Source organism: Cydia fagiglandana, chromosome 19 (genome assembly GCF_963556715.1).
Source record: "Cydia fagiglandana chromosome 19, ilCydFagi1.1, whole genome shotgun sequence".
Classification (NCBI taxonomy): domain Eukaryota; kingdom Metazoa; phylum Arthropoda; class Insecta; order Lepidoptera; family Tortricidae; genus Cydia; species Cydia fagiglandana.
Window position 1 is genome coordinate 3,978,161 of NC_085950.1, and position 250,713 is coordinate 4,228,873.

A 250,713-nucleotide genomic window follows, 5' to 3' on the forward strand; every position below is an offset into this window, starting at 1 on the left:
GTATATCCATCCATATGCTACTATTAAAGTTTATTTGTACATAAGGCATTGTCATTTTAGTTTAATTATAATTAATAAAGTTTTATTTTAATATTTCTTTCTAAGCTCTATCTATATTAATGTCTACACTTGACATAAGTGACTTCAAAATGGCTCACCCCTGCCGAGCTCTGTTCATTAATTGTTACTTACTTGCCGTGAAATATTTTTCAACAAAAAGACACGTCAAGATTGTTTACCTTATTTCTAATGCTAAATAAATGAAGTATAGCAATTTAGTAACCTTTAAAACCATCATAAAATTGACGCAAACTCTATTTTACTTTCTGTCAAAGTGCTAAATACTTAAGCATAGAGAAAGGAATACAGAGTGCTCACTCCAGTGGCGTAGCTAGCATGGGTGGCACCCGGTGCGGAAATTGTGGGTGTCACCCCAAAATTCAATCAAAATTGTAAAATATATTTAAAAAGAGTAATTGTAATTTTTGTTAAATAGCTCAGGATTTACTCCATCGCTTTCATTTTACGAATTTTTATTGGTGGATGTGATGTTCACGGTCGGGTGTCACCCCTAAATGGGTGACACCCGGGACGGGCCGCCCCCGCCGCCCCCTAGCTACGCCACTGGCTCACTCCCTACGTCAGTTTAGTTCCAAAACGACTATTATTTTCGCAGTCGACATCTAGCGTCGAGTAGCAGAATTACGACAATAACAAGCGGTTTGGTAAGAAACCTGATGTATGGAGTGTGCACTCTATGGTCACTTATTTCCCTAGGACTTAGGCAAATTGTTAAACTAAGTTTTCGTTAGTACTAACTTCTAAAACCTAATACTAATATATTCTATATTTATTACATTTATACATCTTATAAAATAATTACAAATACTATTCGGCACTTTTTTTTAAGTATCTAGTATCGGCATTGACATGTCAATTATAATTGAAATATGTATGAAATGTTCTGACATGTCAGTTCTGATTGACATATCCTGTCAAATGTCAGTCATGGGTGACATAATCTTAAAAAACCTTGACATTTTGCCAGGATTTGACATGACAGTCATGACTGACATATTCTGTCAAATATCTTGACATGTTGCCAGTAAGGCAGTATAAAGACACATATTATTACACTTATCCTAAGTTAGAGAGATCAAAAGAATTGGTCAAAAATATAAAATATAAAGAAATAAAACTAAGATCCGTAATATAGTGCAAAATATTTTAGTCGCATATTTTAAAGCCATACAACGCCATCTTTTTTAGTTGTCAAAATTGCCTCTACGATATTAATATAGTTAAACTTTTGATGAATTTTACATTCATGTTTAGTTAACGTTCGATTTTAAATTTACGTATATGTATTGCGAGTATTACGTTTATTTATTTACGTTTTTGACCAATTCTATTGACAACTTTATTATTTTTATATTCTGTACTTAATTAATATGTTTTGTGAAACATACTGAATTACCATAATATATATTATTCACTTCAGCTAATTTTCAGCTTTTAGTTTTCCCGGTATGAAGCAAAAATGCTTAGTTGAGCCGTATTCATAATATGTCGTGATACTCGTTAAACAAAGATGTTGGCGTGTGATACACAGTTCTTATATCATGTATTTTAATATAATTCCTGTCACCGGTCAAACTGAATGAACAATTAAGATAATGTTAATAAAGTACAGTAACTAAAACATATAAAACAAAACTTATTATATGATTAGATATATGGCGTAGAAAGCAGCTAAAAGTACATTTTACTGTCAGATATATTTGTGCGCCCAAGATAGTCAATAATATATGAAAATATCTCTATTATCTAGGTCTTCGAGTGTATGTTTAGATATACATATTTGAGTATCTTGGCCGCTCATATATCAAATAGCAAATGATATTAAAAACTTAAATTAGAGTAAATTGTATATGCCATAAATAGGAAGCATTTTTAGTAAATAACAATTATTAAGTAAAGCTTTTTTCATACAAAAAAATACATTGTACTCATAGCAAACCAAATTATAACATTTTCAAGTTTCAATTTTGCTATCAGGCATGTATAGGCACTTATTTAAAATCTGTAATGTGCTAAATTTTAACAGGTTTACGTATAATTTGACGTACTTTTAACGTACAGAAGTAGCGCATAATTGTATTCCATCGTATTTTCTCGGAAACGTTCGTATTTGTCATGCTGTTTCAGTCAACCTCAGTACTTTTTGTATCGAGACTGACTGAAATAGCAAGACACGTTTGTACTGTTTCCGTGGAAAAACGATTGAAAATAATTATGAACTATGTACATCTGTACTTACGAATTTATAAAACTAATAAGTAATATAGCTTATGTCGTAGTTAAAGCGCGAAAATATTAGTGTAAAAAAACAGCTGTCATTAATATTTTTCATAAATTACATTCCTTTGAAAAACACTCGAATAAACCGAGTCTTGATGTCGATCATAACTAATATAAGGCTTCAGACAGCGATACTCAACGTTTTTATTAGGGTCACAAAGACGGTTTTGCCTTGTAGACCTGGGCCGCAAGATAAATTTGCTTAACGGACATCTTTGTTCGAAACGCAGCCTAAAGGTGACATTTGGATAGCATGATTATGCACCTTATACCAGGATAATCTGGCGGGCAACCTAAAAAACACCCAGCGGATCGCAGGTATTTTAGGAATCTTCTAAACTGCAAAACGTAATTCAAGACCAAAAAAAAGTAAGAAATGTTGCCACTTTTTACCAGCGCGTCTCGTATTTATGTAAAAATAAGTAAATAAAAGTACTTTTTTAAATAGTACGAGTAAAATTACAAATGAATAAATTATCTTAGCGTGATTATTTCATCATCATTTTCATAATTTCAGCCTACATACGTCCCACTGCTGAGCACAGGCCTCCTCTCATGCGCGAGAGGGCTTGGGCTATAGTCCCCACGCTAGCCCAATGCGGATTGGGGACTTCACATACACCTTTGAATTTCTTCGCAGATGTATGCAGGTTTCCTCACGATGTTTTCCTTCACCGAAAAGCAAGTGGTAAATATCAAATGATATTTCGTACATAAATTCCGAAAAACTCTTTGTTACGAGCCGGGATTTGAACCCGCGACCTCCGGATTGAAAGTCGGGCGTCATATCCACTCGGCCCGGCCACCACTGCTGATGCATGATTATTTATCAAAAGCTATTTGCTATTTTACAAACAAATTATTGCAGTGGCAACATTGTTTTACTTTTTTTGGCCTTGAATTACGTTTTGCAGTATATCTTCTTATAAATGTAGTACTTATGTACATACATATTTTTATTTGTCGCCGATTCAAATATGTAGTCTGCGTTGCTTATAAAAGTAACTTTACTATTATTATCATAAGGACTACCTGCCTCGCTTCACACGAACACCTCGCTGTCCTCGTCCAGGTGCATCGAGTTGTCGTTGGCGGCCAGCTTGAGAAGAGTTTTCTTGATGCGCAGCGCCGGTAGACGCACGGAGGCGTTGGCGTGCCAACATTCGCGCATGAGGCGTGCCATGCCCGCCATCGTCTGTGGACAACATTACTTAAATTTGGCGCTACAGCTTTCAAGCCTCGAACGAGTGTGAATTGAAGACCGAAGCCGAAGGCGAGGACTTAATTAACACGAGTTCATAATTCCCGTACCGCGCTGTACTCAATGTTTTTCATCGCACTTGTAAGGTGTGAAAATGTGGGATAGACTACTCCTACTGACTTATACACTCCTGGTACTTTAGAAGTTTAGACTTTAGTTACTAGTTTTATATTAGTGATAAACAAGCACAAAAACAAGTTTTGGCAAGAGGACAAAGTCTAAAGCCTATAGATGTTTACTGGTCCAATGGTGTCACAAGCGCGTGGCCGCCTCTTTGAAAGCTTTTCAAGTACATTTATTGGACTTACCGGGTGTGTAAAGGTGTCAGAGAGCTCCGGCCTTGCCCTGACTACACAGACGATTTTCCTCATGAGTTACACCGATGGATCGCTCGGAGCATGCTCATAGAATGGTACACTGGCCTCCGGTTCTGGACTTACTTAGCTTCCTTAGGGACTACTCCTACTGACTTATACACTCCTGGTACTTAGAATCGGACCGAGCTAGCTTTGTACAGATTTTACAATGACAAATTATGATAGTGTCATTATGATCGTCAATTTATTATGAAAAGTCGTTTATTATGACACTTCCACACTTGGTAAAAAAGCGTAATAAAGAAACATAGCCTATGAAAGCTTGCAATATAGTGTCCAGTGTCACTTACCGGGTGTGTAAACGTGTCAGGGAGCTCCGGCCTTGCCCCGTCCACACAGACGATCTTCCTCATGAGTTCCACCGATGGATCGCTCGGAGCATGCTCATAGAACGGTACCCTGGCCTCTCGCGCCGGGCTGACTCGGCGACATACTTCCCACAGAACCAGGGCGAGCGCGTATATGTCGCATTTGCGGTACGACTCGAAGCATTGGAGGTTCATGCTGGAATAAGAGATATGGTTACAGAGAAAATAAAGTTTTTTGCAATTATCAATTAAAAGATTTATACAGGATGGCTAAGGGTTTTGGAATTATATTGAGCAACTTTTACTATGGGACCTTTTGTCAGGAAATTCGAAATTTGTATCTAACCCTAACCCTACTTTCACCAGGATGTTCTTGTATTCTCACCTCTGGTCCAGGGCCTCGGGGGTCATGTACCGCACGGTGCCCTGCCTCGCGCTGGGCTCCTGCCTGGCCACGTGCGCGGCGGTGACGATGAGGCCGAAGTCCGCGATGCAACACTCGCCGTTCACTTTCACCAGGATGTTCTTGTATTCTCACCTCTAGGCCAGGGCCTCGGGGGTCATGTACCGCACGGTGCCCTGCCTCGCGCTGTGCTCCTGCCGGGCCACGTGCGCGGCGGTGACGGCGAGGCCGAAGTCCGCGATGCAACACTCGCCGTTCACTTTCACGAGGGTGTTCTTGGATTCTCACCTCTGGTCTAGGGCCTCGGGGGTCATGTACCGCACGGTGCCCTGCCTCGCGCTGGGCTCCTGCCTGGCCACGTGCGCGGCGGTGACGGCGAGGCCGAAGTCCGCGATGCAACACTCGCCGTTCACTTTCACGAGGGTGTTCTTGGATTCTCACCTCTGGTCTAGGGCCTCGGGGGTCATGTACCGCACGGTGCCCTGCCTCGCGCTGGGCTCCTGCCTGGCCACGTGCGCGGCGGTGACGGCGAGGCCGAAGTCCGCGATGCAACACTCGCCGTTCACTTTCACGAGGGTGTTCTTGGATTCTCACCTCTGGTCTAGGGCCTCGGGGGTCATGTACCGCACGGTGCCCTGCCTCGCGCTGGGCTCCTGCCTGGCCACGTGCGCGGCGGTGACGGCGAGGCCGAAGTCCGCGATGCAACACTCGCCGTTCACTTTCACGAGGATGTTCTTGGATTTGATGTCCCGGTGAGCAATGGCCGGTTTGCCCTGAGGAATAGAAAGTTGAATTGATTTACACCAATATCAAATTATCACTGAAAGAAACATGTTTTCAAAATATGGAGATTTCATGAGTTCGAATGCCATATTTCGAATTAAAAAGAGACTAATTTTTTATTCAATTTAACTAACTTATTCGACATGACTATAATAATTCTCATCAAGAAAAAGCTATGAAAAACTTTATGCCCGTACAATTTTTTTTTTCAAAACTAGTTGAAAATGTCCACATATAAACATAGACTGCTCAAATCATAGCTCTTTCTTTAAATGGACCAAAATCACTTATATTTTGATATAAAGTCTGTTCAAGTCGTGGAATATATTGTTTCCCATACATTCCACGACTCTTCTCTTCCCGCACAGACTCTATCTGCTTTATTATATTATTAGAGATTGTCATACCTATTAGGGTTCATGGCAAGTGTGACAGTACGTATTAAAGAACTATCTTTTTTCTATCAAAAAAGTGTGACAAGGGAAGGTCTAAAAAATCTAAATTTTGTGTGATGTAATTAATGGACGACCCCTTATTACTTACATACTTATATTAACATTTAGATTGAAAGTTGTAACACATTGCCGCACTACACCAAGGTCACGGTGCGGTGCGGTAGTGTGATACAGCTTTTAAACTAAAACTACACAACTACTACAGCGAGCCCAGAGGGCGCTAGTGTGTTATCACCATAACTATATATATACACAACTAACCTGTGTCCCGTGTATGTCTGTGTGTAGGTGCAACAGTCCGTTGACAGTGGACAGACATATCAGCATCATCTGGTGCCTCGTCAACGTGGACCTCTGTAGATGCTCGTATAGCGAGCCCAGAGGGCGCTAGTGTGTTATCACCATAACTATATATATACACAACTAACCTGTGTGCCATGTATGTCTGTGTGTAGGTGCAGCAGTCCGTTGACAGTGGACAGACATATCAGCATCATCTGGTGCCTCGTCAACGTGGACCTCTGTAGATGCTCGTACAGCGAGCCCAGAGGGTGGTAGTGTGTTATCACCATAACTATATATATACACAACTAACCTGTGTGCCATGTATGTCTGTGTGTAGGTGCAGCAGTCCGTTGACAGTGGACAGACATATCAGCATCATCTGGTGCCTCGTCAACGTGGACCTCTGTAGATGCTCGTACAGCGAGCCCAGAGGGTGGTAGTGTGTTATCACCATAACTATATATATACACAACACACAACTAACCTGTGTGCCATGTATGTCTGTGTGTAGGTGCAGCAGTCCGTTGACAGTGGACAGACATATCAGCATCATCTGGTGCCTCGTCAACGTGGACCTCTGTAGATGCTCGTACAGCGAGCCCAGAGGGCGCTAGTGTGTTATCACCATAACTATATATATACACAACTAACCTGTGTGCCATGTATGTCTGTGTGTAGGTGCAGCAGTCCGTTGACAGTGGACAGACATATCAGCATCATCTGGTGCCTCGTCAACGTGGACCTCTGTAGATGCTCGTACAGCGAGCCCAGAGGGTGGTAGTGGGTTATCAGCCATAACTGAAAAAAAAAAACATTAGTCTGGCCTAGTGAATAGTGACCCTGCTTGCTGCTGAAGCCGATGGTCCTGGGTTCGAATCGGGATTGTGGTCATCACACAAATAAAAGCCCTTACCGGGGTAAGGGCACAGAAGAAATAATAGTACTACCGTACAGAAAGGACACTTCCTACAAACCCGAAGTTTGACAACGGTTCAGGGTCGAATCATGCTATCCCTTTCTAATATATGGCACTATCCCTTTCGGCAATTTAGGGTTGTCAAAAATCAAGTGATTATCTTATCTGTGGTCGTGCAAGCAAAAGGAAGTCAAGTGGTGCCAACCCTAATAATTGCTCGGAGCAATGCTGAGCCGAACGGAGCCGAGTTCGACCGAAGTCAGGTGTGTCTCCCCACTGGTAAGGGCATTTATTTGTGTGATGACCACAAACATTTGTTCTTGAGTTATGGGTGTATTCTGTGTATATAAGCATAATATGCTAACATGGAGCTGTTCTGGTGATGCAGTCGGAAGGTAGCCAAAGGAACTCTTCGTTGGAAAAACATAAACATATTGTTTAGGCTCATTTGAATGGTATCGGGAAGTACTTGATAGACATGCAAAGGAGAAAAAGTACAGTCGGCAATAAAAGTGTATATCGAAAAATACTTTTGAATGTTGGTATAGTCGCACCAATAAAAGTCTGCAGCGGATTTGATAGCCCACGCAATGTAAGTGTTATGTATACGTCATAATTTCGTAGAAATTTGACTTTTAAAATGACACTTGCACTGCGTGGGCTACCAAAATCACTGCAGACTTTTTACGGTCTAACTCTAAGGGGTTTAGATACTATTTCGTTACCTGTGTACAACTATTTCTGCTGGTCATATCGCTCCCTATATACGCCAGTATATTCGTGTGTCTGAGCAGGACGGTGCTGTATATCTCCGTCTCCCTCTGCCAGGAGGCCTCGTCCCTCGAGAAGAATATCTTGACGGCCACGCTGTCGGCATACCACAGGCCTCGCCACACTTTACCGTAGCGGCCCTGGAAAAAAAAAACAAATAATTCCATATCAGACTTTATTCTGTATCTTTAGGACCTTTCGGTCATTAAATAAAAGTAAACAAACAATTTGTACATTTTCGGGTAGTCATAACATTTATTGGTTAACCAACCAAATACAAAACCGCCTGGATCTGTCACTGAACGACCTCACTTTAACCTACATTATTTGATCGTGTAATGTTTTCATCTACCCTCAACTGGCTTAAGGAGCCATTTGAGGGTAGATTTTGTTTACTTTTATTTAAATACCTCAAGATACAGAGTATAAATACAGTAATTCAAAGTTATACGTTTTAGGGTTCCGTACCAAAATGGTTAAAACGGGACCCTATTACCACACCCCGGACACTGGCGATAAAATGTATGAAACAAACGCGTTTCTACGCACAGATTGTGTGCGTAGGTAAGCTCGTGTAGGTAAACGCGTACCATGCTTGTGTGAGTGAGATAAGACGTGTGAGGGTTCTCGCCAGTTTGTTGTCAAGTTCGATGACCTCAATTACTCAAAACTCATTGCGCGAATTAGGAAGAAATAAGAATCTTATTATGTTGTAAGGTGGGTATCTAAGCTCAATTTATACAATAAGGGTGGGTTGCACCAAACCACCTGCTAACGTAAGCACGCTTCGCTAAATTTTAACGCTGACGTGGGGGTCTTAACGATTGCTAAATAAAATGCGTTGCACCAACCATAAAATAACTGAGCGCTAAAATAACTCTTCGATAATCGTGTTGCCGTATTATGAACGCAATCCTACCAATTTTTTTTTGGGGGAATTATTTTTTAATATAGCAACCCAGTCATACTTGCCAAAGTTGTCAAAATTCTCAACAACGAGAAAACTTTCCTTTCAGCTTTTAAATCTAAATATTCAACAATCTCTGCAATTCCTGAATATATTTATGGTTATATATTAAAAAGAATGTATCTTCATGGCACTCTAAAGTGAAATGTCTGACTACGATTGTTGAATGGCCTAGCTAAAGTCGGAATCAAACAAGGAGCGACATTGCCCGGTAAGTTATCTAAATCTTATTAGTTTAATACTTATAGCTTCCTACTTTCAGTCCTTTCAGAGCCCTAAGCACAAGCGTGCACAAGTGATTACTTGCGCTAACTACGCTATCTACAACTATGAAGCAAAGACGATAGTTAGGGAAAAAATTCCAATTATAATGTTGACAAAATAATGCATAACTGTTAGTAGCAGGCATTCGAGTTACTTTTGTACTTTAATTTAAAACTGCTTGGTCTAAGCATTAGTTGCCAAGCGGCACTCAGGCTCCCATGAGCCGTGGCAAAATGCCGGGACAGACGCGAGGAATAAGTCATCAGACTTATTATAATAATATCATATTGCTTTCTTTTCAGGTTAGATTGATACCATATGATATGGTATACATGATAAAAGTTACACACAAGTGAATGAATTCAAGAAATCAACAAATTATACAATTAAATTAACTGGAAAAAACTTGTGACAAAAAATAAAGTATTAGAAATATTATCTGAATTTCAATTTTGACAAGAAAATATATTGCTAGTTACCTTATCTACTTTATTTTCCATTTCCCACTAATATCCTTTTTAGGTAAGCAGTTTAGTGACTAATGAAGGTAAAAGGTTATCCGGAGAGTAGATAAACAACTTATTGACATAATATATTATTTCACAAATATATTTAAGTACCTACCTATCATAGTTATTATATTTTCAGTCATACAGGTAACTTGGTTATTAATTTTTTTTTATATTTTCTTTCTTCGGGTGTAGATAAATAATTTAAAAGCTGGTATGGAGAAAACATATAAAATAAAATTATTCAGACCGAAAGCCTTTTCTTGTGACAAATTCAGGGCTATTTAGGTACCTATGTTAGGTTTCAATGTTATGTATATAGGGACTTGAGGTAGGTTAAAGCAGTAGGTACTGTACTGGAACATTATTTCCAATACATGGCTATGGTTAAATATATTATATTTCAATGTAGACTGGTTGAACACAAATAAAATTCAGGTGACAGAAGACAAGCCATATTATATTTTATTTGACCCAGGTATTGGCAGTTAGTTGTATGAAAATTTTATAAATGTTGCTTTGTATTTTTAAAGTCACTGCAAATGTTGTATTGACTATAGTGGAAGAGCCCTACTTACAGAATACCTACATATTTGAATTTTGTCAATAGATATACTTGTCAGATGCAGATAGGGGTATTGTTCCTTTCTGCATCTGACAAGCATATACAAGTTCCTTTAAAACAACTCAGTGGTTTTCATGTATGTTCCATATTTCCAGAATAATTACTTTAATAAGCTTGGCGGCCAGTATCACCTTGGCACGGTAATATATATTTTGGCTTTTTTTATTACCAAGGAAAGCAATAAATGCCTCCATGGCTATTTTGTATTGTATGTAATATTGACAAACGTCAATGTCTGATAAAGTCATAAATATTAACAAAGTGCGGCCCGCGACTACTTTAAGTTAACTACTATGTGGCCCTTGGCTGCTAAAAGGTTGCCGACCGCTGTGCTAAAGGATGCTTTGCCATGCTATGTTGATAATGGCTGTGGGATCCTATTAGAAGCAACACAAATTGCACTTGTAGTTGTAATTGCAATTCAAATATAGATAGCTCCAAAAATAAACATTATTTTAGTTTAATGCCTACTTGGAAAGTTGTTGTTTCTTAGGGTTATGAATAAGATTATGTTGTAAAAGCAAATAAAATCCAAGTAAGTAGGAGTTGAAGTATTATAATCACTTTTGCATTAAGTACACATTTTTGTCACTTTATTATAACCTATTAGTTATGCCAACTAGTCTGGAATTGTCCCAATACATTTGCTTCACACTTGCCATACTTCACAAAATACTTGATTTTATATTCCCATCTTGTTTTATGTACGTTTATAGTTCTAAACATAGTTCACTTCTGTAGCGGGTTACAATTTTCAGAGGCAGACTTGTAGATGGTTATAGGTGTCATCTCGCTGTTTTCGAATATCATAGTTCGTCCGTGGTGGATTTGTCCAAAGGATTTATCATTTTTATCTTGATTCCAATAATCAGAAGCCTTTAATTGGTTTTAATGACCATCCTGGCGGGCTGGCGACAAGTAGTAGTGCTGACATTATATACCGTCGAGTTTCATCTGATGGGACGTATTTGTTAACCTGTGATAACGTCAATCTGGTCTTAACTCCAACTTTGAGTCATTTTGCACGCAATTTAAACTTAAAACACGCACATTTCTTTTAAACTATAAATAAATTAATGTATTTATGAAAGACGGATCGGCTCCCAATTATAATGACTTTTAGAGCTAGTCATGTCAACTGTCACACGTTTTGCGTTTAGAAACTCCACATTTTATTGTTATTAACATTTTTTAATAATTTAAATAACATATTTCCTAAAAGTATTGAAAAATCAAATATAAATTCATGAAATACGGACAAATTCAATAAAGTGCCGCCATTTTTATCAAGCGGTAAAATCGTTAACCAGTGGTCTACGACCGGTTAAGGGCAGCGTAACTTTTTAACAGACGTTAGGCGTGGTGCAACCCAAATATGCAGTTAGCGTTCGTTAGCGCCATCTTTAGCCATGATCAGCACATCAAATGGGCATGGTGCAACCCGCCCTAAGTAGTTTCCTATTTTGAATCAGTATAAACAAAGTAACGAAAATTTTGTAAGGAAATTCAGGCCACCAACATATTACGTAAGTTGTAAACATGATTTTTCAGTTCATATAGGTATTGTACTGGTTTCAGTGTGATCTGATAGGTTTTGTAAATATTTGTTTAATATTTGAATATTTTACGTGGCCTCCGCTCTGCGCACCGCGTCGTCGCGTCCTTGCCAGCCGGTAACTGTGAGGTAACCGAGAGCGGGTGGGCGGCACTTTCAACGGGAGGCAGGGAGTGTCCATACTGTACGTTAGTACTCTTTATTATACTGTGCTATTACTAAGACTCCACTGTCCGTCTACCACCAGGCTGTATCTCATGAACCGTGATGCATTTCTGTTGTCGCAGTAACAAATACTAAAATGTACGGAACCTTCAGTGGGGGAGTCAGACTTGCACTTCTCAGGTTTTATACAAAAAAAAGTTTCGAGGTTATTTTAATTTTCATTTGAGAATTTCATAACAACAAAATGAAGTAAATGGTCCCCTTACCATCCCAACACACTCCAGCAGAGACACCTGCTTGCTGAGGGTCCGTTGGACCATCAGCGGCAGGCCGGAGCCGGAGCCCGAGCTCATGGAGCCCTGCAGGTACTCCCGCAGTGTGGAGTCGCCCGCCAGCGTCGCTCGGACCCCATTCTGAGACCCGTCTACACCTGAAAAAAGAATTTAGAATTTTGACAGAATACATACAACTTAGCTTGTAAATATAGCTTCTTTTTGCGAACTGTCGAATTAGCTCTATGGAGTTTATATAAAACACAGACATGTCACTTCACTTTTTAGTTTTTTCTGAAACCTCTTTCTTATTAAATCGAAATTGAGTAAAAAAATAACTACGGTGTACGTTTTTCCAATAGTGCTTTGTTCGCACGTGTATACGAATACACGTGCCAATAGGTTTAACGGTGCAACGTTTTACAGTACATATGGCCTTTTAAACTTTTGACATATACACGAAAAGTGCTGTTTCTCGCACTGGTGCGGAAAAGTGGGACCATATGGACCGTAAAAGATAATTTTTAATACAGTTGCTCAAAAAGTGCTACTTTACGTAGCTGTTTAGCGTGCGGAAAGTTGGTTATCTCGAACTAGTGCTTTTTACTTTTCCAATTTTTTTAAATTTATACTTGTTCCAATTCACGACTACTTATTGATGAGTGTTAATATTAGTTTCCTTTAAACGTCGTAATCAGCATAAAAACCTACCGTTAATGTAAGAATACGAAAAATATTACATATTTCATATTTAATTACTTACCTCTTCATCATTATAACACGTTTATTTTTTAATATTCAATATTGAAAATTCCGTTCTTAATAAGTTGACTGAATGGAACGGAATAGCTGCCAAACGCCCATAGATATAATATACTTAAAGACGACGTCTAACCGAGCTGTCACTGTTACCACTTTTGTTTAGTGTACGATTAACAATGTTTTTCTTATTTTTTCGCAACTGTATTAAAAAACGTCGTTCGATACACGTGCGGAAATGTCATTCTTCACTCGTCCCGAGTCTTGCCACTCGCCTGCGGCTCGTGGCAAGATATCTCGGTACTCGTGAAGTAATGACATACCTTCCGCACTAGCATCGAAATGTACTATTAACGAATGCACATATAAACATTTCAACGCAATGTATGTCTTATAATGGTTGAAAAATAAATTATAAATAATATATGATTAGACAAAAAGAAACACCACTGCGTTCCAAAATCGGCATGTGGGCAGGAAAGCCGCGGAGCTAAAGTGGGACTGGGCAGGGCACGTCTGCTGAATGCACCCGGAGAGCTGGACCAAACTAGCTACAGACTGGGTCCCACAGGATGGACCTTGGGGCAGAGGAAGACCAAAACGGAGATGGCGGGAAAACCTTGACATATTTTGTAAAGAGTGGCGGGAGTGTGCATCGGATAGGACCAAATGGCGGGAAAGAGCTGGCCTTTGCCCAGCAGTGGGACACTCCTATAGGCTAATAAAAAAAATGATTAGACATTTACCTTCATAATAAGCGCTGGTGACTTGCGGGCTGTACACATTGCTGGAGAAGTAGTTGGAATCCGGACCGAGTTTGTGCAGCGCCGCGCGGGACACGCGCAGTCTGGAACAATACACTCACTATTAAACATACTACCAAATAAGACTGTGGTCGTGCACGCAAAGAGACGTCAAGTTTTGTCAACCCTAATAATTGCTCGGAGCAATACTGAGCCGAACGGAACGGTGTTTGCCCGAAGGTGCTCCCGACTTTGGTAACAAATAAGCATATGACGCGGACATATGCTACTCTGCTGCGTATGAAGTCCACACGCGTTACTGACGTTTTAAAAACTGTTAGTACACTTTTGAAGAACTCCATATATTGGTCTGGCCAGTTAGACCTCTAAAAAAACCGGCCAAGTGCGAGTCGGACTCGCGTTCCAAGGGTTCGCGTACATTACTAAATTTTTAACAATATATTTTTTTATATATGTGAAACGCGAGTGAATTGCCTTTAAAAACCCGTAGGGGTCGGAACAAAAACTTAGTAATTGGTCCGCTTGACTACATACTTCTAATAGGTTTTCCTGTCATCTATAGGTAAAGACCTATTTTATTATGTATTTTTTTCAAAATTTTAGACCCAGTAGTTTCGGAGATAAAGGGGGGTAATGGTCATTTTTTGCCTATTTTCTTGAATTACTTCTAAACTGTTTATTCTACAATTATAAAAAAAAATATGTTTGAGATACTCACATTCAGCTCTTTCTTTCATATGTAACACGATATAGTTTGAAAAACTTTATTTTTTGATTTTCTCATTTACCCCCCAAAAGTGGCCCCCATGTTTAAAATTCATTTGTTTACGTTACATGTCCGACTTTGGGTCACAAACTTACATATGTGTACCAAATTCAACTTAATTGGTCCAGTAGTTTCGGAGAAAATAGGCTGTGACAGACAGACGGACGGACAGACAGACAGACAGACCCACGAGTGATCCTATAAGGGTTCCGTTTTTTTCCTTTTGAGGTACGGAACCCTAAAAAGAACACTAAAGGAAAGTAGTAAAGGTACTGATCAACCAGATTATTTTCTTAACAAGTATAAGGAATTCAACTTGCCTATGACATCTTCTCAATAAGACTACAGCGACAATGGCTGCTGTAACCGTCAAAACAGCTGCCAGTACCCCGGCCCAGAGCTTCCATGAATGATCAGGCAGAGGTTCCACCGCTGTATCCTGAGGAGCCAGGGGTGGGAAGTCTCCAGTGTTCCAGAGGTGTACTATACACTAGACTGACCTGTGACTCCTTCTCAATAAAACTACAGCGATAATGGCTGCTGTAACCGTCAAAACAGCAGCCAGCACCCCGGCCCAGAGCTTCCATGAATGATCTGGTAAGGGCTCCACAGCGGTGTCCTGAGGAGCGAGGAGTGGGAAGTCTCCGGTGTTGCAGAGGTGTACTATACACTAGACTGACCTGTGACTCCTTCTCAATAAAACTACAGCGATAATGGCTGCTGTAACCGTCAAAACAGCAGCCAGCACCCCGGCCCAGAGCTTCCATGAATGATCTGGTAAGGGCTCCACAGCGGTGTCCTGAGGAGCGAGGAGTGGGAAGTCTCCGGTGTTGCAGAGGTGTACTATACTGATACACTAGACTTACCTATGACTCCTTCTCAATAACACTACAGAGACAATGGCTGCTGAAACCGTCAAAACAGCAGCCAGCACCCCGGCCCAGAGCTTCCATGAATGATCTGGTAATGGCTCCACAGCGGTGTCCTGAGGAGCGAGGAGTGGGAAGTCTCCGGTGTTGCAGAGGTGTACTATACTGATACACTAGACTTACCTATGACTCCTTCTCAATAACACTACAGCGACAATGGCTGCTGTAACCGTCAAAACAGCTGCCAGCACCCCGGCCCAGAGCTTCCATGAATGATCAGGCAGAGGTTCCACAGCGGTGTCCTGAGGAGCGAGGGGTGGGAAGTCTCCGGTGTTGCAGAGGTCGCCCTTGCAGCACGTCACGTTGAGTTGGCCCGCGTGGCGTTTGCGTACGCTGGAAATAAAGTTATGAAAAGGTACCTTTAGATGGCAAATTAGTGAGTCTATAGCTAAAATTTTTAGATAGCAGTTTTTCAGTCTGACTAGAAGGTTTGCTTTCATTTTACTAGGCTGTACCGGGAAGTCATGGACCGTGATAGCAAGCCAGTTGATGTATTTTTTTTTCACAGATGATGTATTTTTGTTTTCACAGATGACGTAATTTTGTTGCCGGTGTAACAACAAATACTAAAAACAGTTTATAATAAATATTTAAGTGGGGCGTGAAACGTGATTTTTTTGCCGTTTTTTAGCGTAATTGACATGGCATGCTCTGCTGTCGCCATCTGCATACTTCGACCGACCCATTTGAAGTGAAAGGACCATGGGCAACTTTGTATGGAGCCTTGCCCCAAAACCAACTGAGTTGAGAGTTAGGTCATTAGATAGGTATTTCTCTGTACTTCATTTTGGTCTATGGGCACCAAGCGGAATTCCATTGCAGAACTGAGATATTGGTATTTTAGCCAAAATGTCGTCACCCTTATTACCTAGGCAATAGGGTTGGTAAGTAAATTAATTGCTGCAGGGTAGATGTTCGCGCACCGCCGGGCGAGCACACTGAATGATTTGCCGCGCTCGCCCGGTGGTGGACTCTATTGCCTAGGTAATAAGGGTGACGACATTTTGACTAAAATACCAGTATCTCAGTTCTGCAATGGAATTCCGCTTGGTGCCCATAGAACGAAATTAATTACAGAGAAATAGCTATCTAGTGACCTAACTCCCATCTCTGTTGGTTTTGGGGCAATTTTGACGCATAGTCCTTTATTCACAACTGGCCCCGCTCAGTGACCAGGATTACCTCTGATCAGGCCTGTGATGGCAGGTGAACTGCGCGTGGTCGTGGCCCGCGCTGCAGCCCCGCGAGTGCCGCAGGGACCCGTCGGAGTCCCGCACCGACGACTTGAAGCAGAACAGCGCCTCGGAGCATTCTTGGGGTGTGTCGCAGTATGGCGACTCGCATTGATGGCATTTATATCTGAAATTTAAAGTTGATCAATATCTTGTCTTGCTGATATTGGAAACCAGTTTGAATGTAGAATTTGTCGTACAAGATAAATAACTATTAGGGGGACACACAGAACATATTGGGAAACAGCTTCCACAGGGGCCCGATTTTTTAATTCGTGTGTCTCTCCAGTACCCGGCATTTAAATTCTATTAATAGAATTGAAAACGAGTGGTCAATACCACTAGATACCCAATTTCTATCGCTCGTATTTCAAAAATTAGCAATTCGGTGTTTTCCACTGATTTTCGAGTGACGAAATCGAACGCTCAAAATTCAAAAATCGGCCCCCTGATCAACCTAGCCCCAAACTAAGCATAGCTTGTACTAAGGGTGCTAGGCTACAATATACATATACTTATATATGTCGGCGGCCGATCGTAAGATCAGGCAGATCGTAATGTTTTGACGATATTCACATTAAACCAATATATAGCTAGGATAGGTTCGAAGGCCAAACTACCCAGAAATAGGAGCCCCGTCGACTCAGGGAACGAGTCAAAGATTTTTACGTGTCATGATATGCCTAGGAATTTCACGATATGCCTGATCTTGCGATCGGCCGCCGACATATAGATAAATATATACTTATATACATAAAAAACAACCATAGCTCAGAGACAAATATTTGTGTTCATCACACAAATAAATGCCCTAACTGGGATTCGAACCCAATACAATCAGCTTCGCAGGCAGGGTCACTACCTCACTACCCACTAGGCCAGACCGGTCGTCATTATGATTGTGATAAACAATTGTAGTAACTTACTGGTTTAAATCCACAACCTCCAATTGAATATTTAGAGACAAACTTAGATATTATGTGTATTGTGTTAAGGTCTTGTCTGCTCCAGCGTAGAACAGCTAAATATTTCTATCTCACCTTTTATGATTCCTTCTCCTTCACGCAGCATAGTGACAGTAAAAAGTATATTTTTTATAATAAGCCCAAAGCCAGTATGAGTGGCAAAATGGCAGTATGAGAAATAAATTTCATCTTGACTAGATTTTGAAATAGTAATTATTTTAATGTATAATCTACTAGAATACACATTACAGTAGACTACATAGTAGTAGGCCCAGAGATTTTATGAAGTATAAAAAAAAATTGGTCCTAAATTTCCAGAAAAAAAAAGAGTCTAAATATATCTTTACAGTATGATCATCTTACATACCTGAAAATGTGAACAGACTTCGGGTCCTCAAGGAGCTGCATGGATCCGAAGCTCCTTGTGGAGTCGTCATCCGGGTCCACCAGACCTGGGAGTCCGTCATCATCAAAACTTATAGTTTCACTACAGGACACTTTAAGGCCGAGCCAGACCGGCTTGCGTGTGCGTGACGTGCGCGTGTGCGTGCGCTAAAATGTTGGAGCCGCACACGCACATGTCACGCAAGCGGTATGCCGTCTCTCATAAGGATCTGTATACTACAACGCCGCACGCGCACGTGCACGTCACGCACACGCAGCCGGTGTGCACAGGCCTTTAAAGGCAGTATTTGAAGACTAACAAAAGTAAGTCATGACTTTATTTAGCATATTAATTATAGTATAATATTAGAAGATATGACTTCATAGGGAAGTTCGTAAGATGAATAACAATATTTTTTTGAAGTTGTTTGTCTATATTACTACGTTAGTCCAGAAGAGTAGTAAAATTGAATCCAAACACATAATCACTACCATGAATTAACATTTAGTAGTACAAGTGCACGCATCATTTATATAAGCATATTTTTTTACAAAATCGTCAAAGGTAAACTGAAAATGCAGTTAGGAGCAATTACAATAGTAAAAAACACACTGAAATATAAAAACACAAAGCTGGCTACAAGAGTAGAAAAAAACAATCATCTCGTACGCGGTCTGTGAGTAATATATATTCATGAACTTTTGAAGTGTTGTGTAATATGAATTCTAGATGAAGTCCAAGTAATTAAACTTAGTATTACTTACCATGGCAAGTATTTATCAATAAAAATGTGAACAACCATCCCACAATGACAACGTCCGCCATTCTACGTTCATCATAACAATGCACTGCGGTACTCAAAATTAAACTCATTATGAGAGATATTTGCTAAGAGTCAAAAAAACTGCAAAACTATACATTTTAATAAATATTTATATTATTTATTTGACATAGTGAGTTTTCGCTAACATCGGATATAATATTTGTATGATAATATTTTGAAAAGTGGTGTATTTACTGTAAAGTATACTTCCGGTCACTCTTTGCGTTTTGTTTTTCCAAAAAAATATATCAGCACACTGCACACTGTGACACTGTCATACAGTACTGATGGATAACAAAACGCATCTACTTTCAAGCTTTAAGTAGCTAACACACTATCGCACCGCACCAAGGTCATTGTGGGACGCACCCATAAGTAAGAGGGAGAAAGGGATATCGCTTTCTCCCTTTTACTTATGGGTGCGTCCCACAATGACCTTGGTGCGGTGCGGTAGTGTGTTAGCTACTTTATAGTGGTAACACACTATCGCACCGCACCAAGGTCATTGTGGGACGCACCCATAAGTAAGAGGGAGAAAGCGATAACACTTTCTCCCTCTTACTTATGGGTGCGTCGCACAATGACCTCGGTGCGGTGCGATAGTGTGTTACCACTATTATAAAAACCAAGGCCCCTACCCTTCGAGCAACGCCGGCTTCCGACACGTCAGAAGGGAGGGGCCCAAGCGATATCTCACCGTACAAATCATTCTGCCATTTTTCGCGGGGGGAAGGTGCACACAGTCGCACTTCTCACACACTTACATACAAAATCCAATCAAAGGCCCTACCGCGAACCACGTTCGACGTGTTGCCTCTCTATGGCACTTGTAAATTCATACGTAAGTGTGACAGGGAGGCAACACGTCGAACGTGGTTCGCGGTAGGCCCTCTGTAATGACGACACAAATACATAGAAAATGACACACGTCAAAGACAAATCTTGCAAACCTCGATCTCTTTTTGTGTACGGACGAGTGACTAGTGTCACAACACGCACACTAACACATTTTCGTTGAAGTATGTCATTGTATTCTGAGAGATGAGAAGTCGGATTTGTCGGTCGACCGATCCGCAATTTGTACTGAGCGAGCAAAATCGATAAATCCAACAATTACTTGAGACTAAAATATAATAATTGTATTTAAATGTAATTAAACGTATGATATGTAAAAAAAATATTACATGTGAAATGTAACACTTTCATTTTGTAAATTTGATGTCCCCGACCTCTTTTTATAACAAAAAACCGAGCAAACAGGCATTTTTGTGCAGCAGTGTTCACGCGCGCGTCTGGACTCGATCTAGTGAAAAATCCAAGTGCAACTAGTTTTATTACCCGCGCTAGATTAGATTGACGTGCTAATCTTGTACCTCGGCAGAGGGGAAATAGTGGGAATGCCGCCTCCCTTCCGTGTTGCTCGAAGCCCCTACCTTTATTGTTCTATTTGACGGCGCAGCAACTAGTATCATTTCTCTCTCCTCGCTCTTTTAAAATGCCATTTGTCAAAAAAGGACAACTATACTGTTGACAAGATGGACTTCAAATCCAAGTGGCCCCTTTTTAGGCGACCCGGGTTGTGCATGTGTGCGTAAAAACGTATATGTGTGCTCTTTTAGGCATGTGAAAAGTCGATTTTAATCATGTTATATATCGATAAACGCTACACAGCGGAACCAAATAGCGATTAATTGAAGCTTCAATATCTTCGTTAAACATAAACATAATTGAAATGCTAATGGATAATGAATATATTATAATGTAATAAAATAATTCAATTATTGCGGACCACCTATTTTAATAGGTATTTATGTATTTTAATTAAATATCTGAACTTTCCCTTGGTTCTCTCCTGGGGCGTGACTACAAAATTGTGATCTGATAACCACAATAAAGAAAAAAAGCGTTTTTGTTCATTTTAGGTATAGTTAAACCTTTGAAGTAAAATTAAAATTGCAAGAAATGTCGGTAGTTTATCGATATGACTTTATCGACATGGCTACAGCAAAGTGGGTCGCTTTGTTAATCGTACACTAAACAAAAAGTGGTCCCACTGACAGCTCGCTTGGAAGGCATCTGTATATATTCTTATTATGGAGTGTAGAAGTAAAGGAGAGCTATCTTTTATGATAAGACGGTTGTAAAAGTGTCCAGCTGTCAGTATAAAGAATAGTTCGAAATCTCTCCGGTGGCGCTAGTAGGTAGCACCGGGAACTAACATGAATTTAGACCTTATTGACTGAGTGAAGTGCGCTGTCAGTTTTTTGAAATTTTATTAAAAATTTTCATAAAGTGATTTATTTAATTTAGGATTTCCTTGTGCAGTAAAACTAGCCGCCCCTGTCTCAGTACGCATCATATAGACTGCCACCTCTGTTATCTAGCCACCTCGGGCCTGGGCTTACCAGGCCTTAAGCCCCACATTCACACTCCTACCTTGTAGGCCGCCTCGTAGTCCGCCTCGTTGGGTAGGATTGTGTATGGGGGTTGCGGACTACGAGCCGTCCTACAAACGGCTAAACGGTAGGACGACTCGTAGTCCGCAACCCCCATACACAATCCTACCCAACGACGTGGACTACGAGGCGGCCTACAAGGTAGGAGTGTGAATGTGGGGCTTTAGGGCAAATCCACCGCTATAGGATATATTTTCTATAGTAAAAATGGGAAAAGTTTGCATCGTAAACAGTTGCCAAAGTGGGCGTAAGAGGAAAAAACAGAAAAATGTTACGAAATCCGTATCTTTTTTCCAACCAACGGTAAGTATGTAATTTTCACTACACCTTATAAAACAAAGTCCCCCGCCGCGACTGTCTGTTCGTGGGTTTGAATGTATCTTTGCGATAAACAAACTACTGGACGGTTTCAGTTCGATTTTCATGTATCAATAGAGTGATTCTTGAGGAAGGTTTACGTATATAATTTGTTGACTATAGTTCGTTTTTTTTTAGCATTAGAAAGAACTTGCAAGAAGGTAAGCGATTTTGACATGTCTTTTAATTGAAAAACGCTTTTTAAAATTCAAAAACTATTACTGATGAAAGCAGAAGAATATAAATGATCGTATTAGATTCATAATTGTTACATATTTGCCGTAACTTATTTTTAAAATGTGTTTTTCAATTAAAAGACACATCAAGATTGTTTACCTAATTTCTAATGCTAAAAAAAACGAACTATAGTGCGAAGCCGGTCGCTAGTTATTTAATAAAATATTATATTGTGATTTTTATATTTTTCTTATAAAATTCACAATTTCACTTCAACAATTCTTCATTTTTCTATTAATTCTCAGACTCCGGCACGGTTAGAAAGTTGGAAAAAGTCGTTAGGAATTGCATTAAAAGCAAATGATTATATTTGCCATCTTCATTTTAAAGAAGAAAATATAAATATGTACGAAAAGTTAACTATTAAAGGAGAGCTCAAATATATTCCTACACAAAGAAAAACGCTTAAGGAAGAAGCTGTGCCCACGATTGAGCATCAGTTTATTCCCATTCCCGAACATGAACTCCAAGCCAATACTATTCACATAGAGGAATCTTTCGAACCATACCCCAATCAACCTAAGGACGAGCAGCAACAACAAATCAATGCCGAGCAACAGGAATTATCAGAAGATCAAAATGATTCTAATAATTTAATGGATTATGAAATGATACAACAGGACTTTGCGGAACCATTGTTTAGTCAATATCAGGATACTAATGTAACAATTAATCCAATAGAGAATTTTAAAAGTAAGTTTCGGGCATTTTCGTTGTTGCCGCCTTTTTGGCTACATGCAGAAAATCCTAATGGGCTGGAATTTATGCGAATGGATCCAAAAACTCAGAAGATTAAACATCATATACGTTTAAACGATGATCTAACTGTCACTGTAAGTGTTTATTAATGTAACAATAAAATTCGGTTGGCATGATTTGAATTTGTAACGAAACATAATTGCTATTTAATTGCAGGTAATTTTTCCCAATAATGAACAATTGCCACTAAAGGAGAAAATTAATTCATATGACAACACCTACGATTACTTAAAATCGGTTGAAAGATGGCCTTTGTGCGTTGGTACTCAGATTGACGACAATAAGTAAGTTTTGGTAGATTGTTAACCAAGGGATGAACGCAGTGAGAGTATAGTCCGAGGCTAAAATGATGCCATTCACCCGAGTTAAACACTCTACTTTTCATTTCGAATACGAGGAACCTAGCCCCAAAGCTTGTACTATGGGTGTAGGCGATAATACAACTGTTTGCAGTCGTCTTATGAATATATATACCATAATGTAACAGTTGTATTTAAAATAAAAGGATAACTCGTAAGCCTAATAACTTTGATTTTATTTAACATTTTTGTCATTAAAAATATTGTATGTAACGGTACATTAAATAGGTCTTAATTCTTGAACCTATCCTATTAAAACTCGACTTTTATGTGTATTTTAAGAACCCTTATTATGTAGGTACCTGTAGATTAAAGCACTATTTATACATAAACAATGGTACAGGAGAATAATAAAAGATAAAAACGAATTTATCTAATATATAATTACATCAATTTTCAGATTTTGTAAAGGTGTGATTATTGGTGATGATACTTACGAAAGAAATCAACAGTACCCAAGATGTAAATCTTGTCGAATATTACGAAATCGTTTGCAGAACCGTAATTCCACTTCAACTCTATTACAAAAAATGGCAGAAGCTAAACGGCGCGCTTCAAATCTTGTACATAAATGCAAGCGTCTGAAGAGGACGGTAAGTCTTATGCCGGCTACATACGTAACGATAAATCGTTGCGATAAAACTACTTTGGATGATAAGCTACAAGAGTTCAAGGTTAATTAAGAGTAATGCATGAGTAATGATAATTTTAAAAATATACAAGGTGTAATTATTATATCTGACCAAACTCTGAGGGGTGAATATGTAGGTCATACTGAACAACTTTTACTATAGCCAACCCTGAAATCACGAAAAAGAAATCGCCTGTTTAATAGAAAACATTGACTGTACTGATTCACCGCAATATGTATGAGACAGCAGATTTTTTTTCACGATTTCGGGGCTGGTCCCATAGTATAAGTTGTTAAGTATGACCTATATTCACCCCTCAGAGTTTGGTCAGAGATAACAATTTCGCCTTGTATAAAATGATAATACGAAGTCAAACTAATGTAATATTCTTTTTTCAGACCCCTTACGGAACTGTGAAAAAAAGACATTGGGAAGCGGTATTAGAGGAAGAGAATTATCGTCAGCCTAACTTAAAAATCGCTTACAAGTTAACACCAGCGCATTTGAAACCGAAGGGTTTTCAAGTAATGAATGTTCCTCTTGCAACTGAAGTATGTACCTATAAATATAATCAATAATTTTCATTGATTGTCCGGATTTATTTCGTAGGACTTTCGGCTCATCAAAACTAATATTATTAATCTTATAAAAACAGGTGTTTGGTCACGAAATTTCGGTCGCCATGGCTCACTATCAACCCTATTGCGAGGAATTGAAGGATTCAACTGCAACACAAAAATTTATTGATCTTGTATTCAATTTGATACAAGCTATGTCTTCGCGTATACCAAGAGATGCTCTGTACGTGAATGAAAATTGCAGACGAAGAAAGGTAAGAAATAGTTGGCGATTAAAATTAAGGTCAATGCGGAGAAGACCGTCTATCAGCTAAGTCCGTCTACTCACTATAACATTTAAGGGAAGACCGTCATAAAGAAAGACCGGCCGGACGGTGCCTTAAACCAGAAGTAGCCAACCTTTTAATGTATTTTTGTTAGTAGATACCTCTTATAGTGAAGAATAATTTATGCCGATTATAATTAGAATTAATATAATTATGCGTTGCTGGTAGTGAATATTATGTGTTAATGTTAATATGCCGGAACCGCCGCCGCCTCGCAACCTGAATATATCCCTTGGCACCTATACAGCCTATACTGTAATTTTTAGTTTAATATAAAAATTAGGAACATTTAAAAATTTGTATGGAATATATTTTTTGCTCCTTACTAATATCTGTAAATGTCTACTACTGACTATACTTTTGTGTAGAGAAGCGGCCGTCCCCTTTCCTCTTAATATTTCATTGTATAGCTTTGAAGCTTGTTTACTTAATGAAGAAATACTTTTTTCAGGCAATCCAGGAATTTTTAGAATTCCTTGCAGACTGGGAAAAGCTCGAAAAAAAAAATACCTGTGTCAAGGAGCACGTTAACTGGATTAAAAGTAACTTTACGGGCAACACTTGAAATTTTGGATATGCTGAATGTTGCATGTGATTACAAGTATTTGATGACAGCAACCCTATCTCAAGATCCGTTGGAGGTAATTAATAATTACTAATTATGTAATCCAATGAATATGAATCTGCTTGTATGGAATCTGCATCATGTATGCTGCCTTACTTTTGGAGAAAGTCCAGAAAGCCTTTTTAAAAATAAAAAATAAATTATAATTCATTAATTCAAGCTAATTATACTCATATTTTTACATTATTTACACTTTGATTACACAACATTAATAACATTACATTTTTAAATATAATCTACTAAAATTAACAATAAAATTTAAAAATTTACAAATCACATTAAAGAATAATGATATACAATATATACACAAAAACACAACAATACATACAAAACTAACCTACACCTGTCCTTACATGCCTGTTGCAACAGTGCACAATATAAGGACAGTCAAGCCGATCTGCGATCATCGCCAGGACAGTGTTGGCGCTGGCCCGCACGCGCCGCACCAGCGCAGCTGCGCGCACGCGCATGATGGCGTGGAAACAGGCCGTGTGGGCCCCGCGAACATGCCCGAAGCGCTACAGTAGCGGGGCAGCCCCAACACTGCCCTGAATGCGTTATTGTACTGGACGCGGAGCGCGTTGTACGCTCTTTGCGTGTAGTCCGCCCACAGGCCACACGTGTACAGCGACGTGCAGTACGCTTTGAAAAGCGTTATCTTTACGTCACTACTACAACGAGCAAACCTGCGAGCCAACATGTTCGCCCTTACGCACAACGCCCTCCGCTCCCGCTCCATATCCACATCATCCTTGAGGTCCGCAGTAACAATATGCCCTAGGTACTTGAAACTCTGTACTCTGTCTAAGAGAGCTCCGTTAAGCATGACAGGTGGCACATATTTTTTTAGGATACAGTTCCTACCTAGTCCATATACTTAATGTACCCATCAATATATTTCTGCCTGGTGTTTTTGGGTTTAATTCTTTTGAAATGAGGCGTAACTTTGGGCTGTGGACGTTTTTTATCGCTTACCTTCTTTCTAATGCTAAAAAAACGAACATAGCCATATAAATATTAGTACTATTATAAATGCAAAAGTGTGTCTGTTACCTCTTCACGCTTAAACCGCTGAACCAATTTAGATAAAATTATGGAGATAGTTTGAGACCCGAGGTCCTATATTTTTTATTGAATAATAATTTTGACTTGTTTTCAGAGATTTTTCTCCGTCATGAGATATTCGTGTGGAGGAAACGATCACCCTGATCCCAAAATGTTTGCACAAGTTTACCGATTGGCGTCTTGTTTTTCCCTAATACGCCCTCCGAAAGGTTGTAACGTTTCCGGCAAAGATTTGCTGAAGAACTTACTAGGAGCAAAGGATATGGTAACTGGTTCAAACGAGGCTAAGCAAGCATGGCTGGAAAGCCTCGACCATATACTAGATAATGGTGAACCATTGATTGATGGTTATGAAGACCATGACTACAACGAGGCTGTCACCAGTGACGCGGTGCAGTCTTACATTGCTGGGTACATCGTCCGCAAATTGCGAAAAATCGTAAAATGCAATAATTGTTTGAAACCCATACAAATGAGTCCCAATGAGGGAAAAATGTTAATGAGAAACGACGTAATCGATAAAATGGATTTATACGGCGGGTTAATTTATGCTAGTGACGATCTATTCAATCTGACCAAAATGATAGAGAAATGTGTGTTAAGAGCAATAAGCAAAGCTTTAACCAATATGGAGACGATCAGTGAAATTACGCAAGAATTACAAAAAGAAACATTGATAAAAGTTGGATGTGCCGACCATTCCAAACAAGTATCAAAAAAAATTATCGATATGTACGTAGTTATGCGAGCCCACTTTCTGGCAAAATATGAAAATAAACGTTACGACGCAGCCAAAACCAAAACTAAAATGAACAGGAAAAATGCCAAGTTATTGTCTTAATTACTAGTAGTTCGCCCCGAACTAAGAACTCGTATTCGCTGAAAACTACCGCGCAGCGCGCACACGCAGGTTTTGATTTCCAACTCAATCTCACTAGTGATACCTACTAATACTTTATATACGAGATTACCGCCACGTGGGATGTTGACTCGACGATCATTGTTGCGATAGTCGTCTCGGTTTTTTTTCCGTCATGAGATATTCGTGTGGAGGAAACGATCACCCTGATCCCAAAATGTTTGCACAAGTTTACCGATTGGCGTCTCGTTTTTCCCTAATACGCCCGGTTGTAATGTTTCCGGCAAGGATTTGCTGAAGAACTTACTAGGAGCGAAGGATCTGGTAACCATTGATTCATGGTTATGAAGACCATGATTACAACGAGGCTGTAAACCAGTGACGCGGTTCAGTCTTACATTGCTGGGTACATCGTCCGCAAATTGCGAAAAATCGTAAAATGCAATAATTGTTTAAAACTCATACAAATGAGTCCTAATGAGGGAAAACTGTTAGTGAGAAACGACGTAATCGATAAAATGGATTTATACGGCGGGTTAATTTATGCTAGTGACGATCTATTCAATCTGACCAAAATGATAGAGAAATGTATGTTAAGAGTAATAAGCAAAGCTTTAACCAATATGGAGACGATCAGTGAAATTACGCAAGAATGACTAAACGGAGCATTGATAAAAGTTGGATGTGTCGACCATTTCAAACATATATTAAAAAATGTTATCGATATGTACGTAGTTATGCGAGCCCACTTTCTGGCAAAATATAAAAATAAACGTTACGCCGCAGCCAAAACCAAAACTAAAATGAATAGGATAAATGCCAAGTTATTGTCTTAATTACTAATAGTTCGCCCCGAACTAAGAACTCGCATTCGCTGAAAACTACCGCGCAGCGCGCACACTCAGGTTTTGATTTCCAACTCAATCTCACTAGTGATACTTAGGTAAGTAATACTTTATATACGAGATTACCGTCATGTGGGATGTTGACTCGACGATCATTGTTGCGATAGTCGTCTCAGCGGACGGTCTCATAGCGAAGAGTCTCAACCAACACCTAGAGACTGGATCAAGGGTCAGATGCAGGCAAATTGTGACAAAACATTCGCTGATGTTAACAAGAAATAACTCAAAATGTAGTCAATATGATGGGTGCTGAGAAAGGGGCGGCTACAGGGCCTGGGGCCTAGGGCGGCAAAGACTGCAAATCCGCCACTACATTATACATATATAAAAATGTGTTCGGGTGTTTTTTTTTGTTTTGTGTTTTTATATTTTACTTTTATATTAATATTAAAAACGAAAAACAAAAAAGAGCCTTTTATTTCTCGCCGGTAAAACAAACACAATATTATAAACTTAAATTTACATTAGGTTTAGTATTACAATAATATTTAATATTCCTCAAATCAATGTTCTATTATGCTTGGTTATGTAATAAGTAGTAAGTAATTATATTTTTTTCTTGTAATTTATTCTGCAACAACCCCTCCTGTGAGGGTGAAGGCCTCCTCCAGTGATGCTGGTCATCACAATTTCTGTTCTCTATCTTTTTCAACTTACATATGTATATCAATATTAATTTATATATTGGTATTAAATACCTACAAATACAAATAATAAAAAGCTAATAAATACTCTTATCGGGATTCGAACCCGCGACCTCCTGCTTCATAAGCGGGGTCACTACCGACAAGGCTAAAAGACCGTCAAAAATTGGTTCGCGATGCACAGTGGCGCCGCGGCGCGGCCTATTTAATGTTTTTGAGGGACACTTTTTAATACATGAAGATTGTTTTCCTCATCTCTACCTTCCATAATTCTTATATCTATGATAAAAACTAATGCCTGATAGTGAATAGGTTGCCTTTATGTGTGTTTATAAAGATACCTATAATATTAAAGCAGGAAAAAATTACAAAAAATTTACGCAAATATATTTTGATGAGTATTTTATTTTATTACAATTTACTGGTTTTAATTGACTGATAAGTTACAAAAACTCAAATTTACATTTTTATAATTATGAAATCCAAACAAGTCCAAAGCGATTACGAAGTAACAAGCTTCAAAAACGCCATCCGGCATTTTGTCGGTTACGTTTTTTCATTCGAAATTTGGGAATTTTGTCATTTGTGTAATTTACAAAAAATACTTTTTATCTTACTGTATTTACTAGCTTTCGTGAATAACTGATATATTTCAACAAATTAGTGTAATAAGATAGTGATAAGTTCATAAAGTATTCAAAATGCCGAGAACAAAGCGACCTGCTCGCGTACAAGAGAAAACTGGAGTTAAAGACGATGTGTTGAAAAAACTTGACAAAATCGGTAAATAAATAGCAAATTAACTGAGTTTTCTCTATTATAACATCGTTTCTTGCAAAATAAGCGTAGAAAATGTATTTTTACTATGGAACCTTAGCAATACAATGTAAATAAACAAACATGGTGTCCTCCGACATTTTTATATCATTTCTGTCGTTTGATTATTTCAGTGGCTGAACAGAAAGCGAATATAGACTCACGAGTACACATGGAGTGCAGAAATGTGGATCTCGCATTCAAAATGCTGCTTGGAACCATTAGTAACACTGTTTTGAACAAAACCATAGGACAACTAGTAAGCTTTCATCTTGTTTTTTAAGACATAAGCACAGATGTAGTGCGTAATTGTTTTCCATCGTATTCTCTCGGAAACATTCGTATTTGTCATGCTAGTTTAGTCATTGTCCGTACTTTTTGTACCAGGACTGACTGATATAGCATGACAGGTTCGGAAGTTTCCGTGAAAATACGATGGAAAATAATTATTCACTACATCTGTAACTCTTTGTAACCGTAATTCCCCAAATGCTGAACATTATAGATAAAATTAACACACACTGTATAAATATGACTATAAATATTTACGTAGATAAGCTTTTCAGACATCTTTCATATGCAAGCAAGACAGAAACTTAGTGAGACGAATTAGCAGCTCTACTGCTGAGCCCCCCTCTAACCTATGTGTTATACCAGGGATCGGCAGACCAAGAAGGAAAAACCAACCTCGGTAGAAATCACTAGTTTTAGGATTCTCTAAAGGACAAATATTGTTGTCATTGCACCTCCAAAGAGCCATAATTTCCTAATCTCTGTGTTATGTGGCCTGTATATTGTGTTATGGTGTCTCGGCATGCTGATCCAATCGAAGAGGCGCGAGACGAGGCAAGGAAGATCGAGACGAGAAGGGAGCACCATGTACAGTGTACACACTCATTCTCTGCCTGTCTCGGAGTCTCTCGGCGAGTGTGTACAGCCTGCATTAGGCTGTTAGATGGGGTCTCTATTGTTTCCCAAATAGTTTTAAGTCATAATGTATTGTTTGTAGGAATTTTCGTTAGTCATAATTGGTTTTTCTCAGAAACGCGTAACTTTTCAGGATTGCCATAAAACAAACCTAACCTAACCTAACCTATCTATAGAATAACCTTAGGAAAATCCTGAAAAGTTAACGGTTTCAGTTTTATGACTAACAATAATATGACAAAGAATACATTATGACTTAAAACTTTATGGGAAACAAAGGGACCCCTGTTAGATGCTTTGTCTTATAAAGTAAATACTGACAAATGTTTATGGTTACAGAAAAATGAACTGCACATGAAAGAAGTGGCCAACACCGCCAGGAAAACTAGAAACTCGAGCAGAGCAACCTCCCATGATGATGGTATGAATTATAACATACTTAACATTCTTGGGAAAGTTGAGAAATATCACTTCAATTGCAGTTTGATCATGCTATCTGTTCAATTATGTCATTCGTATTTTTAGAGTAGTTAGTACTATAAATTTATTGTTTTAACCCTTTTCTTGGCAACACATCTTACGACATAATGTCTCTCTTTATGTATTTTTTTTGTAGATACCTATTTTTTTCTGACCAACTGTGAACTTTTTCCTTTAATATAAAAAATCTTTTTGCCTGATTTTATATGCCATGAAAAAGGTTATGTAATGGTTTGATCAAGGCTCAAGCTGTTAAGGCTTTGAAGCTTTTCCGGCTTGAGCCTTTAAGGAATCTAAAACTTGGCCAAGTCTTTAACTCATGTACTATCTCCATTCTCTATTCCTCTTTCATTTTCATTCAATCTGACTCCACAAGACAGGTGTAGCCTAGTGTGGCAGCCATAGGTTAAGAAGAACATGTAAACTTTTTGGCAAATAAAACTATTTTTTTTTAAATGTAATCCCAGATTAATGGGATTTTAAAATTGGAAGAAACAAAGTTTCCACCAACCCTATTGTTTTACTTTACAAGTGGTACTGTCACTTTCTCTTTTTAACAATTCCTCACCAGCTTTGGTGAATGTATGTACAGAAGTCCGAGCAATCGTAGGCTTGTTCAACGTATTCCTCTGACGTCGTGCGCGAACTATATCTGTCAATCTGTTCACAACTAACCCAACCATGCCATGTCGTTTCCACTAACCGGGTGCTTTTGGGGCAGGCTACCTCACCGAGACCTCGCAGGGCTCCGCGGAGCGCGGCAAGAAGATGGGTACGTATGGCCTTTGTCTTCGCATTTATATGTGACGTGCCACAGGAAAAGGTGCCTTATAGCGGTTGGCGCTTACGTCGCATAGCACCGCAATAGTATTGGAGCGGCGTTAATAATAGCGTAAGCGCCATAAGGCATCTTTATCCACGGAACGTCACAAATACTTCTTAATACGATTTCTTGCGTAATTCGCCATTTTACAATTATTAGTCTCTGCAACTTGTTTTCATTATAGCTTCTTAAAAGCGGGTTTTACAGTATTTACGACTTAAACAATTTACGCGCAATGAAAATGTGTCAACTAGTATGGTTTTTTTTATACAAGATGACCCATTTATGTTGCTTGCGAGTGTGGACTGGGAAGTTAGTAGACCTCACGTAGTAAGAAATGTGTATGCTTGTATTAATTATTATTTATTGTATTTATATATTTTAGTAGTTATGATAAAATTATCGTTCTTTTAAATATTACATTTCCGTTTCATTCATAATAACTTTAAATCGTATTTTTTTCTAATAATATGTACTTACGGCCCGATTCTAACTTTAAGATACGTCAATTAATAGATCTTAAATTGTTCTCAGCAACTTTAGAACAGGTATTTAGAAACCTGAACTGGAAAGAATATGGTTTAAAAATAGATGAAAGGTTGCTGAGCCACTTGCGATTCGCTGATGATCTCATACTTCTCTCGGAAAACACAGATGACTTGCAGGAAATGCTTCACCAACTTTCTTATGAAAGCAGGAAAGTGGGACTGGAAATCAACACCGAAAAAACTAAACTTATGACAAATGGACAAAAAATTGAAATGTCAATAAACAACAACATAATAGAATATGTAAATGAATACACATATTTAGGACAAATAATTTCTCCAGAACACCAGAATGACAAGGAAACAGAAAACAGAGTGTGTATTGCATGGAAAAAATACTGGTCATGGAAAGAGGTTATGAAGAACCCGGAAATCCCACTAAAATACAAAAGTAAACTGTTCAACTCTTGCATCCTCCCTAGCATGACATATGGTTGCCAAACGTAGGCCTTAACACAAAAAAATAGGAAATCCCTAGAAGTATGTCAACACAACATAGAGAGAAGTATTCTCAACATCAAAAAGAAAGACAAAATAAGACTAAGCACCATAAGAAAAAACACAAAATTAAGGGATGTATCCTATGTAACAGATAGCCTAAAATGGAAATGGACCGGACACATGCTCAGGGAGCCAGGACAAAAATGGTCAAAAATTGTTACAACCTGGTACCCCAAAGACGGGAAAAGGAAAAGAGGCAGACCTTACCGCAGATGGGAAGACGACATTAGAGCTATCGCTGGACCAACATGGACATGGACAAGAAGAGCAACGAACAGAGAGGAATGGAAGGTCTTAGGGGAGGCCTATGCCGGGAGGCAAGTCGACCGATGTCAACTCTAACAAAAATGACAACCAACCTTATTCTAAATATTTAAAAATTATAATAATTAGTAATAATAAATGTAGATACAAATAATAATAATAATAGTGTAATATGTTTGACTAATATGAATAATTTGACAAATATCCAATAACATGACAAAATGTACCATTTAAAAATTTAAGGTCGAAATAAAAGGCTATTTTATTTTATTTTATTTATTTTATTAATTAATAGATCTAGAAACGATATGGATTGGATATGAGTGTCAAATGTGACGTTTTTTCAAACAAATACGTCACTTGACATTGACACTGACACATCTAATCCATATCGTTTCTAGATCTTATTAATTGACGTGTCCTAAAGTTCGAATCCGGCAGATAGTTTGAAAATGTATTTTATTCCGTAAGAACAAGTTATACAATTGAATGAGTTTTTTCTTTTAATACCTATACGCATTTAGGCAACATAGGCACAGTGGGTATGCTCTTTTCTGGAGCTAACATCCTTTTTTGATTACTGACCGTCAATAGTTAGTGACATAAAAATGAGCTGCAAACAAAAATAACATCCACAGGGCCTCCAACAACCAACCGTGCCTCCCGTTCCCGCTCCGCCGACGCCTCCGCGCGCAAGATGGCAGCGCCCAGGACCGAGGTCAAACCCAGGCGACGATCCCGCTCCGTGCTGTACAAAACCCCCGCCTACAACAAGACTGCTACCAAACACTACCCGGACATCACTCCCAAGGTAACCTGACATACAAGATGGCGCCCAGGACCGAGGTCAGACCCAGGCGACGATCCCGCTCCGTGCTGTACATAGGGTTGCCAGATTGGAAGGCGCGATTATCGGGAAACAATATCAATTTTTCGGGATTTTGGGACTTAAGTCGGGAAAAAAATACATTCAAATTTTAATACTAATTGTATTAAAAACAACGATATTTTACATTATTGGCACTATGTCAGCTCGCTCGCTCGACGACAGTTCGGAACTTGAAATTGTTTATTGTCTATTGTTTTATAACCTGAAGCCGTTTTTCGGGACAGTTTACACTTTGTCGGGAATCGGGAACACATGCTAAAAATCGGGAGAATCCCGCCAAATCCCGACCATCTGGCAACCCTAGCTGTACAAGACCCCCGCCTACAACAAGACTGCTACCAAACACTACCCGGACATCACTCCCAAGGTAACCCGACATACAAGATGGCGCCCAGGACCGAGGTCAGACCCAGGCGACGATCCCGCTCCGTGCTGTACAAGACCCCCGCCTACAACAAGACTGCCACCAAACACTACCCGGACATCACTCCCAAGGTAACCTGACATACAAGATGGCGGCCAGGACCGAGGTCAGACCCAGGCGACGATCCCGCTCCGTGCTGTACAATACAAGACCCCCGCCTACAACAATACTGCCACCAGACACTACCCGGACATCACTCCCAAGGTAACCTGACATACAAGATGGCGGCCAGGACCAAGGTCAGACCCAGGCGACGATCCCGTTCCGTGCTGTACAAGACCCCTGCCTACAACAAGACTGCCACCAAACACTACCCGGACATCACTCCCAAGGTAACCTGACATACAAGATGGCGCCCAGGACCGAGGTCAGACCCAGGCGACGATCCCGCTCCGTGCTGTACAAGACCCCCGCCTACAACAAGACTGCCACCAAACACTACCCGGACATCACTCCCAAGGTAACCTGACATACAAGATGGCGCCCAGGACCGAGGTCAGACCCAGGCGACGATCCCGCTCCGTGCTGTACAAGACCCCCGCCTACAACAAGACTGCCACCAAACACTACACGGACATCACTCCCAAGGTAACCTGACATACAAGATGGCGCCCAGGACCGAGGTCAGACCCAGGCGACGATCCCGCTCCGTGCTGTACAAGACCCCCGCCTACAACAAGACTGCCACCAAACACTACCCGGACATCACTCCCAAGGTAACCTGACATACAAGATGGCGCCCAGGACCGAGGTCAGACCCAGGCGACGATCCCGCTCCGTGCTGTACAAGACCCCCGCCTACAACAAGACTGCCACCAAACACTACCCGGACATCACTCCCAAGGTAACCTGACATACAAGATGGCGGCCAGGACCGAGGTCAGACCCAGGCGACGATCCCGCTCCGTGCTGTACAATACAAGACCCCCGCCTACAACAATACTGCCACCAGACACTACCCGGACATCACTCCCAAGGTAACCTGACATACAAGATGGCGGCCAGGACCAAGGTCAGACCCAGGCGACGATCCCGTTCCGTGCTGTACAAGACCCCTGCCTACAACAAGACTGCCACCAAACACTACCCGGACATCACTCCCAAGGTAACCTGACATACAAGATGGCGCCCAGGACCGAGGTCAAACCCAGGTGACAATCCCGCTCCGTGCTGTACAAGACCCCTGCCTACAACAAGACTGCCACCAAACACTACCCGGACATCACTCCCAAGGTAACCTGACATACAAGATGGCGCCCAGGACCGAGGTCAAACCCAGGCGACGATCCCGCTCCGTGCTGTACAAGACCCCTGCCTACAACAAGACTGCCACCAAACACTACCCGGACATCACTCCCAAGGTAACCTGACATACAAGATGGCGGCCAGGCCGAGGTCAGACCCAGGCGACGATCCCGCTCCGTGCTGTACAAGACCCCCGCCTACAACAAGACTGCCACCAAACACTACCCGGACATCACTCCCAAGGTAACCTGACATACAAGATGGCGGCACCCAGGACCGAGGTCAGACCCAGGCGACGACGGTTGGTGCGCTACTACCACAATCTGGGGGTCTACCGCGAAACGAGAAAATCGAAATTTCGCTATACATATAACCTCGCATTACTCTTGCATATTCGAGCTATAAAGAGGCAGATAGCTGAATTTCGATTTTCGCGTTTCCCGGTCATCATCATAGGCCTTTCAGTCTATTGCAGACTATACAAAGTGTCAGGCAGGGCGACAACGTTTTTCATGGCTGTAATGGCTGTATAAGCCAATACGGGAGCGGCAACCACGACCGCAAAACAAGCAGGCCCCAATTTCACATCGGTGACAGGTGCGACGAATTGTAAAATCACTGTTGCTGACGTCACAGGCATCCATGGGCTACGATTACCACTTACCATCGGGCGGGCCGTATTCCTGTTTGCCACCATCATTGTATTATTTAAAAAAACTTTATTATATCGGAATAAAACAGATATTTCTCCTGCGAAGTTTCTGACAATTGTCAAAGATTTAGAAGAATTGTAGGTAATTATTGACAGGTAATGACTGTAATGAGTTATATGTCGGAAATTCGTGACAATTGTAGTGTTTCGTGTGACAATTGTCATAAACTTAGCAAGAGAAATATCTGTTTTTTTCCGATATCATAAAGTTTTTTTTAATAATACAATGATGGTGGCAAACAGGAATACGGCCCGCCCGATGGTAAGCGGTAACCGTAGCCCATGGATGCCTGTGACGTCAGCAAGTGATTTTACAATTCGTCGCACCTGTCACGTTGGTGAAAGAGGGGCCAGGTGTACTCGTAGTGTGCCCGTGGCGAACAGATGTCGGGCTGATGACGCTTGGCTCGCTTACTTGCGAGTGTCTTAAACTAAGCGTCATCGACGTCTTTACTGTATGGTTTACTAGGTAGCTTAGTGCTGCACTCTGGCGGCAGAACATTGCATTAAAACCCCCTGTAGATGTATGAGCCGTAACCTCTCGTTGTGTACGCAGGTGGCGCCGCAGACGCCGCTGACGCTGCTGCGGCACGCGCGGCAGGGCGAGATGCTGGTGTCCATGTCCGGCTCGCCCGTCATGCCCTCCGTGGGAGCGTGAGTACAATCATAGTTAGCTGCAAGAAATCCCTTAACGGGATAAGTTCGCCAATGTACACATTTACTGTATTATCTCTGTGTTATGTACTTGTTTTGTGCAATGAAGTGTTTACTACTACTACTAAATCAAACAAACACCAAATGGGGTTGGCAAAAGTTTTGCATAGATGCCGCCATCATAGGCTGCCCTTTTTTCGAAAACACCTCTTGTGATTTGTGCACATCATCATCATCATCACTGGCTCAGTGACCCAAAGAGGATCTTGGCCTCTGACACAAGAGAGCGCCATTCTGCCCTATTCTGCGCCATTTCACGCCAGTTGGGTATTCCAACACAATTGTTGTGGATTTGTGCACAACGCCTTATATTTTAAACTAATAAGTATATATAATTGCAGCATAGCGACGGACAGCAAGGCGCACTGCAACTTCATGCTCAAGGACGGCACCATGCTGTCCCTGCAGCCCAACCAGCTGCGCCAGTCGCAGGTAACACTCTTCACTGGTTTTACAAGCTTTTACTTAGTTTCACCTGACCGTTGTCTGTAATCAAATCTTGCAAGTTAAATTTGATACTTTTCCCGGTTTCCGATTGAGCTGAAAATTTGCATACATACGTAAGTCGGGTGACAATGCAGTATTATGGTGTCATCGAGCTGATCTGATGATGGAGACCGCGCGGAGGTGGCCATAGGAACGTGATAAAACAACGAAGCCTAATTGTGTTTGGGGTTTTTAGAATTGTCTCGATATTTTTGCCAAAAACTTATTACGTAAAAGCTAGTTTTCATGTGCTTATGGACAATAACCGGCCTAGCACCCGTACACAAGGAGATCCAAACGCGGAAAAGGCATTGGGTTGGGCCACAGACAAAACATCCTTCAGACTGAGCATAGTCGCGCTATCCCCTCTGCCAAGCATACGGTAAATTTACTCCTTGTTCGATTCGAAAGTGTCTTTGTGTGACGTCCGTGTCTTTGAACGGACCAATCACGGCACGGGACTTCGCTCACCTCGTCCCGCGCGCCCCCGCATTTTTGGCATCATCGGTTGCATGAAATAATTGCTCTAAACTCGGTCTAGAGGATTCCTAGTCTATTGGGCATATCCTCAGGAAACCTGATACCCACCTATCCGAAGTGGCCCTGGACTTGGAAGATGCCCGGCAAACCGAAACATGGTCGCCCTAAAATCTACTTCGCGCTGGTCTGCGGAGTAAGAGCTGGGCGTATTGGGGGTGGGGTGGGAGGAGGCTACCCAAGCTGCCTAGCACCGGAGCACAAAACAGATAGGTACAGAAATCAAACTACATACAAAGTGCGCTCGATCAACGCACACATACACACTGCTCACGGACACAATATCTCGGACCGGTTGGGACCAGTGCGAGCGCGAGTGCCATCCGCTTGAGACACCAGGGCTGCCAGATCGTATAATAGGCTACGAAATTCGTATAATGAAATTATTTTCGTATACATGTCGTATAATTGGTCAATCGGTATAATTGGATACGAAAAAAACACCGATGTTAAACTACTGCAGTCAATGCTTCAAAAAACAGTTTGCCAATACTGTTATACGATTTAATGGAACGGCAACTACTTAAATACACGTCAACGCGGGCTATAACCGCGAAAATCCAAGTGCGCAAATTGCGGGCATCTTTCGCTGTCACTCTTAGTACGCTGCCGCTGTCATTGGAGTAAAAGAGAAAGATCCCCGCAATTTGGGGGCTTACCGCAAAAACCGAAATTCACCAGTTATTAAAAAATCGATTTAAAATAATAGTGTATTTTTGTCCTCGTATAATGCAATCGAATTTCGTATAATTGCGGGCACAGGATCGCATAATCAAGATTTATGAACTGGCAGCCCTGAGACACGCCTCTGTGAACTTTTTTGTGCAATAACGGAGAAACAAAAATAGTTATTAAAACTGTTCAGTAGATTGTTGTTTAAATTCAACATTAAACGGTGAATTATCGTTTTTTAAACTACCAGTTTAACAATGTTATTAAAATTAAAATATTTTAGTTATTATTAATTTATATTTCCATTCTTCCCGTTCCGTCCTCAACAATAAATCAAACAACTAGATACGAGCTGATACGAGTGCCACTACCACGATAGTTTTTTGTGCATAAGCTATAGTTAACAACCCTAGAGCGACCGCCGAGCGTAGGTATGAAAAGTGAAGTACATACATGTGATTGACTTCTGTACCTATCTGTTTTGTGACCGGAGTCAGTGGAACAAGATTCGAGCCCTACACTCCAGGGACCCATTTCTCAAAAGCTCGTAACTTGTCATACAAGTGGAAGTCCCTTTCTAACAAAAGCTGTCAAAAAGTGACATCCGCTTGTATTACAGGTTACAAGCTTTTAGGAAACGGGCCCAGCAGGGGGCAACAGGATGGACAGAAGAAGGTTCTTAGCAATGTTAGAAATCGATCCAGTAGTTTGAAGAGTATCAGCACTTTTCTAAAATGATGCGAGGCATTTTTGGGCATAAAATGTTAATTTTTTGACATACAAGACAGGCTTATAAATTTTTAATTTAATATTTATTGTGATTGGTATGTGGCAAAACCGCTGATATTTCACTTAATTTTCAGGCCTTCATCCCGTTCTCTCTGATGGACGCCAACGTGCTGAACCAGCTGAAAACTCTTCAGGACAACCTCGCCAAGGTCGTCAAGATGGGTGAAAACGTCGTCAAGACGTGACTTCACACACACAATAACAAAATGTGACGTTCCACGGCAAAAGGTATTGATGGCACGTGGGCGTAAGTCGGAGACAAACCAGCGTGTGCTTCTTATGGTGTATATTCGAAAAGTGGCATGAGTACATCACAAATTAACTAGCCTAAAATAATTAAAACTAATTACAGCGCCACCTATGCACTTTGTAGGGAACTAAGTAGGTACGTTATATAGATCATTAAGCCATCTAGTGTTTCTAGACTTCGATAAAGTACGTAAGAGGTGAGATAGATGGCGCTGTTAAATATACTATTTAACAGGTATATATTGGACGGTATATAGCGCCGCAATAATATTGGAGCGGCGTTAATAATAGCGCCAACCGCCATAACGTACCTTTACCCGTGGGACGTGACAAATATTAGTTACAACATAGAGAAACACTAGTAAGGAAAGAATGGTAACTCCATACATCAGTTTTCTTACCAAACGCGAGTTATTTCGTAGTTGACATCTAGCGTCAGTAGAAGATTAATACAGAAACGTAGACAGCAGTTATTTTTAGACACAATTTCTATTTTAAAACCCGTATAAAACTAAAGAGTATGTAATTTGATCGTGGAGTCACATGCTAGTGTTTCATATAAAATATATAAATAAATAAATAAAATATATAAATTAAAAGAGATAACCAAAAGTGAATTAATAGGGTATTTGACTACTAGTCAAATCAGTTTCTTTTTTCTAACTGAAAAAACGATTTTTCTACTATGGAATTTATGTGAAAAACTAGCATGTGACGTCACAATCAAATTACCTACTCTATAGTTTTATACTGGTTTTAAAATTGAAATTGCGTTAATAAATAATACAACTGCTGTCTACGTTTCTGTATTAATCTTCCGGTGCTTAATTTCATGCATGGTGTAAAATAATTTATTTTAAACACAGTCACACTATTATGTCACCTTTTGGACGTGAGCGCTTAAAATCACGTTTAAAAAGGGTTAATAGTGCCTATGATTTAATTATAGTTAATAAATAATGTAACTTTTTTTATGCTCACATATTGAGTTAAATAGGAATTGTTATGAATGCTGAATACTGTGTGTTTGTATTGTATTATTAATTTTTATTGTTATGGCTGACAATGCTGCGTGCGTTTAATGTAATTATTGATATTATAGTTTTAATCTTATATGCTGTTTTTTTTTTTCAACTTACTAAAAGAAAACCACAGGAAGAATGATTTGGTCAAGTTGTGTTTTAATGTATGGGGAAGACAAACAAATTATTGCCATTACATATAGCCAGCATTCAATGAAGGTAGTATGATACCTTTGGGTATGGTGCTTTACACGATATAATTTGTATGGCGTACCGAACTATTTGAATACTGTATGACGCTGACTGTACATTTACATGTTATTAAACTAATGGAAGGGGACTGTAACATGAACATAAAATAATATGACTAATGAGACAATATGTTATTTTTATAATAATATAAAAAAAAACAATAATAATTTAATTATTTCTTGAACTGGATCTAGTGGCGCCGCCGACTGAGCCTCTTCTGAATCTGTGATGAATAATAAAAGACACATTTATTAGACACAATCTGCACATTTTGAAACTATTCAAAGGCACATCAGTACAGATGTGCATAATTAAGTTCCATCGTATTTTCACGGACCGTACGAACGCGTCTTGCTATTTCAATCAGTTTCGGTACAAAAAGTACTGAGGTTGACTGAAGTAGCATGATAAATACGAACGTTTCCGAGAAAATACGATGGTTAACAATATGCACTACATCTGTAATTATGAAAGGAAGACGAATGAAGACGTCCTGAGAATGACAGGAGAAAAGCGATGCTAGGAGAGGCATTATAGTAGGACAACTTTTTCTTAAACATCCTGGAAGGCAAGATTGAAAAGACAAGAGAAGAAGGGAGACCTAGAATTAATTATCTCAGCCAAATAAAAAATAACGCATCATATGAGGAAATGTATAGTTGTTTTGTTACCTTCCTGTCTTTCATGGTCTCGTCTCCGAGACATGCTTGTTAAGCTTCTCATCATGTCTTGTATGTGTGTGTCCTTTCATGGTTTTTAAATTGATACTCTTGATTACAACCAAAACTACATTTTTCACATTTGAAACGTTTGGCAGCATGTCTCGCTTCATGTTGCATTAGGTTATTTCTCCTTAAAGTAGTATAATTGCATGTGCTACATTTGTAAGTCTCCGCACCAGTGTGCGTCGCTACATGCAATTGCAAAGTCTTATTACTCTCCGCAGCAAAACTACATATCTCACACTTAAAAGGTGGCTCATAGGTATGTATTATTACTTTATGATTTATTAGCTCATCTTTTTTGGCACAAGCAAAGTCACATTGGCTACATTTATAAGGCCTTACCCCCACCCCCCTTATATGTGAAGCTTTGTGGCTTAGTAAATAGTGTTCACGTGTAGTGGTATAGCCGCATTGATCGCACTTGAAGGACTTTTCATCATTGTGTTTCCATTTGTGTGCGTGCAAACTAACTTCTTCTGAGAACGCCTCACTGCAATAGCTGCATTTGTACGCCTTTTTTTTAGTATTTGTCCTTTTAAGCACTCCTTTCTTTTGAATGGTATGTTTTCTTTTACGTTTGACATCATGTAGTGCACTTGATTTCTTTTTTGGAGATTGCCCTGCAACAGATAAACTAGTGATTACTAAAAGATTACAAAGAGTTACAAAGAGTTACAAATTACAGTTACATAAGGAATAGGTGAAAGCCTTTGACGTATGTCTCAGGACTCAATGGGGCCAGTACAGCGGTGTGGCACCGCTACAATGCGATTGGTTGATGAGTTCACATCACACTGCATGTTTGGCTTGAATTCTTGAGTGAAACTGCTGAACTCATGAATCTAGTATATAACTGGATCAGGCATAAGGGCTAGGGGGAAATGACCGAACGGGATAGCCTTGTGTATCTTTCAGTAGGAGTAGCAGCTAGCATTGCTATTGTGCACAAGCGCTATTATTGTTTGTCCTTATTACAGTCTAAACATTTCTATTTAACAAACTGCAAGAACTGACTGACCTTGGGTAGCAACGCGCCGCTTCACCTCTGGCTCGGGACCGCGCACAGGCTCAAGTACCAGCTCATTATTCTCGAGTTGACCGGCGTACGGTCCCGCCGCCGCGCCATCCGTCTCTGAAGGCTCCTGTTTCACACACACATCTGCCAACTCCATTTCAAAAGACACTCTCTCGCACAAAGGCTCTTCCTTTACACACGGTTCGATTTTTATAAACACATGGCATGAGGGCTCGTCTTCACACTCAGGGGGTTCACTCTTCACGAAGACTTTCTCCGTGTCTTGCAATGTTGACTCCATAGTCAAATATCAACCTTCCTAAATATCGTAAGTAGAAGCAAATAGAAGTTAACACTTTTAGAAGAGTAAATTAAGGGAGAGCTATTTAAGATTAGTATGTGCTGTTTATAGCATCAAATTGTAATTATTATTTCGATTTCTTGTAAAACTCAGCTCACGTCGATTCTCTCTTGATGCATACTTGACGCCATCATGAATGACATTGACATTAATGACATTATGACCCGCGCATATAGATGGCAGGATCCTATAAACGTACTATACGCGTGCGTCCGTGAGGGACAAAACAAACGCAATACGACACTATAATTTTGGTCGAATTTATTTGTTGGCCCACCCATCCATACCGCTATATTGTTTGTCCTTGTATTTTTTTATTCCTCTTGTTTTATTTTATTTGTTGCAAGGTCTGTAGAGGCCTTAACAGATACATGTCGTGATTGTCACTGTCAGTGTTACTCAATAATTTGCAAAGAGCATATATAATCACTACATAATTTGGATCGACCCGACGCATAATGTTGATAATGTATAAACCAAACCCTAATTTAAAACTGTTAAAAGTCTTATAACATATTATATTAATGATAAAAATATCTCCCTTAACACATAATGTTCTAAAAGTGTCACTCTTTGCGTGACGATATTTAAAACGATGGAATCAGCGTTGCAAGCCACATACGCCGTTCTTGTGAAGACCGAGCCGCCTGACGATGTGTGTGCACAAAACGAGCCCTCATGCGAGGTCGTGGCTATAAAAATCGAGCCGTCTTGTGTAAAAGACGAGCCTATGCGTGAGAGAGTGTCTTTTGAAATGAAGTTGGAAGACGTGTGTGTGAAACAGGAGCCGTCCAAGACAGACGGGGCGGCGGCGGCGGGAGTGTACGCCGGTCGGCTCGAGAATAAAGAGCTGGTACTTGAGCCTGTGCGCGGTCCCGAGCCAGCGGTGGAGCGGCGCATCGCTGCTGCCCTAGGTCAGTTCTTGCATTAAGGAGGATCACTGCAATGTTCTGCCGCCAGAGTGCAGCACTAAGCTAGCTGGTAAACCGTAGAGTAACTTATAATGAACTTATATATACATTGCCTTAAACTGTTTTTTGTGAAGACATTAAAATATGATATTGATGCATCAAAGCGGTTTGTTTACAAAAAGGCCTACCGGGAAACGCGAAAATCTAAACTCTGCTCTCTGCCTCTAATACATTCCCAATGTAACTCATTGACATATAATATCTAAGGACTGGGTTATGGGCAATAACAATGGGGCATGTTTGGGGTCAGTATAGCAGTGACATCGCTACAACGCGATTGGTTGTTGAGTTCGCATCACACATGCATTTGGTGGCAACTAGTCACATTAGACTGCACAATTGGTTCAAATTCGTGAGTGACACTGCTGATCTAGTACCAATTTTAGTTTATTATATGTCAATCATGTAACTGTACTATGTAACTATCTTTTCTATATCTATCTATAAAGCTATTCATTTCCGATCCTTGAGTACAGCAGTTATAACTTTTAATTCCCATATAAAAATATGAAAAGCTTCCAAAATTAAACATGTGGAAAATTCGTAATTTTGGAAAGTTATAGACGGCACCTCAGTACACTTACCTACCACAGAAGGTGACTTAGAGTGCCTCTTAGCATCTGTGGTCACTTGCATGAATCTATATCAACAAATACACTCATCCATTGTCTATTTGTAACTATCTTTAAGTAAACATAATTTTTTCTGTTGCAGGGCAAACCCCAAAGGACAAATCAAGTGCAAATACGAAAATTTTCAAATGTGCTTACTGTACATACGAAACTGTCAATCTACTCTGGTTAATAAGACATACGAAGACACATTCCGACAAGAAATCTAGCAACAAAAGTCGTTTAGGATGCAATAAGAAATCTAGCAAAAAAAGTCGTTCAGGAGTTCAGAAAAAGCATCAAACCGTTGAGACATTCAAATGCGGACGAATTTATGCTGGTACAAGCAAAATTAGTTTACAACATGATGTTAAACTTTACAAATGTAACCAGTGTAGTTTTGCCTGTACCCAAAAAGATGATTTACTTTTACATAAAATAGTACATACTGTCAAACCAGGCAACACTCAAAGGAACTTGCAAGAGCTTGAAAGAAAAGATACTAACGAAAACACATACAAATGCAGCTATTGTAGTGCTTCTTTTTTACAAGAAGTTACTTGGCAAGTACATGAACGGAGACACACTGGTGAAAAACCCTTCAAGTGCGATCAATGCAGCTATGCCGGTACACAAATAAACCATTTACTAAGCCACAAAGCTATGCATACCAATGTAATTTCTTACAAATGTAGCCAATGTGACTTTGCTTGTGGAAAAAAAGATGATCTAATAAATCATAAAGTGATACATATGAATGACCAACCTTTTAAGTGTAGAGATTGTAGTTTTTCTACTGACAGAAAATGTCATTTGCGAGTCCATCGAGCGACCCACACTGGTGCGGCGATTTACAAGTGTAGCACATGCGATTATGTTACTATAAGGCAAAAGGATCTAGCGAACCATGAAGCGAGGCATGCTGTCAAACGTTACAAATGTGAAATATGTAGTTTCGCTTGTAATCGTCAGTTTCAATTGAAACATCATGAAAGGATACATGATGAGGAGCTTAAGAAGCGTATCCAGGAGACTCAGGCTCACAACTTAAGAAACTATCTATCAATACAGAAAGGTAAGAAAGTAAACTGTATATACAGATGTAGTGCAACATAAAATAGTTTTAAGTTTACAAGCGCTGGTGGCCTAGCGGTAAGAGCGTGCGACTTTCAATCTGGAGGTCGCGGGTTCAAACCCCGGCTCGTACCAATGAGTTTTTCGGAACTTATGTACGAAATATCATTTGATATTTGCCAATCGCTTTTCGGTGAAGGAAAACATCGTGAGGAAACCGACTAATCCCAATAAAACCTAGTTTCCCCTCTGGGTTGGAAGGTCAGATGGCAGTCGCTTTCGTAAAAACTAGTGCCTACGTCAAATCATGGGATTAGTTGTCAAGCGGACCCCAGGATCCCATGAGCTGTGGCAAAAATGCCGGGATAACGCCAGGAAGAAGAAGATATACAGATGTAGTGCATAATTATTTTCCATCGTATTTTCACGGAAACGCAAGAACGTGTCTTGCTATTTCAGTCAGTCTCTACAAAAAGTACTGACGTTGACAAATACGAACGTTTCCGAGAAAATACGATGGGAAAAAAGGCTACTTTCCTACTAGTCAAATCAGCTTCTTTTTTAGAGCTGTCAAAACGATTTGCCAATATATAATTTATATGAAAACGAGTATAGTGACGATGACGTCACGGTCAACTCACCTACTTTATTATGTATATTTCTATACGATTTATGAAATAGAAATTGTGTTTAAAAATAACTGTCGTCTATGTACTTCTCATAATTATCTGGTGCTTTATTTCATGCACGGTGTGAAATAAATATCAAATATGAAATAAAATAAATTATTTTAAGTAGAGGGAAGAACCCAATTCAATGATTTATTTTTAATCCTTTATTACAGATTCGGCAGAGGATCAGCCGCCGCCACCATCAGTACCAGTTCAAGACGAAATAATAATTGACTAATACCAATTTAATTAATGACGTTAAAGATTGAGATTTTTGATTTCTACTCCCATTTTAAAGATAAAAATGATAAGACAAAAACAAAAAATATTTATTTGTTTTACAAGGGGACAAAGTTGTTAAAACTCCTCGTATTAATATTGATCGTAACTAATACTGATACTCGAGCAAGCGAAAGATTCCAAAATTTTACTGCGAGCGTAAGCGTGGAACCTTAAGCGTTGCGATGGTTTTCAGGCACAATCAGTACGAAATGTTTAGTGTATAAGATATTCATTCTTTAAAAAAACTTCTATAGTGCTGTATGTATACATGGTTTTGGCAATAAAAGTTTTTCTATTCTAAAGCAAGACATGTTGGGTGCCAGGTGGAGTAAATAAACACAAGACGATTGGTTAAGAACTGAGGATGTAATAACTGATTGTTGAAAAGATACAATGCTTTATATTATTATATACTAAGATACAATATATGTATGTATGTATATACTTACAAAGTTGTCTACAGTTTGTATCTTTAGGTATTTAAATAAAAGTAAACAGAATCTACCCTCACATGGCTCCTTAAAACAGTGGAGGGGAGGGGGTCGTTCAGTGACTAACCACAGTGGTCACCAATAAATGCTATCATCATCTCAGCCATAAGACGTCCACTGCTAAACATAGGCCTCCCCCTTTTTTGGGGGTGAATGCCATAATCGCCACGCTTGGCAGGCGGGTTGGCGATCGCAGTCGAGTACACCGAATTTGAGGGACGCTGCTGCCCGTCCACCGGTGGTCTTGGACGTGGTTTAAGGACATACCGGGTCCTAAAAATAAATGCTATAACTACTCGAAAATGTACAAATTATTTGTTTACTTTTATTTAAATACCTAAATATACAGGGTATAAGTTAACTATGAATCCCGCTCGGGGCATGAGAAGACTTTGTTGCAGCCCCATTTGTAGACGTGAGAGGGATGGCTACAGCTTGTTGTCCCTCTCATGGAAGCTGTAATCGGCGTCGATGTCGTGCGTGCGCGCAACTTGCGCGTAGTAGTGCGCGGAGCGGCGCGGCGTGCGCGTGCGCGCGGGGGATGAGAAGTCGACGTGGTGGAGCCCCATGCTCGCCCTGCGGTGGAGACAGGCCCAAATGTAGTTCGTTTTAGGGTTCCGTACCCAAAGGGTGAAAACGGGACCACATTAGGTACTAAGACTCCGCTGTCTGTCTGTCATCATGCAGGCTGTATCTCATGAACCGTGATAGCTAGACGGTTGAAATTTCCTGTTGTGTATAAAATACGGAACCCTCGGTGGGCGAGTCCGACACGCACTTGTCCGGTTTTTTAGTATTTGTTGATATAGCGGCAACGGAAATACATCATCTGTGAAAATTCCAACCGTCTAGCTATGACGATTCATGAAATACAGCCTGGTGACAGACAGACAGAGGCACAGCGGAGTTTTAGTACTTAATAGGGTCCCGGCAGTTTTTACTCGTTAGGCACGGAACACTAAAAAGGTAGTCGGGTACGCGCCAGGGACTTGAAACGCTATAAGTACCAGGCGTGGCTCACTCCGCGATTTCGTCGCTTTGCAACAGGTAGTTACAAGTACATCCGTCCTACACCAATTTTGGCGGCTAGTCATAAGCCGCGCGTGGCGCAGTCGTCGGTAGGATACTACACAAAAGCACAGAATGAATAATAGTACTAGGTTCAGAAGACTCACTCTCTTATAAAACGCGTCTGTCACGATCAGCACAGATATGGCTGCTAGGTGGCGACAGCGCCACGCGCGGCTTATGGCAAACCCGGACGGTATGAAACGAACGGATGTACTTTTAGCTACCTGTAGCAAAGCGACGAAATCGCGGAGTGAGCCACGCCTGACAAAAGGTAGTCGGCCGGAGGGGAGGTCCTTGAAACGCTATACTTACTGGTAGCCGCTCATCCACTCGTAGCTGTCCATGAGCGACCAGGCGCTGTAGCCCGCCACGCGAACTCCGTCCTCCTCCATCGCGAGGAGTACCATTCTCAGGTACACGCCGGGTGGGGGGAGGGCGGGTGGCCTTGAAACCCTACGCTTTACTTACTGGTAGCCGCTCATCCATTCGTAGCTGTCCATGAGCGACCAGGCGCTGTAGCCCGCCACGCGGACTCCGTCCTCCTCCATCGCGAGGAGTACCATTCTCAGGTACACGCCGGGTGGGGGGAGGGCGGGTGGCCTTGAAACCCTACGCTTTACTTACTGGTAGCCGCTCATCCATTCGTAGCTGTCCATGAGCGACCAGGCGCTGTAGCCCGCCACGCGGACTCCGTCCTCCTCCATCGCGAGGAGTACCATTCTCAGGTACACGCCGGGTGGGGGGAGGGCGGGTGGCCTTGAAACCCTACGCTTTACTTACTGGTAGCCGCTCATCCATTCGTAGCTGTCCATGAGCGACCAGGCACTGTAGCCCGCCACGCGGACTCCGTCCTCCTCCATCGCGAGGAGTACCTGCCAATGCAAATAAAATTACACTCTATTAATAACTCTCCTAGGCCCATTTGCACCATTCCATTAATCCGGGCCAATCTGAGGTTAACCGGTTAAACATGGTGTTACCATGGTTACCAGTACAATTTGACACTGGGTTAACGGTTTAACCGCGTAACCCCGGGTTAGTGGGATGGTGCAAGTGGGCCCTAGAGGGCTAAATATGACAATTGGATCGAGACATTCGAGGCATTATCTTTTGCGTAAAGTTGAATTGTCACAAGAGACACGACAATTGTCACGAAATTCCGACACAGAACTCATTTCCTGTCAAGAGTTACCGAAAGTTCTTTTAAATCTTGTGACAAGAAAATTGTCATCATCATCATCATAAACTTCGCAAGAGAAATACCTCTTTTTGCCGATATAATAAAGTTTTTTTAAATAATACAATGCTGGTGGCTAATAAAGAAGAAGAAGAAGGTGAAATAGGGGCCAGGCATTACCGACCTGTGCCAGGTAGTCCCGATGGTACCGGACCCTGGCCTCGTCGTCCAGGGGGTCCTCGGAGCCCGCATACCCGTTCTCCGTGACGAGGAACTCCACGTCTCCGTACTGCTGTCTCAAGTATAGCAGGGCCTCACGGAAACCCTCGGGATACAACTAGTAAAAGAATACAACTGTTAGTAGATAAGTAGTAGTAGTAAACTATTTATTGTACAAAAAGACATTAAAAATAACATAAAATTAGTAAGATAAGATAAAAATTGTTTTTTATTCAATTAGGCATATTACAATGCGCTTATGAACGTCAAATAAAGCTACACCGGCTCCAACCCTACACTTCTGCCTCGAGAAGATTTTAGTTCCCCCCTCAATTGGAGGAGGGTAGTCCAATATAGGACCGGCAACAAACTCGGCGGGACACATCTTTTCAAAATTACATCGTAAGAAGTACACACACAAGAAGTACAAAGGCGAACTTATCCCTTTGAGGGATCTCTTCCATTACACCGTATCATATACCACGACCGGACTGTGAACGTATCAACGTACGCACAGAATGAAATGAGCACGGTTGATGTAGATATCCACAGGGCCGCATCGCACGCAGCGAGTCAGGGGACGCACTTGTGTGACTTTCTATTTATACAAAGAATACTAAAGACTAAAGAATACAAAGGTCTACTTTTAAAGTGAGTTACCGTGAACCAATCGGAGGCGGTGGGCGGCCATTCCGGGCGCGGCGCGACGGCGGCGCCCAGCTCGGCGACGCCTTCGATGGCGAACACGCCGTACGTGGCGTCCGGCGCCGCCGCGCTCACCGCCGCCGTCGCGTAGTGGTTTATCGCGAACAAGTCGGACGAGCCTGCACAAGGCATCATATCAGACTTAGATTTATTTAGATTGGGTATTAAGGTGCAGGGAGGCAAAATAATTTAGACTGCGGGATAATTTTAAACTAATCGAAATATCTGCCGTGTTTTACATTATTAAGTAGAGCCCTCTCGCGCATGAGAGGAGGTCTGTGCCCAGCAGTGGGACGTATATAGGCTGACATTATAAGTAGAGTCACACAACACATCTTTTTCGCTACCTGGACATATATGGCATTATAGTTAATAATGTAAAACATGCAGTAAGATATTTCGATTAGTTTAAATTACCCCGCAGTCTAAATTGCCCCCCTGCACCTTAATGCACCTGCATGTATTTTCACATTAGCGATTTCAAAATTATCCCTCTTTCGGAGTTATCCCAAAATTCCCAAACCCAACTCACGTTATTGCACTCACCCCTAATCAGCTCGATATCTTCCTGAGTGAAGGCCGGCAGCCTGGAGCGGGGCTCGCCTTCCTCCGCGCTCTTCTGTGCTATGTAGCGCTCCAGCGCCGGTCAGCCGACCTCCGAGAACACGAAGCGTAGCGACCGATCTGAGGGAACAGAACATCAGTACTCACCCCTAATCAGCTCGATCTCCTCCTGAGTGAAGGCCGGTAGCCTGGAGCGGGGCTCGCCTTCCTCCGCGCTCTTCTGTGCTATGTTAGCGCTCCAGCGCCGGTCAGCCGACCTCCGAGAACACGAGGCGTAGCGACCGATCTGAGGGAACAGAACACCAGTACTCACCCCTAATCAGCTCGATCTCCTCCTGAGTGAAGGCCGGTAGCCTGGAGCGGGGCTCGCCTTCCTCCGCGCTCTTCTGTGCTATGTTAGCGCTCCAGCGCCGGTCAGCCGACCTCCGAAAACACGAGGCGTAGCGACCGATCTGAGGGAACAGAACACCAGTACTCACCCCTAATCAGCTCGATCTCCTCCTGAGTGAAGGCCGGTAGCCTGGAGCGGGGCTCGCCTTCCTCCGCGCTCTTCTGTGCTATGTAGCGCTCCAGCGCCGGCGGCCAGCCGCCCTCCGCCGAGAATACGGCGTGCGCGTAGCGACCGATCTAAGGAAATCAACACAACCCTGATATATAATTAATATTCATATTTTTAATTTTCCGTACGTTGTTTTCACTGAAATATTTAAAATTAACATATATTTTGACTAATTGATATAAATCAAAGATTTACCTACATAGGGACCGTGCGCGTTAGAGGGTCTGCCTCTGCCATCTTGTGGCCTCAATCGGAAACATAAAAAATATGAACATTGCCAAAGCAAGTTCTACCATCTACCGTACCGTTCTCGTACGTTTTCTGGTGCATAGTAGGTTCTGCCATCTTGTGGGCTACATCGAAAGCATAAACTTCACATTTACGCCTCGCGCCAAAAATTTGACGGCTCCTATGCTGCCCCCTATAGTTCATGCACATAGTTGGACTTTTTAAGGTTGTCAAAATGTTGCATCTTAGATCTTCACTACACCTTGTAAAACAAAGTCCCCCGCCGCGTCTGTCTGTTTGTGTGTTCGCGATAAACTGAAAAACGACTGGACGGATTTTCATGCGGTTTTCACCTATGATATGATCCTATGAATAGAGTGATTCTTGAGGAAGGTTTAGGTGTATAATTTGTGAAGGTTTTGTGTAACCCGTACGAAGCCGGGGCGGGTCGGGGTTTCCTAAAATTAGGACATCTTAAAAAATCAGACTTTACCGAGATGTCCCTGACAAGCTCCGTCAACTCGGCGTCCTGCTCCGTCTGGGGCTGCACCCAGTACACCTGGTTGACGAGAGACACCTGCCCTGCAATTTACAATAGGGTTCATCCACATATTACGTCACACCAACACAGGCTGAGGGAGGTCATGGCGAGTGTGACAGTACGTACCTACCTATAGTTTTCTTTAGTTTGTAAACAACTAAACACCTACGTATAGTAGCGTATGCGACAAGCAGCAAAGTATTTAAACACGGTGGCCAAAATATAAGTGCATTCCCGTTACCTTACCAGGGAGGTTTTGGGATTATACTGAGCAACTTTTAGGTACTATTGGACAAACCCCGAAATCGCGAATCCCATATTAAAAGTTGCTCAGCATAATAAAAAACAAAAAAAAAATATAATTTATTATTAATCCCAAAACCTCCCTGGCAACGGGAATGCTCTTATTTTTTGGCCACCTTGAGAAAATGTTATGAATAGATCCGGCAGAATGTCATAACTGCCGTTAAGAATGTCACAATGATATCTTAGTTATATGCTCTCTTATGATGATGGCAAGTCACCTGCTAAATACCGCTATACTTTACATAAGTAAATAATGTAAATATACCTAGCTTTTGATCTTGAATGCATTTTCCACTTGAGATAATGAGATAACAGAATGTCACAATATCAATGTTTGCTTACCTATGATTACCTATATACGGCAAGTCAGCTGCTTCATACCGCTATACCTCCTTATATCAGTTTATCTACGCACATATCATTAACGCTCTAAAATGCATTCAGAAACCATAGGAAATGACCAGCATTATTACTAAATAGTAGTTTATGTGACTGCTACATAATGAAAGGCATTAAAACACTCGTGTGATCCTTTTAAGAAACTCACTTCGTTCGTTTCTTAAACCCACACTCGTGTTTTAATGCCTTTCATTATGTAGCAGTCACATAAACTACTATTTAGTACCGAAACGACTATTATTTTCGTAGTAGACATCTAGTATCGCATAGCGGAATTATCAGTAGGTACCTACTGCTACTTGACAATATGACAATAGATGTTCCGACGACCGAAAAGTCTAATGCTCACCAATTTTCAGCTAATTATAACCGGACTAACCGGAACTCTATTTTCAACTCCTTATGCTTTTAATATTTCGTTTTATAAGTTCGCTGCAATTTTAGTGAGTCGCGACACTAGAGAATTCTAGTATCAAGTAGCGGTACTTTACTGATAATTCCGCTACTCGATGCTAGATGTCGACTGCGAAAATAATAGTCGTTTCGGTATCAAAACTGAGGTCTGGAGTGAGCACTCTATTCTTAATATATTTTTCTATGACATAAAATAAGTGAATATACCTATCTTTTGATCTTGACTGCATTTCCACTTGAGATATAATGAGATAACAGAATGTCACTATGATATCTCATAAGATCAATGCTTGACTATGGCAAGTCAGCTGCATGCTTCATATCGCTATATTTTACAATCTTTACATAAGTAAATCTTTACATAAGTAAATAGGTATATATATCTTTTGATCTCGACTGCATTTCTACTTGAGATAATAAGATAACAGGACTCTTGCTTTAGGTGCGGTATCGTCAAGGGCCTAAGCACATGTTTTTAGGGTTCCGTACCCAAAGGGTAAAACGGGACCCTATTACTAAGACTTCGCTGTTAGGGTTCCGTACCCAAAGGGTAAAACGGGACCCTATTACTAAGACTTCGCTGTCCGTCCGTCCGTCCGTCTGTCCGTCTGTCTGTCACCAGGCTGTATCTCACGAACCGTGATAGCTAGACAGTTGAAATTTTCACAGATGATGTATTTCTGTTGCCGCTATAACAACAAATACTAAAAACAGAATAAAATAAAGATTTAAGTGGGGCTCCCAATCCCATACAGCAAACGTGATTTTTGACCAAAGTTAAGCAACGTCGGGCGTGGTCAGTACTTGGATGGGTGACCGTTTTCTTTTTGCATTTTTTTCCGTTTTTTTTTGCTTTATGGTACGGAACCCTTCGGTTTTTTTCATAGTTCCTTATGCTCACACGGGATCACGCGTATGGTAATACAATACATCAAGCGCGACTTTAAGTATGGACTCGCGCGCGAGAATGCAACTTATGCTAAACCGCCTGGTCTATAACAGGTTTGAATTCCTAAGGCCCTACCGCGAAAAACGAAATTTCTTTATGTTCAAATTTGTATTTTTGTAACGGCAACTCTCAGCTACCTGTAAAGACAGTTAAGACACCTCGACTCGACTCGGTCACGCTTGGCTCTGACGCTGACCATCATACTAGGACTACTTGACAGACAAACATGCATGGTCCAAACCAGAAACTGTAATAACGACAAGTAGCAATTAAAAATATTGTATTATGTGTAGAGTTAAAGGTGACTCAGCTCAGGTAAGAAAGCACATCAAATTGTATGAAAGCATCTCATAACAATCAGTCAGATTCATATAATATGTATTCTCATTTCTTTTATTGATTTTAATTTCTTTTCCTTTTGTAAGATTTGATATGTTTTCTGAAAGAGCTACGTATTTGTGATTTCATGTACATATATGTTTATTTTTTATATCAAATTCTATAAAGTTATGTACTCACTGAGTATAATTGCATGAATTCTATAGTAATTTAAATTGTATTTTTCTTAATTACTCGTAATGCATGTTAATTATAAGATGTAATAATGTTTTGAAAAGATGTGTCCCGCCGAGTTTGTTGCCGGTCCCATATTGGGATACCCTCCTCCAATTGAGGGGGGATTTAAATCTTCTCGGGGCAGAGGTGTACGGTTGGAGCCGGTAAAGGTTTATTTGACGTTCATAAGCGCATTGTAATATGCCTACTTGAATAAACTATTTTTTTATCTTATCTTATCTTTTTATACCTATATATATTTGTACTTTTGTTAGAGTTGGATTTCATGGTGAGGCTAAGTGGCTCAAGCCCTTCATGAAAGATTTTAGGGTCCCTACTAAAGCTTTTGCGTTTAAGACCCTCCCAAATTTAAGTTCCCCTCAAATCAAAATACTGGATCCGGCACATCAGTGTTCCGTGTATCTTAGGTAAAGTGTCATTCTATGGAACTTGCTAACTATGTAAACAAAAGTCACTAGTAACTTCATCAATTTCATCCAGTGGCGTAACTAGGGAGGGGTTGGAGGGGGCACGTGCCCCGGGCGCCGTCCAAGGGGGGGCGCCAAAATGGGCAAAAGACTACCTCTCCGCCTTGCCAAAGGCACAGCAGGGATACTTTCGTCAGTCGTATTTACCACCACTGTGAAGTGTGAAATGCGGATGGTAATCTGGCCCTCCGGCAAATTTGGTGCCTGCCCCGGGCACCATATCCTCTAGCTACGCCACTGATTTCATCATCCAGAGACATTTACAATATGGCGGTTTGTTTACATAGTCCAAGTTCCATAGAATGACACTTTACGGACTGACCTCCGTATTTATGCTTGTATTCCTTCTCATACAGCCTGTACGCCCTCGCATGCGCCAGCAACATATGCTTGGAGCACAAATATGAGCCGCGTCCCGCAGACCGCAGCCCCGGCGCAAAGATCCCGTCGTAGCCGAAGTCACATATCAGTGGCTCGTTGATGGTCAACCACGTTCGCACGCGGTCCCCGTACAGGTCGAAGAGGACCCGCGCGTAGTCCGCGAACCAGTCGGCGATCAGCGGGTTAGCCCAGCCTCCTAAAGTAAACAAACAATATTATTAGCCCTTAACGTTGTCGGAAAGTGAAGCGCTGGTGGCCTAGCGGTGAGAGCGTGCGACTTGCAATCTGGAGGTCGCGGGTTCAAACCCCGGCTCGTACCAATGAGTTTTTCGGAACTTATGTACGAAATATCATTTGATATTTACCAGTCGGTGAAGGAAAACATCGTGAGGAAACCGGACTAGTCCCAATAAGGCCTAGTTTACCCTCTGGGTTGGAAGGTCAGATGGCAGTCGCTTTCGTAAAAACTAGTTGCCTACATCAAATCATGGGATTAGTTGACAAGCGGACCCCAGGCTCCCACGAGCCGCGGCGAAATGCCGGGACAACGCGAGGAAGAAGAAGAACGTTGTCGGAAAGTACTTACGAAGGTTGATAATTGATATTGGGCTGAGGCCGCGCGCGTTAGTTGACGTTTTTGTGTGTAAAAAAAACAGCTGCCAATAAAAATGTGAAATATTTTCTGGTGAAACCATCGTTTTTTAAGTATATCTTGTCAATATTATTACAAAAATTGTGGAAGGTAATGTTAATGCACCTTGATTTAAATCTAAAACGTTATTATCAATGCATCGAGCACCTTATGATTACTGTGGGGGACATATCAATGCCAAATTCAACGTTTCTTATCTTTATCACGATTTTACTATCAATGAGAGTGTTAAATATATAGAATCGAATTTTTGAAAGACGTACCTATTATGCATACTTTCACCTAAGATTATCATTGAGAAAATTTTCTAGTAAAACTGTTGAAGGGAAATAATGTAAATGGTACATGGTAACCACAGGCTGTATGCCTCCAGCAGTATCTAGTACCGGCGCGCCTCCATGATACATAACACTTTGCCGAAGGAGTTTTCACCTGTCCTGTAGAGCCTGCGGCAGGTCCCAGTGGTACATGGTGACCACAGGTTCTATGCCGCGCTCCAGTAGCGTCTATCAGGTCCCTAGTACCGGCGCGCCGTCCTCGCTCACGCGGTTCGGTAGCCCGGTCGGCAGCACCCATGATTTCGAAAACGTTGCCGAAGGAGTTCTTACCTAAGTCCTGCAGAGCCTGTGGCAGTTCCCAATGGTACATGGTGACCACAGGTTCTATGCCGCGCTCCAGCAGAGCGTTTATCAGGTCCCCGTAGTACCGCGCGCCGTCCTCGCTCACGCGGTTCGGTAGCCCGGTCGGCAGCACCCATGATTTCGAAAACGTTGCCGAAGGAGTTTTTACCTAAGTCCTGCAGAGCCTGTGGCAGTTCCCAATGGTACATGGTGACCACAGGTTCTATGCCGCGCTCTAGAAGGGCGTCTACCAGGTCCCCGTAGTACCGCGCGCCGTCCTCGCTCACGCGGTTCGGGAACCCGGTCGGCAGCACCCGAGGCCACGATATTGAGAATCTGAAGAGTTTTTGATAATAAGAACATTTCCTGGTCGCCGTAGGCTTTCCTTCCAGAAATATCTCATTTTAATTTTTAACGTCGCTATGGCGAAGACCGGCATATAAAATGTATTGCAGCGAAGCGCTGGTGGCCTAGCGGTAAGAGCGTACGACTTCAAACCCCGGCTCGTACCAATGAGTTTTTCGGAACTTAGGTACGTAATGTCTTTTGATATTTTACCATCAGTTGCTTTTCGGTGAAGGAAAACTCAAAACATCGTGAGGAAACCGGGCTAATCCCAATAAGGCCTAGTTCCCCCTCTGGGTGGGAGGGTCAGATGGCAGTCGCTTTTGAAAAAACTAGTGCCTGCGTCAGTTCTTGGGATTAGTTGTCAAGTGGACCCCAGGCTCCCATGAGCCGTGGCAAAATGCCGGGATAACACGCGCGAGGAAGAAGAAGAGACAGGGAGGCAGACAATCTTTGATATTTCGAACGTTGGCGTTAGGCCCCCCAGTGGCGGATTTGCAGTCTTTGTCGCCTAGGCCCCAGGCCCTGTTGCCGCCCCTTTCTCAGCACACATAATATTGACTACATTGTGAGTTATTTGATAAATATTGTTGGTAATATTGTTATCATCAGCGATTTATTTTTGTCACAATTTGCCGTTCCTAATATCTTGCCGCCCTAGGCCCGCTACTTGGCCTTAGGGCAAATTCGCCACTGGGCCCCCCGGTTCATGAACCTGTAGAAGTCCACATTGAGGGTCTCCAGCAGCCGCACGTCGTCCCTCCAGCGGTGGTATGAGTCGCAGGCCACGTCGCCATTGCTGCCGTCGACGATGGCTTCCGGTGAGGTGTGCACGAACCGGTCCCAGATGCTCTCGCCCTTATCTATATGACAACAAACCTTATAGAGTCAGACCAAGAATAGTCTGCAGCGGATTTGGTAGCCCCGCAGTGAAAGTGTTATTTTAAACTTCAAACTTCTATGAAATTATGACGTATAAATGACACTTGCACTGCGTGGGCTATCAAATCCGCTACAGACTTTTTTTGGTCCGACTCTAAGTACCTAATAGACCCGCCAGACCCGGCCTTATCGATGCTAGCTTACCTACAATTCCTTTTCTTTGTTACTGACAATTTGGGTTCTTAGCTGGTCAAAGAATGCTGGCCATTTGGCAGAAAGTATCGGTCCCAGATGCTCTCGCCTTTTTCTATTGAAAGTGTTTCATTGTAGCAGTGGCAGGCGGCAGCTCGGTAGTACCGTCTTTACCATAAGGGCACACGGGGCCCGTGCCCAGGGCCCCCATCCTCAGGGGGCCCCGAGGGACAGACAGTAACATATTTGATTAGGTACCTACTCATAATAGTCATAATAAATAGAAGATCATACTTAAGTAATAGAAAAATGTTACTTTAATTCGCTTTCTTCACTTTCCAAAAGGGCGCCAAATTCTTATGTGCCCACAAGGGCCCCAGCATAGTTTAAGATGGCCATGCATATATAGATTTTACTCTATGAACTAGACCTAGATCCTGCTGTAGACCGAGGTGAGTAGTGACAGAGGAGAGTTGTGTTGTGACATTGTCGATTTTTTTGGAATCTAATAACTGTTAGTGAGCTCGCAACTTGAACTAACAAACGCGCGCTATTGCGACCAAGTTTTTAGTTAATAGATTCCAAAATATCGACAATGTCACAACTCTCCTCTGTCACAACTCACCTCGGTCCCTCCATGCTAGCGGGGCCGCTAAACTCGGTAAATAATCTTTAAATAGGAAACTTTAGAAGTGGAAAATTACCGCTGGCGTTCCATCCCCCCTCAATCTGGTAGGAGGAGGAGGCGACGCCGAACTTGAAGCCGTCAGGGAAGCGCCGCTCCGCCGCCGCTGTTGCCACCACCGCACTAAATAAATATTCTTTATTCAGACACAGTGGCGTAGTGTGAACCAAATAAACCGTAATTAGACTAAGTAGTACTAATCAAGCGAAAACCTGGGAGCACAGAATAAATAATAGTACTAGGTACAGAAGACTCACTCTCTATCAAGACGCGTCTGTTACGATCAGGACAGATATGGCCGCTAGGTGGCGACAGCGCCACGCGCGGCTTATGGCAAACCCCAAAATTGGGGTCGAACGGATGTACAGCACAAGACACAAGTTAAGCCCGCTCCACACTCGTGCGCGAATCGCGGCGCGAAGCCGCGAACGCGAGTCTGGAGTCGATTTCGCATATCAGCGAACTAGACTCCACACTCGCGTTCGCGGCTTCGCCCGCGATTCACGCGCATAGTCTGGAGGCTTCTACAAGATGCAAAGCGACGAAATCGCGGAGGGAGACACGCCTGCTAGGAGTCGTACATATCATAATAAAACAGCTGAAAGAAACAAAGATCCTGATGATGAATATAAGAATAAGAACCTCGTTTTTGAAGTCAGTTAAAAATGGTACTTACCAGATAACGACCGCAGTGATGCGACCCATCGCGAGGACTGAAGATCTTGTAGAACAATAAAAGTTCCGATTTTAATAATCATACAATCGATGGGTTCTGATTAGAGATGCACCGGATATCCGGTTACTATCCGTTATCCGGCCTATCCGGCCATTATTTTACTATCGGGCCGGATACCGGATAGTGACTTACTATCCGGCTGGATACCGAATAGTGACTTACTATCCGGCCGGATGTACCGGATAGTAACATTGCTTGATTTCGGAGTAAACAAATTGGATTTAAGAAACCGATACGGTCATAATCGTACCTACTTGTTTATTATTTTAAAACAATTTAATAATTCCACTGACTTGCACGCGCACTCATTTCTCTCATTTCGAACCTAGAAATGAGTACGCGCGAACGTTCACTAGGAAACATGTCAAACCTGCAGAATGCGCACCTGAAAAACCGAAATGTAGGTATAGTTCCGCTGGCCGAATATCCGGCGGCCGGATATCGGATAACCGGCTGATGGTCAGGCCGAATATCCGGTATCCGGTTTACGGCCAAACAACTATCCGTTGCATCTCTAGTTCTGATACTTCAGATAAAGATTAAAAAGATATATACTAGATATAGATAGTGGAAGCAAGTGCAATGTAATATGTATGGAGCAGTATGCACTTTTGTCTCAGGCGATGCCGCTTGATGCGATTGTTATTTGGATTCGTTTTGGAATGGACATTCCATTTTTAGGGTTCCGTACCCAAATGACCTGTGGTAGACCATGTCGATCTCGCATCGGTCTATTTAGCCACCAAAAACGGTGTTACACCATAAATCGTCTGATATAGACGAAAAGGCCTATGATGATGATGATGATGATGTACCCAAATGGTAAAAAGCGTCCGTCTATCTGTCACCAAAGAGTAAAGTACTTAATTATAATCATCTCTCCACGACAGTTGAAATTTTCATGCTAAAAAGTATGGAACCCTCGGTGGGCAAGTCCGATTCGCAACTTTTCCGGTATTTTTTATAAGGTAACGGCGGCTATTAACGCGGGTATCAAAATCGACGTCTAACACCGCGGTGTTTACAAATACGCATTTTGCAAGCAAACAGATTTATTCCCTAAGAAATAAAGCATACACAAAACAAGCTCATTCATTGGTCTATCGTGCCCATTAGTGAGCATTTGTGTGAGGGTAACAAAAAACTCGCGATTCGTCAGTTTGTGCGACGGCGGCGCAAGAGCCGGTTATTCCATACAGACGTGTGACGCCACAGTTAAGTGCACTCTAATCTTACTTAGTGTTTTACGTAATAGTTATGGCAAATAAACTAGTGCAATGCCTTTTAAGAGGTTGTGTATTGTTTTCTACACGATTTTGAATTACTTTTAACTTAGTTTTTGACCGGGAAATACGTTTAAAATGGAAAATTTAAATACAGCGGTGATAGGCGCCAATTACTTCTGTGGTAAGTAATTCCGTGGTATGCCACGGTAATAGAAAAAGTGGTAGTTTTGTTATTTACTCTTTAGTTTTGGTACAAATTATCAGTTTTATAATGTCTTTTATTTATTCCAATCTTGATCTATTCACGCTATTAAAGAGCTATTTCCGTGGTATGGAAAGTATTCAACTAACCCTTAATTTTTAACAAAAACTTCAGCACCGATTTCCTTGTTTCTATGGGAACCCTTAATCTGCCAACTTTTTCTTATTATGAGATAAAACCTAAAATTTACTTGCCGGTTATGTGATTTTCTCTTTACAAGAAGCTTGTAATATACGTGTTTGATTTTATTTGAAGAACCATCTGTATTTAATTCTTTTTATGGGTCGCAATTAGGTTTAATCAAACTCCAAATTAAGCCTATTACCGATGGTATGATCAGATTACCCTCGGTGATAAAATGTATAGAAATCTATTACCGACCCAGACAAATATCGAAATAGGCTCTTAAAGAGTTATCTATTACCGAGTGACTATTTGGTATTGTATTTTTGGTATTTTTAAACATACTCCTATAGTTTTATTTTTTATTTTGTGTCATTGTTAAACTTAATGGCACAAACATAATATACAGAACCCACATCATTATTATTATTATTTTTTTTTTTTTTTTTTTAATTTATTTAACAGAACACAAAGTACAGTGTTACCTATAATTAAAGTTTCGCCAAACTGTAAAACAGTTTGTTGGCGATGCGCTCAACTAAACTAAAAACAACAATAGTACTTAGGTAGGTAATAGATATCAACAACACACAACTGCCTGCCAGCCTGTAATAAACCCTATTTCGACGCAATACGTACCTACTATCGTTCGGTAAGTACTTGCGCCGCACGGCTCGCGCTAAACGTATTGTCACCATTTGTTATAACGATTACGGTCTCTTTCAGGTCAAAATAGGGTTCATTATTGGATGCAGTTCATTAATTAGTGCACGCAGGTGCGTGAGTAGTCCTTATTTACATAAATTTTAGAAGTTACTATATTATTAAAATTATATTATAATTATGTTATGTATGTTAGTTTATATGTAGTTTTAAATGCATTCGTTTGTTTTAGGACTAAGTTTTATGTATTTGAGATCTTATACTTATCTAGTAACAGTTTTTTGAGTTGTAATTTCAAACTGCCTATTCTTAACTTATTTTCATCTAGCAATAGTGGGTATTCATTATAAATCTTTGGAATAATATATTCTCTTGTTCTTTTTCCGTAGTAATTTTTAACTGAAGGTTGCAATAGCTTAATTATTTTAGTTGATCTAGTAGTACGTTTACTTATTCTTTTTACCTTACATTCTTCACTATAATAGCTACACAAAATATTCAAATATACGACCTTACATTGCACGGGAAGAATACCACATGTTGAAAAAAGTAGATCGTAATTATACCTATGCCTTTGTTTAGTGTTTTTATCAACCAAATATTTAATTAATCTTAACTGCAGTTGCTTTATTGTATCCAGATACGATTTAAAGGTAAGCCCATAGCAACTGAGACCATAGCTTATCAATGCGTCAGCGAGTGCATGGTAGACAATGTGCAGTGTGCGTCTATTAACTATTCGATTTAAATGGTAGAACTGACCCAGTATAGAAGTTAGTTTGTTGCATACTTGATTAATGTGTAATTTCCAGTTAAAGTGTTTGTCAATGAAAAGTCCTAAATATCTAAATTCGTTAACTAATTCTATTTTATTACACGTGCAATTACATTTATTTAAATATAAACATTGATATGAATGTCCTATGACGTTAATATCGCTAGGCAATATAGTTTTCGCTACTTTATTATATGGGGAGTGTAGAATCATACATTTCGTTTTACTGATGTTTAAAATTATTCCATTGTCATGCGCCCACCTGGTTATATTCTCAAAGTCCTCCTGCACTTTGTCCACCATGTCTGTGACACATCTGCCGGCGAACAACAGGCACATGTCATCCGCGTACATAACGACTTTACAGTTTTTGATGACATTCGACACGCTGTTCACATGCATGATATAGCCGACGGGCCCGTAAACCGAGCCGGTCGGCACCCCGAGGCTGACGCGGGCTTCGTCTCCGGCCGTCCCATTGATGATAGTGCGCAGGGTCCTGTTCTTTAGGTATTCACGGAACCACTGGTTTGTGGGGCCCCTGATACCACATTCGTCCATGGCCTGCAGCAGCTGTTCATGGTCCAGCGTGTCGAATGCTTTTTTGAAATCAATAAATACGACCATGACCTGTTGTCCGTCGCCGAGATAGCTATTTACATAATTTGAAAACTCATTCAACGCAGTGTTGGTGCTCCGACCTCTCCTGAAACCATGCTGTGCCCTTGAAAGTACACTGTGATGCTCTAAAAAATTGTTTACCTGTTCTGTTACAACTTTTTCTACTATTTTGTTAATTACCGGTAATATAGCAATTGGCCTGTAATTAGTGTAATTCATATGGCATCCTTGTTTAAATATCGGTCGAATTAGTGACTTTTTTAGCTGATCGGGGTATATACCTCTTGACACACATAAATTTACAAATTTTACCAAAATTACACTTAACTCTTTTTTAACAAATTTTATATCTCGGACTCTAATTTTATCAATTCCTGGCGCTTTGCTTACACTTAGATTGTCAATAATTTTTTCAACATCGCTACAATTGACCTTCTTAAACCTAAAGGACACATTACTCACATTGACATAGGATTCTCTGTTTAAAAATTTGTGATTACAATTATGCTTAATATTTAAAATTTCTTGGGTAAATGTATAAGAAAATTGATTACTAATGTTTAGATCACTATCCGATTTCCCCAAATATTTCGCAATCGTACTGTCAACATTACCCTTGTTTCGACCTAACCACCTATTTATATTACCCCATATCTTTCTAGAATCCCCCTCGCATTTTTTTATTTCATTTTGCCTAAAGTTATTTTTAGCAACGTCTATAATTTTATTAACTCTATTTCGGTACCGCGTGTATTCTAACCTTAAGGTCATACTTTTAGGATTACGCTTCCAAGTTCGGAATAATTCGTCTCTGTGCTCAATCATGCCTTCAAGCTTTTTATTAATCCATGGTTGCGATTCTCTTTTACATTTTTGATTTTTAACTTCAATTAAAGCATCATTATAGACGTTGCTAAAGATAGTACATATGTTTTCATAGAGGATCAATGGGCAATCGATTGTTAAAAGATCGTTCCAGTTAATTAATTTTAAATTTTCCTCGACTCGTCGGTTATTCAGTACATACACTATATTGTTTTAACCCTCGGTATTAGGTTTCGAATTTTGAGTTTGGTTTCTATTAACGAGTGCAGAAAAATCATGCCAATTGTACCCTCGGTAATGAAAGCTCAATTCGCGATAATAGAATCACAGCCTGTCCCTTGCCACGGTAATAGAAGATTGGGTCATTTTGGCTTCAAAAAATATTTTAATACATATAATAAGCCAAAATGAATCCAAAAACGTGTGAAACGGAAAGTTCATTAAATGCTCTGATGTAAAAAAAATATTCCTGGCTGTTAGACAGCATTGATACCCTTAACTTTTAGATCTCTTTTGAAAAGTTCCTTAACTACCACGGTAATAGGTGCCTTTACCTTATTTATAATATCAAATGTGCCTGTCCCGGGCCGGTCGTATTTCCAAGATTAAAAGTTTTAGAACGCCATTTGATTTTCATCCTTGTTCTTTCACTGATATGTGTTAAATTCGTTAAATATCAAAAAGTGTCGCCATCTACACGAGTATAGACCAAAGGTTATGGCGCCATCATTTCTAGCGAGCGACGTCAACAACGCTTTAAAATTTAAATCAAACTTAAAGATGTCGCTAGTGAAACGATCGCAAGGACGAATGGCGGCGAGTGTAATTTGGACCGGTAGGCGGTAACCCAGGGTTCTGGCTTCAAATCCCAAGTAAGCACACTTCATTTTATACCCAGATATATTTATTTATTTTATTTATTTAAACTTTATTGCGCAAACACAGGAAAACGTACAGATGGCGGACTTAATGCCTAAAGGCATTCTCTACCAGTCACCCATTGGGTAAAACTGAGACAAACGTTGGTTCAGGAGATTCGTAACTTATAAAGAGAAACCAAGTGTTAAAGAGTGAGAGAAAGTCAAATATTATATATAAACATAAATCATTTTATTTATTTATTTATTATTTATTATTAGCCTATATTGTCCCACTGTTGGGCAAAGGCCTCCCTCTCAAACATAAATCATAATATGATAAACCTACAAAATTATGATTAATACATGATATTAATAACGATGATTAATACAATTAAAAAAAAAGAGTAGGCGAATTTGAAAGTATGTCTTGTATTGAAACTGAAATTGTCGTAATATCGGTGGTGTTTTAGCTGAGTTCCTTGTATCCGTAGTGGCCGAGGGTCTGTTCGACCTCCTTGACGTATTTCTCTGCGACCTTCTGCTGCCTCATGGCGGCCACCTGCAAACGGGGTTTCATAATAGGTTTAAATTGAAAACATATGACTGTTTGTTGCCTGTTAAAAAAGTAAAAAAGTTGAAGTTGAAGGGTCCGTGCGCGTTGGAGGGTCTGCCATCTTGTGGCCTGATAGGAAACATAAACAGGTACATAGCCAAAGCAAGTGCTGCCATCTACCGTTCTCGTTCGTTTCTTGTTCTGCCATCTTGTGGGCTAGATCGGAAGCACACACACATCACACACACAATTACGTCTCGCACCAAAAATCTGTCGGCTCCTGTGCTGCTCCCTATAGACCCGATTGTAAATGTGATTTTAATATTGTAAATGTACCGCCATAATTCATGCACTCTCCCTAGAGTTAGACGTGGTTAGACCAAGAAAAGTCTGCAGTGATTTTGATAGCCCCCGCAGTGCAAGTGTTATTGTTACGTCATAATGTCATAGCTGGATGCGGGTGGCGCAAGGCCGGTCGTTGGCACTCTTTGGGGGAGGCCTATGTCCAGCAGTGGACTTCCTCTGGCTGATATGATGATGATGAATGTCATAGAAGTTTGACGTTTAAAATAACACTTGCACTGCGTGGGCTATCAAAATCGCTGCAGACTTCTTGGTCTAACTATATAAAGAAAAGTTCCAATAACTTGTGCCACTTGATATTGATATCAACTTTAGCCAGAGTCCTCGGGATCACGATTAACCTTTTCGACGCCGTGTCAAATACAAAAACTGTCACTCGGACGCCACGTCACCGAAGTATCAAAACTGAAATTGAACTTAATGCATATGCATGTAGGTCTATGTTGATCTGTGGTCTGTGACCGGTTAATCAGTTGGCGTTGAACCTGCGGTGCGGATAATATATATCGGTCATTGGCGTCCAAAAGGTTAAACTAACTCCGTTCAGCGCTGTAAGCGTGAAGAAGTAAGGAAGTAACACACAGACAGCCACTTTCGCATGGATATACCAACGGAGCGGCAGCTGACGTCGACACCGATTGGTCATGGATCCTGTTCCTAGCTCGCGGTCCAATAGTTCAAAGGTCTCACCTTCTCCTTCATGACCCTGCGCTCGTACTTGTCCTGCTGCTCCTGCTCCAGCCTTAGGGCTACGCCCTCGTTGTGGATCTTCTCACGCAGCTCAGCCCTGGATATATACATAACATAACTTTACCAAAGACAATTTGAAATGGAGAGTCACTGTCATGGTAAATTGAATGGATGTTCACATAACAACATAACTGACTACACTGGTTGACACCTCAAACGATTAAGACGAAACAGGAGTTTTAAATATTTTAGGTAAATATACCCGTCTCGCTAACGGAAGCGGCTCCTAAAACTAGTGCGATAAGGACAAGGCGAAAAATCCTGCGTAAAACTGTCAAAAGTCGATGGTTCGTACTCGACTGTTTCCTCCTCCAAAACTTAACCAATCGTAACCAAATTTGGAAATCTAAATGATTATGAATTTATCTGTGTCGGACCTTTTTGTTTTTTTGGCTAATTGATATCAGTTTTGAAAACTACGCCTCTCATTGCGGCATAGTCAATTAGGTCATTTTGGCCATTTTTGAAGGGCTCTAGCGCCTTGAAAAACAAAAATACCAAAAAAAGCAAAACGGTCCGACACAGATATTGACAATATTAATCTGTGTTGAAAAAGTCATTGCTCTAACATCAAAACCCACGGAGGAAACAGTCGAGTACGTTTGTATGGAGAAATTACCACCCCCGTTGGCTCTTAACAATGTTCTTAAAAAAAGTGTCGACCGCTCTAAGCAGTTATGTTGTTTTTGTAAACCTCCCTTCAATTATGTAGCTACAGTACATTTTACTGCCATCTTTCGACTTTCGGCAGAACATTAAAACTGTTAGAACGCCACGCCATTTGAATTCGATCATTATTATTTCACTGATATGTGTTAACTTGTTCAAATAAATACTAATATAAATATCAAACAAAATCAAATCCAAATGAATGTCATTAAATAGTTATCATCCAAAATCATCATTTAAAAGTCAATTCTACCAGCAAACATAAGAAAACAACTCAAAATTTGCATTTGATTACTTTGCCTCACATGTGAATTACACTTTGCCGAGTTGCACTTTGCTATCAGTTTTTGAAGTGGAAAGTAAGCCTTTCCGAGCTGGTGTGGTGAAAAGAGTGTTTGTATTGTATTAAGCCTCCTCCACACTCGTGCGCGAATCGCGGCTCGAAGCCGCGAACGCGAGTGTGGCGTCGATTTTCGCGGATAGCGAAATCAACTCCACACTCGCGTTCGCGGCTTCGCCCGCGATTCACGCGCATAGTCTGGAGGGGGCTTTATATTGTTACCTGGCGCGCTCTTTGTCGTTGATTTGCTTCATAATCGCTTGGCGATGATTCTCGATACGCGCCTTGCGTTTGTTATCGAGCTGTAACAAGTTTTTATATCGGTATTAAATTATCTTCCTTTTAATTATACCCTAGGCTATAGTCTGTATTTTTAGCTGTTTAAATAAAAGTAAACAAATAATTTGTACATTTTCGGGTAGTTATAACCAGAGCTCGGATAGGGTGAGCTATTTGCCTTATATATGACATAAGACATGTCAAATTATAAGGCAAATAGCTCACCCTATCCGAGCTCTGGTTATAACATTTATTGGTTAACCAAACAAATACAAAACCGCCTGGATCAGTCACCGAACGACCTGACTTTAACCTACATTATTTGATCGTGTAATGTTTTCATCTACCCTCAACTGGGTTAAGGAGCCATTTGAGGGTAGACTTTGTTTATTTTATTTAAATACCTAAAGCGGTATCCAGACGGGACGATCAAATCGACCGATTTGATCAGAAATGAAAATGGCTCCAATCTCCAATTTAAAGATTTTAGACCGGAAGACAGTGACACATTTTACTGGGTCATTTGTACAGTATGGCGGTTCGTCAGGGGTCTAAGTACGTAATGAAGAAAGGAAAAATGATGGTCATAGTACCGGCGGCCCAATCGCGTGGGCGTTAGTCGAACGTGTCGGATAAAATACGAGTGTCGAACGATTTGTTCCACAAAAATCCTCGTATTTTCCGATAGTCCATAAAAAAGAAGTAGGCGGTAGCGTAATGCCATACTTCTCCGGTGTGACTTACAGCCCGCCATACTGAGGCGAACACATTAATTAAAAAAAAAACAATTCAATCATTTGTGCCAAGCTAATTTTTGCACAGGTGATCATCGTCGAGCAGCCATTCATGGACATCACCATGCCATACTCTTCGGACGGTTCCAAATGGCCGCCATCAAAGAATATAATACTCACTAGGAGAAGAACGATAACTCCATACAAAAAAATGTCCCCTTCAAAAGTTCGTTTATACTACTAGCGCTCGGTAGGATACCATTGTAATTAGAATTGACAACCCGTTTAGCCTAGCGCCCCTAGCGGGTATTGGCAGTAATCCAGTTCAGGAAGCTAATGGTCCTGGGTTATTTATTTTATTTATTTTAATCTTTATTGCACAATATAACAAATAAAGTACAAATGGCGGACTTAATGCCTAAAGGCATTCTCTACCAGTCAACCACCAGGCTAAACAGAAACAGTAGTAGGTGCAGGCATTAAACAAAAAAAAACGCAGAATAGGTAACTTAAGACATAAAAAAATAGCGATATATAATACATACTAACGAAAATAAACTTACATATACATACTATAATTAAATAAACTTACATATATATTACTTTATGTACCCAGTGCAAAGAATACTATGCCTACGATGGACAATTAACCAGTGAGTTTGTCGAAGAAATGCTTACGTAACATGCGCTTAAACGAAAGCTTGGTTTGAGCCTGTCTGATATTGAGTGGGAGATCATTCCAAAGCCGGATCGCCTGAACGGTGAAGGAGTTAGAGATAAAACCGGTACGATGAGAAGGAAAAGAAAGCTTGAGACTGCGGGACTCACGAAGGGTGCAACCTGCTCGGGCGGTAATAAAATGAAATTTGGATCTAAGATAGTCTGGCGCATTTGGTCCTGGTCCTGGGTTCGAATCCCGGAGAGGGAATTTCTTTTTGTATTATTTTATTTTTTGTTGGGGTCAGGTATTTAAGAGCCCATCAACATGCACACTAGCGCCACTGCTGAATACATTAAACTAATTTTTATGTTACTGGATTCGTCAACCTACCCGTTCAAAACTAAAGCGGCCATTTTTGTTATGAGCTCATAGATTGACGAATCCAGCAACATAAAAACTAGTTTGATGTATTCAAAAGGTACTTAAATACACAATACAGTCAGTAGCGGCCACTTTTTTAAATACCTGTAAAATTTAAATTTAACTTAAATAATCACGATTATTTATTTTAGCAGTGGTGCTAGTGTGCACGTTGTTGGGCTCTTAAATTAGCATATCACAACTAAATAAAGAAATACGTTATAAGATAATGATTAGGTACTATATTTAAAAATTCGTCAAATATAAAAGGTTACAAAAAGTTACGTATTATTAAGATATAAATATTTTCATTCCTATTAGGATTAGTGTATATATGTTAGGAGCAATACATATGAATACATACATTGATATGGCAAATGGTTACAAGTTGTTATTACATCTATCCGGTTATCGGACATTTCTGCTCCACAGCTCCACGCAGCGTTCTTGGTCACCGGAAAACTAGTCTGTATATGCAGCAGATACGTGCCCTTTGAGCTTTTTCCAAGAAATCATATTATGACGGGCCAGGATTATATTATTATCTCACGCTCAAGCCATGATTCACTTTCTAAAACAAAATAGTCACAAATTAAACAATATAATCTAACTTCCTAATTACTAACGTCGCTAATTCCAAAGGTCTAAATTTACCAGCTTACTCGTAACCAATGAGAGGTTTTACATCTATGATGAATTTAGATTATAATTTCGGACGCGATATAGTGTCCGCGGGACTTACGGGGATAGTAAGATTAAATTATTATATTTGAATTTGGTAATTAGTACGCTCATTTTTATTTAAAGATTGATATATTTCTTACCTTGAAATTATCGCTGTTTCTGGTTTACTACAACGGTTTCCACACACACATTAGGGCTTTTCATAATCCGGATAAGAATTGTTGATGAAGTCGCCATTGCCGGATACATAATACAGCAAGGAAGGAAGAGCGACAACGGTTTAAATTTAACTAAGTCTGTGCGAAGACGCATTTAGATATGTTGCTCGTACATATGAATAGTTTTTATTTTTAAATTAATAGGTAAATAAATATATTTCAAGTGAATAAATCGTTTTATATGAAAATTTATATTTTTGGCGTTAAATGACTTAAATGACAGCATTGACATTACAGACTTTTGTCTTGTCTATGTTGTTACCGGCCAGACTCAAATCAAGGCCTATCAAAGAGGCCTATTGACAAAGATTTTTTTTTTAATTTTATCAAGGAGGGTAGAGGCACGTCTACCCTTCATAGATTTTATGAACATAGACAAAGACAAACTGAAATAGATAATAATTTACATATTTCAAAAAATAAATAATAATTTACATATGACTTTGACTACTTCATAAAATATATTTGATAAAATAATTGGATTTGTTCCTAGAAATCGTATAGACAAAGCCAGTTCTACCAATGTTGCTGTAGTAAAATATTTTTATGGTAATTACTGGCAATACAGCTCTAGAAACGGAGCACACATGTACAATTTATGAAGGGTCACGTCATTCCAAGGAAGTCAATAGGCCTTGGCCGCCATACCGCCGAAAGGGTAAAAAATAAATGTTATTGAATTGATTTTTTCATTTTTTTTTGTACAATCTTTTTGCAAAGTGTTACTTGTCACTTTTTGACATCTATCAATGAGGATATTTAGACTACGTCGCATAGCAGCAACATCACCGTCTAAAAGGCCTTTTACACTATGTAACAATAAAAAAATGTTTTTTTTTAATTAATATTATCTCTGAAACTAGGCGACTTTCAAAAAAGTTTATAGGACATTTTTGTCTCTAAATATGATCAGTAGGGCTACCGCCAATACCGAAACTCGTCATTTGCGGGGATTTTTCTCTGTCACTCTAATTACGCCATCATTGGAGTAAAAGAGAAAGATCCCCGCAATTTGCGAATTTCGGTTTTCGCAGTAGCCGCTCAGGAATACGCTGTTAAGGTGGCCACTGACGAGCCTTCCAACAGTCCAAATAGCGTGGCTGCAATCCAAAATCGGTCCGTGAATGTCAAAAACGTACAATGTTTAATATTAGGATGCCGTCCATTTGGATGAATCCATTGTAACGGCATCCATTTGGAAGGCTCGTCAGTGGCCTGCTTTAAAATTATTCGTTTTCCTCATGTTACACCGTGTATAGTAGGAGAATATTACCAGGACGATGGGTATAGTAGGAGAATATTGCCAGGACGATGGGTATAGTAGGAGAATATTGGCAGGAGGATGGTACCTCCTTCTCCTTCTGCAGGAACTCCTCGTTCTGGCGCGCCGCGTTGTTGAAGCTCTGCTCGTCCTTGGCGATCTCGCGCGCGATCATGCGGTGGATGTCCTGGATCTGGAAACATTACACCACGGATTTAGCACCCATTCGCACGAGAGCTTTTTCAACGCGCGTTAAAAAAGCGCTTGAACCATCAACTTCACAGGCAGGGTCACTAGGCTAGGCACCCACTAGGCCAGACCGGTTGTCAAATATAACCAAGATATTCTTTTGAACAAACTGCCATGTCACTGCTGTCCGCACCACAGAATAAATAATAGTACTAGGTACAGAAGACTCACTCTCTAACAAAACGCGTCTGTTACGATCAGCACAGATATGGCCGCTAGGTGGCGACAGCGCCACGCGCGGCTTATGGCTAGCCACCAAAATTGGTGTGGAACGGATGTACTTTTAGCTACCTGTAGCAAAGCGACGAAATCGCGGAGTAAGCCGCGCCTGACCACGGATTTATTGACACCGGGGCCGATTTTACGGGTTCCGTACATAAAGGGTAAAAACGGGACCCTATTATAGTCGTACGGTTTTTTAAAATGCCCTAATCCACTTGAGACCTGCCGACGAATGGCATTGTTACCTTTTGTTAAGCCCCCTCCAGACTATGCGATACTGTCTGCGAAAATCGACGCCACACTCGCGTTCGCGGCTTCGCGCCGCGATTCGCGCACGAGTGTGGAGGAGGCTTTAAACCAAACCGCTAATTACGTGTGCAGAATAATGTCTCCTCTACACGATGGGCCACCGCCGACCACTCCAAGGGACGCATTTATGCGTTAGAGGGAGCAAGTGATATTGCTATCTCATTCTACCGCATGGCTGCGTCCCTTGGAGTGGCCGGCGCTGGCCCATCGTGTAGAGGAGCCATAAAGCAATAACAACAAAATACGTAATTACGTGTGCAGAATAATGGCTCCTCTACACGATGGGCCAACGCCGGCCACTCCAAGGGACGCATTTATGCGTTAGAGGGAGCAAGTGATATTGCTATCTCATTCTACCGCATGGCTGCGTCCCTTATAGTGGCCGGCGCTGGCCCATCGTGTAGAGGAGCCATAAAGCAATAACAACAAAAGATTCCATACAGATAACAAATTTACCGCTTAAATAATAGAGTTTAGAATCACAATAGCAGGTACTCGATACTGCCGTATAGCGTTGTCTCTCTCCCTCCGTTCGTCTGTCCCGCTCTAACTTCTGCATCTCACCTGTTGCTCGCGCACCTCGTGCAGATTCTTCATCTCTCTGTTCCGCCGTATAGCGTTGTCTCTATCTCTCATCTCACCTGTTGCTCGCGCGCCTCGTGCAGATTCTTCATCTCTCTGTTCCGCCGTATAGCGTTGTCCCTCTCTTTCCGTCGGTACTCTCTCTCTACGTCCTCCTGTATCTTCAGGTTGCGGATGCTCTCCAACTCTTCCTTCATCTCTGTTCCGCCTTATAGCGTTGTCTCTATCTCTTATCTCACCTGTTGCTCGCGCGCCTCGTGCAGATTCTTCATCTCTCTGTTCCGCCGTATAGCGTTGTCCCTCTCTTTCCGTCGGTACTCTCTCTCTACGTCCTCCTGTATCTTCAGGTTGCGGATGCTCTCCAACTCTTCCTTCATCTCTGTTCCGCCTTATAGCGTTGTCTCTATCTCTTATCTCACCTGTTGCTCGCGCGCCTCGTGCAGATTCTTCATCTCTCTGTTCCGCCGTATAGCGTTGTCCCTCTCTTTCCGTCGGTACTCTCTCTCTACGTCCTCCTGTATCTTCAGGTTGCGGATGCTCTCCAACTCTTCCTTCATCTCTGTTCCGCCTTATAGCGTTGTCTCTATCTCTTATCTCACCTGTTGCTCGCGCGCCTCGTGCAGATTCTTCATCTCTCTGTTCCGCCGTATAGCGTTGTCCCTCTCTTTCCGTCGGTACTCTCTCTCTACGTCCTCCTGTATCTTCAGGTTGCGGATGCTCTCCAACTCTTCCTTCATCTCTGTTCCGCCTTATAGCGTTGTCTCTATCTCTTATCTCACCTGTTGCTCGCGCGCCTCGTGCAGATTCTTCATCTCTCTGTTCCGCCGTATAGCGTTGTCCCTCTCTTTCCGTCGGTACTCTCTCTCTACGTCCTCCTGTATCTTCAGGTTGCGGATGCTCTCCAACTCTTCCTTCATCTCTGTTCCGCCGTATCGCGTTGTCTCTCTCTTATCTTACATCTCACCTGTTGCTCGCGCGCCTCGTGCAGATTCTTCATCTCTCTGTTCCGCCGTATAGCGTTGTCCCTCTCTTTCCGTCGGTACTCTCTCTCTACGTCCTCCTGTATCTTCAGGTTGCGGATGCTCTCCAACTCTTCCTTCATCTCTGTTCCGCCTTATAGCGTTGTCTCTATCTCTTATCTCACCTGTTGCTCGCGCGCCTCGTGCAGATTCTTCATCTCTCTGTTCCGCCGTATAGCGTTGTCCCTCTCTTTCCGTCGGTACTCTCTCTCTACGTCCTCCTGTATCTTCAGGTTGCGGATGCTCTCCAACTCTTCCTTCATCTCTGTTCCGCCTTATAGCGTTGTCTCTATCTCTTATCTCACCTGTTGCTCGCGCGCCTCGTGCAGATTCTTCATCTCTCTGTTCCGCCGTATAGCGTTGTCCCTCTCTTTCCGTCGGTACTCTCTCTCTACGTCCTCCTGTATCTTCAGGTTGCGGATGCTCTCCAACTCTTCCTTCATCTCTGTTCCGCCTTATAGCGTTGTCTCTATCTCTTATCTCACCTGTTGCTCGCGCGCCTCGTGCAGATTCTTCATCTCTCTGTTCCGCCGTATGGCGTTGTCCCTCTCTTTCCGTCGGTACTCTCTCTCTACGTCCTCCTGTATCTTCAGGTTGCGGATGCGCTCCAGTTCCTCTTTCAGCTCTTGTTCGGCCTAGGAACAAAATACAGATAAGTAATAGTTATTGATTTTTTAATAGTTATTTGTACAACAAGAGATCAAAGTTTGATATTTCTTCGAGTGCTTATTTTGAGTCCCGTGCAAGCGAAAGATTCTATAATATATAGAATCTTGAGCGTAGTAAGGGATTCAAAAGCGCACGAGATGTAAATGACTTTGATCTCGTGTAGTACACAAAATTTTTCACCCTAAGCAGTGAGAACATGACAGAGATAATAGAACCCAAGTATATCGAACTTGTATTAGACCCTGCATGTTGAAATGACATTTGACTATAAAGGTCACTTGAATGACATTTTGTCTCACTCAGTGAGAAAAATGCGATTTTGCTCACTCATTTTGTCTCACTCAGTCAGCAAAATGCGATTTTGCTCACTGAGTGAGACAAAATGACTCAGTGAGCAAAATCGCATTTTGCTCACTATTTTTAAGAAGCTAAGTACCCTTGTTCGAACTGCTGAGGTGAAAAAGCGTTTTTCAATTAAAAGACGTGTCAAGATCGCTTACCTTCTTTGAAGTTCCTAAAAAAAACGAACTTTAAGATAACCTTACTTTCTGGGCTTTAGAGATGTGGTCGATGCCCTTCTGCTTGGCGGCCTTGATGGCCTCGGCCTCCGCGCGGTTCCTGGACTCGCGCTCCTGCTTCTGCTTCAGGAAGTTGGCCACGCGGAGGTCGTTTATTCGTTCCTCTTCCATCTGCAGCTGCTTGAAGTAGAGCAGCTCGGCGTTGCCTGCGACACAAGAAATAACTGTTTTTAGAAAGAACCGACTTGACAAAACAGATCTGCGATCAGGGCCGTCCAAGGATGCCAACTTAGTGGTTTTACCACTAAATTTAGGGGGAAATAAACCAGCTAGGGGTTTTTTTAGGGGCTAAATATTTTTAGTGGTTTTTATAGGGTTTTTTTTTAGAGTAGGAAAGTGCGGCAAATTTGAAAAAATTTAGGCGCGAAGGGATATCGTCTCATATAAAATTTGATTTTTTTCTTTTTCTACTGACGAGATTTTCTTGACCATCTATGTATAACGTTCATATGTATGATCATTAAAATGTCGAACCGGTTGAAAATCATAATAATGTTCTAAATTTGGAAAATCTATAATAATTTCTTTTATATTTTATTTAGTGGGTTTTCCAAAAAAATAGTACAACCTAAAGGGGTTTTTATGTTGAGCTCAGAGGTAAAAAAAATTGGAGTTGGCAACCCTGGGGCCGTCTTAAACTATGCTGGGGCCCCTGGGCATATAAGAATTTGGGCACAGAATAAATAATAGTACTACCGTACAGAAAGGAAGCTTCCTACAAAACCGAAGTTTGACAGCGGTTCAGGGTCGAATCATGCTATCCCTTTCTAATACATGGCACTATCCCTTTCGGCCAATTAGGGTTGTCAAAATTCAAGTGATTATCTTATCTGTGGTCGTGCACGCAAAAGGAAGTCAAGTGGTGCCAACCCTAATAATTGCTCGGAGCAATGCTGAGCCGAGTTAGGCCGAAGTCAGGAGCTTCGCACCCCTGATTTGGGGCCCTTTTGGAAAGTAAAGTCCGCCGATGTAGGTACAGAGTTAACAGTGTGGACAACGGTAGCCACTAGCCCTACCTTGGTCGAGCATTTCCTTGAGCATCCGCTGCCGGGTCTGTTTCTCCTTCAGCTTCTGTGCCTCATCGATCTGCATCGCGATGTTGGACTGGTTCACGCGGATGCTCTCCTCTTCTATGCGCTCCGCTTCCATCACCTGTCAATGTTGAGGTTTTAAGGCCGAGCCACACCGGCTTGCGTGTGCGTGACGTGCGCGTGTGCGTGCGCTAAAATGTTGGAGCCGCACACGCACACGTCACGCAAGCGGTGTGCCATCTCTCATAAGGATCTGTATACTACAACGCCGCACGCGCACGTGCACGTCACGCACACGCAGCCGGTGTGGCTCGGCCTTTATACGGTGACAGAGAGTAAAGAGGTATCCAGACGGGACTGATAAAATCGGTCGATTTGATCAGAAATAAAATTGGCGTCAATCTCCAATTTTAGATTCATGGTGATATTAGAGCCCTCTAAATTGAAAAATGCCCCAGAACGAAAATACTGGCCTCACAAATTGGTATTCTTGCGTCCGCACATCCTGATTAGATCGGGCAATTGAATCAGATTGGCGAAAAATTGACTAATCGGGATCAAAGAATATAATACTCACTAGGAGAAGAACGGTAACTCCATACAAAAAAATGTCCCCAACCGTTTATACGTTTATACTACTGGCGCCCTCGATGTGTACCAATGGAACTAAAGTTGACAACCGGTTTAGCCTGGCGGGTATTGGTATTATAGGTATATAGTAATTATGTTGATAAACATATTTGTTATCTTCATATCACGAAATATATGAAAGATGCAAATATTACCCCTTGTTTGTGGTATTATCTATTGATTTAAATAAAAGGCATATTTATGTTTATAACATTGTATTATGTTTTACATATAGAAATATACACTGAAAATTAAACCCTGACAACTTAACAAACACATAGACATTAATAAGTTTCTCTGCTACAATAAGAAAGCGTGCCGCCGCGACGCGTCGCAGAGTGCTTGACAGTAGCAACAGTATCCTGAGTGTGATAGCGGGTAGGCCCGATAGTCGCTATATGCAGCACTGGTCGAACTTGCACCGTTCCTTAGCTCCTTATGAAATGTAGTAGTTAGATACCTAATAAGTTTGAGTAAGTACTAACATAGTCTTAAACAAGTTCCTGCATGTACACGTTCGACTAACCTTTTTGTTATGGATTTTTGTGGTCCGAAATAAATGATTTTTATTTTATTTTATTTATAATAAAGCGCATTCACAAAGTTTTCAGTATTATACAAATAACATTAGGCATTCCTACCTATTACACTTTACACACAGATAAACTACACTTTACACACGGCATTTTACACAGATTTCTAACTTGTATTCATTCATACATTTCTTCACGGTTAATTAATATGCTTTCCAGATGCGTTATGACTCGGTTCCTTCTGAACCCACTAAAGCTGTATAAATTTCACTCTGGCTGCTTCAACAGCCGTTGCTCCGCATTTAGCACATTTTCTATGTGCATTGCTGTAATCTATGTAGGTACAGACTTACAGTCTTAAGTGGTTGTACCGCTACGTTGTATTTATTATTTAAAGATTTAATAAATAAAATTTTCGTTATGAACTTTCACCACAGCAGTTGGACAGTCATTGACAAATATAGTTTTTTATTATGGTGGGTAGACGTACCTACCCTCCATATATTTTATGAATATTGATAAAGACAGTTGGAAGCAAATATTCATTATAAAACTTAATCGCGTGTAATTAAGTTTTAAGCGTTTTAAGTCCCGTTTTATGATTAATTGTGTATAAAATTCGTGATAATTTAAATCAGAGTTGGGAGCAATGTTGCTGTAGAAAAATGTTTTTATTTTTATTACTCGCAACTTTTTCTCGGAGGCCAACGCACACATAGAAGCTACAGGCGCACACATGCGCAATTATTTGGGGACATAACTTTCTTAAGAAGTGAACAGGCCTTGATCGGGATACGCCTTAATGCCGGAATTTTCCGTACGGAATGATGTGTGCAAGGGAGACAGTGCTGTGCATTTGTAAAGCGACGTCTCGTTCACACCTGTCATTCCGTATGGAAACCGAACGGTGAGAGAGAAGAGAGAGTAAAGACCCCCCCCACCTAAAATCATCTAAAAATTAAATTTGAAATGACGTAATTTATGAATAGCCTCTAAGAGCGTGCCACTTTCAATCCGGAGGTCGCGGGCTCAAACCCCGGCTCGTACCAATGAGTTTTTGCGATGTACGAAATATCATTTTGATATTCATAGGCCCCCTCCAGACTATGCGCGTGAATCGCGGGCGAAGCCGCGAACGCGAAGTGTGGAGTCGATTTCGCTGTCTGCGAAAATCGACTCCACACTCGCGTTCGCGGCTTCGCCCGCGATTCACGCGCATAGTCTGGAGGGGGCTATATGTTACTAGCAATGCTGGGCGAAACTTATTTCAATCAATAAAAACTTCTGTTTAGCCCACAGTGCGACCCCAAGTGAATGGGACATTGGGTCTCCTATCGCACGTGAGCTTTTTCAACGCGCGTTAAAAATAGCGCTTGAATCTGTCCGCACTCTAAATTCGATTTAACGACCAAGGCTTAAAGTCGAAAATCCAACAACGCTTGATAAAAAGCGTCACCGCTGTCGTGTAAAAACATACATGGTTATCCATTTGTGTCATTCAAACGCTTTTTTAACGCGCGTTGATAAAGCTCCCGTGCGAATGTGGGCTAATAATTGCTCGGAGCAATGCTGAGCCGAGCGGAGCAGAGTTTGGCCGAAGTCAGGAGTTTCGCACTACCTTAGCAAACTCGTGTGAGAAGATCTGTTCCTTGAGCGCCGTGAGGTTCTGCAGGCGGAGCCCGAGGCGGCGCTCCTCCTCCGCCTCGGCGCGCGCCACGGCCGCCTGTCGGTTCTCCTCCATTATGGCGTCTAGCCTGACAGAACAATTTCAGCTTTAGGGTCTAGTGCTCTCAGCCTATTTATAGTATGATGAAGTGCACTGGTACTTGTGACATGATCAGTGCCGCCTAGTTTGCTTAGAGCGTCATGGAAAGTCCATGACAAGCCATCGCCATTGTGTACAGAAGGCAATGTCAGAGGACTGGCGCCATCAGTTGTCTATCGTGGTTGGTATGGTTTTTTTTTGATACCCAAAGGAATCTTGGCGTAGCACGCTACGCACAGGCCACGGCCTATGGTGTTCACACAGTCGTCCATGGCAGTGGCTTGGCATGGCCCATCGTAACCCACTGTGTACTGGGGCCTTAGGAGTCTAGGGTGAGTATCCGGCTAGTAGAACCAGACAGTAAACTTCATATGCTACCAGGACGGTTAGTTCCCTCTTTCCCACCTACCGTCTCTCTTCCTCCATGAGCTCCTTCTTAATGAGCTCCTTCTCAACAATCTGCGCGTCGCGTATGGCGTGGCATTTGGACGCCAAGATGACGCGGTTGCACAGACGCGGGCCCTGCATGTTGTCCGCTCTTAGGACTGTAACGGATAAAGAAAATTATGGTAGAAGTGAAGGCCAAGGACTTATGGTAGGTCTTATTATACTCTGTATCTTTAAGCTGTATCCAGACGAGGCAATTTTTCGCCAATCTGATGAAATTCTCCGATCGAACAGGGCCGTGTGGACGCAAATACCAATTTGATTCCCCGATCACATCAGCAGGTGCGGACACAAAAATGCCAATTTTCATAGTAGAATGCAAATTGGTGATTTAATTTGTGTACATGTGGACGCTAGATGAGATTGACCAATTATTTTCCTGAACAAATCGATTAATTTCATCAGTGCCGTCTGGATACCCCTTTAGGTACTTAAATAAAAGTAAACAAAATCTACCCTCAAGCGATGGGCGAGTCGAGTTATCTGATTCGAATAATCCGAATCAACCTACAGATGAGTTGATTCGAATCAAGACTATTGGCAATCCGAATCAACTCGGCCATTAAACTGACTGGTAACTTGGTATCCGATCCGCTGACTCGGCGAATGAATCGCCAATTCACCAACTCTCCGAGCCGAGTCAACGCTACGCTAAGGCCATTCAAAAATAAACCTTAAGTCGATAGCCCGAAGGTTCTTTTTACAACAACTGCCGCTTGATTCGCCGTTTCAATCCGAGTTGACTGGTACTATGACCATTCAAAAATAAACCTTAATTCTGTAGCCCGAAGGTTCTTTTTACAACAACTGCCGCTTGATTCGCCATCCCGAGTCGAGTTCACTGGTAGTATGGCCATTGAAAAATAAACCTTAATCCGGTGTCCTGAAGGTTCTGTTTACAACAACTGCCGCTTGACTCGTTTGCGGCTCCGCGGCCCGTGACCTTGTCGCGAACCACGCAAACCGTCGAGTCGAGTCAGTTCGAATTTCATCTCGGATCAGTGGCCGAATCGATTCGAATGATTCGAATCGAAAAAAAGTGGACTCGTCACATCGCTACCTCAGATGGCTCTTTGAGCCAGTTGAGGGTAGATGAAAAATGAAAACATTACATGATCAAATAATGTAGGTTAAAGTCAGGTCGTTCAGTGACTGATTAAGGCGGTTTTGTATTTGGTTGGTGTAATGTTATAACTACCCGAAAATGTACAAATTGTTTATGTTATACCTAAAGATACAGATTATAGGATTTATCTTGTTTCTTCGCGGTGTTTTCCTACACCAAAGACTCCAAGGAGTAACTGGTAAATATCAAATATCTCGTACATTGGAGCTGAAAGAGTTGGTGGACTCGCTGTAAAGCTGCCTTTCAAAGCGAAAACCGTGAGTTCGAACCCCGACTCATACCAATGAGTATCTTTATGAACAATAGATTACGAGTTAAATAGAGGATCTATATCTGAATCCCTAAAGTCTTTTCTCCTATCTTTGCATTCCCTAATATTGTTTGTCATAAATGTCATAATGATCTGCAGTTGTCCTAACACTAAAATCCCTAATTTTGGTGTCCCTAATTATTGATTATTTATCCTAATGTTATTAAGCATATTTCCTTTTTTTCTAGGGTCCGAGGGTCGCAGTTCTAACCCTAACCTAAGCTACTTTTGTGGCAGCAAGTTCTAAAATCTAACCATTTTTCAGAACCTTACATAATGGAAAATAATCGTTATGACAATTTATTGTTAGGGCATGTGCCCATTAGGACAAACCAGTTAGGGCAAGTGGCTTTAGGACAAACGTTGTTAGGGATTCAGAATGACACCCTTAAATAGATAGGTAAGGAACTTACTCTCGTTCCTAGTGAGGGTGTGAGCCGCCTGGTCCGGTCCCTCCAACTCTGGATCCGCCTGCCCAGACGCTGCCTCCGCCCCGGGCTGAGGCTTCAGGTTCTCCTGTGAACCAGAACATCAGTCAGACTTGGTCTCCGATTAAACGATCTCATTCAATTTTCATCCCTATTCACCCCAGTTGACGGTATCTCTTTTTAGGGTTCCGTACCCAAAGGGTAAAACGGGACCCTATTACTAAGACTTCGCTGTCCGTCCGTCCGTCCGTCCGTCCGTCTGTCACCAGGCTGTATCTCACGAACCGTGATAGCTAGACAGTTGAAATTTTCACAGATGATGTATTTCTGTTGCCGCTATAACAACAAATACTAAAAACAGAATAAAATAAAGATTTAAATGGGGCTCCCATACAACAAACGTGATTTTTGACCAAAGTTAAGCAACGTCGGGAGTGGTCAGTACTTGGATGGGTGACCGATTTTTTTTCCTTTTTTTTTTACATTATGGTACGGAACCCTTCGTGCGCGAGTCCGACTCGCACTTGCCCGGTTTTTTTAAAGGAACATTGACATAGATATCTAGGGATTATCGCGAATAGCGCGCGTGATGCGAACTCATCAACTAATCGCGCGCGTGATGCGAATGCGAAATCATCAACCAATCGCGGTGTCGCTACACTCAACTCAACTCAGCTTCTCTAACAACTGTCCCATTATATCTATCAACTGTTGCCTCTGTTCCATATTCTCAAGATGTCGCCGATACCGCTGTGTCACACCGCTGTACTGGCCCCTGTCATGCCTCATTATTATTGCCCATAAAGTCAGTCCCTAGATATCTATGTCAATGGAGTTCATAGCGACCGAAAACCGACTGGCGTTCCTCAGTCTGCTACTTGTGGTTGGTGCAACTGGCAATACCTTTAACATCCGTTTCCGCATCTCGGACTCCTTTGCCGCCTTCTGGGTGGCGGCTTCCTGGGCGTGCATGGCCGCGATCTGCTCCTCTTGCGTCAGCACCTGAGGAAAAAAATCTTATTCAGGTTTTATTTTTATATTTTATTTATTTACGAAGCGCTGGTCAGTGGCGGATTTGCAGTCTTTGCCACCCTAGGCCCAAGGCCCTGCAGCCGCCCCTTTCTCAGCACAGCACCCATCATATTGACTAAGTACATTTTGATTCTTGTTATCATCAGCGAATTTTTGTCACAATTTGCCGCCCCTAATATCTTGCCGCCCTAGGCCCGGGCCTACTTGGCCTTAGGGCAAAACCGCCACTGGCACTGGTGGCCTCGCGGTATGAGCATGGGTCTGTGGCGTCGCACCGCCTCACTAGCCCTTAATTAGAATGTTAATATTGGCTGCATTGACCCGGCCTTCACTCGAAGACCGGGTCGCTGATTGGTCAGGCGAGGGCGAATGACATATCCCGTTCACTCAGCGATTACCATATATAAACTCAGACACCATTCGCTCTGCCCCTCTTTCTGCTCTGCCACCGGATAGTAACCATATAGAACCTAGACTCGCTGTAACTGTACCTGTACCTACGTTAAGATGTAAGTCATATGTACATGTAATCCGCCCACATCATGCAATACACGATAATCTTCAAGGCTTGTCTTATTATCATCGAAACCACCTGCTAGGATCCTCTCAAGCCAAACGTCTTTCAATCCGGAGGTCGCTGAGTCAAACCCCGGCTCGTACTAATGAGTTTTTCGGAACTTATGTACGAAATATCATTTGATATTTACCAGTCGCTTTTCGGTGAAGGAAAATATTGTGAGGAAACCGGACTAATCCTATGCCTAGCCTAATATCCAAGGCCTAACCTCTGGGTTGGAAGGTCAGATGGCAGTCGCTTTCGTAAAAACATTAGTGCCTACGCCAATTTCTCGGGATTAGTTTTCAAGCGGACCCCAGGCTCCCGAGCAGTGGCAAAATGCCGGGACAGCGCGAGGAAGAAGATTTGGGTTTTATTCAGTTTTATTTAGGTTTTGTTTTGTTATGTTGTTGGATCAGCGCGTTAAGAACGCTGGGGTTGAAATTAACGTCCATTCGCCGAACTTCTGATAAGAGTCTTCTAATTTCCTTGCCTCTCACCGCCGGTAAGTACATAATGTGTAGAAGAGATATAGCAATACCTTAACCTGCTCTTTAAGTCGCTCTAACTCGCTCATAGGCCTAACAGCAGGATAATAGTTCTTCTCTCCCCTTGGTACTTCTAACTTCGTCAAACTCCGGATAGAAGAGAGATAGCAATTAGCAATACATACCCTAGCCTGCTCTTTTAGCCGCTCAAACTCGCTCTTAGGCATAACAGAAGGATTGTTCAAGCTCCGGTTAGAAGAGAGAAAGCAATACATACCCTAGCCTGCTCTTTCAGCCTCTCAAACTCGCTCTTAGGCATAACAGCAGGATAGTAGTTCTTCTCTCCCCTTGGTACTTCTAACTTCGTCAAGATTCGGATAGAAGAGAGATAGCAATTAGCAATACATACCCTAGCCTGCTCTTTCAGCCGCTCAAACTCGCTCTTAGACATAACAGCAGGATAGTAGTTCTTCTCTCCCCTTGGTACTTCTAACTTCGTCAAGATCCGGATAGAAGAGAGATAGCAATTAGCAATACATACCCTAGCCTGCTCTTTCAGCCGCTCAAACTCGCTCTTAGGCATAACAGCAGGATAGTAGTTCTTCTCTCCCCTTGGTACTTCTAACTTCGTCAAGATCCGGATAGAAGAGAGATAGCAATTAGCAATACATACCCTAGCCTGCTCTTTCAGCCGCTCAAACTCGCTCTTAGGCATAACAGCAGGATAGTAGTTCTTCTCTCCCCTTGGCACTTCTAGCTTCCTATGGGTCTCGCCCAACTGCGGGGCCATAACGACCTCGCGGCGGGGTAACTCGCATTTGTGGATGGGGCGCTTGGTTATTGGAAACTTGAGACGGCATTGGGAGGGTCTGAAAGATTTCGCAAGGAAAAAAACTTTCTGAGAAGGATTGTGATTCACAGATTAAGGGGGGGACTGACGAAATCAGTCGATTTGTTCAGCAAAATAATTGGTCAATCTCATCTAGCGTCCACACGTACACAAATTAAATCACCAATTTGCATTCTACTATGAAAATTTGCATTTTTGTGTCCGAACCTGCTAATGTGATCGGGGAATCAAATTGGGATTTGCGTCCGCACGGCCCTGTTCGATCGGTGAATTTCATCAGATTGGCGAAAAATTGTCTCGTCTGGATACAACTTAATAATTGGACATTCGAACTGCGGGCGTACTAACCGCGAAAGGCCAATATCGAAATTTCTTTTAAAATAAATAGTTCGTCATCGCTCGCATGTGCATAAATTATTGAATTGCACAACGGGACTTAATCGCGTATTTAAGTTCGCATGTTTGTCCAAGACCACGGGGACAACGCCTTCCTCGAAACGTTGGAGGTAAATCTTAAAATCGTTGTGCAATTTAATTACGTTTAACAATCGTAAAAGTTTAAATCAGTGTTACCGCGAAAACCGAAATTCGCAAATTGAATAAGAATAAGAATAAGAATTATTTATTGCCACACACATACAAGAAAACTAAGACGATAAAAACAAAACAAACAAAAAAATTCACATGTTGAACAATAAGTACGTGTTGAACCAGCAACAATGAAATTAACATAGATTGACATTAATCGTTCTTATGTTATAAAACTTACACATAACAACCAATAGTGTGACAATAGGGATGGACTCAGCATTTGTTGTTACAGACTAGCTGTCACAGCGCTGGTTTTCAGTTCACCCCTAATTATACATATAAGACATTAAAATATAATAAAAAATAAAACAAGTGTTTTATTAAATCTGAGTACTAATAACAACTAAATCTAAGTTAATTGGCAAATGACGATGGCATGAGAAAAAAAAAAGGCGGGGGAAAAAATAATAATAAAACTATTAGCTAGGCAGGGCAAGACATGAAAATTTACTAGGTACTGTTCAATAGGTGTTTCAAGGGTGCTTAAGTATTCTTCTGTTTATAGAGTAATATAGATTTCAGTTTAGTTTTAAAAGTATTTTGGGACACATTATTTCTTAGAGGTGGAGGCAGATCATTCCAAATTTTGGCTGCTGAGAATTTAAAGCTCCCTCTATACCCAACAGTTTTGTGGTGCGGTAAAGATAATTTATTTTGTATTTTACTGCGGGTGTTCAAATGGTGCTCATCCTTTAACCAGTTAATTTTTTCATAAAGGTAATCTGGTTTCTTGGTTGTTACAGTTTTTTTTATAAGACAGGCTAAGTGCAATACTCTTCTGTCCGCCATTTTAAGTATACAGTTCTCATTAAGATACGGTGAGATGTGGGCTCTCTTCGGCACCGAGTAGCAGAATCGTGTGCACGCATTCTGTACTCTTTGTATAGCTTGGGCAGTTTTGGCAAATATTCTTGGTCCATACACTGCATCACAGTAATTGAACTGTGACAGGACAAGTGATTCCACCAACATTAACCTGACTGGCTCAGTTAAATGATTTCTTATGCCATATAGAATTTTCAGTCTATAGAACGCATTTCTAATTTTAGCATTGATGTGCTCGATGTAACGCAATTCCTCGTCAACTAACAGGCCCAAATTTTTCGCGGAGTGTACTTTATCGACCGCCTGTCCGTTAATGATTATATTAGGGTTATGGCTTGCGACACGATCACACTGATGCTTGGTTCCTATGACTAAAAATTTGGATTTCGTAGGGTTAAGAACTAAGTTGTTATTAACTGCCCACCGATATATAATATCTAAGTCCTCGTTAATTTGTTCTACTGCCTGTGCTGTCTCTTGTGGATCAAACGATAAGTAAACTTGCGTATCATCTGCATATAAATGAATAGAACAGTGCTTTAGTCTATTACTGAGATCAGCTGTAAAAAGAGTAAAAAGAATTGGACTTAGAATGGACCCTTGTGGCGTTCCTCTATTTACAGGTTTTACTGAGGATCGTACTTCTTGGCCCTCTTCATTTTCGGTTAGGACAAACTGTTCTCTATTTGAGAGGTATGAGTAAAACCATTTTCGTGCCGAAAACGAAATGCCATAATAAGACATTTTAGCCAACAAAAGATCTTTATTGATGCAATCAAAAGCTCTTGAGAAATCTAACAATACTAAAATACTACTTTTTCCATCATCTGATGCTAATAATATATCATCTGTGACTTTCGCGAGAGCCGTTGTTGTACTATGTCCGTTTCGAAACCCAGATTGTATATTAGGTAAAATGTTGTTATGTTCTAAGTATTTTGTTATTTGCGCACAAACTGCTCTTTCCACTATTTTAGAGAGAACTGATAAGATACTTATAGGTCGGAGGTCTTTATACGACTCTACATTTGATCCTTTAGGCAGAGGTTTTACTTTCGCTAATTTCCACTTTGTAGGGAAACATTTCGACGAAATGGAATTATTAATGATGGCCGTTATTATAGGTAGTGTTATAGGTAGGGTCATTCGTAACATTTTAATTGAAACTGAATCATCTCCACAAGCATTTGTTTGTATAGATCCAATTATTTTCAAAATTTCATTTTCCGAACATTCAGTTAAGTTAAATTCGTTACTTCCATATTTATTATTAATAAAGTAGTTATACGTATCTAGATCAGTATGGCCATTACCTGGTATATCAAGAAAAGAATCATTAATGGTGTCTGGATTGTTTAAGTGATGTGGTATACCGACATCGTTGGTGCCAAGTACCGCAGAACGTTTTAGGTAGCTCCACATTTTATTTGGGGTCTTTATATTATTATTAACATAGTGTGCGAAAAATGCTTTTTTTTCGCTGTCAATTGCCGAGTTAGTAAGATTACGCAAAGCTCTATAGTAATTACGATGCGTTTCCTCGCCGGTAGAGTTAGCTCTCATCAATGCTTTGTTCCGAAGGGACATCATAAGCTTAACGTTATCTGTGAGCCATGGTCGCGGTTTTTCTCTCACACGGACTCTTTTAATCGGCGCATGTTTATCAAATAATTTATGCAGCAAGTCATAAAAACAATTAACCATAGCATTAACGTCAACACATTTCAATACATCAGTCCAAGGCAAAATCTTAAGATCAGAATTAAACTCTAAATCATTAATCTTATTTAAAGGTCTATAATCGATAAAACGCTTAGTCTCTTTCGGTTTTTTAATGGTAAATTCAGAAATAATCAGAGCATGATCGCTCAAACAAGGATTATGGTAGACATTGACCCTTTGGCACAAGTTAGCGGAGTCCGTAATAATTAGGTCCAGAAGTGTAGCAGAGTGGTCAGTTATACGAGTGGGCTCCTGCACTATCTGTTGTAAGTTTAGCTGGGAAAGAAAAGTCAACAGTTCAGAAACGGATTTTTTCTCTGGATGTAGTAAATCTACATTAAAATCGGTTAGAATAAAAACATGGTTACAATGAGCAAAGGCACTTGCAGATTCGTTTAGTGATTCAATAGCATTTGCCACAGATAGCGCTTCAGGCCTGTAGGCTGAGCAAACGGCTATACGTACGCCACCTAGCTGGGGTTCTAAGGTCCACCACCTTGCATTTTGGAGACAAAGCAAACCGCTTGGAACAGGTGTTCCTGGGGATGATCTGAGCCGATTAAGCCCGGTTGCCAAGAGGTTCCACCCAGCAGGTGGGCAGGGGAGGGGGGGCAAAAGTGGCTCCGGCGCGCCTCACTCTAAGCTATATATCTGTATACATCTAGCAAGTATATCAAGTTTGGTGTCTTTTTCGTGTAATTCGAGGATGAAGAATTCATTTCTGTGACTAAATTTTCACTCTTCCATACAAAAAAATCGAGAAATTAAAAATTCCAAAAAAATCTTTTCACTTTTTTTTTCGAAAATCCTCTACAAAATTAAAACTATGAGGATTTGCTCTAGAAAAAAAATACCTGTGAATAGCCCAGTTATCCTACTATATAGAATAGTAAACTTGTTAAACATTTTTTTTTCATAACTCTGATAAAAAAAATGTTTTGTGTCGCGCGGCGTACCTGCATTGTAAGAGCGGTATGCAGCGTTTAGGATTTTTAAGTATGTTTCGATGGTTTCTGATAAGTTGTTATTCTTCTGGTTGTAGAAAATTACTTCTGGACGTGATATATATACAAATATAAATTAAATGTATAAATATAGATGTTGGGAAAACTTTCGCCAATAGAGTTATTATAAATGTGATAAAATTAACAAAGCAGATGTTTGATTAAAATGCGGGTTAAAATACGAGTAAGATATATATTGTTCGCAATTGCCACTACATGCCCATGGGTCCGTGCATTTTAGTTTTTTCTTAACGCAGTTGCACCTCCCTGCGCATTTTGTTTTGCAGCGGCAACGAATAAGCTCTAAACAAGCAGCAGCCGCCGCAGGTAGGCTTGTACATATGGGCTCCCAATAACCATTTTGTTTGGACCAGCTCCAGTCAGCAGGACATGGAAGCTGTTGCTGAGGGGCTATAATCTGTCCCCAAACATAGCCTCCTTGGTAAACTGCACGGAGAATATGTTTACGTAGGTAGCGCATCTTCCATTGGAGGCAGATTCTCTAACTGAAGATTATTTTTTGTAAAAAGTACTTTTCGGCACTCTTTTACACTTGTACTTGTACCTGATCCGAACACTGTAACACAATGCATAGTATCAAAATAATGTCTAAGGACCAATTCACATCTCGTAATTCAAATCTGTTCAGATTTAATATTGTAAGACTCTTACTTGTCATTTGTCATACAAGACAATAACATTTTTTTCCAAAATTGGCTGCTCAATGTTGTTTTGTTTACCGTATTTAAATCCCTCCGGAACATTACAAGGACCACTAAAACCAGGATTGTCAGATCCCTCATATTTCCCACTTTTCTGTATGCTGTATGTCTCACATGGACACTAAGGGCATCCGAAAAACAGAAAGTGAATGCACTAGAGATGTGGTGCTGGAGACGAATGCTGGGCATATCATGGACTGAGCATCAATTATTGAGGAGCTTGGCATTAAAGAGCGGTTGCTTTCTACGGGCAAAACTCGGTACTCAACTTCTTTCGACACGTGTCTCGTCGAGACGGAACCTCTACAGAACGTCTAGTTGTGCAAGAAAGAGTAGGAGGTGACAGGGCTAGGGGAAGATCTCTAATAAGATGTACTGACCAAACCAAATCAGTGTGTCGGTCACAGTAAGCGAATGCTTACGGAAAGCAGCTCTACGGGAGGAATGGCGACGTGTCGTTAAATGAGTCGCTCAAAAGTTTTCATAATGGCCACGACCACTCTATCAAGAGTGTAACGAAGAAGAAGGCCCTCCGTTACAGCAGGATATGCGCTTTAAGCTTGAAATACGCTTTTTTTCCCTTTCCACACACAAAAGAAACTGTGTTGTAGCCTGAAAAGGTGTGGAAGAATGGCAAGACTACTATCCTTTCTAGTCCTGTAAAATAAATCATATATCTATGAGTTACAAATAAAATCATATATTTAAAGAAAGTTTGCAGCACGTGACCATTAGCCCAGTTGACCTGTCTCTTATTGCGGTGACATATTTATTTATTTTATTTACAATTAATGGAAGAACTACAAACGTTAGCTTAAGGAAATGCAATAGCATGGCACGAGAGGAACAGGTGATTCTTTCCTGTGCCAATCCTCCATTAATTGTAAATAAAATAAATATGTCACCGCAGTATACGAGACAGCTCACCAGGGCAATTGGTCAAGTGCTGCAAACTTTCTTTAAATATATGATTTTATTTGTAACGCATAGATATATAATTTATTTTACCGGACCAGAAAGGTCAGAAGTCTTGTCATTCTTCCACACCTTTTCAGGTTGCGACACTGTTTCTTTTTTGTATGGACAGGGAAAAAAGCGTATTTCAAGCTTGGAGCGCATATCCTGCCGTAACGGAGGGGTTTAAATACGGCAAACAAGGCAATATTGAGCAGGCATTGCCAATATTGATAAAAATTGTTATTGTCTTGTATGGCAAGTAAGAGTCTTACAATAGTAAGTATGGACAGATTTGAATTACGAGGTGTGAATTGGCCCCTAGACGTTATTTTAACAAAATGCATAGTATTTTGTTACTGATTTTACGAGTACATCGGGTACAAGTACGAGTGCAAAAGAGTGCCGAAAAGTACTTTTTACAAAAAAAAATCTTCAGTTAGAGAATCTGCATCCAATGGAAGATGCCCTACCCACGTAAACATATTTCTCCGTGCAGTTTACCAAGGAGGCTATGTTTGGGGACAGATTATAGCCCCTCAGCAACAGCTTCCATGTCCTGCTGACTGGAGCTGGTCCAAACAAAATGGTTACTGGGAGCCCATATGTACAAGCCTACCTGCGGCGGCTGCTGCTTGTTTAGAGCTTATTCGTTGCCGCTGCAAAACAAAATGGGCAGGGAGGTGCAACTGCGTTAAGAAAAAACTAAAATGCACGGACCCATGGGCATGTAGTGGCAATTGCGAACAATATATATCTTACTCGTATTTTAACCCGCATTTTAATCAAACATCTGCTTTGTTAATTTTATCACATTTATAATAACTCTATTGGCGAAAGTTTTCCCAACATCTATATTTATACGTTTAATTTATATTTGTATATATATCACGTCCAGAAGTAATTTTCTACAACCAGAAGAATAACAACTTATCAGAAACCATCGAAACATACTTAAAAATCCTAAACGCTGCATACCGCTCTTACAATGCAGGTACGCCGCGCGACACAAAACATTTTTTTTATCAGAGTTATGAAAAAAAAATGTTTAACAAGTTTACTATTCTATATAGTAGGATAACTGGGCTATTCACAGATATTTTTTTTCTAGAGCAAATCCTCATAGTTTTAATTTTGTAGAAGATTTTCGAAAAAAGAAGTGAAAAGATTTTTTTGGAATTTTTGATTTTTTTGATTTTTTTGTATGGAAGAGTGAAAATTTAGTCACAGAAATGAATTCTTCATCCTCGAATTACACGAAAAAGACACCAAACTTGATATAGTTGCTAGATGTATGCAGATATATAGCTTAGAGTGAGGCGCGCCGGAGCCACATTTGCCCCCCCTCCCCTGCCAACCTGCTGGGTGGAACCTCTTGGCAACCGGGCTTAATCGGCTCAGATCACCCCCAGAAACACCTGTTCCAAGCGGTTTGCTTTGTCTCCAAAATGCAAGGTCCCCTTAGAAAACAGGACCTTAGAACTTCTGCTAACCCGGGAGCGACACCTCTAGCCATAGTTGCTCGAGCGCTGAGCACGGATGCGGGCGCACTCGCACGCGCACTCCGCGCCTCACGTAGAATCCCACACCATTGCGGGGATCTTTCTCTTTTACTCCAATGAAGGCGTAATTAGAGTGACAGAGAAAAATCCCCGCAATTTGCGAACTTCGATTTTCGCGGTTATAGCCCAGAGGGGCTACCGCCAAAACCGAAATTCGCAAATTTCGGAGATCTTTCTCTTTTACTCCAATGAAGGCGTAATTAGAGTGACAGAGAAAAATGCCCACAGTTTGCGAACTTCGATTTTCGCGGTTATAGCCCAGATCCTACTATTTCGACTTTTGTTTATCCCAAAGCTCCTAAAAGGAGATTCCCTGTAGGATGTGAATCAACCTTCAACTTGGTAATGTGACAGGGTAAGTACTAATCAAACGTAGAATTAGAAATACCTATGTAATTGGTAGCAGCCTGGTTCACTTCTCTTCGTTGCTCTTCTTATTACATGGTAAGGAATACTGTCGTGCGGATTTGGCGTAGGAGGCGCCATTGTATATTTATTAGAAAATATAAATAAGTAATAGATGTGCGTAGTTCGCCTTCCGAGTAGTAAATTCTAGTAAATAAATCGAAACCAGTTGCCTAGCAATAAACATAGTTTGATAGATCACTTTGACGACCTTAAAATAAGACGGCGCATTCAAATATACCTCCACCCCCTCCACCTCAAAAGTCTAATCGTTAAGCCTCCTCCACACTCGTGCGCGAATCGCGGCGCGAAGCCGCGAACGCGAGTGTAGCGTCGATTTTCGCGGACAGCGAAATCGACTCCACACTCGCGTTCGCGGCTTCGCCCGCGATTCACGCGCATAGTCTGGAGAGGGCTTTATAAAAAAAAATATGATTGTCTTTGCGTGAAGTCTACCTTAGTGTTGCCTAGAAAAAAAATGGTAGATAAATTTAATTAAAAACAGAACAATGTGTCTCTAAAGTATTCAAAAAGTCTGCGAAATATACGTTTTTGTGAATTTTATATTTAAATTTTTTCTATCACTTATAATCTTTTTATTTTATCTAGTTTTATTCAAAGTTATAGCTGGTCAAGCAGATCTTGTCAGTAGAAAAAGGCGGCAAATTTGAAAAATGTAGGTGCGAAGGGATATCGTCTCATAGAAAATTTGAATTTCGCGCCTTTTTTTACTGACAATATTTGCTTGACCAGCTATATCTTCAATATTTCTGGCAACATCATAAGTGTCAGAGACAACAGAGTTACATCCGTTAATATTTTTATATTTCACTTTCTTTTAAAAGTTTCAAACTCTTCAAAGTATACATCTCAAATTTCATAATATTGAAGAAAGATTGTGAAATATTTACGTTGATAAAACATCATAAAGATAGCCGAATCTTATTGAACTACATAAATATTTTTTACTTTTTTCTTTCAATTCAATTCTTTCAAACGTCAAAACTTCAAAAGAGATAAGTAGTGAGGTTAGGATTTCGGTCGTATTTACTTCAGTGGCGTCAAACAAAATCTTTATAAATGGAATCCTTGGAGAAACCTGAATTTGTGGAATCTACATATTTAGCGCCATTAATTGTGAGTATTTATATAAACTTTCCTTTTACTTCAAACATAAACGTCTGCAACTACAATCTACATTCTAGCAAAGAGCATATAATCACTGCATTCTAGTTTCATCAATTCTGTTTCTTGACTTCTTAAAAGATTTATTTGTTTTAAATTATACATTTATGGTATTAAAAATACTGAGAAACTATGAAATGTAAATAAGTAAAAATCCCTGTATTTTTTAAAAGATTACTTTTAAAATGTACCAAAACGAAGGTGATGAAATTGTACTGAAAAGTTTTCAATATTTTATGTAGGCGGGCGCGTTAGCGGGGATCTCGGTAGACGTGGCCCTGTATCCCCTGGACACGCTAAAAACACGGCTGCAGAGTGAACAGGGCTTTCACAAGGCTGGGGGATTCAGAGGGGTGTACAAAGGTATTAATTTTAGCTGTTTTATTTTGTTATGAAAAAACAAAATACCTACGCGCGTAAAATGGACTGCATAGTTTGTCTATTTAAAACAGCAGTTTTGTCATGATATTTTGTGTTTATCATATTCACTATAGCACTTCTTGTTTTTAGTTTGTTTAAAAAAATAACCTTATACCTAGTTTTTCATTAATCTATTGTTCTTACTATTTATATGCAAATATATTGGCAGTTCTCAAGCATAATCTCAAACCTCCGCCGTGGGCTAAAACTGAAAAAAAAAACCTCTATTTCAGGGCTTCTAACAGTGGCAACAACTTCAATGCCAACAACAGCGCTTTTCTTCATGTCATATGAGGCTACGAAGAAGCTTGGCGAGCCCCTGGTGGCCGCAAAGTATGCTCCGCTGGTCCACAGCGCTGCGGCTTGTGTTGCCGAAGTGGTATGTTTTAGTTATTATAATCTTGCCTTGTTTTATGTACCTGATAGTAAAGTTACAGTTTGAATGCCCTACTTTGCCAGTTATCACATTCACGGGGATCCGCACACTGCTGCAGATTGTGAGCAAGACCCTGCCATACACATAGATGTGCCATTTGCACACAGGACTGGTGTATGGATTTGCATCCAATGTGAAGACGGCTGTGCTAGGCAACCTAATCCTAAGAATTTATATAGGCACAAATTTGTATAAAAGTTGACTGTTTTCTGCTGTTTATCAGAATATTCGGAATCATATGGAAAATGGAATAAATATGGCTAAACCTATAAAACTTGCCTAGGATTGGTATTTATTTATTTAATCTTTGTACAAGTCAATAATTTTTTTATTGATAATAATGGTACAGTTATCATAACAGTTATCCAATGCGATAGTGTAGCAAAAAGTAATCTAGAGGTATTTACAAAACTATTTATTTATGGGCATTTTCACTTAAAAGTGTACCATTTACATTTTTCGAAAATCCATCAACTTTTGGGTTATTTCTACTCAGAATCATAATAAAGGTTTTCAGAATATTTCTTCTGAAAACCCCCTTAGGGGTCATCCATTAATTACATCACACGTTTAGGGGGAGGGAGGGGGTCAAGAAAATGTGACATATTGTGACATGGGGGAGGGGGGAGACACAAACTTTGTGACGTCACTTTAACTTCATCAGTAACCGAAAATTTATTTAAATTATTGTATTCGCTGTACATTTAAATAACAAGTTTTTAAAACGATAATCGCTTTTATTCGTTTAATTTTCTTTCCTAAGCAGTTTTGGGTTATAAAATTACTAATATATATATCGTCAAAAATATTTTGATAAAATATTAATAATACTTAGGTACTTACTTAATTCGATTTGGCGATTTCGTAGAAAAAATGTGACGTCACACTAGGGGGGAGGGGTTTGCCAAATGTGACCAAGTGTAACAAGGAGGGGGGAGGGGTAAAAAAACCTAGAAATTCGTGTGACGTAATTAATGGATGACCCCTTAGTAATAATGTTATCTACAAATGATGACTTATAAATTAGCCCATATCTAGCAGATTAAAGAGTAAGACACAAAAAAAACTAACATTTTGGGTTTTCTCGGTTAGAAGTAAATAAAAACATCAGCATATTTCAACATTTTATTTTCACAGTTTCATCCCACACGCCATTCCCAGTAAAATAGTGTTTTTTCTCTAACAAATATACAACTAAACTCAGTAATTGCGATTTACTTATTCTTGTTATATCTATTAACTCCTTATTGTACAATGATTCTCTAGAATTCTGCTCTTCAAAATTATTAAGCATATTTTCAATTTTACTCCAAGGATATAATAATATTGGACAGTTCTCATATATATCTTGAGCGTCAAATGTCCTTGATAACTCTTGACATACAAATTTTACTTGTATGAGGGGCACATTAAACCGAAACGGATGTTTCTTGACCATTTTCCATATTTGATTTGGACTGTAAACATTCCCGAGGGACTCAGTTATACAGAATACCAAATCTTTGCCTTTACCGAGTCTGTCTCCCGGAGAATTTTGGAATGATTCATAATGTGCGGAGCTCCCAGATAGCACATTCAGACTTAGGCATTGTTTTCTATTGTCATACAAGTTTTTAAGTCTGTTCATTGCTGTGTTTTTGTAATGTATCATTTTGAGGAATCTAGGATGGTTCAAAAAGGCTTTAAATTCAGGTATAGATTTAGCCTCTTCTAGTCTTTCTCTTATCGTAGCGGGACTTAGCGTGTATATATCAAAACATCTTCTCTGAGCCTCATCGCTTATTCCATATGCCTGTAAAATGTTCCTTATTTCTACCATAACATCATATTTCTTGGTAGCTAGCTTCGGATGTAGTCTTAAAACTTCTTTAATATCGATTCCGCCAATAAACCGGAACTTGTAAATAATTCGCTTCAAGTTCTCCGGATCAACGTGAACAAGATATAGATTTGCTTTAATTTTCTTGACCGGTATCATAACAACTGATTGTAGTAAATTGAGTGTTTCATTTATAGTTTGTAGCGGTCTATGTTTAATTGTAGGATACGTCTTTATACCACGCTGGAATTCATCTTCTGACAAATCTAGTACCAATTCTAAATACCGTTGAAGAATTTTGAGTCTTAAGTTATATAGTGTTGTCTCATGGTTGTCCCCGAATGTTAAATTATTTAAAGATGTTGGCCATTGTGTCATAAAACTTGCCAGACGTTTCTCTACATCTATATTTGGTAGTTCACCGGAACATTTTAAATATCCAATCGTTTTCTGCTTTATTATCGTTAAATATGTTAATAAATGCTTTGGTGTTATATTTTGAAACCCGCATTCTTCTAAAACTTTGTACCGAAATCGCAAAGTAATTGGCATTATACTGAACATAGTAGGATCATTTATTATGACGTCTTTAGTAAATCCTAAATCGTTCACTGTTTCAATAAGACCTTTCAACGTAGATTCGTCTAATTTATTGACGTAGGGTTGCTTTAAACTTATAAATTCTGCTTTGCTTTGACTGATATCAAAGTATTTACATAGTTTGTGCGAACTCTCGCTATTTAAAAGAGAAATACAACGGCAAAAAGCCCTCCAACGGGGAGGCCGCAGTCTGTACATTTTTTGGATCAGCATTTAATTCAAATAATCTCATAATATCAACATTACTTATTCTAGTAAATACAACAAAACAGTAGTTTTTAGGTTATACTGGGTTAAATACCTGTTAAGTGTCAATGTCAGTGAGATAGTTCGGAGGACGTAAGATTATTCTAGGTACTTTTTTTAACGCTGAAGAGAGCATCAACAGCAGTTAAGCTAGGTCTATACGTTCCAGCATGTTTGTCCTGCAAGTAATGTTTTTTGTTTTTTTTTTAACATTGATAATTTTTTTTCTAGTTAGCGTGTGTAATCCGAGTGCCGACCGAGGTTGCCAAACAGCGCAAGCAGACATACGTCGGTATAGAGAAAAAGAGCAGCATTCGAATATTAGTCAAGGTATCTATTTTTTTTATAACAAATCGTATGCGATCGTAATAGTAGGCGATGATTTTGCTAACACAGAGGCTCTGAGAATTCTTTGCCATTACTTTTGTTTGACATATTTAGATATTTAGAAAAGATATGCAACACAGTGTGGTGTGTATTAGTGATATTAGCATGTTAGCATGTTAGACATAAAAGCCGTAACAGACTACCGTACCGAACTGTGACCTTGGTGCGGTCACAATATCTCTTTCTCGCTCCAACTTATAGCCGCGTTAACGCACGTACGGCGACCACCTTACTATAGTGCATTACGGCTTTAAAGGCTTGGCCACATACAGAGCGCGACGCAGCGCCGCGTCCGCGCCGCGTCCACGCCGCGCGACCGCGGCACATGCTAACAGGTTACCGACGTCAAACAGACTGCGTCCCGCCGGTATCACGCCCCGCTTCTGTCGCGCCCCGCGCCGCGCGCCCTGTTTGACCAGGCTTCGCGTCGGCATCACGCGGCGCGGACGCGGCGCTGCGTCGCGCTCTGTGTGTGGCCAAGCCTTAACAGTATTGAGAAAATATTATTTTATTATGTTATCAATTTTACCCCAGAAAAAAGTAATTACGTATTCTATATTTCCAGGCTTACCAAACAGAGGGCCTCCGGCGAGGAGTGTACCGCGGGTTCTTCTCGACGGTCGCTCGGGACCTGCCCTTCAGCTTCCTAGAGCTGCCCTTATGGGAGTTCCTCAAGACGCAGGTGCGACAACATAACGGCGGGGATATTACGAGTTTTCAAGTAAGTAGTTTTGGTATCATCCGCCAGATGTCCGTGCATCGCTGCCCTTATGGGAGTTCCTCAAGACTCAAGTGAGACAACACAATGGTGGAAATATAACGATTATAACGAGTATTCTTGAGTGTCACGCATCTTTGAAGGTTGCGTGGTATCATTCGAATATTTCGAATCATCTAATTCTAAGCGCAACTTGCACCACCCCACTAACTCGGGGTTAACCGGTTAAACATGAAGTCAAAACGGTTACCAGTACAATTTGACACTGGGTTAACGGTTTAACTGCTTTGACCCCGGGTCAGTAGCGGATTTGCAGTCTTTGCCGCCCTAGGCCCCAGGCCCTATAGCCGCCCCTTTCGCTGCACCCATCATATTGACTACATTTCGAGTTATTTCTTGTTACCATCAGCGAATTTTTTGTCACAATTTGCCGCCCTTAATTATCTTGCCGCCCTTAATTATCTTGCCGCCCTAGGCCCGGGCCTACTGTGCCTTAGGGCAAATCCGCCACTGCCCCGGGTTAGTGGGATGGTGCAAGAGGGCCTAAAAGAATATATAAGTATGTATATATATTTCCAGAGTGCAGTGTGCGGGTCCGTAGCGGGCGGGCTAGCAGCCGCGGCCACTACGCCACTCGACCTGGCCAAGACGCGCATCATGCTTGCTGAGGACTATGCGCACACGCGGAAACTGCGCATCAAGTATGTTATTATTAGGGAATGCTCCCGGTACTGAGTTTGTATGGCGAGAACCGGGAATTCCCGGTTCCGGTACTGTATTTATTTCGCCTTGTCCTCATCGCACTATAGTTCGTTTTTTTTAGCATTAGAAATTAGGTAAACAATCTTGAAGTGTCTTTTAATTGAAAAACACATTTTAAAAATAAGTTACGGCAAATATGTAACATTTATGAATCTAAATACGATCATTTATATTCTTCTGCTTTCATAAGTAATATTTTTTGAATTTTAAAAAGCGTTTTTCAATTAAAAGACATGTCGAGATCGCTTACCTTCTTGCAAGTTCTTTCTAATGCTAAAAAAACCGGGCAAGTGCGAGTCGGACTCGCGCACGAAGGGTTCCGTACCATAAAGCAAAAAAAAAATCGGAAAAAAATGTGAAAAGAAAACGGTCACCCATCCTAGTACTGACCACGCCCGACGTTGCTTAACTTTGGTCAAAAATCACGTTTCCTGTATGGGAGCCCCACTTAAATCTTTATTTTATTCTGTTTTTAGTATTTGTTGTTATAGCGGCAACAGAAATACATCATCTGTGAAAATTTCAACTGTCTAGCTATCACGGTTCGTGAGATACAGCCTGGTGACAGACAGACGGACGGACAGCGAAGTCTTAGTAATAGGGTCCCGTTTTACCCTTTGGGTACGGAACCCTAAAAAACGAACTATAGAGACCACCTGAGAGAGCACCAGCGACGCTCTCAGCTGTAGCATAGCGGTCGTTGTAGCCTAAAACGGCTAGGAGATGATGATGATGATGATCGCACTAGTTTTATGAGCCGCTTGCGGCGAGACGGGTATATTTACCTAAAATATTTAAATCTGAGCTCCTGTTTCGTCTTAAGCAGGCGTGGCTCACTCCGCGATTTCCTCACTTTGCTACAGGTAGCTAAAAATACATCTGTTCGGCCCCAATTTTGGGGTTTGTCATAAGCCGCGCGTGCCGCTGTCGCCACCTATACTTCGTTTTTTTTAGCATTAGAAATTAGGTAAACAATCTTGATGTGTCTTTTAATTGAAAAACACATTTTAAAAATAAGTCACGGCAAATATGTAACAATTATGAATCTAATACGATCATTTATATTCTTCTGCTTTCATAAGTAATAGTTTTATATTTTTATAAAGCGTTTTTCAATTAAAAGACGTGTCAAGATCGCTTACCTTCTTGCAAGTTCTTTCTAATGCTAAAAAAAACGAACTATAGCGGCCATATCTGTGCTGATCGTGACAGACGCGTTTTGTTAGAGAGTGAGTCTTCTGTACCTAGTATTATTATTTATTCTGTGTCTTAAGTATTAATGTATTTGTTTCAGGCCGGTACTGCGGAGTATATACTCGGAGGCAGGCGTTAGAGGCCTATTCGCCGGCGTGACGCCGCGGCTCACCGCCTTCATGGCGGGCGGGTTCGTGTTCTTCGGCGTCTACGACTACAGCAAGCTGATCGTCAACAACTACATCGGCAGTTAACGAAGGCACGGAATATATAGTACTAGTACCACAGACAAGACATCCTCCAGACTAAGCATAGTAGCTCTACCCCTCTGCCACAATATACGGTAGTTTTACTCCATATTCGAGCCGAAAGTGTTTTTGAACGGACCAAGCACGGCACGGGACCTAACTTGCTAACCGGTCGTTAAAGATGCACAGTTAAGTGAAACCGGCCAAGTGCGAGTCGGACTCGCGTTCCAAGGGTTCCGTACATTACTAAATTTTTAACAATATATTTTTTTATATAATGTGAAACGCGAGTGAATTGCCTTTAAAAAACCCGTAGGGGTCGGATCAAAAACTAAGTAATTGGTCCGACTCACGCTTGATTACATATTTTTAATAGGTTTTCCTGTCATCTATAGGTAAAGACCTAGTTTATGTATTTTTTCAAAATTTTAGACCCAGTAGTTTCGGAAATAAAGGGGGGGAATGGTCATTTTTTGCCTATTTTCTTGAATTACTTCTAAACTGTTATTCTAAAATTATAAAAAAAATATGTTTGAGATTCTCACATTGAGCTCTTTCATTTGATATGTAACACGATATAGTTTTAAAAACTTTATTTTTTGATTTTCTCATTTACCCCCCAAAAGTGGCCGCCATGTTTAAAATTCATTTGTTTACGTTACATGTCCGTCTTTGGGTCACAAACTTACATATGTGTACCAAATTTCAACTTAATTGGTCCAGTAGTTTCGGAGAAAATAGGCTGTGACAGACGGAGAGACAGACAGACAGACAGACGCACGAGTGATCCTATAAGGGTTCCGTTTTTTCCTTTTGAGGTACGGAACCCTAAAAATGGCCTAGAACGCGTGTTATTTTGGTATTTGTCTCTTCAGGCTCGTCCTCCGCAGTATATAAGGCAGGGGCACAGAATATACCGGGTGTGGCCTGTAACAGGAGCAAATAATTAAAACATGGATTGCACTCCTCAAACGGTGACACTTTTGTTCAACAACTTTCAAAAATTATGAAGTATTTAGACTTCCTATTTTTCATAGAAAACAAATATTATCTTCAATGGACACCATCGCCATGCCATATAACTTGTGATTGACGTTGCTTGTCACGCTGTAAACATAACAAAATTTGCAATACATTGCGTCTTACAATAAATTTTAAAGTGTATTAAAAATCAAACCACAAGTTATTTTTAAAAGTTGCTGAACTAATGTTGGTCAGTATGAGGAGTACAGCCTACAGTTAAATTTTTTGCTCATATTACAGGCCACACCCGGTATAATAGGACTAGTACAGACAGGACAGATCCTATCCTCGTAAGTCCCCGCGTACTTGTACAAGTACAAATTAAGGGTAGCACTTCAGACCTGACATTTTAACCACATAGATGGCGTAACTGCCTAATGTACTTACTCAAGTACAAATTTTTCATTTCCCATTTACCGGGTAGTTTTTTTACAACGGCAACACTGACACGGACATTCTCATTCTGTATTCTATGGTCAATTTCGCCATGTTAGATAGGTAAAGTCAACTGTCAGTGTCAGTGTCATTTTTTCGCAAGATGGCCACATAGTCAGGTCGCTGGTCAGCACGAGGTAAGATAATCGGTTTATATTCAAGTAATCACTTGTTTTTTCTGTTGTCATACGAATGTACACTATACCTAAGAACTTATGTAAAAAGTAATGAAATAAACGCATTTGTATTTGTATTTGTATTTGTAATGTATTAGTATATTTAAATAATAAATATTGTAAAATAAACAATATTTCAAAGAAACCTGTATATTTAAGGGGGTTCGTGATTGGTCAAAATAATTTGTACTTACGGTAGTGCGTTCGGTCTAACTTACAAGTATTTTTTTTTCTTATTCTAGCGTTTGATGAAAAGCAAATATTACAACTTTTCAATAACTATGACTTCAAGGACTCGGATAATGAAGATATGTTTATATCTGAACCCGACCAAGTATCAAATAGGGACTTTTCTTCGTTTTCGGAATATGAAGATGGAGAAATAGAAGTTGCAGTACGCGGACGTGTATCTAGTCATCGATTTCAAAGTGCTCGTGGTCAATGAGGTGGGCGTAGCTGTGGTAGAAGCACACAACACAAGGGTGAGACGTGGGAAAAGTGCAAGGTATAGGTCTGGAGATCTAGTCTAGGTTGTGAACACCCAAATCCAATCTCCCTGGATGTAGTATAGTATTAAAATAATGAAAAGAGGTTTTTTAATTCACCTTTTTATAAGAAGAAGATTAGTTATGTTGTAATAAAGTAAAAATTTTACTTTAATGATGTTTAGAGAAAACATATGATTTAATTTTAATATTAAATAAATCCTTTAACTTTTTTATTATACTGCGTAAAAACCTAATGTACTCACACATGTACAAAATATTTTCAATAATTTCCTTCATAAAAAGGTGCTGTACATAATAAACATACCATAAAAAATACTGAAAATAAAACCTCACTTCAAAAAATGTCTAAAATCTACATCTTTTTGTTTCGGTCTGAAGCACTATTCTTGGTTTGTACTTGGTATAGTACAGCCGGCAGATATGACTACTGCCGTCGAAAAAACACAGGACTTACGAGGCTATAAGGGCATTTTCATTTAACTTTTACTTTAAACGTCTAATGGCTCCTCTACACGCATTTATGCGTTAGAGGGAGCAAGTGATATTGCTATCTCATTCTACCGCATGGCTGCATCCCTTGGAGTGGTCGGCGTTGGCCCATCGTGTAGAGGAGCCATAACAAGTCAGCAAGCTGCTGGTCAACGAATATATGGGCAGTTAACGAAGTCAGTGGGACACTCCTCCGGTCGGGCATTCTCGTCTCCGTTCGGCTCGGCAATATACAGTCTATTTTATAAAGCTACAAGTGAATATTTTTTGAGAACATTGTAATATGTAGTTTTATAAAATACGCCCCTGAATTCACATTGTTTAGCTATAAGTAATGTACGCTTAAGGTTCCGTCACACAGGCGCTTTATCCGGGCGGGGCGCGTCGCTTTTTAGGGTTCCGTACCCAAAGGGTAAAACGGGACCCTATTACTAAGACTTCGCTGTCCGTCCGTCCGTCCGTCTGTCACCAGGCTGTATCTCACGAACCGTGATAGCTAGACAGTTGAAATTTTCACAGATGTATTTCTGTTGCCGCTATAACAACAAGTACTAAAAACAGAATAAAATAAAGATTTAAATGGAGCTCCCATACAACATACGTGATTTTTGACCAAAGTTAAGCAACGTCGGGAGTGGTCAGTACTTGGATGGGTGACCGTTTTTTTTTTTGCATTATGGTACGGAACCCTTCGTGCGCGAGTCCGACTCGCACTTGCCCGGTTTTTTCATATAAGACGCTCACGTCCCGCCTGGTACCTAAACGCGCCTGTGTGACGGAACCTTCAGAAAATATTAAAATATTTCTGTATCGGATAAAATAATCATATCTAGTCATTATGTTGGAAAATGTTATAATTCGTCATTACTTTGATAAATGAAACAGACAAACAGTTAAATTAATTGTTAATACATCTGTATCCAATTTCTAAAATTGAAATGTGATACAATGTGGTGAATAAATGTTTTCTATCGTACTTTCTCGGAAACGTTAGTATTTTTCACACTACTAGTCTGATTTTTGAACCGAGAATGACTGAAATAGAAGACACGTTCGTATGTTTCCGTGAAATCACGATGGAAAATAATTATGCACTACATCTGTAAGCAGGGCCGGATTAAGCATGTCGGGGCCCCTAGGCAGTACGAGGCTTGGGGCCCCCCACACTGCAGTGTTGGGCAAAAAGTAATTGAATTACTAATTAACAATTGCAATTACAAAATGTAATTCCAACAAATAATTTCCATTACATGTAGAAAGTAATTAAAATTTTAATTACTAATTACAATTGCAAAATGTAATTAGTAATTAAATTATTAATTACATTTTGTAATTAAAATTTGTAATTTAATTACTTTTTTGAATTACAATTACTTTTATAGAATGCAAGTTTTTGATCATCTTTATTTCCAAAATAAGATGAACATTTTGAATGGTTTTAAATTTGACTAAGCAACATTGTCAATGTTAACTTTGGTTGGACTGTAGCAAAGGGAGGGCTGGGACTTAGATTTTTTTTCTGATTAAGTGGTGTCATTAATCATTATGATACTATTTTTAAATGATTGTAATGTGTAGATCACGTCAAAATAAGCATCTTTTACTGAAAAACTTTTCTCTAAAATAAAAAATGGCTGAGTTAGACGCCTCCAAAGATTGATGTTTTTAAAGGGAGCTGGGACTTAGAAAATTTTCATCGCGAGTGGTGTCATTATGACATATATTTTAAATGATTGTAACGTATAGAACACGTTAAAATAGGCTACTTTTACTTGAAAAACTTTTTTCTAAAATTGAAAATAGCGGACAGTATCAAAGGGGGGCCGTTTCTGGGACTTGGAATTTTTTTTGAGAAAATGAAAAATACAGGGGTTTTAAAACAGTTCTTAATAAAGTTTTAGAAAAAAGTTTTTCAAGTAAAAGTAGCTTATTTTGACGTGTTCTATAAGTTACAATCATTTAAAATATATGTCATAATGACACCACTCGCGATGAAAATTTTCTAAGTCCCAGCTCCCTTTAAAAACATCAATCTTTCACTCGCGATGAAAATTTTCTAAGTCCCAGCTCCCTTTAAAAACATCAATCTTTGGAGGCGTCTAACTCAGCCATTTTTTATTTTAGATAAAAGTTTTTTCAGTAAAAGATGCTTATTTTGACGTGATCTACACATTACAATCATTTAAAAATAGTGTCATAATGACACCACTTTGTCAAAAAAAATTCTAAGTCCCAGCCCCCCCTTTGCTACAGTCCAACCCGAAAGGCACCTTAGGTTGGCGCTTACGTCATTATTAGCGGCGCCCCAATACTAATGCGGTGCTACGCGACGTAAGCGCCGACCGCCATATTCAACGTGGTTTGTCACATAGTACCCTGTAAAGGTATGATTCCAGGGACAAAAAATATGTTATAACGTTATCCAGCGTATAAAGGAATTCATAAAAGTTTTTCTTTATAATTACTCCAAGTAAATTTGTTCATATTTGCATATTATTAAAAAGGTAAATGAAAAGTAATTGAGTAATTTAATTACTAATTAATGTAATTACAATTGCAAATTACACAGAAAATTTAATTACATGTAATTAAATTTTATGTAATTCAATTACATTGTAATTCAATTACATGTAATTCAATTAGTAATTAAATTACACGAGTAATTTAAACAATGGATTGAAAAAAAACAATAACAAAGTATACTCATTATAAGAATAAAAAAAATACTCATGAGTTTTGACCATATGGAAGAAAATTTTATTTGGTGCACAGTGAGCCGCCGGGGCCCCCTAGCCGAGCCGGGGCCCCTAGGCAGTTGCCTACTTTGACTTAGGGTTAATCCGGCCCTGTCTGTAAGGATAAATGAATATTTCTAATTAAATTTGTTGGTGTTAAGTCTTGTTCTTCAAGTCTGCATTGTAGGAAAAGGGATGAATTGTTATTTAGTAAGTAGATAGTTGTTTTACTACACGAATTACACAATTGCAATATAGTGTTATTTTTTAATTTTCCAAAAAAATAGTTTTTGGTTTCTCAGTTTGTGCTAATACTACAGTACCTCTACCACCAGTTTGGCTCTGACATAAACGCTTGCGTGAACGTAACTTACTTTCTATGCATCTCTTTCTTACTGGCATATTAGTGCGACCGACATGTATATTATACTATCCGCAAACCAAACTGACGACCGGGGTCGTAAAACTTCTCATTCACGCTTACGTCGTTATTGCAAAAGGGAGAGAGATAGTGATATAACCTCGGTCGTCAATTTGGTTTGCGGATAGTATAGTAGTATGTACATATCTGGTTCGGGTACAGTTCACGTTCGAAATTAATTGCCTCTAGTGTCACGTATTTCTCATCCACTACGATTGATGCCAACTGTACTAATAATAATGCAATTAAACGAAATGTCGGATGCACTCGTTTTTCCCCAAACATCTCATCTTATGACGTGGTCGTGACATTACATCATCGCATGATATAAACCTGGAAAATCCCATCTGGGCAAAACAATTAAGGAATTTAGCCATTTTTAGGGTTCCGTACCCAAAGGGTAAGACTCTGCTGTCCGTCCGTCCGTCACCAGGCTGTATCTCACGAACCGTGATAGCTAGACAGTTGAAATTTTCACAGATGATGTATTTCTGTTGCCGCTATAACAACAAATACTAAAAACAGAATAAAATAAAGATTTAAGTGGGGCTCCCATACAACAAACGTGATTTTTGACCGAAGTTAAGCAACGTCGGGTGGGGTCAGTACTTGGATGGGTGACCGTTCTTTTTGCATTATGGTACGGAATCCTTCGTGCGCGAGTCCGACTCGCACTTGCCCGGTTTTTTATAACTCTAATTCTCCTCTCTTCCTTAAGTCGCAGACTGGACGCAAGCGGCAAATGAAGGCCGTTCATACTTTAGGTCGAGCGCTTTGATCTGGTCTGCTTGCGTTCAGTCCGCGGCCTTACTATTTGTGACATGATGACATCCCACGGGTAAAGGTACCTTACGGCGTGGCGGTTGGCGCTTACGCTATCATTAACGCCGCTCCACTATTGCGGTGCTATGCAACATAAGCGCCAGCCGCCATAAGGTACCTTTCCGTGGAACGTCACTTATAGGTAAAATCATCATTATCATATCAGCCCTTTAACTACCACTGCTGAGCATAGTCATATGTTACATAGTACGCCACTTGTCCCGGTCCTGAGCTAATCTCATCCAGAAGTGTCCCGCAATTTTCCGGATGTCGTCGAGCCAACGGACGCCAGGCGCTTCTTTCTACAGGTAAAAGTAAAAGAAAAACTCAAACTCCTTAAACCAAAATAGATTTATTTGGCAGCTGTGCCTACGCGTCAGCAATAGTGACTTCCACCTCTACACCCGGCTCAATGTTGATGCTGGTGATCTGCTTCACGATCTCCGAGGGAGAGTGCAGGTCGATGACCCGCTTGTGGATGCGCATCTGGAAGCGGTCCCAGGTCTTGGAGCCCTCACCGCAGGGGGTCTTGCGGGTGGTGATGCGCAGGATCTTGGTGGGCATGCGGACGGGGCCCTGGAAGAAAATAATTCAAATAAATTATAGATTCAATATTTTTGCGGAGGACAAGCTGAAGTTGTTGATGGAAACTATAAAATAGTAATATATAATAATTGTATAGTGAAAATAAGGTATATTTTTAAATAAATAGAGTATTAATGTTACAAAACTTAAGTAATAAAGGCCATTTTTATTTTATTATTCGATATTTTTGCAGTTTTGAATGCTATCAATGTGGTTGTGAGGAAATCTGTCCGCGGGAAATTCCGTGATAAGGAAATAAATATACGTGTTTGTATTTATTTTGTTATTGTCAAAGATACATTCCTGAGCGTAAATACGTTTATAGATGAATTCTTGGTAATAATATCTACATTGCACAGATAAGAAGGTTAAGGTTATACTTTCATCATTTATTTACCTATAAAGCTTAATTTTGTACAGTATACATCCTCTAGCCGCATTTTTATTGTTATCTACTATAAAAAAGCCTTGTATTTTGATTTAATCAGCAAATTTGTCTAGGCAACGTTACATATGTGGGCGGCTAGAATATTAGAAACAACATATTCCGAGTAGAAGAAACAGAATTAAATTAAGTTTTGTATCTCTCCTATGAGCAGACTGGTGTACAGACAGGCATTCTGCACTTTGAAGAGAGCTGCTATAGCGCCTGTTTGGTGAACACAGCAGTATGGACTTGCTGTGTCTTCATCAAGGCGCAAGGGGAAATATTATCACGTTCCCTGTGTACCTAGGAATCAGAAATTGAGTCCTCACGTGCAACATGTTTTTTGTCAAAAGGTTCATATCCAGTATGTGCATGCAAATAAAAAAGACCTAGCTCACACGTGTAAATTTTGGCAATGCTTTAAGTTTATATGGGGTTGTGCATCATTAGTGGTGCATGCACGTATCATATGTACCCTAAAATGCTACACATATGATGCATGCACAGGGAACGTGTTATAATTTCAAGTCAGCAGAACATCTGGTACAATCGCCATCAGATATATTGGAGCGGCCAAGATGCTCACAAATATCTCTTTTGTCAATGTGTTAGAGTGCGTGTTTAGATATTATGAGCACCTCGGCTGCTCCGATATATCTGATGGAGACTGTATATTTTCTTTGGCCTCTCACCTTATCCTCCTGAGACCCAGAAGCAATTGTTTTGTTTTTGAAATTGGAACCCTTAGTTACACAATAAAAGTTCAAAATAGATTTTGGAATACCCATGTACAAAAAAAATTATGCAGGGACTTAGGAGGATATAGGATGAAATTATGGGAAATCCAGTATATCAGTGGGCACCAGCTATAATAGTTCAATAACATGATAATTGCCCTGCTAATGCAGTTCATATGGATGTGATGTGGAAACACTTAAGAAAATAGTCTTCATGGTTGCACTAACCACCATATCCAATCTCATGATCTGGGTCTCAAAACTATATTTTAAAAAAAGTTTTTTTTAAACTAACCTTGACGCGCAGCTTCTGCTTCTTGGCGCCATTGATGAGGTCAGCACACACCTTCTCCAGCGACCTCACGTTGCGGGACGTCAGCGTGATTCTAATGCGGTGGATCGGCGAGATCTCAGCCTGTGGCTTCTCGATATCCTTGCCTGACACTACAGCGGCTGCCTGCATCACACAAATATGATGAAATGTATGACTCACGATGTTTATTTGCAAAATATGGAGGAAACTGTGCAATTAACATACTGAAACATATAATTTATGAGTTAAGAGTGCTTATTTAATAGAAATATGGTCGTATGTGGGCCTAAAACGGGCACGTGTAGACCTAACCTAAAAAATCTATTTGATCACTCGTATCTAGGTAAAAAACGATTTCTGTGAACAAAAAATATAATTTTAAGCTGAAATGCGTTGTTTAGGGATTACTTACCATGTTCGTGCGATTTCCCGGTCGAGATAAACAACTTTGAAATCAAATTTGCTCAGCGCTGAACCGGAGAACAACTTCTGTCACAAGAAAGAGACAATTTCCATTTTTTTTAATGTAGCGTTGCTCTAGGATTCGTTCGGAAACCATATTCTATTGCCGAATCTAATTGATTTGATTGTCCCTTCTAACACATCCACTAATTAAATTATTTCAAGTAAATATATGTCAAAGTAACAAAATATTATAAAATGTTTTATAAATTAGTATAAAGACAAACGTAAAATATAAACTTTTGGCAGAGAGGTAATGAACGCGACGTTGATGCATGTTGATGTTTCAAATGTTGCTAGCTTAAAACTTTGATTACCCAATTTCTTCGACAGGCGCGTATAGTACTAATTAATGACCTAGTGCGGTAAAGTAGCACCATATCAAGGCCTATTCACTTCCTAAGAAAGTTATGCCCTCAAATAATTGCGCATGTGTGCGCCTGAAGCTTGTATGTGTGCGTTGGCCTCCGAGAAAAAATTGCGAGTAATAAAAATAAAAACATTTTTCTACAGCAACATTGCTCCCTACTCTGATTTAAATTATCACGAATTTTATACATTATTAAACATAAAACGGGACTTAAAACGCTTAAAACTCAATTACACGCGATTAAGTTTTATAATGAATATTTGCTTCCAACTGTCTGTATCAATGTTCATAAAATATATGGAGGGTAGGTACGTCTACCCACAATAATAAAAAATATATTTGTCCATGACTCTGTCCAACTGCTATGGTTAAAGTTCATAATGAAAATTTTATTTATTAAATCTTTAAATAATAAATACAACGTAGCGGTACTACCACTTAAGACTGTAAGTCTGTGCCTACATGGATTACAGCAATGCATATAGAAAATGTGCTAAATGCGGAGCAACGGCTGTGGAAGCAGCCTGAGTGAAATTTACAGCTTTAGTGGGTTCTGAAAGAACCGAGTCATAACGCATCTGGAAAGCGTATTAATTAACCGTGAAGAAATGTATGAATACAAGTTGGAAATCTGTGTAAAATGCCGTGCGTAAAGTGTAGTGTGTCTGTGTGTAAAGTGTAATAGGTAGGCATGCCTAATGTTATTTGTATAATACTGAAAACTTTGTGAATGTGCTTTATTAATGTCTATTTTTTTATTAAGTTGCCAGTTTTCAGTGTATATTTTTATATGTAAAACATTTTTTAATAAATAATATAATGTTATAAACATAAACATGCCTTTTATTTAAATCAATTGATGATACCACAAACAATGGTTTATTTGCATCTTTCATATATTTCGTGATATGAAGATAACAAATATGTTTATCAACAGAATTACTATATACCTATAATACCAATACCCGCCAGGCTAAACCGGTTGTCAACTCTAGTGTTTGGTACAGGGATGTTGCGAATATTCGCATCCGCGGAACATCCGCATTATTTTCAATCTCCGCATCTGCATCCGCATCCGCATAAAATCGATGCGGTGTATCCGCATGATGCGGATGTCGACCAAGTCGGTAACAGGAACGTATTAGCGGCGGCGCCGGCGGCGTAAGTGCTAGGTAATTTCGTCATTATATATAACGAAATCGTCTAGATCCCGAAAAGTCCGTCAAGTTACTGTTTATTTAATAAAACGCACCTATATTCTTGCTCAAATATTTAAAGTTTCGTTTTATTTAAATAAAAAATTCAAAAAATGTAATATTTGACGTTATTTAAGTACCAAATCTTGACATCCGCATCCGCGGATGTGAGGCTTTAAATATCCGCATCCGCATCCGCGGATGTCATAAAATCTGCATCCGCGACATCCCTAGTTTGGTACACAACGAAGGCGCTACTAGTATAAACGTATGAACGTTTGGGGACATTTTTTGTACGGAGTTATCGTTCTTCTCCTAGTGAGTATTATATTCTTTGCACCATATGTACTTATTGTATAAAATTGAATGACTAAGAATTGTAAAATAGGACGAGATTACATAAAAGGTTACTAACAGTAATAACTACTACTAAAATGAAAAGGGCGTTCATATATTTTTCATTTATTTTGTAGGTGTAAAAATAAATGAGATATAGGTTTATCCTACTTTATATATGATGTTAAAACTAACATGAATTAATATAAATAATTTATTACAAGTACAAACTAACGCAGAAACTCCTATAACCAAATCAAAATATATTACATTAAACGTAAACACAAGAAGATAGGCACCTATCTTCTATTAATAGTCATCCATTTATGTTTTCAATCCTGGAATAAACTATAGCGTTGACTATTAAACGTTGTTTAGCATTAAACTTTTGACTTGCTTGTCGAATTTCCTGAAAGTAAACATATTTTCATTATTATTTAATGAAATTGTAAAGTATTAGGGTCTCCCCTGATATATCGACGCGCATTCGGCAAAAGCCGATAGGAAAAAGCTTTATGTCCACGCAATAAGAGCGAAAAAGCCGTCGACGCGTCGGCAGGCGCCGGCCGATGCGAGCCGAGCCGAACGACGACTTTTTCGCTCTTATTGCGTGGACATAAAGCTTTTTCCTATCGGCTTTTGCCGAATGCGCGTCGATATATCAGGGGAGACCCTTAAACAGGACAAAAGTAGATCAGCTTACGGTGAAGTTATTTGATCTCCCGGTAAATGGAATGGGTTGCATATAGCGTCAGCGTAAAGTGCGTGCAAGCGGCGTAAAGCCGTCCTCACTTCTGCATCTCTTATGTTACTTCCACTGGGCGACGTAGAGCTCGTCACAAGAACTAATTTAATTCTTGTGTTTGTTACGTAGCCGTATCTAAAACCAAAATAAAAATAGTAAAATTATAAAATAGTCTTAATGGAATGAACACAACCCATTTCGTGCTGAGTTTTTAAGTAGATTTTTTTTGATAAGATACTTACATTTTATGCGTATCAGTAGAGTAAAGAAGTCCTAAATACAAGTCACGGAGATCTGCTCGAGCGGTATTTGTTCCTGCTGCTGCGTTGTTGGTATTCGTGGTGGCTAATCGCTCTTCCAACGCATCTAACGCAGTGTGGACGAGCCATTGACGAGACAGTTCATTATCAGTTCCAGTGTCATTTCCTATTCCGCCTATGTATAACGGCGAATTCTGCAAACAGAAAAAAAGTATTCAAACAAGAAGCTAATTACCCTGCTATATGGGTAAATTTTCTACCCAATTGTCTATGGTAATGACAGATATTGATTTGTGAGACTCTTGAAAACTTGTTTCTTCGTAATTATTGCAAGAATGTGAGCATATAGTGATTAGAGTTGGTATCATATACGTTTAAAAATTGTGTAAACTACAAAAAACAACTTAGAAAAGCTTGTGAAACTTACATCTTTGCCTATAACTGCCACACACACGGCCATCCTTCGCGAGTTTTGTTGACAACTGTCTGGTCTGTTGCTAACTTCATACTCTTCAGCTCTTTCTTCAACTTGACACCCCCTGCAGTGTTGCCAGATGGTCACAAAAGTCACATTTTTCGTGAATTTTCGCCTTCTCGTGTGACATGTGCGTGACTTACGATCTTGAGGCAATTTTTGTGACTTTTAAGCTAGTCGAATTTTGGACAAGTTTAGTTCTGCAAATCGTATTATTTAGGAACGCAGTGAACGCACCCAAGTTGACACTTGCACTGACATCCACCGTCATGTTTATTATAATAGTCGTGGCAAAATGAGACTTGTTACCTTGACATGACGATGTTATTTAGTTTGATAGTAGTAGTTATTTTTTTAGTGAAATGATTCATTTCTTTTACTTTTAGTCTGTACTACTCATTGCACTGCATCAGTTATTTTGAGATTTTTGAGCGCTCAAAAACCATTACTGTTTTATTTTTATCCGGGGGTAAATTATTTACGCATAGAAGAAGAAAAAACGAAACCCTTATAGGATCACTCCTGCGTTTGTCTGTCCGTCTGTCATTTTCTCCAAAAGCCCATTTTCTCCAAAAGTACTGGACCAATTAAGTTGAAATTTGGTACACATATGTAAATTTGTGACCCAAAGACGGACATCGTCCGTAAATAAATGAATTTTAAACATAGAGGCCACTTTTGGGGGGGTAAAGGAAAAATTAAAAATAATGTTTTTTAAACTATATCGTGTTGTGTTACATATCAAATGAAAGAGCTAATTTTGAGAATCTCTTTTGATCCGACCCCTACGGGTTTTTTTAAAGGCAATTCACTCGCGTTTCACTTTTAAAAGTACATTGTTAAAAATTGGATAATGTACGGAACCCTTGAAACTTAATTTGTAACTTTCTCATTTACCCCCCAAAAGTAGCCCCCATGCTTAAAATTCATTTGTTTACGTTACATGTCCGTCTTTGGGTCACTAATTTACATATGTGTACCTTTCAACTTAATTGGTCCAGTAGTTTCCGTGAAAATAGGCTGTGATCGACGGCCAGACAGACAGACAGACGCACGAGTGATCCTTTAAGGGTTCCGTTTTTACCTTTTGAGGAACGGAACCCTAAAACTCATGTAAAGTTAGTAGATTTTTTGTGAAATACAGGGCGTTTTTTTGAACAACTACCAATATTGTGCGAGGTGATTAGCTAGGCCTTACTGAACAACTTTTTCTATGAAACCAACTTCGAAATCACAAAAAATTTCTTGGCCGTTTCATACATTTTGGTCGAGTGGATGTCGACCTTTTCTATGAGAAGGCCAATTTTTTGGAGTGATAACGTCTTATAAATCGATGAACACCGGTAGCATGCACGAAAAAGTGTCACGTTGTGGACAGATCTTCATGTCCATGGTAACGTTACGGCCACGTTTTCTTATGACGTTAAATATCACGCAAAATTATCGTCCGTAAACCGGCTGTACAGACAACCATTTTTTTATTGGAATTTCGGGGTTGGTTTTATAGAAAAAGTTGTTCAGTATGACCTACCTATTCAAGTAATCACCTCGCACAATGTCCAAAAAAGGCCCTAGTATATTATTTTCTGAATTTCTTCTAGCAAAATCGATTTACCTACCCATACAATACAACAATATAAAAATGTGACTTAAGCAGCAAAAACGTGACTTTTAGGGAAACGAAACGTAACTTATGACTCCAGAGCCCTGGCAACACTGACCCCCTGTTGCTTGTTATCAAATAACTGGGTTACGATCATGTTACGATACTTCTGACGCGCATATAAGGGAATATTTGAAAGGAAACAGGAACAGTTTAATTAGTGTTTAAAGTAAATAAGTGCAAACATGCATATGCAAGGAATCTAATAGCTGCATTTCTAACTAATTAATAATGGCGATATTAGAAGAGTTACGGAATGCAGAGGAAGGTTTACTATACGAAGTGGATGACCACGGCGGGCAGGAGCTAGTCAGGTCTGTGGAATCAACCCATCGAGTGTTTATACGTTATACTAACGTCACTTCACGATCTGTGAATGTCTGGTGGAGAGATTTCTCCGGACGTCGGCGCTTCTACGCCTGTCTGAAACCGACGGATTTTTGCGATATTAATACTTACGCTACTCACACGTGGGAGTTCACGGACGTGGCCACAGGGGAGCGCTACAATGTCGGTGCGCAGGCCATCTTTAGAGCTCCTATAAGCGATGCGCGTTACAGATATAATTGGAATATCAGTGTGAGTCTCCGCTCACTCCGAGACACTGCCCTGTTGCAAGTAGCGCTATCACTGTCTAACCTGCAGCAGGTAGACTCATTGGGCCTCCCTAAGGCACTTTCCGAGGATGTGAAGCAGCTCGTTCAAGTTATTCAAGCACCCAAAGAGTATCGCCGGGATCCATGACATAGTGTTCACATTGACACCGTTACAAAGTTGTCATATTTTGAATTTTGTTGTCAAGTCTACTGTTTAACTTTTATTGTCATTACGATGATAACCCGCAGCATCATGGGATGGTACCCGTCATATGTATATATTTTTTCAGTACCGGTAGAGCCATACATTCTTGGTACTACCATTGTTGGAATAATATTGTTGCTGTGTAATCAGCTTCTACACATCTATAGTGGGGTCCCTTTTAAGTCATAATGTATTGTTTGTCATATTATTGTTACTCATAAAACTGAAACCGTTGACTTTTCAGGATTTTCGTAAGGTTATTCTATAGATGGGTTAGGTTAGGTTAGGTTTGTTTTATGGCAATCCTGAAAAGTTACGCGTTTCTGAGAAAAACCAATTGTGACTAACGAAAATTCGGACAAACAATACATTATAACTTAAAACTATTTGGGAAACAATAGAGACCCATCTATAGTCTGTTCAGTTAGGTATAAGATAGTAAACACTTGACATGGCCATTTATTTATTCATTTAGGTCAATGATATTACAGTATAACCCTTTACCAGGCTGACAGTTCAAAAATGACAATTGAATGTCAGTCTTACTCATCGAAAATAGAACACATGTTTGAAGTGCCGTATGTGGAAAATATCCCTTAGCCTGGTGAAGGGTTAAACTCTAGGTATAGCAACACTGAAGAGACCGGACACTCTTTGACGTTATAGAGTTTTTGTTAGAGATGAATTAACATTAAAGTAATCTAACTACAGACAAAAATGACAACATTATAGGGAGTGAAATGTTATATTGAGTGATGTTATATGGAGTTTACACTGTATTATGGTATGATGAGATGACATACATCGTCGGCCTAAGTCGCAAACCTCGTAACTCCATTTCAAGGAAATTAGTAATTGCTACCTTGGACACCAATACTTATAGTCGCCAATCTCGTAACTCCCCCGAACAGAGATGTGACTTATGTGAAATACTTGTATTTAAAATGCAAATACAAAATGCAAAATACCTATTTTGTATTTTATATTTAAATACCTTTTGAAGAAAACTATTTTGTATTTTATTTGAAATAGTTTTTGGGACCTATTTTCTATTTTCAAAATACAAAATACTTTATAGTAGGTAGGTAATGTAGGTAGGAGTTACAATCTCTTCTGATGTTACAATCCTGGCAACTCTCTCATTCTTTTAACATGGAACTGTTGAATCTGTTTAGTAACGTCGCACATGATCACAAGCGTAGCGAGTGTTTAAAAAAGTGGAATCTTGAGTGTTGGGAGGGTTTCAAGGCACGAGAGGAGAACAAACTTTTCTGCCTTGGTGAAACACAAACGAGACGTTTCCATCACACTAACGAGAGGCATTATACTAGCTGTGAAACATTACAAATTAATGCTTTAAAAGTTGGTTGATAAAAACCATCATCCATACCTACATCCTAGCATCCTACCGGTTAATATGAGCAAACAACTAGAAACTTGCACTTTAGATAGAGGATTGATTTCAAAGAATAAAGAGAGTCTTTTCAACTCGGAAATTCCGAGTAATACTTTTTAATTCAGACAGACAGGTATTCACTACTCAGAGTACCTTTTATCGAAAAGTATTTGTATTTTAAAAAAGTATTTTGAAAATACCTATTTCGTATTTTGTATTTAAATACAAATTCAAAAACTATTTTGTATTTTGCATTTGAAATAGTATTATCAAGGAAGTATTTGTATTTTGTATTTAAATACTTTTTATAAAGTATTTTTCGCATCTCTGCCCCCGAAGGAGTTACGAGGTTTGCGACTTAGGCCGACGACCAGTGTTGCCAACTCGGATTTTGAAAAAATGCTAGACTAATGTCTAGATTATGCCAAAATTATGCCAAAGATTTTTGTAACACCTATGCTAAAATATCACTTGAAATTAGACACTTAAAAAACATACTTTTTTCAAATTTACCGCCTTTTTCTACTGACAAGATCTGCTTGACCAACTTTATATAATCCCTTGACGTCCATCCGTTCACAAAAGTCAAAATTCATATGAAAATATGAACCGCATAAGGCATAAGGCGATGGCGCATATTGTTGCTGCCAAGTTGGTGCAAACTTGGCTTAAACTAAATTATGCTAAAAAATATGCCAGATGCTAAATGGAAAATTTTGGTGCCAAAGCGAGTGAAAATATGCCAGATCTGGCATCATTTATGCCAAGTTGGCAACACGGCCGACGACATGTATAAAGTTCAAGTTGTTACTTGAACGATGTGATAAAATATGTCTTATATGTTAAGGATGCCTGCAGGCAATATACCTAGAGGTATGCAATGCATGGAGTCTTAATAGGTGTTTATATTTTGTATGCATTTATTTTGACATCTGTGATATATAATTATTAATGACATAATCCGTCGGTCTCTTGCCACCATCAATGTGCCTGCTCTTCTTGAGCCGACTGGCATTATCAGAGATGATGGCAAGAGGCCCGACGGGGTGTCTTTAGTTCCTTGGAGCTTGGGACGGATGCTGGTGTGGGATGCTACCTGTGTAGACACGCTGGCACCGTCCCACCTCCAACGGACTACTGTAAAAGCGGGCGGGGCGGCGGAAAGCGCCGAAATTCTAAAACGTAACAAATATAAAAGCCTCGGTAGAGAGTACCATTTTGTACCATTTGGAGTTGAAACTCTAGGTCCATGGGGTCCCAGCGCGCGTAAGTTGTTCGCAGAAATCGCGAAGCGTCTGGTTGACGTAACTGGTGACCGAAGAGCTGGCGGCTACCTCGCACAACGTATCAGTATTGCGATACAGCGGGGAAATGCCGCCAGCATCCTTGGTACAATGCCTCAGGGGCCTATTTTAGATTTAAGCTAGTTATTAATTTCGTTTAGTTGTACCACTGTATATATATTGTTTGTAAATACAGTGAAACCTGGATAAGTGAGATCTCAAGGGACGAGCAAATTTGTCTCACTTAAAGAGGTTTTCCACTTACCCAGGTTCCCAGTTAGCCAGGTACAGATAAATTTCTGTCTCATTTACAGAGGTTTCCATTAATAGAGGTGAGAATAAAGTATATTTCAGTTATAGAGGTGGTTAATAAGGTATTTAATAATTAATATCTTTAAAACTAAATAAGGTAAAATAATCCTTGTCCCTAAATATGTTTTAAGCCTGTTTAAATATTTATTTGAATTTATTTTGAATGATTCTCCAATGGATAGATATATCAAAATTAAATTAAATTTGATACGGACTTCATTGCGTATTAGAAATTTAATAAAGGAAAATTAATTTTTTCGTGTTACTTATCAAAATTTCAGCTTTCGTTTCGGTAGTTTTAGCTACTTAGATAAATTAACTAAATCAAAGTTTGAAGTTGTTTAGACACAATTAGGCAAATGCGGAATTTGTGGATAGACTAAAAGTTAGTAAGAATGCAGAAATCGTTCAATGAAGTCCAAGTTAGAGAGGTCATAGATTGACGTTATCTCAGATACAGAAGTCAATTCCCTATAAAATTCTAAAAAAGAATTAGGAAAATGTAATCTTATAAATATAGTATCAGTAAAAGAGGTAAAATACACTCTCCGTCTCACTTATAGAGGTAAATGTGACTATAAAATCACAACAACGAATCCCAGTTATAGAGGTTCGTTTTTTCTCAGTAACAGAGGTAATTCAGTGCTAAAGTGTCGGGACCGCACCATGAGTCCCAGCTATAGAGGTTTCTCACTTAACCAGGTCCCACTTAACCAGGTTTCACTGTAAATGATTTTTCTTAATTGTCAAAAAAAAAAAAAAAAATTAAAATTGTAAATGTGTATAGTTGGTTCTTTTTAGCATTAGAAAGAACTTGCAAGAAGGTAAGCGATCTTTTAATTGAAAAACGCTTTTTAAAAATCAAAAACTATCACTTAGGCACTGGTCCCACCGCGAGCTAGTAAGCTATGAGCTATCGGCTATAAACACGAACAAAAGATAAGCACTCCCGTGTAAATAAAAGAGACACGGCGATATTTATAGTTACTCGCCCAGCGGTGAGCTATAAATATCGCCGTGTCTCTTTTATTTACACGGGAGTGCTTATCTTTTGTTCGTGTTTATAGCCGATAGCTCATAGCTTACTAGCTCGCGGTGGGACCAGTGCCTTATGAAAGCAGAAGAATATAAATGATTGTATGCCGTAACTTAATTTTAAAGTGTGTTTTTCAATTAAAAGACACATCAAGATTGTTTACCTTATTTCTAATGCTAAAAATAAAACCAGGCAAGTGCGAGTCGGATTCGCGCACGAAGGGTTCCGTACCATAATGCAAAAAGGCAATAAAAAAACGGTCACCCATCCAAGTACTGACCTCGCCCGACGTTGCTTAACTTCGGTCAAAAATCACGTTTGTTGTATGGGAGCCCCACTTAAATCTTTATTTTATTCTGTTTTTAGTATTTGTTGTCATAGCGGCAACAGAAATACATCATCTGTGAAAATTTCAACTGTCTAGCGGTTCGGTTCGTGAGATACAGCCTGGTGACAGACGGACGGACGGACGGACGGACGGAAAGCAGAGTCTTAATAATAGGGTCCCGTTTTACCCTTTGGGTACGGAACCCTAAAAACGAACTATAGTATATTTACTCCTACTTTGTTTTAATTTTAATTGTCAAACATATAATATATTTTATATGTTCTCATTATATATATCCTTAAGAAAAATTAAACTTATTTAAGATTTTAAATATTTGATATTTTTATAATAATTTTCATTTGTTCCCAATGTGGACCAATGTATGAAGATATTGGGAATAGGCCAATAAGGTAAAGCCCCGTCTCCATATGGAGACAAGGCTTAATATCGGGGGGCACGGCAGTGCCCCCGCCAAGTCGAGCGCGAAGCAAACACTGCCGTACCATCCTTTACTGGAACCATTTCGCCGCATTTTCAGGCCCCTATTTGAGAACCTCTGGATAAGACCAGAACGCAGAAATTTTGGTCATCCAGTAAGCTATAATCACATACTTAAAATCCAAAATTTCAAGTCTGTAGGTCATTTAGTTATGAAGTTAAGCAAAAGCAAAGTTTCGCATTTATGAAACTCACTCATGATCATCAGAATAGAACTAGTACTTCCCATAAACTCAGAGAGCTGAAATTTGGTACAGAGTTAGGGTTTAATGGCCACATAAAGGGAAAACCTAAAAATATTGCAATATCAGTCACGTTTTAAAGATCTAAGAACTGCATAAGTAAGTTTGTAATCCCATGTAAATATATGATATTACAAAGTTACTGTTGCAGTTCCTACAAATAGTAGGTAAAGTAAAGTAAAGGTACACTACGATGTACGATGTGAGTATGAATGAAGATATGTTTAGTTATGATATGTGTATACATAGTATGGGTATGAGTACCCGAAAAGAAGGACTGCCTACAAAAAGAGATGAGATCCCATCAAAAACATTACATGTAAAAAATTGCAAGTCTCGCAACGCTTTTACTACAAAAAAGTTTTGAGATGTAATGTGAAACCAAGTCGGTTATTTTAATCAGTGCCAGGGGGTGTTAAAACCGTATCAATAAGATATCTTTAATTTGTAATACGTATAATGACTTGGCCATCGCACGGCTGCATAATGACAAAAGGATCATCGTCACCTATTAAAAATAATTCTAATTGAACATAACGCTAGCGCTAATTGCAGTTTGAGCATTACACATATTTACGAGTACGGTACGAGTAAAGCATTATGTGCGATTGCCAAGTCATTATATGATGATTAGTGACGGATTACTGATTATTATTTAATTATTAGATTTAATGAATGGGCAATACGAAAAACTGTTGCTACTGTACAAGAATCAGAACCGGAAAAAAAGAAAAGAAAGATTTGTAATAATAAAAAAACTACTCCTAAAAAGAAAAAAAATGTGTTAAATAAGAAAATCTAATAAAATAAATCAATATGCCCACGTTTCTACAAAAAGAAGTGAAATCCCACCAAAAACATTCTGTAAAAAACTAGCCAAGTCTCGATGGAGCTGCTTGTTTATCTCTAAAAAGTAATGAAATCTAGACAAAGTCGTGCCAAGTCTAAGGTTCCTTACTGCGATTTCTTTATTATTATAGTTAATGTTGTGTGACTTGGCCGTTGAAGAGTACACAAGGGTACAAAACCAGGTGCTCCATGACACCATTGCACCAATCTGCCATTGCACCAAAAAGAAGTGTTTGTTTCAGGCTCGCCCATACATAAGTATTATTGAAATACGCAGCTTTATCAAGCCTACAATTGACTGGTTATTGAATCAACGTTTTCCAAGTGGCAATTTTCCATCGTCAATGGGTAGCGGTTCTGGCGACAGATTGGTGCAATGGTGTGATGGAGCACCTGGTTTTGTACCCTTGTGTACCCTTCAACGGCCAAGTCACACAACATTAACTATAATAATAAAGAAATCGCAGTAAGGAACCTTAGACTTGGCACGACTTTGTCTAGATTTCATTACTTTTTAGAGATAAACAAGCAGCTCCATCGAGACTTGGCTAGTTTTTTACAGAATGTTTTTGGTGGGATAACTTTTGACGTGACACGTTAGGTGAACATTTTTAAAAACCCGTGGAAAGGGGGTCGGACCAAAAACCAGATGTAACGAAGTGTTATGGCGCGGTGGCTTATATGTATATGTCTGTAACTATAATAACTATATGTGTATTGTTTTGATATCAGTGTATAGAGGAAAGTAGCCATTACTCGGAACTGCATGTGCTGCTGACATAGATGGCACTGATTCTGCGCTAGAAACGGCGCATTCGGAGCTAAAATGAGGCATTATCTATGAAAAGGGACCTTATTGTCGATGGCGCTTACGTCGCACAGCGTCGCGCGGCATAGTATTCATATCGGAGCTTCGTTAACAATGGCGTAAGCGCCATTGACAAAGGTCCCTTTTCATAGATAACGTCACAAATGACCCCTATTTGCAGTGCTCATTTAGTAAAATAATTACTCATCAGTCCATTAACCGATTTCGGTGAAATTGTCGATAAAAATTAAACCCGCGGAATTATAATATGCAGCAAAAAAAAAGTGATTTAATGAAAAATTAAGGTGCCATATTTTCTATAGGTATAATATTGTTTATGTGTATTTGGCACTGATTTCTGTTACACTTAGTACTTTTTTTAAATAAAATTTTAGGTCTTTTTTGGATCCAGTAAACATAAAAAAATATCCAAACATGTCCTTTTCAGGATTGTGACAGTTTTGAATGTTGTTTATGTTAATTTTTTTTAATTAAGATATTTTTGGAATTTACTCATCTATTGTATGTTAGTTTAGATAAATCCTTATAAAACGTATAAAATGCATATAATAAAAATATTTGTTTTAATTATATCTCGTTTTTAAAATCCCCTCCCTTCCCGTCGAGTGTTTTTATTTATTAACCGACTTCCAAATCTCAAAGAAGGAGGTTATCAATTCGGTTGTATGTTTTTTTTTATTTTTTTTTATTTTTTATGTTTGTTACTCCATATCTCCGTCATTACTGGACCGATTTTGAAAATTATTTTTTTGATTGTATGTATATGCATACAGATTGGTCCCGTTTTTGTCAAAATCCAGTTCTGATGATGGGATCCATGAGGAATCGACGGAACTCCTCAAAACTTAAAGGCATACATATGCTGATTTTTGTGTTTTTATCAACAAATCAAGCATATACATCCAAAAAAGTGACATTTGATGAAGTGGAACTGCTGATGATGATCAGAACGGAACTCTTCAACGACGCATAGTTCACGGTTGGCGATTTGTCCTCTTCGTTATGTTTGTTAAGCAAGTTAAGTTTTTAAGGCAGATTTTTGTAAAGCTCGAGTTCTGATGATGGGATCCATGAGGAATCAAGGGAACTCCTCAAATCTTAAAGGCATGCGTATAGAGATTTTTGCATTTACATCAGAAAATCAAGCATTTTCATTAAAAACTGTTGCATTTGATGAAGTGGAACTGCTGATGATGATCAGAACAGAACTCTTCAACGACGCATGGTTTACGTTTGGCGATTTTTCCTCTTCGTTGTGTTCGTTAAGCAAGTTAAGTTTTTAAGCCACATTTTTGTCAAGCTCGAGTTCTGATGATGGGATCCATAAGGAATCGAGGGAACTCCTCAAATATTAATGGCATACGTATAGATTTTTTTGTATTTTCATCATAAAAACAAGCATTTACATTAAAAACTGTCGCATTTGATGAAGTGGAACTGCTGATGATGACCAGAACAGAACTCTTCAACGACGCATGGTACACGTTTGGTGATTACGAATTTCGGTTTTGACTTGGACTGGGACCCGGACTCGGGCTCATACCCGGATCCGGTTCGGACCCGGACCCGGACCTAGAGTCGGATCCGGATTTGAACCCGGACTCGGACCCGGTCTCGGATCCGGACTCGGACCCGGACACGGACCCAGACTCGGACCCGGACTCGGACCTGGACCTTGACCCGGAAAACCACTATGATACCTTAACTAAATAAACCACTATGATCACCTATCTTAAAATGTAGGTATAAAGTATGATGATGCCAATCTTACTAGCCCTTCCCGCTTAAACCCCCGTACACCGCACCGCATGCGCCATTAAGTGGGTTAGGTTAGGTTTGAACTGCGATCCTCACAGAACCGAACTGCTATCTGAGAAGTGGGTTAGGTTAGGCTAGAACTACGGCCCTTATGGCTCCTCTACACGATGGGCCAACGCCGGCCACTCCAAGGGACGCATTTATGCGTTAGAGGGAGCAAGTGATATTGCTATCTCATTCTACCGCATGGCTGCGTCCCTTGGAGTGGCCGGCGTTGGCCCATCCTGTAGAGGAGCCATTACAGAAGCGAAATGCTAGTAGAAAAGTGGGTGGTTTTACCTCCTTTTCTACGTAGTGTACCATCTACAATTAATCTTTCACCGGCCCCCATGGACGTCGGTTTTTTTTCTTAAAAATTATTTTACAGTACATATACTTTACCCCCTTATTCATAAACGTTTACTAAAGTTAACAAGCCGATAATAATCGTTTGTCCCTTTCCATCATACCAATACGTCGGAAAGGGACAAACGATTATTATCGACTTGTTAACTTTAGTAAACGTTTATGAATAAGGGGGTTAGTCTTTACCGCCCCAGGGCAGGATTAAGGGCTATACGTACGTACGTATGTCAAAAATTTAAAGGGCCATATGTACTGTAAAACGTACAATACTCGTGCGAAAAGGTAATTCGCAACTCCCTTCGGTCGTGTTTCAATTTATCGCCACTCGTTGCGAATTTCCTTCTTTTCGCACTTGTATCGTTAATAACTAATGTACATATATATAGTGTACCCTATGGAGGAACCTGGTCTTCAACAGAAGGATATTATGTCACGATCCTCAGTATTGAAGGACCGACTGAAGAAGAGATGTAGTGTATGCTTGTTACAAGGAAAAGGTAGCCTAAGGTCGAATTCATACAAAAACTTCAGGTATAAAAAAATATTTATTGTAAAAAGTATTCCATCACATATATCATTCACTCGTTCTTTCTTTCCTTGTGCATATGAGCGACCGCCGCCAGCGCCCCGCCGGGAATGAAACGAACGAAATTATCTGCTGTCAGCGGCCCCAGAGCATACAAGCCGGGGCTGTAAAGCATCTCATGAGTACCTTTGTCGATCGCCACAGGATTTTCCCTACAATTTACTCCAACTTTCGGATCTATACCAAAACCTAAGCCACTTGAGTACGGGTTAGTAAACCGACATTGACATTTTATCTTATTTTCTAACGGATCCGAATACGGTACCACTTGACATTTACACTCCATACGCTTGTTACAATCTGGCACTATACATTTAGTGTCATTCCCATTGATTTCTGAATTTAAATATCTTGATTTGCAGCTTTGGATACTCTGTCCGAGTACAGTTTTGAAGTAATGCCAATGGTTTTTGAAAAAACATCGGTTGTCCTCGATTTTTCGCTTAGCCGCATGCTTGGATTCGTCTGTACATTTGACACAATTATTTAAATCTATACAGTTTAAGTTAAAGTTGGTTTGTAAGAAAAACAAGTCTGGTTTTGAGCCGATAAGAACGGCGATGATTGAAACGGTTAATTCTTTCATTTCGTTTGTGACGATGTCTAGTAGTTTGACGGATTTGGGGCAGTCTTCTTCGTCAGCCATCTTGGGGGGTTTGTTGGGGGAGAGGGGGGCGGCCTCGGCGATGACGTGGTGGGGGTAGGGGGTGTAGTTCGGGTGGTTGCCTGATGGCCCGTCGCACATCATTTTGTAGACCTGCGGAAGAATAATTTTATAACTAATGTCATTTGTTAACTTTTTGAACGCCACAGCAGACGGCAATTGACGTTAACGCAAAAGACGGCATTTGATGAAAATCTACTGAAAAACTCCCCACTTCTAGGTTGGCATTATTTATTCACTAAACTAAATTTTACCCCCGTGGCGTCAGTGGCACGCCAAATGGATGCGCCGTTTGGCGTTCAAAAGGTTAAAATCGTGCGTAATTTTTGCACTTCATTCCACTTTTGATAGGATCGTTGTCAGCAGAAGTTGCTTAGCGGGCGAGGTGTTCAAAATGATCTTGATGCTACTTTATTGTTAAGAGAATAAGAGTGCGTCAAGGTAATTTTGAACACCTCGCCCGCTTAGCAACTTCTGCTGCCGACTGTACCTTGTACCTAGTGTTGTTAAAATATGTAATCATAAAGTGCGACATAAACAATCTTGATGTGTCTTTTAATTGAAAAGCACATTTTAAAAATAAGTTATGACAAATATGTAACAATTATGAATCTAATACGATCATTTATATTCTTCCGCTTTCATATGTAATAGTTATTGATTTTAAAAAAGCGTTTTTCAATTAAAAGACATCGACAAGATCGCTTACTTTATTTCAAGTTCTTTCTAATGCTAAAATAAACGAACTATAGAAGGTATCTATTCTGAATTTCCGGTAATTAATGTTATTAGGTACCTGTGTATAATCTGGGTAGGCCTCAGGGTCCAGCTTGGCCAGCGCAGGCGCCGGGGTGCGGTGGACATGTGCGACGCGGCACCCGGCTTTAAGGGACAACCACACCGCGTCCGCCGCGCTCACGCCCGACCCCACCACTAGCACGGTCGGCGGCTCTGGGAAACGACATCAAAATATAAACTGACTTATTCAAAAACAACTATGACTCGTCAAAACGACTTTTAACAATTAAATTTACCAAATAATGTATGGAAGGCGGGTGAGGAAAACGATCTCCGTGTATCAAAAAGTGTTCCGTCAAAAAACCTCAAATAGCTATGTTGTTAGCTACTCTAGCGCTACTCTGGAGAGATTTGGATCTCTGGAAAGATTTATAGCTGACGGCTGGACGCTTTTGCAAATTTTCTCCCATAAAATAATTTTCTCCTCACCTCTACCTTCCATACGATAAAATAATGCACGGAGCCGTACAGTGCCATTATGACTATCGGTAGACCCCGTTATCTTGTCGCACCGATTTTGCTTTTCCGTAGAGCGTGAATGTTTTTATTATAGACCATCTCGATATCGATGTTTATATAATGCAATCAAATTTTCGCCTTTTAAGTCTATGCTCAAATTCAATGAAATATTCTTGATTAAAAATAAGTAGATAACCTGATAGGTATTACGTGAACCGATAACCTTAGACAGAGAGGGACGGGTATCTCTGGTATAAGTGTGGATGGTACATACCTAATGCATCGGGAATGTTCTGAGGCAGCGCCCTCTGTAGTGCGCTGAGTGAATGCAGCGCGTAGGGCGCTATGGCCGGGTCTAATGTGTTGGGACGGTCGCTACCACCGCAGGCGACCACCACCCGCTTGCAGAGGATACGGAACGGACGGCCGCAGGACTTGTCGTATCTGGAATAGGGTATTATACTGTATTTAAAATAAATTATTTTACACCATGCATGAAATAAAGCACCAGATAATTATTAGAAAACACATATAGGAGATCGGAGTTATTTTTAAACACAAGTTCTATTTAATAAATCGGATAGAAAATAGAAATATAAAAAGTAGGCGACAGTTGGCCGTGACGTCAGCATGTAATGATTCATATAAATTCCATATTAGCAAATCGTTTTGACAGTCCTAAAAAACCGGGCAAGTGCGAGTCGGACTCGCGCACGAAGGGTTCCGTACCATAAAGCAAAAAAAAACGGAAAAAAATGCAAAAAGAAAACGGTCACCCATCCAAGTACTGACCACGCCCGACGTTGCTTAACTTTGGTCAAAAATCACGTTTGCTGTATGGGAGCCCCACTTAAATCTCTATTTTATTCTGTTTTTAGTATTTGTTGTTATAGCGGAAACAGAAATACATCATCTGTCAAAATTTCAACTGTCTAGCTATCACGGTTCGTGAGATACAGCCTGGTGACAAACAGACGGACGGACGGACGGACAGCGAAGTCTTACTAATAGGGTCCCGTTTTACCCTTTGGGTACGGAACCCTAAAAAGTACCTGATTTGACTAGTAGGAAAATACCCTATTAGAACGGTTTATTAGATTTTGTCAAATAGAATTCAGTATAGAGGCGTATTGTATCGATCGTCCGAAAAGATGGCGCCTTTGGCATATATTCGTGTAGATGGCGGCACCTATTGATATTTAACAAATTTAACACATCGTCTAAATGAGCCCTTACACTTGCTTTACTCACCCGGAGACAACGTAGCGCGCATTGTGAGGGCATGCGCCGGCGCACGGCGCGCCTGCGCGCGGCGCGGCGCGCACGCTCGACACGATCACGCCGGACCGGAAGTAGCGCTGCAAACATCAAGTATATCCGGTCAAAAACGTCCCCTCGGGGGAAGCCTATATCCCTAGAGGGCGCGTCCCCAGGTGGCGGATAGGGGGATGCTCACCGCTCTTCTTTCGAGACGGGCGGGGGGCAGGAGGGAAATCAAATACCTCCCGCGGACCGCACAGGCCGGAGAAGGCCACTCCGTTATCAAACCCCCCTTGCGGGCTTCTCTAGCATCTGGAGCAGAGGTCGTGAGGGTGCTGTCTGCTGGAGCTGGGACAGACAGTAGGAATGGCAGCGGATGAACCCACATGGGGTCAACGGTGGCGTCCAAGCTTCGTAGAAAAGCACAGCCGGTGTAGAAGGACTTGGGGCCCCACTGCACTTACAAAATGCTCCAAGAAAACCACCATGAAATACAATGATCAGCCAAATAATGCCAGTAGAATGCGACCCGGATTCACCCCGGCGTCACAAGTTAATCGGGACTTGCGATGTTAAGTATGTTACCGATGAAGATCTAAAAGAAGAAAAGAAGAAATCCACAACAGGGCTAAAACTTATACGAAGAAAAGAAGACTGTCTGAAGATAGCCACATGGAACATTAGAAGCTTAATAAAACCAGGGAAATTGGACAACGTAATATTAGAAATGGATAGACTACATTTGGACATATTAGGCCTCAGTGAAGTACGATGGAAAGATAATGGCAAATACGAAAGACAAGATTCAGTCTTGTACTACTCTGGTAAACCGTCAACGGATAAAAACCACTACCATGGCGTGGGTATACTAATTAAAAAAGAACTTAGTAGATATGTTAAAAACTTTGTGCCCGTATCAGAGCGGATTATTCTTCTACAATTGAGTGGACACCCATTTGATGTCAATATTGTGCAAGTGTATGCCCCAACAACAGAAAAAGCGAAGATAAACCCAGATCTCCTTGAAAATTTTTATGAAGAATTGGAGACGGTTCTTAGCTCACTTAAATCTCAACAAGTAACCATAGTGCTGGGAGACATGAATGCGAAGATAGGTAAAGGCTCGGTTGGAAAACATGTAGGTAATTACGGACTAGGAGAAAGAAATTGGACGGGGGACAGGTTAGTGCAATTTTGCATAGAGAAAGATCTTGTTGTGACGAATACTTGGTTTCATCATCCACCTAGACGTTTATACACCTGGACCTCGCCTAAGCACAATTCAGAAAATATTGTTCGTAACCAAATCGATTACGTACTTATTCCAACAAGATTCCGAAATTCTATACTGAACGCTAAGACCTTCCCAGGTGCAGATGTTGGCTCTGACCACAATCCCTTAGTGGTAAAACTGAACTTAAAGCTTAAAATACCAAAAAAAGACAAGGATACCTGTTCAGCTTTGGCTTTGTATTTTTAGGAATATTTTTTTGTAAATACTGTGGCAACACCAAAGTCACGGTTCGAATTTAAATCTTGCTCTGTCATGAGCTGTCAGAGCCAGTATGTCATAGAACTACTACCAGTGCACATCACATATCGCTATTCTCGTTAATGTTCTCGCAATTTTGTTAAAAGCACTACTGCCAATCTCTAGACTATTTAAAATCAGTGCTGTGTAGCCGAAGGACGCCGTGCCCATCTGTGCAGTGGAAAAACCTAGGTCTAAGTTGGCCGACTGAAGGTAACGGTTCTGAGCTTACCTCTAGCTTGCGACAAGGGCAGCCCGGACCACCACCAGCAGTCCACAACAGAAACCAACGGTTCAACCCACAACCACCGGATTGCAAAGGTAACTTCGTCTCACACTATCTCGCACTTAAATTTAATTCCATAAGTTAATTTGGCATACAACAACTTTCTTGCTCAACCGGCCCTAAAGTATTCCCCTATCGTCCCATTTTTTACAGTCCACTCTTTCGCCAGTGAACATTTTGGTCCTTCGAGCCGGATAATTTGAAAAGTGACCTTTGGTTTTTCGTTTGTCGTTGTCTGTTGCTTATTCAAATTCGTTTCGTCATATCATCTGCTTAATTCTAAATTTAGGGTAGACTTATAAAAAAAGTCGAGGGTAAGCAAGAAAGTTGGTGGTCGTGTAGTGGTGCTTTAATAAAATCATTCGGTCACTTATTTAATTGCGCTGGCAACATTTTTCATAATTGTCAAGTGTCAACTGTCAGCTGTCTGTCATTGAAGTTGTGGAAGGTGAATTGCAGTTTGTTTTGAACATTTTTTTGTGTATTTACTGCAATTTTGTGTAGTTTTGTGTTTATTAATATGGGAGGCAGTGATAAGTCTGGCGAGAAAGATGATGCTGGCGTAGACACGGTGATGATTGCTCGTGATTATCAGGTAATGAGAATAGAGTATTTGCAAATGTTGTCGGATGCTGAATTAGCTTTGTGTGACGAGAGTGAATTGTGTGCAATTGCGAAAAACTTTCATGAAGCTCAAATAAAACTTTTAAGTGCTGCTCCGCGAAGCGAGCACCGCGAAATTTGTTCCCATACCGCGATGTTCGACTCGAAGGTTAGGGCAGTGAGATCGCGTTTGCAGAATAGGAAGCAGGCCTTTGCTGGGGCTTCCGGGGTATCGGGGACGCCGCAGCCGGTCGTGCCGAAGTTGCCGAAGTTACAAATTAAAGCTTTCGATGGGAAAATTGAAAACTGGGTAACATTCATACAGTTGTTCAATTCTTTAGTACATAAGCGAACAGATATTGCCCCTGTTGAAAAATTACACTATTTACTGTCGAGCGTGCAAAATGAAGCATATGACCTTATAAAAAATTATCCTGTCACCGATGACAATTATAAGGTAGCATATGAGGCGCTGTACAAGCAATATAATAAAATTAAATTAATTGCTACAACTTATTATGATAAGCTTACTCAGTGTGAACCTGTAAAAGTGTCTCGGCCTAGTGACCTACAGCGGGTTCATAGGGTCTTTACTGAAAACTTGTCAATATTGAAAGGTTTCAGCTTGCCGGATAAAAACTTTTTACTTATTCAGTTACTGTGGTCGAAGCTGGATAGGAGCACGAAGGAGCAGTTTGAGCTAGAACACAACTCCGATGATATCCCGGAGTTTAGTAAATTGCAGAATTTTGTTGAGAAAAGATACCGAGCACTAGATGCTGCAGGGTCAACGGGCTTCGTTGCTAGTACCCCTCAGCCTAGCAGTAGTAAGCCTTCTAGTAAGCCAAAAATGGCCTTGGTGGTCACTGCTCCAACGTGTGTAGTCTGTAAGCTGGCTCATAGTCTTGTATCTTGTCCAACTTTTTTAAAATATGACCCCGCTGATCGGTTCAAATGTGTGAAAGAAAATAAGTTATGTATTCTATGTCTGTCGGGGTCTCATTCTGTCAAGTCCTGCAAGTCAAAACAGCGGTGTGAGCAGTGTCGTTTCTCCCACCATACGCTGTTACATTTTAATAATGCAAATGTGCCTGCCTCCCCGGCTGTGGATGTAAATAGCTCGAAGCATCCGTCTGACACATCGAATCCGCTGGCAATGGTGGCAAGTAATGTGGCGGCCTCTTCTTTGTTTGCAACTGCCAAGGTTTTGGTGAAGAATGCCCAAGGCGACTTGGTAGCGGTAAGGGCTTTGCTTGACTGTGCCAGTGCTTGCAACTTTATAAGCGAGGAATGTGCAAAGAAGCTTGGTCTCCGGGCAGAATATGGGAAGCATGCCGTGACTGGCATTGGTGATGTGGTTTCTAGGCCCGGTGGCACATTGTCATGTACTGTCTCGTCCAGGCTCGGGAAGTCTGATACTGCTATTACAGTAGAGGCTTATTTGTTACCAAAAATTTGTCCGGAAATGCCAACGGATCATGTTGATGTCTCATCATGGCGACATATCAGGGGCTTAGAGTTAGCTGACCCTCATTGGCATATTCCAGGACCTGTTGACTTGCTCCTGAACGTCAACATTCTCGCTTCTTCGTTACGCCCTGGTTTAACCCATGGGGCCCCTGGCCAGGCGACTGCCCTCAACACCATCTTCGGGTGGATTTTGATGGGTGACGCAGGCGACTGTGCAACGGACATCTGTCGTTCTCGGTTCCGTGGTAACAGTTGTCAACTGGTCGTGGGCAGGTTATCAATTGACGACTCTATTAAGAGGTTCTGGGAGTTGGAAGATGTCCGCTCTCCGAACACCGTCATTTTGTCGAAGGAGGATCAGCTGTGCGAGGAATATTTTCTCGCTAACTTTCGTCGCACAGAGGAAGGTAGATTCGTCGTTCCTCTACCTTTCGCTGACACTTCCAATAAACCCACCTTCTCGGGCTCTCGAGCCATTGCTCTTAGGAGATTTTCGTCGCTGGAGCGAAAGTTACTTAGTAACTCCGACTTCTACAAAAACTATGTAGCCTTTATGAAGGATTACGAAAGCTGTCGCCACCTTGAGGAGTGTGACCCTCCAAGGGTGGATGAGGGGAAGTTCTTCTACATCCCCCACCATGGAGTATTGAGGCCCTCGTCAACCAGTACTCCTCTCCGGGTCGTCTTTGACGCCAGTGCCAAGGACAGCCGAGGCATCTCGCTAAATGATGCGCTACTGCCAGGGCAGAAGCTGCAAAATAACATTTTCCACTTGCTCCTTCGTTTTCGGTGGCATAATGTTGTTTTCACGGCCGACGTCAAGCAAATGTATAGACAAATTTTAGTGTCCCCGGAAGATGCTGAATATCAGCGTATCCTATGGCGTCCGTCTGTCAATGAGCCTGTCCGGGACTATCGGCTGCTGACCGTTACTTACGGCGTTTCGTCCGCTCCTTACCAAGCTCTCCGAACTATTGCTCAGTTGGCAAGGCAATCGGGTGAAGAATACCCTTCCGGTTCGGCAGTTCTAGACCGCGACATCTATGTCGACGACGTGGTGTCTGGAGCTCATTCTATCGAAGAAGCACGGAAGCTTCGTTCGGAGTTGTCGACGATATTAGCTTCTGGCGGTTTCCATTTGCGGAAATGGACGTCGAACCACCAGGAGTTCTTCGACGGTGTCCCCTCCTCAGACTTGTATTCTGAAGACTTTCGGGAGTTCAACTCCATTGGGGACATCTCACTAAAAATTCTTGGCCTCTCGTGGTTACCTCAGGCAGACGACTTCACCTTTCGAGTGGCTGTCGAAGATCGTCGGTGCACTAAACGTACCATCCTCTCGGAGATTGCTCGGATCTTTGACCCTCTGGGCCTTCTCTCACCTGTGACGTTCTTAGCGAAATATCTCATGCAGTTGCTGTGGGTCTCAGGTGTCTCGTGGGATGACGACGCGCCAGAGAACCTTGTATCCGAATGGCGAGAGTTCAAAGCGCAGCTGCCTTCGTTGAGGTCCGTGTCTGTCCCGCGTCGTATGGTCAACGATTTCGTCTCGCTCGAAGTTCACGGGTTCTGCGACGCCTCAGAGCGAGGGTTTTGCGCGGTGGTTTACGTTCGAACGTCAGGCGAGGACGGAACGCAGTACGTCCAGTTGGTCTGTGGTAAATCGAGAGTGGCACCCCTGCGTAAATTGTCTATACCACGTCTCGAGTTGCTGGCCGCGGTACTACTTGCAGACCTAGTGGAGTCGGTCGCAACGGCTCTGGAGCCTCTCCACAAAATCGACAAGGTGTACGCGTGGTCTGACTCTAGCGTTGCGTTGACTTGGATAAAGTCTTGCCCTTCCAAGTGGAAAACTTTCGTGGCTAACCGCGTGAGCCACATCCAGGAGATTATCGCTCCTGATTGCTGGCGACACGTGAGGACTGGCGACAACCCTGCCGACTGTGGGTCGCGGGGCCTCTTGCCGGACGACCTGGTCCACCATAGTAACTGGTGGAAGGGTCCATCTTGGCTCGTGCTGGACAAGTCTGACTGGCCTAAGTCAACGTTATCAGTCGACGTGGATGTCCTACACGAAGAGCGCAAGGTGACTGTCCTTACTGTCTCTGTGCAGGAGACGTGGACAGACAACTTAATGAATAAGTTCTCGGCACTGAGGACACTCCAACGTGTCCTCGCCTATTGTTTTCGTTTCGTGCACAACGTAAGAAATCGGAAGACGCCCAACAACTTGTTGGACGGTCCTCTAACACTCCTGGAGATTAAACAGGCGCTTATGTTCCTCGTGCGTTCTGTTCAACAACACCACTTTGCTTCGGAGATCGAGAAAGTGAAAAACAATCTTTCGAACTTTCTCCCGAAAGCATTTAAGAAATTGTCTCCATTCCTCGATGACGCGGGTCTCTTGAGGGTGGGCGGACGCCTGTCGCGAGCTTCTCTCGAATTCGATGTTAAACATCCCCTGTTGCTACCTCGCGACGATCGTCTTACCTCCCTCTTGATCGACGAGTACCATAAGCGTTTCATGCACCCAGGCGTCCAGACGCTTCATAATTTGCTGGCGCAGCATTTCTGGATACTGTCCCCAAAGCGAGCTATCCACGCTGTCACGTCAAAATGCATGAAATGCTTCCGTGTTCGACCACTCGGTGCTCCTGCGCCGTTCATGGGCGACTTGCCGTCTTATCGGGTAGCCCAGCTCAAAGCTTTCCTGAGTGCTGCTGTCGATTTCGGGGGACCTTTTGACATAGCTCTGGGTCGCGGGCGAGGTAACAAGACCTACAAGGGTTACATTTGCGTTTTCGTGTGCACCTCGACAAAGGCTGTACACACGGAGCTCGTCACTGAGCTGTCCTCAGACGCGTTTCTTGCCGCGCTTCGCCGCTTCGTCGCGCGTCGTGGTCGGTGTAACCGGTTGGTATCCGACCAGGGGAAGAATTTTGTCGGCGCGAGCAATATTTTGCAACGTATTGTAGGAGATGCTGCGACGCATAGCGAGATTAAATTCGAGTTCAATCCGCCAGGCAGCCCTCACTTCTCGGGTCTCGCTGAGGCCGGTATCAAGGCTGTTAAAACACATTTGGCTCGAGTCATCGGTAGTCAGAGGTTGACGTACGAAGAGTTTCTAACCATCTTGACCCAGGTCGAGGCTCTTCTTAATTCGAGACCCCTTACTCCTCTCAGTACCGATCCTAACGACTTATCGGCCCTTACTCCGGGCCATTTTCTCACAACGGAGCCCTTATCTGTCGTGCCCGAGGAAGACCTATCAGACGTTCGGGTTAGCCCTCTCCAACGCTGGAAGCTGCTTCAGAAGATGCACCAGGACTTCTGGAACAAATGGTCCAAGGAGTATATGCATACCCTCCACCAGCGGATGAAGTGGCACGATAGGCAACCCAACGTCCAAATTGGTGCACTAGTGCTCGTTGTGAATGAGCAGACGAGCCCAATGAAGTGGCCCCTGGGTCGCATCATCGACACACACCCCGGATCCGACGGGATCTGTCGTGTGGTCACTGTGCGCACGGCCATAGGGTTGTACAAACGGCCTGTGGTCAAACTGTGCCCACTGCCTGCATAGTCGCTTTAGAGCGCTACCTTTGTGTTGTCCATTTTTTCGTTTTAGACTTAATATTATCGTACTTACCTTACTTTATTGTTTCTTTTTCGCTTAGTCAAAATACAATGCATTTTGGTGGGCGGAATGTTCAGCTTTGGCTTTGTATTTTTAGGAATATTTTTTTGTAAATACTGTGGCAACACCAAAGTCACGGTTCGAATTTAAATCTTGCTCTGTCATGAGCTGTCAGAGCCAGTATGTCATAGAACTACTACCAGTGCACATCACATATCGCTATTCTCGTTAATGTTCTCGCAATTTTGTTAAAAGCACTACTGCCAATCTCTAGACTATTTAAAATCAGTGCTGTGTAGCCGAAGGACGCCGTGCCCATCTGTGCAGTGGAAAAACCTAGGTCTAAGTTGGCCGACTGAAGGTAACGGTTCTGAGCTTACCTCTAGCTTGCGACAAGGGCAGCCCGGACCACCACCAGCAGTCCACAACAGAAACCAACGGTTCAACCCACAACCACCGGATTGCAAAGGTAACTTCGTCTCACACTATCTCGCACTTAAATTTAATTCCATAAGTTAATTTGGCATACAACAACTTTCTTGCTCAACCGGCCCTAAAGTATTCCCCTATCGTCCCATTTTTTACAGTCCACTCTTTCGCCAGTGAACAATAACCCTTTTAGAAAGATAGCTATTGATCAACTTAAAGATAGAAAAACTAGAACCAAAGTGATGGATGACTATAACAATGAACTTAAGAAAATTTTAAATGTATAAGACATGAACACGAAAGAAATCTGGGATAAGTTTAAGGATACTACAATTACAGTCAGCAAAGATATCCTGGGTTACCGGAAAAAAGAAACTAAATGCCCGTGGATAACACAAGAAATATTAAACTTAATGGATGAAAGAAGACGGTACAAGGAAACAGATAAAGTAAAATACAGAATCATAGATAATAAAATTAGATCATTAATCAGATGTGAAAGGGATAAGTGGCTAGAATCGAAATGCGTGGAGATAGAGGAGCTAGAACTTAAACACGATAGCTTTAACTTGCATAAAAAAGTAAAAGATTTCACTAACACTGGACGCAAACATCTTACCGGTAAATTGACAAATTCCGAAAATAAGTTATTAACGGATATTGATGAGCAAAGAGCAGAATGGGTAAATTATATTAAGATACTTTTCAATGACACAAGATTAGAGCCTGGGAATAACCCTGACGAATATGAGGGTCCCCCAATTGTAGAGCAAGAAGTAAAAAGAGCCATCAAAATGCTCAAAAGCGGAAAAGCTGTAGGACCAGATAATTTGCATGGAGAATTACTTCAATTATTGGATGAATTTGGAACTAACATTTTGGTAACTTTGTTTAATAAAATATATGATACGGGAGACCTTCCAGACGATTGGCTTAAGTCCTCCTTCTTGCCAATCCCCAAGAAACCTAACGCTAAAATGTGCAGTGAATATAGATTAATTAGTGTAATGAGCCACGTATTAAAAGTTTTCCTTAAAGTATTACACTACAGAACATTTAGTAAGATAGATAGCTGCATCAGCGAAACTCAATTTGGCTTTAGAAACGGTCTAGGAACAAGAGAGGCTCTGCTAGCAATCCAGGTACTGATACAAAATTGTTTGGAACATCAAAAAGACGTGTTTTTGTGCTTTATCGATTTCGAAAAGGCATTCGACACCGTAAATCACCAGCAACTAATGGATTTTATTTATCAAACAGATATTGACAGCAAAGACGCTAGAATTATTAAAAATTTGTACTGGAATCAAACTGCCCACATCAAAGTCGGAAATATAGCCACCGAAGACTTAGAAATACTAAAAGGAGTCCGCCAAGGATGTATTTTATCCCCAAGCCTTTTCAACTTATTTTCAGAACGTATCTTCTCAGAAGCCTTTGAGGGGATTGATGTGGGCATTAAATGTAATGGGAAGTATATTAATAATTTAAGATATGCAGACGATACCGTCCTGCTAGCTAATAGTCCTGAAGAACTACAACATCTATTAAATCGTTTAGACTCCAAAATAAATTATTACAAGTTGAAAATTAACATTAGCAAAACTAAATTTATGGTAGTAAGCAAATCTAATACAACTCCACACATTTTAAGATTAAATAATACACCATTAGAAAAGGTACAAAAGTACAGGTATCTGGGCTGCTGGCTGAACGAGAACTGGGATATGGAGCAGGAAATACGTGTCAGGATAGAGATTGCGCGAAATGCCTTTATAAAAATGCAGTCTATTTACTCCAACAAGGATATCAACCTAAAGCTTCGTTGGAGACTTGTGAAGTGCTATGTACTATCAGTACTTTTCTATGGCTGCGAAACGTGGACTCTTAATAAAGCTATGGAAAAGAAAATAGAAGCATTCGACATGTGGCTATATAGGCGTATGTTAAAAATCTCCTGGACTGATAGAGTTACGAATGTGGAAGTACTTAAAAGAATGAACAAAAAGTTAGAGGTTTTGATCACAGTAAAGAGAAGGAAAATATCTTATTTTGGACACATATACAGAAATGACAAATATAATATACTACAGTTAATATTGGAGGGAAAAATTGATGGCAAGAGGGGAAGGGGAAGAAGGAGGGTCAACTGGCTTGACAACATAAAAAAATGGACGAACATGGATAACGCAGCCACGCTGGCAAGAATGGCTAAGAGCAGGAGAGAGATGGCAAAGGTGGTCGCCGACGTCCGTTAGGGCATGGCAAATAAAGAAGAAGAAGGTCAAAAACGTAAATACAAAAATGTTGCTTTGAGTTTGTAAGTAACTAGTAAACAAATGTCCTTGCAATATATGCATAAGGGCGCGGGCGCACTGGCGATTTTAATTGTATTAGATTTTCAAAACTGTCCCGCTTTCGATTTAGTTAGCTGGGCGTTTTCAGAAATAAATATTGAAAACCTGATTCTTTCACATCTGGACGTTCTTGGGCTCATTCTACTCAGAATTGACAGCATTCTCCATCACACCATTAAAAAAAGATGTCCCAAAATATCCATTCCATTACGTCACGTTTTAGTATGAAAAAAATTTTCACTTGTATGTGCGTGACGTAGTGGAATGTACAATTTTCATACAAATTTTTGGGACATTTATTTTATCATCAGAATTGAATATGCTAGTGATTCTGAGTTGAAAGGACCCAAAAACACCGAGATCTGTGAGAATTGGGTTTTCGATATTTATTTCCGAAAACGCCCAGCTACAGCGCGTGCCGGCAGTCTTCCCTCTCCCTCTGCCGGGTGTGGTGGGAGCGAGAGCCACGCCGCGGGGCAGAGGGTGAGCACGGAGAGGGGGGGTCCGGGGCACCCCCCCCCTAGGATCTCACCTGTAGTTTACACTTCTGAACATATCTCCTACAGTAGTTAGCTACAGCGCGTGCCGGCAGTCTTCCCTCCCCCTCTGCCGGGTGTGGTGGGAGTGAGAGCCACGCCGCGGGGGAGAGGGTGAGCACGGAGGGGGGGAAGGTGTGCCAAGCGCCGCCGGGAGGGCCCCGGCCTAGGACTATGTGGTCTATCTGAAAAAAGAAAGGTACCATAGGTATAGATGAAGTAATGAGTCTTACCAGCGATAGGTAGATGAATATATAGTTGGTCAAACCAATTTGTCAGTCAGTAAGAACCAGGAAAAAGAACCAAGCACGGCAAATTAAAAAAATCTAGGCGCGAAAGGTTATCGTTCCATAGAAAATATGAATTTCGCGCCTTTTCCTACTGACAAAGTTGTTTGACAGACTATATTTCCCCACGCGCTAGGGTTTTCTTTTACAAAGTACTCGGCAGCAGTTTCAATATCCAGCAATGGATGATTAATATTTGCATCTCTTTTATGAACGCGGAATCTATATCTATAGTCTGTATCTTTAGGTATTTAAGAAAAAGTAAACAAACAATTTGTACATTTTCGGGTAGTTATAACATTTATTGATTAACCAACCAAATACAAAACCGCCTGGATCTGTCACTGAAACCTGACTTTAACCTACATTATTTGATCATGTAATGTTTTCATCTACCCTCAACTGGCTTAAGAAGCCATTTGAGGGTAGATTTTGTTTATTAGTGTTCCGTACAAAACTTTGTTTACGGAACACTTATGGGATCACTTCGGTCTTGCAAATCAGTTAATTTTTATATAGATACCTAAATATACAGACTATAAGCGTCTTCTTTACTCGCTTTATTACCGTTTTGACAGCTGCCTTAACATACACAAACAAAGATGGATTGAAAATAATGAATGTTTAAATAAACCAGTGATTGTTAGAGTGTCTCGGATTACAATTGATTTTAACCACAGCTGGTAGGATTATGAGTGATGATGAAAACATACCATTGTTTTTTTTAAACAGTTATGGACTGATTATACAAAACATTTATTGAATCAGAACTCTTTTGGTGTTTTATAAATAACTGCCCGGTTCGAACTTTAAGATACGTCAATTAATAGATCTAGAAACGATATGGATTAGATGTGTCAGTGTCAAAAGTGAGATTTTTGTTTGAAGAAACGTCACATTTGACACTGACATATCTGATCCATATCGTTTCTAGAACTATTCATTGACGTATCTTAAAGTTAGAATCGGTAGAGTTAGACCAAGAAAAGTCTGCAGCGATTTTGATAGCCCACGCAGTGCAAGTGTTATTTAAATGTCATAATTTCATAGAAGTTTGACATTTAAAATGACACTTGCATATGGTGCTCAATATGGTGAGTCTTACCAAAAACTTGCATATACTTAACCTTTTTTGTTTAAAATTTATTAAGGATTATTTCTAAAAACTTTTTTCTTAACTGTAATACTTTTCTCAAAAATTAAAAAGCTAGATGTGCGTAAAGCACCATACGCAAAGGTATCATACTACATTCATAAAATGCTGGCTATAATTAGTTTTTCAAAAAACACAATTTGTCCGAATCAATAGTAGGTTCTGACATCTTGTGGGCTACATCAGAAGAACAGTAGACGTCATTGGCTGATAGGTAGGTAGGTATCATAGACTAGGAATCCTCTAAACGGACCTTAGAGCAATTATTTCATGAAATCCATGCTGCCAAAAATACAGGGGAGCGGGGGACGAGGTGAGCGGGTCTCGTGCTGCCGTGATTGGTCCATTCAAAGACACGTGGGCGTCGGATAGTCATGGATTCCTAGTCTATGGTAGGTATAGAAACTACTTACTTGTTTTTGTACGTCATATTTCCACTCTATGAGCGAGTCCGCCGGGATGCCTAGGTCTGCGCACGGCCTCAGTAAATTGTCCATCTGAAAGAAGAGACACTCATATAAAGAACTTACCTACTCATAAATGGATCGGCTTATAAATTATAATAGTTATTTACGATACAAGTGCGGAAAAGAGGAAATTACCTACTCGCACGTGTATCGTACAACGTTTTACAGTACATATGGACCTTTAAACTTTTGACATACGCACGAAAATTGCTATTTCACGCACTAGTGCGCGAAAATAGGACCATATGTACTGTAATAGTTACCTATTTGTTTTACAAGGGGGCAAAGTTATTGTTTAACCGCTCGTGCTAATATTGATACCCGAGCAAGCGAAAGATTCCAAAATTGAACCACGAGCGTAGCGAGTGGTTCGAAAAATGGAATCTTGAGCGTTGCGAGTGTTTCAAAGCACGAGGGTTAAACAAAATTTGCCCCCGAGTGAAACACAAAATTTTTCACCACACCAACCCGAAGCAAATATTAAATGTAAAATATAAAACAAAATCAAATTAAATCCAAATGAATGTTATTAAATATTTATCATCTAAAGTCATCATTTGAAAGTCAATTCTACCAGCAAACATAAGAAAACAACTCAAACTTTGCCTCACATGTGAATAAAATGCAACTTTGCTATCAGTTTTTGAAGTGCAAAGTAAGTCTTTCCGAGCTGGTGTGGTGAAAAATAGATTTAGCTTAGAGTGGCTTAGACGGATTCTGTCTCTCTGGGATATACAGTCAGCATCAATAGCGACGCGCAAAAAGTGATACTTTTGACGTATAGTCTGAAAAACTTTTTGATCCTGATTGTCCTTTTTTTTCTGAAAATAATGAAATATTTGATAAATATGATATGATACGAGTATCTATATTGTAGCATTTGTAAACTCCTAAAACTATTGTCAAGTTCCTATAGCGTGTATAAAATAAAAGTACCATATCAAACGGCCACTTATATTTGTTTTATAAGTTTAACATTAAATACTTATCTAACATTTATTTAATTGGCGACCGAGACTGTAAGGTCGTTCATCTTAATGCGGGCTGGTTTTTTCACACTGCACAGTTTAATCAATAATGGTTCAGTAGGTAAACTCATAATTAAAATGTCCTAATACATAATTAAAGTCACAGAATTGTAAACCAGTTTTCTTCATAAAGTTAATCTGGGATCCTATCTCATCGCATAATAATTGATTGTCATAATGTAATGTTACGCATAAATCTCTTTTCGCATATTTTTTTCTCCAGCTGAAACAGAAAGTATTTTCGAAAATATTTTGCATAGGTTGTGTAGAATAGGGTAGGTTAGGTTAGGTTTGTGTTATAATATTTCAGAAATGTTAATATTTCCAGTACAATAACAATTATGCGAAATGAGTTTTATGCGTAACATTACATTAGGACAATCAATTATTATGCGACCCAATATGGACCCAGTTAATCTTTACCTAGTACTCAAATACCATCCGTAAACCAAGATATGTATATTATAGAACTTTGTTGCAGAGGCCATTGGAAGTAGGTTAAAATTAGTTACAATAATTTTATTACATTGTAAGTCTATTACATTGTAGTTATTAGTTATACCTAATGCTTATTTAGCTACAAGTAACTAAACCTAAGTGCGCTCAAAAGGTTCATTTGTTTCGTTAAGTGAACCCTACCACAAGTCGCGTTCAAGGCCGCTCAATGTGCCACACTTAGCTTTTTTATGTTTTTTTTGCCTCCAACCTCCAAGCGAGACCTTAGTCAAGATTCTTTTTTTCAAGCTTTATTTATTGTTAAAAATTTCATACTTTATACGCAGTAGGTACATCAATACATTGGTTTTAAATTATGGATTTGGCTAATCTCGTACCTAACGTAACACCGTAAACATTTTTAGAAATCTCGCAATATTCAAACATCGAATAACATTGATACGTAGTACTCGTAGCATCCCTACTATAGATGGTCAAGCAAATTCTGTCAGTAGAAATAGGCGGGAAATTCAAATTTTCTATGAGACGATATCCCTTCTCGCCTACATTTTTCAAATTTCGCGCCTTTTTCTACTGACAAGACCTGCTTGATCAACTATATCAATCATGAGGGTTCGTTACAATTTGGTGCCGTGACCAGGATCATGAAAGTTACATTGTAAACGACTACATTATTATGTGTTTAAGTTATGTGTCATGTGTTCCATCATAATCATAATCATGATCATCATAATCATGCGTAAAAAAAAAGAAAAAATGTATGTATTACCAGGCGTGGCTCACTCCGCGATTTCGTCGCTTTGCTACAGGCAGCTAAAAGTACATCCGTTCGACCCCAATTTTGGGGTTTGCCATAAGCGGCGCGTGGCGCTGTCGCCACCAAGCGGCCATATCTGTGCTGATCGTGACAGACGCGTTTTGTTAGAGAGTGAGTCTTCTGTACCTAGTACTATTATTTATTCTGTGGTATCACTACCAGAAAGCCAGCTTATAGACAGAGCGAATATTCTTAAGCGATTCTTAACACGGAGTCTTTTGAGTGGTAATCTATTTGAGGTAAAAGAGGCAATATCATGGCTTGCTTAGTAGCTAATTTTACTTACAAATCAAAAGTGATGCGATGTTTTTTATAGCGTGAGAAACCAACAGGAAGGAAAACAGGCGGTATACCTAATATACCTATTAAGTTCATTCAAGTGTAGCTCACAAATATGTCCCATAGCTCTTATGTCAGTGAATTAAGAAGTATGGGACATATTTTTGAGTAAGTTGGATGCACTATGAACCCACATTTTTACAGTTAAACTGCACTGTACAGTCAAAGAATTTAATTTCCGACCCATTTCGTACTTTGTCACAGTGACAATCAATATGAAAGCCGCTAGAGACTTCATACGGTTGTCACTGTGACAAAGTACAAAATGGGTAGTAAATTAAATTCTTTGACTGTACATCAACAATTTTGCGTAGCCCCGTCTTAATTAGTTAGTTCACAATATTAGTACATATTGTGTACTTACAGTGTACCTACCTAACATAGAATACCCAATTAAGCTCGGTAAACGACCGCAGTCGAAGGCCAGTGATTGTAAAAAATGACTATGCACTATTAAGTGATACGGACTGATTATATTTTATAAAAAACGTTAATTATGTTAATAATAGCTATTACGAGTAGCTACTATGCCAAGTCGATAAACGGGTTACAAGTCATAGAGAAGATAAATTAATTGCTATTTTAGGTGCAACAAAGTGATAATATCTTTAAATAAAAAAGTTTTTTGTGTTGTTAAGTTGTTATATATTATTATTGTTTTCGTAAAATGTAATTACGACACCCCCATATAGAAATATAATTTCATCGAAATCGAGAGCCGTTTCCTAGATCCCCGAAATATCTAGACACGCGGCAGCGTGTCAAGCCAAGTTCAAGCAAAGGAACTGGCTAGCCAGCGCCAAGTGTAATATTACACGAACCACTTGGTGCCACTTTTGACCCTTCTATAACTCAAAACATCTTTAACGTAAACACATAAAACTACGTGTGTTTAATTATATCCATAAGGACATCTAGAAACCCAAATTTCATGAAGCTAGCTCAAACGGTTATAAAGATATGAAGGTCAAAAAGTCGTAAATTTTAAGACTGACTGACATACCTATAGTACCTAAACCTAACCTACTTCCAGATGACCTAGAAGGATGAAATTTGGAATCCAGCTCAGTTATTGTGTGAAAGCGTAGGAAAAAATCTAAAAATTAAAAAAAGTTATAAAATAGGGGGGGTCCCCATACAAAAAAACCATTTTTTATTGTGACTGACATATAAGTACCTAAACCTAACCTACTTCCAGATGACCTAGAAGGATGAAATTTGGAATCCAGCTCAGTTATTATGTGAAAGCGTAGGAAAAAATCTAAAAATTAAAAAAAGTTATAAAATAGGGGGGGTCCCCATACAAAAAAATCATTTTTTATTGTGACTGACATATAAGTACCTAAACCTAACCTACTTCCAGATGACCTAGAAGGATGAAATTTGGAATCCAGCTCGGTTATTGTGTGTAAGCGTAGGAAAAAATCTAAAAACAAAAAAAAGTTAATAAATAGGGGGGGTTCCCATACAAATTTCTTTTTTATTGTGACTGACATATAGTACCTAAACCTAACCTACTTCCAGATGACCTAGAAGGATGAAATTTGGAATCCAGCTCGGTAATTGTGTGTAAGCGTAGGAAAAAATCTAAAAATAAAAAAAGTTAAAAAATAGGGGGGGTCCCCATACAATAAACCTGTAATACGCGCTAAACAACCGGCCAACGGTGTGTCGTTGGCGGCGCGCGGCACCACATAATTAATACAAAGAACAGAAGTAAAAAACATGCAGCGGAAACACAAGAAAAAACATTAAATCTCAATACCTGCCTAGTTTTCTTTACAAAAAGTATTGATATCCCATCAAAAACATAAATGTAAAAAAGGAGAGCCAAGTTCAATACAAAAATTATGCTTGGCTGTGGGGTTCGCCGCAAAAAGAATGGAGATTTAAATGAGTGCCAAGTTCTATGCAAAATCCAAATATGTATTTATAGGAACAAAATAACATTATAAACAAGTATTAAACTCTATTTCTTTGCTTTATTGGATACCTATAACAATTGCTGTTATTTAAAAAAAATGTGAGATCTTAAAGTAGGTTAGATTTGGCTTGGCCAGTTTTTATCAGAATTACAAAATATATATGTTGAATAACTTTATAAAATGACTGATGTAATGAAAACTGGCCAAGTCAAATCTAACCTGCTTTAAGATCTCGCATTTTTTTTAAATAACAGCAATCGTTATAGGTATCCAATAAAGCAAAGAAATAGAGTTTAATACTTGTTTATAATGTTATTTTGTTCCTATAAATACATATTTGGATTTTGCATAGAACTTGGCACTCATTTAAATCTCCATTCTTTTTGCGGCGAACCCCACAGCCAAGCATAATTTTTGTATTGAACTTGGCTCTCCTTTTTTACATTTATGTTTTTGATGGGTATAAATAAACAAGAATTGCTCGTTTAAAGGTAATTCGATTCATTTGGTGACGAATAATTGAATTAATTAATAATTTGATTAATTTGATGATAAATTCTAAAATCGAATAAAAAATCTTTTTATGGCGAAGAAATGAACGATTTCTAGCCTATTCGTTTGCCTTAAGGGGTCCACTGATTAACAGCCCGCTGGACTGGACGGTATCGGCCTGTCAGTTGTTCGGAACTGTCAAAATTTTGTTCTAACTGCCAGGTCAGTGGGCTCCTTTAGGTATATAAAACAAATGAAACAGATAAAATCCACGAATACATATGTCGACCACGTACTGATAGCGGTCGCCGTCGCTGATAGGGATACCATGGTGGTTGACCTTTGGATACCCAACTGCCAGTATCAGATATGGCAAAGCTAGCTTGACGTAATGACTGATATGGAATTACTTAGCATTATGAAATATTCGCAAGCATCGTCACCTCAGGGCCCCATCCTCAACCAACTTTTGCTCGGCCGTCAGAGACGCGATGAAAAGGCACCGTTGGAGGCAGATCATAAAAACCAGGTGTGGATCCACCTCCATCGATGATCACGATCCTCAGTCATGAGGCAGCGACCACAGAGAGTGCCTGAAGAAGTTCGTAAGAATCACAGAATAAGTAACATACAGAACGGCCACGCACCGCCCCACCCCGACTCGCATTACCTCGCTTCGCAACTGGCCGCGACATGAATCTGGCGGACTTCTGGCGTCCTCTCAGTAAAGCGACTTATTACCCACACATACACAATGACGCGTGTGCGGACGTGCCGCGCACACATTGTAAACGTTTTCTGATGTATGGCGTGTCCGCCCTGTGGTAAGAATACTCACCAGTAGTGGGATAGGGTTCTGGCTCCGCCCCTCCAGGCCCTCAGCGAGCTCTGAGAGGTCAGCTTCGTAAAGGCTCTGACCGGCCGGTATATTTTCCAATCTGTGGACAAAGAACAAAACAAATTGTGTTATTAATTATAACAACATAATTCTATGTAGTTTAAAAAACTTGTCTCCACACAATCTTGATCTTGTTTTGTCAGTGTATTTCTTTAAATATTATATTATTATATTGTTTAATACACTAGCATCTGAATGCTGATGCGTGTATATCACTGCACTTGTTTTTTTTAACGATTGATGTTCATTTAGTTGTTTTAAATTTTGTCAGAAAAAAAATAGTTATACATATCGGAGAACTTACCTGGCCCTAAGCATGTCGTCAATGGGTAGGTCTGCGGGGACTTCCTTGAGATATGGCACGTTGCCAGCTAGCATGAATGACGTCACCATCCCACTCGGGCCGTTTCCTGAAACAACATTAAATAAATAAATAAATAAATATTACAGGACATTTTTACACAAATTGACTGAGCCCCACGGTAAGCTCAAGAAAGCTTGTGTTGTGGGTACTCAGACAACGATATACAGGGTGTCCCAGAATTCGACGTCAAGCCGTAAACGGATGATAGACCAAGTCAAAACAGTTATAATAAAAATACAAAAAAAATCCAACTCATGTTCTTTAAAAATTATGGTCACTTTAAAAATTCACTAAAAAATCCACATCCTGTAATTATTCAAGATTACACAATAATAAAAAAATTAGAATAAATTATGGAATTTGTAGTAATAAGAGTTAAAGAACTATAACAGGGTGTGGATTTTTTAGTGAACTTTTAAAGTGACCATAATTTTTAAAGAACATGAGTTGGATTTTTTTTTTGTATTTTTATGATAACTGTTATGACTTGGTCTATCATCCGTTTACGGCTTGACGTCGATTTCTGGGACACCCTGTATATATATAATATATATAAATACATAGAAAACAACCATGACTCAGGAACAAATATCTGTATCATCATACAAATAAATGCCCTTACCAGGATTCGAACCCGGGACCATCGGCTTCATAGGCAGGGTCACTACCCACTAGGCCAGACCGGTCGTCAGACATTATTATTAAACAATAGTGGTCAAACTGTACACCTTGCGAACCCCCATGGCTCCGCCATTTTGAAATAGTCTCAAAAACAGAATCGATCACAAAATCCATACCGTACCTATCGAACTTGCTCACAGGCTTTCACGAGAAGTTAAGAAATACTACATGCTACCACATTAATGCCCAACAAATGGAGACGATTCGCACTCGCTCGGTTATATAATCCAGACACTAAGACCAATAAATCATTATCTACTCTCATCATTTATTTCTTATGTGTTTGTTCTCGTATCGCCTCCTTATATGGCGACCGCGACAACTCCCCTTTGCTAAGTCCTAACTCCACTACAACAAACATTAAGGTCCTAGAAAAGTACCCTGTGGAAAACTGAAATAACCATCAAGCTCTTCACAATTTTATCACATTTAATGTACTAAGAATACTATCATATATAATAATACTAAAATAATTATCTCGAGCACGAGACATGATAATGATAAATAATGGCAAGAAAGCGAAAAGGAGATAAAATAACGATGCATTACTATACAAAGTTCATCTTGTGTTATAAATGCAACACGTGTCAAACGCTTACGACAGGTCATAAATATTACGAAACGGATCAATTGCAATTGAATGTTATCGGGACCCCCAATTTAGCAGCAGACGAGACCAATTGACCTCCTGACTCACGAGAAACTTCCACGGACTAATGCATACAAATAGAACTGATAGCCAATAATGTATACTGCCGCAAAAGGCTATGCAGAACACATGATTTAAGGCAACGAATATTAAATCTTATGACAATGGATTAAAGTTCACTGTAAACTGACAGACGATTGTGAAAAACCAGTATGTTACATTGCAAATGTAATCGATCATTTGCGTATTCACGATCAACGACCATGAACTTGTTAGGTCATGTGGTTATATAAATCTGATACAGATCAATATGATTACATTACTTGGAGTTTTTATAACATTGTTCTTCAAGGCAAATAAAGTATGGAATAAAAATAAAATGAACATAAACGAATACGCCTAATGAAACTTATTTTTGCCTAAAAGTGATACAAAGTGGTTTTGCCCTTATGCTTTTTAGAATAAGAATAATAAATGTTTATTAGCACAAAGAATAACACAAAATAAATACAATTTTAATACGTGATTAAGATTGGTTGTGTCATTAACACTAGAACTGACTCGACGTACTACTGAATAGGACAGACTAGAAATGTATAATCTGGAAACCAACGAATTCGTGAGTAGAAAACCGGGCAAGTGCGAGTCGGACTCGCGCACGAAGGGTTCCGTACCATAATGCAAAAAGGAAACAAAAAAAAGCAAAAAAAAAAACGGTCACCTATCCAAGTACTGACCCCTCCCGACGTTGCTTAACTTTGGTCAAAAATCACGTTTGTTGTATGGGAGCCCCATTTAAATCTTTATTTTATTCTGTTTTTAGTATTTGTTGTTATAGCGGCAACAGAAATACATCATCTGTGAAAATTTCAACTGTCTAGCTATCACGGTTCGTGAGATACAGCCTGGTGACAGACGGACGGACGGACGGACGGACGGACAGCGAAGTCTTAGTAATAGGGTCCCGTTTTACCCTTTGGGTACGGAACCCTAAAAAAGGCGTGATATTCATAATTTTAATACAAGATCGACGCTTCGCACCTACTTTTTTTTTTACTTACTTTTTCATCGCTTGCAAAACGTCCTTGCAAAACTCATAGCAATTAACAAAGCAATCTTCATAAAATATAAATAGACACACGTGAAACCGAATCCGCTTTAGCACGTTTCCGTAGTAAACAAAAAGTGTTATACATTGTATTTGACAACATTTTATAATTCTAAAACAAACTCTTGCCCTATCTCTTTTTCTCTCCCATTGTTAATTTGTAGAGGGAAAAGAATGGCATGACTGCAACCTCGAATTATGTTCGCAATGTCTAGGATACTTGGCCCGCGTTTCGAATCGATGCTAAATGGTAATCTGTTAAAACATACGTTTTAAGCGCAACAATAGTTTCGAAGGATTAAGAACTTTAGGGGAAACTCTTTAGGGTCTAAATTACAACAACCAATTATGTTATTTGGAACTTTTGGTAACTGATGTGAGAAAGGACTTAAGCGCAATGATAGTTGCTAAAGAAAACCAACTTTATGCGAAAGCTGAAAAGTACAAATTAGGAAATAAGGATTATATTGTTTTAGATGTTTTGCTGTAAAAGGAATCATATGTCATTGGCCTGACGGAAGGGATAAATATAAAATAGTGCTTGCAGAGGATTAGTTAATGGATGTTCGAGTCAATGTAATGAAGTGGTGTCACATCTGACATCACATCACATATGTCAAAGCTTTGGCGAGTATTGCCTTTATTCACCAAGCTCTTGGTAAGGGTAAAATAAAAAAAATCATCAAAACTGTCATCGAAAAAGCAAATCTAACAGAACTTACTAAGTCATTAGTATACAAGGACAAGTAACCAATGGTACCTAGTATGACCTACACTCCTACAGTATTACTTTTTTCTTTTAATTCTCAGATTAATATGTTTACAACAGAAAATAGAAACAGATAACAACAAACTACGAGGTTAACTTACTTTAAAAAAAACCTCACGCCGAATGCGATAATATTGAAGTTTTGTTGTGTTTTAGCCTAACAAATGAATAGGTATTAGCTCAGGTCTCCTTATTTTAAATTACTGCAATTAACTTAATAAGAAAATGATTGTATAGAATTATCGATTTAGGGTATTTCCCCCCCTGGCCCTAAATGATTCTGCATCAAAAATTGTTAAAGGAGTGAATATCTATATTCTATTCTCAGTGAATATCTAGATCTAATGGGAATCCATGGTCTCTGTTTACCTCTACGGGAAGCAGACGTTATAATATTTTAAGTATAGTACTTATAATATCCTTTTCTTCTTCTTCGTCGGTATCACTCTTGACTAGTCTTGACAGAGTGGTCGTGGTCATCACTTCAGGTGTTGGTGGCAAGCTTCACAACACGTCGCCACTCTTCTAAGATGGCCGCTTTCCTGGTGGTTTCATGTCGAGATGATGAGCCATTTACTGCCGCTTTTATCTGGTCAGTCCACCTCATAGGCGATCTTCCACGTGGCATCGTACCCTCAACTTTTCCCTGGACCACAAGTCGCTCAATAGCCCTTATAGAATATAAAAACAACTCACCTATAACAACTACTTCTTTGTAGACCGCGTCATCAGTCAACGTGTGTTGGCAAGGTTTCTGGCTGTCCTTCATTTTGTATTGTGCTATCCTCTATATCTTCTTTATTATTTACGATTAGATCTTGTTCTATATTCAAATCTTCTAATTTAAGCGTGTCTTCTTTAATTATGTTAGTATTTGATTTACCTTCTTCAGTATTTCTGAGTAAAGATTAAATGTTTCTCCTTTGTTTGTTTCTTTTGTTTGCTTCTAATTCTATTTTCTCTAAGTATTTCTAGTCGTTTATTAGGAGTATGTATATGTTTCTCTATAGTCGTCGTTATAGCTAGAATAAATTATATCACATGCAGATTATAGTCCTGCTGACTACGTTTTATATACGTCTTTCTCGATGGCACCCACGGCGAATGGGTCGGTTGAGCGGTTGCATCTGACGTCACTGGGTCTATCCTGGAACAATAAAAGAACGTTGTTACTTATATGGTTTGCGACATCTTTATATTGAATTGTTAGACAAATATATTAAAATGGGGCAAGCTTTTAACTCTTTTAAGTCGTTTTTAACAAGCTTTTATTAGGTCCACCTGTATGTAACTAACTATGTAATGGAATCTAAGGTAACTAATTTAACCATCTTCCAAGGATCGTAGCGTCATGAAAATTGGCAGCTGAATGGAGTTCTGATGACAATACAATAATATGGTACTGTCGAACTGATGATGGAGACAGGAGGTGGCCATGAACTCTCGACCTGTATGTAACTAACTATGTAATGGAATCTAAGGTAACTAATTTAAGCATCTTGCAAGGATCGTAGCGTCATGAAAATTGGGAGCTGTACGTAGTTCTGATGACAATACAATAATATGGTACTGTCGAACTGAACTGATGATGGAGACAGGAGGTCTGGTGGCCATAGGAACTCTGTGATGAAACAACGCAACGTAAATGTGTTAGGGGTTTTTAGAATTGTCTCGATGAGTATTAGTTGTCTGTCGGAAGAAAAGTACAGTCAGCGATAAAAGCTTGTAGCAAAAATTTAATTTTTGCCAAAAGCTTATTTGCTTGACAGACTGCGTGGGTCAGCCAACGTGTCGCGTATGGCTTTTGATTAAGTTTGTCATTATGTTGGAACCGAGGCCATACTGAAAGTTTCTGGATTCTGATATATGAGACGACTTATTTTTTCTAAGTGGCCAGTCCTGGAATTTTTAGTATGCCCTAAGTATCAACCCATTTTGAATTTATAATAAAACGTGAGTGACCCTTTTAAATATTGTTAATATCTGTGTTTCACGGAAGTTCTGTTATTAGAATTATTTGTTTATATATGGTTTAAGAAAGATATTTTATTTCTCATAAGATTTTACAAATCACTTACTGAGAAAAACAGAATTATTTTTACTTATATCTAGGTAAGAGGGTAGCATGCAGAACTGTTAACGAGGTAGGTACTCGTACTTACAATAATGCCCGTGGTAACATGCGCAGAGCAACAAACAAGTTGTAGGCCAGTTAAACCAAAACTTTAAACATTAGTTGATTAACGGTTGTGCATGCTTGATTCAATTTCTACAACATTAAAATATATGTAAGTAACATAAATCTTTCTAACAATTAAATTAAATATTCCTATTTTTTATAATTAAGTGAAATATTTATAATTTCATATATTTGCATTAACCGAGCCTTACAATATGTGATATTAATCATAGTATCATCGAAGTTCGGATAGTAGGGCATTATTTATTTTGTGATAATATAATGTTTTAAAGTTTTTTTAAAAATTGTTATTGATTTAGCATCTTTTATGTCATTAGGTATTTTATTATACAGTTGAGCTCCTTCATATATTATGTTCTTTTTTTCATACAGTGTTCTAGATGGACGTAGTATATACATTTTCAATTAGACTTTCTATCGAACGAAGCGTACTCGTAGATATGTTATCATATGTCATACCACCAATAAAATAACTGATAAAAAAGAAACTGCCACTTATAATATAATAGGTAACAATCTATATTACCCCCAACGACGAGCGAGTCCTAGTCTCAGTAACATTTCTTAACTTCTATTTGAGCGTTTCTTTTATTTTTTGCCATTTTTATATATTGTGACATTTTTTTGCCACTTTTGTGTTATTTCTACTCAGAATCACGAGCTCTTTCGGTCCTAGTGGGATAAAAAAATGTCCCAGAGTTTTTTTCCTATTGTCTTACTATATACCCACATACTTTGTATGGCGATAACAAAAAGGAAAGTTTTAAAAATGTATGGAAATTATAGGACACTTATTTTTTCTCCTATAAGGATGAAAAGGGCTTGCGATCCTGCCAATGGTGAAATAACACAAAAGTGGCAAAAAAGGTCACAATAGGTACCTACATAAAAATGGTAAAAAATAAAAGAAACGCTCATTTATACTCAGCTCAGGAATGTTTTATTACCTCATAAATGCCTACATTAGGAAAAACCACTTAGCATTTATTATCAATTATGAATTGCGGTCAATTGAGTAAGAAAACAATATATTATTCATAATGAAGGAAAAAACAATGAATGAAATATTTAATGATTTAAATGTTTCGCTGTGAATGTTTTATGTGAGACTGATACTGCTGGCACGAGGTATCATAACTTAAAGTAAATGAATGATTAAATTAAAAGCAAAGATAATTTGAAATAGAGAGTTACTGTCATGGTAAATTATGTAGCCACAGTACATTTTCTGCCATCTTTCGACAGAAGATTAAAACTGTTAGAACGCCATTTGACTTTGATCAGTTTTATTTCACTGATATGTGTTAAATTGTTAAAAAATAATATTAACGCCATCTACTCGAGAGTAGGCTGGAGGTTATGGCGCCATCGCTCGAAAAGATTGCACCTTTGGCCTATAGTCGAGTAGATGGCGTTAATATTACCTAATATTTAACAAGCTAACACATATCAATATCAGTGACAGAATACAAAGTCAAATGGCGTTCTAACAGTTTTATATTCTGTCGAAAGATGGCAGTAAATTTACAGTGGCTACATAATTTACTTTAACAATCCGTCTTTATGTACTCTATTATCTTTGTTGAAAGTAACATTAATAATGACAATCATGTTAAAACGATTTTGTGACTGTCTGTACCCCTAGCGTAAAAAGTGAAAATGCGTTACAAAAGTGTAATTTTTATGGGACACTTTTTTTTTTCTTTTTAAATCTATAGTCCTCGTGATTCTGAGTAGATTTAACCCAAAAGTTGATGGATTTTAGAAATAAAAGTAAATGGTACACTTTTTAGGGTTCCGTACCCAAAGGGTAAAACGGGACCCATTTACTAAGACTTCGCTGTCCGTCCATCCGTCCGTCCGTCCGTCCGTCCGTCCGTCCGTCTGTCACCAGGCTGTATCTCACGAACCGTAATAGCTAGACAGTTGAAATTTTCACAGATGATGTATTTCTGTTGCCGCTATAACAACAAATACTAAAAACAGAATAAAATAAAGATTTAAATGGGGCTCCCATACAACAAACGTGATTTTTGACCAAAGTTAAGCAACGTCGGGAGGGGTCAGTACTTGGATGGGTGACCGTTATTTTTAGGGTTCCGTACCCAAAGGGTAAAACGGGACCCTATTACTAAGACTTCGCTGTCCGTCCGTCCGTCCGTCCGTCCGTCTGTCACCAGGCTGTATCTCACGAACCGTGATAGCTAGACAGTTGAAATTTTCAGATGATGTATTTCTGTTGCCGCTATAACAACAAATACTAAAAACAGAATAAAATAAAGATTTAAATGGGGCTCCCATACAACAAACGTGATTTTTGACCAAAGTTAAGCAACGTCGGGAGGGGTCAGTACTTGGATGGGTGACCGTTATTTTTAGGGTTCCGTACCCAAAGGGTAAAACGGGACCCTATTACTAAGACTTCGCTGTCCGTCCGTCCGTCCGTCCGTCCGTCTGTCACCAGGCTGTATCTCACGAACCGTGATAGCTAGACAGTTGAAATTTTCAGATGATGTATTTCTGTTGCCGCTATAACAACAAATACTAAAAACAGAATAAAATAAAGATTTAAATGGGGCTCCCATACAACAAACGTGATTTTTGACCAAAGTTAAGCAACGTCGGGAGTGGTCAGTACTTGGATGGGTGACCGTTTTTTTTTTGTATTTTTTTTGCATTATGGTACGGAACCCTTCGTGCGCGAGTCCGACTCGCACTTGCCCGATTTTTTTGCTTTTTTTTTGTTTTTTTTTTTGCATTATGGTACGGAACCCTTCGTGCGCGAGTCCGACTCGCACTTGCCCGGTTTTTTTATTATTATTATGAATGGGCTTACTCATGGCCACAGACTAGCCGAAAAACAACAGCCAACAGCCAACAGGAGTGGTCATTGCTCCATAAAAACATACTCGACTGTTTCCTGCGTGGGTTTTGATGCTAGAGCAATGATTTTTTCAACACAGATTAATATTGTCAATATCTGTGTCAGACCGTTTTGCTTTTTTTGATATTTTTGTTTTTTTAAGGCGCTAGAGCCCTTCAAAAATGGCCAAAATGGCCTTAATGACTATGCCGCAATGAGAGGCGTAGTATTCAAAACTGATATCAATGAGCCAAAAAAGCAAAACGGTCCGACACAGATAATTTCATAATCATTTATTTTTTCCAAATTTGGTTACGATTGGTTAAGTTTTGGAGGAGGAAACAGTCGAGTACGAAACCTCGATTTTTGAGATTTTTACCCAGGATTTTTCGCCTTGTCCTCATCGCACTAGTTTTCGTCAGCGACACGGGTATATTTACCTAAAATATTTAAAACTCAGCTCCTGTTTCGTCTTAAGTGAAAATGCCCACCTACAAGAAGCGGGAAGTAACCTTTCATAGAGTTCATTCACACAGTCACGCCCATTCCTTGTCAAGCAGTAGGTACTAATTAATCTAATTAGCAATATCGTACTTATCTAATTATTAGGCAAATATTAAGTACCTAGTGAAACAGATGATAAGTAATAAGACTACATAAAACTCTTTATCGACAGGCACTCTTGTGATAAACGTGATAATTATTTATTTATTTCAACTTTATTGCACAAACTAGGGAATGCAATAACCGGCCAAACTTCATAACCGGTTTCGGTTACGGTTATGCCCGAAAAATAACCGAATATCGGTTACGGTTATTTTCGACAAAAGATGATAAAATAACAATGAAGTCATTAAAACATAACGAATACGAAGGTACAGTATTAGGGAATGTGAGTATAAATTTTAGTTTTTTAATAAAACACACAAAATACAGTAAAAGTAAAATATGACCTTGGACGTAATACAATATTCAATAAAAAAATATAACTAAGGGAAGTAATACTTTATTATTAAAGTACGCTAATGACAAAAATTATAGTCACAGGCGTCACAGGCAAAGAGGCAGGATTTTGTAGTCATTAGATGATAAAAACATATAATTTCAGTCATAAATAAATAACCGAAAATAACCGTAACCGGTTATTCGAGTTTCCAATGTTCGGTTATGAAATGTTGTCAAAATATTCGGTTATAACCGAATATTTCGGTTACGGTTATAACCGATTTGCATTCCCTAGCACAAACACAAGAAAAACGTACAAATAGCGGACTTAATGCCTAAAGGCATTCTCTACCAGTCAACCATTGGGTCAAACAATGATTGGGACAAAACAATTATTATATTTTGTCTGACTCTTTGTATCTTATTACACGAGTACGATTTTAGCAGTCTATAAAACTCTGTACCTTTACGTATTTAAATAAAAGTAAACATATAATTTGTACATTTTCGGGTGATTATATTTACTGGTTAATCAACCAAATACAAAATTTGCAGACATAAATGGTAAGGCACGTATTTTTTATATGTTTATGCAAGTAGCTGACGGTCTTTCCACTGCTATACATCCGGCTGACGGTTTTTTTTTATTTATAACAGCATCTAAACTATCATCCGACAAAGTATCAAACGGGCCTCCAGTTGACAAAATTTTGTTTATTTTTTTACATGTTTCGGTGGCTGCCATTCCTCATCCCAGTAACGGAGCGGCAGCTGACGTCCATGCGGGTTCATCATACATAGCCGTTAACCACTATACGAGTTATCACCTAGGAGGCGATTGGTCATGGATATCTGTTACTAGCTCGCCGTCTAATCTGTTTAAATATATTGCAATGAAGTGAGTAAGGTAAAAAATAATAATAATAGTAGGATAATATAATAAAAAAAAGTTTCTTTTTAAGTTTTTGCAAATAAGCTTAGTACACGAGCGAAGTCGTAGGTAGAAACTAGTGTAGATATATATTAAATCAATGTTTAAATTATCAATTGAACTTTCTGGACGGTATAACTCATAGTTATGACTAGAGATAATATTAATGAATGGAGAATTGATTAAATATAATTCGCTATTAATATTATATGAGATAAAATTACTTTGCAATGTAGGTCTACCTACAGTACAGTCAGCAGCAGAAGTTGCTAAGCGAGCGAGGTGTTCAAAATGATCTTGACTCGAATTTATTTTTAAGAGAATAAGAGCGCGTCAAGGTAATTTTGAACACCTCGCCCGCTTAGCAATTTCTGCTGCTGACTGTACCTACTATCGAAGTAAATGCGTAGGTACTTTAAGTTGTCTATATCAAGAATTAATTATTATTTTATATAATTAAATAGTTTTTTGCACTTGAGCCGGATTTGATCCCGGATCAACAGCTAATATATGAGCTAATAGGATAACGATGATTTTTGTCCTGAAAATGATCGTATGTGCTTTTCCATAATATAATTTCATCTAAATTGGTTGATAGGTTTAAGTTTAGGGGAATTTCGTGTAAGACGTCGAAATAAAAACAAACGAAAGTCTATTTTCCTTATTAAAAAGACCGGCCATGTGCGAGTCGGACTCGCGCACCAAGGGTTCCGTACCATTACGCAAAAAACGGCATAAAATCGCGTTTTTTGTATGGGAGCCCCACTTAAATATTTATTTTATTTTGTTTTAGTACCTATTTGTTGTTATAGCGGCAACAGAAATACATCATCTGTGAAAATTTCAGCTGTCTAGCTATCACGGTTCATGAGTTACAGCCTGGTGACAGACGGGCAGATAGCGGAGTCTTAGTAATAGGGTCCCGTTTTTACCATTTGGGTACGGAACCCTAAAAATAAATAATCCCATGATACGACGTCACAGAATGCCATGTGAAAGTAAATATAGGCAATACAGCATGACTTGTACTCTTGTAAAACATGGTGCAATATCACAGAATAAGTAATAGTACTACCGTACAGAAAGGACACTTCCTACAAAACCGAAGTTTGACAGCGATGGTGTGTCGCATCATGATATCCCTTTGGGTTATTTAGGGTTGTCAAAATTCAAGCCATTATCTTATCTGTGGTCGGGCACGCAAAGGGACTTCAAGTGGTGCCAACCCTAATGATTGCTCGGAGCAATGCTGAGCCGAACGGAGTCGAGTTTGCCCGAAGTCAGGAGTGTCTCCCACTGGTTATGGGTTGCTGTAAGTAGGTGTTTAATTTTGAAAAGATAACGGGTTCCAAGATATTATACTTTCAAAGTTGTGTTTATGCTGTTTTATTTACATTATGCAATCGTCACCTCAAGAAAATAGGGAAAACAACATTTTACAAGAAAAGTTTTATATTGTAAAACTAGGCTTCTTGATCGTTTTTGTATCCTTTAAATGTCCTTATTTGAACCTTAATTACCTATTATGGAAAAACAGGAATATAGTAGATTGTTAACCAAGGGTTGAAAGGCACCCATTTCTGCCGAGGTAGTTTGGCGCTCGAACGCAGTGAGAGCGCCAATAGTCCGAGACAGAAATGGTGCCTTTTACCCGAGTTAAACACTCTACTTTTCATATCGAATGCGAGGAAACCAAACAAGACAAGGCAATTTCGCAAAATCAGTAATGGAAGTAAGTACCTAATGGATCTACGGCCATGATTTATTTTCCTTAGGACTTACTTGCAATCGGAGACTTTACATGTGTGAAGATTAATAACCCCAAGCGAAAATTATTTAGATTGCAATATTTACGAAACACACATTTTTTAACAAACTGCAGTAATTTTAAAATGATTTGTTCATTATAGTATGAAAATCAGCGGGATTGCCTCTTACTTTTTATTAATTTTATACTTTTTCGTTCTAAAAGCCGCAACAGACTACCGGACCGCACCGCGACCTTGGTGCGCCGCACCACGTAATAACATAGTAAAAGTATTTTAAATATTAAATAACAATTTAATTAATAATATAAGTAATGTTTATCTTGTATTTTATTTTATTTTCATGAAATAACTTTATAAATTAATTTATATCGTACAAATGTTTAACTGTGGCTGTATAAGATTCTGCCTTTGCTCATTTACGCAAGTGTAAGGTTTAAATAGTACATTTCGATGCTAGTGCGGAAGGTATGTCATTACTTCACGAGTACCGAGATATCTTGCCACGAGCCGCAGGCGAGTGGCAAGACTCGGGACGAGTGAAGAATGACATTTCCGCACGTGTATCGAACGACGTTTTTTAATACAGTTGCGAAAAAATAAGAAAAACATTGTTAATGGTACACTAAACAAAAGTGGTAACAGTGACAGCTCGGTTAGACGTCGTCTTTAAGTATATTATATCTATGGGCGTTTGGCAGCTATTCCGTTCCATTCAGTCAACTTATTAAGAACGGAATTTTCAATATTGAATATTAAAAAATAAACGTGTTATAATGATGAAGAGGTAAGTAATTAAATATGAAATATGTAATATTTTTCGTATTCTTACATACATTAACGGTAGGTTTTTATGCTGATTACGACGTTTAAAGGAAACTAATATTAACACTCATCAATAAGTAGTCGTGAATTGGAACAAGTATAAATTTAAAAAAATTGGAAAAGTAAAAAGCACTAGTTCGAGATAACCAACTTTCCGCACGCTAAACAGCTACGTAAAGTAGCACTTTTTGAGCAACTGTATTAAAAAAAATATTTCTGGTGTATTCATTTTGGTTCCCGCCTTATGAAATCGAGTAAATAGAATTCAACGAAAGAAATCAAGAATAATTTGTTTTTAACAATTCACTTACATCATTTTTATAAAAAAAGGATCAACGTGGGATTAGTAAAATTAACCAATTACCAATTGTTCCAGACGGGGAAATAAAGATACTATTTTTCCATTTTGTTTCTACCGCAACTGGGACGCAGAGGAGTACACCACTTTTCTGCACTAGAGCATAAACGTATCACTTTCTGCGCACCTTTAAGAACAACAACGACCCACTTTCAGAGCATGAGATATGAAAAGGATTATTTCATTATAACTACTCTGACAGTTAATTTTTTATGGTGTACTTAGCTGTCACGTAAAATGTTCGTAGACATTTTTTGAAAGATTAACATATTGAAAAATTTTGAAGTGTATAAGCTAAAATAAATAATATTTTTTCATTTTTTTTATTAAGCTCAGTCAAAATGGGCTTGAATAAACTGTCATAGGAGACGAGACCATCAGTAGACGCGGGAGTATAAGAGCTAGAATCGCATGAACCCAAGTTATGAGAGGTAGCGATTTTTTGACGTTAAGTTTAATTTGCATGTTTGAATGTGACGTGATATTGTAGTGATTATATCTCTTCCTACACTTCGAAAAGTACCATTACACAGAACTAGGTAAATAAACAGTAGATGACTCAACATAAGATTGTGAAATAACGATTGTCACTATCACAATGTAAATTAGTGATAACGTCATTTGATGTAACGTGGCACTTGTCCAAACCTGTCATTCTGACGTGACATTAATGTGAAACAAATTAATTTTTACACAGAAAAATCTTATGCTATAGTTCGTTTTTTTTAGCATTAGAAAAAAGGTAAACAATCTTGATTGTGTCTTTTAATAGAAAAACACATTTTAAAAATATGTAACAATTATGAATCTAATACGATAGTTTATATTCTTCTGCTTTCATAACTAATGGCTATTTTTAAAAACCTTTTTTCAATTAAAAGACATGTCAAGATCGCTTACCTTCTTTCAAGTTCTTTCTAATGCTAAAAAACGAACTATATGTCGTATTCTCTTGTTTAGATTGAACGTTAAAAATTCTAGAACTTGAGACACGACATCCCACTATTTATAAAGTCGTTTTAAGTTCAGAGCAAAGAATATAATATACTACTAGAGTCAAGAGATATCTCGATACAAAAAAAACAGATGTCATATAGATCCTGGTGTTGAATTTGTGATTATTTTAGAAGTAATAAGGGAGTAATATTATTTTTTAAATAATCACCACTGTCACCACTTACCCTAAATCCCAAAATTGATAAACTTATCTCCGGCTGTAGATAACGCTTGTATTTAATAATAAAAGATAAGATAATTTTCGAGGGCATGTCGGAATAAATAGATAAAATTATCATTCAATAGTAAACACCTTTAATGCGAATCTCTAGTAGGTATAAATAAATAATGTTTTGCTTCCGCGGAAATTTACGCGAAAAAAATATTTATAATTGGGGTCAACAGATGAATAATGTATAGCCGGTCAAACAAGTTTGTCAGTAGAAAAAGGCGCGAAATTCAAACTTTCTATGGGACGATAACTATTTGGCGCCTACATTTTTTAAATTTGCCGCTTTTTTGCACAGATGGAAACGGCTTGACAGACTAGAATTACAAAGCATGGTTGGCAAAGAACAGCAGGCTTAATTTCACACAAATTTTTTGATAGCTTATTTTTATAGACTTAAGCTCGCCTTTGGGCTTTATGAATTTTATTTTTCTATTTAACATGTATATTTTTAAGGAATATTTGATGATTAAACTTAATTTTCTAATGACGACATTATTGCATGATATACATAAATGTAGGTATTTTTTTACCCTATTAAGAATAATAGTTAACTTTTTACGAAACATTTAGAATGTACAGACATGTTCGCCATTTTATGATCAATCATTGAATAGTATTTTGTACAATAGGTTCTTAAAATTCAAAATAAGAAAGGAATATCGGATATTTGAATACTTAAAATTAGGATCGAAGTTACGAATCGAGACGTATTCGACTTTTTAGGGTTCCGTACCCAAAGGGTAAAACGGGTCCCTATTACTAAGATTTCGCGGTCCGTCCGTCCGTCTGTCACCAGGCTGTATCTCACGAACCGTGATGACAGTTGAAATTTTCACAGATGATGTATTTCTGTTGCCGCTATAACAACAAATACTAAAAACAGAATAAAATAAAGATTTAAGTGGGGCTCCCACACAACAAACGTGATTTTTGACCAAAGTTAAGCAACGTGGTCAGTACTTGGATGGGTGACCGTTTTTTTTTTTTGCTTTTTTTTTGTTTTTTTTTTGCATTATGATACGGAACCCTTCGTGCGCGAGTCCGACTCGCACTTGCCCGGTTTATTACTAATAAAGCCGAGGATTAGGACTAATAAGTCCTGTGATGGCTGTGATATGTAAAATCCAAGTTAGTATGTATAATGGTTATATTAATAACGATGAGTTGTTTATTTCGTTATTGCCGTTATTGGTCTACTTACATATTTTCATTGATGTCGGATCTAGTATGTCTCCGACCCTAAAAAAATATATTTTCATTCGAAATCTTGTCGAACTAAAAAATGTTCTAGACCAATTTAAAAATAGAATATCAGTCGTCTCGCATATGTAGGTCAGTGAGTTTCGTCAATGTGTTTACTGCAGTTGTTTACTCATTCTTCGGTTTTAAAAGATTAGGGCCTATTTATTTTTTGGGTTCCGTATTAAATTGAAGAAAGGGCTAGTTTCTACAATGGCTTCTTAAGCCAGTTGAGGGTAGATGAAAACATTACATGATTAAATAATGTAGGTTAAAGTCAGGTAGTTCAGTGACAGATCCAGGTGGTTTTATATTAATCAATAAATGTTCAACTACCCGAAAATGTATAAATTATTTGTTTAGGTATAGCCTGACAACAGTTTATTTAACCCTGAGATAGTGTCGCTGCAAACAGCTTACATATGGCAATAATGTGTACACGTCATGTATAGTTGGGGTAGTGGGCATTGGCTTCATGTTGATACTCAGAAACATTGCTTACAGAGAATTTGGTTCTTTCAATTTACCTATTCGTCAAAATGTGATTCTAAATATTCAATATTTATATATTCTTCGTTTTCTGACTCTGACGAAGTCTGATTTTCATCAGATGTTGTGTCGCTTTCAGGACCACTAACCTCGATTATAAAACGTTCAGTCTCCAATTCGATTATAGGACCTTTATATTCCTATAATCATCTTCAATTTTTTTAACATGGTCACAGCAATTGCTCCAATTTTCTTGAGTTACTTCCTACACGATACGATAACCAGTTCAATACAACCGCACTATAAAACGTCAATACCGGTCATGTCAACAACCAACTTTAAAACATTGTTTATTGGAATGCTATGTAATCCTTCGTCTTTTTTAAGCTGTAAGTATTTGATTGCATTCACTACATTTTTTTTCACGGTTTTGGAATATTTTTTGTCATTTTTGTAATAAAACCGTTTATATTTGAATATATCCGTAGATATTTTCTATTTGTTTACATCGGTGACATTCGATGACATCCAACGTTCGTTGTCAAAGAGTACTTGTTGCCAGTAAAAGAAATTAGTACCATTGAAAATCCGCAAAATGGCGAGGGTCAAATAAACTGTTGTCAGGCTTTACTTTTATTTAAATACCTAAGGATTAAAGAGTAATACACGGTGTAACATGAGTAAACCGAATAATTTTAACAGTGTATTCCTGATCATATTTAGAGACAAAAATGTCCTATAAACTTTTTTGAAATTCGCCTAGTTTCAGAGATATTATTAATTTAAAAAAAACAAGTTTTTATTGTTACATAGTGTAAAAGGCCTTTTTGATGGTGATGTTGCTGCTATGGGACGTAGTCTAAATATCCTTATTGATAGATGTCATAAAGTGACAACTTGACAAGTAACACTTTGCAAAAAGTAGGTTATACGAAAAAAAAATGTAAAAATCAATTTTAAGTGACAAGTTTACCAATAAAATTTATTTTTTATGTACAAATACATTCAAAAAATTAAAAAAAAAACAAATCAAAAAAAATTTTTTTTGTCGAAATTGACCTAAACTCATATTACATTTTTTACTTCTTTAGACCTCAGAAATGCGTGGTTAAAATTATTCTGTTTACTCATGTTACACCGTGTATTACTCTATGCTAAGGATACATAGTATAGGTTAATATATTGTTTGTGAATTTACAACAGTGCGTGATGTCGTGAACTGCGTGATAGACTTTCAAGGGTAGCCCTTCATTAAATCCAGCATTGGCGCCTAGCCAGGGCGCGAGCCATAGCATGTAGCGTCAGGTTAATGGCTCCTCTACACGATGGGCCAGCGCCGGCCACTCCAAGGGACGCAGCCATGCGGTAGAATGAGATAGCAATATCACTTGCTCCCTCTAACGCATAAATGTGTCCCTTGGAGTGGCCGGCGCTGGCCCATCGCGTAGACGAGCCATTAAACATCAATAAACTCTCGACAAATTATTAAGGGGCCCACTGATTAACAGTTCGCCGGACGGTATCGGCCTGTCAGTTGTTCGGAACTGACAGGCCGATACCGTCCGGCGCACTGTTAATCAGTGGGCCCCTTTACAGCGCAAAGTAGTGCGTCTATACCCGTACCATGTGTAACTGACAGTGTCAAAACTGACATATACGCTGACGTCTATATAATTTACTTTCTATACATAATAATCCCGAACACAGCGCCTAAGCAAACAACTGCAAAAAATGGGTTCTAATTGAAAACTACCAGCGAGACTCCCCTCGCTTGCCGCTTATAAATTGTATCGCTTCGTTAAAGCACGTGTTAAGTTCCAGACAACTACGACAGACTTAGATGGTGAGTTCATCAGAGTTTCAAGGATTACAGTGGGAGCGTTCCAAAATTATTGGCATGTGGCCAGACTGGACAAGTTATAAGAGGTAGCGACAATGGTAGCGCTAGGAGCAAGATATTAATTGAAATATAAATGATATAGCTATAACAGTAAAATTCTGTGAACCTGAGTCAATCTGCCGCAGCGGGGTGAGGTGATTCCGTTCGCGGCGCGGTCCTTGTGTATGAGACTAATATGTATTACTATAATTTATTATATTACTCTTCTGGCATATAAATCTACGATAAAATTTAAATAAGTATAATTTTACTACGACCGCTACGACGTAGCACTTATGTATAAAAATATTGTGATAAAAACGCTTCCGCTTGCTCTCTTGCACTACAAAAATGAAATAAAATCGCGTTGATCATTCGTTTAGACTGCAGACGATATGTTTTGTAAACTCCGCACCTGTTTCCAGCACCACGATACACATGCTCAATACCTAGTGCGCTTTCTGTCACACTTACCTAACGGCGGGTACGTGTGACAGAGAGCACATTACGTATTCGCGTGTTTGATTCTACTATAGTTATAGTTTTTTGAAGTATATACGGCCAATGTTATAAAGCATGTGTTGAGAGCTTTATGAAAAGGGAGCACGGGTTATTTTTGCGTAACTTTATTACGATGTTATCGTTGTTTTGTAACTGTTATAAAACATATGTAATTATACTTTATGACACGGACTTAAAGGTTATTATCGCTTGATTTTATAAATTAGGTATATTTAAAGACATCTCAGGCATTTGTATGAATGAAAAAACCTGTCTACGTATGAATTATAAATAGTTTATAATTATAACCTACTGTCCTACTGTGGAAGAAATACTTAGAGTAGACAAATTCAAGGACAACCTAGAAATATTTGCCAGTCGCTTTTTGGCGAAGGAAAACATCGTGAGGAAACCGGACTAATACCAAGGGTGCAAAACTCCTGACTTCGGCCAAACTCGGCTCAGCATTGCTCCGAGCAATTATTAGGGTTGACACAACTTGACGTCCCATTGCGTGCACGACCACAGATAAGATAATCACAATTTCGACTACCCTTAATAGCCGAAAGGGGTAGTGTCATACATTAGAAAGGGACAGCATGATTCGACCCTAAACCGCTGTCATTCTTCTGTTTTGTAGGAAGTTTCCTTTCTGTTCGGTATAGTACTATTATTTCGTCGGGTGACAAGCAAAAGTCACTAAGTACTATCAAAAAATTTAAGTAAAAATGCACTTTATTACACGTAACACGGTTTATTGTCCAATAATTTCAATGGTGTTAGATAGTGACTTTTGCTTGTCACCCGACGATTTATTCTGTGCTAATACTATTAAGGCCTAGTTTACCCTCTGGGTTGAAAGATCAGCTGGCAGTCGCTTTCGTAAAAAGTACAGCCCATGTCAATTCTTGGGATTAGTTGCCAAGCGGACCCCGGGCTCCGATGAGTCGTGGCAAAATGCCGAGATAACGCGAGAAAGATGAGATGATGTACTTGATTATAAGCATTTAATATCGTAAACTATAAGCTAAACCACCAGTATCGCATGATTAGTCAATATAATAACATATCCATTAGAAATCGATTTAATGCCAGTGAAAACTATATTAAGTGGGATATTTTATTGAAAGTTGTCCAAACAACTTTTATTAATTTGGAAAATTTCATGTTACTTCTACCAGTGGGGAGACACTCCTGACTTCGGGCAAACTCGGCTCCGTTCGGCTCAGCATTGCTCCGAACAATTAAATATGGTGGACAGTTGACACAACTTGAAGTCCCTTTGCGTGCACGACCACAGAAAAGATAATGGCTTGAATTTTGACAACCCTAAATAACCCAAAGGGATATCATGATGCGACACACCATCGCTGTCAAACTTCGGTTTTGTAGGAAGTGCCCTTTCTGTACGGTAGCACTATTACCACAGAATAAATAATAGTTTTTTTTTTTTTTTAATCGTATGGCTAACATATTTTAAAAATAGAAACAAATATAATCAGATGTCTACACTAAGACCATTCAGCCACTTTATGGCTTCGTCGCTCAGGGTGATCAGGTCTTCGGGAGGACCGGCGACATAGCGCGTTATAGGGCAGTCTTGGATAATATGCTGGATGGTTTGGGCTTCCGCACCGCAGCCGCAGGCCGGGGAGTCCACCCACCCACAGCGGTGTTTGTAATAGGCGCATCGACCGTGGCCAGTACGGAGTCTATTCAGTTTACACCAGTCTCGTCTAGGGAGGTCCGAACCCATTATTCTGGAGCCCGGCGTAATTTCACATCCTAGTTTCCCTGCCATTAACAAGCCCCAAGATTTCGTCCACTATACCATAAATAACCACCATAAATAATAGTACTAGGTACAGAAGACCAGACCAGAGAGTGCATTACTTAATATTCTGTGTTTCTACTCGGAATCAACTTGTGATGCTTTCTGTGATCTGTTCACACAAAATTGACTGTTTTCCTGTACTCCATTGACTGGACTATCGACGCGTGTACTTGCAAGTAGGCACATTTCTTCGAAACCAGTTTGTAAGGTAACCGGTTTCCGCACTGGTTTTCCCAGAAGAAAAAAACGTTTTACCAGCACATAAATCTAACTTCCTTGACATCGGAGGCACCATTAATGCTTTATTTAGGGTTCCGTAACCAAAGGGTAAAAACATGACCCTATTACTGAGACTCCATTGTCCGCCTGTCTGTCAGGCTGTATCTCATGAACAATTAGCTAGACAGTTGAAATTTCCACGGATGATGTATTTCTGTTGCCGCTATGACAACAAATACTAAAAAGTACGGAACCCTAGGTGGGCGAGTCCGACTCGCACTTGTCCGGTTTTTTTTACAGAAATAGGCCCTTTTACTGTCACGGGAGATACAGGATAACTGATGCGATAATATTATTCATTTTAATGAGTTTTATTGACACTTTTATTATAAATTATTTATTATTTTATTGATTACCTACCATTTAAACTGTTTACATACTCGTATTATCAAACTGCACAACGGGATATAATCGCCACCTCGAAACGTCGGAGGTAAATCTTAAAACTTAAATACGTGATTAAGTCCCGCTGTGCAGTTTGATAATGTTTAGTAATCGTGAAAGTTTGAATCAGTGTTTACATATTTGTATTTTTTTTAATCGAATCAATTGACACTTAATTTAATGAAACTAATTTTGAGATTTGATTTATACACAGGTGCTTACTACAATTCGAATTTTGTTAAATCAGCATCATAAAATAATATCCTACCTATAATTAAAATATTTAAACTTACAGAATAATGAGTAATAAAGTTTTTGAAAATATACTGCTTTTAGTGATTTTTATGATGTAGCATAAATAAATGAATGAAATTAATTTATTCCACAAAATATTTCCATATGAGATTAAAACATTTAAAACTAATCACATAGTAAAATATGATTAAATTAACTAAACATTTTTAAAATATACAATTGTTATCAAAGTTTTAAATTTAAAAACATTAATTAAAATTCCATCACCAAAAACGGCATGGTTATATTTTCCAAATTATTAAACTTAAAAGCAAATAAAAAATATCTACATAATAAATAAAATATTTTTAAATAACCTAATAAAACACAACCTACCTTAAACACCACAGCACACACGGATAACAATATGTCACACGATATTAACATCGAAACACCGAACCTATTAAAATCCGGACGTGCGCTCCGTACAGTGGTCGCGAGTCAACTGACGACTAAAATAAAATTTATACACTGCTCATATGTAGGTATATCTGATACAATGTACTCGTGCCATAGATTACCACGACCAGACTCCTCTTTATAAGTAAGTACTATCAGTGCGGAGACACTCCCCACTTCGGTCGAACCGGGCTCCGTTCGGCTCACCATTGCTCCGAGCAATTATTAGGGTTGGCACCACTTGACTTCCTTTTGCGTGCACGACCACAGATAAGATAATCACTTTAATTTTGACGACCCTAAATAGTCGAAAGGCATAGTACCATATATTAGAAAGGGATAGCATCATTCGACCGACCCTGCACCGCTGTCAAACTTCGGGTTTGTAGGAAGTGTCCTTTCTGTACGGTAGTACTATTATTTATTCTGTGTTACTATTAATAGTAGACGTTTTTCAGACGGAAGGAGTGCCTGGCGACCGTTGGCTCGTTGGGTGGACGACATTCGGAAGATTGGATGGCTTCTGGATGAGATTGACTCAGGACCGGGATAAGTGGCGTACTCGAAGTGAAGCCTGTGCTCAGCAGTGCAGTGGGCGATAAAAGGCTGATAAAATGAAGCGTCTGTAAATAATTGTATTTTTATGTATGTACGAGTACCTACTACAATGTCTACAACTATCCATGCTTACACGAAATTATTTTTTGTTGATGTACCTTAAACTTAAAACCACGTTCGGTTATACATACAGTATGTATCAGAACGAAAGGCAAAGGAAGAGACCCATTAATGTTTAGATCATACTGAGCAACTTTTACCATAGTGTAGTCAACAAGTTCAACACGTAATTAAGTATCTATGCCAATCTTCTTTTTGGTTTTGCCTGAGTTTTTTCTACATGTTTTGTAATAATATTCACTCCTGAACGAGGATATTCGAGTTCATATTGGACCATATTTGGAAGCTTTTGAACTATAGTTGGTTTTATGGTATGAAATTTATATGAGAATAAATCATGAATATGGATAAAATTGCAGTAGTCGGTTTCGCTTCCATTCCATAATAAATCAGTATGAAAACCTCAATATCATAATTTATAACCGAGTCATTTTCTACATGCTCCGTCTACTTTTCAAACTCCAAGGGACGCAGCCATGCGGTAGAATGAGATAGCAATATCACTTGCTCCTTCTAACGCATAAATGCGTCCCTTGGAGTGGCCGGCGTTGGCCCATCGTGTAGATGAGCCGTGATACTCGATTGGTGATTAGAGCAAGAACCACTACCACCAGTTTTGACATTGACAGATACGCTCGCGTCTAAGTAACTTACTTTCTATGCATCTCGCTCGTACTCGCATATTAGTGCAAGCGAGATGTATAGAAAGTAATTTACGTAGACGCGAGCGTATCTGTCAATGTCAAAACTGGTGGTAGCCGTAAAGTTCTGCATTGCTACTTGCATGTAGTCCTGCAGCGCTGGCTATATTTTGAGCCCTAACTTAAAGTAATATTAAAGTCAAATTTTTTTTCGCTTACGAATGCTGTTTTAAGATGTTAATCTTACATTTTGTTTTGTGTCACAGATATTATTTGCTTTTTAAGTTATTTAATAATTTGTGGTAATTATTTTGATTTTGAATTATTTTGGAGAAAAGAATATTCGAGAGAAAACATGTAACTGTGTCGCATTTAGGATAGTTTTTTTAATGTGAAAACATAGTTTGTGTCAATTACGTCCATTGCAATCGGATACTATGTCATACTATTTAAAATGACTCAAAAAATAATTAAAGTTAAAATAAATTGCTGACGTCGCATTTAATCGTATCAATATGTACATTACATGTTTTTGTGTCTTATTGAGGCACAGCTTCATAAGATTTTTGATAATTTTGTTCTAACAGGCTATTACCATAACAAAAGAATATTAAGGTTACTAGAGTTCACACCTTATTAATATAAAAGGCGGGATAAATAAGAAATATGAATTTGTGTCAGTTTCATCCATTGCATAAACAAATAATACAAAAATAATGTTCGCGTTCATACGACGTTAGCGGGTGGCTCTTAACGGGCAACGCGGGCCGTGCACGGGGAGCGGGCGCGGCGGGCGCGGCGGGCGCGGCGGGCGCGGCGCGACCTTGGCGTGACGGCGGGTAAGGGCCTCTCTCTAAAAACCACACGTTGCGTACGCAACGCATGTTTACTTGCCTTGGCCTGCGCGCCAAATTAACGCAACTTATGCAAAGTTATTTACACTACTACAAAGAGAACTTATAGATATTGTACATTATGTCACCATTTAGCAAAATAACTGTAAGTGTGTAAGTAAGAAAGAGAATTAAGGTCTGTTTATATCTATACACATTGAGAATGTGAAATTCCTCTTTGACATTCGTTACGTAATGTTGATTAACAAATATGCGACATATCCATCCTGAGGGCCTACCGCGAACATCGCAATTCGCAAATTGTGGACATCTTTCTCTGTCACTTTTATTACGTCTAATTGGAGTAAAAGAGAAAGAGTTCGCAATTTACAAACTTTAGTGTTCACGGTTACGCATCATATACTTGTGACAATGACAGGGAAAAGGTACCACTTGAGTAAAATTTGCTTATTAATGCCGTGACTTGAGGTAACTTTCATTCTTTGATAAAAATATTACTTCTTGAACTTAATTTATATTAATGTTGTTAATATTTTGATTTCTATATCTAATTATCTAATCAAGTCTAACTTCAATATATCTTAATTATATGGACTAATAAATTTTAATATAAACATTTTTTTTTCATTATTAATAGCACAAACCAGTCTACATATTTAATGTAAATTATGCACATATATTTTTTAATGTATTTTTTTGTTCTTAGCATTTTTTTACAATAGATATTATTAATTACACGTATTGAGGTTATTTAAAGCCTGTTTATTCTTATGTTTTGAATACATTTACCTTAAATAATAATCACCAACACTTTTGATAGTTCAAGCTTCTTGGATAATACCTTTGGGTTCAATTGGCGTAAAGGACATTTTGGCGAAAATAAGTTATATCCACTACCGTAGCCTCAAAGGGCTTAACTGACAAAACGCGATTTACCAGGAGAGCCAAAAATCAGTTTTGTTTTGAGAAAAAAATCAGACACTTTTGTTTGTTTGAATTAACTGATGCCTGTATGTGGCTTATTCCTAATTTTTTGAGGTCTTTTAAACTGATTTCTTGAATACAATGCTTATTTACGAAAATAGCATGTCCGTTACGCCAAAAAACACGACTATTTTTAAAAAGGCGTCCCTTACGCCTCTTCTTTGCAATATTGGCAACTTGCATTTAGGGAACACTATACTTCTAGTACTATACTTTACATATAAAAATTATAGAGATGTATTCACTGTCAAGTTTTCCCCATTTTTGTTATTTTGGATACTTAAACGTGGAAAAGGTCGTTTTCTTAGCCACAAAAACAATGTTTTTTTTTTATTTGTTTATATTACTTCAAGTATATGAATTTAATTTAATTTGGTAGGTGAGAAGAGATCTCTGCTAAAAACAATTGAAAACCGAAGGGGAAACATGTTGGGGCACATGATACGTCACGATACTTACATAAACTCTATAATTGAAGGCAGAATAGAAGAACAGAGAGGCAGAGGAAGACCGAGACGTGCATATATTGACCAGGCCAAAGAGAAAATTAATGTAGTGACGTGACGCATCAGGAGCTCAAAACAGTGGCAGAGAAAAGAACGGAATGGCGAATACTCCACCGACAAGAGCTAGGCTACTATGAAGTATTTGAACAAATTAAATTGAAGTATTATTATTATACATTTACCCTCAATAATAATTACCAACACTTTTGATAGTTCAAGCTTCTTGGATAATAATTACCTTTGGGTTTAATTGGCGTAAAGGACATTTTAGTGAAAATGAGTTATATCGACTACCGTAGGCTCAAAGGGCTTAACTGACAAAACGCGATTTTTCAGGAGAGCCAAAAAACAGTTTTGTTTGAGGAAAAAATCAGACCTATTTTTGTTTGTTTGAATAAACTAATGCCTCTATGTGGCTTATTCCTAACTTTTTGAGGTCTTTTAAACTGATTTATTGAACTTACAATACAATGCTTATTAACGAAAATAGCATGTCCGTTACGCCAAAAAACACGACTGTTTTTAAGAAGGGCGTCCCTTACGTCTCTTCTTTATTGTTTATCTTATTAGAAAAAGGGCGTAATGTACTAAACTTTAAACTGTTTTAGTACCATTTGGCGTAAATCCAATAATTTCGTTGCAATATTGCCAATATTGCTACTAATTGCATTTAGGGAACACTATACTTCTAAGTACTTACTATAATTTACATTTTTGTTCCGAAAAAATATAGAGATGTAGTATTCACTGTTAAGTTTTGTTATTTTGAATACTTAAACGTGGAAAAGGTCGTTTTCTTAGCCACTAAAACAATGTTCTATTTATTCGTTTAGGTATATTACTTCAACAGAATCACTGCTGTCCTACCATTGATGTATATATTGATATACAACAATTTCTAACAAATTAATTTAACTATAGAAAGTATTATGCCTTATTTCTGTTTGTAATGTTAATTAGATTATAAATTTTACTTTTACATACTAAAATACTATTAGGTACAATAGTAGTTGAGAAATTTCATATGCCTATTCAGTAAAACTTAATGAATATGATCGCATATTTATGACATTACATTAGAGTAGAAAAAGGCCAGGCTTAAGTACTTCTATGGATTTAAATGCAAACGGTAATTTAACTAAACAGTAACTTTCATAAGGGTAATCCTGTAAATTAGGGTTTAAACAAAAAAGTATTAATGATACGTTTTAATCAATAGGTATTACCAATGACCCAGTCACAAACAAAACTAAAAGTTATCAGTCTTACCTTAATTAAACGCCATAATTATCATTTGAATATAGTCATGTTTTATTATTTTCATAAAACTGATGAAAAAGTACCCACTAGTTCAGTTTAAATTGTCGAAATTTAGTAACCCTATAAATAAAGCAATGAGCACATGAGCAGATAATGCAAGTACCTACTTAATAAAAATAATTCACAAGGAAAGTATAACTAGCTCATCCCACTTAAACACAAAAAAACAACAATTATAAACCCGAAATTATACATAGTATGGGGGCGTATCTCGTACATTGAATTATCTAACACTCGTGTAAATATCCATTAGTTGTGGGCGTAAAGTACATTTAGCACTCAAAAAGCACAAAGAGGCGTAACGGACAAAAAATTACCACATATTTATTTAATAAAATGTCTGATGCAAAAGACATCCACCCAAATCGTACACAAAGTTGGGAGTTACGCCAAAATGTCTCACAAATTTTTTTTGAATTGGCAGATACGGCCATATGCTTTGGAAAATTGTGTTCAAGCATTGATTTTTCATAGTGCTTAACGGACATTTTTTTCAAGTTATCGAGACGTTAAATAATACTATTCGATAGAAAAAAAAATACTGAGTATAACTGCATTTTCGCAATTTTGTCCCTTACGCCCTTTGAGCCTACGGTAGTCGTTATATACAGTTTTGTTCAGAATTCCAAGCGCTTTCGTTCGATATCTCTTAAAAAGTTGCCTTTACGACCCAATTTTTGCACTATGAGCTTGCAAAAACAGCTTATCTCAATGGTAAATTACCAGTTATAAATTAGAAATATGGATATTATCGTAAAGGTTACCGCTATAAATATTGTTGTAAATGACGTACATGTGTTTTGTCGTCCCTTAAGCCCTTCATTTGTCTTGGTGATTTTTCATATCGTGTCTCGTATGGTCAATATGGTCGTAAAGGACATATTATACTACATATTGATATTATTTTACTTGCCCTTTATTTTCGTCCCTTTTGCGGAGGAAACTGCGGGCTGCTGGGGTGCTGACGCGAAACAATTTGTGCGTGACATAGGCAAAAGGGAGAGGATCCCTACTCTGAATCTTTTCTGGTGCAAAGGCTATGGACAGATAGCCATCCAGCGGGGTAATGCCGTGAGTATTATGGGCACTTTTGCACCGGAAGCGATAAAGAACGGGTTTGACTAATAGTTACTGCGTATTTATTTTTAATTTTTAAGATGTAAAATTCCTATGTTCGAAAATTTTAATAAACAAAGTTATTAGGATTTTAGATACTATACTATTATAACTCTAATCGGGATATACCTGGCATAATGAACTACCGTTTGATACATTTTTAAGCTTCGTAACAGTAAATTATGCTGAGAAAAGTTAACATGTGTACCGTGACTGGTAACTAATACACCACGAATTTGGAATAAAATAGTCTGATAACGTCTCTTACGTCCCCCTAATAAACAAGATTCACTAAATTATCAAAAATTTCATGGGCGTAAAGGACATTCATAGTGTTTTTGACCAATTTTAAAGGAAATTAACTTCTTTCGTATTTAATTTATAGATATGATTGCTAATTCAGGTTAAACAGACTAACATTTTGAGTACTTTTCCAATACACATCAAAAACATAGCTCGATAAACCACAAAAATATATTATAAACATTTTAAAAAAATGCAGTTTTTCGCGTCTCCTGAAAAGTAGCATTTTGTCCTTTACGCCAATTGAACCAAAAGGTATCGTAATAATATATATTACTAAAATTAATAAAATCAGTCTTTATATTATGTATCAACTAGGTACATATTATAGTTGCACATGCAAGTGCAAATATTTTCATTGCATTCAATTCATGCTATGTTGTGGGGGGCGTGGCTAACGATAATCGCAAGCCAACATTTTTTCTCATAATTATACCAACCCGGTGGAGCCCGTAATATCACCAAAATAATTAAAACAATTATATTCTGCTCCTCAAACGAACATACTTTTTTTTTCAATAACTTTTTATAATTTATGAAGTCTTGTATTCAATGTACATCATCATCATTATAATTGACGTTGCTTGCCAGGCTTTATACATCACAAAATTAGCAATACATTGCGTCTTAAAATAATCTTAAAAAGTGTTCTAAATATCGAATAAAAGTTATTTTTAAAAGTCGCTGATGTGACATTCTCATTCAAAAGGTAGGGACCACTTTGTCGTTTACCATAAAGACGAAACTTTACTGTATCTTTATACAAATAAGCTGTCAGAGAGTCCTTATGGCAAGGATAAAGTGGTACCTTTTGATTGCGAACTTCACGAATGTTGGTCAGTATGAGGAGCCTATGAAAAGATGCCTCCGAATGAAATAAATACACTGTAATGGCTCCTCTACACGATGGGCCAATGCCGGCCACTCCAAGGGACGCATTTATGCGTTAGAGGGAGCAAGTGATATTGCTATCTCATTCTACCGCATGGCTGCGTTCCTTGGAGTGGCCGGCGTTGGCCCATCGGATAGAGAAGCCATAATATTCATCTAACAAGCACCCTACCCGCGTAGGTAGCCTTCCCCGCGTACGCCGTTCATGCAAAGTTTTATTTTGCCAAATAGTAAAAAACCGTGGTTGAAAATGACCCAAATTATGAATGTTGTCTCGATGTGGCATTATAATAATGTAGACGTAAACTTAATAACATGAATTTTTTTTTGTGGCAGATACTTGATTTTTATAAGAAAAAAAAATATTAAAAATAAAAGCGGTGGATGAATTTGACACACATTTGTTTGAATAACATATTATAATATCCTGTGAAGTACAACACTTCACTTACCGACTATAATTTTATTTTAGGCATTTTAGGTTCACTATTAGGTATTTATTAAATGTCATTATACCCGTGGATGAAAATGACACAAAATGCGTGTGTATGTCGGAAGCCACTTCGCTTTTACAGGGAAACAAAGAATTTCATCTCGAATATTGTTTTTACCGAATGCTGTTTAAAAAAAGAAATACCTAAATTTCTACCTAAGCAAATACCTAGGATGACACAAATTATTATTATTAGGTTTAGTATGTGGTCTGGAAACTATATGTAAAAAATAAGCAAAATTAATAATCTTATAACTTCAAAAGTTATTGCTACCGGACTAATGTCCGAGTGCCGAAAATCGGGGTGACTTTGAAAATAAGAATAATTACGACAAACGTCAAAACATTTTGAGTATTCATAATTGTAACTAAAAATATTTAAATGAAAAAACCGGGCAAGTGCGAGTCGGACTCGCGCACGAAGGGTTCCGTACCATAAAGCAAAAAAAAAACGGGAAAAAAATGCAAAAAGAAAACGGTCACCCATCCAAGTACTGACCACGCCCGACGTTGCTTAACTTTGGTCAAAAATCACGTTTGCTGGGAGCCCCACTTAAATCTTTATTTTATTCTGTTTTTAGTATTTGTTGTTATAGCGGCAACAGAAATACATCAGCTGTGAAAATTTCAACTGACTAGCTATCACGGTTCGTGAGATACAGCCTGGTGACAGACAGACGGACGGACGGACGGACAGCGAAGTCTTAGTAATAGGGTCCCGTTTTACCCTTTGGGTACGGAACACTAAATATAATGTGACGTTATCTATGAAAAGAGACCTTATTGTCGATAGCGCTTACGCCATTATTAACGATGATCCGATATAAATACATTTCCGCGCGACGCTGTGCGGCGTAAGCGCCGTCGACAATAAGGTCCCTTTTCATAGATAATGCCCCAACTATTGTTTTAAAAGGCCCTACTGGCACTTATCTGTAGATTAGTGTAGATATAGATAGACAGTTAATAATAATATTATACGTGTTTATAAATTTTATAATACATTATCTATAAGATAACAGTACCATATGCTTTCAGTGAATGCAGTGACGTATGTAGGGGTGTGTGAAGATGTTTACATTATACTTAACACATTCCGAGCACATTAGCACAACTGAATTGGCGACAATAGGGAATATTACGCAAAACGTAGAGGGCGTCACTAGGCCAATCACATGGCCTACCGTGAAACACGACAATCGAAAGTTCGGTTTCTACTTCTCTATCACTCTTGCCTATTCGATAGATAGAGAGGCAGATAAAGAATATTCGAATTTCGCGTTTCGCGGTAGGCCACCTGTAAACAAACCGCCTTGGTGCATCTATGTCATAGTGGAAACTTGTCAAAAACTGCTTATGGCGTAGTATGTATAAGTTACTCTATGGTTTACTAAACAAATTAGTGCTGCACTCTGGCGGCAGAACATTGCAGTAATACTCCCTATTACATATACCCTCAACCGGGGTGAATAGGGATGACTGGGGTGAATAGGGACAAAACTTAAAATGTGATTTACCTGACTTGACTGTGTCTTTAAAAATACCCTCACAAATTAAGATAAAGATGTGGTCGTGCATAGGGACGTCAAATTGTGTCAACCCTAATACTAATAATTGCTCAGTGCAATGCTGAGCCGAACGGAGCCGAGTTTGCCCGAAGTCAGGAGTGTCTCCCCCACTGGTGTTGCTAACTGCAGTTAATCTGTGCTATTAAGGGCAACTACCCGCAAGGAATGCGTTTAAATATGCTTCATCCCATTATCTTTAACGAGTGAAGCGTTAGTGTCGATAACAAGGGTGATAATTGCTTAATTGCAACATGGAAAATCTATTAAAGTTATCTAAATTGAGAGAGAGAGAGAGGTTAGTAACACACACGGCATATTTTCAATCCTAAAGACGTGTCCAGACGAGGACAATTTTTCGCCAGTCTGATTAAATTGTCCGATCAAATCAGGCCGTGCACGCAAACGCCAATTTGGCTCACCGAATTCAACCGCCGATTATGACAGGTATTACCGGACGCAAGAATACCAATTTGTGACGCTAGTATTAGCGTTTCGGTGCATTTTATAATTTCACCATAAATTCAAGATTGATGAAATGGCCAAATTGACGTTTGTGTCTGCACCACCTGATTTGATCGGACAATTTAATCAGGTCGGTGAAATATTGTTCTCGTCTGGACAGGCCTTTAAGGGGCCCACAGATTGCCAGTTCGCCGGAAGATATCAGCCTGTCAGTTGTTTGGAACTGTCACATTTCGCGTTTAACTGACAGGCTGATATCGTCCGGCGAACTGCTAATCTGTCATGTAAGTATGTGTCATGTTTGGTGTACCTATACTATACCGTAAGTGACATTATAATAATCAAATAAAAAAAAAATCTGTGGGCCCCTTTATTAGGCATATTTTGCGACTTTTGCAATATAATATTAAATGGTCATGTGCAATAAAAACGCAGGCAATTAATAACCGAACCACTATATGTCTATAATGATATATATTTACGTAAGTAAGTAGTTATTTTACAAACGTGTTTTAATTATCCGTTCTGCGTATTGGATATAACGCCGTATTACATTATCTACCTGTATAATAGATACTCTATAAGCCACGATTACCCGAGGCAAGTGATTAACCGATCACAGGACAAGTGCGTGTCGTTGTAAAGGGCGCTTTACACTGTGCGTAACTCGTGACAACGGATATAAATCGTTAGGTACACTCTGGTCCCTATTTCACCAACGTGACAGGTGCGACAATTCGACAAGTCTCATTGTTGCTGACGTCACAGGCATCCATGGGCTACGGTTATCACTTTCCATCGGGCGGGCCGTATTCCTGTTTGTCACCATCATTGTATTATTTTAAAAAACTTTATTATATCGGCAAAAAACAGATATTTCTCTTGTGATGTTTATGATGATAATGATGACAATTGTCACAAGATTTCAAAGAACTTTCGGTAATTCTTGACAGCAAATGAGTTGTGTCGGAATTTCGTGACAATTTTCGTATTTCTTGTGACAATTGTCATTAGCTTCGCAAAATAAGTACTTATTTACTGGCGATATAGTGGAGTTTTTTTTTAATTAACATGTTGGTGGCAAACAGCCACACCGTCCGTCTGATGGTAAGCGGTTACCGTAGTCTATGGAGGCCTGTGACGTCAGTAGCAGTGATGTGGACAATTGCGACATTTGTCACGTTGGTGAAATACAGCCCTGGGCCCTGGTGACAAACAGACGGACAGTGGAGTCTTAGCAATATTAGGGTCCCGTTTTTACCCTTTGGGTACGGATCCTAAAAATTGATGATTTTTGAAAGGGGATGAAAATGGGGTTGAAAATTTTTAACCACCTCTATGCGTTAGTACTTCGCCGACAGTTAGTACTTAACACATATAATAAATTAACCAAAGGATAACGGTTTAATAATAAACTAGATTACATATAAAACCCGCGCAGCTGATAAGCCGATAACGATAATACATTATAACATAATAATGCAATACGATATTGAATAACTTCTGTTTGTTTTATGACTGTTGAAAAACACATATACGATAGTCGCAAGCTCACTTTGCTTGGCATTTTATAACGTTTATATTAGAGTTAGACATAGGCGTACCCACGGCGGGGCAAGGAGGGGCAGTTGCTCCACCCTGGTCTCTGACCATAAGCTAAGAATTTCTGTTTCAACCGTACCCTGTTACAACGTACCCAGCCTCCACTACTTCTGCCCCACCCCTTAAAAAATGCTGCGTAACCCCACGGTTAGACCAAGAAAAGTCTGCAGCGATTTTGATAGCCCACTCAGTGCAAGTGTTATTTTAAACGTTAATTTTCTATGAAATTATGACGTATATATACTAGGTAGGTACTCAATTCTATCCTTTGTTAAAAAAAAACAATAGTTTATTTTTTATGAACTTTAGGTAAACACCATGACCTCTGCGCACGGTGATTGCTCATTTAAACCGTCAATTGAATGCAAACATAGACAAATGAGTCATTACTTAATTTTAAAAACCTCATAAAACACATTTTCAATAGTAGAAATATAGACCGTATGATATTCAACACAAGATTCGTTTCCTTTTAAATTATTTGACGTCGTTACGATATTTTGTAGTTTGGTGACAAATATCGATAGTTGAAATAAAAAGGTGCTAACGAACTTTTTAGAACGGTTTAAATTTCGACTTTATGAATTTTAGTATAAGGTTGAGATTCTGTTAAGTCTTCGTTGGTTGACAATGTTGGTAGTATAGTTTCCATGGTACTGGCTGCCCGGTAATGATGACTTGCTATATTATTATATTGCTATCGATTGTAACCTAAAATCTAGGCATAGACTAATTATGATGAGTGGATAACTACCTATATAACCTTCACTTATTGAAATAGTTTTTTTTTTTCGAGTATTTGCTGAGTTTTGTTTGTGGGTGATATCAGTACAAGCACATACTAATTTCATAAATAAGTAAATGTAAATACATGAGACAGTTGGATTATACAGTGTGTTTTTTTTAAGTGGGACAGTATGGGGAAATCCCAAAGTATAAGAGATACAGGGAAACTGTCTTAGGAAACATTAGGTACTTTTTTGTGAAAAAAAAAATGGTATAGTCAAAATTTTGGTCAAGTGTGAGTTGTCCCTAAAAATGATTAATTTTGATGAAATTTTTTTTTGACGCACATCTACTCAGTTTCATGAGGGGATCATTTTATTGTATGGGAAGAAAAAAATCGGGACAGCAGAAGTTAGTCAAATTTAAGAAAATCGTTTTCATTTTTACAACCCGTGTAAATTGAAAACCACTGCCCACTGCAAGGTTTTTATTTAAAAAATATTGCCTATTCCAGTTTTACATTTGAATTTGGAACACTTTATTTGGTTTAAAAAGGATTAAAATACTTTAAGATATTCTTACGCGAGCCTTACCTTACAAATCTAATTTAAAAAAAAAACAAATTTTAAATTTGGAACTTCTTGAAACAAACAGTATTTTACTTGATATTTCATTGTTTAAAGTTAACATTATGTTAAGTTTTCGTCATGGAATTACCAAACTCGCATAAAGTAGATTTAATTGAAGCGTATTTTGTAAATTATCGTAGCTCTGTGAATGCGTTACAGTGGTATCGGGAACGTTATCCGGACCGCGATCAACCGGACCGCAAAATTTTTGACAAACTGGTGAAAAATTTAAGAAAGGGAGGCTGTTTTAAATTAAAACGGAAGAGACGAGCCACAGTAATAAATGAATTTACAACTATCGCAATCTTAGGATATTTTGAAGCCTACCCAAAAGCCTCATTGAGGGAAGCTGCTAACACTATCGGTGTGCATAAATCTACAGTACGAAAGGTATTGAAGGCTTACAAGTACAAGTGTTACATAGAAGGTCATCTTGTACAAGCATTGCTTCCAGGAGACACTGACCGGAGATTAGCATTTTGCCAGTGGTTTGTAGCATGCTCGATTAGAAACCCGTCTTTTCCAAGCCGGATTATTTGGACAGATGAATGCAATTTTTCAAACAATGGCATGTACAATAGAAAAAATAATCATTTTTGGGCACGTACAAACCCCTTCCGAACTACGGCAACCCATAACCAGGTCCGCTTTTCCTTTAATTGTTGGTGTGCAATATTAGATAATAAAATCTTTGCCATTAAAATTTACCATGGAACATTGAATAGTCAAAAATATCAGGAAATATTAAACATGGCTGTGGATTTAGTAGATATGGCAATTCCATTAAATAATTTGAATAATATCATCTACCAACAAGACGGCGCCCCTGCCCACAATAGTATCGCTACGAAACAGTTTTTAAATGAACATTTTCTTGATCGCTGGATGGGCACAAATGGCCCTATTAAATGGCCACCACGTTCACCCGATTTAACACCGTTGGATTTTTTCATTTGGGGGTACCTTAAAGGTCGAATTTATGCAGATACTTACAACTCGGTACAAGAGTTAAAAGACGCAGTGCATTATCATTTGAACAACATACATCACAACGCCTTGTCTAAAGCTACCAGAGGTGTTCTGAAACGCGCTCGTGCCTGCATTCGACAAGAGGGAGGCCACTTTGAACATTTACTTTAATGTAAAATTATTTTATTAAATTTACCTAACTTCTGCTGTCCCGATTTTTTTCTTCCCATACAATAAAATGATCCCCTCATGAAACTGAGTAGATGTGCGTCAAAAAAAAATTTCATCAAAATTAATCATTTTTAGGGACAACTCACACTTGACCAAAATTTTGACTATACCAATTTTTTTTTCACAAAAAAGTACCTAATGTTTCCTAAGACAGTTTCCCTGTATCTCTTATACTTTAGGATTTCCCCATACTGTCCCACTTAAAAAAAACACACTGTATATACATAGTTCGTTTTTTTTAGCATTAGAAAGAACTTGTAAGAAGGTAAGCGATCTCGACATGTCTTTTAATTGAAAATAGTACATTAATACAGAGGCCGGGACGAAAGGGGTTGCCGGCCGAAGACATATAGACGGCCGAGCGAAGCGAGGCCGGATAGGTCTGAGCGCGGGCAACCCCATTTCCCGCCGAGGTATGTATAGTGCTTTTCTCAAACATGCAATGAAATAAATAAAATAAAAAATCCACGAAACCCAAGTTTTATTTATAGAAAAAACTAAAAGTAAACTACACCCAAAATATAACCAACACGTACCTATATCATTATCACGCGTATGTTTTACACGAGTCGTGTATTTTTACTACCCGTATATTTTCATGTATCTTTGATTTTTTCGCCTTGTATCCGTCTGACTGTCGTTTTCGTCACAAAGGTTTACATAGTCTTTCATGTTGATATCATGTTTCACATACATCGTTGCTTTATGCATGGAGTAAATAAGTATAATCTCCACAGTGTTGACGAATTTGTAGTTACATTCATTTAAAATATGCCACAAAACTGTTTCTAATAAACTGTAAGCCGTTTTTCTTAGTTTCTCAAAGAATAAAATTGCCATAAGCAACCATATACATACTTCGTCTTCGACTTAGCGGCAGAGGCAGCAAGTTATTTAAAATCAATTCTGCTTACGCTGCCAATTCCAACACATACGATTACATACCATTACTCAGGCTGTGGTAATAGGTAGCTCAAAGCTTACTGCTCGGATTGATTTTGATTCTCTACCTGCCATTGTGTTTGACGGCATTAAGATTCCCTACTCTCTCCAGGTAAAGAACCTCGGTGTCATTATGGACCAGTGTCTCTCTTGGGCGCCTCAGGTGCGTGAGGTTAGCAGGAAGATGTTTGCCGCAAGTGCATCACTCCGTAGACTTCGAAATTTCTTGCCTTACTCCACTAAGATTGCGCTAGCTCAAACCCTCTTACTGCCCATATTAGACTATGCTGACATTTGCTATCTGGACCTTACGGAGGACCAGCTGAATAAGCTTGAGCGCCTCCAGAATCTCTGCATAAGGTTTATATTTGGCCTGCGCAAATATGACCATGTGTCACAATTCCGTTCTCAGCTCAAGTGGCTTCCTATTCGACTTCGCCGTGACTCTCATGTCCTCGCCCTTCTCTATGGCATTCTCTTTAACCCCGCTACACCACCTTATCTCAAAGAGCGTTTCAAGTATCTCGCTTCTATCCGATGTTCTCGGACTCATATTCTTGCTCCTCCTTCATCTACTTCAAAATTTTATAACTCCTCGTTTACCTTCCGGGCTGTTCGGTTGTGGAATGCTTTGCCAGTAGAATTAAGATTAGCTAAATCTCTCCCCATTTTCAAAAATCAGCTGAAAGTATACTTTTTATCTCTGCCTTAAGTTGCCATTTTATATATTGTATATATGTAAGTATAAAATATATATTATGTATATTGTATATTTATTTGTGTATTCGGTTTTGTTGTAATAGTTGTATAAGTAGTATGTAATATGTGTGTTTGTGTTTAATAGTCTCCATATTTCACTCCGTGCACTACCTGTTGACTTTTGTTTGAGTTACACATTTCCTGCTACCCAAAGGTTGTCTGGAAGAGATCGCTTTTTAGCGATAAGACCGCCTGTTGTTACCGGGTTCTATTGTAACACTAAAATTTCTTTGTAATTTTACATGTATGTAAGATGTATGGTTATTGGTGCAATAAAGAATATTTACTTACTTACTTACTTACTTACAATTAATATTAATTTCATTATTTCGTCGGAACTCATATTAAAGTCAAAAAATCAACAACTCACCATAAATCCAATAAAACAGAATGAATATTTTTCAACTTTACCTCCATAACAATTTAAAAAAATCATTACGCGTGTTTGAGTAGACCTTTTTACCGCTAACGTTTAGATGAAATATTTTAAAGATTTTTATTTGTGTAGTTAAATTTATAATTTAAAATTATAGAATGTATTATTTATTAAGTTCATGTTGATTTTATACAAATAAAACTGCAAATTATAGCAAACATTGTTTTTTGTTTTTTTTTTATAGGCGTAGTGGCAGAGTGTCATTACGAACCATAAAGCAATAACTGCCTCTAGTTTCTTTTTATGGATGAATGCCACGATGCTGTGTCACAAATATCTGTGAAATGAAAATTAAAAAAGAGGACTTTGCCGGCCTAGGCCTGCAAGATGTGTATGAAATTCCATTAACGACCTTTTGTCCTAGCCGCACCTGAAACGTCATACTTCGCAGCCTATTATAAGGAACATAACATCAATATTTCATTGCATGTTTGAGAAAACGCTTTTTAATAATCAAAAACTATGACTTATGAATATAAATGGTCGTATTAGGTTCATAATTGTTACATATTTGCCGTAACTTATTTTTGAAATGTGTTCTTCAATTAAAAGACACATCAAGATTGTTTACCTTATTTCTAATGCTAAAAAAAACGAACTATAAGTACTGACAGGCAGAGCACAGCCTAGTATTTTAAAATCCCTGTAATTTGTAAAATATATTGTAATTTTCAACCCATAAAAGGGGGTGAAAACGGAGTAGAATTCTTAATACGCGGACAAAGTTGCGGGCAGTAAGTAATCTATTATATTTTTTTTTGTTATTTTTTTTTTATAAAACCATAAACATAATTAATAACAAAGTAATTATCTATTATATTATGTACTAAATAAAGCATGTGTGAAATGTTATTGTGTTTAAAGAATCAAGTATACATTATACATAATAGACACTGAATATAAGAAGAAATCACAAAACATTTTTTGTTTAACCATATCACTTGCACGGCAGCACAGTCCCATAATAAAATGCAATTTAAACTAAATGTTTAATATTTTTTGAATATACACATTCAGTTTTATCGAACGAGCGAGCGAAGCGAAGTGAAGTTCTTACATTCAACTTTGAAGACACGGCTGGCTAGCGGCACGTTCGATGTTTTTAAGCTGAACTGTCAGAAGATAGTTTGATACACAATAACTTAAGTAAATTTTCACCTCAGCAGCTCGAACAAGGGTACTTTGCTTCTTAAAAACAGTGAGCAAAATGCGATTTTGCTCACTGAGTGAGACAAAATGGCTCAGTGAGCAAAATCGCATTTTGCTCACTGAGTGAGACAAAATGTCATTCAAGTGACCTTTATAGTCAAATGTCATTTCAACATGCGGGGTCTAATACAAGTTCGATATACTTGGGTTCTATTATCTCTGTCCCTCTAGGTATGTTCTCACTGCTTAGGGTGAAAAATTTTGTGTACTACACGAGATCAAAGTTATTTACATCTCGTGCGCTTTTGAATCCCTTACTACGCTCAAGATTCTAAATTAGATTCACTCGCTACGCTCGTGAATCTATTATAGAATCTTTCGCTTGCACGGGACTCAAAATAAGCACTCGAAGAAATATCTAACTTTGATCTCTTGTTGTACAAATAACTATTGTTCTAATTTGAATGAAATTGGGTAAACCTGTAGTCGAGGGCATTATATTTTTCGCGACCCATAGTTTGGGAAATGCTGCACTCGGAGAGTGAGAATTCTATACGTAGCGAAGTACTATTATCTAATCTGTAATAAGTACATAGTCATAACAGTGAAAACTTACTACTTATACTTAATTAATGAATAAAATCTGAAGTTACTCTATCAATGTTTACAAATCCTTATTTATACCGTAATTTATCTAACAATAATAAGACGATTAAGTTAAAATCACTAGGATTATTTACATATCACATGTAAATTATATAAGTATCTTATGTGTTATACTTACGTACCTACGGATGTAGTGCATAATTTGTTTTTCATCGTATTTTCACGGAAACGTACGAACGTGCCTTGCTATTTCAGTCAGCCTCGGAACAAAAGCGGCCAAGTGCGAGTCAGACTCGCCCATGAAGGGTTCCGTAGCAGCAAGTAACATAATAAAATTGCGGTTTACGATTTATGACGATTAAAAAAAAACTACTTTCTAGATCTCGTTCAAACCAATTTTCGGTGGAAGTTTGCATGGTAATGTATATCATATTTTTTTTAGTTTTATCAATCTTTTATTTTAGAAGTTACAGGGGGGGGGGGGGGACACATTTTACCACTTTGTAAGTGTCTCTCGCGCAAACTATACAGTTTAGAAAAAAATAATATTAGAAACCTCAATATCATTTTTGAACACCTATCCATAGACACCCTACACGTATGGGTTTGATGAAAAAAAAAATTCTAAGTATGGGGGACCCCCAAACTTTATTGTTTTTTTTTCTATTTTTGTGTGAAAATCTTAATGCGGTTCACAGAATACATCTACTTACCAAGTTTCAACAGTATAGTTCTCATAGTTTCGGAAAAAAGTGGCTGTGACATACACGGACAGACAGACAGATATGACGAATCCATAAGGGTTCCGTTTTTTGCGGTGAGAAAGTTGCAATCGTTGCGAATGAAACGATCAACCTTTTAATATTGGGACTGGTTAGGAAATGCCCTTAATATCTTCCATAAACTAGGTTAGCTGAAATATTGATTGCCGACGTCATAGTTACGCGAATCGTAGGTAACTGCGTCATATCAGATTGGGGTGTTCTGAGTTTGGGGCATGCCATTTGGTTTTTGATACCTACGAGCCCCGATGCAAATTATTTCGTCTAGTTCCACGCAAAAATTTTGTTTATTTTAATAAATTTTACACATGAACATAAAATGACCCAGTAATGGGAACCATAATAGCAATGTTTAATGTAGTTTAGTTTGATCGTATAATAAAATTCCATGAGACTTTTATTGCTGAAAAAAAGGACTTTTCAAAAACGTTGTCCAAATCATATTATCCTCTCCTACAGCACCGCTGCATGCATGGGCTCAAAACAAAATTGTCAGTACATTGGCAGAGCCCTATTGCTTTCCCTAGTAATAGCTCTTTTCACATATGTCCTACCCGTCAATAAAAAGATAAAAAAAAACATTTTTTTTTTCTTTCAGTACAAACGGTATTTCTTGTATTTGGATTTAGTTATTGCAGAGTATTACCATATAAAATTAAATTACATTAGTATAAGCATTCAATATTAGTATATTTAAACAAAAACATTATTTTTGAACAAACGCGAGAACCTCAAAAAATGGTCTCACTAGACGAAAACATGTGCATCGGGGCTCGTAGATATGTAGCAGTTATTTTTAAACACAATTTTTATTTAATAAATGAAATATTAAAAGTAGGTGAGTTGACCGTGACGTCACTATACTCGTTTTCATATAAATTCCATATTAAAGAATAATTTTGACAGTTCTAAAAAAGAAGCTGTTTTGACTAGTAGGAAAGTAGCCTATTAACTAAAAAACCGTCATTTATGTAAAGCGAAACCAGAGGGTCTACCGCGAACAACTTTCGACGAGCTGTCTCCCTGTCACACTTACCAACGAATTTACAAGTGCGACAGAGAGGCAACACGTCGAATAGAGTTCGCGGTAGCCCCACAGTGCGAATAAAAGAGCGCAACGAAACTTAAAACTTAAAACATGGTATTTTACTCAAAAAGCCGGAAACGGAAATAACGCTGTCTACCGGTTGTATTTGTAAACGTTGTAAACCTACAATCACGCAACTATAGTCGGTCAAACAACTTTGTCAGTAGAAAAAGGCGCGATATACTAATTTTCTATTGGACAATAATCGGAGAAAAAAAAACGGAATTTCGATATTAATCCTCTTCAATTTCGTTATTGCATTATAGTAACAAGTGCGAGTCGGACTCGCGCACGAAGGGTTCCGTACCATTACACAAAAAAAAAGCGACAAAAAACACGTTTGCTGTATGGGAGCCCCACTTAAATATTTATTTTATTTTGTTTTTAGTATTTGTTGTTATAGCGGCAACAGGAATACATCATCTGTGAAAATGTCAACTGTCTAGCTATCACGGTTCTCGAGAGGGCCCCCCCACATCTGGCGTCTTTCGAGCGTCGGCGTTTACAATTCTATGGCCGACGTCGACGCAACGTCGACGCAACTGCGCAGCGACGTCATTTTCCATAGCGCTGACCAGACGCCGACAGACGCCGACGCTAGATGTGGGGCCTTACAGCCTGGTGACAGACAGACGGACAGCGGAGTCTTAGTAATAGGGTCCCGTTTTTACCCTTTGGGTACGGAACCCTAAAAATCGGCACCCTACCAAACGGCAGACGTATAGGAAGATTCCGGAAGTGACGCAGTTTGTAAACACGCATAAGTCAAAAGTACGACGTCACAGATCAGATCGATAATTCGCCTAACCTAGTTCACGCAAGGGTTTGTTACGTTAAACTCGTTAGACCTATAGGTAGTATTGTCTGTGATATTTGTTTAGATATACGACTTTTTTAATTTATACGGATTACGTTTATGAGTAAGAATTGCTAGGAACAGCTGATAAAACGGGTATTGCTTATGGATTGAAGTCAATTCTATATCGTATTAAAAAAATACGGTAAAGCCAAGAGAAAGGAGTAAATTGTTTTTTTTTTATGTCACTTGGAAGATAAGTTTGCGTAGTGTCGTGTGTTCCACTATAAACCCTTGGCTGTCGGGAACTATTAGACCTCGTTTACAAAATCTGCCTTACCTCCCTCGTAGTAAAATGTATTAGGTATTTCATGTATGTTTTCAAAAATCGGGAAAATAAACAAATGTTCTTGACGGGCACATTAGTAGATACAACGCGTATTGTATAGAAAATAAAACCGGTCAAGTGCGAGGCGGATTCGCCCACCGAGCGTTCCGTACTTTTTGGTATTTGTTGTTATAGTGGCAATGGCAACTGAAATATCACGAGCTATCACGACTCGTGAGATAGCCTGGTGACAGACAGACGGACAGCGGAGTCTTAGTAATACACTCTAAAAAATGAAGACCAACTAAGAGCAGTTTTCTCTTCGTTGACGTTAAGTTAATTACAACAATAACGATCTTATATAAATCAAAGAAAGCTGATTACTTAAAACAATAAGTGTATCTGTGATTGAACTAATAAAGTAGGTATGTTATTAATCCTAACAATTGTATACTTTGCATCTATTATTAACTTGTTGGCATAATTATGTAACATAGGTTAATTCAATCCTTAACAATTTAATTAAAACAGATAAATATGTTAATAGGTATGAACATTTTAATAGTTTTTTTGATTATTTTGTCTTTGTTGATTTACATAAGATTTGCTAGTTGAATCAACTAAACATATAATTTATTTAGAACAACGAAGATAAAAAAAACACTCAATCCCATTATGATCAAGTTATTGTATTGATTACGAAACTAATATTCCATTCTACTAAGAATTATTTGTTAAATCGATTTTCTTAATAATTAAATTAAATAATCGGTTAATCCGATCAATCAAGAGATAAGTAGGGGGATCGCCTGTACACCCGCTCTCCGCCCCGCCCGCGCCCCTCTCGTGGCGCGTGCGACCGAGCAGTCAGTCTCTGTAGCACGCAGTTGCGTTAAGCTCATTCAATTACTTATTCCTCTGGAAAAACCTGGTGTGTACAAAGTTGATTGCAGTTGTGGTAGTTCGTACAGTGGGCATACCAAACGCACTATTGCCTGCAGAATTAAAGACCACATCGCTGCGGTCAAGAACAACGACGCTCACAAGTCAGCTATTGCTCAGTGTCACCTTGAGTCGAGTATAAGTCACTGGATCGAGCTGCATAGTCCCAAGGTCATTTCGACAGCACGCCACTATATACCAAGATTGGTAAGAGAAGCCTAACGCTACGTCTTACGTAGGCGAACAACGCGCGAACGCGGCGCGGCGCGGCGCGGCGAAATCAATCCTTTGATGCCCATAGAAGTGTCCTACGTAAGCGATCTCGTTGCGAACGCGGTGCGGCGCGATTTGCACGCGAATGTCAGGCGGCGCGGCGCGGCGCGGCGCGGCGGCGGCCGCTTTCGCCGCGCCGCGCCGCGCCGCGTTCGCGCGTTGTTCGCCTACGTAAGACGTAGCGTTAATTCACAAATACAATCGTGAAGATGGGTTTTTAAACTGTCAAATGTGTGGAATCTTGTGATTTGTTTGACTAAAAAACAACCAGTGACATCCGAATCAAACTCGCGTAGTGACACTGTGAGTGTAGTGTGCTTGGATAGACCAACAAGTGTGAACGTGATTGGACCAACGAGTGTTAACCCCTCGTATGCTTAGACACGGATCCTTGCGCGTGAATTTAAATGCAAAACGTTTACTTTCAAAATGATTAAATGAATAAATAACATCTTATTATAATATTTTTTTGTTTTATTCATTTACCCCCTTTTTATAAAACTCTACGGGCTTGATTTAGTTTAATTATGTTTTATCCCTTTCTTTGTTGTTATATTTTATTTACTACTTATTCGTTTAAATTTTATACATTTTCTTTGTGCTAGTTTTTATACGCGCCGTGCTGAATAAATGCTGGTCCTCGTACTCGCATTATACTCAAGGCATTAGTCTTAAATACTAAGTAGGTAATACAGATTACAGATTTATTTCAGATCTTTTTGAGGATCGGCCTAGGCCGATATGGCTTCACATTTCACAAGCACGCCTCCTCCCGTGTTTGTAAAGCTAAACCGGTCTAAGCCGATCGCCAAAAAGATCTGAAATAAATGTATAATGTATATTTTAGTATTTAAGACTAATTCCTTGAGAATAATAACGAGGACCACCAGCATTATTCAGCACGGCGCGTATAAAAACTAGAGATCTGAAAGAAATGTTTTAGTAAATGCGACAAAGTAAGTCATAGTACAATTGAACAAGAATGGTATTGTACTAAACAAGCTTCATAGTTGAAATGATTAAACAATTAAGATTCAAATTGAACAATATCTTAGTTCAGGCTAATAAGATGCATAAGTCGATGTAATCATGTTCTTAGTTGAACTTATTTAGGTCAAATAGTTAATACAGTAATTCTTCATATTAACATTGATTTACATCTTAGTTGAAATGATTAAACAATTAAGATTCAAATTGACCAATATCTTAGTTCAGGCTAATACGCCATAAGTCGGTGTAATCATGTTCTTAGTTGAACTTATTTGGGTCAAATAGTTAATACAGTAATTCTTCATGTTAACATTGATTTACATCTTAGTTAAACTAACTTGTTTGTTTTCATTATCAAGCCCTTAGTTGATCTTACTAGGATCAATTAGTTAGCATAATTATTTTTCGTGTAAATATTGAACAAGATCTCAATTGGTTCAGTTACCTAACAATAGTAATAGCAATCAGAATTACCTTGTTTGATGTGTTTAAGTTCTTGTTAGGCTCGTATGGAATCAAGATGCTTGATTACGGCCATCAAGATATTGATAGGGCCAACCAAATTTTTTTTAGAGTGTAGGGTCCCGTTTTTACCCTTTGGGTACGGAACCCTAAAAATGAATAGTAAGTCATGTTAATTTGAGGACTCTTTGATGAATATACTCTTACATAATAGTACATATACCACATGATTGCCACATAAAATCATGCTTCATTTGCCTCAAAGATTATAGAGGAGAGTCGTCTAACAAGGACCATAAAATGAACGCAAAATAGGTATATTACTTTACATTAACGCATTTTCCGCCAAAGAGATGAGATGAAAATAGCGTTTGTATATGTCTCAGATTTTCAAACTATACTTCTACTTATTATATTAAATTTTCTTTGAATAACAATTGTTAGCAACTTGTACCATGCGTGGTACAAGTTGCTAACAATATATAACATAGATTACAGAGTTATCCACATAACATACAACACAACATACATTAAAATTGACAAATAGATATAGCCAAACTCTTAATTTTTGCTACCACTGTATCACACTTGTAGGGGAATGTATACGTATAGTCCCTCACAGTGGAGCATTATGGGACAGTCTGGTTTTTCCGCTATCATTCTCAAGATGTACATATATACATATAGGTATGTTACGTAAATCTTCATGCCAAGTTTCATGTAAGTATTTTAAGCAAGGCGCTTCGAACGAAGCCATCGTTCGAAGTGTGGGGGGTGAGTTCGCCTTTTACCTAATCTGAAAGTTGAAAATATAGGAGGGTTTTTATACTCTGTATCTTTAGGTATGAGGGTAGATGAAAACATTACACAGTCAAATAATGTAGGTTAAAGTCAGGTCGTTAATTGACAGATTCAGGCAGTTTTGTATTTGGTTGGTTAACCAATAAATGTTAACTACCCGAAAATGTACAAATTATTTGTTTACTTTTATTTAAACACCTAAAGATACAGACTATAGGTATAAAGTAGTACTGCTTTCGAGGTCTTTTATGGACGTGAATATCTCTAGAACCTATAATTCGCTATTAAGATAAAACATACGTATAGGTACGTGTGTAATGCGTAGTTAACTAGTTACCCAAGGCCGTTCCGCGACACCATGACTTTTAAATCCATTCAACAATGTCAATATGATTAATTAATTACTATGATTTGTTGCCCTTGATGTAGTATATTATACTACATCAATATATTATACTAGTAGAATGTACTATGTACGCGGCACCGCGATATAATACATTCGGTAGAGACATACTAAAAGAAAACGAACTAAAGGACGTTGAACTCAAAGATGTCCTTCTGTTCTGCAGGAAAACAAGAAGACTTGAGGAGAATAGTGTGGGAATGCCGCCGGGACAGTAACCTGCAGCTCCAACTCCAGGGAACTGGGCTGAATGAACGCGACAAGCAATCGACAGCCCGCCTGCTTCTGGCCAGCCGGGCGTCCCTACACTACATCTACATCTACAGTATATTATACTATTTTATAGGGTATTTTCCTACTAGTAAACTCAGTTACTTTTTTAGGGCTGTCAAAACGATATATGGAATTTATATGAAACATTACATCGTGAGGTCACGGTCAACTCACCTACTTTTTATACATATTTCTATCCGAATTATTAAATAATAGAACTTGTGTTTAAAAATAACTCCTATCTGTGTTTTTCTGAATAATAATCTGGTGCTTTATTTCATGCATGGTGTAAATTTATTTTAAATACAGTATAATACCCTATTGTGCCAAATCACGTGAATTATGGAGAAGTTATATAATGCTGTCCGTTTAATTTGTTTCGTCCGTTATATGGGGTCATCCATTAATTACGTCACACGAATTTCTAGGTTTTTTGACCCCTCCCCCCCTCCTTGTCACACTTGGTCACATTTGGCAAACCCCTCCCCCCTAGTGTGACGTCACATTTTTTCTACGAAATCGCCAAATCGAATTAAGTAAGTACCTAAGTATTATTAATATTTTATCAAAATATTTTTGACGATATAAATATTAGTAATTTTATAACCCAAAACTGCTTGAGAAAGAAAATTAAACGAATAAAAACGATTATCGATTTAAAAACTTGTTATTTAAATGCACAGCGAATAAAATAATTTAAATAAATTTTCGGTTACTGATGAAGTTAAAGTGATGTCACAAAGTTTGTGTCTCCCCCATCCCCCATGTCACAATATGTCACATTTTCTTGACCCCCTCCCTCCCCCTAAACGTGTGATGTAATTAATGGATGACCCCTATGACATCGGCACGTTTTTTAACAAAACCACCCGAAATTAGTTGAACCAAAGACATACGTAACTTCGTATAAGATGATTAAAGTCTAAGGAAAAAGGTGCCTCGGAAATCAAGAAAAAGTCATTCTGGGATAGATGGCGCACACACCTTTGGCCTATGCTCGGCTAGATGGCGTGACGACACCGTTTCATATTTAACAATTTTAACACATAGATATCAGTGAAAGAACATGGGTTTAAAATGATACAAAAATAATAAAATCATTTATCCATATATATTCATTTTTTTGATAATTTTATACGTGTTTATTTTGAGTTATAGTCGTGTGTCGATAGATGGCAGTAAATTTACAGTGACTACAACATTTACTATGACAGGACCCCTCTATACCATCTATTCTTTTTGCTTGAACTAAGTAGCGTTTTTAGTATAAAAAAACATGCTACCATACAACATTAATTTTACTTTATACAGCCTGTACTGCCTACAGTGTTGTTGAATAAAATAATTTAAACAAACATTATAATAACGTATCAATTAAACGCGTCGAAAGTAAATTAATTTAAAAATAATTAATAGCCATATCTAAACTAAGTTACTAGAAATAAAATTAAATTATCTAAAACATTTAAATCAGTTAAATAAATCCCAAAACCGTTAAATCTACCCATTCGTCTTCGGCGTTTCAAAAATGTCTTTTTTAAAACGTGACTCGATTGCTCCGTCACAGCGAAGTCAAAATGTCCTAAACCTTGCTGCCAGCTCCCGCCTCCAAAGCACGTTTAAATGTCTCGAAACACACCCAGCCTTCAGAATGATACTTCTTCGCTTTCTCCCAAATGATCTTGAAGCTCTCATCAGTAAACTTTTCCCCGATCTTCTCGAACACCCGACGAACTACCTCTGGCTCTCGCTTCGCGTACATATCTCTATGGTTCACGTTAAACAACGTCATGATGGTAGGGGATAGGCAGGCTCTCATGTCTGTCTCGTGAGAAAGATATACTTTGTCAGCCTTTGTATAGTACTCTGGAGTTATCGGGAAATCCAAGTCGAAGTATCTACCCGCTCCCACCCCTGCCATAGGCGAGCAGTCAGGAGGCTGATCTGGCTTCACCATTTCTTTATAAGTTGTTCTGTAATCTATACACGCGTCAGGGAAGTCTGGTAACTTAGGTATGTCTGCGGATGGTATTCTGTAGTTTATCACGCGGGCGAATGTTTTGTACTCAATCTGTTGTCCGTCGAAAGCGTTCCAGAGTAAGAGTAAAGGTTCTATCAAAGACGCGTCGAATCTGATGAATTTTGTAGCCGCGTAGTTGTAAACTACTTCTTTTGGGAGCCATCCTGAGCGTTCTTTGTCAAAGAATTTAAGTCCTAGATAGAAATGATTAAAGAACGTTGGTAAGTAACGTGTTGATAGAATGTGTCTAAGTTTATTAAGATGCTTAAAGCATTTCATTAAGTATTCCTTCTCTGGATTAATCTTGCAGTTCACTAAACATTCTGCGACGCTCTCCGAACGACTGGTATTCCCAAAGGCATGTCCTTGGGGGAGCTCATTAATATTATTACAAGGTGTTAGAGCATCTCCCAATCTTGGCTTTGAAGCAGTCTGGTGATCAGCTAAGACACTGTTTACAGTGTCCCGACCGCCTGTACCTACCTTGACTTTATCATCAGTAACGCAGCATAGAGCTGATCTCCCCGTTTTTTCCTGGCCTGTTCTATGTCCGTATGTTAAATTTGGATCAAAAGGAGGCCTACAGTAATTTCTATCAATTTGGACAGCTAACTGCTTAGGGCGCGGAGTCTTATCAGGTAAAGGCACTTTGGGCATTACAATATCATACAAAGTTCCATGGTATTCCGTCTTCTTACCGAACGTAGTGCCTTCTTTATCAAAGCCTGCAGGCAGCATAGGTACCGAGTCTTTTGACTGCGCTAACATCTTCGTCCAATAAGAAGAATACACTGTCTCTTTTAAATCTTCAGCAATTATTTGATACTTAGTTTTGGGTGGTGGGTTTACAAGCTGCGCTACTTGTGAGTAGTAAGCATTTCGCATATCCATCTTCGGAGGGTGTCTTAATGGTGGTAAAGGTCTTGGGGGTTTTGGGGGGATGATGGCGTCGCTGAGGAGAGCATCCGCTTCGTCCTTCAGGAGATAATGTTGGAGGGAGTCGGAGGCCTTTTCGTCAGGTTGGGCGGTCGGTAGACCAGCAGCACAGACCTTGGGGTCTCTCTCTATAAAGAAACCGATGTTCCCCTTGCCCCCCCCGGACGTGGATCCTTGGCAATCGATGGGCATTGTAAAAAAGATTTATTTGAATTCTAAAATGTTTTTATAAAAATGACATTAGTATTGACAGGTGACTGACATAGTGAAGTTTTTGTCTATTAAAAAAAATGTTCGAAATTGTTTATAGTTTATAAAATGCTGCATTTAGTACGGTCAGCCAAGAAAGTGGTCTAGAGTTCGACCAAGAAAAGTCTGCATCGATTATGATAGCCCACGCAGTGCAGGTGTTATTTATACGTCATCATTTCATAGAAGTTTGACGTTTAAAATAACATTTGCGCTATAAAAATCGCTGCAAACTTTTCTTGGTCTAACTCTACCACTTTCTTGGCTGATTGTACATATGCGAGGAGTCGCAAGGGTAGACTCTGACCACGCTAAATTTGCACTGACATATGTATACATAAGCGCCATAGGTAAGTACTTAGCGTAGCACTTTGCATGGAAGCTCACCATGGCCACTAAACGAAACGCTCGACGCTGACGCTATCCGTCATGCATTGGTGCGTGCGTACGTGCGTGCGTGCGTGCGTAGCGTGCGCAGTAGTGAGGTCCTGGCTTAAAAGAAATGTATGGCAGTAGGCTTCCACGCCGAGCATGCACGCTCGGAGTGTTTCTTGGCCCTCAGTTTAATAAACTTTAAATCTCTTTGGCAATCAATAATTCTTTGACTTTACCTAAAGCAAGGAAACCTTGAGGCCCAAACGTCAAATTGATAAACTTTAGGATTTACCTCATTGTCGCTAAGTAAAATTCGAAATTCACCATCTACCACATTATTCGTAAACCAAAATGATGACCTAGATGACTATCCCTTTCACTCCTGCAAGGACTAAACAAGTGTGAATGAGAAGTTTTACAAACCTGGTTGTCCGTTTGGTTTGCGGATAGAACAGTTGTCATCAGAAATATCAGACCGACCAAGGTGTTCACAATGTCTGAACACACACTCTAATGCATTGACAATAGAGGTGTGTTCAGATATTTGTGAGCGCCTTGACCACTCCGATATATCTGAAGGCGACTGTACCTAAGTGTATCATTAGTTTAAAAGTTGTATTAATGAAATTATTACATATTTATAAGCTTTCAAGTTATTTCACATACATTTTTTAGATTTTAATGGCAGGGTGTAGAAGAATATTTCAGTATTTAAAAAAACTTATTTATTTACAACACCCAAATTGAAAAAAAATTGAGTCTTACACATAAATCAAGTCTGCTGCTGCTCAAAAACACATAGTGTAATATTACAAAAATATAAAAAATGAATGTAATATGATGAATATGATAATGTAATATTATAAAAATAGGAAGTTTGAATAGCACATGGTGACCTATGACATTTAGCCGTTAAAGCTGAATATTACAGACAGTATGTCCTGTAGTGTTGTGCAAAGTTGCTGATTTTATAGTAGAAGTTGTAGGCACTACATAGTTGTAGGCACTACATAGTAGTAGTAGTACGAGTATACTAGTCGGTTGCTACCACGAAATTGAAGTGTCATAGTATGCGACATTTCCCAGTTCCCACGCTTCTAGTAACCCCCCCGTATTCCTCGATCGACATTATTATGTGTTACGATTTCACTAACATCCTCTCACGTTACCGTCGTTACCCACAACACGGCCCACATGCAGCAAGATCAATACAGGGCGAAAAAATAAACCACATTCTATGTCGGTATCGATTTGTACTATTTTCACGCTTAAAAACACGTTTTATTAATGCAATACTGCATATAAGCACGCTGTAGTTGTTTATGATAACGTATTTATACGTAAAATGCGGTTAACGATACAGAAAAAATGGTTTTACTCACCGAAATGTAAGACTACACGCACTCCGGTCTTGCACTGGTTTATCACTAAATTTCACGCACAGACTAAACTATTTACATATGAATGATTTACGGTAAAGTTAATGGTAATGAGGCTTATAGTGTTGTTTAGCTAAAGGTCAGAATAAATAAACATCGAATTTACGACAATACGAAGCGAGCAATCTCCATACCTCGCCAAGTGTTTCTGTCGCTATTTCGTCATTTTCTGTTGACAGCAGCTGATTTGACATTAGTTAAACCTATTTCACACGATGCGGCTGTGGAACGGGTCGATCGTTTGTCTATGGTTTTTGTTGTGTGGCTGTAAGATGTTCCCTTGCTTATTTTTTTACAAAAGTAAAATAGCAAATCGTTCATTGTCCATGAATAAAGTTGCCAGCAACAATAATTTACCCATTTAACTGGTAATTTTAACGATGTAATATTATTTAATTTGTTAAACATAAACATGCACTGATATTTTATTATAATTCTTCATAATATTTTAATAGAAAGGGGGTTTTGTATTATTTTTAGAGATGCAACGGATAGTTGTTTGGCCGGATACAGGATATCCGACCTGACTATCGGACGAATATCCGGTATGCGGCCGCCGAATATTCGGCCAGCGGATTTATACCTACATTTAGGTTTTACAGGTGCGCATTCTTCAGGTTTGACCTATTTCCTAGTGAACGTTCGCGCGGACACATTTCTAGGTTCGAAATAAGTGTGCGTGCGAGTCAGTGGAATGTTTAAATTGTTTTAAAATAATAAACAAGTACGATTATGATCAAGACTGTTTCTTAAATCCAATTAGTTTACTCCGAAATCAAGTAATCCGGTAACCGGCCGGATAGTAGGCCACTATCCGGTATCCGGCCGCATATTTAAATCATATACCGACCGATAGTAACCGACTGTGAGTATTATATTCTTTGATCCGGTGCATCTCTAATTATTTTTCAGTTTTATTCGGGTGATATTATCTTTTGAGCAGGCAACTTTAACGTTTAAATTTGACAGTGACAGTAATGTAATGTCAGTATTGACATTTGAATCCGAATCATATCGCGCGCTCGCTGCGTTGTTTAACAACTCTTAATTTATTGTTTTATATAAATAAAAACAATGATATCGAGTGCACGCACTGCTAGACTAGCCCGAGAAGTGAAACTTTTTCAGTCCAAACCGCCATGGGGCGTGAATTGCCACCCGGAGAAAGAAGATCAGTATGATGTGTTACTGGTAAAAATGCTTGGACCCAAGGGTTCTCCGTACGAAAACGGCTCGTTCAAGCTTACTATGACCATTCCGGAGAAGTATCCATTCGAGCCGCCTATCGTCAAATTCATAACACCAGTTTACCATCCGAATATTGATAAAGGTAGAGGTTTCACAGGTCCTGTGACTAAAAAAAAACCGGGCAAGTGCGAGTCGGACTCGCGCACGAAGGGTTCCGTACCATAATGCAAAAAAAAAACAAAAAAAACGGTCACCCATCCAAGTACTGACCACTCCCGACGTTGCTTAACTTTGGTCAAAAATCACGTTTGTTGTATGGGAGCCCCATTTAAATCTTTATTTTATTCTGTTTTTAGTATTTGTTGTTATAGCGGCAACAGAAATACATCATCTGTGAAAATTTCAACTGTCTAGCTATCACGGTTCGTGAGATACAGCCTGGTGACAGACGGACGGACAGCGAAGTCTTAGTAATAGGGTCCCGTTTTACCCTTTGGGTACGGAACCCTAAAAATAATCACACCCAAAGGGAAAAAACGGGATCTTATTACTAAGACTCCGCTATACGTCTGTCACCAGGCTGTATCTCATGAACCGTGATAGCTATTGAAATTTTCACAGATGTATTTCTGTTGCCACCATAACAACAAATACTAAAAACAGAATATAATAAATATTTAATTGGGGCTCCCATACAACAAACGTCTGACTCGCACTTGGCTAGTTTTTTGTTCTAATATGCATCAGAGTGAAAAATACGTTGATATTTTGATCAATGCCAATGCATTAGGCACTGGTCCCACCGCGAGCTAGTAAGCTATGAGCTATCGGCTATAAACACGAACAAAAGATAAGCACTCCCGTGTAAATAAAAGAGACACGGCGATATTTATAGCTCACCGCTGGGCGAGTAACTATAAATATCGCCGTGTCTCTTTTATTTACACGGGAGTGCTTATCTTTTGTTCGTGTTTATAGCTATCGGCTCATAGCTTACTAGCTCGCGGTGGGACCAGTGCCTTAAGAGCCCATCAACGTGTACACTAGCGCCACTGCTAAATATTATTATTATATGTAAATGCACAGGCAGCTTAAAGCTGATACGTGCACATCAATGTCCACTTGTGTTTTGTAGTCTACGAAAATGTTCATCGAGTTTGTTTTTAAAAGAGTTTATCGAAGGTGCACTGATCACTGACTCGGGTAAACTGTTCCACACTTTCACTACGCGGTTAGACAGGAAGTGTCGTCTGGGGTTGCTACTACTCTGCGTCCGTGTCAGTTTCAGAGAGTGTCCTCTCAGTCTGTCATTTATGTTGCGAGTAAAAATATCGCTTAACCCGGGTACGTTGTAGTGTCCTGTGAGTATTTTATACGTTTCTATCAGGTCACCGCTTTGCCTTCGCTGTTCCAAGGTTGTCAGACCCAATTCCTTTAGTCTATCTTCATATGGTTGGTTACGAAGAGACGGTACCAATTTTGTGGCTCTTCTTTGGACTTTTTCAATAAGAATTATATCTTTTTTAAAATATGGATTCCAAATTTGGAAGGCATATTCCAGTAAGGGTCTTACATATGTCTTATATAGCTTAATAAAGAGATTCTTGTCTATGTAACGAAAAGCTTTCCTGATCATGTATAAAACCGAATTTGCCTTTTTGGTAAACCCTAAAATATGTTCCTCCCATTTAAGATTGTTAGTTACAACTACACCAAGATCGCGCTGGGAAGCAACACTCTGTAAACTTTTGGAGCCAATATTATATGTGTGCTTAGGGTTATTTTTGCCAATATGAAGTACAGTGCACTTGTCTGCGTTGAGGGTTATAAGCCAATCTTTCGTCCATTGTAGAATGCGGTCTAAGTCCTGCTGTATGATGTTCTGACTGATAAGCGGGTTTCCCATAATCTTTGTGTCGTCAGCGAATAAATACATGCCCGAGTGTACAACTTGCCTAAGGTCCGTTAAGAATATTCCAAACAGCATTGGTCCGAGCACAGAACCCTGTGGAACTCCACTGTAGACGTCGTACGGATCTGAAAGGTGCTCTCCAACTCGCACACGAAACTTCCTCCCTGTCAAGAAGTCTTTTATCCAATTCAGCAAATTTCCGCGAATCCCAAAATGCTCTAACTTGAAAAGGAGTCTGTTTAACTGTCCGTTTACTGGTCCGATCATTACCCATTGTTAATTGAATGCGATTATAATTTAGTTAAACCGAAAATTTGTATTCCTCAATTTACGCACAGTAAAGTAATTTGGGGTGAAAGAGACTGTAAGCAAACCGAACACTATTCTAATTATTGTAATTCAAAATTTAAAAATGTTAATTTTCCTTCCGAGTTTTGTGACTGTGCCGAAAAAATGTGTTGTAATGACTCGCATAAGCAGGTTCTGAAAAATATGTACTTAGATATTATATCTGTTCTAAAGGAGGGCGCAGAGCTTAGTCATAACAACTCTAGTCACAAAAAACGCAGGCACATAACGGGTTGGAATAGATATGTTAGCGATACTCACCGCGAGGCTCGGTTCTGGTACTTATGGTGGATATCGTACGGTAAACCAGCTTATGGGTATGTTTATGATAAGATGCACGAGTCAAAAAAGGCGTTTAAATCAAGGCTTAAATACTGTCAAGAGCACGAACACGATATTAAAATGGACATCTTAGCTAAAAATCATACTAATAAGGATTTTAACAAATTTTGGAAAAACACCAATAAATTCAATATTAAGTCGAGTCTTCCGGTGAGTGTGGCTGGCATACACGATTTGACCGGTATTGCTAACGCGTTTAAAGACCATTTTACTGTTACTTCACCGCTACACCAGTCAACGGAGACGCTCGAGACGGAGGATCATGTGGTGACTCCCAGTATATAGCTCAATAGTGGGACCGGATTTTTGCACTAAAAGTTTTGATAATTCTAAAGTTGAAAAAGTGATGCTTATCTGATATAGGACATATTTTTAAGCATATATGCTATATATGATGAAAAGTTAGAACGAGCGTTAGATATAAATTAGGTATTTATATATTTTTAGTAATGATTTTTTAATATTGAATTAAAGTGCAATGTTTAAGTTCCATTGTTTATAATATGTATGACGCTTTATAATGTAAAATTATTAGAAATTTTTTTAACGTGCTTCTTTGTCAAACTACAATTAGCTTATTATTTTGTCGATATTGAATTAAAGTTTAATAAATCCACAACAACATATCTAAATTTATAAGTTAATAGGCAAGCTAAAAAGCTAGAAGAATAAGATATATGCTTTAGAATTAATATACGTTTTTTGTCCTATAAGATCTAATATTGAATTAGAGTCTGTAAAAATAAGTCTATTACTATAAAATAATATACGCAGCCATATTATGGAAAGTAAGAAATTTCTGTGTGTAGCTTGCATTGTAATAGTAAAATCTAGTTAAAAAGGCGCGAAATTCATACATACGCCGCGCTGGTCCATCAGTCGCCGGCGCGGCGCTCGAGAGCCTATCATAGCCTACCTATACCTCGCCCCTCGCCCCACCTCCCGCTCAGTAACACTGTCTGTCTTTTCTTATCATTCATTTGTTTGTTTACCGTGCACATAACTATATAAATTAGATGCGGACATTACGTGAAATTAAAATATCTTATTAAGTAAAAATACCTACAGCTGGTCAATCAGATCTTGTCAGTAGAAAGAGGCGGCAAATTTGAAAAATGTAGGCGCGAAGGGATATCGTTCCATAGAAAATTTGAATTTCGCGCCTTTTTTTAGTGACAAGATTTGCTTGACCAGCTATATTTCATTATCTTGACTAATATTGTAATTAAAATGTACAAGATATTCACAACTATTTTTTACTATACATAGTTTGTCAAAGGACTGTCTCATTTCAAACATAGACAGGGAGAATCATCATACTATCTTTGACTTACACTAGTACTAGCACCCAAAAGAAAAGGATGAATATAGTTTTTCGTTTTTATTTACTGACAAATTGGTTTGACCAACTATAGTAACAGCACCAGTCATGGGACATTTAAGAGGGAATTTGGAGTATTTGTGATATTTCCCTAATACATGTGAATGGTCTACCGCTTAGCGTATTGAAAGATGAAAGTCCTACCCGTCTTTCATGTTTCAGGCGTGTTGTATCAAAGATACTGCAATGAGTTTCCACATACTTAACAAATTAAAACTATGCTATTTTTCTCCAGTCATGGACACCAAAGCTCCAGTAATGGGCCCCCCAGTAATGGACACTGCTCTATCAGTATAAAATATTGAAATAGGTCATCAGATCTGGTCCATGTTATCATATTATTGCATTATTATCCGATTTGCATATTTAATTACGAATACAAAATTTCAACTCAATCGGAAAACGGGAAAGTGGCTCAAACTCGGATACCAAGATTTGACCCACACTAAAAAACGATATTAATTTATCCGAAGTCCGAGCATACCTCCTGGTTGACATATTTCGTAACTACATTTTACTTCTGTATTGTTTAAACATGAAATGATGGCATGGCAAGCATCATTATGTAAATTGTCCCATTATAGGAGGTATGCAGTTTTACAGCTCCTATAATGGGATTGGGTCAAATACCACTATTTTTTTACATCTGTGGAGTCACAACATAGTATGTTGTATACCTTATCTCATGGTAAATGCAATTAACAAAACACATTCTAGTTTTCATCAAGTATTAATTAATTAAAATTTAATAAATTAACTCACCTCTCTTAGCGAGGTTGTTAAGAATTCGTAGTGGTATTTTTTTTCAGTGACACGACAACTTTTGGGTTGACGCCAATTTCTTAAAAAACAACCAAATTTAATAAAAATTTAAACTGAAACAGCTCTAGGACTCTTATTTATGATAATATACAGGCAGTGTTTATAAACTACTTTTAGACACTTATTTTACAGGATTTGTGGTTTTTTGTCCCATTACTGGTTCCACGCCCATCATAGGGTACACTACTATATACCTATTTCTGGTTCCTATTGTCATGTCCTGTACTATTCAACGTCAATATCATAATATGTATATTATAAACCAACTGATCAATATTACACGGTATACATCCTGAATATACAATAAGGTAAGTGGCCTCACTTACCTTATTGTATATTCCGTGTGGGCCGTATATGCCTATATACAGTACAGCCCACCTTAAATTAAAATGTTTTTTTTTTAATAAACAGGATATGAAGTATGAGAAACTCACTCAAATAGGTTTCTCATTTATTTAAGTTTCTTCATTATACCAAAATAGTTATAAAAATATTACGATACTCTTGGAAAATATACCTTTTATAAAAGTCCTATTATGGGCCTTATTGAACACTACCAGTGTATTACTTAATCCCGCAAAAAATAATCATTTTGACAGTAGGTAATAACAGATTTTATTGTTTTTAACTTAAGAGTTAGACATATACAAATAACAATATTTGATACTTCATAACAGGAGGATTTATTTATAATAAGTGAAAATAATTATTTTGGGTCTTAATAACTAAAGATATAAAAATTGTCTAGTTTACGCGAAAATAGTAGGTAACTAAACATAAATCTTTATTAGTTACAGTAGTCTCATCTTTTAACATCTGGGGGCACGGCAGTGCCCCCGCCAAGACGAGAAAATCGCAAGGGCACTATCTACCTTTTCTCGAAGCGCTTTGTCGTTTTTTTGGAACCCTCATAACTTGGGGTTGGATTATACCAGATAAACAAAGTTCTCGGACTTATTAAGCATATCAATTGCATAGCTCTTATACTTTAGATTTTATTCATATCTAAAAACTTCGATTTCGTCACTGACTCACTCACTTGATGATCATCAATACCGAGTACTTCCTGAAGTCCTCTAAGAAGCTGAAATTTGGTATGTAAGATAGTTTTAGTACACAAACAACAAATAAATTAAAAAAAAAAATATCCCTAAGGGGATGAAGATGGGGTTTAATTTTGTATGGGAAATCAATAATCGCTGAACCGATTTAGTTGAAATTTGGTATGTAGATAGGTATTGTTATGGGGAAGGATATAGAATAGATTTCAACCTCAAAGTTTACCCTTACGGGGTGAAGGCAGATTTCAACCCCAAAGTTTACCCTTACGGGGTGAAGGGTTTATATGGGGAATCAGTAAGAAGTACATTGTGTAACAGATGCCCCCAGATACTTATTTCAGGATTTTTAATAGTAAATCACCCCCAACCCTTTAAATTAGGGGATGGAAGATTGTCATAAACAACTTACAAAAAGAAGTGAAATCCCATCAAAAACATTTTGATGTAAAATGTTGCCCAAACGAAACCATAAGGCTCGCACTGTCAAAAAGTTATCAGATCTCTTGCCAAGCTTCTAACTCTACAAGCCCTCTAACTTTACTAGCTCTACACCAAAAGTGTGTGGCTTGGCCGTTTCGTTTCTACAAGAACTATTGTATGTAAGTATAATACAAAAACCGCCCAAATGCGAGTCGCACTCGCGTTCCAAGGGTTCTGTACATTACACAATTTTTAATAATATATTGTTTTTAGAGAAAAGTGAATAAAATGTCTTTAAAAAACCCGTAGGTATCGGAAAACTAGGTACTTAAGTCCGACTCACGCTTGACTGCACATTTCTAATAGGTTTTCCTGTCATCTATAGGAAGAGAGCTAATATGTGTATTTTTTTCATAATTTTAAACCCAGTAGTTTCGGAGATAAGGGGGGGGGGGGGAATGGTAATTTTTTGCGTATTTTCTTAAATAACTTCTAAACTATTTATTTTAAAATTATGAAAAAATATATCTGAGATTCTTACAATGAGCCCCTTCGTTTGATATATATATATATTTAATTTATTGAACAATAAGCTAAATAAAGTACATTATTATTACAAGACCCATCGTGGGCAAAACCTTGAGGAGGTTTGTATGCCGATGGGGAGTTCGAGAAAATAACATGACAATATACATACTATCTTATACTAATTAAAATTCTAACAAAATTCTCTTATATTAATTCATATTCTAATTCTCTTATATTAATTATAACAAGATATAGTTTTTTTTTATTCTATTTATCATTCATCTCAAAAGTGACCCCTTTATTTGAATTTCTATTATTTACTTTACATGTATGTCCTTGGGCTATAGACTTACATGTGTATACCAAATTTCAACTTATTGGTGCAGTAGTTGCGGAGCAAATAGGCTGTGACAGACGGACAGCCAGACACACGAGTGATCCTATAAGGGTTCAGTATTTTTCCTTTTGAGGTACGGAACCCTAAAAATAATGAATTTAATAAATTTTTCACCTTATGCCCATGTGGCGGTAACGAAACAGCCAAGCCACATATTTTGACTAAGGTGTAGGGTTAGTGAAGTTAGGGCTTGTAGAGTTTGAAGCTTGGCTCGACAAGAGATTTGACAACTTTTTGACAGTGCGAGTCTTATGGTTTCGTCTTAGCAACAAAATTTACATGAAAATGTGTTTGGTGGGATATTTTTTTACAGTCTAAATATTTATTCGTAACAGTAAGTATTATCTTTTAACATAATTTTTACAGTACATCTGGTGCTACATTACGACCGGTGCTATAATAAGCACGTTAAAACACTCCCTTTGACCGTGTTTCAAAATTCGTCACTCGTTGCATAATATCTATTATTCGCAATTCTATCGTAAAAGAAAAGAAAACTAACGAAGAGGTTTTACGCATACGAGGGCCACACTGAAAGTTTTGCGTAACTTTTGAATAAAATCATTTATAACCATAATAATACATTTATTGCTTTTCAAAATGTTTCCCTTTACATTCTATGCACATATTCACTCGCTCGGACCATTTTTGGAAGCATGAGGCCCAATAACTTGACTGCATGTTTTCGACGTGGTGATGAAACGTAGTAACTGCCTTATCCGGGGTCTTAAATGTCAAACCCCAAATTAAATCCTTAATTTTGGGAAATAGATAGAAGTCACAGGGTGCAATGTCTGGATTATAATCCGTATAAGAGACATTTTCCACGTTTTCGTAATTAAAAAATGTTTTTGCCTTTATTGCGGTATCGGTGGACGCATTATTATGACGCAGGAGGATGCGGCTTCTCGGTCGTCTCTCGCGGTCTTTTTCAATGACTGCGGGCACACAAATGGTAGTGTACTACTCAGTATTTAACGTTCTTTTATTATTTAAAAGTACAGTACAAAAAAGTCGCGATTAAAAAAAACAGACGATCAAAATGTTTGGCAACGCTTTTGGCTTGTTGAACTTCTATGGGCCTCCTGTCACCTTCGAAAGACCCATTGACTGGACTAATGCCTTTTTTCCGGATCGTAGCAGTAAATCCAGGTTTCATCTCCTCTAACGATGTTATATACAGCATTTGAACTTTCTTGCTTATACTTACGCAGCATTTCTCGACACCAGTCAAAAAGTACCTGTTTTTGGACTGAAGTTAATTCGTGAAGAATCCAAAGACAACAAGGCTTCCCGACTTTTAAATATTCTTGTAAAATCTTTTGTATTTGTCTCATACCTATCCCTAATTGTCCTCAAATTTCGTCATAGGTGATTCGTGGGTTTTCTTCAATGAGTCGTCTCACAGTAGCCACGTTTCCTTGAATGATCGCCGTGGACGGTCGACCTTCACGAAAATCATTATCTAGAATAATACTGTCTTTACTAAATTCACCATACCAACGCCTCACGATGCTCAGATGTGGTGCTTCAATCCCAAAAGCATTTTGAAGGCAAGCACTACACTCTTGCGGAGTAAGCGAACTTTTAAAATCATAACAAAATCATAGCTCTAAAAATATTTTCGCGTTAAAGCCACGTTCAACGCACTGACTTACTTTGACAAGCCATTAAAAACAAAAGACGATCGATTTGTCGCCAACATTTGTCACATTCCATAATCAAAAGCCTGTATTTTTTTTTAAATATACAATTCATAATTTAAATATTTACCAGTGGCCAGTAGTGCAAAACATTCAGTGTGGCCTATGTAGTAGGAGAGAGGAGGAGTTTGTTAAGAACTATAGACAATAGAAGAGGAAGGATGCTTGGGCACCTGATACGACACGACGAATTTATCAAAAATATCATAGAAGGGAAAGTTGAAGCAAACAGGAAGAGGGGAAGACCAAGGAGAGCGTACATGGATCAAATAAAGGAAAAGATCAACGTCGTGTCGTATCGGGCTGTCAAAGAGAAGGCGGAGGACCGCCAAACATTGAAATTGCTCCACCGACAAGAGTCATACTCTTAAATATATCCCACCAAAAACATAAATGTAAAAAAGGAGAGCCAAGTTCAATACAAAAATTATGCTTGGCTGTGGGGCTCGCCGCAAAAAGAATGGAGATCTAAATGAGTGCCACTGCCAAGTTCTATGCAAAATCCAAATATGTATTTATAGGAACAAAATAACATTATAAACAAGTATTAAACTCTATTTCTTTGCTTTATTGGATATAGACACGCGGCAGCGTGTCAAGCCAAGTTCAAGCAAAGGAACTGGCTAGCCAGCGCCGAGTGTAATATTACACGAACCACTTGGTGCCACTTTTGACCCTTCTATAACTCAAAACATCTTTGACGTAAACACATAAAACTACGTGTGTTTAATTATATCCATAAGGATATCTAGAAGCCCAAATTTCATGAAGCTAGCTCAAACGGTTATAAAGGTATGAAGGTCAAAAAGTCGTAAATTTTAAGACTGACTTATGACTTATAGTACCTAAACCTAACCTACTTCCAGATGACCTAGAAGGATGAAATTTGGAATCCAGCTTGGTTATTGTATGTAACCGTAGGAAAAAATCTAAAAATTAAATAAAGTTAAAAAATAGGGGGGGTCCCCATACAAAAAAAACACTTTTTATTGGGACTGACATATAAGTACCTAAACCTAACCTACTTCCAGATGACCTAGAAGGATGAAATTTGGAATCCAGCTCGGTTATTGTGTGTAACCGAAGGAAAAAATCTAAAAATAAAATAAAGTTTAAAAATAGGGGGGGTCCCCATACAAAAAAAACATTTTTTATTGGGACTGACATATAAGTACCTAAACCTAACCTACTTCCAGATGACCTAGAAGGATGAAATTTGGAATCCAGCTCGGTTATTGTGTGTAAGCGTAGGGAAAAATCTAAAAATAAAAAAAAGTTAAAAAATAGGGGGGTCCCCATACAAAAAAATATTTTTTTATTGTAGCGTTGGAACCGTTACAAGCAGATATTTGAAACTACCCCAATATATGTATTATTATAGTTGCTATATTAAAATAAAGTTAAGTCAAAAAATAAGTGGTGTCCCCATACAAAAAACTTGTAATACGCTCTAAACAACCGGCCAACGGTGTGTCGTCGGCGGCGCGCGGCACCACATAATTATACAAAGAACAGAAGTAAAAACCATACAGCTGATACAGCGGAAACACAAGAAAAAACATTAAATCTCAATACCTGCCTAGTTTTCTTTACAAAAAGTATTGATATCCCACCAAAAACATAAATGTAAAAAAGGAGAGCCAAGTTCAATACAAAAATTATGCTTGGCTGTGGGGCTCGCCGCAAAAAGAATGGAGATCTAAATGAGTGCCACTGCCAAGTTCTATGCAAAATCCAAATATGTATTAATAGGAACAAAATATATGTATTAACAAAAAAAAGTCACTTGTAATTAGTTACTGCCTTTAAAAAGTATAAGTGCCTCAATGTTATTAGACTTTTTGATTCTTTAAAACGTCTTTAGGTCAATAAAGCAAGTGAAAAATTATTAGAGTTAGACCAAGAAAAGTCTGCAGCAATTTTGACAGCCCACGCAGTGCAAGTGTTATTTATAAGTCATAATTTCATAGAAGTTTCTTCAAATCGACCTTATTAATTAGAGATTAAAAATATTGAAAATTATCTTAAAATATTTTAATCTAATATTTCATCTCATACGTTCAATAAGGCCCGGGACTAGACCTTTTTACCTGCACTGACAGTGGGCCTTCTTAGCAACAAGTACAAATTCAGAATAATTGGGAATAATAGGGAGCAACTGCTATTTTTGAATGCTGGGCCTTGTTACCCGCCGGGCCTCATATGCCTGCACCTCACCTACCTTATTTATTTGTTTTACAAGGGGAAAAGTTGTTGATTAACCGCTCGTGCTAATATTGATACCCAAACAAGGGAAACATTTTTTTTTATTAAATAGGAGGCAAACGAGCAGACGGATCATCTGGTGGTTAGCGATTACCGCCGCTCATGGACACCCGCAACACCAGAAGGGTTGCAAGCGCGTTGCCGACCTTTAAGATGGGGGTCTTTGAAGGTTTGAAGGTCGTATCGGACAGTTCATTCCACAGTTTGGCTGTGCGAGGCAGGAAGCACATTCACAAATCCAAACATTCTAAAATTGAACCACGAGCGTAGCGAGTGGTTCGTAAAGTTGAACCTTGAGCGTAGTGAAGGTTTTAAGGGACGAAGGTTAAATAAAATTTTCACCACATCAGCTCGTAAAGGCCCTCTTGATTGTTCGTAACGGATAAGAAAAGTGGCATTTAATTTGATGCAAATTTTGAGTTGTTACCGTAGGTAAATTGGATCAGTTGGTTGGTAATATTGACTTTAACCCTTTGACCGCCGTTGTCCGGTATAGAAGACAACGATAGAACGATACGCTGGCGCCGTCGTCTTGTATACAAGACACAAATTCAACCACTGAGTTAATGTGAAAATAATAACAATTGCAATTTCATTTACACTCGTGTTCATATTTAAGGTCTTTGTTTTTTCATTTATTTGCTTTTTAAGCCGCTATATAAATCCCTTCTTTTATAATAAGGCATTTAAAAAAATTGCTCCAATTTTCAACATTTTTCATGTTCCTCGTCGCCGTTGTCTTGTATAAAAGACAGCTAGGGATGGGAATGTTAACTCGATATGGTAATTTTTAAAGTAAATATAAAGTCAGAAATATGTGTTTATCTAAGTATTTGAACACTTGTTAATCGCCAATTTTTTTCAACGAATAGTAGGTAACTACTTACTAGAATACGTAGAACGAGAGTCAGATAGGCATAACTATATTTAAAGTTCAGGTAGCTTCTTTAGCTCTATAAAGTAGAGTCAGACAAGTAAATTTGCCATTGTAGATTGTGGACTATTTAATTGCAGAAGAGATAAATAAAAAAAATAATTGATGTTATTTTATAGCTTAGCGGGAAGGGATACACCGCAGCGACCGCTTCGCACAAGTGTGGTACAGGGACATACCTGTTTATCAGACTTTACTTTTATTGTTATAACATTGAAGTTAATGTGTAATTTTTTTGTAACAAGTCGTTGAACGTTTTTTTGATAAGAGTTTACCTATAGATTAATGTAAACCAAACTGAAATTATAATGATAGATTCGAATTCCGGAATAATATCTTCACTCATTAAAAATTCAACCCACGTGTAATTTTCACTAAAACAGTTCCGGTATATTGACTTTATCGACACGTGATGCGCAGCTTTAACGTTACGCCAATAAAGTTTACGTACCGACAAGCGCTTACGCCGTTGACCTAGAGACTATTATTACTTGATCCGCGCGGAAACAGTCCTTGTCGGTCTGCATTGCGGGCAGTCCATGGGCGCCGTTGTCTTGTATAAAAGACTTCTCGTACAGCCTAGTGCGGCGATATCACGTCTTGAATCGACATTGTTTAGTGGTTGTTTTTTATGTTAAATCCCTATATTTTAAACATTTTCGGGTGTAAAACATATGTTTAATTTTGGCAATTTGGAATGAAATTAAAACAGGATAAGAACAAAGCTAAATTAAAAAGATTTTTACCATAATATTGTAAATATCGATATCACTATTTGCAATCCCTAAACTTTTTATTAGTTGTTTACTTAAAATTTGCTCTGGCGTGTGAGTGAGCGTCTTTGCGGACTAGGTCCGGCGGCCAAAAGGAATGATAAATATTGAATAACATCAGTTTGAAATTGATTTTATGATAAAGTAAATATTATCGGAGATGATCGCTCTTAAAAAATATATGTCGCTAGTCATTTATAAGTTTTATAACCTAAAAGCGCCAAATTACGCAAAATTATATTGAAATGACACCTGTGTATTGAATTTGAAGAATACTTTAACAAGGGTAGTTATCTGTATGACAATGCACCTAAAATAATTTTCAAATGTATCTATTATTTCTATACTTAACACGATAACGAATTCTACGTAAACGAAACCGCGGGCAATCCCTAGTACATATAGAAATAAATAAGGGAAGGTAAGTTTCCATTAGTGTACTGTGTAAAAAAACTATTTACCATTGATAATAATTTTATAAACGCTTTGCGTATTTTTAAGGGCACCGCGCTAACCGCTAGCCCGCGACCGTCGATCGCTGCCTCCTGCCACGGCGCACAGCGCGGCGCGCGCAAACGCCGCGCGTTTGAAATGTAACTTAATATAAGCTCGGAATACATACTTACGTATCAGTATTTAGTGTCGCCGTGATTTTATATTTCTAATCTTTTGTGTGAGAAGTAAGATCTTTATTATGACCGTGTAATATTAACTCTACAAACTTTAATTCAATATTGGCTATACTGCTTAACGAGAAATCAATATCTAGACAAGCACATTGTCTACATTTCTAACTTTTTACATGTATACTAAGTTGATAGATAATATCGTAATTTTGCAATATCAGCTACTCTAATTCTGTATTTACATAATAATTCCTGTTTTTACGTTCACCAGAAAGCAGCTGTTCCAGATTTCTAAAAACCGAATATTGTGAATAAATTAAAGTGTTATTGAATATGTTAAAGTTTTTTGTAACTTTAATTTTATATTTACATAGTTATTTAGCAAAAATTGAAAATTTAAATATGGCCGAACGCTCCACCTAAAATTTTCTAACTTTTTACATGAATGTTATTTAACATGCTTACAATAACATATCAAAAAAGAAAAAACTTTAATGTTATCAAAACCCAGTTTTGTTCCACCGCTGGTCTAATAAGATTCTCGGCGAAGCAAGTGGCCACTAAAATTAAAAACATGGTGAAAGGGAAATCTCCAGGTCACGACGGCCTCAGTGTCGAGCATCTCAAGTACGCTGGAAGTCACCTGCCTAGAGTTCTATCTCTTTTCTATAACATGTGTATTAGCCATAGTTACTTGCCGGAGGATTTAATGCATACTGTTGTAGTTCCTATTGTAAAGAATAAAACTGGAGACGCTTCTGACATATCCAATTACAGGCCCATATCGCTTGCTACGATTGTCGCTAAGGTACTGGATGGTTTGCTTGACGACGTGCTGGGAAAACACTTGAACATCCATGACGCTCAGTTTGGCTTTAGGCCGGGCTTATCTACTGAAAGCGCAGTGTTATGTCTCAAGCAGACTGTCCAGTACTACACCACTCGCAAGACGCCAGTCTTCGCCTGCTTCTTGGATCTGTCAAAAGCATTTGACATGGTGGCTTATGACAAGCTATGGCATAAGTTACGAGACCATACCAGCGTACCTCGGGAGGTCACGGCTTTATTTAGGTATTGGTATGGCCACCAGTCGAATACTGTAAAATGGGCCGGCGTGCACTCTGACGTGTATAGGATGAGCTGCGGGGTGAGGCAAGGGGGGTTGAGCTCACCTAAGCTGTTCAATCTATACATGAACGAGTTAATCGGGGAGCTCAGCAGTACCTATGTCGGATGTCACGTGGATGGGGTGTGTGTTAATAACCTCAGCTACGCGGATGATATGGTGCTGTTGAGCCCCTCGGTTGGTGCACTACAGAGATTGGTGAAGATATGTGAAACTTATGCAGTTACCCATGGGTTAGGGTACAATACTTCGAAAAGCGAGGTAATGCAATTTAAAGCTGGGCCAAAATCATACAAAATGACACCTGTTACCCTTTGTGGTACCGCTTTAAAAGTTGTACAGAAGTTCAAGTACCTTGGCCACTGGGTAACAGAAAACATGACAGATAATGATGACATAGAGAGGGAGCGAAGGGCGTTGTGTGTTCGTAGTAACATGCTGGCCCGCAGATTTGCTCGTTGTAGTAATGAAGTGAAGCTAACGCTCTTTAAAGCATACTGCCAAACATTCTACACGTGCAATCTGTGGGTCAGCTTTACGCAGCGGGCATACAGCGCCCTTCGCGTACAATACAATAACGCGTTTAGAGTGCTGTTTGGGCTGCCGCGTTACTGTAGCGCGTCAACTATGTTTGCCGAGGCGCACACCGATAGTTTCGACGCAATAATTAGAAAACGGTGTGCGTCATTAGTCGACCGTCTTCGCCACAGCCCAAACAGTATTCTAAACGTGCTGGCGCAGCGCTGGGACTCGCCTATGTTCGCGCGCTGGGTGCGGCTGCACGCGCCGCCGGTCGCCGCACCACGCCGCTTTTAGTTGTAAATAAGTAATTATTTTTGTTTGTTTTTATGTTCTTTTTATTACTAATATAGATTTATAAGTGTTGCTTGTTCTAACAATAATATGGATTTTTTTTATTCGAAATAAAAATATTGAATTGAATTGAATTGAATTAACGGGACGCGGTCGAATGCTTTCTCGTAGTCCAGGTAAACAACATCCACTGGAAGCTTTTCATTCCAGCTACTGGTCCACCTATCAACACAACATAATAAATTTGTTACCGTTGATCTCTTTGGGGTGAAGCCGTGTTGTTCATCTATGATGAATAATAATATATATGTATATGAATAATAATATATCTATATATATAAATGCAAGTGTCCTGACTGACTGATTCATCAACGCAGAGCCGAAACTACAAAAGCCAGAAAGTTGAAATTTGCACACCAGATTGCATTTATAAAGTGTACAAGAGATAAGAAGCGATTTTGAAAAATTCAACCCCTAAGGGGGTTAAAAAGGGGATGAAAGTTTGTATGGGGTTAAAGTTTTCTTTTAAGCTAGGAATTTGAAACTTCGTAAAAAGATATATTATTAAAATACAAGAAAAGTGATTTCAGCGTTTATGAAAATTCATCCCCTAAGGTGGTGAAAAAGGGGTTGAAAGTTTGTATGGCTATCAAAAATTTTTTCGAGTGGTGGACTTGAATCTTTGTATTTAGGGATATTATTAGAAGACAGGAAAAGTAATTTCAGCGTTTTGTAAAATTCATCCCCTAACAGGGTTAAAAAGGGGTTGAAAATTTTAATCCATTACAAATGCTTTGAAACTTCTTAGAAAGGCATAATAGCCGATTACAAAAAAAAGTGATTGAAACGTTTTTGGAAATTCAACCCCTAAGGGGGTTAAAAAGGGGATGAAAGTTCGTCTTCGGATGAAAATTTTATTTTAAGCTAGGAACTTGAAACTTTGTAAAAATATATCAAATTCAAATACAAGAAAACTAATTTCAGCGTTTTAGAAAATTCATCCCCCAAGGTGGTGAAAAAGGGGTTGAAAGTTTATATGGATATCAAAAATTTTTTCGAGCGCGGGACTTGAATCTTTGTATTTGGGGATATTATTAGAAGACAATAAAAGTAATTTCAGCGTTTTGTAAACTTCATCCCCAAAAAGGGGATGAAAGTTTGTATGGGGTTAAAGTTTTCTTTTAATCTAGGAATTTGAAACTTCGTTAAAAGATATATTATTAAAATACAAGAAAACTAATTTCAGCGTTTTTGAAAATTCATTCCCTAAGGTGGTGAAAAAGGGGTTGAAAATTTGTATGAATATCAAACATTTTTTCGAGTGTGGGACTTGAATCTTTGTATTTAGGGATATTATTAAAAGAAAGGAAAAGCAATTTCAGCGTTTTGTAAAATGCATCCCCTAACAGGGTTAAAAAGGGGTTGAAAGTTTGAATCCATTACAAATGGTTTTGAAACTTCTTAGAAAGGCATAAAAGCCGATTACAAAAAAGTAGTTGTAACATTTTTGGAATTTCAGCCCCTTAGGGGGTTAAAAAGAGCATGAAAGTTCGTCTTCGGGTGCAAATTTTATTTTAAGCTAGGAACTTGAAACTTTGTGAAAAGGTATTAAATTAAAATACAAGAAAACTAATTTCAGTGTTTTTGAAAATTCATCCCCTAAGGTGGTGAAAACGGGGTTGAAAGTTTGTATGGATATCAAAATTTTTTTCGAGCGCGGGATTTGAATCTTTGTATTTGGGGATATTATTAGAAGACAAGAAAAGTAATTTCAGCGTTTTGTAAAATTCATCCCCTAACAGGGTTAAAATGGGGTTCAAAGTTTAAATCCATTACAAATGCTTTGAAACTTCTTAGAAAGACATAGGTAATAGCCGATTACAAAAAATAATAATTGCAACGTTTTTGGAAATACAAGTCCTAAGAGGGTTAAAAAGGGGATGGAAGTTCGTCTTGGGGTGTAAATTCCATTTTAAGCTAGGAACTTGGACTTTTTGCAAAAAAAAAGGTATTAAAATAAAAAAAACATGAAAACGAATTTAAGCATTTTTGATTCATCCCCGCAAGGTGGTGAGAAAGGGGTTGAAAGTTTGTATGGAGATCAAATATTTTGTGAGTGCGGAACTTGAATTCTTTGTATAAGGGTGTACCTATTATTAGAACACAAGAAAAGTAATTTCAGCAACTTACTTACTACTTACTTTGTTGGCGCGGTGACCCAAAATGAGTCTTGGCCTCCAACACAAGAGCACGCCACTTTGATCGGTCCCGAGCGGTATCCTGCCAGCTTTCGCCGACGCCGAGCTCACGGAGATCTGCCTCCACTCTATCTGCCCAACGGTATTTAGGACGACCAACAGGACGGCGCCCAGTTGGTCGACCCAGGTAGGCCCTTTTGGCTGCCCGATCTTCACCCATCCTTTCGAGATGGCCAAGCCAGCGAAGACGATGCGCTTTGGTCTCACCTATTATGTTCGGCTCGGCTATCAGGTGTTCTATTTCGGCATTCTTTTGGATCCTCCAGATGCCATCGTCTCTTTTGACGGGTCCCAGAATTTTCCTTAACACCTTACGTTTTGTGACTAAAAGGCTGTTCTCCTCCTTGAGTGTTAGTGTCCAAGCCTCACACCCATACATCAGAATGGGGCGGATCACGGTCTTGTAGATCCGTAGCTTAGTACGTCTACTAAGAAGCTTAGACACCAAAACCTTATGGAGCGCAGCACATCAAAATCCACCTGACTTAAAACTTCATACAACTTGCTAAAAAAGAAAAATAATTTCAACATTGCTCGATGGATATGAAAATTATAGGTACTAAAGATGTAAAATGTTGATAAGATAAGACTCCACGCGGACGAAGTCGCGGGCAACAGCTAGTATGTATATATATGAATAATAGTGATTATTTAAATTTAACGACAGGTATTTAAAAAAGGAGGCCGCTACATACTGTATTGTGTATTTAAGTACCTTTTGAATACATCAAACTAGTTTTTATGTTGCCGGATACGTCAATCTATGCATCCAAAGTTAAAACGGCCGTTTTTTGAGTTCCTAGATCGACGAATCCAGCAACATAAAAAACTAGTTTGATGTATTCAAAAGGTAGTTAAATACATAATACAGTACGTAGCGGCCTGCTTTTTTAAATACCTGTCGTTAAATTTAAATAATCACGATTATTTAGCAGTGGTGCTAGTGTGCACGTTGAAGGGCTCTTAACGTAGATTGGATGCTGTAATATAATAAGCAATAGTGTGTCAACCCACATTAATTTTTCAATAAGATGTGAACTCTAAGAATTTACGCTTAAAGTTGACATTTTATTGTAGAATGGATGTGGGATGACTCATTTTTGCTAAACACCATCCAATTATGAACTAATGTGTGTACAGCTTTAGCCTTGTAAAATTAAACTCCAACAAAAATTTATTACATTAAAACAATCATAAGTACATAGGCAAAGGGTTAGGTAATACATATGTGGGTAGGGTAGAAAAGTGGTTTCAATCGATGTGTGGAAGGGCGGCACCGTCGTCGAACCCAAGCCACCTGGCGGTCGACTTAAAACGGTGGCGTGTGCTTCGGATACACATGCTGGTGGCGCGTATAACGGCGATACTGATCCTACATCTCAGCCAGCCCAGTATGGTGCTTAGAGAACGGTTCCACCGTTGAGATATGGTTTCTGCCATGTTTTATAAAGGAGGACATTTGGGGTGCATAGACGCTGTCAACAGATGTTACAAGTGGGGTGAACGTTGCATGTCACATTTGACAGGCCGTGGAATATTTTTACTGCTTTTCGTCTTCAGCTGATTTTAGTACAGATTAAAAAAAAAATTATAAAATCAAAATTATAGTCAATACCTTTTCTAAAATAGATATTTTGGTTTTCAGGTGGCCGTATCTGCATGGACATGTTAAAAATGCCTCCCAAAGGAGCGTGGCTGCCCACGATCACACTAGAAACTCTACTCATCTCCATACAGACGTTACTCGCTAACCCGAACCCTGACGACCCTCTGATGCTGGATGTGGCTAATGAATATAAATATGACGTTGATAAATTTATGGAGAACGCAAGGTTACATACAGATAAATATGCTGTAGAGTTGTAATATTAACACATTCAATGCCGAAAACCTGTATCTGTATTTTGATTTCATTCCCAGGCCGGATAACCCGATAGTCAGGATCGTGGTACAACTGCTTTATATGACGAAATTGCTGTGGCTGCGTCTTTTTTGGCTGGGTGGCAATGAATGTGTTAATTCTAGTCTTATATATCATTTTAAGTTATCTAAAGTGGTTGGTAGTACATACATAGTGCATAATTATTTTCCATTGTATTTTCACGGAAATGTATGAACATGTCTTGCTATTTCAGATAGGCTCGGTACAAAAAGTTCTGAGGTACAGTCACCTGCAATAATATGTTACTCTTCGAAGGCCGCAAATATATTTGGCACACTTATGGTTCTACAAATAAGATTGTGTCAGATATTTTTGCAGCCTTTGATGCGTAACATATTATTGCAGGTACATGACAAATAAATATCTTTAGTAGTTGTATAGTTTCATAAATACACTAATTCTAAAAAAAAAGACCATTTTCCCTAATCATTTAAATTTTATTAAAATAAGTTAGCATAAGTTTTATTTCGTAAACAATATCTCAGCTGGTAACTGTTACATTAGTAAATAAACAATTATTTTATTATTGTTGGTTTCAGTTATTAGCAAGTAATTTTTTGTGATTATATTTACATTCAAATATAATATAGATTGCCTTTAGTTAAGTAGTTATGTAAATATTGTGCATAATTTCAGTTTTAATGATATGACATTTTTTTAATGACATTATCGTATCATACCTAAGTAATAAACACAGATCCAATTGGGACCTTTCCATATGCATTGGGACTAGAAAGAATATTTTAATAATTTACTAGCATTTACTAAAATTTAAAAATCATACAACCATGGTTGTAATACTTAAAATAAGCTTGAATATTATGCTTACAAAACTTTCAAGGCCTTAACACATTCAGCGCCAAGAACCCGACAGTCGGGTACACTGTTCGTAGCGACTACGCGCTCTACAAGGCGAAGACGTGGCTACGCGCTACGAGCGTAACCCGTACGTAGAGGCAATGAATGTGTTAAGTTAAGCCTTCCCAAGTTGTCACAATATGACAGCAGCAAGGGCCGTACAGAGGAACTGCAACACAACTGCAATTTGTATGGCAACTGCAACGTCATGCAGTTACCATACAAGTTGCAGTCCGTTTGTATCGGCCCTAACAACACAATAATTAATTATTTTACAATCTGTATAGGGTGACTGCTATAATTTTTGGCCACAACATAGTAATTGGCCACTCTTAACAATTATAAATAGGACATTCTTACACATATTGACTAAGTCCCACAGTAAGCTCAAGAAGGCTTGTGTTGTGGGTACTCAGACAACGATATAATATATATAATATACAAATACTTAAATACATAGAAAACACCCATGACTCAGGAACAAATATCTGTATCATCATACAAATAAATGCCCTTACTGGGATTCGAACCCAGGACCATCGGCTTCGCAGGCAGGGTCACTACCCACTAGGCCAGACCGGTCGTCAAATGCTTGGCTGGTTTCTTTTTAATTTGTTAGGAGTGGCCAATAACTGTGGCAGTGACCCTATGACCCTAACCTTTACTCATATTTGACCATACTCAAAAAGTAAGTACTCAAGTATTGCAAATGGCGCCCATAATTTTAACTAACCATTTTAATAAAGATACAATATTGTAATATTACTAAACTCATCCCGTATCCGTACTACTATCATCACCCGAACTAGCACTCTCAGTATCACTAGAACTGCTACTCCTAACCTTCTTAACTTCCTCTTTAGGAGTTTTTATCTTAACCTCCTTCTTTTTCTTTTTATCTTCGCTGACGGTCGGTTTCAAGGTTTCCGTGGACACTGTGGCAACCATCTTGGGTTCTGTGTGCGTTTCCGCTTCCGGTTTGAATTCTTCTTCTTCTATGGGTTTTTTGTTTGCTAGCGACGCGTTCACGGCTGCTTTGTAGGCTTCTGGGTATTGTGTGCTGAAAATATGTAATGAAGAAACATAAGGGGTCATCCATTAATTACATCACACGTTTAGGGGGAGGGAGGGGGTCAAGAAAATGTGACATATTGTGACGGGGGAGGCACATACTTTGTGACGTCACTTTAACTTCATCAGTAACCGAAAATTTATTTGAATTATTTTATTCGCTGTACATTTAAATAACAAGTTTTAAAAACGATAATCGTTTTTATTAGTTTAATTTTCTTTCCTAAGCAGTTTTGGGTTATAAAATACTTAGGTACTTAATTCGATTTGGCGATTTCGTAGAAAAAATGTGCCGTCACACTAGGGGGGAGGGGTTTGTCAAATGTGACCAAGTGTGACAAGGAGCCCCCTCCTTCAGGAAGGGTCAAAAAACCTAGAGTTCGTGTGACGTAATTAATGGATGACCCCTAAGTAAATAAGTAAAAACTTTCTCTTATTCTTAGTCATTATCATAGTCTGATAAAACATGGTCTTCTCCTCCCAGAGTGACACAAGCCTACGTCACAATAACATTGCCACTTTATATAGCGCTATCGCATATTATCATATAGCGCTGTCGCATGATGACGTAGGCTTGTGTCAGTCACGTGACCACGTAAGGACGGGATGAGAGTACCAGGCGAAGTATATTATTATACCATGGTCATTATACTCTTTGCAGTGTGTCGTGGTCAACTGCTGACATGAGGCACAGATGTTGCTCGCCACACAATAACATTTTATTGTACAAAAAAAGGAATTTTGGTTACATCCGATAAAACATAAATGTGTAGTACAAAGGCGAACTTATACCTAAGAGGGATCTCTTCCAGTTAACCTATACTTAAAGGCGTAATTAAAAGCTATACCTAGACTAATTATAAGTGACGTTCCACGGCAAAAGGTACCTTATGGCAGCTGGCGCTTACGTCGCATTGCGCCGCAATAATATTGGAGAGACGTTAATAATAGCCATAAGGTACCTTTACCCGTGGGACGTCACATATAATATTAAATACAATATATTAGTATCTGATCCTTTCGCATTTTCTCAAAGGTTAGCTGGAAGAGATCCCTTTTAGGGATAAGTTCGCCTTTGTACATAACATTTTTAGGGTTCCGTACCCAAAGGGTAAAACGGGACCCTATTACTAAGACTTCGCCGTCCGTCTGTCCGTCCGTCCGTCCGTCCGTCCGTCTGTCACCAGGCTGTATCTCACGAACCGTGATAGCTAGATAGTTGAAATTTTCACAGATGATGTATTTCTGTTGCCGCTATAACAACAAATACTAAAAACAGAATAAAATAATGATTTAAATGGGGCTCCCATACAACAAACGTGATTTTTGACCAAAGTTAAGCAACGTCGGGAGGGGTCAGTACTTGGATGGGTGACCGTTTTTTTTTTGCTTTAATTATGTTTTTTTGTTTTTTTGCATTATGGTACGGAACCCTTCGTGCGCGAGTCCAACTCGCACTTGCCCGGTTTTTATTTTTGTTTTGTTTTTATCCGTTTTATGTAAACCTGTTTATGTGCAATAAAGTGACATACATACATATATTACATAATATTGTAAAGAGTTTGGGGATTAAGAAAATAGCATAGCAGGTATGAATCTTGATAAATCTTTTACTATACTCTGTATCTTTAGGTATTTAAATAAAAGTAAACAAAATCTACCCTCAACTGGCTTAAGGAGCCATTAAAGGGTAAATCAAACCATTACATGATCAAATAATGTAGGTTAAAGCACAGAATAAATAATAGTACTAGGTACAGAAGACTCACTCTCTAACAAAACGCGTCTGGCACGATCAGCACAGATATGGCCGCTAGGTGGCGACAGCGCCACGCGCGGCTTATGGCAAAGCCCAAGATTGGGGTCGAACGGATGGAGTTTTAGCTACCTGTAGCAAAGCGACGAAATCGCGGAGTGAGCCATGCCTGGTTAAAGTCAGGTCGTTCAGTGACTGACCCAGGCGGTTTTATATTTGGTTGATTAACCAATAAATGTTACAACTACCCGAAAATGTACAAATTGTTTGTTTACTTTTATTTAATATTTACTTACTTACTTTTATTTTATTTTATAAACACATCCTATAATCAGTTTCCTTACCTCAGCTTAGTCTTAATAGCCCTTATCTTCTTAAATATAAACTCCAGATCCTTCCGCATATCCAGCAACAGTTGAGTATGCTTCCTGAACTCCGTGGAGGCAGCACGGAGCCGGCTCGCTGACAGGTGGTTGCAGTTCGTCAGCATTTCCGTTGTCTTCTCAAAGCGTTGAAGCCTGGAATGTTCGAGATGAATTGTCCATTAGCAGAGATATATATACACTGTAACTCCGTATAAGATAAATAAAGTCTAAGAAAAAAACATGCCTCGGAAATCAAGAAAAAGTCATTCTCGAATAGATGGCGCCATTACCTTTATTCTCGGCTAGACGGCGTTGACAACGTTTATTACGTTTGATATTTAACAATTTTAACACATATCAGTGAAAGAACATTGGTCAGTATGGAAGAATAAAAATCATTTATCCGTAAATATATTTTGATTAATTTATACATTTTCAATTTTATTTTAAGTTTTAATCGTGTGTCGATAGATGGCAGTAAATGTACCGTGACTACAAAATTTACTTTGGCAATAGCCCTCTATACTATCTATTCTCTTTGCCATTAGGCAGCAGTCTTAATAATAAGGAAAAATATTAAAAGTAATTGATATAACCACTCAACCGTCCGCCTGCGAGACTGTTTTCCTGTCAACCGTCCGGGTTTTTTTAGCGACGCACGCCCCGCGCAGCACATTCACAATTTTCTACAAAAATTATAACTACACTGCCATCAAAATTTTTTTAGAGCTAACTATTTAGTAGGCTACGTTGTCGCATCAAGAGAATTAGTAAATAATGCCGAAATATTCCCTTACATGGCTCTGAAATCAAATCTTTCTTCCACCCCTTTGGATAGTAAGGTTCCCGCGGACGGTTAAGAGCAAATTCTTTTTCGGATACTATGCTATCATCGGACAGTCAAGTGGATAAATGAAATGTGAATTTATTTAAATGTAATATGTATTGAAATTTTGTTTTTTGGTCAATAAAGGCTATTCTTATCTTATCTTAATAAAGAGTGTATAGTGATGTATAAACTTTATTTACAGATTGCTGTAACACCAGTGGCGGATTAGCCCTAAGGCCCAGTAGGCCCGGGCCCAGGGTGGCAAGACATCAGGGTTGGCAGTCTATGCGATGGGTGCTGAGAAAGGCGCTAGTACAAATACAGATAAAAAGATGTCCAGAATATTGAGGTAAGTAAAGAAACTTGTTTATATCTACTCATGTGTAATCCTATTAAATTCGGTATTTTTCAGAAACTAGTATAGTCACTTTAGTATTCAAGACAGTTGAATGAATGAATGAAATAGCCTTTATTTCAGATAAGTATTTTGTAGTACATTTCATTTTGTTGTTAACTTATATATATATCTAATCTAAATTTATATCTGTATGCCTTTTGTAGGCAAAGGCCTCCCCTAACTCTTTCCATTTATCCCTATCCTTTGCTATTGTAGTCCAGCAACCTCCTGCTGCGCTCTTAATCTCATCATCCCATCTTCTTGTTGGCCGGCCACGCTTCCTTTTTTTGTCTCCAGTAAACCAGTACATTATTGCTTTAGACCACTTTTCTCTCCCTCTAATTGTGTGACCTGCCCATTTCCATTTTAACTTCTTAATTGTTGTAGTAATATCTTTTGTTTTAGTACATTTCTTTATATCTATATTTCTAACTTTATCCGATAGTCGCTTTCCCATCATACTTCTCTCCATAGCGTTTTGACAAATTTCTAGCTTTTTGTAGTGGGATTTGTTTAGTGCCCATGTTTGGCAACCATAAGTTAGAACAGGAAGTATACAGTCAAGACAGTTAATCATAAAAAACTGGCCAAGTGCGAATCATACTCGCGCACGAAGGGTTCCGTACCCATAAAAAATGGCAAAAAAATCACGTTCGTTGTATGGGAGGCCCAATTAAATATTAATATTATTTTGTTTTTAGTCTGTGAAAATGTCTACTGTCTACTGTTCGTTTTTTTAGCATTAGAAAGAACTTGCAAGAAGGTAAGCGATCTTGACATGTCTTTTAATTGAAAAACGCTTTTTAAAAATCAAAAACGATTACTTATGAAAGCAGAAGAATATAAATGATCGTATTAGATTCATAATTGTTACATATTTGCCGTAATTTATTTTTAAAATGTGTTTTTCAGTTAAAAGACACATCAAGATTGTTTACCTAATTTCTAATGCTAAAAAAAACGAAGTTATAGCTATCACGGTTCATGAGATACAACCTGGTTACAGACACACGGACAGTGGAGTCTTAGTAAAAGGGTCCCGTTTTTACCCTTTGGGTACGGAAATCATAAAAACGGATCTAAAGCTTACATATTCTTCTGTGCTCTGATGATAGTTTCCACGTCTGTTTGGTCGACCATCCCCGCTAGCCCTTGCACAAACACTTCGGGCGCCGTGTAGTTTTGGAAGCATTCTATCGAGAAATCACTTTCTGGCGTTTCGTTAGCCATGATTTCTTAGGTAAAACTAATTATTTAATTAAAATCGAGACATTAAAAGAGTCGCCCTAATAATTTGTTTTTTTTTTTCTGAATGGCTATTCTTACATTGTTAGCATGTTTGACGTTTAAGGAAAGCGTTTCGTTATACGGATTTGATCGATGCGCTTTAGGCGTATGAGCTATTTTACTATTTTTTAATAATTAATATTTGGGAGAAGTACTGTTAAAACAGTAGATATTATTGATTATTATATTACTACCATTGTATTTTAACATGAACTCGCTAATTAAACGAATTTAACTCGTATTATTTAGCAAAGTTTTCAATGTATTGACGTTGTATGAAAATATTACAATAAATGTATATAAACCTCATGTAAAAAGACTGATAAAGTGATAAATTATTAAAAAACATATCCTATAATATATTATAACAAAGGTTTGTTATTTCAATACACGGAGCGGTGATGGAGACCTGCACGTGAAATGAAACAAATGTAAAAATAACACCACTTGACAGTGACATGTGTCATGCATCTGTCAATACATTTTTTTTTATTTTCATAGAGATTCGAGGATAATGGCCATGTTAGGTTTTTCGAATCGATTGTAGCCAGTCATACTAGAATCACCTAAATTACTGTCCTTTATTTACTTTATGCGTTAATCTGTGCTAATCCGTGCAATTTATAAGTGAACGGGACTCCAATTGAATCCTCCGGCATGTTTCTACGATACTTGTTATTATATTTTGCTGTTGGTTTCTTTGCTGGTGTTTTCCCCGCTCCAATAAGCTCCAGTAGTCTCTCTGATTTCTTTGCTGCCGGTGCCTTTTGCTGTTCAATAACCTTCAGTATGCTTTGAATTTGTTTGGCTGTTAAATTATTGTCTGAATCAGATTTCTGTTTATATTCCCGAAGCGAGTATTCATTTTCATACAACATCGACTCGATGTTATCTTTTAATTCACTTATATCAATATTTCTAAGAGATGGCATTATATCTTTAAGTCTAATTATTACTTGTCGCTGTACCTTCGGCAGTTGAGATAGATCAACATCGTCGTCTTTGTCTAAGATGAAACTCATTAACGTATTTAGATTGTGTTCATCCAGTGTTTTAGAGTTTTTACTGTGGTCATTATAGTCGTCGTCGCTTAAATCGGAGAGTATAGAACTAAAGTGCTCAGTTCTTTTTAATCTTGGGGCTGAAAAGATATCACGACCGGATCTGGCTGGCGAGTTGCATCGACACCTTAAGTCATTTACACCGTTACCATAGCTTCTCAATAATTTACATCCACAGTAACTGTCATCCGACCAATAGCCGTCGTCTCTGTCATCATCATTACCTATTCTTGCAGGCGAATTACATCTACATCTTAGGTTGTGTGTCATATCGTCATCATTATTTGTATTCCTTAACATAGAGCAACCACAATAACTATCATCAGACCAGTAACCATCCTCCCTGTCATCATTTTTGCCAACCCTAGCGGGTGAATTGCATCTGCATCGTAGGTTGTGTGTCATACCGTCATCATTATCTGTATTCCTTAACAAAGAGCATCCACAATAACTATCATCAGACCAGTAACCGTCCTCCCTGTCATAATTTCTACCAATCCTAGCGGGTGAATTGCATCTACATCTCAAGTTATGTGTTATATCGTCATCATTATCTTTATTTCTTAGCTGTTTGCATCCACACCTGTAGTCATCTGCCCAAACAACGTCCCTTGTATCATCTTTACCTACCCTTGCGGGTGAATTGCATCTACATCTTAAGTTATGAGTTATATCTCTGTCATTATCTGTATTTCTCAATAATTTGCATCCGCAATAACTATCATCCGACCAATAGCCATCATCTCTATCATCCTCGCCAACTCTTTCGAGATATTTTGGTCCATTGCAGCCGCACCTAAGTGTTAAATCATCATTATCGTCTGCACTTCTTTCAATTTGGCATCCACACCGATTGTCATCAGTCCAATAAGCGTCTTCTCTATCATCGTCTCTACTGATAGCCGCTATTTGTATATAATCATCTAGCTTATCTTTGACAGATCTAATCTTTCTACTATCCTGGTGTTTTTTGCGCTCCTTATCTCTTATGCTATCTTCGACTACAAATTCTTGTATATTTTCTTTTCTATCTTGTGCTACCTTCTCGTTATCGCTCGAGTCACACTCGCATTTGATAACTCCAGGCAAACTCTCACCTACGTAACCACATGAACATGTCGGATCAATTGTATTTTCATTATTAACACTGTCTTGTAAACCATCTAAAAGCTTTGCCAACTTCTTGTTCAAACTTTTGAATCCTTCCTTTCCTTCTTTCTCAGAAGTTATTTCACCCAAATATTGGATTTTGGTCGCGTCTTTTAATGTTTTCTTATTTGCCTTGTTGCTATTGATTTTCAATTTTACATCGTTGTATTGGCCCTGGTTTATTAGATTTTGGAGTATGGCCTCAAGCTCTGGGGACTGTGGTAGATCCTTTACAGATTTTTGAATAGTTAGAGAAGCCAAGCTCATAAAAATAGTTAATATTAAAAGCACCATGCTTGCAAAGCAGGATTTTAAAATGGATGGAGAAATCTTAATCACGGGGAAGAACGATGTTTAAATTAACCGTGAGATTGATTAACGAATAGATAAGAAAGATTGAATTTATTTCAAACGCTATTTTATTTCTCACGTGGATCGTTAAAAGCACACCGATAGGAAACGTACTTATGGGGTAGGTACTAGGTACCATGGTAACAGTAAGGGCCATAATTATAAGCTGTACCTACAGAGGCTACAGAAAACTGGATACTTATAGCCGGTCAAACAACTGTGTCAGAGGCATGAAATTTAAATTTTATTCTATGGGATGATTACCCTTCCTAAATTTAAATTTGTCACTTTTTTCTATTGACGGAAATGGCAGGACCGACTATATTTTAGGGCATTGACTGTAGGTACCGACCGTGACAAATTGACAATGTCCGACTAAAAGTTTATGATACATTAACTAATTATTAGGGTCATAAATTCAATAATAAGGTCATCTATACTATACTAATTGACCGAGCGCTAGCGAAGGTCCGTTTCAGTTTGGCGAAAAATGCTTTCGTGTGTACATACGAGGTTCCTTTTTTGAGGTCCGTTAAAAATAAGTTTTATTATAGCCTCCCTAAGGCCCAGCCATACAAATGAAAAATGCAAAATTGGCCACAGAAATTTTAACCTACAGTATAGGGAATAGAGTTGATTTTGCGTTGTTCAAAAACTGAAGGAAACAATGCAAAAGCAACTCTGTTCCAATCGAATATGATTTAAATTTTATTGAACTGAATAAGTACTATAGGTAGGACCTTGGGCCTTAGGAGGATAGTAGTTTTCATCAGAAATGAGGAGATCCGTAGACGAACTATAGTCACCGACATAGCCCACCGGATTAGCAAGCTGAAGTGGCAATGGGCAGGCCACATTGCGCGCAGAGAAGATGGCCGATGGGGTCGAAAAGTGCTCGAGTGGAGACCACGGACTAGCAAGCGCAGCGTAGGACGTCCACCCACAAGATGGACGGACGACCTTGTTAAGGCCGCCGGAAGACGCTGGATGCGTGTCGCTTCCAACCGGTATGAATGGAGGTCCAAGGGGGAGGCCTATGTTCAGCAGTGGACGTCTTATGGCTGAGATGATGATAGTAGTTTTATGTGACTGCTACATAAATAGGCATTAAAACACTCGTGTGATTCTATTATGAAACTCACTGCGTTCGTTTCATAAACAGACACTCGAGTTTTAATGCCTGTCATTATGTAGCAGTCACATAATTACAACTATTATAATAAAACTTATTTTTAACGGACCTCAAAAAAGGAAGAGAAAAATATTTACCACCGCATCATCATATTGCGTCATCGGCACTAAAAGTGCGAGCCCTAGTACATCGCAAAAAGTAACAGTGGACCGACGCCTTTCATGTTTGCGTAAATGCCGAGCACAAGAACACAGTAGGGTTGTCACAGACTTTTACACAACTTTTTTTTTATTATGACTGGGCTTACTCATGGCCACACTGCCCAAAACTTACACTTGAGTTATCTTATAAGACACGCTAGCTATGTAAGTAGTACCGAGCTACTAACAATGGCGATGTATGCAGCTCGGGTGCGCGCGACCCCTCGGCCCTCGCACACCGCACCATTGCCCTATCTATAGACGGCTTCGTCGAATGACCGTATTTTTTTATAGACTGTGCCCTAGTTATGAATAAAACTTCAATATGATAAAAGCGGTCCTTTTATTAACTTTATTTATCACTTTTTGGAACTTGCATTATACCTTCAACCGTCATCACGATAGGGACAGCATGATGTATTAGCACTTCTCTGTCTATCTCTGATGGGTCTGAAAAAAAACCATAGCAGCATCAGCATAGAAGCCTGTAGCCCACAAGATGGCAGAACCAACGGAACAATACAAGGGAACGTACCTACGAGAACGGTAGATGCTAGGTAGCACTTATTTGATAATGTACATATGTTTCCGATTCAGGCCACAGGATGGCAGAGGCAGACCCTCCAACTCGCACGGTCCCTATAATACAGATTTAACCCCCATTCCCACGGGCGTTTTTACAACGCGCGTTAAAAAAGCGTTTGAAAGACACAAATGTATACATGTGTATTTATTCGCATGACAGCGGTGGCGTTTTTCATCAAGCGTTGTTGGATTTTCGACTTTAAGCCTTGGTTGTTAAATCGAATTTAGAGTGCGGACAGACTCATGCGCTTTCGGGGACAGATTCATGAGTTTTTATGGGGGCTTAGGCCAAGCGCGCACCACAATTTTTTGTCGCGCGATAATTTAGTCGCAGAAATGTACGTATGTGTTTATATGGCAGCGCGCGCATATGCGACAAAAAAATCGCAGCGATTTTAAAATTGTGATTTGTCACATTTTTCCGCGACTGCTCGCGACGCGATTGTCGCAAAGTGAATTGCAGCATACGGAGTTGTATGGCCCCGCGCGCACTGCGATAATAAAATCGCACCCCGGACCTCAGTCGGCATTTCGCTCTCCAAGCGTCAACATATCGGAACCTGCTTCTCCAATGGAGTTACAAGATGAGACGCTAGATGTTGTCCGTTTAATTATAGAAATAGAAGGCGATCGCCTTTGTGGTATCGGGGGGCACGGCAGTGCCCCCGCCAAGTCGAGCGCGAAGCAAACACTGCCGTACCATCCTTTACTGGAACCATTTCGCCGCATTTTCAGGCCCCTATTTGAGAACCTCTGGATAAGACCAGAACGTAGAAATTTTGGTCATCCAGTAAGCTATAATCACATACTTAAAATCCAAAATTTCAAGTCTGTAGGTCATTTAGTTCCGAAGTTAAGCGAAAGCAAAGTTTCGCATTTATGAAACTCACTCATGATCATCAGAATAGAACTAGTACTTCCCATAAACTCAGAGAGCTGAAATTTGGTACAGAGTTAGGGTTTAATGGCCACATAAAGGGAAAATCTAAAAATATTGCAATATCAGTCACGTTTTAAAGATCTAAGAACTGCATAAGTAAGTTTGTAATCCCATATAAATATATGATATTACAAAGTTACTGTTGCAGTTCCTACAAATAGTAGGTAAAGTAAAGGTACACTACGATGTACGATGTGAGTATGAATGAAGATATGTTTAGTTATGATATGTGTATACATAGTATGGGTATGAGTACCCGAAAAGAAGGACTGCCTACAAAAAGAGATGAGATCCCACCAAAAACATTCTGTAAAAAACTAGCCAAGTCTCGATGGAGCTGCTTGTTTATCTCTAAAAAGTAATGAAATCTAGACAAAGCCGTGCCAAGTCTAAGGTTCCTTACTGCGATTTCTTTATTATTATAGTTAATGTTGTGTGACTTGGCCGTTGAAGGGTACACAAGGGTACAAAACCAGGTGCTCCATGACACCATTGCACCAATCTGTCGCCAGAACCGCTACCCATTGACGATGGAAAATTGCCACTTGGAAAACGTTGATTCAATAACCAGTCAATTGTAGGCTTGATAAAGCTGCGTATTTCAATAATACTTATGTATTGAGCCTGAAACAAACACTTCTTTTTGGTGCAATGGCAGATTGGTGCAATGGTGTCATGGAGCACCTGGTTTTGTACCCTTGTGTACCCTTCAACGGCCAAGTCACACAACATTAACTATAATAATAAAGAAATCGCAGTAAGGAACCTTAGACTTGGCACGGCTTTGTCTAGATTTCATTACTTTTTAGAGATAAACAAGCAGCTCCATCGAGACTTGGCTAGTTTTTTACAGAATGTTTTTGGTGGGATAGTATAAATACTCAAAGTCATACAGCGATTGCATATTGTTTCACGACAAGCGACTGGTACGAAATCCAAGTCGAGAATGAACAAATCGTCGACTTTTCATCGCAGTGCGCGCAGTCAATTTTCTGCGATAAATTACAGCGCGATTCTAAAATCGTGTCGCAAAAATTAAAATCGTGGTGCGCGCTTAGGCTTAGGTTGAGATATGAGTACCTGAGCGCCTCGTCATATCCGGTTGGTTTTCATGCAAGTAACTAACTAGGTCCCTCCTGAGTTGTACTCTTTCTTCAGGACTCTCATTATCGCTGTTATCTGGAGAATTGAAGTCGAAGTTCCGTTGGAAGCCTCTGAGGGCTCTCATGAACATCTTGGTCGCTTCTGATACCTTGGTGTCGCGTTCGTTGGGTTTGCTTAACCTAGAACTATAATAAATAAATAAAATATAATCATTTTATTACAGACACTACTGGACTATCATTAATAATATCTTAAATCTAATGTATCTAATAAATATAGGTAATAATAATTACTTATGAAGATTAAATCCCTTATTGAGATACGAGTATGAAGACTTTTAAAATAGATCGCGGTTACCATCTGGTCTCGTTTTACTGATGTGCCGTCGAAAGTTTTCAAAATTGCGAACTTTCCACATGGAAAAATTGCGGAGATTTCTCGTACTTTTGTATGGGTATCGAAATTTTCCTGAAATTTTGGACAACTTTTTTGATAGTTTCTGCAACATGCTCAATTTCATAGGCCGTTATTAGTAGTTTATATATATATATATATTTCTCACGCAACTTAGCGAAATGTTCATATTCAATTACACAAACGGGTCTACCGCGATATAATTTCATTGTTTTTACCTTTAATTCCGACGTTTCAGCTGAGTTGCACCAGCCAAGTGGTATTGGTATTGGTTGGTCTTTCCGTGACCACAGCTGGTGCAACTCAGCTGAAACATCGGAATTAAAGGTAAAAACAATGAAATTATATCGCGGTAGACCCGTTTGTGTAATTGAATATGTGTACAAAACGCGAGAGTTTAAAGTGTTATATTTAGCGAAATGTTGTTTTTTTTTATGTTTAATAGTATATTTATTGTAAAAATATTTCATTTTCCCCATCTCTCCCTTCCTTATCAGTCTTACCACCATTTGCAGCGGTACCTACGTAGCAGTGGCCTATTTTATAATGCTACAAGTTACAATTGACAAGCGGAAGTCTCGTTCTAACATAGGGTTACAGGCCACTGAAGTGTTACAACGATTTTACATAGGGGCTTGTGCACAAATCACGCGAGGTTCGATGGGGGCAGGGGGGTCACGAAAAAATCACGATAGATCACGTTGGGGGAGGGGGGTATAAGGAAACCTCACGTGTATTTAACAAAACTAAGAAAAAAAACCTACCACATGAGTAGATACTTTTTCTCGATTTCGTTAAACATAAATCTTCACTAGCGAGTCTATTTAACGAAAATAGAAAAATAAACAAGATTTTCTATATGAAATACTATTTATCTTAAAAATAGGTCGAATGAATTTCAAAAAAATACACGTGAGGTTGTGTGTGGAGAGGGGGGGTAGCCAAAAACCTCACCAAATATCACCAAGGGGGAGGGGGGGTCAAAAAGTAGCCGAAACACCTCGCGTGATTTGTGCACAACCCCTAGGTTAGGTACCTATTTATGTGTCCTTACCCGTCAGACCGTCTAACTCCATCCATAGCATCGCCCCACTGGTCGTAGGTCGCCTCTTGGATCATGGGCGACAGGTCGAACCTATCGTTGGACTTGTCGAACGATAAGTCGGGCTTAATCTCGCCGATTACGACTGGCAGAAAAATTGAAAGTAGATGAAACTCCTGAAAAAAAAAGATTTTGCATTAATATAAAACTACGTCTGTCTATGTGAGGTGTGCATGTGCAATTATAAAGAGTATTGTATTGTATAATTTTTGGGGTCAATAGTTATTTGTTTTACAAGGGGGCAAAGTTGTTGTTTAACTGCTCGTGCCAATATTGATACCCGAGCAAGCGAAAGATTCCAAAATTGAAAAATGGAATCTTAAGCGTTGCGAGGGTTTCAAAGCATAGTTTATAAGTATGGGGTAAAATTTAATTTTAATTTTTTTTTCAAGAGAATTGTAATCTAGCTACATGTACCTAATCTAAAACTGGATTTTTTTATGAAACCGAAACATTACTTACTACCGAAATAGTATTTTATGCAACAGTGTTATAAGAGGGGTCAAAAAATGTGAGTGGCGTGGGTAACAATGTGAGCCGAAGGCGAACATTGTTAATAAATACGCCATGAGCATTTTGTGACTACTTATACAACGTTGCATACAATGCTTTTTCTATGAGTAGGCAATATTAAATAAAATACAAAAAAATATAAACAAAATTTTATTTATGAAAATGTCAATTTAAATTTTGGATAGTAGATATTACTATATGTATGTAGCTCTTGTCTGCGACAAGCACCCGTAATACCAAATATTACTGCAACCTGTAACAAGAAAAAGGAGAATTAAATAATATTCAGTTTCAATGCAAAAATATAAAATGTACATAAATATAGCTCGTTGTACTGTGTACCCTAAAAATGTGTATCAAAAATTTTTATAACATATACCAACCTTGCTTAAAAGATAGATCTGATCCGGTGCTTCCAATTAGTCTTTGAAAATACACCAAAGACGTTTTCAGAGAATGACGAAGTTTTGTGCTCCAATCTCCACGCCATGCACTTCTCATAAGATTTGTCGTATAGGTGCTGAGATTTAGTACTTAGGCAACAAATTTTCGGTCGCTGCTTGTGCTGCAGCGGATATTTCTTCAGGTGTAGAAACAATGTAGTCCTCTTTGTCCATTTTCAACACTTTTTATGAACGCAAAACAAATAGTAACGCAAAGTACTCAAAGAACAAGAAATTACCGGGAAAGGCGGGAAACGAGAAACAAACGAGTAATGTCTATGGTTATGTTTTTTTTTAAAGCCGTTACACACTACCGCACCGCACCAGGGTCGTGGTGCTGTAGGGTATAAAAGTATTTTTTATTATGTTGGTAGCAATGAACTCAGTACAAATTTGTTTCTTTTTTAATAAAAACCGTATGCATTCAATCGTTTGTCACGTTGGTAGCAATGTACCGGTATGTGCCACCTGCTACCCTGCACCAGCTTACCGTATCGTAATGTCTCTAAAACGATACAAGTGCTTTTTTGGGCAATAGACTATAGACTTTTAAGGAGTATTAATAATGTACGCCCTTATATGTTCGTTCGTGACTATGTAAATGACAGATAAAAGTACCCGAGTAGAAAAAAATATATATATATAATAGTTTGGGCGCCGCCGAAAGCAGGCGTGGCTCACTCCGCGATTTCGTCGCTTTGCTACAGGTAGCTAAAAGTATATCCGATCTACACCAATTTTGGTGGCTAGCCGTAAGCCGCGCGTGGCGCTGTCGCCACCTAGCGGCCATATCTGTACTGATCATAACAGACGCGTTTTGTTAGAGAGTGAGTCTTCTGTACCTAGTACTATTATTTATTCTGTGCCGAAAGGTACGGCAGTCTTTTGGCTGAAATAAAGTTTCAGCCTAACCATGATTTTTAAGCTGAAGCCAGTCTAAACCGAAACGAAAGCTTCGTTCGGACACTACTTTTGTGATCAATGATTAGTGATCAATTTTACATATAAACAGCAAATATATTTCCACTCACCATCATTTCGTGTAATCGTCAGATTATTTTAGTATTCCATCGCCGCCGGGCCCGTCGAATAAATCCAATTTTACGGTTAGTGACTTTTGCTAATTAGTTTTAGCTAACTGCCATGAATGTTGACGGTTTTGTAAATTCGTATTTTACTTACCAGATTGTCATTAACCCATTCAACAATATTTTTTGCGTAATACGCAAAATCAAAATTAATTAATTTTGTGAAACGTTTTATAGAATAGAATAGAATAGAATGTTTTTATTCGTGACAAAACTTAATAGATAAAACAATAGGTAATACTACCACGGTCACGAAATGATTTATGATTTATCGATTTCATTTGCAAAAAAAGAAACAACAAACGTCGGACTTTAAATGCCAATAATAATAATGTACGTTGTATTTAATTAATATGCTTGAATGTTTGAAACAACCTAACATAGCACGTAAACATCACAAACAATAGCACGATGCACGATTCAATCTCCCATTACATTTGGAACGCACCCTGCGGCTTGGCGCCAAACCGGTAGCGGGAAAAAATGCAAATGGCGGCACAGCGTGACGTCACGTCCGCGCGCCAGATGGCGCGGGTGTACTGATGTCATTTTAATTAGAGCCAGCTTTTCGCGTGTTTTATTACCCGCGCTTTCTTTGTTTTCGTAATGTTGGTACTGTGTGATTTATGGACGTTTCATCACTTGTGAACTAGACGGCAGTGTGTGGGAAAATTTAGTACGCTTTTTTGAGAAAGTTAATCAGAGGCTGAAGGCGTTATAAGTGAGATTATGATCGTAGCCGTGAGCTCCCCGCGCACATTTAATATGTAATTTTAATTTTGTTGCACAACTTATTTATTTCTTAAACTTTATTACACGATATAAGAATTACAAATGGCGGACTTAACGCTTTAAGGCATTCTCTACCAGTCAATGATTGTACTTACCCTTAAAATGTTGTACCTGTTTTAAATTGTATTTTGTAAATTACGCTTATTTATCATTATTTCTATTCTGAAAGAAAGTCAGAAGATCCTCAGAAGCATGCTACGATTGCTACGCGCTACGACGTCGTAGCACACAGCCCTACGGTGCGTGTAAAAATGGCTTTAGTAATTAATAGACAATTAAAAAGATATTGTGTATTTTTTTTAATAAAACTTATTTAAAGTTCTGAAATTTTAGCCAGCGTGATTGATATATAGTTTTTCGTACTAATATTTATATAGTCTGTCAAGCCATTTCAGTCAGTAGAGAAATGGTTACCGTCCCATAAATAGCTAATTTGAATTTTGCGCCTTTTTCTTCTGACAAAGTTGTTTGATAGACTTTATATACTTTTAAGAAAATTATACGAAGCATGTGGTAACATTAACCTTACAAATTACTTTTTTAAAAGCACGTTAATATACATAATTAAACAACTGTACCGCTATTCGGAACCTAATAATAATATTGAGAGTGGCAACACTGTGTTGTCGGTCGTATTGTCCTTTTCTAGCATATACGTCCCTCTCTCTCCCACACTCCCACCACACAGCAGTTTGCTTTTTGGCGGTTGTCGCAAAAACAAATTTCCAACTCATTGGCTTGCTGTTTTTCCATCTGGAAGGTCGTGAAGCTAAACTGCTGGTGAGTTTTTGAATTTGTACCCCAGTTTAGCTGACTATATTGAAAAACAGTTTCTAACGGCTTTTGCCGTTCGAAATAAATATTTAAATTTTGTGTCCTTTAAACTATCTAGCAAATAAAAACGATCCGGAATAATAATGTGTAAGTTTTCAAAGGCTGCCTGCGCGCATCGTGGCTATGCTAATGAAAATACTAAAACACATAATGTTAGAAAACACATCGAGCTGGTAAAGCGTGCACTTGTCACCATTAGAATTTAATTAATTTTATACCTACATTAAGTCTCTTCTGAGTCTTATTAGTTTACTTAAATCTTTGTGTGTCTATAGTAACGGTTGAAATTATAACACTTAAATGGTGATGTGTGGAGGCATACCCTTCAGTTTTTAAGTGATTTGTGTTTTCGAATACGAAAGGATCGGATAGTTAATACGTGTTACGTAGAACTAAGTATTCAGATAGAAGCTTATAGACGTGTAGGTTTTATCTATCCAAGTATCCATCAGCAACTTGTCGTTTTATCCCGTTCCGGGTTAAATATAATATTGCAAAATGAATTTTTTGGTAATAAACTTGCTGATAAATAACGTGTACCCGCTTGGGAGTCGACGAAGCCCCGCTTCGCGGGGCTTCTATTTCCGCTCTGAGGGACACAAGGTAACGAACAAACCTACATCGCAAGCATTGCATTTATTTTTGTGGAAAGTGAGTACTTCGGCAGTACGTAAACTTAAATCTGACTAGACAAAGAGAGAGATTAGCATGGCTCTGCGCAAGAATGTCATGGAAATCCTTAAGTATTTCGCTCCTTATCTACCAACTTATATCTCTCCAACTAGATCTTTGATTTTGAAAAAAAAAAAAAAAAATGTTTAAAATGTAGGTAGATAGGTATCTTTTTAAATAAATAACAGGTACTTACTAACAGTTTAAAAGGTTAAAGAAAAGAACTCTTGCATGTAGTTGCTATATGTGCTTGTATTATTTTGGATTTGAATAACTTCATTATTCTATATGTAACTACATACAAGAGGGTCAATCTTTAAGCCTATTACCTACCTACCTACATAAATAGTACCTATATACACTTGTAAACGTTTTAAATAAAATCGGAAGCCTGTGACTTGAAAGGGCATTAACGATATGGGAATCTTTAGATTGATTCATTGACGAAGACGCATGGTTTGCTTCATTCATATTGTCAAATTATATTCGCTAACTGTAGAGTTAAAGTTTAGTTATGGCAAATCTGCGCGTCACCGTGAATGACACTTTCTAAAAGTGCCTATTAAAGTAAATCCTTTCCCCTTGTCGAGCGAGGAACTCGCAACTAAGGGAATATTACCCATAAACTTCATTTGAATGATATTCTTAAGCCTATGTCTGTTATGGTTCCACCTGCGTAAGGTGTGCCTAAGAGAATCTTTTATTCAGTCACAAACTAACGTCAAGTTATTTGTGATGAAACCAATATGTTGTGTACCTATCTAAGCCTGCGCAAGGCTGCCATGTTTCCACCTGCGTAAGGTGTGCCAAAGAATCTTTGATCCATTTACAAACTGATGTCAAGTTATTGATGATGATATTACAACCTATGTAAGCCTGCGCAAGGCATGTCAGAAATTTAAATGATATGGTCATAACACAGGCTAGACCACAATTATAAATATATAACAAAAATGAATATGGCTATACCTCCTCTTAGAGAAAGTAAAAGGGTTCTAACAAAATAATGTTCTGGGTAAAAATCAGTCGAAATAGGCAAGGTTTCGTTATTCGAGTTTTCATTTTTGTTGATTGGTAAACAATTGGTTTGGTTTTAAATTGGTTTTTTAAGGGTCCCGAACACCCTATTGGCTAAACCCAAAATTGGACTAATGAACATTTCTAAAATTATAATATAATAGGTATAAAATAACATAAGATTCCAGGCCTATCTCGACTCATTTTTATTATAAAGATGAAAAAATCGTTGCACCCTAATACTTTTAAAATTGTGGTCTGGAGACGCTAAGCCTCATAATGTGGGTGGCATAGATAATACTAAGAGATTTAGTCACCTAAATTCTACCACAAGCCCAGGCACAATATTGATAATTAGAATAAGGTGTGGTCAATCGTCCAAGGTCCAGATAACTACTCTGTGGACTCTAATTAAATCAGGCTCACTTAAGCTCACGACACGACATAGCTTACGGTTCAATTCTGAAATAAGCTATGTTTAATATCACTCATGGTGTGAAAATAAAATTACAAGAGCACAAAGAGTCTGCTCAAGGTGTACAAAGGGTTCCGTTTAGCGGCCCTATGGATATCTAAAAATCTTTGAAGTCTATGCCTGCTATGGCAGACTAGAAATTAATATAAATTATATTTGCCTCGAGAGCACTGGTTTTTCAGTTAACATGTTTAAGAGTACCTACCTATGAGGTACACGATATAACCAAGGTTACCTATTTAATTGTTATATTCCTGACTGGCATGGTATAGGAAAATTGTCATGTGCTGCACAAGCATGTTAGAAATAAAAATATACAAAACTGACCTAACGGGGCGTTTATGAATGATTTATTTTACACCTTTATGTCTGTCTTGTGACCCTTGAAGATTTGAACCACCTTGATCGTAAGTGCTCCTATGCACAGATTAAGTTTATTTTAAACTACCCATGCCCTAATCTCAAGGGCACGCGCTTCTATGCACGGACCAAATATTGTTATCACTATCATTATTCATCATAGTTTGATACTATACGTTTAACAAATGTACCCACCGTGGAATGTAATGTACCCACGACATAAGGTTTTTAATAAACAGTGACTTAATGGTTTGCACGAACGGTTCTAACTAGTATAACTTCGGCGGTCACGTCTAGGGCATGACCCTCTAGTTATCAATTTATACAAAATTATAGCATTGTGATACGGTTTGCTTTGCACAATAAAAATGGGAAACAGGCCTTGCGAAAAGGCGAAGCTATTTTGAAACGCGAGTACTTTTCGAAAATACATTGTAATAGATATAAATATGTCTTTGTCGTGGAACAAGTACACCCAAACAAATGCAGTCATCAAAACTCTGCCAAAGAGTTATATAGTCTGTCTATACAGTGTAACCAAGGCATCAATGCACATGAATCTCTTGAAACATGGTGGATCAATTAATTTACACCCTGTCTGTGTCTTGCTCCTACCAAATCCACAAGTTAAGGACCTCAACCTATATATAGGTACCCTTCTCGCTCGAGACCTGTTAAAAAAAATGTACACAATAATTTCATGTAGTCAAGTGTCGGTAAACTAGGTCCACACCACTTAGCGCTATCGTGAATATATATGCAAGAACTCTGTATATTGCCTCCCAGGAGGCGGGACGTTATTAGACTATCCTATATAGTAGGCCAGAGATATAGTATACAAAAGTACACTGGCCCAAATTCAGAAATATTATATTTCAGAATATATAATAACATTTACAATCTTGCTATTATTGAAATATAAACAAGGTACAATTATCCTTAGTTCATAAGGAGGATAATATACCTAAATATCTAATAGATTCGACAAAGTGCTGATTCTAGCATTGGATGAAATAGGTCCCTCTTAAAGGGCCTCTGCGCTGTTGGCTTTGGGCCACGGGCGCCCGGCAAAAGGTCGGGGACCCCCTGGTTTCGCACAGTTATTGCAAATAATGTAAAATCACGAAATAAGTACATAAATTTGTATATCGGTTAAAAGCACCTATGCGATGAGCTAGGGTTTCGAATTAAGTATCTTATTCCTTATAATTTACACACTGAATATTCAGAATTAAGCAATGTCTATGAATAGTTTACAGAAATTAAGCCTCTTTAGCGGTCAGAACCAATAAAGTTTCAAGGCTTATGTCTACCAGTAGGCACCAGATAAAGTAAACCACTGAGAAATTACTCTTACTACATATATACAAATTAATGAGTAAAATTAAGGTTATGATAGCTAAACATGAGTTTAATTAGAATTACTCTGCAAATATCATTGATAAAGTTCTGTGGCAATTCTACATTAACCATTTGACCGCTAAGAACACCAAAAAGCGTCATAACTAGTGCTCACAGCGCAGTGAACACATGAGTGTTGTGGCTTAAGCTCTCAAAGTAACCTTCACACTTTCAAGTAAGTAAGGTTTATTTAGGTACATTGACTCGTGTTCTCGTTAGTAAAGCCAGGTAAAGCGTTTAAAAGGGTTAAATGCATTTTATAGCTATAACCTATAACAAAGTATATGGCTTACAGTCATTAAAGAAATTTAGTGATTCTCTATGACATTTCAACAAGTACCTAATTTTATTAACTTTGTGGTGATAGTGATATAAAGAATAATTAAAATATTCGTCTACTTAATCCCGAGGGATTCTGGAAATAAGAAAGGTCCTGTCCTTGTTATATTCCTGCAACTGCTTACTTTACTATTATAGATAATTACTATCAAATTTGATAATAATTGCTACTTATAAATAAAAACTACTCTAGTACTTTATTATTTTTATCTTCTCATACTTGAATTACATTACTCCTTATAACAGATGTTGTATGCTCCTTGAAGAGTAGACTGACCTATCACATCTTCTTTTACCCAGTTTTCATGTAATTAAGTACCAGTATAGCACCCTTGTGGTGACTCACTTATTCTTTTGAACATTTATAAGTACATTAAGTACGTATATAAAATGCTAAGTTAGAATCATAATATAATGGAATATCAAATTGTATGCTTTACTAAATACCTCTCTCCTCACGGGTGTTAAAATAAAGGGTGTACTGCATAATTAATTAAACAATCATAATATAATAATATTACATATACATAATAAGTACATGTATAAATCACATTGGCTTGGCGTCTTCCCACCACCAGGCGATAACAAACACGTCTCAATATTATTATTAGGTTCCGAATAGCGGTACAGTTGTTTAATGACAGCGTTTTACACAAAAATAAAACGCTAATTAAATAACTTACCCTATTCGGAACCTAAAGTTTTAATCCTGCCTGGTGTAAATATGTATAATTTTGAGACAATGAGTTGGAAATTTGTTTTTGCGACAACCGCCAAAAAGCAAACTGCTGTGTGGTGGGAGTGTGGGAGAGAGAGGGACGTATATGCTAGAAAAGGACAATACGACCGACAACACAGTGTTGCCACTCTCAATATTATTATTAGGTTCCGAATAGGGTAAGTTATTTAATTAGCGTTTTATTTTTGTGTATAACGCTGTCATATAATTATTAACAACCTGTAAAGTAAAGCCTACACATATCGACCGTCTCCAAGGGTATTATCATGCCGGGTTAAAAGGCATTTTTATTAAAATTATAGTAGTTGTCGTGGCATATTGAACGGCGCGTATTTATGTCACAATCTGACTGGTCATTGAATATGCGATGGCGATGGAATCGGCAGGGCTGTGCCAGAGTGAGTAAATAAGTTTTTGGCAGAAAAATCATTTTTGGTGCAAGCTTTTATCGCTGACTGTACTTTTTTTTCCACAGGCAACTAATACTCATCGAGACAATTCTAAAAACCCCAAATTCACAATTAGGTTTCGTTGTTTTATCACAGAGTTCCTATGGCCACCTCCGGTCTCCATCATCAGATCAGCTCGATGACACCATAATATTGCATTGTCACCCGACTTACGTATGTATGCAAAATTTCAGCTCAATCGGAAACCGGGAAGTGGATCAAATTTAACTTGCAAGATTTGATTACACACAGACAGACAGACAATAACGGTCAGGTGAAAGTAAATAAATGCTTGTAAAAATATCAATGCAATTTTTTATCATACAAGATAAGACCGGTACCATTACGCAAAAAACGGCAAAAAAATCACGTTTGTTGTATGGGAGCCCCATTTAAATATTTATTTTACATCATCAGTGAAAATTTTAACGAACCGTGATAGATAGACAGATGATTTATTTCTGTTGCCACTATAACAACAAATAATAAAAACAGAATAAAATAAACGTTTAAATGGGTGTACCCAGGCGTATATGGCGCAGGGTGTATCATGAGATATAGCCTGGTGACAGACAGACAGACTTAGTAATAGGGTCCCGTTTTTACTCTTCGGGTCAGTACCTACCCTAAAAAACTTAAAATCTTACTAGAGTCTGGCTAGCCAAAAATTGTTGACAGATATGTTGTTGTTGTATGACCAATTGTCTATGATTTAAAAAAACCGGGCAAGTGCGAGTCGGACTCGCGCACTAAGGGTTCCGTACCATAATGCAAAAAAAAAAAACAAAAAAAAACGGTCACCCATCCAAGTACTGACCACTCCTGACGTTGCTTAACTTTGGTCAAAAATCACGTTTGTTGTATGGGAGCCCCATTTAAATCTTTATTTTATTCTGTTTTTAGTATTTGTTGTTATAGCGGCAACAGAAATACATCATCTGTGAAAATTTCAACTGTCTAGCTATCATGGTTCGTGAGATACAGCCTGGTGACAGACGGACGGACGGACAGCGAAGTCTTAGTAATAGGGTCCCGTTTTACCCTTTGGGTACGGAACCCTAAAAAAGCTAAAAGTCAGTTGTAAATTTTTTTTTTCAATTTTACATATTTTATATGTATAAAACTTAAGAAACTAGAACCCGTTCTGAGCCATGCCGGGTCCAACGGTCCCCATCACACTAGCAGCGTTGCCCCGCTGTCAATTTATGTCATTCATTCAAATTGTTTGCGGTTTATAAGGGGTTTATTTTAAATAATATTCATAATGTTTATGAATATTAATGCATTCAGAATGCTGTTGGGCTTACCTAGTAGATGTAGTGCATCTGGCATGTTTTGCGAAGCTAGAACAGACGGTTTTACGGCAATCATGCGCAAGAAAATAGCATCTCTGCTAGGTCGAGTTAGAAGCAGTCCCAACAGTATTCTGAATGTCATTGCTGACAAATATGATAGCCCAATTCTCGCATATTGGATTGGGCAAATTAAAGCGGTGGCAACTAGCCCTTATTGATAATTAATTAATAATTATGTACTTATGTACTTATTCCTAATACTAACCTCTAGCTTTAAGTTTAATTTATTTGTTTTCATTTCACTGTGTTACTAACAACTATGAAGCCTGTGTTCTTCGAAATAAAGATATTTTATTATTTTATTATTATACTGTGTGAGGTTCGCAAACTATTATTTAATCTCGTAAATAATTATGACAATGTGCGAAGTCGGCGTGCAGTATTGTATAACGAAAAACTGCAATGTTAACAACTCCTAAACAAATGTAAACAAATTAGGAGGTTGGTGCTCTATAAATATTTTGATAGGCATTTAGCATATTTGGCATAGTAGGTACTTATGTATTTTTTTTGGTGATGGCATAGGATTAATATTACGGTAATCAGTAATCAGGGTATTATTGAGCTAGGTCTTATTTAGACTACATTTAATTTTTCGCCTTGTTACAATGGTGTATGGTGAGAAAGTGTTAACTAACATATGTGTTTATCGTTGACTGTACTTTACATAGTGGTAGAAATTATGTGAGCTGACTTTGAGAGCACGTCAACGTATATTTAACTTATATTCTTAGGTACCTTACGTGTGCTCAAAATATCAAAAATATTTTCTAGTATCAAAACTATAATTCCTACTAAGTGTGACCAGCCCAAGATTTTTTGAATTTCGCGCCAGACATTTGTGTAAAATTTCAGTAGCCAAACTCTAAAGACAAAACATAGGCACAACCCTAGCAAACAACCATGGACACTAGTAATGGGGGTGCGTTCATAAACAATTCATCCCATAATCGTTATTTTCCATAGAAGCACAGTTGCTTTACAACCATTAATCAATTCCGGTTTGAAAATTCATAGAACGCAGCCGTGTACGCCTTCACACTTGTTTATAATGATAGTAATGATACTGTAATTATACAATTTTGACGGTTTTGGAGCGAGTATTATACAGGGTGTTTGGTACTTACATCGTTTGCCAAATTGAAACGGCAGATAGGTTGAGTCATTTGCTATCTTCTCAGGCCTAAAAAATTATAATTTGGCGCACATTTTTTTTTTCACTTCAATGCTAGTTTTTCGTAAATTTCAAATTTTTACTTGCGTAGTAGTAAAAAAAAAATGGTCAATTTTGTTTTTCTAGGCCTGAGAAGATAGCAAATGACTCAACCTATCTGCCGTTTTAATTTGGCAAACGATGTACCAAACACCCTGTATATTATATTCTTTGGAGCGGACTCTACAGAAATTAACGGGTATAGTCTGGCAAGCGAATTTGTCACAAGTTAATTTAACATTTTAAATTTGCTTAATTTCAATTGATCTGATTTAATTGGATTGAATGTAATTTAATTTTATTCTTATTTCTCACTACTAACCTATTTAGTTATTATTTATTAAGTCATATGGTTCTAACAAATGATGTATGTAACGTCTGAAATAAACGATTTCAATTTCAAAAGGCGCGAAATTCTAATTATGTGAGTATATAGTAAGTACCTTCGCGCATTTTTCAAATTTGCCGTCTATTTTTACTGAAATTTAGATATTTGCGGTAGGTTGCTCCCTCTCACTCACACTCGCTCATCCTATACGAACACACACGAGAGGGCATGAGTTGAACTGACACCTAGCTGTATTGTTTCAGCCGGGCGCGTGCTGTTTCGGTTGTTAACTGTTTTGTGACGTCACAGCTTCGGGTGCTGCTGGGTATACAAAAACCGGGCAAGTGCGAGTCGGACTCGCCCACGAAGGGTTCCGTACCATAATGCAAAAAAAAAAGAAAAAAAAAACGGTCACCCATCCAAGTACTGACCACGCCCGACGTTGCTTAACTTTGGTCAAAAATCACGTTTGCTGTATGGGAGCCCCACTTAAATCTTTATTTTATTCTGTTTTTAGTATTTGTTGTTATAGCGGCAACAGAAATACATCATCTGTGAAAATTTCAACTGTCTATCACGGTTCGTGAGATACAGTCTGGTGACAGACGGACGGACGGACAGCGAAGTCTTAGTAATAGGGTCCCGTTTTACCCTTTGGGTACGGAACCCTAAAAACTCGCTGGTCAGGCGTAATGGCACAGAATAAATAATAGTACTAGGTACAGAAGACTCACTCCCTAACAAAACGCGTCTGTTACAATCAGCACAGATATGGCCGCTAGGTGGCGACAGCGCCACGCGAGGCTTATGGCAAACCCCAAAATTGGGGCGGAACGGATGTACTTCTAGCTACCTGTAGCAAAGCGACGAAATCGCGGAGTGAGCCACGCCTGGTAATGGGGACTAGGTAAACTGCTGCTGGGGGTGGGTATTGTATAGTTGGTCAAACCAATTTGTCAGTCAGTAAGAACCAGAAAAACTATATTCATCCTTTTCTTTTTGGGGGCTAGTACTAGTGTAAGACAAAGATAGTATGATTCTCTCTGTCTTGAAATGAGACAGTCCTTTGACAAACTATAGTAATATGTACTAATGAATTGTGCACATCTTAGGATGTACCTTCTACTATACTGATGCGACATCGGAAACTTTCCAAAATTTCGAGATTTCTAAACGGTAAAATTTCGGAAACATCTCAATGTAAATCGAAATTTTCTTTGTTCCTGTGAAAATTTCCGAGAACTTTACGAATTTTATTATGCTGCCATTTGTTGCAAGGCCTGTAGAAGCCTTAATTTATCATTTTTTTTCGTGTGTTCTCGTAAACAGAAACTTTTATTTTGACAATTCAATTGTTTTTACGTAGTTTTTACAACGGTAGGTGTTGTACCTAATATTGTCTGTAAAAGCTAGCGTCAGTTGTTTAAGTCAAATAGCACGCGCGGCTGATAAAACAACGCTTGTTAGCTCAACTGCAGTGCGGTTGCCCATGTTGCATTTGCGCCATTTTTGACAAACTCCTGTATACATATACTCTTTTTCCGACTGAAGCAGCAAGCTTTATTTTTTATATTTTTGATGTGTGAGGTATCGCGAGGGATTCTTCTGGGAGGGGAGGTCTTGATTCAGTGCGCAAATCCCGTGCGAATGCTTCGCGCAGATATCATTTTCGCACCTCTGTTTCGCGCTGCTTTCCGATTTTGGTCGGGTTTTTGTCCCGCAAAAAAAGTTTTTAGATTTGTTTAAGTGTGAAGAACGACATTATTAAAATCTTGTTCCTTTACTTGTTTTTGTGGCCATTTTGATCGTCTCTTGTTAAGCTGCATGGCGTCAGTTGTTTCTAGTCAAATAGCACGCGCGGCTGTTTATACGACGCTTGTTAGCTCAACTGTATGCGTTTTCGCCATTTACGTCAAAACAACACCATATACTACCGTAAAATGACAACGTAACGCTTGGTACAGATGTGGTGCATAATTGTTTTCCATCGTATTTTCACGGAAACGTTCGTATTTGTCATGCTACTTCAGTCAACGTTTCAGTACTTTTTGTACCGAGACCAGGGCGTGGCTCACTCCGCGATATCGTCGCTTTGCTACAGGTAGCTAAAAGTCCATTTGTCGACCCCAATTTTGGGGTTCGTCATAAGCCGCGCGTGGCTCTGTCGCCACCTAGCGGCCATATCTGTGCTAATCGTGACAGACGCGTTTTGTTAGAGAGTGAGTCTTCCGTACCTATATAGTACTATTATTTATTCTGTGCCGAGACTGACTTAAATAGCAAGACACGCTCGTACGTTTTTCGTGAAAATACGATGGAAAATATTTATGCACTACATCTGTAAACCGTATATGTATAACTATATCAGTCTACCGAAAAGAAGGTATTCCTCCGAATATAATGTTTTGTTTCTCGATTTTTATCGATTATTTTTGCTATAACGTGACTTTAGATTCGTCTAGACAAGGGGCCTGACCAAATTGTTAGTCAACATTTTCAATTTTTTAGCACAACTTTGAACCCAAGATTTTTACCACTAGGGTAATTCGCCAGTAACTGGCCACTTAGTAACTGGCCGCCCTAAACTAAAAACGAATTCTAATATTCGCCTATAATTCATCATCACTTACTAAAAGTGGCCAGTTACTGGCGAAGTACCCTACACACATATAAAATTCTTGTTTCTTTACCTGTGTCCGTTGTAGCCGAATCATTTTATTCGCCTCAATTCAGGGGCCAAATTCGACAAGTACAACTGTCAGATTTCGCATCCACGTCAAATCAACAGTTGATTTTATTGCATACTGACTATACTGAGTGTTGATTCCATCAACGGTGGATAATATCATCTGGTACAACCAAAACTCAACTCTAAACTAAGGGTGGTTCGGTTTGGTTTGCTTGTCACCCTAACTGTGGATTGTTAATGTCAAATTTTGACATTGTACGTATTCGAGAACTTATGATTTTCCCCACATCAACGGGAGATCAACACGATACGTCAAACGTCGCTTGTCGAATAGGGGTCCAGGCGTCTGTTTTTGAAGACAAATAGCGCGTGCGGCTGATAAAACAATGCTTGTTAGTTCAACTGCTGTCCTGTTAAAGCGTCTACAGACGTAACAAACGGCATGGTAAGGTAATAAAGGTACACGGTATTTTTAAAGTTTTTATTCGCTGAAATTAATCTCATATTATACCGGGCGTGGCCTGTAACACGAGCAAATAATTAAAACATAGATTGTACTCCTCAAACGGTGACACTTTTGTTCAACAACTTTAAAAAATTATGAGGTAGATATATAGACTCCCTATTTTTCATACAAAATTAATATTATCTTCAATGGACGCCACCGCCACGCCATATTATTGTGATTGACGTTGCTTGTCACGCCTTAGACATTGCGTCTTAGAATAAACTTTAAAGTGTATTAAAAATCAAATCACAAGTTATTTTTAAAAGTCGCTGAACAAATGTTGGTCAGTATGAGGAGTACAGCCTTTTAATTTTTTGTTCATATGACAGGCCACACCCGGTATTAGTAAGAAAAAGTGACCAAGGCTGGAATCGAACCAGCGTTCTCCTATCGAGGCATCGCGGCAGGTGCCTGGTCCATTAGAATTCAAATATTGACTAAAAATTATTTAATTTGTTCTAATACTTCTAATAGTAAGCTTTTATACGTTTAATTTTAAAATAAAACTTTACTTTATACTTATTAAGAAAATTAAAAATTAAAGTTTCACTAGCAATTGTGATGGTTTTTCCTTAGAAGACTTTAGATCAGCGGTTCTTAACCCTTTTCTATCCACGGACCCCTAGGAAATAAAGCACAAGTCCAAGGACCCCTTAATAAAAAAAATCAGCAATATACTTCAGACCGGTGAGAATAGGTGAGACTGCGGCGGACCCCCATGCATATACCCCCAGGGGTCCGCGGACCAAAGGTTAAGAAACACTGCTTTAGATTAATCTTATAGTTCGTTTTTTTGCATTAGAAAGAACTTCAAAGAAGGTAAGCG

General features: G+C 38.8%; 18 protein-coding genes across 20 annotated transcripts; 7 read left to right on the plus strand and 11 right to left on the minus strand.

Annotated features, from left to right (window-relative positions):
* Positions 1 to 1,309: 1,309 nt before the first annotated feature.
* LOC134674184 (activin receptor type-1) lies at positions 1,310 to 18,902 on the minus strand. Its single transcript, XM_063532242.1, has 11 exons — positions 18,842 to 18,902; positions 18,060 to 18,144; positions 16,678 to 16,854; positions 15,619 to 15,828; positions 13,783 to 13,883; positions 12,272 to 12,435; positions 7,875 to 8,060; positions 6,885 to 7,031; positions 5,305 to 5,483; positions 4,290 to 4,503; positions 1,310 to 3,556 (listed from the first exon to the last, which is right to left on the minus strand). The coding sequence occupies exons 1-11, from the start codon at positions 18,900 to 18,902 to the stop codon at positions 3,404 to 3,406; spliced, it is 1,677 nt and encodes a 558-aa protein (XP_063388312.1). The 3' UTR covers positions 1,310 to 3,403.
* Positions 18,903 to 21,519: 2,617 nt separating this feature from the next.
* LOC134673974 (uncharacterized) lies at positions 21,520 to 26,962 on the plus strand. The gene is made up of 7 exons (XM_063532019.1): positions 21,520 to 22,783; positions 22,866 to 22,993; positions 23,469 to 23,661; positions 24,099 to 24,251; positions 24,356 to 24,532; positions 25,056 to 25,245; positions 26,389 to 26,962. Exons 1-6 carry the CDS (start codon positions 22,295 to 22,297, stop codon positions 25,167 to 25,169), a joined length of 1,254 nt encoding a protein of 417 aa, XP_063388089.1. The 5' UTR covers positions 21,520 to 22,294; the 3' UTR covers positions 25,170 to 25,245; positions 26,389 to 26,962.
* Positions 26,963 to 29,258: 2,296 nt separating this feature from the next.
* LOC134673913 (uncharacterized) lies at positions 29,259 to 39,751 on the plus strand. Its single transcript, XM_063531967.1, has 8 exons — positions 29,259 to 29,485; positions 29,653 to 29,777; positions 30,785 to 30,866; positions 31,647 to 31,697; positions 33,700 to 33,872; positions 36,888 to 36,985; positions 37,387 to 37,477; positions 39,604 to 39,751. Exons 1-8 carry the CDS (start codon positions 29,404 to 29,406, stop codon positions 39,712 to 39,714), a joined length of 813 nt encoding a protein of 270 aa, XP_063388037.1. The 5' UTR covers positions 29,259 to 29,403; the 3' UTR covers positions 39,715 to 39,751.
* A 1,436-nt stretch (positions 39,752 to 41,187) lies between these two features.
* On the minus strand, positions 41,188 to 43,280 carry LOC134674023 (zinc finger protein 431-like). The gene is made up of 3 exons (XM_063532070.1): positions 42,796 to 43,280; positions 41,724 to 42,397; positions 41,188 to 41,275 (listed from the first exon to the last, which is right to left on the minus strand). Exons 1-2 carry the CDS (start codon positions 43,091 to 43,093, stop codon positions 41,775 to 41,777), a joined length of 921 nt encoding a protein of 306 aa, XP_063388140.1. The 5' UTR covers positions 43,094 to 43,280; the 3' UTR covers positions 41,188 to 41,275; positions 41,724 to 41,774.
* A 327-nt stretch (positions 43,281 to 43,607) lies between these two features.
* Positions 43,608 to 46,743, plus strand: LOC134673708 (zinc finger protein 98-like). Its single transcript, XM_063531707.1, has 3 exons — positions 43,608 to 44,067; positions 44,839 to 45,810; positions 46,654 to 46,743. The coding sequence occupies exons 1-3, from the start codon at positions 43,749 to 43,751 to the stop codon at positions 46,716 to 46,718; spliced, it is 1,356 nt and encodes a 451-aa protein (XP_063387777.1). The 5' UTR covers positions 43,608 to 43,748; the 3' UTR covers positions 46,719 to 46,743.
* An 816-nt stretch (positions 46,744 to 47,559) lies between these two features.
* LOC134674185 (myrosinase 1-like) lies at positions 47,560 to 63,597 on the minus strand. Its single transcript, XM_063532243.1, has 14 exons — positions 63,198 to 63,597; positions 59,205 to 59,321; positions 58,142 to 58,289; positions 57,251 to 57,417; positions 55,751 to 56,005; positions 52,270 to 52,358; positions 51,413 to 51,616; positions 51,137 to 51,275; positions 50,972 to 51,073; positions 50,381 to 50,544; positions 49,686 to 49,838; positions 49,105 to 49,196; positions 48,637 to 48,768; positions 47,560 to 47,829 (listed from the first exon to the last, which is right to left on the minus strand). The coding sequence occupies exons 1-14, from the start codon at positions 63,595 to 63,597 to the stop codon at positions 47,682 to 47,684; spliced, it is 2,310 nt and encodes a 769-aa protein (XP_063388313.1). The 3' UTR covers positions 47,560 to 47,681.
* Positions 63,598 to 65,703: 2,106 nt separating this feature from the next.
* LOC134674158 (cilia- and flagella-associated protein 45) lies at positions 65,704 to 93,020 on the minus strand. Its single transcript, XM_063532214.1, has 13 exons — positions 92,801 to 93,020; positions 84,856 to 85,051; positions 83,010 to 83,108; positions 82,092 to 82,194; positions 80,205 to 80,340; positions 79,649 to 79,784; positions 76,853 to 76,988; positions 75,804 to 75,982; positions 75,075 to 75,224; positions 72,297 to 72,401; positions 68,174 to 68,253; positions 66,883 to 66,979; positions 65,704 to 65,835 (listed from the first exon to the last, which is right to left on the minus strand). Exons 1-13 carry the CDS (start codon positions 92,896 to 92,898, stop codon positions 65,743 to 65,745), a joined length of 1,608 nt encoding a protein of 535 aa, XP_063388284.1. The 5' UTR covers positions 92,899 to 93,020; the 3' UTR covers positions 65,704 to 65,742.
* A 798-nt stretch (positions 93,021 to 93,818) lies between these two features.
* Positions 93,819 to 100,838, plus strand: LOC134674186 (S-adenosylmethionine mitochondrial carrier protein homolog). Its single transcript, XM_063532244.1, has 7 exons — positions 93,819 to 93,954; positions 94,245 to 94,365; positions 94,656 to 94,801; positions 97,755 to 97,853; positions 98,476 to 98,631; positions 99,208 to 99,329; positions 100,685 to 100,838. The coding sequence occupies exons 1-7, from the start codon at positions 93,898 to 93,900 to the stop codon at positions 100,836 to 100,838; spliced, it is 855 nt and encodes a 284-aa protein (XP_063388314.1). The 5' UTR covers positions 93,819 to 93,897.
* On the minus strand, positions 95,974 to 97,551 carry LOC134674148 (transcription termination factor 5, mitochondrial-like). Its single transcript, XM_063532204.1, has one exon. It carries the CDS (start codon positions 97,488 to 97,490, stop codon positions 95,976 to 95,978), a length of 1,515 nt encoding a protein of 504 aa, XP_063388274.1. The 5' UTR covers positions 97,491 to 97,551; the 3' UTR covers positions 95,974 to 95,975.
* Positions 100,839 to 107,775: 6,937 nt separating the features above from the next.
* Positions 107,776 to 110,024, minus strand: LOC134674241 (small ribosomal subunit protein uS10). Of its 2 annotated transcripts, XM_063532305.1 has the most exons (3): positions 109,917 to 110,024; positions 109,487 to 109,648; positions 107,776 to 108,018 (listed from the first exon to the last, which is right to left on the minus strand). In XM_063532305.1, the coding sequence occupies exons 1-3, from the start codon at positions 109,917 to 109,919 to the stop codon at positions 107,812 to 107,814; spliced, it is 372 nt and encodes a 123-aa protein (XP_063388375.1). In that variant the 5' UTR covers positions 109,920 to 110,024; the 3' UTR covers positions 107,776 to 107,811. The 2 variants fall into 2 exon arrangements, with proteins under 2 accessions (XP_063388375.1, XP_063388374.1); XM_063532304.1 differs by lacking the exon at positions 109,917 to 110,024 and having other exon boundaries at positions 109,487 to 109,654.
* Positions 110,025 to 111,978: 1,954 nt separating this feature from the next.
* On the minus strand, positions 111,979 to 113,373 carry LOC134674116 (trafficking protein particle complex subunit 2-like protein). The gene is made up of 4 exons (XM_063532171.1): positions 113,301 to 113,373; positions 112,856 to 113,067; positions 112,572 to 112,748; positions 111,979 to 112,277 (listed from the first exon to the last, which is right to left on the minus strand). The coding sequence occupies exons 1-4, from the start codon at positions 113,331 to 113,333 to the stop codon at positions 112,232 to 112,234; spliced, it is 468 nt and encodes a 155-aa protein (XP_063388241.1). The 5' UTR covers positions 113,334 to 113,373; the 3' UTR covers positions 111,979 to 112,231.
* A 1,869-nt stretch (positions 113,374 to 115,242) lies between these two features.
* LOC134674187 (protein Vhl) lies at positions 115,243 to 115,755 on the plus strand. The gene has a single exon (XM_063532245.1). It carries the CDS (start codon positions 115,243 to 115,245, stop codon positions 115,753 to 115,755), a length of 513 nt encoding a protein of 170 aa, XP_063388315.1.
* A 9,519-nt stretch (positions 115,756 to 125,274) lies between these two features.
* LOC134673854 (oxidative stress-induced growth inhibitor 1-like) lies at positions 125,275 to 199,398 on the minus strand. 2 transcript variants are annotated; one of them, XM_063531893.1, is made up of 10 exons: positions 199,176 to 199,398; positions 151,494 to 151,944; positions 147,531 to 147,636; positions 147,167 to 147,266; positions 141,218 to 141,301; positions 139,361 to 139,549; positions 128,507 to 128,613; positions 127,530 to 127,699; positions 126,795 to 126,949; positions 125,275 to 126,091 (listed from the first exon to the last, which is right to left on the minus strand). In XM_063531893.1, exons 2-10 carry the CDS (start codon positions 151,564 to 151,566, stop codon positions 125,327 to 125,329), a joined length of 1,749 nt encoding a protein of 582 aa, XP_063387963.1. In that variant the 5' UTR covers positions 151,567 to 151,944; positions 199,176 to 199,398; the 3' UTR covers positions 125,275 to 125,326. The 2 variants fall into 2 exon arrangements, with proteins under 2 accessions (XP_063387963.1, XP_063387964.1); XM_063531894.1 differs by lacking the exon at positions 199,176 to 199,398 and adding an exon at positions 169,149 to 169,253.
* On the minus strand, positions 195,693 to 197,427 carry LOC134673717 (EF-hand domain-containing family member B-like). Its single transcript, XM_063531717.1, has one exon. It carries the CDS (start codon positions 197,359 to 197,361, stop codon positions 195,796 to 195,798), a length of 1,566 nt encoding a protein of 521 aa, XP_063387787.1. The 5' UTR covers positions 197,362 to 197,427; the 3' UTR covers positions 195,693 to 195,795.
* Positions 199,399 to 200,221: 823 nt separating the features above from the next.
* Positions 200,222 to 220,597, plus strand: LOC134673892 (ubiquitin-conjugating enzyme E2 T-like). Its single transcript, XM_063531946.1, has 2 exons — positions 200,222 to 200,562; positions 219,775 to 220,597. Exons 1-2 carry the CDS (start codon positions 200,307 to 200,309, stop codon positions 219,993 to 219,995), a joined length of 477 nt encoding a protein of 158 aa, XP_063388016.1. The 5' UTR covers positions 200,222 to 200,306; the 3' UTR covers positions 219,996 to 220,597.
* Positions 215,304 to 215,900, plus strand: LOC134673891 (uncharacterized). Its single transcript, XM_063531945.1, has one exon. It carries the CDS (start codon positions 215,323 to 215,325, stop codon positions 215,872 to 215,874), a length of 552 nt encoding a protein of 183 aa, XP_063388015.1. The 5' UTR covers positions 215,304 to 215,322; the 3' UTR covers positions 215,875 to 215,900.
* A 664-nt stretch (positions 220,598 to 221,261) lies between the features above and the next one.
* LOC134673889 (kxDL motif-containing protein CG10681) lies at positions 221,262 to 226,674 on the minus strand. Its single transcript, XM_063531944.1, has 3 exons — positions 226,438 to 226,674; positions 224,101 to 224,274; positions 221,262 to 221,989 (listed from the first exon to the last, which is right to left on the minus strand). Exons 1-3 carry the CDS (start codon positions 226,575 to 226,577, stop codon positions 221,701 to 221,703), a joined length of 603 nt encoding a protein of 200 aa, XP_063388014.1. The 5' UTR covers positions 226,578 to 226,674; the 3' UTR covers positions 221,262 to 221,700.
* A 4,183-nt stretch (positions 226,675 to 230,857) lies between these two features.
* On the minus strand, positions 230,858 to 236,803 carry LOC134673893 (uncharacterized). The gene is made up of 4 exons (XM_063531947.1): positions 236,660 to 236,803; positions 234,625 to 234,788; positions 233,133 to 233,335; positions 230,858 to 230,977 (listed from the first exon to the last, which is right to left on the minus strand). The coding sequence occupies exons 1-4, from the start codon at positions 236,663 to 236,665 to the stop codon at positions 230,880 to 230,882; spliced, it is 471 nt and encodes a 156-aa protein (XP_063388017.1). The 5' UTR covers positions 236,666 to 236,803; the 3' UTR covers positions 230,858 to 230,879.
* Between the last annotated feature and the right edge of the window lie 13,910 nt (positions 236,804 to 250,713).

Coding starts and splice junctions, on each gene's coding strand:
- LOC134674116 (XM_063532171.1), bottom strand. CDS start 113,333: ATGGCCGTGTGTGTGGCAGTTATAGGCAAAGAT. Junction 113,068..113,300: donor TGGCAGTTATAGGCAAAGAT/GTAAGTTTCACA, acceptor TTCTGTTTGCAG/AATTCGCCGTTATACATAGG. Junction 112,749..112,855: donor TCTACTGATACGCATAAAAT/GTAAGTATCTTA, acceptor TTTTGGTTTTAG/ATACGGCTACGTAACAAACA.
- LOC134673892 (XM_063531946.1), top strand. CDS start 200,307: ATGATATCGAGTGCACGCACTGCTAGACTAGCCCGAGAAGTGAAACTT. Junction 200,563..219,774: donor CCATCCGAATATTGATAAAG/GTAGAGGTTTCA, acceptor TTTGGTTTTCAG/GTGGCCGTATCTGCATGGAC.
- LOC134673717 (XM_063531717.1), bottom strand. CDS start 197,361: ATGCCCATCGATTGCCAAGGATCCACGTCCGGGGGGGGCAAGGGGAAC.
- LOC134673913 (XM_063531967.1), top strand. CDS start 29,404: ATGCCGAGAACAAAGCGACCTGCTCGCGTACAAGAGAAAACTGGAGTT. Junction 29,778..30,784: donor ACAAAACCATAGGACAACTA/GTAAGCTTTCAT, acceptor TTATGGTTACAG/AAAAATGAACTGCACATGAA. Junction 33,873..36,887: donor ACCCGGACATCACTCCCAAG/GTAACCTGACAT, acceptor TTGTGTACGCAG/GTGGCGCCGCAGACGCCGCT.
- LOC134673889 (XM_063531944.1), bottom strand. CDS start 226,577: ATGGCTAACGAAACGCCAGAAAGTGATTTCTCGATAGAATGCTTCCAA. Junction 224,275..226,437: donor ATCAGAGCACAGAAGAATAT/GTAAGCTTTAGA, acceptor CGAACATTCCAG/GCTTCAACGCTTTGAGAAGA. Junction 221,990..224,100: donor GCTATTAAGACTAAGCTGAG/GTAAGGAAACTG, acceptor ACATATTTTCAG/CACACAATACCCAGAAGCCT.
- LOC134674185 (XM_063532243.1), bottom strand. CDS start 63,597: ATGGTCGTATTTATTGATTTCAAAAAAGCATTCGACACGCTGGACCAT. Junction 51,617..52,269: donor AGCTTGTCAGGGACATCTCG/GTAAAGTCTGAT, acceptor TGATTTCCTTAG/ATCGGTCGCTACGCGCACGC. Junction 50,545..50,971: donor AGATATCGAGCTGATTAGGG/GTGAGTGCAATA, acceptor TGCCTTGTGCAG/GCTCGTCCGACTTGTTCGCG.
- LOC134673708 (XM_063531707.1), top strand. CDS start 43,749: ATGGAATCAGCGTTGCAAGCCACATACGCCGTTCTTGTGAAGACCGAG. Junction 44,068..44,838: donor GCGCATCGCTGCTGCCCTAG/GTCAGTTCTTGC, acceptor TTTCTGTTGCAG/GGCAAACCCCAAAGGACAAA. Junction 45,811..46,653: donor CTATCTATCAATACAGAAAG/GTAAGAAAGTAA, acceptor CCTTTATTACAG/ATTCGGCAGAGGATCAGCCG.
- LOC134673854 (XM_063531893.1), bottom strand. CDS start 151,566: ATGAAGGACAGCCAGAAACCTTGCCAACACACGTTGACTGATGACGCG. Junction 139,550..141,217: donor AATATGACGTACAAAAACAA/GTAAGTAGTTTC, acceptor TTCTTTTTTCAG/ATAGACCACATAGTCCTAGG. Junction 126,092..126,794: donor CCTACCCAGATTATACACAG/GTACCTAATAAC, acceptor ATTCTTCCGCAG/GTCTACAAAATGATGTGCGA.
- LOC134673893 (XM_063531947.1), bottom strand. Junction 233,336..234,624: donor GGAGTTAGACGGTCTGACGG/GTAAGGACACAT, acceptor TTATAGTTCTAG/GTTAAGCAAACCCAACGAAC. Junction 230,978..233,132: donor GGATATGACGAGGCGCTCAG/GTACTCATATCT, acceptor GTTTTTTTTCAG/ACCCATCAGAGATAGACAGA.
- LOC134674023 (XM_063532070.1), bottom strand. CDS start 43,093: ATGGAGTCAACATTGCAAGACACGGAGAAAGTCTTCGTGAAGAGTGAA. Junction 42,398..42,795: donor GCGGCGCGTTGCTACCCAAG/GTCAGTCAGTTC, acceptor TATCTGTTGCAG/GGCAATCTCCAAAAAAGAAA.
- LOC134674241 (XM_063532304.1), bottom strand. CDS start 109,654: ATGCAGGCAGCCGCTGTAGTGTCAGGCAAGGATATCGAGAAGCCACAG. Junction 108,019..109,486: donor AGCAGAAGCTGCGCGTCAAG/GTTAGTTTAAAA, acceptor ATTTTCTTCCAG/GGCCCCGTCCGCATGCCCAC.
- LOC134673974 (XM_063532019.1), top strand. CDS start 22,295: ATGTACGAAAAGTTAACTATTAAAGGAGAGCTCAAATATATTCCTACA. Junction 23,662..24,098: donor GCAAGCGTCTGAAGAGGACG/GTAAGTCTTATG, acceptor TTCTTTTTTCAG/ACCCCTTACGGAACTGTGAA. Junction 24,252..24,355: donor ATGTTCCTCTTGCAACTGAA/GTATGTACCTAT, acceptor TTATAAAAACAG/GTGTTTGGTCACGAAATTTC.
- LOC134673891 (XM_063531945.1), top strand. CDS start 215,323: ATGCAATTTAAAGCTGGGCCAAAATCATACAAAATGACACCTGTTACC.
- LOC134674184 (XM_063532242.1), bottom strand. CDS start 18,902: ATGGCGGACGTTGTCATTGTGGGATGGTTGTTCACATTTTTATTGATA. Junction 5,484..6,884: donor CAGACATACATGGCACACAG/GTTAGTTGTGTA, acceptor TCTATTCCTCAG/GGCAAACCGGCCATTGCTCA. Junction 4,504..5,304: donor CCCGAGGCCCTAGACCAGAG/GTGAGAATCCAA, acceptor CTCTTATTCCAG/CATGAACCTCCAATGCTTCG.
- LOC134674186 (XM_063532244.1), top strand. CDS start 93,898: ATGGAATCCTTGGAGAAACCTGAATTTGTGGAATCTACATATTTAGCG. Junction 94,366..94,655: donor ATTCAGAGGGGTGTACAAAG/GTATTAATTTTA, acceptor CCTCTATTTCAG/GGCTTCTAACAGTGGCAACA. Junction 94,802..97,754: donor CGGCTTGTGTTGCCGAAGTG/GTATGTTTTAGT, acceptor TTTTTTTTCTAG/TTAGCGTGTGTAATCCGAGT.
- LOC134674187 (XM_063532245.1), top strand. CDS start 115,243: ATGGCGATATTAGAAGAGTTACGGAATGCAGAGGAAGGTTTACTATAC.
- LOC134674148 (XM_063532204.1), bottom strand. CDS start 97,490: ATGCTGATCCAAAAAATGTACAGACTGCGGCCTCCCCGTTGGAGGGCT.
- LOC134674158 (XM_063532214.1), bottom strand. CDS start 92,898: ATGGCGCCTCCTACGCCAAATCCGCACGACAGTATTCCTTACCATGTA. Junction 85,052..92,800: donor GGCTGCTACCAATTACATAG/GTATTTCTAATT, acceptor GAAATCTTTCAG/ACCCTCCCAATGCCGTCTCA. Junction 80,341..82,091: donor CACCCTCACTAGGAACGAGA/GTAAGTTCCTTA, acceptor TATCCGTTACAG/TCCTAAGAGCGGACAACATG.